This window comes from Lutra lutra, chromosome 6 (genome assembly GCF_902655055.1).
Source record: "Lutra lutra chromosome 6, mLutLut1.2, whole genome shotgun sequence".
NCBI classification, from domain to species: domain Eukaryota; kingdom Metazoa; phylum Chordata; class Mammalia; order Carnivora; family Mustelidae; genus Lutra; species Lutra lutra.
Genome location: NC_062283.1, coordinates 140,025,758 through 140,314,115, shown reverse-complemented (window position 1 = coordinate 140,314,115; position 288,358 = coordinate 140,025,758). Strand labels below are relative to the sequence as shown.

At 38.1% G+C, this 288,358-nt stretch overlaps 3 protein-coding genes, 1 long non-coding RNA gene and 1 pseudogene across 10 annotated transcripts; all 5 read left to right on the top strand.

Annotated features, from left to right (window-relative positions):
• Window positions 1–40,106: 40,106 nt before the first annotated feature.
• LOC125103465 (uncharacterized) lies at window positions 40,107–40,250 on the top strand (annotated as a pseudogene).
• A 32,227-nt stretch (window positions 40,251–72,477) lies between these two features.
• RGS17 (regulator of G protein signaling 17) lies at window positions 72,478–166,558 on the top strand. Its single transcript, XM_047732613.1, has 5 exons — window positions 72,478–72,624; window positions 135,615–135,758; window positions 152,959–153,048; window positions 155,141–155,375; window positions 164,756–166,558. The coding sequence occupies exons 2-5, from the start codon at window positions 135,640–135,642 to the stop codon at window positions 164,942–164,944; spliced, it is 633 nt and encodes a 210-aa protein (XP_047588569.1). The 5' UTR covers window positions 72,478–72,624; window positions 135,615–135,639; the 3' UTR covers window positions 164,945–166,558.
• A 6,514-nt stretch (window positions 166,559–173,072) lies between these two features.
• Window positions 173,073–185,693, top strand: MTRF1L (mitochondrial translation release factor 1 like). 7 transcript variants are annotated; one of them, XM_047732605.1, is made up of 7 exons: window positions 173,073–173,331; window positions 177,960–178,039; window positions 180,135–180,318; window positions 180,815–180,978; window positions 182,157–182,274; window positions 183,794–183,930; window positions 184,705–185,693. In XM_047732605.1, exons 1-7 carry the CDS (start codon window positions 173,073–173,075, stop codon window positions 184,903–184,905), a joined length of 1,143 nt encoding a protein of 380 aa, XP_047588561.1. In that variant the 3' UTR covers window positions 184,906–185,693. The 7 variants fall into 7 exon arrangements, with proteins under 7 accessions (XP_047588561.1, XP_047588564.1, XP_047588562.1 ...); XM_047732608.1 differs by lacking the exon at window positions 184,705–185,693 and adding an exon at window positions 182,413–182,504 and having other exon boundaries at window positions 183,794–183,927; XM_047732606.1 differs by lacking the exons at window positions 183,794–183,930; window positions 184,705–185,693 and adding exons at window positions 182,413–182,504; window positions 183,709–183,734.
• A 7,487-nt stretch (window positions 185,694–193,180) lies between these two features.
• Window positions 193,181–202,746, top strand: FBXO5 (F-box protein 5). The gene is made up of 5 exons (XM_047732604.1): window positions 193,181–193,312; window positions 197,328–198,045; window positions 199,473–199,563; window positions 200,488–200,670; window positions 201,841–202,746. Exons 1-5 carry the CDS (start codon window positions 193,216–193,218, stop codon window positions 202,090–202,092), a joined length of 1,341 nt encoding a protein of 446 aa, XP_047588560.1. The 5' UTR covers window positions 193,181–193,215; the 3' UTR covers window positions 202,093–202,746.
• A 51,411-nt stretch (window positions 202,747–254,157) lies between these two features.
• Window positions 254,158–283,417, top strand: LOC125103185 (uncharacterized). The gene is made up of 4 exons (XR_007128308.1): window positions 254,158–254,316; window positions 260,606–260,693; window positions 275,648–275,869; window positions 283,296–283,417. It is a non-coding gene; the product is annotated as an uncharacterized LOC125103185 (long non-coding RNA).
• The last annotated feature ends 4,941 nt before the right edge of the window (window positions 283,418–288,358 follow it).

The window sequence follows — 288,358 nt, the reverse complement described above, 5'->3', positions numbered from 1 at the left end:
CTCCAGTGCCACTGAAGCAGCACTGAGGGGATGGGGAAGACGTTGACTGGATCTACCTGATTGTCCTTTGATCATCAGGTTATTGAAATTATTATGGATCACTTCCTCCAGAATTCTCTATAAAATTCAGGATTCCTGCCACGGAACAAGCCTTGACTGAATGGAGAAACGTGATTTCGTTTTTTTTTTTTTTTTTTTAAGATTTTATTTATTTATTTGACAGAGAGAGATCACAAGTAGATGGAGAGGCAGGCAGAGAGAGAGAGAGAGGGAAGCAGGCTCCCTGCTGAGCAGAGAGCCCGATGCGGGCCTCGATCCCAGGACCCTGAGATCATGACCTGAGCAGAAGGCAGCGGCTTAACCCACTGAGCCACCCAGGCGCCCCTGTTTGTTTTTTTTTTTAAGATTTTATTTATTTATTTGACAGAGAGAGATCACAAGTAGGCAGAGAGGCAGGCAGAGAGAGAGAGAGGGAAGCAGGCTCCCCGCCGAGCAGAGAGCCCGATGCGGGCCTCGATCCCAGGACCCTGAGATCATGACCTGAGCAGAAGGCAGCGGCTCAACCCACTGAGCCACCCAGGCGCCCAGAAACGTGATTTCGGAAGTGGGAATGAGAAAGAAAGAGACAGAAAGGATGAGATCCGGAAGGCAACAGCCAATGCTGCTAAGAAGACATTTATGCCTTCACAGCAGGTTTATAGGATTCAAGCACAGTACCAGGATCAGTACATTTATAATTCAATAGAACAATCAACATAACAAACTACCAGTAAATAAGTTTTTTTTTTTTTTTTAATTTAGCGGCTGTTACACTACACTGTGTCAGATAAACTAGCTTAAGGGCAAATCTGCTCTATGGTTCACTTGCTTCTGCAAGCTGCAGTTGTGGGGGCTCTTTAGGGCTGAACCGTGGCGGGTAGGGCTGCTCTCTGACCTGGCTTTAAGACGGCAAGGACCTTGTCAGCTTGCTGTCTGGTCACCGCAGACTCCTACTTTACCTCAACTCTAGAATGCCACCTTCCGTTGTACCTCTGGACCATCTTTGTGCACTTCTATCATTTCAAGTGGTTCTATTTCCCAAGTGCAGATCTCTTTGCTATGTGTGAATAGAGGAGAACAGCTATGTATTAAGAATGTTATTGTTGATGTCCAACTTAAAATTCCATTTCTTCATGTGGGGAAAAAAACTATAAATGCCTGAAACTTTCTTTGTTACATAATTAGACATTTCCTGTGCCTGTACCTATTAAGTAGGTATGTATCTTTTAAATCATGTTAGATCTAAAGTTATGTGGATTCTATATACATATGTACACCCACTATTTTCATCTTTATCCCAATTCCACTTTGTCCCTAGCTTTCAAGATTTATAGTCAAACTGAATTTTCCAGTCACATGTTTTAAAATCATATTCTCCGAAATTTAAAACGTGTGCCAGCAATACACTCCTCTGTTAATCAAACACTTTCCCACCCTGAAGCTGGCCCGGAGTGAAAGTAACATTTCTAATACTTCCCAATGTTGAATTTGGGTAGAAATTACCCAAAGATTTTGTTAAAATGAAGAATCTGACTTGGTAGGTCTGGGATGGGACTGGAGATTGCATTTCTAACAAGTTCCAAGGTGATGTGGATAGAGTGCTAACCCATGAGATCATGTTTTTTAAACAAAGGAACAAATACACAAAAGCAATTGTTGTACTTGAGCCTGCTCTCAGCAGCTCAGAGGACCCTACTGTTACATTTTGAAGAATTTTGCACGCCAGTTGTTAACATAGCCATCATTAAATTATTGAACTTTCAACTAAATAAATTATACTTAAAAGAAATAGATATCTAAAACTCACCACTTCCCATCGGTTTCCTATATTTTATTTTTATCCATGCTCTTGAGGTTATTCATATCTATAATGACTGTAAAAGGAAAAATCTATAAATGGTGTCTTACTGCACATCTCTTTCCAATGCTGCTTTCAGTAATGTTGCATCAGTCCCTTGAAATGTCCATGGTGGTAGTATTTATAACATGGGAATTTGCAAACACTACAAGCAAATTCCTCCTTCCACCCATTTTTTTTTTAACCCCAAAAGACCCTGTTGTTAAATATTGCTAGCGTACCATTGGTTCATTATGAGGTTTTGGTCCCTTTTTCTAAGATATCACCCAAAACATAGACTGGGTAGAGTCAATGCTCTGTAACTGAACTCAAAATCTGGACTGGAAAGAGAGAGAAATAGATATATTACTTTACTTCTTTCATATCTGAAAATAGCTATATTCTTAGTACTAAAATGTATACTGACTCTGAAGAGAGCAAAAGGATGCAATTTAGGGGTCAAATGAAATTCGCAATGATGAACACTGTGTTCAACCTGATTGCAAAAAGCAATCTAAGAGCAGCTTAGAACTCAACATAGTTTGATGATTATATTGTTTTTTTTACCTATACCTTAGAGAGAATGTTTATATTTATTGTTTGGGAGAATGTCCTTGTGACGTTATAGTAAGTCAAAGGGTTCTTGAAATATTTCTTTGACATTTTTCACTCTTTCACTATACAAAGAAAATAATTTTTATTTGAAGTTTCTTTCTGATGTAAAATCTTGTGACTAGGTGGACTAGAATGGATGCAGGTTTTAGGAATCTATTCCAATACTCAAAAAAGCTTTGGAGCAAGCTAAAGTCCCTCCTAGAATGAGACTTACCACACTTGCCGGCTTTATTTACACTTTAATTGGACATTTGCTCATATCTGTACTGTCACAAGGAGTTATTCAGCTTCTATTTTTTTTTTAAGATTTTATTTATTTGTTTAGCACACAGAGATCACAAGTAGGCAGAGAGGCAGGCAGAGAGAGAGGGGGAAGCAGGCTCCCTGCTGAGCAGAGAGCCCGATGTGGGGCTCGATCCCAGGACCCTGAGATCATGACCTGAGCTGAAGGCAGTGGCTTTAACCCATTGAGCCACCCAGGCGCCCCTCAGCTTCTAATTTTGTCATGTAATATTTTTAGCCTTGATATATGTAAGAACACCTGGGTGAAAACTGTTATCTGGTAAGTTTTAAGTATGTAAAGTTTATTCTTCAATCCACAAACAATTCACTCATTTAAACTCAATTCAAATATTTCCCCATTCCATTAATCTCCACTGACCACAGAAAGTAGAAAAATGGTCTCTCCTACCTTACCTCTGAATTCCAAGAGTTTATTTCCTGCTTGAGGAAGAAAGTCAACCAGAGCACTATCTGGAAAAGATCACTTGAAAATGTCCAGCCTGAGAAGGTTCTGAAGGACTTAAGGGGCATTCTACACTGGGGAAGGGGTAGAATGTTTTAAGAGGCTTTAACAAGAGGAAGAAGGTTTCTCAAAGTTCAGCTGGTTCCGGAAATGGGAAGAGAAGGATTTTTCACGTGGATTAGCAGTCATTGTTTGGACAGCCTAGATTTTATCTAAACGATGGAGAGGAAGAGTTTGGGACTAGGTCATGGGCAAGAGTGGGTGGAACAGCTGCCAGGGACAAGTGCACATGAAGCAACACCCCCCACACACCCCTGCCCCGATTTTGACTTTCAGTTTCCCTCATGCATCTATCATCACTTGACATTTTCAATGTACCTTACAGTTAATACAATGATAAAAACTATCTTTAACACTAGAGAAGTAGAAGAAATGCTACAAATAATCACTCCAAGAAATCAGGCATGAACCATATGGTCTTTGTACATTCAGTCATTTTCACCATTATTTATTTATTCTGCTCAATGAGACATTTTTTCATTTTTATTCTAGTTGAAGTCTAGTTGACACAGAATGTAACATTAGTTTTAGGTGTACAATACAGTGATTCCACAAGTCTATACATTCTGTTACACTTACCCTAAGCAGAGCTGCCATTTCTCACTACACAATGCTATTACAATAGAATTGACTGTATTTCCTATGCTGTCATCCCCATAACTTATTCATTCCATAACTGGAAGCCTGTACACCCCACTCCCCTTGACTCTCTTCACCCATCTCCCCCCATTCCCTCCCCTCTGACAACCATCAGTTTATTCTCTTATTTAAAGATCTGTTGTGCTCAATTTGATTTTAAGTCTACATGTATCACAATACAGAACCAAAAAGGTTTTAAAAAAAATCACTCGACTGACTGTAGTCAAATAATAAATACAAGAATCCTCATGTAGATGATTCACTGTCTATAGCTGCAAAGTTCCTTCAGGTTTTGTTTTTTTTTTCCTAAAGATTTTATTTATTTATTTGACAGACAGAGATCACAAGTAGGCAGAGAGGCAGGCAGGGAGAGATGAGGAAGCAGGCTCCCTGCTGAGCAGAGAGCCCAATGTGGGGCTCGATCCCAGGACACTGGAATCATGACCTGAGCCAAAGGCAGAGGCTTTAACCCACTGAGCCACCCAGGCACCCCAGGTGGTTTTAATCTAGTTCATGCTTATTACATACGCTCTGCCCTATGCATAACTTCCCCATGTGCCCCTGTATCACAAGGGTACCACTGTGTTACTCAACCAGTTTCCATAAGACACATTACCCTATTATTGTACCACTTTTAGAATTCCAAAGGGAGAAAAAAATCATATCATTTCTTTATGTAAAGGAGAAATTTCATTTTACATATATGAAAGCTAATAAAATATACTGACGATGGACATTTTTATTTGTGGAAATTCATACGGTTTCTATCAGATCAGTCCTCAACTCAAACATGCTGGGATTTTAAATCTGTATCTGTAGTATTTTTTTTAAAGATTTTTATCTATTTATTTGAAAGAGAGAGATAACATGAGCAGGAGAGAGAGCAAGCCCTGGGGGTAGGGGGTGCAGCAGAAGGAAAAGCAGACTCCTTGCTGAACAGAGAGCCAGACTTGGGGCTCAGTCACAGGACCCTGGGATCATGACTTCAATGGAAGGCCAACACTTAACCAACTGAACCAGCCAGGCACCCATGTCCATGGTATTTGTTTTTCCTTTTTTTAAATTATGTTATGTTAGTCACCATACAGTACTTCATTACTTCTTGATGCAGTGTTCCATGATTCATTGTTTGTGTATAACACCCAGTGCTCCATGCAGTACCTGCCCTCCTTAATATCCATGGCTGGGCTAAACTATCCCCCCATCCCCCTCCCCTCTGAAACCCTCAGTTTGATTCCCAGAGTCCATAGTCTCTCATGGTGGTTCCCCGCTCTGAAGTCCCTCCTTTCATTTTTCTCTTTCTTCTCTCAATGTCCTCCATGTTATTCCTTATGCTCCACAAGTAAGTGAAACCATATGATAATTGTCTTTCTCTGCTTGACTTATTTCATTCAGCATAATCCCCTCCAGTTCCATCCATGTTGATGCAAATGGTAGGTATTCATCTTTTCTGATGGCTGAGTAATATTCCATTGTAGATATGGACCATATCTTCTTTATCCATCTGTCTGTTGAAGGGCTTCTCAGCTCCTTCCACAGTTTGGCTATTGAGGACATTGTTGTTATGAACATTGGGGTACATGTGGCCCTTCCTTTCACTATATCTGTATCTTTGGGGTAAATACCCAGTAGTGCAACTGCTAGGTCATACGGGAATGAAAGTTGGTACAGCCATAGTATTTTTACAGTGTTATAAATTTATTCCAAATCCTGTATTTATGAAAGAGATCTATATAAAAGGTCTTCTGTAGGTTATTTAGAAATATATCAATGACTATGAAACATAAAAGAAAATGAAACAAGATCACACTAAATTTCCTGAGTACGTGAATATTCAAGCTGTCAAGTTAAAAAGATACAAAATTAAAACACAAAAGATGCCTGGGTGGCTTAGTCTGTTAAGCCTCAGGCTCCTTGCTCAGCAGGAAGCCTGCTTCTCCCACTGTCTGCTGCTCCCCCTGCTTGTGCTTGTGCTCTCTCTCTCTCTCTCTCTGACAAATAAGTAAATAAAATCTTTTAAAAATCAATCAGTCAACCAAACACACATTCAAGGTGTTTTTTATTATTGGATAATTTTGTAAACCACCTACTACTTTTTCTGTAAGTTTCCATCTCTATAATCAAACTGGAATAAATCTAGAGAATTAAACAAATATTTAATAAGAATTATCAATAAGTTAAAAACACCTTACTAGCCAAGTATTTTGTGTTTTTAATAAGATACCTATAATTGAGGGGCTTATAGTATAAGAGATTTAAGAAAAAGAAAAAAAAGAAGAAAAATATGTTAAAATTTTTAACATACTTCTTTTTTGGATGTCACAATAGGATAGATAATTCTAGATGGGGAATCAGAAAACTTTGGATTAGAAAAATATTCACATAATTCAAACTAAAGGGGAAAAAATCCCAAATTATTTTCCTTTCAACAGCATCTATCTTAAAATCGTATCTTATTATAAAATTAATTTATGATTATACTTAACTTTGAAAATATATAGAACAATAAAATGAGGGGTCCTTGGGTGGCTTTGGCTGCCACCAACATTGATTAAGTGTCTGCCTATGTCTCAGGTCATGACCTCAGTTTCCTGAGATTGAGCCCTGCATTGAGCCCTCTGCTCAGTGGGGAGTCTGCTTCTCCCTCTCCTGCCCCTCCACCCTGCTCCTGCTCTCTCTCTCTCAAATAAATAAATAAAATCTTAAAAAAAAAAAAAAAAAGTGGGGCGCCTGGGTGGCTCAGTGGGTTAAAGCCTCTGCCTTCGGCTCAGGTCAGGATCCCATGATCCCTGAGCCTGCTTCCTCCTCTCTGTCTGCCGGCTTATGATCTCCATCTGCCAAATTAATAAATGAAATCTTTAGGAAAAAAAATAAAAATAAAAATAAAAAATAAGGGACGCCTGGGTGGCTCAGTTGGTTGGACGACTGCTTTCGGCTCAGGTCATGATCCCGGGGTCCCGGGATCAAGTCCCGCATGGGGCTCCCAGCTCCACGGGAAGTCTGCTTCTCCCTCTGACCTTCTCCTCGCTCATGCTCTCTCTCACTGTCTCTCTCTCAAATAAATAAATAAAATCTTTAAAAAAATAAATAAAATAAAATAAAATGAAAATCACTGATAAGTCTACTATCTCAAAATACCATTGCTATTTTTTCTTATTTTTATTTTCATAAGTATACTTTTAAAATACTTTAAAAATAGAATTTGAGTAAAGAAAATTTATTAACTTGCTTTTTTTATTTAATAGTATATCATGGTACTTTCCTCTCATTACATGTATTTCAGAAATATTAACTTTAATGGCTGCAAAGCATTCCACTCTAAGATTTGTCTTTAGCAAAATACAATAGGAAAAAACTTTCTTTTTTAGCATAAGTACATCTGTGCGGAACCTTCATAACACACTGTTGTGTGAATAATTACTTTTTGCCCTAGAATAAATTCCCAGAAGTGAAATTCCTGAATCAAAGGAAATGAATATTTTAAGGCTTTTGACACAAGTTAACAAATTGCCTTCAAGAAAGATTGCTAATTTATATGCCAGTCAACAAAGTATGAGAAATTTTAATTACCTGTGAACTCAAAGATGCTATTATTATTTTTAAAACAAAATGACTAAAAAAGAGACCACTTGTCAATTTAGTAAGTGAAAAAAAGTTTATTTTATTTTGCATTTTTTGATTTCTAATTGGGTTAAACTTTTTCATATTTATTTGCTGCTTGCATTTCTCTTACTCTTTGCCTCATTTTATGATAACTCATTTTCCCCTTGAGTTGTACAATTATTTTTATTGTTTTTAAGAGTTTGATATTAAAAACCTCCATTAATTTTCTGTCATAAACACTACAAATATTTCCCCAGATTTGTTATTACCTTTTAATTGTATTATTATTTTGTCTATTTCTTTTTTTTAAGATTTTATTTATTTATTAGAGAGATGGAGAGAAAGCACAAGTAGGCAGAGCAGCAGGCAGAGAGAGAGGAAGAAGCAGGCTCTCCACTGAGCAGGGAGCCCAATGCGGGGCTCAATCCCAAGACCCTGGGATCCTTACCTAAGCCGAAGGCAGATGCTTAACAGATTGAGCCACCCAGGCACCCCTGATTTATCTATTTCTATAGATATGTAGAGGGTTGAAATTTTGAAACTTAAAGATCAATCTTGTTTTCCCTTTAAGGTTTTTGTCTTTGTGACAAGCTGAGAGGCACTGCCCCCTGTAAGATTACTTACATCATTGACTAAAATTTTATTTTAGTTCCTTAAACTTCTATTTTTACAGTAAAGTCTTTCATTTTTCTTTGCTCCACCTAATGCTTTCCAGCCACTTAATGCTTTTTATCTGGAATTCTGCACATATGATTCCAATATTGTATGTCCTCTACCTGCCCTAATAAAACTGCTTTTTCTTTTTTTTTTTTTTTAAGATTTTATTTATTTATTTGACAGAGAGAGATCACAAGCAGGCAGAGAGGCAGGCAGAGAGAGAGAGGAGGAAGCAGGCTCCCTGATGAGCAGAGAGCCCAATGCGGGGCTTGATCCCAGGACGCTAAGATCATGACCCGAGCCGAAGGCAGCGGCTTAACCCACTGAGCCACCCAGGCGCCCCAACTGCTTTTTCTTTTATTTGAATTGCTTTTCCGTGTTTTTATATGACACTATTTTAATACATTTGGTTTTTGTTTTACCTCAATCAAGAGCTCCATTTTTAAATTAAAACTTCACTTCTGAATTTCATGGACTTTTCAAATTTTTTTCTTTATCTTTGTGACTTTAAAAATTGCCATTAAAAAAGGCCAGCTGGTACAGGCAATCTGAGAAAAACAATATAGAGGTTTCCTCAAGAAGTTAAAAATTGTTCACTATGTCTCTCTTTAACAAATAAATATAATCTTTTTACGGGGGTAGGGGGACACTTGGGTGGCTCAGTTGGTTAAGCATCTACCTTCAGCTCAAGTTAAGATCACAGGGTGCTGGGATGGTGCTGCTCAGTGGGGAGCCTGCTTCTCCCTCTGCCTCTGCCACTCCCCCTGCTTGTGCTTTCTCTCTAATAAATAAATAAAAACTTAAAAAAAATAAGTTAAAAATTGAGCTACCTGATGACCCAGCAATTGCACTACTATGTATTTACCCCAAAGATACAAATGTAGTGATCCAAAGGGGCACCTGCTCCCGAATGTTTATAGCAGCAATGTCCACAAGAGCCAAACTATGGAAAGAGCCAAGATGTCCATCAACAGATGAATGGATAAAGAAGATGTGGTATATTTTTATACAATGGAATACTATGCAGCCATCTGAAGAGATGAAATCTTACCATTTACATCGATGTGGACGATATTATAATATTATATTAGACTGTATTATGCGGAGCAAAATAACTCAAGCAGAGAAAGACAATTATCATATGATTTCACTCATATGTGAAATATAAGAAACAGCACGGAAGATCATAGGGGAAGGGAGGGAAAACGGAATGAGAAGAAATCAGAGAAGGAGACAAACCATGAGAGACTCTTAACTGTGGCGCCAAGAAACTTAGTGTTGCTGGGGGAGAGGTGGGAAGGGGCTGGGGTAACTGGGTGACAGCATTAAAGACGACACATGCTGTGATGAGCACTGGGTGTTATAGGCAACTGAGGTATTACTGGACTCTACATCTGAAACTAATGATATACTATATGTTGGCTAATCCAATTTAAATAACAAAAAAGGGGGCACCTGGGTGGCTCAGTGGGTTAAAGCCTCTGCCTTTGGATCAGGTCATGATCTCAGGGTCCTGGGGTCGAGTCCCATGTCCGGCTCTCTGCTCAGCGGGGAGCCTGCTTCTCTTCCTCTCTCCCTGCCTGCCTCTCTACCTACTTGTGATCTCTGTCTGTCAAATGAATAAACAAAATCTTAAAAAGAAAATAAATAAATAAATAAATAAATATTGCCGCAAAATATCTGGAAGGGTGTCATTTAATGATGCTGTTTATAAAGACTGATGTATCTCAAAGAGCACACACAAATCTTTGTTCTCAGCTCAGTTGCTCTCAGTTCCTGGGTTTAGTCTGGCTTCTGTAATATTATTTTATGTTCTTGCTGTTTCCTTCGTTTTCTGTACTATGTGGACTTTTTCAAAAGTTTTATTTTACTTTATAATCTGCAGTATTTTAGAAGACATATATATCATTCTACTAGTGCTAACCTTTAAAGTTCTCAAGTTTTTCTCGTTTATGAGATGTATCTGAGGTGTTATACAGCAGTTATAATTTGATTTTTTAATATTATGTATTTAAAATCCCTTCATTTTATTTCTGTAGGGAAAATATTTTTTACTTTATTCCGTTCACATATTCCTCCTCATTCCACTTTAATGTTACAATAAATTTATTTTTATTCTTTTTTATCTCTTCAGCCTGTCATTCAGCTTCTGATTTTATTTCATGTCTGTCAACTGGTGTGTTATCAACTGATTTTTTTTTTCCAGGAATATCACAGAGGTGTCATTTTAAGGAATCATTTCTGTATTTGAATATGCTTTTATCTCCCTTTACAAGCCAAGGACAAATTGGCTAATTATATGATTATTACACCTAATTAAAATTGTGCAAAATATGGTCCATATCTTTGGCACGTAGTGTTGCATCAGACATTTTGGTAATTGATCTCTTTTTTTTTGAACGGATGTTTCTAAAGGACTCATAGTACCGGAGGGAACTGACCATTTTATTCTGTTGCAGCTTCCTTTCTGCAGCCCCAGGATAGGTTACAGTGTGAATATGTCCTCCAGCTGTGGCCTGAAATATGGTTAGCCTTTCAATCTGCGCATGCAAGGTAGTTTTAACCAGTTAGGGTTTTTTTTATTGTCTTCTATTAATTTTTTTTTAAAGATTTTTTATTTATTTATTTGACAGAGAGAGAGCACAAGCAGGCAGAGAGGCAGGCAGAGAGAGAGGAGGAAGCAGGCTCCCTGCTGAGCAGAGAGCCCGATGCGGGGCTCGATCCCAGGACCCTGAGATCATGACCTGAGCCGAAGGCAGCAGCTTAACCCACTGAGCCACCCAGGCGCCCCGTCTTCTATTAATTTTTTTATCTTTTTTATTCAGCAATAAAGTCAACTCCTTCATTTTTTTTTTGTCCTTTATCCCTGCATTCTCAAAGGAATTCTGAATTTTATCCTCCAAATCCCTAATCCTGGTCCCCACTATTTTAGCTCTGACCCTTGCTCGATGCAGGTGAATTATTATACAACAATTTTACTTTGAATCGCCTGGCCATCCGTCTTTGTCTCAGCTATCTCATTCATCATATCCTATGGAACTGTAATGACTGCCCAGTCTCCCTTTAGGATTCTCTGAATCCTATTTGGTTGGAAAGACGTCTTCTTGCATTTTAATAAGAGTTTTTGTTTTGTTTTTTTTTTTCATTCTCCATGTAATTTAATGCCAACTTCCAGATTTATCTTCTCCCTCTCTGGTCCTTCCCCTTGCCCTGCACTCTTTGTCCATATGATTGCATTCCTGTTCTCATCCTTGCCAGAGACAGAACATGGAGAGATGGGGTGTTCTCCAACAGACCTCTTGTGTCATTAGTCCATGATGCTGCTTCTCATGTGGATGATGGTTCAATTATTTTATCAGTTTATACCTGGAGAGTAGATAGCTGTGCAGAATCCCGGTATTTGCTCACTTGTAGTAATTTATCTGGTGCAATTTTGCTTCACTGGGATTGATTCCTTTCTTCCACCCATTGTATAGTTTCTCTGAGTTGAGTCTCTCGTGAAGTTGCAAACCCATTGTTGCTAGGCTTCTTCCAGGGTGCCTCCTGTGTCTCTCCTTTTCTCCTCTTTGTCTTATTGATTGTTAGGTTAGTTTTTTATGTTGCTGTTTCAGTTTTCACATTTGTCTGTGTCTCCTCAGATATTGGTAAGAAATTGAGAGATGCTATATTTGGAGCCGCAGAGTAGAGGTCATTTAAGGCTTAAATATAAACCCTCAAGCGCTTGAGCCCTGACTCTTCTCTCAGCATATCACACTTTATTTCTCTAGTCCAGTGTTCCGGACTGAATTATGTCCCCCTAAAATTGGTACGTTGAAATCTTAACCCCCAGTATCCAGGATGTGACTATATTTGGAGATAAGGTCTTTAAAGAGGTAACCAAGATAAAAATGGGGTCATTAGGGTGGGCCCTAATCCAGTATGAGTGGAGTCTATATAAGAAGAGGAAATCTGGATACAGATGTTACAGACAGAAGACCAGGGAGAAGATGGCCGTCTACAAGCCAAGGAGAGACGCCTCAGAAGAAACCAACCCTGACGACACTTAGATCTCAGACTTCTAAACTCTAGAGCTGTGAGGTAATACATGTCTGTGTTGGGTTTGTGTGTGTGTGTGTGTGTGTGTGTGTGTGTTTAATAAGATTCCATTAGATACAGTCATTAGTGGGCTGCACAGTTGTTTGGAATGATTTAATTTTTTTTAAGATTTTATTTTTATTTATCTGACAGAGATCACAAGTAGGCAGAAAGGCAGGCAGAGAGAGTGGGGGGAAGCAGGCTCCCTGCTGAGCAGAGAGCCCATGCTGGGCTGGATCCCAGGACCCTGGGATCATGCCCTGAGCCGAAGGCAGAGGCTTAACTCACTGAGCCACCCAGGTACCCCTCCCTATGTAAATTTCTATTCTTAATTAACTTTTACTGGTTTAGGGGCTTTACCCACAAATATCCCCACTCTGCTAAGTTCCCCCAGGGGTGATTCTGTTCTAGATCCCTTAAAACTGCTCAGACTTCTCAGATGTGAGGCACTGGTACTCAGAGGTCAAGGGTATGAGATTTGGAGCCAAGTAGCCTGACTCTGAGTCTTCACTATTTTCTCATGCACCCGGCTTGTCTTACCCGCAGCTTTCTCATCTGTAAAACGTATCAAATGACAGTGCATATCGGACAGAATCTGTGAGGGCTGAAATAGCTAATGCATGCAAACTATATAATAGCATATTTTCAAAGAGTAAGCAATCAAAAAATGTTATCTATTGTTGTTGCTGTTGTTGCTAACTGGCCCTGGCATCCATCTGATACCAAGGATGAATTTTTTTAGACTCTTACAGAAACAATGTTTCACTCTGTTCTCTTTAATTCCCACACTACAATTTTATTTTCTCTGTTTTCTTAGATATCATCACTTGGACTGGGCAATGCAGACATATTTGTAGGTAGAACTAATTTTTATCTAGCCCTGCTCTTCACTCAACCTCCTTGCTCTCTGTTCTTTGGGATTTCTTTTTTTTTTTTTTTTAAGATTTTATTTATTTGACAGAGTGAGAAATCGCAAGCAGGCAGAGAGGCAGGCAGAGAGAGGGGGGATGCAGGCTCCCTGCTGAGCAGAGAGTGAGATGCGGGGCTTGATCCCAGGACCCTGAGACCATGACCTGAGCTAAAGGCAGAGGCTTAACCCACTGAGCCACCCAGGCGCCCCCCTCTTTGGTATTTCTAATATGCTATGCAGCTATGGATTCAGAGTTATCATGGTTCCCCCATAATAAAGTGTCTGGCTACTGGAACTCAGCCTCCCCAGAGGAAAGTTTTTCTGTCCTATGGGCTCTCATCTCTCTAGGACTGCAACAAACTGAATCTGCATTCGTCTTTGACTTCCTGAATTTTCATCATTTTATCTCTAATATAAATGCTTGTGAGCTTGTAACCTCATACAAGAATTCCCTGAATTGTATAAATTCTCTGCCACCTAGACACAAATCATGATTACATATAGGATTAATATTGTCATACAAACTAGTTTTCTCAATATATCCTAATGTTTGGAAGCTTCATTTGACAAAACTTTACTGACCGCCCCCTCCCCCGCCGATTATATGTCAGTCCTGAACAAAATGATCTTATTTCTCATGTCAGCATTCTACAGCAAAAGAAGAAAACAGATCTTAAATAATCAATTCCCAGTGTTGACAAAGCAATGTATGCCATGGCCTGAGATACAACACAGTAAGCTATTAGTTTCATTGTGTCCAAATTAAGTTTAAGTATAGATACCCTTACATCCTAAGAATACTTAGTTGTTTTAACAAGCATTTTCATGAAGTCTGTTAAGTGATATCTTTGTAATCAAAGAAAATTATGTGAAAGAACAAACCTGTAACTTTTCTTCAGAATTTCTGATGAGACATTCTTCAGAATTTCTGATGAGAAATTCTTATACATGGTTGACATTGGATCAGTCCATTTTACATGAATATATGTATCTATATCTATTCTTTAATTAGGAAAAAAAGAAACTTCAGGAACAATGGCTCAACTCTAGAGCTCAGCAGGAGACCCATTTTGATGTAGCCCCACAATTTACTAGAAAAATTCACTTTTTACCCTAGACTCATGAGTGTTTGATCCAGAAACAATTTAGTACTTTTAAGAGTATTCTTCCAGTACCTTTGGCTTTTTGCCCAGTTTCAATCAAAGCAACATTTTTATTATCAGGTGATTTCATTCTGTCCCTTTGCTGTCTCTTTGACATGTTAAATGGGTGCTCAGTTCATTCTTTTTCATTAAACTTTTTTTCAAGTTGATTTCTAAAGGTAGAGAGTATTTTTAGGATCTACACTAGCTCTTCTATTTGCCTTATTAAATGCCATAATTACAGGAAGACATTCAGGAAATGAGAGGGAAAAGGGGCCTGCAAGTGTTGATCAAAATCCAACAGACTGCTTCTGAGATCTGAAGAGTGAACAATGGCCACATTTCTATTTTCTCAGTTGGCACAGTGTACGTGCCCCACCAAAACTCCTTGGTACCATTAAGGCTTCAAAAATTAACCATAGCTTCTCTTTGCAAAATTTGAAGAACCTACATTATCTGTACCTGAATATTGCTGAGAAAGGTATTTTACTGAATTAATTTTTTTAAAGATTTGGATTTATTTTAAAGAGAGAAAGAGTATACATGTGCAATGGGGAGGGGCCTCTGGCCCTTCAGGCAGACTCCCTACTGAATGCAGAGCCAAATAAGATCATGACCTGGGTGAAATAAAGTCAGAGGTTTAACCTACTGAGCCACCCAGGTGCCTGTGACTTAATTTTTAATTGATGTTAACACTGACCGTACTCTAATATATTTATTTCATTAAGGCCAATATTTGTGTTTTAAAAATCTCCTAAGTTACTTAACTCTAATTGGCATGGATGAAAACATTAGTCATGACAAAATTGTTGACTTACCTTGATTTGTTTGGGCTTTAACTAAATTTGGAAAAACTATCGCCTTTTTAGTTGCCGGGACCTACCTTAGATCTTAATATTTCTATGAACAGAACCTAAGTCTGAATTTTCCCCCACTAGATCACCTGAATTATCAGTGTAAGCAGCCTAATAGTCACTCAATAAATACTTGTGGAATTAATAAATGGATTTTTAAGTAAATTAACAAGTCAACTCTCAAGGAATGATTTTCAGTTTTTGATCCAAACTTCCACATTATGTGGAAACATGAAATCTGCAGTTAGTTTATTCAATAATGTCTACATTCCTGAACTTCCATCTGTTTTGCATCTAAGAGTCCTTCTCTAATTTCTATTTTTTCAAAGAAATATTTGATCTCAAAGAAAGAAAGAAATATTTTATCTCATGCTTATTTTAAGCCTTGTGCTGCTGAAGCCTAGCAGCCTGCTCCCTCCTCTTTACCGCATAATCTGAGGTGGTGGCCTGGGATCTATTCTCAACTCATAGTCACATGACTCCTCTCTGAGATATAGCCACATCAAAATCAGCCAGTAGGGAAACAAGAGAAATGGAGTCTTTTTTTTTTTTTTAAAGATTTTATTTTTTTTTTTTTGACAGAGGGAGAGAGATCACAAGTAGGCAGAGAGGCAGGCAGAGAGAGAGGAGGAAGCAGGCTCCCTGCTGAGCAGAGAGCCCCATGCGGGGCTCAATCCCAGGACACTGAGATCATGACCCGAGCCGAAGGCAGTGGCCTAATCCACTGAGCCACCCAGGCGCCCCGAGAAACGGAGTCTTAAAGACTTCCAGTGAAATATTTTCTTCAAAGCTTATTTTAAGGTTTTGAAAAAAAAAATTTTGAGGTTCTCAGTTATTCTCTTTCCTCCACGAACAAACACTATCAAGCAAACAAACACAACCTCAGATTTGCCCATGGGAAATATCAGAACTTACTAAAGGAATTTAATGCCCCCCTTACTCTGATCTTCCAGATACATGCAGGGATTTATTTGATGGAAAAAACTGATGCCTCGCTTACATCAGGTTAAGATCTTGCTCCATGTCCTTGATGAATAATATTAAAAATGTAAGTAGCTTCATGCATATTTCAAAGCACTATAAATATAGCAACCTAATTTCTTTTCTCTTTAATTTGAGGAGAGTTTGTGAAATCTTTCCAAAGAGGTGCAAAAATGTCATTGTTGGTTTTCTGATTCAAGAATGCAGACCTAACTCCAGTGTTTATCTCCATCTCTGCCAATATCCCCAATGAAATGATAATACATAAATAAACCCATTACATCAGAGAAAATGGTCCATCCAAAGATAAGAGATTTTTAACAAATTTCCGAAAGACAGGAACAGAGTGGAAACCTGTTGACAGATTAAAAACAGCACTGCAGGGGCGCCTGGGTGGCTCAGTGGGTTAAGCTGCTGCCTTCGGCTCAGGTCATGATCTTAGGGTCCTGGGATCGAGTCCCACATCGGGCTCTCTGCTCAGCAAGAAGCCTGCTTCCCTCTCTCTCTCTCTGCCTTCCTCTCCGTCTACTTGTGATCTCTCTCTGTCAAATAAATAAATAAAATCTTTAAAAATAAATAAAATAAATAAATAAATAAATAAAAACAGCACTGCAAAATATGCAGAGGAGGATGGCAGCAAAGGAGGGAATTTATCTTTCAAGCCAGACTTCAGAGATCTTCCAGACTCAAGATTGGCCAGGACAAGACAGAGAAAGGAGTAGGATATGGAAATATCTTCAGAACTGATGTCTTTCTTCTCTTTCAGTTATACTGAAAATATGTCAGATAAAAATGACAAAATTGTAAGATACTGTAAGATATTTAAAGTATTCAACGTGATGATATGATACACATATATGCTTTGTGAAAGGATCCTTCCATGGAGTTAATGGACACAACCATCCTTTCAATACTTTTGAATTTTGTGTGTGAGAGAGAGAACATTTAAGTTCTACAGTCTTAGCAAATGTTAATTAGACAACACACTGCTATCAACTATATTAACAACTACTCTACATTTGCTTCTCAGACCTTGTTCATTTTGTAACTGAGAATTTGTACCCCTTTTCCAACCTCCTCCAACTTTCCCTACCATCCTCCCCCAGCAACCACTTTTCTACTTTGTTTCTATAAAAGAGGAAGGTCTTGAGCAATTTCCTTCCTTCTCTACTCCCAGGAAGCACAGGTTTTATGCTGACAGACACCTGAGATCTTTAAATAAATTTACCAAGCTACTTTGGAAATATAGGGTTGACAGGGTGGCTTCTGGAACTCCATTCCATCATGTTGGGGACACCACCCTAAAAATTAGCTTTTCCCCTTCTCATCCTCAAGTTGGTAAGGGCAGTTGATAAGCTCTTACCATGCAGAGAGCCCAGAGTAATATTTCCTGTCGAGTGAAAAGACTGAGAGGCAAAATGTCTTACACGTACAAGAGAGAAACGTAGACAGGTTTCCTTCGATTTTAACCATGTTCTCAATTCGTAAACATTAACAAACAATTCCAGATCACCAGACGTGTAGAAAAACAACAGATTAAAGAAAAACCTCTAAAGGAACAAACAGAACAGACTTGCTGGTACATTTTAAACTTTTCCGAGTCAAGCTAAGTACACATATGAGCTCTTTCTCGTGGTTGGAGCCCACAATATAAATGTTAGGACCTTAGGAATATAAAAGTGAAGATGGAGGGGACACGAGGTGGAAGGGGTGAAAATTAGAGACAAAGACAAAGGTTGAGCTACCAACAGCAACATCTTTCAAGGTGGAAGAGGGTGTCAGGGAAAAATGATTACTTGGATGGAGTAAGAAAGAACATATTCCTTAAAGGCATAAATGCAGCTAACAGAAGAACAAAATCAGAAATTACAATAAAAAGATCAGAAAAGAGATTATAGCATCAACTGATTCCTATTCTTTTAAATCTCTAAGTAAGTACATATATAAATAAATCAAGTGATATAAATAATCCCGGAACAAATAAATACAGAAACCATTTGTATTCATTTCCTCTGGCAAATGAAACTGGGCATGTTGACAGTGTACAGGGGACTCTTGTCTTTCATCATAAAGCTTTCTGTTCTGTCTCATTTTTTATTTTGTACATAAATTAATTTGAAAAATCAAAGCTGGAGATGAGTACAAAAGAGAATTATTTTCTCTGATTTCCAAGGTTCAGAGGTCATAACCTTAGTTTCTCAGTTAGTGCAGATGGCATTGGGTTGGCTAAGTGGTTTTTAAGCACACAAAAAGCTTGGATTCATCTACCCAGAAACCCCTGGTCAGAATCTCACAGGTCTTTTCCCAGAGTAATGTGAGACCTAAGGTGCAGAATCACCATCTTTGGCATCCAGGCATTGAGAAAGCCCAGATACACACCTCACTGTCTCTGCTCTTGTTTCTATCCACACCTCTCCCCAAATCCTCCTGTCTTTCATCTTTCACATTTCTCATGTTTTCTTAACATGAGCCTGTGGCCTCCTTCATTCCTGACTTTACACTCAACTCTGGCTTAATAATTCAATTTTAATTTCTACTTACTCCCTGAATTTATGGTTTGGTTTGGCATTTTGTGTCCCAAACTGCTTTGATAACCCCATCATCATCTTCCAAGCCTATAGACCAAATCATTTCTACAAGATATTATACAATCCTGAGGAAATTATGATGTCACTCTTGAGGCTCATGAATTGACACAATAATTTTGGTCAGAAATATCACAGAGGGGCGCCTGGGTGGCTCAGTGGGTTAAGGCTCTGCCTTCGGCTCAGATCATGATCCCAGGGTCCTGGGATCGAGCCCCACATCGGGCTCTCTGCTCAGCAGGGAGCCTGCTTCCCCCTGTCTCTCTGCCTGCTATGCCTGCTTGTGATCTCTCTGTGTCTAATAGATAAAAAAAAATCTTTAAAAAAAAAGAAATATCACAGAATCACGAACCTGGGGAAATAAATTCATAGCATTCCTCATTCTCTGAAGGTTGTTTCAATAGTTTGCCTCTGTTTATGCTGTATTCTATAACAATTTTCTCTAAAGCTTCCTCATAAATATTTAAATCATAGCTTATTTTTGTCACTTAACTAAATCAGTACCATAAAGTACTATCATTTATACTTCACCACTTAATCCTACTTGTGCACATTATTATGTAGTTCAAAATTATCTGTTTTACATTGAGGTTTACACAACAGTGAGTACTCCAGATGAACAATGACAGACATTGAGATCATATTAGGAAAAGCATTTACCAATGAAAATGCCCCAAAATAAAGTGTCATTAAATATTTCAATATTCAAATGGTAATTGCCTCTATTATGCAAAAAAAATCAAAACCTTCCTCTTAAATGTCAAAAACCCATATAACCATTTATTAAACAAATGTATTGATCATTTAATAGAATATTTAATGAAGCCATAGAGTGAGGTGACCATAGGATTCCTTCTCTACTATTCACTAGCTTCCAGAACTTGAGCAAGATTCATAATCCTTCTGAACCTTTTTCCTAAACATCCAAATGGGGACATGCTAGTCAGAGTTTTGGTCTGCAAACAACAAAGACAAACTCAGACAAACTGACACAAAAAGAATGTATTCAAAAGGTATTGGATTGGGGGAGGAGTCAAGATGGCGGAGAAGTAGCAGGCTGAGACTACTTCAGGTAGCGGGAGATCAGCTAGATAGCTTATCTAAAGATTGCAAACACCTACAAATCCAACGGGAGATCGAAGAGAAGAACAGCAATTCTAGAAACAGAAAATCAACCACTTTCTGCAAGGTAGGACTGGCGGAGAAGTGAATCCAAAGCGATGGGTAGACAGAGCGCGGGGGGGAGGGCCCGGCTCCCAGCGAGCAACGGAGCAACGGAGCACAAAATCGGGACTTTTAAAAGTCTGTTCCGCTGAGGGACATCGCTCCAGAGGCTTAACCGGGGTGAAGTCCAGGCAGGGTCAGCGCAGCCTCGGGTCCCGCAGGGTCACAGAAGGATTGGGGGTGTCTGAGTGTCACAGAGCTTACAGGTATCAGAACGGGGAAGCCGGCTACAGAGACAGAGCCGAGGAGTGACTCTCAGCTCAGGGTTACCTTGAACCGGTCGCAGGCTCGGTCAGCTCGGAGCGTGGCCGGAGGCCAGGGTGACGGGAGTGATTGGGCGCTGTTCTCTGAGGGCGCACTGAGGAGTGGGGCCGCGGGCTCTCGGCTCCTCCAGGCCAGAGACTGGGCGGCCGCCATCTTCATTCCCGCCCTCCGGAACTCTACGGAAAGCGCTCAGGGAACAAAAGCTCCCGAAAGCAAACTCAGCAAACCCAAGCGGATTACTCAGCCCGGCCCCGGGTAAGGGCGGTGCAACCCCGCCTGGGGCAAAGACGCTTGAGAATCACTACAACAGGCCCCTCCCCCAGAAGATCAATGAGAAACCACCAGGACCAAGTTCACCTACCAAGGAGTGCAGTTTCAATACCAAGGACAGCAGCAGAATTCCAGAGGAGAAGAAAGCAAAGCACGGAACTCATGGCTTTCTCCCCATGATTCTTTAGCCTTGCAGTTAATTTAATTTTTTTTTCTTTTTCAATTTTTTTTCTCTTTTTCTGCTAATTTTTTTTAACTTTTACCGTTTTCTTTTTTAACGTTTTTTTAAATAGTTTATCTAATATATATATTTTTTTTTCCTTTTTATATTTTTTCTTTATTGGTTTTCTTTTTTTAATTGTTTCTTTTTTTTTTTTTTCTTTCTGAACCTCTTTTTATCCCCTTTCTCCCCCCTCACGATTTGGGATCTCTTCTGATTTGGCTAAAGCATATTTTCCTGGGGTTGTTGCCACCCTTTTAGTATTTTACTTGCTCCTTCATATACTCTTATCTGGACAAAATGACAAGGCGAAAAATTCACCACAAAAAAAAGAACAAGAAGCAATACCAAAGCCTAGGGACCTAATCAATATAGACATTGGTAATATGTCAGATATAGAGTTCAGAATGACGATTCTCAAGTTTCTAGCTGGGCTCGAAAAAGGCATGAAAGATATTAAAGCAACCCTCTCGGGAGATATAAAAGCCCTTTCTGGAGAAATAAAAGAACTAAAATCAAACCAAGTTGAAATAAAAAAAGCTATTAATGAGGTGCAATCAACAATGGAGGCTCTCACTGCTAGGATAAATGAGGCAGAAGAAAGAATTAGCGATATAGAAGACCAAATGACAGAGAATAAAGAAGCTGAGCAAAAGAGGGACAAACAGCTACTGGACCACGAGGGGAGAATTCGAGAGATAAGTGACACCATAAGACGAAACAACATTAGAATAATTGGGATTCCAGAAGAAGAGGAAACAGAGAGGGGAGCAGAAGGTATATTGGAGAGAATTTCCCCAATATGGCAAAGGGAACAAGCATCAAAATCCAGGAGGTTCAGAGAACCCCCCTCAAAATCAATAAGAATAGGTCCACACCCCGTCACCTAATAGTAAAATTTACAAGTCTTAGTGACAAAGAGAAGATCCTGAAAGCAGCCCGGGAAAAGAAGTCTGTAACGTACAATGGTAAAAATATTAGATTGGCAGCAGACTTATCCACAGAGACCTGGCAGGCCAGAAAGAGCTGGCATGATATATTCAGAGTACTAAATGAGAAAAACATGCAGCCAAGAATACTATATCCAGCTAGGCTATCATTGAAAATAGAAGGAGAGATTAAAAGCTTCCAGGACAAACAAAAACTGAAAGAATTTGCAAATACCAAACCAGCTCTACAGGAAATATTGAAAGCGGTCCTCTAAGCAAAGAGAGACCCTAAAAGTAGTAGATCAGAAAGAAACAGAGATAATATACTATAACAGTCACCTTACAGGCAATACAATGGCACTAAATTCATATCTCTCAATACTTACCCTGAATGTTAATGGGTAAATGCCCCAATCAAAAGACACAGGGTATCAGAATGGATCAAAAAACAAAACCCATCTATATGTTGCCTACAAAAAACTCATCTTAAACCCGAAGACACCTCCAGGTTTAAAGTGAGGGGGTGGAAAAGAATTTACCATGCTAATGGACATCAGAAGAAAGCAGGAGTGGCAATCCTTATATCAGATCAATTAGATTTTAAGCCAAAGACTATAATAAGAGATGAGGAAGGACACTATTATACTCAAAGGAACTGTCCAACAAGAAGATCTAACAATTTTAAATATCTATGCCCCTAACGTGGGAGCAGCCAACTATATAAACCAATTAATAATAAAATCAAAGAAACACATCGACAAGAATACAATAATAGTAGGGGATTTTAACACTCCCCTCACTGAAATGGACAGATCATCCAAGCAAAAGATCAACAAGGAAATGAAGGCCTTAAATGACACACTGGACCAGATGGACATCACAGATATATTCAGAACATTTCATCCCAAAGCAACAGAATACACATTCTTCTCTAGTGCACATGGAACATTCTCCAGAATAGATAACATTCTTGGTCCTAAATCAGGTCTCAACCGTTATCAAAAGATTGGAATCATTCCCTGCATATTTTCAGACCACAATGCTCTGAAGCTAGAACTCAATCACAAGAGGAAATTTGGAAAGAACCCAAATACATGGAGACTAAACAGCATCCTTCTAAAGAATGAATGGGTCAACCAGGAAATTAAAGAAGAATTGAAAAAACTCATGGAAACAAATGATAATGAAAACACAACGGTTCAGAATCTGTGGGACACAACAAAGGCAGTCCTGAGAGGAAAATATATAGTGGTACAAGCCTTTCTCAAGAAACAAGAAAGGTCTCAGGTACACAACCTAACCCTACACCTAAAGGAGCTGGAGAAAGAACAAGAAAGAAACCCTAAACCCAGCAGGAGAAGAGAAATCATAAAGATCAGAGCAGAAATCAATGAAATAGAAACCAAAAAAACAATAGAACAAATCAACGAAACTAGGAGCTGGTTCTTTGAAAGAATTAATAAGATTGATAAACCCCTGGCCAGACTTATCAAAAAGAAAAGAGAAAGGACCCAAATAAATAAAATCATGAATGAAAGAGGAGAGATCACAACGAACACCAAAGAAATATAGACAATTATAAGAACATACTGTGAGCAACTCTATGCCAACAAATTTGACAATCTGGAAGAAATGGATGCATTCCTAGAGACATATAAACTACCACAACTGAACCAGGAAGAAGTAGAAAGCCTGAACAGACCCATAACCAGTAAGGAGATTGAAACAGTCATCAAAAATCTCCAAACAAACAAAAGCCCAGGGCCAGACGGCTTCCCGGGGGAATTCTACCAAACATTTAAAGAAGAACTAATTCCTATTCTCCTGAAACTGTTCCAAAAAATAGAAATAGAAGGAAAACTTCCAAACTCATTTTATGAGGCCAGCATCACCTTGATCCCAAAACCAGACAATGATCCCATCAAAAAAGAGAACTACAGACCAATATCCTTGATGAACACAGATGCAAAAATTCTCGCCAAAATACTAGCCAATAGGATTCAACAGTACATTAAAAGGATTATTCACCACGACCAAGTGGGATTTATTCCAGGGCTGCTAGGTTGGTTCAACATCCGCAAATCAATCAATGTGATACAACACATTAATAAAAGAAAGAACAAGAACCATATGATACTCTCCATAGATGCTGAAAAAGCATTTGACAAAGTACAGCATCCCTTCCTGATCAAAACTCTTCAAAGTGTAGGGATAGACGGCACATACCTCAATATTATCAAAGCCATCTATGAAAAACCCACCACAAATATCATTCTCAATGGAGAAAAACTGAAAGCTTTTCCGCTAAGGTCAGGAACATGGCAGGGATGTCCGTTATCACCACTGCTATTCAACATAGTACTAGAAGTCCTAGCCTCAGCAATCAGACAACAAAAGGAAATTAAAGGCATCCAAATCGGCAAAGAAGAAGTCAAACTATCACTCTTCGCAGATGATATGATACTATATGTGGAAAACCCAAAAGACTCCACTCCAAAACTGCTAGAACTTGTACAGGAATTCAGTAAAGTGTCAGGATATAAAATCAATGCACAGAAATCAGTTGCATTTCTCTACACCAACAACAAGACAGAAGAAAGAGAAATTAAGGAGTCCATCCCATTTACAATTGCACCCAAAACTATAAGATACCTAGGAATAAACCTAACCAAAGAGACTAAGAATCTATACACAGAAAACTATAAAGTACTCATGAAAGAAATTGAGGAAGACACAAAGAAATGGAAAAATGTTCCATGCTCCTGGATTGGAAGAACAAATATTGTGAAAATGTCTATGCTACCTAAAGCAATCTACACATTTAATGCAATTCCTATCAAAGTACCATCCATTTTTTTCAAAGAAATGGAACACATAATCCTACAATTTATATGGAACCAGAAAAGACCTCGAATAGCCAAAGGAATATTGAAAAAGAAAGCCAAAGTTGGTGGCATCACAATTCCAGACTTCAAGCTCTATTACAAAGCTGTCATCATCAAGACAGCATGGTACTGGCACAAAAACAGACACATAGATCAATGGAACAGAATAGAGAGCCCAGAAATAGACCCTCAACTCTATGGTCAACTCATCTTCGACAAAGCGGGAAAGAATGTCCAATGGAAAAAAGACAGCCTTTTCAATAAATGGTGTTGGGAAAATTGGACAGCCACATGCAGAAAAATGAAATTGGATCATTTCCTTACACCACACACGAAAATAGACTCAAAATGGATGAAGGATCTCAGTGTGAGTAAGGAATCCATCAAAATCCTTGAGGAGAACACAGGCAGCAACCTCTTCGACGTCAGCCGCAGCAACATCTTCCTAGGAACATCACCAAAGGCAAGGGAAGCAAGGGCAAAAATGAACTTTTGGGATTTTATCAAGATCAAAAGCTTTTGCACAGCAAAGGAAACAGTGAACAAAACCAAAAGACAACTGACAGAATGGGAGAAGATATTTGCAAATGACATATCAGATAAAGGGCTAGTGTCCAAAATCTATAAAGAACTTAGCAAACTCAACACCCAAAGAACAAATAATCCAATCAAGAAATGGGCAGAGGACATGAACAGACATTTCTGCGAAGAAGACATCCAGATGGCCAACAGACACATGAAAAAGTGCTCCACATCACTCGGCATCAGGGAAATACAAATCAAAACCACCATGAGATATCACCTCACACCAGTCAGAATGGCTAAAATGAACAAGTCAGGAAATGACAGATGCTGGCGAGGATGCGGAGAAAGGGGAACCCTCCTACACTGTTGGTGGGAATGCAAGCTGTTGCAACCACTCTGGAAAACAGCATGGAGGTTCCTCAAAAGGTTGAAAATAAAACTACCCTATGACCCAGCAATTGCACTACTGGGTATTTACCCTAAAGATACAAACGTAGTGATCCGAAGGGGCACATGCACCCGAATGTTTATAGCAGCAATGTCTACAATAGCCAAACTATGGAAAGAACCTAGATGTCCATCAACAGACGAATGGATAAAGAAGAGGTGGTATATATACACAATGGAATACTATGCAGCCATCAAAAGAAATGAAATCTTGCCATTTGCAACGACATGGATGGAACTAGAGGGTATCATGCTTAGCGAAATAAGTCAATCGGAGAAAGACAACTATCATATGTTCTCCCTGATATGAGGGAGAGGAGATGCAACATGGGGGGTTAAGGGGGTAGGAGAAGAGTAAATGAAACAAGATGGGATTGGGAGGGAGACAAACCATAAGTGACTCTTAATCTCACAAAACAAACTGAGGGTTGATGGGGGGAGGGGGGTTGGGAGAGGAGGGTCGGGTTATGGACATTGGGGAGGGTATGTGCTATGGTGAGTGCTGTGAAGTGTGTAAACCTGGCGATTCACAGACCTGTACCCCTGGGGATAAAAATATATGTTTATAAAAAATAAAATTAAAAAAAAATAGTCACAAAAAAGAAAGGTATTGGATTATCAAAACCCAAAGAGTAGTCCATTATAGGCTCATAAAATGATCAAAAATGAGGGGAGGTAAAATAATGTGTGGGAACATTCCACTCAAGACACCACTGGAAATGGCATCACAAACATTCCAGATGCAGGGAATCATTTCAGACAAATCCCCTGATTCACTGAATCCCTCCCAAGGCAGAAATTTCTGATCTGCCTGGCCTTTCCACCTACCTTGAGAGCCCCTGAAAATAAAAATAAGAGCTAATATCTTTATAGCACTTATTTTATAACGGGTTCTATTCTGAACCCCACAAACATAATAGCACATTTACTCCCCACTACAAACACATGGGGTTGTTTTGTGTTTTTTTTTAATCAATTAACTAAGACTGTTCATTTTTATCACCCAATTAATGAGGTACATATGATAATTCCCTACTTTACAAATTAGGAAACTGAGGCACAGAGCTGTTAAGTAATTTGCCAAGATCTCACAGCTAGTGACTAGTAGTGTTAGAATTTAAACCTCTTCACACTAATTTGTGTGTCCTCTGTGGTGATTAATATGTCAACCCCACAGATCATCGGGAACCTGAAACATTATCTGCATTCAGTAATTATGTGATAATTATATAATTGTGTGATTGTGTAGTAATTCCTCTCACGTCTTCATGAAACAGGAATCACTAAGAATGAGGTATTTTATAACGGTTTGCTAACGTACACATGCATTAGAAGTACAGGCTGGCTTTCTAGATTGAGTGGGTATAGTTCTCTTGAGTAGAAGACATTTTGGTATCTGAAGATCAAAATTGCACAGTTAATGGGGAAAAACACTAACGATAAAGTCAAGATGAGCACCATAGCATAGGGCTTCCCATCCATTTCCTATCATGACATTCAGAGAAAATGAGTGTTTGTATAGCACAATACTGTGTGTGCACTATATCCCAGGAAGTTTGCAGCTGGCGCTGCCCCACATCCCATCTGGTCTCTCCTGAGAACAGAAGTGGGTATCTCAGGACTCCAGTAATCCAATCACAGCACATCATCTTGAATGAAGAGTACTGCCTGTCTGCTGGAGAATGTTCTTGGGTATCAATAATTAACCTTTGAGATTATGTTTTAATAAAATATTTTCCTTTAAAAAAAATCACCAGAAGAGAGGCGCCTGGGTGGCTCAGTAGGTTAAGCCTCTGCCTTCAGCTCAGGTCATGATCCCAAGGTCCTGGGATCTAACCGCACATCGGGCTCTCTGCTCAGCGGGGAGCCTGCTTCCCCCTCTCTCTCTGCCTGCTGCTCTGCCTACTTGTGATCTCTGTCTGTCAAATAAATAAATAAATAAAATCTTTAAAAAAAAAAAAATCACCAGAAGATTACCAACCAGACTTAAGTCCTCTACCTACTTCATTTGCACAGACTTTCAAAAGTATGCAAGTAGTAATAAGCCAAAACTACTAACAGTTTTTCTCTTTTAAAAAAGGCAGGGCAGTGCACTGCTCAGTGACAGGATGTTGATCTCTGTGATCCGGTATCTACCTCTGCCTCCTGTGAAGCATGTTTACACATGTGAAGGGGCACAGCATTTCACAGAAGACAGTGTGGCCAAATGTTGATTTTACATAAAATAGTCCCCTCTCTTCTTCTCCTTACCTCTACATCCCATACATACTAATGTATTTCTATTTCCCCAGATGTGCGTGCTTTCTTCACCTCTGGCCTTTGTATGTGATATTCATACCTAAAAGGCTCTTCCTTCCTTTCTCCCATCCTTTTACCTAGTTAGCAATCACCTTTCAGCAAGACTCCCGGGACTGCTTGTCAACTCCTGTCACCACCGCCATCACAGCACTCTTCATTCCATGGCATAATTGTCTATTTTCTCGGCGGCCACCCTCTAAGGAAAAGTAGGGTTATGGTCTTATTCATGGCTCTCTGTGTTGCTAGCACCAAGCTGAATATTTAACACAAAATGCTGATGCTTTTTCTTCCTTCCTAAGTAGTTCACTGTTAATTTCATATCAATCTATGTCACCCTGTATTCGAGGGATTAGCTACTTTCACTTTTTGTAATGAATAATTTCCTTTTATATTAACGTCACCAATAGAGAATAAGGAATAAGGGAGTGCGGTAACACTGCATAACTTATTATTCCTTCACATTTTTCCTCAAAGGTCATCTTCCCAGTGAAACCTTTCATAAATAGCATATTTAAAATTTCACCTTCCACAAGAACATTCCTTACTTATTTTCCTCCATAATACTTACTACTGCCTGAAACACCATATGTCTTGTTTATTAATGTGCTTATTATCCATTTATGACCACTGGAATACAAATCCCATAAGGGCAGTAATTTTTACCTGTTTTGGACATTGCTGTGTCCTAAATCTTAGAGCAATGCCTGGCTCATATAGATGCCCTGTAAATATTTGTGGACTGTACGAAAACTGAGCAAGCAGAACTGTAAGATCAGCTCTATGTTATGATTTGAGCATATTCTTGGATTTCTGTGACATAAATGGAGTCTGCACAGCATAACAGCAAAGAAAGAATATAGACTTCCAAGTCGCATGGAATTGTTTTTCCTATCTGTTTTTGTTTCTTATTATTTTATTGCCATGAGCATAGCAGGAAAGTGGGCATTACAATTAGTTTCCCATATTCAGCAAATAAGACATTACAGACAATGTAGTTAATTGGTCTAGGGTCACTTGGTGAATGTATCTATCCTAATGTAAATCCAGACCTCTTGGAAATAATGTTGCTTACTTACTTTTTTTCTATGATCTCCCCTCCTCCCTAAACACCTCCTAATTTCTCCACCAAAATTATAACAAAATAAATTGAACAAAGCTTAGTTTCATGGGTATCCAACAGATTTCATGAGTTAGATGACAGTCATCTTAGGGTGAGACTGATTATCCCACCCAGCCCTCATCATGTCATCTGTTCATTTCTGTACAACCTTGTCTAAGAAACACTGCACCAGGGGCACCTGGTTGGATCAGTTCAGTGCTCAGGTCATGATCTCTGGGTCTTGGAATCAAGGTCCCAGTTGGGCTCTTTACTCAGCAAGGAGTCTGCTTCTCCTTCTCCCTCTGCCCCCATCCTGCTCATGCTTTCTCTCTCTCTCTCTCTCTCCCCCTCTCTCATGAATAAATAAAATCTTAAAAGAATGAAACAAACAAACAAACAAACAAACATCACCAGGGACACCTGGGTGGTTCAGTCGGTTAAGCATCCGACTCTTGATTTTGGCTCAGGTCATGATCTCAGGGTCATGAGATTGAGCTCCACCTGGGGCTCAGCTTGGACTCCACATTGAGCTCAGAGTCTGCTTATTCCTCTACCTCCCCCACCTCTCCCCCAACCACGTGTGTGTGTGCATTCTCTCTCTCTCCCCCTCTAGCTCTCTCACCAAGAAAGAAAGAAAGAAAGAGAGAGAGAGAGAGAGAGAGAAAAGAGAGGAAGACTCTACCAGAGTGTGCCGTCTTTCCATATATAAAAGGTGTGTGTTACATTCTATATGGGACTGGTTTTGAATCACAGTTCTACACACAGCCATTGTGTAAATTTTAGAAAAATCACCAACCCTCTTGAGTATCAGATCCCTCTTATGTGAAATGGAATAACAGTACCAGTAACAATAATAAATATAGCTATATCCCAAGGCTGTTGTACAGAGTAGAGATAATGGAGGTCAGGGATCTAGCACAGAGCCTGGTATACAATAAGTGCTCACTAAGTGAGAGCTATTACAATGAGTGTTATCACTATTATTTGGGAGGATGCAGTGAATGAGAAGAAACATTTGATGGTGGTTTCTATTTAGAAGTTAATTCTTAACCAGTTGGGAACAGAATAATTTGTCCCCACTTATTTTGTGGGAATTGGAAAAATGTACTCTCTAGAAAATTTTTTATGCTTTAATGTTTTGTGAAGGTAGAGAGCCAGAAAAACTTCACTTCTATGTTAGGTTCCATGATGTAAACAGCAAGGGCAGTAAAGGACGATTGTTGACAATTCATGGCCTTATTTGTCACCTGGGTAACCGAAAATACCTAGAAAATACACCTGGGAACCTAACCCCACTGAGACTCTGGCACATTCCTGCCCACATCTCCCTGATGGACATTTTAGGGCCCTCATAATGGCAGTGCACTCCCATGGCTGAATAAAGCTAAGTGGAAGCCAGGAGAATTAAGCCATAAATTTTAAGAGGATAAACTGCTCTTAATGAGACTATCACATGCCAAAATCAGATCATTTCATAACAATATACAATACTGCAATGACAAAAACAAGCCTGGTGGCTTCAAAAATAAACATCTGCCATTAGTTTGGATATTTTGAGCAAAACATTTAATCGACCTCTTTCAGGAGCTTCTTTTCATGAAGAACTGAAAACCATGGGAGTAAATAACTATATTCTAATTTTGAGTGATTTTCAACACTAAGGGAGAGAGAGGAGAGGTGTGAAATATGAAGTCAGCCATGTCTGAGGAGTCTTAAAATCACTTAAAAATGCAGATTAAAGTGCTGCGTGGTCCGAAGCCAAATGCCCTGCTTTCTTAGAGCCTCTAATGGTCCAAGCACAATACTGATGAAATTACAGTAAGATGTTTCTTTCCCAAAGTAAGAGAAGATTATTCGTAATGCATTAAGCAATCTCCTCTGGACAGTCCAGGTTTTTGAGATAAAGTTCCTGTACTCGGCTGTGTTTGGAGCACGTTGGATTTACATTTTAGCATCTGAGCAAGTTTGGGCCTCCTGACAGATCGCCGGTGTGGCTGCTCCACGGAGGGGATCCAGGGTCAGTGCCTGGGAGTCAACCACCTGGGAGGCACCTGGGAGGGAAGCGATTCTCCACCTGTAAGTGCTGAGAGGGAAATTTGCACTTGGTACGAGAGAAGATATGAATAAACGGTATCGGTTTTGTGCATTTCTGTCATTATCATTCATTGTTACACCTTTTCTTACACCTTTAATAGGTGCTTTTGGTGACTCAACTCTGATTAAAATAATAATTAATTTAGGGGAGAAAGGTGTACTAGCAATGGTAAAAAATTCTCAGCTGTCAGAACATTCTCCATTTTGGACCACCTCTATCAAAATCCCTGATTTGTCTGCTCCAGCTTCACCGTTAAGGTCCCCAGTTTTGTTCAACATCTCCCCGGCTGCAGCCTCAGCCTCGGCCTCTCCCTCCCACCCTCCCCGCCATGGGACTTCTCCTCCCGGAGGGACCATTGAGCCTTGATATTCCCATCCACACCTGAGCCAGGTATGATGCTGCTCCTACCACCCGTCCCAAGGTGGGTGTGAATACCTTCTCCATACTACTTGCAGCTTAGCATCTTGGAAAAGCTAGAGTTATGATCTAGCCTTATTTTACAAGGCAAATGGTTCTCTCCCCACCCCCCTTCTACTCTGTGAACACTATGTTCAAAAGTAAGTAATCAAGTTGAAGTTGCTTGTGGCCAAATGATCTTAAATGCACCTCTAGTGCTACAGGAACCTGTGGGCCCATTGACATGTTACTTGGATTTCTAGGACAGACTGTATCCCCTTTGATATATAGAGAGAGGTAGAAAAGGATAGCGTACGTGACTATGACAAGATGACAGCAATTTATAAGCTTCACTAGAAATCATTCTGATTTCTGTGTGTTTCTATAGGTGTTTACACTCACATACCTCCTGTGCGTGTGTGTGTACAAGCATGGATACAAATATGTGTATATGTGTGGACTCCACTCTCCTCACCACCAATTCCCTAGCAATTCCATCCATATTCACGGCTTCCATTACCACCTACAAAAGGTGACTCACAGGTGTGTGTCTCCAGCCCAGACATCTCCTCTGAGCTCTGGTCCTGTTTGCTATCTCCACAAACTGAACACACATCATTTTATCATTTTGCTTCTTCTTCCTAGCATGAGGAAAGGTGAGGTGAAGGAGAGCCTTAGTCCTTTTCATGTGTGGTTTTTTTTTCTCACCACCATGCACTGAGCAGTATAAAACAGAAATCTGAGTCACTGTTTTCCCTTCCTTCTCCTTCATCCTGAATGTCTAATCTATCACCATGTCCTGTGCATTTTATCTTGTATTTTTTTCTGGCCCAGCACATCATCCCCACCTCCTTTCATGCCATCGTCCAAGCCAAAGGGGAATCCAAGTATGATGTTTCCCTTTGCAATAGCTCAAAGCAGGAACTACATTAGGAATAGAAAGTAAAGCCTACATTACATTCTAAAGGCACCAGAAAACATGTGGGGTCCAAATACCTGCTCTGGGCTTATTATGAAGCATTCAAACATACGGGAGCTTCCACCATGATCCTACTGCCTCCCTTCAATCTACAAAAGCAGATAGATGGCCATGAAGGAAGAAGATTTAGGAGAGTTGTAGAATTTTTGATTAGAGGAGAATCCTGTAGTTTGGGGAAACATAGATCATCACCCCTCGACACCATCACTACTCCCAGAAAGTCAGATGAAGAGACCAAAGAGACCAAAGGATGGCTTCTCAATGGCGGCTTCTTCTTCTTCTTCTTCTTCTTCTTCTTCTTCTTCTTCTTCTTCTTCTTTTTCTGATATACTTGTTTATCTGTTTCTTGTGACTATTTGAGTGAAGAGGGGAAAAAAAACGGAAGAAGATGTCACTTCAGAGATGCAACCTCATTTGTTTTGAATTCCCACATTTGTTTGAGTAAGGATGAGTAAGTGTCCCTTGGGTCCAGTAAACACCATGGAAGTTACTAGGGCATGAGTCATTCAGCCAGCACCTGAAACAGGGGGTACTGGCAGCAGGGTGAGGAAGAACCAGCAGCAAGAAGGTATAACAGGACATGGGAGGTGGGGTAAGGGCAGCGAAGCAGCTAGGTATGAGGACGCCCCCCAAATGCCATATAAAGAACCCATCTGGGGCGCCTGGGTGGCTCAGTGGGTTAAGCCGCTGCCTTCGGCTCAGGTCATGATCTCCGAGTCCTGGGATCGAGCCCCGCATCGGGCTCCTTGCTCAGTGGGGAGCCTGCTTCTCTCTCTGCCTCTGCCTGCCTCTCTGCCTGCTTGTGCTCTCTCTCTCTCTCTGTCAAATAAATAAATAAATGAAATCTTAAAAAAAAAAAAAGAACCCATCTGTGTTCCTCCAATGACAGTGACAGTGACAGTGACATTCAGAAGTCTGCCATAAAAGCAGTGTCTTCAGCCCACTGGAATTCATCAGAAAAACAAAAATCGTCAAGAGAGAAGGTCACAGGCATCAGCTAAAAGAAAAGACATTCAATCCCTTTTCTCTTACCTCCTCCCCAGATCTCAATATATCAAAGGAAAAAGGGACAGCAAAAAGGAGAGGAGTAAAAACACAGGCCACACACGGTCACTACTAAATATTATTCAGGCCAAAGACTGGACGTTGCTGGCAGCAAGTGGGGAGAGTCTGAAAGTGACATAAGATGGAGGTTTTAAAGAGGACTGTCGTGAACTCGAACAAATGACTGAAAAATCCAAAAGATACGGGTCTATTCAAATGTCACCAAAGGATGGAAAAACAAGATCTGACAGGGGGTATTTGAAGGGAGTAAGAAGAGAAAACATAAAACTGCTATAGTTGATATCTGTGCTTAATGAAGCATAGACCTTACATCAGCTAGATATAAAAACTAACAATATTTTTCAACTAGACCGATACCTTAAATCGCTGACAATTCTGCCAGCATCCATTCTGGTCTCTCTCAAATGTGATCTTATTAAAAGAAAAAAAAAGTTATCTAACCATGTCATTCTCCCATATCTAATTAAAACCCTTCCATTTATTATGGATCATGCTCCTTCATGTCACAGTACCTTTGCACGTGATCATCTCTTTGAATGTGTCCCATATGTTGCCCAGTTAACTCATAATCTTCCTATAGATTTCAGTTCAAATATTATCTCCTCAAAGCATCCTTTCTTATCCCTGCTAACTAGGTTACATCCCATGATTAAAATTCTAATACTGTGGATAATCCTTTCTGGTATTTGTCAGAGGTGCATTTTTATATTAGTATGTGTGGTTATTTCAATTATGTCTCTTTCTGTGCTCGTCATCCTCCCCAACCCACAATATTATGTTGTGTAATGGCAAAGACCACATCTGTTAATGCTTTTTTTTTTTTTTTCTCCCCACTGTCTCACACAGTGTTTGGACACTATAGTATAAAATAAGTCAATGTTTGATGAATTACAGAATTTATGTATTGTACACATAAAAATAATAGCTACTAAGTTTAAAATCCTGAATTCAGCAGTAGTTTTTTTCTTAGTTAATCTGGATTGATGTTTTTAGTATGTCAGTCATCACCATTGTTTTGGTCAGTTGGTCAAAAGCCATAATAATTTAAAAGTTGACACTGAAACCCAAAATGCAAATAAGACCTCAGATGTTAAGCCGATGATCCAAGTGTCCCAGGTCACAGAGATGCTGCTTCCTGAGCATCCTCAGGTTAGACCCAGGAAGCATTTGAATAAATCTACTAGGAAACAAAAAATAAAGAACAAAAGATAAAACTACATAGGACCACTGACAGAATCTACCTCCCGGTACTAATTAAAAGGGAAATTAATATCAGCTAAAATATTACAACAGTGAGTATATAATAAGTGCCCATAATGCTAGAAAATTATTATAATAATTATATATATAATATTTTAATTTGTCAATAAAGTATGATCTCATGCAAAATTCAGCTGCAATTTTTATGTTTAATTTTTTAATATATTATAATTTTCAAAACTCTGACCAAGCTAATGGTTTTCTACTTTTAATAATAGAATTGTCAGAGGTCCAACTTTTCTCACATTTTTATTTCTCTTTTTCTTATATTTTTAGGGAATTAATAGTACACCATTTTATTAAAATTCAGAGAATATTAAATCAACATAATACATTAACATTTCAATCTGGACACAGTTTAGTTTTACAGTCATAGAGCAGCCAACCTTCCCAGCATCAGACAACACATGGAAAACTACTTAGATTTCTCCAAAATCATTGGCTAATAGAAACTGTCATGGCTCAGTAGTACTATGTGTTTCTGATACTGAGGTAATGTCAATCCTAGAATGGTTATTCTTAGTGTGAAATTGACTGCTTACTTCTGGGAATACCATTTGAAAAATAACCTTATGTTTTTAAGGTTATTCTTAGAGTGATTAAATAATTTCCAAATGGCTGCTCCAGGCTGGAGAAATTTTTTTTTTTTTTTTTAGAAAAGAACTTCGCCATTTTTCAACCCCAGAATGTCATTTTCAATCTACAAAATGGATTATAAACTAAAACATTAAAGTGAAAATGAAACCTTATATGTGCATCAAAGATTCAGTCTGTGCCAAATAGTGACAAGCCTTAAAAAGAAATAAAAAAAAAAATCCAGCACTCTTTGGAGTATAAGTGCTATAATCCTTTACTAGAAACTCTTTGATTTAACATGAGGTCTGAACACTGTAAGCCCAGGAGTGCCACCTAATTAAAAACATATTTAAGGCAAGAGTTTCTAAAAGATACATTTATACAGTCTTTTATTTTACCTAATCTAAAAAAAAAGTGTAATCTTATTTTAAATATTAATCATCATTATGAAAACTATGGCTTAGATATGGTAGCAATAGTTTTTCACTTATTTCTGTTGAAACAAACAAGGTTAATAATCAGGATTTAGTTTAAATGAAAATGCCTGATTACCTCTCAGTTTTTTTTCTTGAATTTCTGGGGTAAGCAATAATCCAAAAGGACTATTTCGTGTTATTATTCATAATTTTGTTATCTCATGACTTTATCAGTATCATTTGTAAAAGAAAAAGCATTTTCTGTGAATACTACTGTATAAAATTACACAGTAATGTAAAAAAATGATTAAAATAACATTTTTTTTACAAGTGAAACCTGTGAATTAATCCAAATAATAAGGAGAGAGCTGGGACTCAGAGGGTAGTTGAGGGAGTAGAGATGTTGGGGAGACCCCTGCCCTTTGTGTAAGAATATGAGGCTCATGACTCATTGTCAGGAAACCATGCTCTTTAAATTTCAATAACGGTGATGAGCTTGTCCTGAGTCATCCGTGCTCTTCCCCAGATGTATCTGTGACTAAGTGCTTAATTTTCAACAAGTGCATATCAGCAAAACAAACATATAGCACAAGATATTTATATTAATTTATGTTTGTAAAAATCAACAATGTATCAAATTGCTATAATTTCTAAACCACTTCCTATAAATATGAACAGATGTGCTGCACAAAATGACCGAGGCCATCGATATTTTTCAGCACTGGTCACTGAAGACTCTTTAGCCACTTAGCAAGGACACTAAGTCACCAGCAGCCTTAGAAGACAATTTCCTATTGCCAATCACTGGGGTCATTTTACTGCTATCCCCAATCTATTCAGGGCCATATAGGGTTCTTTCTTCCTTCATTCCACAAGGTAGGAAGCAAAAAGAATTTCTCAGCTCTGCTGTGCACTAAGAGAGTATGGATATGTACTTTCTTCACATTAGGTTGTGGGTTTCCTGTCAAAGGCAACCTGGTCAAGGAGTGAGTAATGATCATGAGTACCTTTTCACTAGTTAGCATACGTTCTAAACCAATGAGGCCAAGAGACCATGGATTAATTTTTAAATCATCCAAAAATTACAATATTTATCTACATAAGTCATAGTCACAAATTTTATAAATAAAATACTACTTGAGAACAGAGACCAACCCTGCTTCCTTTGGGTGGCATGCAAAAGTATATAAAGTTCCCTTTTGGGGGAACTGAGGCTTAAGAACAGAGAACACAGCCAGTGCAATATTATAATAGGATTCTGACCCTTGAATAATGTGGGAATTAGGGGTATGGACCCCTCACAGTCAAAAATGTTTGTATAACTTGACTCCCCAAAACTTAACCACTAATAGCCTACTATTTTTTTTAAGATTTTATTTATTTGACAGATCACAAGTAGGCAGAGAGGCAGGCAGAGGTGGGGGGGAGTGGGCTCCCTGCTGAGCAGAGAGCCTGATGCGGGGCTTGATCCCAGGACCCTGAGATCATGACCTGAGCCAAAGGCAGAGGCTTAATCCACTGAGCCACCCAGGTACCCCTACTAATAGCCTACTATTGACAGAAAGCCTTATCAAAAATATAAACACATGAGTAACACATTATGTATATTATATGTATTATATATCATATTTTTAAAATAAATTAAACTAGAGAAAAGAAAATGTTATTAGGAAATTCATAGGGGCATCTAGGTGGCTTAGTCAGTGAAGTGCCTGATTTTGACTCAGGTCATGATCTCAGGATCCTGCCATCAAACTCTTCCTGACTCAGCAGGGAGTCTGCTTCTCCTTCTCCCTCTGCTTCTGCTCCTCCCGCTGTTTGTGCTCTCTCTCTCTCAAATAAATAAATACGATCTCAAAAAAAAAAAAAAAAGAAAATCATAAAGAAGAGAAATACATTTACAGTGTTTATTTAAAAAAAATCTGCACATAAGTGGACCTGCTACTTTCAAACCCATGTTGTTCATAGATCAACTGTATTAGGCAAGGTTAGACCATATATTTTTTTGGTTACAACTAAAGGAGGCTGCCCCTTTCCTAAAAAGTACACTGGGAAAACCCTAGTAGCCTTCAATCTCTCTACGGATCTCACAATTAGTAGAAGAGACCTATGGAAACTCTAGAAGGAGAAAATTCAAAATGACAATAGATGCTGAAAACCAAATAATCATTTCAGAAATCTTTATGTTATAAAAAGATTTGTATACATTTTGGTAGCCTTATTTGAGACTTCTCTAGAAGGCATACAGGGATGTGCAAATTGAGTAATTTTTATTAAAATTGAGTCTTTTAAGTTATAATATGAAATCTTCCTAAAATTCAAGAACTTCATGTTGTCCTGCTCTATTTACATTGATTGTCCAATAACTAGAGATCATATAAGATAGAAATCAAAACAAGTTTATCACAGTTGACACTAGTTGTGGATTTATAGGACCATTCATGTCTATCTGATTTTTCAGTATTTATACCTTAGAACCAGGAAGTTTAATTGTGAAAGGAAAGTGGATCTGCTTGGAGTGGTAGGTACATCATAGCTAGGTAATTCCTATCCCTCCATTCTTTTCCTATTACACTGAGCAAAATTCATAGAAAAAATATGCCAACATAGAGATTTATAAACATATTTTTAAATAGAGGGCATTATCACATTTGCATTTCGAGCAATCCTTTGTGGGGACAATATTGAGGGTGGTTTCAAGTGAAAGAGAACAAAGTCAATTAGGGATCCATTTCATGAATGCATGTAATTAGGAACCTAAGATTAAAAGTCCAGCTGTTTCATTTGTGCCTCAACCCACCACCACTCCTCACTCTTCCACCGCTCAGTAAAAACTGAAATGAAATTTGAACAAATAATCAATGGAGCTGAGGTAATCACCCGAAGTGAGAAGTTAGAGTCAAACCACCTGAGATAGATAAGGTGGTGGGCAGAAGGAAGACCAACCCAATATAACACTGTAGGGAAAAAAGGTCGAAGAACTGAAGCCCTGGACCCTAGCAGGGCCATGAGACTATCCTAACTTCAGCTGTTGGTGGAGAAGTCCTCAAGAAAGGAAGACTAGAAAGACTAGAATGTGGAAAGCAATAGAACAAGCCAGCAGTGGTGAAAGACTCATTACAAGCCACTGCAAATTTGAGTAACTGATACATTGTTCACTGCAAAGCTAAACGAAGAATGGTTCTACACACGGATATGGGATGGGATGGGAAGGCTGGATGAGATTCCTCCACTTGGTTCCATTACTTTATTTGAAAGGCTGAACATTCCCAGACCACCAAACCCACTTGTGTTCAAAGGGAAATTTAAAACCATGACTAATATTAAAGATAATTGATTTCTCTATTATCATCCATTTAAATTTGTTTTATTACCTACTCTGATTATGCAGATAATTCAGAAGAAACTTTTCTTTCAACTCTTTCCTGCCTTTATATTTCATTTATTTTCAAGTACTCACAGAGCATTGAACTTTTAGGACTTCTTTACAACACAAATATTCTAATTTTTAAAGTTACTGAAACTAGCCTTTACTGGTGCTAGGAGCTTACTACGTTTTCTATGTTGTGAGAATAATTTGGTAGGGGGAAGAATTAAAGACACCATGAACACAGCTTTGGAAATACGTACTTTAGTTTCACACATAGACTATATTGAGCTAGAATCCGGTTAAACTTCTCAAAGGAATTTTGGTGCTATCGGTGAGAATAACACAGGAAAGCATTATCACATATAAAGGAGAAGAGCATCTTTACAGAAATGAAACCTCAGCTGAGGTCAACACTTAGTTTATAGTCCTAAATTCTCATGTTGTTTCCTCCTTTAAAAGTTAACATTTACAAAAACATTCTAAATATAAAAATAGCCAATTTATTTTTAAATATTTTATTGTAGTAAAAGGTAGCATTATATTTGCCGTTTTAACCATTTTTAAAATGTACAGTTCTTGGGGCGCCTGGGTGGCTCAGTGGGTTAAGCCGCTGCCTTCGGCTCAGGTCATGATCCCAGGTCCTGGGTTCAAGCCCCACATCGGGCTTTCTGCTCAGCAGGGAGCCTGCTCCCTCCTCTCTCTCTGCCTGCCTCTCTGCCTACTTGTGATTTCTCTCTGTCAAATAAATAAATAAAATCTTTAAAAAAAATAAAAAATAAAATGTACAGTTCTGTGGCATTACATTCACAACATTTTGTAACCATCAACAATATTGCCAAAATTTTTCTGTCACTCCAAATAGTACTCATTAAATAGTAATCCCTACTCCTCCTTCCTCCAGTCCCTGGTAACCTCTAATCTACTTTCTGTCTCTATTAAATTGCCTAATCTAGATATTTCACAGTAGGGGAATCATACAATACTTTGTCATTTTGTGTTCTGGTTTATGTCACTTTATATAATGTTTCCAAGATTTATCCATGTTGTATCGCTTCTCGGCCTTTTGGCTAAGATCAAGTGTAGTATCCATGTTGTTAGAATGTATCCAAATTTCATTCATTTTTATGACTGAGTAATATTCTACCTTATGTGTTTTGACTGTCCATTTATCTGTTAATAAACACTTGGCTTGTTTCCACCTTTTGGTTTTTGCAAATGTTTTCAATTCTTTGGGGTATATACATACAAGTGGAATTGCTGTGTCATTTGATAATTTTTTTGAAGATTTATTTATTTATTTGAGAAAGAGAGAGCACATGGAAGAGGGAGCAGAGGGAAAAGGACAAGCAAATTCTGTGCTGAGCATCAGCCCAATTCAGTGCTTGATCTCAGGACCCTGACATCATGACCTGAGCCGAAATCTACAGCCAGACACTTAACCAACTGAGCCACCCAGGCACCCCCATTTGATGATTCTGCATTTAACTTTTTGAAGAATCACCAAATCTTTCCACAGTGGCTGCATCATTGTATATTCTCACTAACAATGTATGTGGGTTCGAATTTCTTTATATCCTTACCGATGCTTCCTATTTTCTTTTTTATTATTATTATTTGGCCATTCTAGTTGGTATGAGCTTTCATTATGACTTTGATTTGCATTTCCTTAATGACTAATTCCAGTTTATTTGTAAAAACCACATTAAATAAAATAGTTAATATTGATGCTTCTAAACGCTCGTTTATGGTCTTTTATTTTCTAAGGTGATCTTTAAAACTTTGTATCCTTAGATCAATATTTTAAAATCTGTTTTACAGAAAAGAATAAACTTATTTGCATTTTTTCATTTGTGATATATTGCAGAGCCAAATTCAGCAATGTTTGGATGAAAATATATTGTTTTAAATCTTTAAGTGTACAAATATTCATAGAATATTTCAAACCAAACTGATAGCAGCAGAGAACACATTCAATGCATAGATATTGCTAACTCTTTAATAAAAGCTTCTTTTTCACCTGACTTAAATATATAACACTATTCTAATTCTATGAGAGCCTCTTCAAAAGATAAGATAAAAGACTTTTTTTTGTATTATGTTCTTGATCAAAGTACATGTCTGCTTATTAAAAATGTAGCTTTGGAATTCCGCCGCTCTCCTTGGTAAGAAACTGCACTCCTTGGTAGGTGAGTGCTGTGAAGTGTGTAAACCTGGCAATTTGCAGACCTGTACCCCTGGGGATAAAAATATATGTTTATAAAGCTGTAAAAAAAAAAAAAAGAAAGAAAGAAAGGATGAATACCCAAGTTTTGTAGCAACATGGACGGGACTGGAAGAGATTATGCTGAGTGAAATAAGTCAAGCAGAGAGAGTCAATTATCATATGGTTTCCCTTATTTGTGGAGCATAACAAATAGCATGGAGGACAAGGGGAGATGGAGAGGAGAAGGGAGTTGAGGGAAATTGGAAGGGGAGGTGAACCATGAGAGACTATGGACTCTGAAAAACGATCTGAGAATTTTGAAGGGGTGGGGGGTGGGAGGTTGGGGGCACCAGGTGGTGGGTATTGTAGAGGGCACGGATTGCATGGAGCACTGGGTGTGGTGCAAAAATAATGAATACTGTTATGCTGAAAAAAATAAAAAAAAAATTGAAAATAAAATTCACTCAATAAAGAAAAAAAAATGTAGCTTTGTTTTAAAGTACGTTAAGAGTGTCATCTGATCCACACGAGTTTGTAAGATACAAATAAAAATATGTGTCTATCTTAATACTTAGTCCTCTTTCAAACTTACATCTATTTTCATATTCTTATTTAATTTTTCTCAAAGTGTAAAAGTTGGGATTTATTTTTTAAGAGCTGTTGAACATGACAACACAAGAATCAATCATCATACTTTAAGCATAAGTGAAGTGTTCTAGAAATATGATATACATGTTACTTGGTATTTAATCTATAATTTAGACACCCAGTGGTTTTAAATCATTAAATTCTGTATACTGTTTAAAGATGTAGATTACCTGTCCCTAATATTAAGATAAAGCTTCTTCCAAAGAATTTTTTATTTTCATAATGTATTCTCCATAATGTATATATTAATTTGGTATCACCTAATTTCATAATTCATACCAATATAGAGAGAAAAACAACTCATGTGTAAATACACCCTGACTCAATTATATTCAATAGTTTTATGACTATTAAACAAATATTTCTCATTTCTTAATAACATTCCATTAAACATTCTAAAAATAATGCAGGGAGTTGTGGAGTCACTATGTAACTAAAGTAACATTTTGTGTCAGCCATGCTTCAGTTTAAAAACCATTCTAAAATAAGGAGTAATGGATGCATCTAGGACGTTCACATGAGAGCAATTATGGAAAGATAAGTTTTTATTGACATCATGTTGCCTGTGAATTCCTTGTTTCTATAGATTGTCTCTATAAATTTCTGTTCTATGTCACTCTTATATCAGGAATATGACAAGGATGTCTACTCTCGCCACCGGTCTGCAACACAGTACTAGAAGTCCTAGCAACAGCAGACAACAAAAAGAAATAAAAGGTATTCAAATTGGCAAAGAAGAAGTCAAACTCTCTCTCTTAGCAGAAGACATGATACTTTATATGGAAAACCCAAAAGACTCCACCCCCAAACTACTAGAACTCATACAGCAATTCAGTAATGTGGCAGGATACAAAATCAATATACAGAAATCAGTTGCTTTCTTATACACTAACAATGAAAATATAGAAAGGGAAATTAGAGAATTGATTCCATTTACTATAACACCAAGAACCATAAGATACCTGGGAATAAACCTAAACAAAGAGGTAAAGGATCTGTATTCAAGGAACTACAGAACACTCATGAAAGAAACTGAAGAAGACACAAAAAGATGGAAGAGCATTCCATGTTCATGGATCAGAAGAATAAACATTGTTAAAATGTCTATACTGCTAAAGCAATCTATACTTTCAATACCACCCCAATCAAAATTCCACCAGCATTTTTCAAAGAGCTGGAACAAACAATCTTAAAATTTGTATGGAACCAGAAGAGACCCCAAATTGCTAAGGAAATGTTGAAAAAGAAAACACAACTGGTACATCACGTTACCTGATTTCAAGCTTTACTACAAAGCTGTGATCACCAAGACAGCATGATACTGGCACAAAAACAGACACATAGACCAGTGGAAAGGAGTAGAGAGCCCAGATATGAACCCTTAACTCTATGGTCAAATAATCTTAGACAAAGCAGGAAAAAACATACAGTGGAGAAAAGACAGTCTCTTCAATAAATGGTGTTGGGAAAATTGGACAGCTATGTGTAGAAGAATGAAATTCGACCATTCTCTTACACCATACACAAAGATAAACTCAGAATGGATAAAAGACCTCAGTGTGAGGCAGGAATCCATCAGAATCCTAGAGGAGAACATAGGCAGTAACCTCTTCAACATCAGCTACAGCAAATTCTTTCAAGACATGTCTCCAAAGGCAAAGGAAGCAAAAGTGAAAATGAACTTTTTGAACTTCACCAAGATAAAAAGCTTCTGCATAGCAAAGGAAACAGTTAACAAAACAAAAACAGTTAACAAAACAAAATAAAAACAGTTAACAAAACAAAAGAGGCAACTCACAGAATGGGAGAAGATATTCGCAAATAACAGTACAAAGGGCTGATATCCAACATCTATAAAGAACTCCTCAAACTCAACACACAAAAAACAGGTAGTCACATCAAAAAATGGGCAGAAGACATGAACAGACACTTCTCCAATGAAGACATACAAATGGCTAACAGACATATGAAAAAATATCTATCACCATTAGCCATCATGGAGATTCAAATCAAAATCACATTGAGATACCACCTCACACCAGTTAGAATGGCCAAAATCAACAAGACAGTAAACGAAAAGTGTTGGAAAGGATGTGGAGAAAGAGGAATCTTCTTACACTGTTGATGGGAATGCAAGTTAGTGCTGCCCCTTTGGAAAACAATGTAGAGATTCCTTAAGAAATTAAAAATAGAGCTACCCTATGACCCTGCAATTGCACTACTGGATATTTACCTCAAAGATACAGATGTAGTGAAAAGAAGGGCCATCTGTACCCCAATGTTCATAGAAGCAATGGCCACGGTTGCCAAACTGTGGAAAGAACCAAGATGCCCTTCTACAAACAAATGGATAAAGAAGATATGGTCCATACATACAATGGAGTATTATGCCTCCATCAGAAAGGATGAATACCCAACTTTTGTATCAATGTGGATGGGACTGGAGGAGATTATGCTGAGTGAAGTAAGTCAAGCAGAGAGAGTCAATTATCATATGGTTTTGCTTACTTGTGGAGCATAAGGAATAGCATGGAGGACATTGGGAGATGAAGAGAAGTGAGTTGGGGGAAATTAGAGGGGGAGACACACCATGAAAGACTGTGGACTCTGAGAAACAAACTGAGGGTGTTGAAGGGGAGAGGGGTGTGAGGTAGGGTAAGCCTGGTGGTGGGTATTAAGGAGGGCATGTATTGCATGGAGCACTGGGTATGGTGCATAAACAATGAATTTCGGAACACACACCAAAAATTTTTTTAATTTAATTTAATTTAAAAAATAAATAAAAATAAAAATAAAATAAGGAGTATTGGAAGCTTTTCCTTTTTCTCTTTTTAAAATGAAAGTCACTTAGACAAAGGATTGGCACTTTATCTTTAAGTTTCTTCTCTTATCTGTTTCCAACAGCCATGCTCACCAACAAACCTCTCCCACTCAGAAGCATTGAAATAGACAGGCCAAAGATGTGAAAAGGGTGTATGTTTGTGATATGGAAACAGGAGTGGGATGTTTCATTTCTGTCTTCTTCTGGAGGACTAAACTGATACTAATCCTGCAAAATACACAGAGAAAAATCTCCTTTCCAAAACACACACTCACACACAAGTCATTTGAGTAATAGGGGGAGAGATGCTTGAAAAGCTCTAACTTTGAAAAGGGGGAGACTGAGTCTTAATTGCTAACCGAACAGTTTGAAACCTACTGATAGGTTTCAACGATTCTCATAGAACCAGTACTCTTAGAACCAGGAGATCCTAATAACATCCTTTACTAACAATTCTTCAAGTAGTAGTGGGAAGTAATTGACAGACTGTTCACAAAAAAAGAAAGATAATAAGCAGAAATTGCTGACCTAAAAATTAAAGTAAGGGCAAGCATCATACTCTGGTATAAACTAGACTTATTTCTACAAAAGAGGAGAACAAATATCTTAACACTTGTAAACTTTTGAGTCCCTGGATAACATGTATGGTCTTACTAACAATGGTGAAAAAAACAACCACAAAAAACCATCAACTTCGAGTACATTTGCCTGAAAGAAATGGTTAAGTCCTTTCTGAATCTGAGGGACTTCATCCACAAAGCAGGATAATGGAACACAATCTGCAGCAATCTCCTGGGTTCTTTTAAAGTCCGAGTGTGTGAAGTACAGAGTAGAGTGCACCTACCCATGCTCAGGAGGGCTATAACACCTAAGCGACCCCTAATTGACACTTGGGAAAGAGTGTTATCAGTCAGGAAGCTCCATCTCAATTCCTTCTGTTTCATGTGACCACAGGTCCTGTAGAGTAAAAGCAAGAACCTCTCAAGCAAGAGCTCTTCATAATTTACTGCCTCTCAGTGGCAAAGAAGAAAGCATTTAAGTGATAAAGGATTCTGCTCCTCAGCTAAGTGTGGTGATTATCTGAGAAATTCTAAGGAATACGTGGGTACACAGAAACACACACACGTCCTTCAAAAGCATATCTGAGAGCCAGTGGCTGCGATAAGAAGTCTATCAACTACTAAATTTCCAAACCGTTGTCTCCAAAGAGAAGTACTTGGATTTCTTGATCAATCATAGTACATCTTCTGGAGTTCTCTTCGGTCACAAATAAAGAAAATCAAAATAATCCCATTTCTAAGCACCCATCATACACAAATACTTCCATCTTCTCTTGATAAATGGGCATAGATATTTTGAACAGGAATGTATCTAAATGTATTGTTGGGTTTTTTCTTTCTTAGGTACATGGATGGTAATGAATGTGCTAAAAAGATATAGTATCTTTTACTATATCTTATTTAATTTTATTATATGATATTTCATACAAATATCCCTGGAACTGATATTCAAGGATTTATTTTCATCCATTTTCTCCAGCTTCCAGGAAAGAGCTCCCCTTAAATATGTAAATAAAAAGTGTGTAGACCCCTCTTTCACATTAGAGCAGGAAATTTGATACTTCCACTGGGAATCCAGACTTTTTTGAGACCCAAAAGCAAAATCTCACGTTTGTGTTTGTGGTCAGTTCCCACCTGAGATGGCGGCTTGGTCACAGTGGCAGATTTCTCAGCTCTTCCTGCTCAACATAATGTTTTCCAGACTCTTAACTCTCAATTGAGCATAAACTGCTCTCTTAATTCTTCAACACACAGTTAAAATAAGGCTGAGGGTTGTTTTTTTTTTTTTAAGATTTTATTAATTTATTTGGGAGACAGAGATCACAAGTAGGCAGAGAGGCAGGCAGAGAGTCGGAGAAGAAGCAGGCTCCCCGCTTAGCAGAGAGCCCAGATGCAGGGCTCAATTCCAGGACCTGGGCTCATGACCAGAGGCGAAGGCAGAGGCTTAACCCACTGAGCCACCCAGGCATCCCAAGGCTGAGGTTTTAATGAAACCTTATTAATCTGATTCTCTAGCAAAGTCAGTGATCTCAAAACTCAGAGAAAAATGGCCCAGGAAACACTAAACAAATGCCTAATAATCATTAAAAATTGAATTAATACTGTATACCTGAAAGTAACATGACATTATATATTAACTATACTGGAATTAAAAAATTTTTTTTTAAATTTTAAAAACAATAATTTTTAAAAACAGAAAGACTATGTGTTCAGGTGGCTGGGCTTAAAAAGTTTTAATTAAATGTTGTTCAGCCTCAGGCTTCCCTCTGGATTTAGGTCAGAAAAGGCAATTTTCCTAGACTTCTGTCCTTATTGAAGGCTGAATTGACATTAAACAGTAACAACATAATGGCTAAGAAAATCACCATAGTTCACTCAGGTTATGACACCATGATAACAGGACCCAGGGAGGAGGAAGTGGCATATACCCTCAGTGCAATGGAAAGATATATGGATGTCAGAAGGTGGACAAGAAAGTCCAAGAACATCTAGGGACCCACCACTGCAAGTTTTTAGGTATCCAATGTTTGCAATATTCCTTTGAGGTCCAAAGGAACACGCGCAACACATGCTGCTTTTTCTTATTCATCTCTTACCATGAAGAGAGTCACAATCATTGGCGGCCTTTTTGGACTTTAGAAGCAACAATTACTGCAATTTGGTGGCCTTCCCTGATAGGTTTACCAAGTAACCCATAAGGCTGACAGTTTTGAGTGGGGCCAGTGCAGATGAGAACCGTAGAACTGGATGCAGCCGGATTCAGGCTTCCCCTCCGGCTTTTAACTGGTTTTTATAAGCCATTGTCCCTTCCTCTATTATGGCATAACGAACCACCCAAGTCAAATTTGTTAAAATCACAACGATCATTTATTTAGCTCACACACGTAAAAATGAAGCAGGATTTGGTAGACATAACACATCTCTTTTCTGCAATGTCCAGGCCTACGCTGAGATAGCTAAAATTACTGGAGGCTGGAACAACTGAGGAGTAGCCATGTAATCCCTCCACGTGGCCTCTTTCTATGGCCATCCATGTAGCTCAAACTTCCGCACAGCACAGAGGCTCTAGGGTGACCAATCTTCTTACACACCTGCTTGGAGTTCCAACTGGGGAGAATAGAATCTGTTGGGTCTTTAAGATATGAAGCTCAGTATTGGCTGTGTATCACTTCTGGCATATGTAATTGATTAAGCACCTTAGTAAGCTGTTTCAGATTCAATTAGAATACTTTCCAATAAGCGTAGTAAAAAATATGTAGCCATCTTTAACCAATGACAATCCCTGGATCCAACAGTGCTCAAATTATCTGTGATTGAGCACACTGCTGTAGAATCTGGGAGTAGGCCTTAAATATAAGAATCAAAGTAGAAGCTGTGGGAGAAACAATGCTCATCCTAACAAGTAACTGTTCTCTTTCTGAGAAACAGTCTGAGGCTTGCTGTTAAGTGTTCACATTGACTGGACACATGACTACAGGACACCAAGTAATTAAGTGACCTAAGCAAAACATCATCAAGTGGGGGTCATTTGATCCACCAACTAAAGGAAGGCATGCCCCACAGACATGCCAAGTGGAAGAGGTACATATTTCTTTGGGCTTAGGCAGGTCCTAACTACACAGTTAGTAATATGGTGGGGTCTTCACATTCCCGGAAAGCCTATTCCTGCTGCACATCACCTAGCCCTCAAATACCTGAGCCTCCTTCAGAATTCCCTCTGACTGGATGACTGAGAAAGAAAAGCCTTAAAAGCCTGGTTTACACTTGCTTCTTCATGATATCCTGACATCACACAAAATTAGATTATCATGGCTCGACATTTTCCATTTAAGGTGGTCCTGAATGACAATGGAAACTTCTCCAAGTGGGAAGAATGTTGAGCAATATATTCATCATTGTGTTGTCACAGGTATGTGATTCTTACTGTCAAGGGGAGATAGGAGGCTGATGTGTGGTTGGAGACAAGAACGAGAATACATATTATTTAGGGAACCCTCCTGGATCCCTCCTCGTGTTTCCACATGCAGTTGTACAAAAGAAAGACAAAATTCAGCAACCCAGCACAGGCAGGATCATCAAGAGTTCAAACCTCCCAGGAATTAATTTCAAGTCACCTGTCAGCAAAAGAGACTGTCCTGTGAAGGGATTGGTTAAAAGCAAAGGATATGTGAAATGAGTAGTTAAGAAAGAAATGATTATATATCATATATGACTTTGTTAACAGCTTCATAAATGAGGACTATAATGATCACCTACATTTTTGTATCATGCTGTTATATTCTCATTTTGTATTATGCTGTTATATTCTCATACATGATTCTATTTATTCTTCCATTCTCCACTCATACCAAAGATAATATGCAGGATATATGGGTAATGATGGTAATAATATCTTAGTGCAGAGATTACAGGATATCAAGAGTCTGCGGAGTTGTGAATTAATAGAAGAGTGAACATAAGCCATAAATTAATACAGAATCTGATGAGACTTTGTACCATTGCTTTCAGAGAGAAGGTTGTTTTTGTTTGGGCAGGAATGAATCCATTATGTTAGGCAGTAGCATTGTGAAGTTACTATTAGGTGTTTGGAACTTTAAATATTGGAAGATGGGGAGAGGTGAATGTTGAAAAGCCAAAGGCGCAAACCAGGTAGAGAACGTACATTGTCTCATTCAATACCAATCCCAGTCCCTCCCCATCTTCTTGAGCTTATCTTCCTTTACTACAGTGCCTGGTTTGTATATTAACACCCCAAAGGAAAAGAAACATTATTTCAATGGATGCAAAAGTAGGAGCACCTGCATGGCTCAGTTGGTTAAGTGCCCAGCTCTTGATTTCGGCTCAGGTCATGATCTCAGGTCCTGAGATGGAGCCCCTCATCACGTTGCATGGGGTTCTGCACTCTGTGGGGAATCTGCTTTCCTCTCTCCCTGTCCCTTCTCTTGTCCCCTCCCAAGTCTAACATACTCTCTCTGTAAAAAAAGTAAAATAAAAACTTTTTTTTTTTTAATGGGTGCAAAAGTAATATTCCATCCAGTTCCTGGGCGGCTCAGCCAGTTAAACAGCTGACTTGTTTCAGCTGAGGTCATGATCTCAGGGTCCGGGCATTAAGCCCAGAGTCAGGCTTCATGCTGGAAGGAGTCTGTTTGAGGATTCTCAAGGGTAGCCTGCTTCTGCTTGAGAATTCTCTCTCCCTCTCCCTCTGCTCCTCCCCCTGTTCTCTCTCACACATGCTCTCTCTCTCTCTCTCTCTCTAAAATAAAAAAAAACTTTTAAAAAAACAAAGTAACATTCTGTAAAAATCCACTTGTATTCATGATTCAAAGTTCTTAACCAATAAGAAGTAGCCAGCCGTTGACTTCCTTAATCTGATAAAAGAATTTGCCAGCCCTGGCAGCAAAGTCACCTCATATTAAAATGTATATACATTTCTAACTATTGCTTATTATACTCCAAACTAACACAATAAAACAGGAAAAAGAATGAAATATAAATATGAAATAAAACAGGAAAATGTGTCATTGTTTGCAGGTAATGTGCTTGTGTACCAAAAAATAAAAAGTAGTAATGAAATCAATTGTAACACTATCATTTATTAAACCCTTTACTGTATCAGTTTTCTAAACTGTTTCTTTACAAAAAGTAACTTAATAAAGAAATCATTAACAAAAATTATATTCTCTTACCAAAAAATACTTTGGATAAAATATTATAATTTTTAACAGTCTAGCAAGTAGTTAGGTACATACATACACAACATACACAATAAAATAGTGGTCCTATAATATTGGAATCTAAAAAGAAAATATGAAATTAAGAAGTCTAGTCCCCGTAGAAATAAATGTACAGTAGCCTAGGAATAACCAAATTAATAATGAATAACACCTATAGGGAGAAATTTTGAAAATATTATTAAAATGCGTAAGAATGCAAATAGAAAGATATGCAAATGTCATAAAACAATTCAGTATGTTATATATTTTGTGTCTCTCCAAATTCATCTATAAATCAACGTAATTCAATTCAATGTAGCAATAGAATTTCTGCTAAAAATTGCCAACTTGATTTTAAAATGTATATTTAAAATAAAAATATGAAAATAATTAAGAAATTAAAAGATAATGAAATGAGGAATTAGGGGTTATTTTGAAACTATGGCAACTAATTATTTTATTGCACAGGGATAGACAAATATATCAGTGGAAATAACATTGGAAACAAGGAAAACAAACAAACAAACAAAAATTAAGCCCTCACTGAAAGGAAAACTTACTATATGACATAAGTGACATGGCAAATTAGGTCAGATAGAAAAATAAAATAAAATGTGATCCCAGGTGAATTTAAATAAGCAAGTAATAAAAGAAGGTAAATAGTTTCAAACTCTTTGAAAGAAATATAGAATATCTTTAGGATGTCAAGATAAGAAGAAATTTCTTAAAGAAGACATGGAATGCTCAAATCATAAAGGAAAATACACTGGAAAATTAACATATCCCAAATGTCAAAAGTAACTATAAACAAGTTAAAAAGCAGGCTTTGGATAATAGAGATATTTGAAACAATTATTTATCAGAGTGTGTCAAGAATTTCTACATATAAAACAGTGAGCAAATAGTAAAATGTTCTAACAGGAATTCACTGAACAGAAAATCACGTTGAGCAGCAAATAAATTTTCCAGCTCATTTGCATTTAGGTTGGGTCTGTGTAACTGAATTTTGGCAAATAACATGCAAACAGAAGTGATGAGTGACACTTTTGATTGTGGGGGGATAAAGAAATTGAAATGAAGAAAGGAAGAGGAAGAAGTGGAAGAAGAGGAAAAACAGAGAGAGAAAGAAAAGAAGAAGCAACAGCATCTGTCACCACCTACGTGGTCCTCCAGCTTTCCTCACCCTGCTCTGACAAAAGCAAAGGTAAAATGCTCCTGATGGCAGGGCTACAGGATGAAGGAAGTCTACTTCCTGCCATATTATTCATTATGCAAGAAATTGAGAGTTCGTGACTTAATGCTGTAGCATAGCCTAACCCTAACCTGATTAATGTGACACTCAGTCACTCAATCTGGTGTAGCCACAGTTTCTACATCCCGGTTAATGACAACTATGTCCCTTGAAAAATATTCCACCTCCATTTTTTTCTTTAACATCCAATATCCAATCCATCAAGGAATCTTACAGGTCTGCCTCTGGAAAATAGGCAGACTTGGACTTTGAGAATCATCATCCAAGTGATCCTCATCTATCACTTGGGTTACAGCAGTGGTCCAGAAATTACTCTCCCTGCTTCCTTATCATTCTCCTATAGATAGTCTAATCTCAACACAGTAACTATAATGATTCTCTTGAAATGCATCTGAGCATTTCTGTAACATTGTATCAACAATGCTGCTGCTTTAAACCTACTAAATATCTCCAGAAAACCCAACAGATAAACTAGTACAGGAGCTCAGGGGTAGATCAGTTGGTTGAGTGGCTGACTCTTGATTTTGGTTCAGGTCATGATCTTGGGGTACTGGAATCGAGCCCCAAAGTGAGCCCCCCACAGAGCTCTGAGCTCGAGGGGGAGTGTGCTTCTCCCCCTCCCTCTCCTTCTACCCCTCCTCTGGCTTGTGTTCCCATGGGTGAATACTCTCTCTCTCTCATTCTCAAATAAATAAAATCTTAAAAAAAGAGAGAGAGGTGGGCAGGGAAGGGGGGATTTTTGAGGGGCTCATAGAAAGGAACCCCCAAGAAATGTGAAAGTACTTTGGAAGACAAAGCTTGTGAATCCCAGGGACAAGAAGCAGAAGATCTTTCTAAGCCAGACAAAGCTTTGAAAAACAAACAAATGGCTAAGAAACAGAGGGTATATATTTAATCTTTATTGGTAAAAAGAAAAAAAAATAGATTCTTTCACTGTGATTCAGAGAAACCCACTCAAGTCTGACTTTCTCCTCATATCCCAGGAAATCTCATCTTCTTTTTTTCCTCATTCAGATATGAGGGACAACAAGAGAAAACTCTTTCTAATGTCATACAAAATCATTACAATGAAAAGATAAATGAGACCTTAATAAATTAAGACAAGCAGGAAGAGCTCATCAGAAAAATGAGCTCACAGAGCAGATGAAAACTGCAAGGTAATATTTCATTATTAGAGAAGCTGTGATAAAAACAGCACAAACAAGAAAAAGGAAAAGTCAGAAGAAATTAATAGATATCAGTAAAGAATTAAGAAAACAGAAAAGGGGCGCCTGGGTGGCTCAGTGGGTTAGGGCCTCTGCCTTCGGCTCAGGTCATGGTTTCATGGTCCTGGTTTCTAGCGCTGCATCGGGCTCTCTGCTCGGTGGGGAGCCTGCTTCCTCCTCTCTCCCTGCCTGCCTCTCTGACTACTTGTAATTTCTGTCTATCAAATAAATAAATAAAAATCTTAAAAAAAAAAAGAAAACAGAAAAGAACACTAAGTTAGAAAAACACAAAAGTAAAGAGACACTATAAAAGACACGGTAAGGGAAACAGGAATAAGAAAGAAGAAAATTGAGTACCCCTGGGGATAAAAATATATGTTTATAAAAAATAAAATTTAAAAAAAAGAAAGAAGAAAACTGAGAGGAAATCAAACAGAAGTAAACAAAATGATTTGAAAAAAACAGGATTTGAAAAATGTATGTGTAGTAGGTGGAATAATGCCCCTCACCAAAGATGTTTATATCCTAATCCAAGGAACCTGTGAAAATATTGCCTTGCATAGCGAAAGGATCCTGCAGTTTGATTAAGTTAAATGTGTTGAAATGGGGAGATTATCCTGGATTACTCAGTTGGGTATAGTACAATCATAAGGGTATTTATTGGACTGGGGTGGGAGTATCAAAGTCAGAGGATATGTGACAACAGAAGCAGAGGTCACAATGGTGGGGGGCCATGAGCCATAGAATGCAGGCAGCTTCTATCGGCTGGAAAAGATGGAAAGAGTTTCTCCTTACAGCTTCCGGATGGAACACAAACCTGGACTTCTCTAGAACTCTAAGATAATAAATTTGTGTAGTTTTTAACTCACAAAATTTGTGATAATTTGTTGTAGCTCTCATAGGAAATGCGATAGACATTGAAGACAGAAAATAAGAAAACCACATATTTATAATTGAAGTCTTCAAAGAAGAAAACCCAAGTAGTGGAAAAAACAAATATTTAAAACCATGATTGGAAAATAGTTCTTGAAATAGAACAGTAAGGAGCAAAGCACACTGTGTACCTGAGAAAATGATCAGCCTCAGTTCATACTGTAAGCCAAAAAAATTTTTTTCATGATACGGGGAAAAAATCGCTTTAGTTTCCAGACAATAAGTCAAAATCACTTTTAAGGGAACACCTCTCAAATTAATATGAGAATTCTCCAAAGCAACATTTATGTTAGAAAAAGAATGTAGCAACTTTTTAAAAAGATTTTAAAGGAGAGAAAATGTGAGACAAGAATTTTATGTATAGCCAAACTTATCTTCAACACAAAAGCCATAGGCTAGCAGCCATAAATATGGAAGACTTCAAGGAATATCATTCCCATTATCACTTTGTGACAAATCCACAAAAGAATGAGCTTCAAACATGAAATATTTGTAGAAGGTTTAGCAAATATTTAACTTAGTGGAACTAAGGTTGAAAGATAGGATTAAGGTTGAAAAAATAATACAGAGGTTTTACATATTTAGACATTTACATTAATAAAAATTACAAGGTAAAAATTTTGGATAATGAAATAAACCTATGGATTACCACAGATGACTTAATTAGAGGTACAATAATAGTACCTGAAGCTAACAAGTAGTAGAAGCTGAAGTATATTTAAGACTTGAAATATACCTAAAACTTAACAGTATCTTTTAGGATAATAAATAACGTAGTAGAAACTTAACTAATTTGACAAGTAGAGATTAACACTAAAATAATGCTTGAGATTGAACTTGGAAAGTGAAGGCGAAGCAGAGAGACTAACTTTAGTCATATGGTAGGAAACCAACAAGCAGTATCCAAAGAGAGAGATGATTAAGAGTAATGTAAAAACATAGTACAAATAAAGCTCCAAAATTTAAAAGTCACAGCTTTCTAAATACTGAAAGAATTATCAAGAGAAAAGATTTTAAAAGGACATTTAATTGAAATAAAAAATATCAAGTACTAAGTAAATGTAAATGAGCCTTAATCACTTACTAAAAAATTTAGATTACTTACACAGCAAAACCCAGTTCTTTGTCATACCTAAAACGAAGGGTTTTGATAAAGTTAAAAATTTAAGAATAAGCCATGTTATTATGCAAGGCAATACAAAGTAACATTGTGAACAATATCTCAAGGTAGAATGAAATAAAATATTAGAGAAGTCAAATAAATGCCATTTTACAATGCTAAAAGCTACATTCAAAAAAGGGCATAACATTAATATCTACCCAAAAAACATAATAGTCCAAATTTTCCAATTTGCAACAGAGGCAACCACTGTTCCTGAAATTCATAAAAATAGAATCACTTGAGTTTGGTTTCTTTCACTTGCTAAAATGTTTTTGAGTTATCCATGCTGTGTGTATTGATATCTTGTACTTATTACTTATTTTATTAGTGTTTTAGTCTATGAATATACTATTTAGCTACTCTTCTACTGAGGAAATTTTTTTTCCAATTTGTGATTATTATGCATAATCCTGCTATGGCATTCACGAAACTTCCCATGAACAGGTTTTCATCTCTCTGGGTAAATAGCCAAATGGAATTGTTGGGTCATAGGGGAGAAGTATGTTTAACTTTATAAAGAACTGACAGTTTTCCAAACTGGTTTTACCATCTTATATACCAGCAATGTATGTGAGTCCCTATTACTCAAATTCCTCTTCAAAACTAGATAATTTCAGAATTTTTAATTTTACCTTTTCTAGTGGCTGTATGGTGATTTACATGGTGGTTTGCAATTGTAAACCATCTCATTATGGTTTCAATTTGCATTTCCTAGATGACTACTGACATTGAGTGCATTTTCATGTGCTTATTGACTCTAACATTTCTTTATAAAGATACATTCAAGTAATTCATCCATTTTAATTGAGTTCTTCTTATTAAAGTTTTTTTATTATGTTATGTTACAGATTTTTTGCCATTTTTGATAGATTCTAAATAGAAATCTGTGTAAACTAGGGGCGCCTGGGTGGCTCAGTGGGTTAAGCCGCTGCCTTCGGCTCAGGTCATGATCCCGGGTCCTGGGTTCGAGCCCCGCATCGGGCTTTCTGCTCGGCAGGGAGCCTGCTTCCTCCTCTCTCTCTGCCTGCCTCTCTGCCTACTTGTGATTTCTCTCTGTCAAATAAATAAAAAAAAAAATCTGAAAAAAAAAAAAAAGAAAGAAATCTGTGTAAACTATATGCATGGTGACTATTTTCTTCCCAACTATAGCTTGAATTTTCATTTTTTAAACTGTGACTTTGGGTAAAAAGAAGTTTTGATGATGTTCAATTTATCATTTCCTTTTTCATACAAAAGATTACTAATTTTATAGATTCATAAAACTCTAGCAATTGTGTAATTTTAGCCTTTAGCCTATGTCAAATAATTTTTAAAAAATGAACCTACATAGTGGTCAAGAAACTCTTTTTTTCAATATGAATACCTGCCACTATACATTTAAAAATATTCCCTCTCCCACTGAATTGCATTGGCAATCTGATGAAATTTGTTCGACTGTAAAATGTGATTCTGTCTCTAGATTCTTCATTCTGTGTCATTGACTGACGACTCTTAAACAAATAGCACAATGTCTTGATTATTGTATCTTTATAGTAAGTTTTAAATCAGGCATTATAAATCTTGTAACTTATTTTAATTCTAGTTGGTTTTTTATTTTTTTTCCTCTTATTTTACTATGTATACAATCATGGCATGAGCAAATAAACAGTGTTTTTCCTTTCCCATCCTCATGCCTTTAATTTTTTTTATATCTCTTATTGCACAAAGTAGAACCTTCAGTGTAATATTGAATAAAACTGGCAGGAGTGAATTTCTTTGCTTTGTTCCTAATCTTAAGGGAAAGTAATTAATATTTCATCATTATGTATAATATTCACAATGTTTGTCATAGACTCTCCTTATAACATTGAGGAAGTACTTTACTTTTCCCTGTTTGTTAAGTGTTTTTATCATGAACAGGTGTTACATTTTGCAAAATACTTTTTCCCAACTTATTTACATATTATTTGTTTTATTCTTCTTTATTCTGATAATATGGTGAATTATGCTTATTTTTCTAACGCTAAACCAAACTTGCATTTCTGAAATAAACCTAGTATTTGTGATATGCACAATCCTTTTATGTATTAGCTATATCAGTTACATTGTTAAGATTTTTATTTATACTTATATTAGTGCTATTGGTATATACTTGTCTTTTTTTTTTTAAAAGATTTTATTCATTTATTTGACAGAGAGATCACAAGCAGGCAGAGAGGCAGGCAGAGAGAGAGGAGGAAGCAGGCTCCAGAGAGCCCGATGTGGGGCTCGATCCCAGGACTCCGGGATCATGACCTGAGCCGAAGGCAGCGGCTTAACCCACTGAGCCACCCAGGCGCCCCTATACTTGTCTTTTTAAACAAAATTTTCCTAGTGGGTCAGAAATAGTGTTATTCTAGCCTCATAAAATTAGTTAGGAAGTGTTGTCTTCCTCTATTTTCCGATAGCACTCATACAAGTTCAGAATAATTTCTTTATAAAATTCACCAATGAAACACCTGGGCAGGGTTTTTCTTGTAGGGAATATTTTAATTACCAATTAAATTTCTTCATATACCATAGGAAGATTCAGATGTTCTATTTCTTCTTATGTATGATTAGATATTTTGTGTCTTTCAATGATTTTGTCAATTTCATCTAAGCTATCAATTTTACTGGAAAAAAACATCCATAATATCGCCTCATTATCCTTTTAATTGCTGTAAGATCTTAAATGGTACCCCTGCTTTCCCTCTTAATTTTTGTTATGATGTTTTCTCTCATTTTTCATTGTTAAGACTTGGTAGTGGAGGTTTATTGATATTACTGATGATTTCAGAATACTTATTCTTGCCTTTGTAGGTCTTTCCTATTTGTTTTCTCTTTCTTAGGTTTCCTCACTAAACTTTATTATTTCTTTTCTTCTTACTTTTGGTTAATTTTACTCTTCTTTTTCTAGCTTTTAAGGTAGAAGCTTATTTCATTGATTTGACATTATTTTTTTTTCTTAATGATTTTCTTAATCTGACAATTCTTCCTGACCCTAATTACTAATTTTGTGGAGAAAAGAGAAGGAAAGCTAGGCTGAATTGCAGAAAGAACACGTGCAACTTGCCACTCTCAGAAGGCCTGGGATCTTAAGCCCTGGAGCACAAGAGCGTGGCCCAAATGATTCTAGACTACGACAAAATCAGTGAGGTTGGCCCCTTAGTGGAGCTAGAGTGTGGGCTAATTGGGAGATAATCCCAATGTCATCAAAGTCGGCTATGCCCTCACTTTAGCTGCCAGACATAGGTAGGAAACAACTCTCACTGTCTGGAAAAATAGTATCCAAAAAAGGGAGAGCTTCACCTCCACTATTATTTTTATACACTTCTGATATGAAATTAAATATTATGAAAGATACAAATATGCAGAGAAAAAGAACCTGTAATATAAAGATACTGTATCTAAGAGACAAGGACCTTGAAAATGCTAATACATATAAATTACAGTAAAAGACAAAGAATGGGTAAACAATGGTAAATTTCAGCTAACAAATGAAAACTACAAGATAAGATACAATGCAAATTCTGGAGCTGAAAAATACATCACCTGACATCAAAAGCACATTAGATAGGCTTACTAGCCTAATAAACACTGCAGAAAGAGATATCAGTGAATCTACAGACAGGCTGACTGATGTAAATTATCCAAAATAATGATAGAGGGAATAAAGGATCAAAGTAACTGAATAGAAAATGTAAGCAATGTTCATTAACTTTTCATACGTGAAATTGAGTTTCCAGGAGACGCGGGGGAAAAAAAAAATGAAGGGAGAAAAAAGTTAAAGAAATAACAGCAGAAATTAATTTGTGCGGCTCAGTTGGTTAAGCGTCTGACTTCTGATTTCTGCTCAGGTCATGATCTCAGGGTCATGAGATCTAGCCTGGATGAGGGCTCCATGTTGAGCTGAGCAGAGCATGGAGGCTGCTTGAGTTTCACTCACTCCTCTGCCCCTCACACCTCCCCTCCCCTATGCCACTCCTCTGTGTGTGTGTGTGTGTGTGTGTGTGTGTGCATGCGCACGCACGCACATGCACAGAGCGTGGGCACTCTCTCTCTCTCTTAAAAAATAAATAAGTAATCTTTTGTGATTTGTTTTGTTTTGATGTTTCTTTCCTCATTCCTTATTTTGAATATTTACAGCACTTTTTTCATTTTTATTTATTAATTTTACAGATGGTTTATTGATTTTTATCTGTTCTATTTGTCTGTTTTACTTTTTTGTTTATTCCGGTTCAATGTATTCTGCTTACACCTTTAGTAATTTCTTCATCTGCTTATCTTCAGACTATCTTGTCACTTTTTTCCCCTTTTTGGAATAAGTAATTAACATAATTGATTTAGTCTTTCTCAATTTCAAGAATCCAATAAATTTCAAGCTTGTAAATAAAAGAAATCACCAACAAAAAGAAGGGCTTAGAAGAATTCAAAGAGAAAAATAGGTAACATAAAAGAAAAATGATTAACAGAGTGATAATTGACTTCTTAGGAGAAAATATGGAAAATGAAATATATGAAATGCCTTCAATTTAACATCTAAATATAACCTTAAAGAAACATGTGCTCACAAAAATCAGGGGAAATATTTATAAGAATGTTCTTATCAGTAATGTTCTTAATAGCCCCAAACTTGAAACTACTGAAATGTCTATTAACAGGAAAACAGATATATAAATGGTACATTTTTCATTATATCATGGTATAGTGTATTCACACAATAGAATACTGTGTAGTAATAAAAATAAATACAGCTCATGCATCAACATGGATAAACCCAAAATCTAATATTAAGTGAAAAAATAAGCCAAAGAAAGAATCATACTATTTAATTCTGTTTATGTAAACTGTGTAAACAAGCAAAACTATACAAAATATTTTTTAGTAATACATATATGTGGTAGGTAAAATAAAGCCCCCTTCAAAGATGAATTCTGAGGTCTTGGGAAATGCTTCAATTTTCAAAATGATAAGTACGTGGTTGTTAGTTTTTAGTGTTTATTAAACTTTTATAATGAATAAAATATTGTATTTATAAAATATTTTTAAGACAAAAGCAATAGACTAGGTGTGCTTGCCACAAAAACAGCATTTCCTTCAGCACTCTGAATAGGCATCTGCTTGGGTTGTGAATTTGCTCATCTGCTCAATGACTAGACGGAGAGATGGACGGCCGGGCAGTGAGGTACCAGTGACAGGATAGTTTCTTGCATTTTCTACCCTCTAGAATAGCGTGGTTGTATGAATCTCTCATGGCTGTGTGGACATCATGAAATCTGACCTGTTTTTGAGCCAGCTTGCTGGAGTCCCAGCCAAGAGGGCTGCCCACTTGGTGAGAAGACTTTAGCAACAAAAGTCTATGGGGAGACCGCCAGTGACGGGAACAGTGTGGCCACGGTGCGGGGGCAGCAGCTGGCTCTCAGGTTTAGGGGTGTAGAGCAGGAGCCCCAGCGTGGCCCTCCTAAGAACCCACACACTGTGCTCACAGAGAGCCAGCATCTGAACATGTGCCATACAATTGAAAACACCAGTAGTCCATTAGTGTTTGTTTCCAAAGCACACACAGCCAACAAGGAGAGAGCTGTGGCCAAAACCAGTTAAATAAAGACACATTTGCCCTTTTCTCTACATCTCTTCTCCCTGACTCCCTCCGACCCAGTGGAGCTGGGCCTGGCTAGAGGAGGTGGGGGAGGGAGTAAGAGAGCAGAGTGTGCCCAATCTTCATTCCAACTCCCTTGTGCCAAGAGCCTGTCTTGCAATGGAAAGAAAAAGAGTTTTGAAAAAAAAAATTAAAATTTGAAACTGGGCTAAAGTGAGTTTAATAATGGAAAGTGACCAGATAATTATGGAATCTGCCCAAGATATCATCAAGGAATAGGAAAAAGACATTTGACACAGAAAGGTTTAAAACTGTAACTGTAAAATGGAAACTATGTAACTTAATGTGCTATCCAATTGATACTGCTAAAAAAGTTACAGAGATGTGGAAGGGTCACATGACCCTGTTTAAACAGTGAAGGGTAATGCTCAAGTTCAAAGATACTGGGGATTATAGCCCCTACCTCAAGTGGCATAGCTCAGCCAGTCTTTAACCCGAGATAATTTAAGCTTTGGTTTGTTCATCTACGAAATGTAAAATAAATAAAAAAATAACAAAGGAAATCAGTTTGCTCAATTTAAAAAAGGATAATATTACCAATTTTAAAGGGTTACTGTAGAACTAATTCAAATTATAGGTACAAAGTGAACAGGGTGCTTGACCCATAGTGAGCGCTCATTGGATGTGAACTTTAATGACTGGGTGAGAGTTCCAAAATTCAGGTGACTTTCTGGAGCTGGTGACTCTTGGACTACAGAATGAATAATCATTAGGAGACAGGGGCCCAGTGAGGAGGTGTTGGTAATAAGGAGGGATGGGGACATTCCAGGCAGTGAAACAGCATAAGCAAAGAAACAAAGCAAGAACACAGAAGTGCTGGGATGTTGGAGGGGTGGGGAAAGGGTGAGGCACAAATATTTTGGGGCTGTCGGAGCAGACACTGGTAGTCAAGGAGAGGAGTCTGGAAAAGGAAGGTAAAGACCAGATCATGAGAAGCTTCCAGTGACCTACCTCCTAGCATACTGTGCTCTGCCTCCCAGAGAAAGGCCCAAACTCTTTCATTATTTCATTATTATACATACAGCGTCCTTTTTGATCTAGCTCCTGCCCACCTTTCAAAATTCAAGTCTCATGCGGTGCATAGACAGTGAGGTAGGTGACTCCCACGTGACCTGAGGTTTCCTGAATACATTAAAGTTCTCAGGTCTCAGCACACTGCTCACGCTCTCCTAAATGCTGGGAACGCTCTTACTCCAGCTTCATGTGATGAATTCCTGCTTTCAAATTTAATTTAATAGGCACCACCACTGGGAAGCCTCATTATTTTTTTTTTTCATATTTATTGGGCATTTTTTCCTATGTGGCACCGTGGAAGATGCTGGGGCTGCGGTGTGAGCAACATCCTGTCCTGCCCACAAGAAGCAAGTCTTAGGAGGGAGATGATCCAACGCACAGGCAATTCCTAAAGAATGTTATGACTCAAATCCTTGCAGGGCGCTCTGAGAGCCCTGGACTCCTGACCTCCCAGGCCCTGGGACTCAGAGAAGGTTCCCCTTGTGCCAAGGATTCTCCTCCTGTGTTCCTGTCACACCCACTTAGACTGCCAGGGAAGAAAGAGGAGGAAGAGAGGAAAATGAAGATGTGCTAAAACATTATGCTTTGGTATGTGTCAGCAGCAATGATAAAGCACTTTAGATGAATATCTTATGTAATCCTCACAACAACCCTATAAGACATCTCGTTATTATTCCCATTTCAAAGACGAAGAAACGGAAGTAACAGAGGCAAATTAACTTGCCAGTGTCACTCAGCTAGGGAGTGGGAGAGCTGAAACTCCAGCCTTGATCAGATTAATTCTAATTCCAGTCTGTAAAACACTGTACCAGGCTTTCTGTATAGCCTTAAAAGGTCTACATTTTTCAAACATGATTAGAGATTGAGAGCAATTATCACAATTCACTGTAAATATTATTTACGTGTCTGTCGCCCTCATTAGCCCATGTCCTTCTAGATACCAGGTGCTTCTCTAAGACATCGAGAATAGAGCCTACTTTCACATTTTTTGTACAGTCTCAGGCAGACGACTCAAAATTAGCACTCAGTAAATGTTCCTTTGAATGCATTAATGCAGATATGAATGAATGAATCCTTAAGTGAATGAATTCTCTTAAGAACTGGGAAGAACTGAACACATGAGAAAAGCCACAGAACTATAGGAGATGATGACAGCAGGTAAAGGGCAAAGGTCCAGGCCAGGATGGCAAGTTGTAAGCATTCGAGAGGTCCAACCTACGGCAACAGTCGGATGTCCTGGCAGCCAGGCAGATCTCTGTGGCAGGGGATTTGGCAAGAGGAAAGAGATGGAAGACCAGACAGGCAGGTGGTTGGCATGGAGGATCTGGAAAGCAGGTATCACGTGGTGTGGGACTCAAGCAGGACCTCATTGCACTCAAACACTTGAGTGATAGAGTGACACTCCTATCCCAGACAAGAAAGCGGTTATTCAGGGGCAAAAGGGAGCAATACAAAAGCAAGATTGGAAGTTCAGTTGCAGGATTCAAAGTCAGAGCGGCACCAGTGTATGAGGCTGGTAGAGCTCTCCGCACTGCCCCTTTCTGGAATCATCTTGCTTGTTGGACCAAGAGGTCCTGCCAAAACTCTTGGTTACGTCTGTTTATAGTAATTTATTGGTCTCAGCTGTGGATAGGAGGGCTCTGGAAACAGGAAGTCAAGCACATCATTATTAAAGGAAAGTTTCTGTGATCAGGCCAAAACCAGTGGAGTCATCCTTGATTTCTCAAATTCTTTCATACCACACGTCCAAACAGTCAGCAAATCCTGTAAACTCTACTTTGAAAATGTATCAAGCATTTGCCTTCTCCTTAATAACCCCAGGGCTGGGACTTTGGTCCCTACCTCCACCATCCTGGCCCCTGGTCGGCTGCAGGAGCAGCCCAAGTGCCCTCCTGGCTTCTGGTCCAACCCCCTCAGTGTGTCCTCAGCCTGGTAGTCACAGTGATCCTATTCTCATTTTCTCCATTTCTTATTGGAGTGTTATCTTTTCCTTATTGCCCTTGAGCAGTTCTTTACAAGGCTGTGTTATACACACATTGCAAATAGTCTTCTCAAAGGCTGTGGCTTGTCTTCCATGGAAGTCCGTTAGCAACCTTCCAACGGCTCTACAATTCCCTAGAGCATTCGCCAACGTCCTGAGCTACAAGGCAGTGCATGATTACCTTCTCTTTTCTCTCTAACATCAAGTCTTAAAACCCCCTCCATTTGTTCACTGTTGTCCTGGGACTGTGATTGATGTACTCACCTAAAGGCCTTTGTACTAGCTGTTTCCTCTGCTGGAGTATTTTTTCCAGAGAGCCACTAACTTAATCTCTTGCTTCCTTCACATCTTTTATTATTATTATTATTATTATTATTATTATTTTAAGATGCTGTTTATTTGAGAGAGTGAGCAGAGAAGCAGGGAGAGGAGCAGAGAGAGTGACAAGCAGACTCCTCGTTGAGCGGGGAGCCCAACATGGGGCTCAATCCCCACATCTTGACCCATACCTTCCCCATGAGATCTTCTTTCCTATCCTATGCATAATTTCAGAAGGCCTTCTGGCTCACAAGCACATATACTATCCTCTTCTCCTGATTTAGTTTTTCCCCTTCGCTCTTATAATTATCTAGCTTACTATATACTTAATTTACACGATTTTTATCTCCGTCACTAGAATGTAGGCCTCAAATAGGTAGTATTTTTGTTCATTTTGTTTTTTGATGAATCTCCACTACCTGGAACAGTACCTGCCACATATCCATGTAATAGATGTCCAGGATACATTGCTCAGATGAATTTAAAAAAATAGAAGTTAGGTACACTTATGTGTGAAGAAATCCTGTTTATGACTTTATAACCAACTAGAACTAAAGCTAAAGTTAACTTTATTTAAATTTTAGATCACAGAATCAATAAAATGGAGATTCTTGATACCACATTTATATGTGCAAATATGTAAATAACGTGTGTGTGTTAGCTCTGCACGTGCATATGCACGTGTGTGTGTGGTGTGTGTATGTGTATGTGAAAAAGAAAGAGAATCTTGGGGTGCCTGAGTGGCTCAGTGGGTTAAGCCGCTGCCTTCAGCTCAGGTCATGATCCCAGGGTCCTGGGATTGAGTCCCACATCCGGCTCCTTGCTCAGCGGGGAACCTGCTTCTCTGCCTCTCCCTGCCACTCTGCCTGCTTGTGCGTGCTCTCTCTCCCTCTGACAAATAAATAAATAAAATCTTAAAAAAAAAAAAAGAAAGAGAATCTTCTCATGCGTTTAGTAGCCATCTTGACTTTTTATAGTCAAGGAGCTTTTCAGAGACTTTAATATGCTAGTATATTTATCAAACCCCAAGAAAGAAATTTACAGATCAATTTCCATTATCCCAGCTTATTTACCAAGTGAATTCATTGTTCTCAGAATATCAATTTTGGAGGAAAAAATGAGAGTTTGAGAGTTTCTCAAGAACTATCATCCTGAATATATACAGCTCCCCTTTTTCAAAATCATTTGACTCTCAGATTTGGCCTCAGAATCCTGTACAACACAGTGGTAGAACGTGATTAGACTTGGTATAGAGATGAAAAAAATTTGACATACCCAAGACTTTCCCCACATATACACACCACAATGTCAACTCAGTCTACATTTAGAACTTAATAACTTTATGTAACTAAACCATACTAATCAGGTTTTACCATACATATCCTGTTATTCTGAACCAACATACCACCAGGATACCATATTGTGATTTCCAACCCAAATGCCCTTTCAAACATCTCAGCATATGCAAATGGTTCCCATTCTTTGTAGATCATCCCAAGGGCCATAGTCAGCTATAACCAATGAGCTGAGTGTGATCTCTCTAGACTCTACACTACTCGCTACTATATCCCTTATGTTATGACTCACTTTGCAATCTTCCCAGAGTCCTGCACAATGCCTAGCATATTGAAGGTGCTTAATATTTCCTAAGTGGCTGCCAACTTAAAGTTTAACAAATAACTTCCTATTTGAATATTATATTTTAAATCCTTCCTTCCTTGAATTCCTATTACAAATCTGCAAAGCCATTCAAAACCAGTTCCTTGGAATACAAAGAGAGTTCCCAATGTGTACTTCAATGGGCCACTTTTATCATTTGCAATTTCTATGCTGTGCAGTTGAGAGTTCTGATTATAAAACATGCAATTTCCTTTTTCATCATTTTCTGCCCTACCTCCTGGAAGGAAAATATAATACCACATTATCTCAAGTGTTCTCATTGATTTCTTCTGGTTACTTCATGTATGTAGAGCCTATCTCAGTTCAATTATAAATTCATGTCAAGGATAGGAACATTATTTTCCATGGTATTTCTATTTCCCACAATACCAGGACAGATGCTTCTTAAGAGCTCTTTGAGTGAGTGGGTGAATGAATTAACAGACAGATAAGACTGGATGGGCAATCATGCACAGTATTAGGTAAATTCTACTAAAATTCAAATGTGAAGACAGGTGAGACTGTGAAAGACTTGAGCATACTATTTTAACATAGTCACACTGTGAAACCAGTTCTCAAGAAATCAAGAAACCACAGGACCTTTAGCAAAACTTTGACAATGTGGATATAGATTTTCTGATTTGCAAATTAAGTATATTGCAACATGGAACTCAAACATTAGTCGCCAGGGCCTTCTAGATCATATACACAGTACACATAGACATGAAGAGAGTTATTAACTTTATGCATCTCTGAACTTGCTCTGCCATAAACCAAAACATAGTAAAGATGTGAGAAACTACCGTGAAATCAAACCACTGCTTCTCTCCACCTTCCTTCCATCAAACCCAGGAGGTAGGTCATACAAAGCAAATGTCTGCTCCACAATCCAGCTACTATCATCTAGAAGCCTTCAAAAAGGGTGCTTGGGTGGCTCAGGGGGTTAAAGCCTCTGCCTTCGGCTCAGGTCATGATCTCAGGGTCCTAGGATTGAGTCCTGCATTGGGCTATCTGCTCAGCAGGGAGCCTGCTTTCCCCTCTCTCTCTGCCTGCCTCTTTGCCTACTTGTGATCTGTCAAATTAAAAAAAAAAAAAAAGAAGAAGAAGCCTTCAAAAATCTCAATATAACATAGACCACTAAATTCTGAAATTTTTCTCCATCCACAAAGAATCTGACTATAATAATTGAACATCATTATGTTCTCTAGTTGAGATAAACATTTTGCTATTTTTCCCTGGAGGAGCAGAGTATTATCGTCCAACCTTATTGACCAAACAGAATGTGAATATGCATCGTCCATCAGATGAGCACTTTTATAAAGTACTTGGGGTGACTGAGACTCAAGTTGTTCTTGTCAAGCCACTGTAGGAATTTATGTACAAAACTGAGCATAACTGACAAAAAATCACATAAAGGTCTATATATCTGCTTCCATGGACTCATTCAATTATGTTGAAGTATAAATGCACTAATGCCATTCTAACAGAATAATGTTGAGCCTTTTAAGTCTAATACTGGTAAGTTAAACAATTAAAAAAACATTAATAACTCATGATTTATAAAAACGTACATATAAAATGTGAAACTCTAATTATATCTCATTTTATCTGGGAATCAGACTGTTTCCATCTAAATCAGTTCCCTGAGAAGAATCTGTCTCTATGGTTTGATTAAAACCAATTGAAGAAATATGGAAAGTTCTGTTTACCAAGAGTAAAGAAAAATGTGTGTTTAAGCAGTCAATTTTAACTATCTTTCTGGCTCTAGTCTGGAGAAGTTTGCCTAGACAGAGGAGTCAGGATTTCATGGATTGAAGCAAATTTCCTCCTTTTCCCTCTGCTTTTTTTTTCCTTTTCTTTTTTTAAGATTTTATTTATTTATTTGAGAGTGATAAAGCACAAGCAAGCAGAGCAGCAGGCAGAGGGAGAGGGAGAATCAGGTTCTCCGCTGAGCAGGGGGCCCAATGTGGGGCTCAATCCCAGGACCCTGGGTTCATGACTTGAACCAAAGGCAGATGCTAAACTGACTGAACCACCCAGGTGCCCCCCTCTGCTTTTCAAAAGTAAAATAATTGCTTTTTAAAAAATGAGCATGTTGGAAAAGAGAAAATGAAACGTAAAGATGCTACATAATTTCTTCCTGAAATAACCTTCCAACGTTACCAGACTCACTGAGGTAGACTTCGGGTCTCCTAATGATGAAAAAGACCCCCAAATATGAGTAAGTGTACTGTAAACATTTTGATGTTCTGTCCTTTTCCAATATTTTCTGTCTGTAAATATCTTGCTTACAAATCTCCTGTCTGCCTTACTATGAAGTCATTATGCCAAAATCTGCTGTTGTATCCAGATTCTACTTGAAAAATGCATTCGTAATGGTATGGAAATGATCATGATCAAACACTGATTTTCATAGTTACCACACAGCTGCTTGATAATGATAAGCCCAAGGAGCTCCAAAATTCTGTGCAAAGAGAAGGCATCTCCATGGCTAAAATGAACTGAAATCCATTTCTGACTCATATATAATAATTTTGTATAACATTTACATTTTTTGCAAAAACTTGAAGATATAATTCCAGGCATATGGTAGACATTAATAAAGTTTATTGAATTGACTTATTTACCAAGCCACTATTTGATGCATTGCTATTGCAAATATTTCCTAAGACCCAGATGTACACATAGATTACAAGTATTCAAACTCTATGAGGTGAAGGTCATTATAACTGTGGTCAGTTCCACCCATCTCTTCAATACTCGGTGTAGGCAATACATCCAGTTCCGAAAACATTGTCAATGAAGATTCTAGTTAATGCATAAAGGATTTCACAACAAACAAATTATAACTGTGAAAGAAAGTCACCAGGGAGTTGCATTTGACTTCAGCAAGTAAATCATGGACAGGATATCCAAACTGTCATAGGTACAAAACACTGCCCATGTATCCATTATTGTAGTTTAGACAAGTTCATGGAAGTAAAAGATCTCTTTTTTGTTGATGATGCTTGCCATAAAGTTAGTTCTAGGAACACAACCCTGGAATCTAGTTTAAATGTGTGACATTGCTGGGCACCTGGGTGGCTCAGTCAGTTAAGCGTCTGCCCTCCATGAACCTCCGTTCAGGTCATGATCCCAGCATCCTGGGATGGAATCCTGTATTCAAATCCCTGCTCAGCAGGAAGTCTGCTTCTCCCTCTACCCTTCCTCCCTGGTCATGGGCTCTCTGTCACTGTTTATCCCTCTTTTTTTTTTTTTTAAGATTTTTATATTTATTTATTTGACAGAGAGATCACAAGCAGGCAGAGAGGCAGGCAGAGAGAGAGAGGAGGAAGCAGGCCCCCTGCTGAGCAGAGAGCCCAGGACCCTGAGATCATGACCTGAGCTGAAGGCAGAGGCTTTAACCCACTGAGCCACCCAAGCGCCCCTACTATCTCTCTCTCTTTCAAATAAATAAACAAAATCTTTTTTAAAATTTTAAAAATTAAAAAATAAATGTGTGACATTGCAAGGAGTCATCTTTGATAGAATGAGCAGAAGAAACACTGTAGTCTATTTGCATTCTTCTGGGAAACAACAGATTCTGCTATGCAGCAATGAGGACCCATGAAGAAGAAGAAGCATCAGAAAAAATAAAGAGTGCTTAAAAAAATAATGTTTTAATGTTTTTTCTAATTGTGTTATTTATTCATTCAATCACAAATTCATCCGCTTAATCCTGAGTATATATGGAGTGCCCAATCTTGTTCTGAGCACTAGAGATAAAACAGTGTAAAGTCCAGGCAAAGCTCTCAAGATACTTTATTCAAGATGGGGAGAAGGAGATAATAGACAAGTAAACAAATGCAAGCTGACTCAGATAGGGAAAAGTATATGGAAGAAAATAAAGCAAGATGATGCAAGACCAAAGAACTCTGAGGAAGATTACATTGAGTGGTTAGGTAAAGCCTGAGTAGGTGATGCCCTAACAGAGACCTGTAAGATATGAAGGAGCCTACTCTAAAGATCTGGGGGCAGAGGACTCCAGGCAGAGGACTCAAGTACTGTAAGCTAGACTTAAGAAACTTCAAGAAAGTAAAAGATATAGGCTGATATGGCAACACTACACATAGCTATGGTCTATGCGTGCATAGTATAAGTCAAGTAGGCTGGGACAAGATTATGTAGAACCTTCTGGGCAGTGGTAAGGATTAGAGGTTGCATTTAAAGATTTTTATTTATTTATTTATTTGACAGAGAGAGATCACAAGTAGGCAGAGAGGCAGGCAGAGAGAGAGGAAGGGAAGCAGGCTCCCTGCTGAGCAGAGAGCCCGATGCGGGACTCGATCCCAGGACCCTGAGATCATGACCTGAGCCAAAGGCAGCAGCTTAACCCACTGAGCCACCCAGGCGCCCTAGAGGTTGCATTTAAAGTAGAATGAAAACTTGGGGTACCTGGGTGACTCGGTTGTTAAGCATCTGTCTTCGGCTCAGGTCATGATCCCAGTATCCTGGGTTTGAGCCCTGCATCGAGCTCCACAGGAAGCCTGCTTCTCCCTCTCCCACTTCCCCTGTTTGTATTCCCTCTCTCACTGTCTGTCTCTCTCCGTCAAATAACTAAATAAGATCTTAAAAAAAAAAAGTACAATGAAAACTCATTGGAGAGTTTTAAGAGGGCACATGACATGATGTGATTATGTTTTTAATTTTTTTTTAAAGTATGTTCCACACTCAGCATGGAGCCCAACACAAGGCTTGATCTCACAACCCTGAGATGGACACCTAAGCTGAAATCAAGAGTCTGACACCCAATGACTGAGCCACCCAGGCCTGCTGATGTAATTATGTTTTTAAAAGATCACTCACCTGTCATTTAGAGAATGTGTTGTTTTGGGGTTGTGGAAGAGAGACTGATTGGTAGCTCTTGTGATAGTTCTTATGAGAGGAGATAGAAGCTTAGGTTATGGTTATTGCAGTGGAGAGGGAAAGATGTGGATGAACTAGGGATACATTGTGGAGGCTGAGACAGGTGACTTGCTAATTAATTAGACGTAGAGTAAAAAAAAAAGAGAGACAAAACAAAGATAACTTCTAAATTTTGACTAGAGTAACTGGGTGGAACAATTGAGAGAGGAACAGGTTTGGAGGGGGTGGATATCTGCAGTTCTCTTTTGAGATGTCTGTTAAACATAATAATAGCATACACCTTGTAGAGAAAATAAGAAACACATGTAAAACATTTAGATTAGGACCTAACACTCAGTAATAGCACAATAAATATTAACCAATATAATTATTCTTCAAATGGAGCCATAAAGGTTGTAGAGAACATGAAAGTGTTCCGTGAGATCAGAACTGAAGATATAAATCTGGGAGTGACACACAGTTTGAGGTTGGCCAAACCATAAGACCTAATTTCTTCAACATTTGTTTGCTTTAAAAAAAAAATTTTTTTTTGTATCATGGACCAATACTTCTATAAAATCCAACAAAAATGAATTACTTTACAAATAAAATAAGACCTACAAGTGCAACTGACTAATAATGTGCTTGGATAGCAAGGCATGCTAGGGAAGTTTCTAAATGTTACTCTCAATTTCTGCCCTTATCTCTCATTACAGACCGGGATGGAACAATTTACAGACCGACACCAGCCCAGGGGATAGGCGTTGAAGAACACTGGTACCCAAAGCCATGCTGTAGCTAGAGAAAGAAGGCCCTGGTGCAAATCCGGAAACACATTGAACTCAAATAGAGAGGGGGCGGGGCAAGGCCAGGAGGGTGTGCAGTAAGGGAGCCTGACTTAAGAGCAACACTGTTTGAAAGTAGGGGCGCACACGGGCCGTGGGAAACCATATATTTTTACAAGTAAACAGTTTTAAGGAGGTATAAGAAAAAAGCCTAATCATTCCAGCCAGGAACTCACTCCTCTTCCCACAGATGTCACGTCTGAAGAGAGACACCAGCTTCCCTAATTCGCCCTCACAAACACTTCAATTTAATCACGGGAGATGCAATCTAGCGCTCATGATGCATTAAGCATGCAAAGCTTCTTCACCATCAAGCTGGGCTCCGCCAGCGAATGGAACAATTATCCGTCCTGAGAGCTACTGAGCTGTCCCCAAAGGATGCTCCATGCCCCCAGCATCAACACCTCGGTTAGTAATTCACGGCTCTTGCCTTGTCATCGACTTTTCTCGCTCAGAACTCTGGTCCCAGTGGTCCAGACGCCAGGGACAGAATATATGCCCCCAGACCTGATCCGAAATAATTCTTTAGGGTAAAGGGTCAGATTTCTGCGTGAGGACGTCAATAAAGTTGAGAACTCCTCATATGGTCAAGTCCTTCGGGGAGCAAAACTTGCTCGACTCCACAGTTTTTCGAAGCCCCACGCAGGGACCGCTTCCCCGGGGACCCCGCTTCTGCAGCTCCTCCCCCTCTAAAGACGAGCTCCGGGTTTCCAGCCGTCTCCTACGGAGCACGAGAAACAGCGCGGACTGCGGGCAACGGGAAGTTGAAGGCGCCCAGGAGCCAGAGCCTCTCCGATCCAGGAAGGCTCCCGGGTCCCCGCGGCTCCCGCGGAGCTCCCCCGAGACCCCCGCTCCCTGGGCGCGGAGCCGAGGCGAGCGCGCGGGGGCCGCGCCGCCGGGAGGGGCGGGGCCGTGACTCACGCGGCCGCGCGCCGGGGGAAGAAGCGGCACCTCGGGCCGAGCCGGGCGAGGGGCTGCGCCCGCCGCGGGGCGCATGCGCGCTGCCGCGAGGCTCCCGCTCGCTCCCCGCCCACCCTCCCTCCTCCCCTTCCCCTCTCCCCTCCATCCTCGCCTCTCTCCCTCTCTCCTCGCCCGCTGGGTGCTGAAGTTGGGCGGATGGCAGCAAACCCGCTCCGCTAGAGGACCGAGCAGCCGAGCCTCGCGCCCCCGGACCCATCGGTGCGCTGCCCACACCTTTAGGCGACTGGGTAAGATGTTGCCTCTGAAACCGAGCGGTGCTAAGTAAATGACATCAAAATGTCTGCTTTGCACCGATGCATGAATTTTGAAAAGGTGGTGGCTGGGGGAGGTGAAGGAAAGGGGGCGGAGAGTGCAGCTGCCGGAGCCCAAGCTGGGGCGGCTGCGGGCGCTGGGGGGTCTTGGCGCCGGCCGCGGCGCCGCGGGAGGGAGCGGGGTCTGCGCCGCAGGTTTGGGAAGTTGAATCCCGCGTTGCTGCCACCGCGCGGTCCGCTCGCCGCCCTCCAGCTGCCGCGGAGGGGCTGGGCGAGTGTCCTGCCCGCCCGGGGAGCCCTCGGTCGGGTCCGCAGCGGCGAGCTGGGCGCCTTCGCGGAACCCGCAGAGAGGGCCGGGGGCGGCGGGGACCCCGCGGGGGCGCGAGGTCCTGCGGGATTTTCGTGGTGGTTTGTTAGAAAACCGAATGTGAAATTAACGGTGCCCCATCGACCGGTCCCCTCGGGGTGGTGTTTTTTTCTTTCTTTACCTTCAGGTGAATGCACTGAACAGGTGGGGAAGGTGTAAGCACACGGGTTGCAGAAATGCATACCTAGAGCATCGGTGAGCCGAGTGTGCGTGCGTGCGTGTGTGTGTGTGTGTGTGTATGTAGGGCGTGCGGGTCTCTTTTGTTCCTCCCCTCCCGTCAGTCGTAGGAAAGGGAGTTCTCGTGTGCTTGGTTTAGGGTAGATTTCACAGCCACGGGAGCACCGGGAGGAGGAACGCCCACCAAGCCCCCGAGCCGCTGCCCGGGTGGGTGTATCCGAGCCTCCCCTGCCGGGGGTGATGAGGATTCTTATCGTCGATGGCATGGGTTTAATCGCTGCCTCTTCGCTCGCCTCCTTCCTCCTCTTCTCTTCTCGTGCTGCGGCAGAGTCTGCATGCAGACGTTCGGCCGTTTCCCCTTCTCCCTACCTCCCTGTCTCCGTGAAAAATGTCGGAGGACTTGAGGATGGCGGAGGGACCGAGCTGGCCTGGGAAGCCGTGGCTGGGGAGATGCTCCTCGCGAGCGGGAGGCTGTTGGCAGCGCGTCCCGGGCAGCCCGCGCCAGCCTGGGGTGTCTCGGGGCTTCTGGAGACGGAGAGGGGGTCCCTGGCCAAAAAGATGCCCGCCGTTCGGGGACCCGCCCTGCGTCCTCAGCCTCCATCCGGAGCCCGGGACACTGCTCACCTGGGACAATCTCGGTCGCTCCGGGGAAGACTGACCCTGGCTCCTGCCATAGTTTTCCTAACCTCCCTGACCCTTCGATAAATGGCTCCTTCTTTAAAAGAGGCTCTGGAAGGTTTGTCCAGAGAACTTTGCAGGCTTCCCATAGTTTGTTTCTTTCTTTCTTCCTTGTTAGATTATTTTACAGGGAGATTATTTCCATCCTGGGAAGGCTATCATAAATAATAGAGAGAAATCTTATAGTTTGGTTCCCATTTCGAATAAACGTTTCTGAGACTGGATGTCATCTGAATTTCCGGCGTTCATACATACTGGTTTTCAGAGTAATGAATCCTTCTGAAATCATTTAATTGGAGATACAAGAAACAGTTTTTATTGTTGTAGTGGAAAATAAAGTTTTCCTGCTAGTCGCATATCTCCTAGACACTATGTATGTTAAATAATTTTGAAAACGGAAACACTTTAGATTGTATTTGTTTCTAAAGCCTTTTGTAGCAATAGTAGCAGGTACCCGTGAAATATACATTATAGCCCTAAGATTAAGGGCAAAGGTGATTTGTACTCATTAGTTTAAATGAATGAGCAGTTTGACCTCCTCCAGTTAAGTTACTGTTATTAAGCCATTTCTTCTGTTAGCATGAACTAAAACAGTAATTAGCACACTCATAGGAGAGTAGATTTACTGAGTATTTTTATAATCTTAAAAAACTATTTAGAGAAACCATGGGAGGGTAGTATATGATTTTTGAAGATAACAAAACAAGTGTTCATTACTATGAAAAGATTGGATGGTATCATTTATTAAATAAGATGAATCTCCATGGCAGTGACGTCTGATCCCAGAACTAAGGGCACTCATCCTTCCTCCTAGATTTGTAGTCTGAAAGATAAAGAAAACCACCTAGTTTACAAACAACTTAAGGTATCTGTTGCACATACTTAGATCTTTTTTGCTCTGGTTTCTCAGTGATTCCTTGGTGTTTAGTCCCCCTGGAAGCAAATTAACAAGGAGAGTTAATTTGCTGTCCATGTTCAATTCTAAGGCATCTCAGCTTTTCCTTCTCAAATAGATAACTCTTTGCTTTTAGGGATCTCCCTGCAAGATCCAAATTTATTTGAACTCAATATTGAAAGTCTAAGTCATTGTCATTCATATGGACTTCTTATAATTTTTCTTAATAATATTAACATTTTCTATCACTAGGGCCTGGGACTTTGTAGACAAGGAAAAATGTATACTTATTTATAATATATGTATTCTCACTTATTTGATCTTATTAAAACAGCCAAGTAAAAGTAAATGATCTAGTTCTAAATTGATAAAAATTTTGGTTGACTTGTAAGTTAAAAAGTAAGAAAGCATTTACCTGTTAATCTACAGCTGTGAAGACAATAGCCTTCACGTTAGAAGACATTTGCTTAAAGACATGAGGTTTTCTGGAAAAGTGGAAGGTGGGCACAGACAAAGAGAAGAGGTATGGAGCCAAGAGGAATGGAATTCCATCCAACCGCATTTCTGCTAAGAATCCTTCTGATAGTCCAGTTCTGCTTACTTAACAATAAAAATATTGTACCACCCAGGAAAGCAAACATACAGCCTGTGCTGAGAGTAATACTATATGATGTGTAAAAGCATTTGAGTTCATCTGACTAGTATAATTAGAGTAAAATATGAATGCATTGTAGAGGCTTCAAATTGTATGACACTTACAGGGGGGTGTCCTGGATCCTCAGAAATATTGTAAGTTTTTATGGAAATTAAAAACAAACAAACATTCCTTAGATGTATGTAGCCAGGACTTTCAGTGTTAGTCTGACAGTCTCATCTTCCCCATCTCTTTTCCTTCTCCACTTATCCCCCAAAGACTTTCCTAATATCCCAAGAAAGTATTTTAGACTGGTTCTCCTGCTGTTGTGCCAACACCTAGTACAATATCTGGCAAAAGGCAGGTGTTAAATAAGTATTTCCTAAATGAATAAATGTTGCAGAATTGACATGGCTCATGAAAGCCTTTGGGATTACATTTATTAAAAGGAGTGCTCATGCTCATTACTAAGTACACTAGTTTGAGATCATAAAGATCCTGTTCATGGTCCAACACCTTTGAAGGAAGCAACTTTTAGGATCATCATTTTGTGAATATGCTTACTTTAATATAACATTTATATTCTTGATTTGTTTACAAATTATAAAGGCACTAAATGTTTATTTTAGAACCTCTAGAGCCCATAAAAATATATGAAACGGAAAATTTTAAATTGCATGGGCAGACATGGATATGATGAATAGAAACTTTAGGTCAAGCTGACCTTAGCTTATGTCCTCGCTTTTCCATGTAAGAGCTTTCCCAGCGTGGTCAATTTACTTACCTGTTCTGTGTCTCGGTTTCTTCAACAAGGATAAAGACCCAGCTCCTAAGATGTTTATAAGCATAACTATAATGCAGTGTGTATAAGGTGCTGAACATGTGCTTGGCATATGCTAAGAATTTAGAATTATCTCAATGCCTAAGGAATTGCTATTGAAGTTACAGGGTAGTTTGTCATTACACATAACGCATACTATTTTTTAAAGAATTAGAATTATATTGTAGAATTTCATACTTGCTTTTTAAAAAATTAACGTTACTTTCTTGGTGTTTCCCAAAAAATTAAAACTGATATTTAATGCCAGTTTTGGTATTTTTAATACAATTAGTGACTGGGAAATAATTCAGTGTATGGATGTCTTAATTTACATAGCCATTGTTTTATTTTTAGATTTTTATGTTATTCCCCATATTTTACTATTATAACTGGTGTACATCCTTATGCCTGGCTTTTGTCTGCATATCTGTTTAGCGTGTGTGTGTGTGTGTGTGTGTGTGTGTGAGTGTGTAAGCTTGATGCTTGGCCAGAACGCCTGGTTCTCACCAACATAATATCATCTTTTGAAAAATCTTCGCTAACTTGATAGACGAACATGGTATTTTTGAAACTTTTATTTCTTTTGTTACTAAAAATGCTAGTAACTTTTTTGACATGTACATTTTTTTTTTCCTTTTCCTCTTTAAGGATGGACTGTTCAAGTCTTTTGCCTATTTTTTCTATTGGTAGTCTGGTGTATTTTTCTTTTTTATTTAAGGGCTAACGTGAATTTTTAAAAATGGCAGGAGCAAACAAAGAAAGGAAATGCTTAGTGACAGAGAGGACATGTGGCGGAGACTTCAGAGATCCTTGTGGCTCAACCAGACTCCAACTCAGCTGGAGAGGAGCAAACAGCAAAGTCTGGAGATGGATCAGCCACAGGATTAGGGCTGCTGTGCTGTCCAGAACATAGTGCCATCTCCTACTGTACCTGGGCTTTCCAAAGTGTCCAGTTCCTTTCAGAAGTCCAGGGTCACTTAATAGTTAGGGTCTGCTGTTTTTTTTTCTTTTTACACTGTGCACACACATGTTACACCCTGCTATATGATCAGTTCCTGGGTTTTCATGGATGATTTCTGTCATTGCCAGTGCTGTAGGAGAATCTTTGGGTTTTCCTGAGATTTAAAAGGAAATATAGGAGTAGCTGGAGGACCTGCAGGGCATTCATTGAAGTTTCTCGTCCGAATGCAATCAGTTAAGTTGAATTATAAAACCGTATCAGATTGGAATTGTGTCTTATCTGAAATTTTCAGCTGGGTGTAAAATTAAATGGTAAAAATCTAATCTAATCTCTTAATGAATTCTGTATCTATAGTGTTTCATGGGATTCAGCATTCTTATAAGCGCCTGGCTTTAACTTTTTAAATCCTATAACTTTTGACAAATTTGGTTTGAAAAGTTTGAATACTTAGCTGAAAAAAAATCTGCAAAGTCTCTTAGATAAGAAACTACCTAGAAAGGGTAAATTGTTATATGGCTGCTGGTTCTGGTTTATCAAATATAGTAAAATCTCAGTAATTCAGCATCAGTGAATTTGGAATTTATAATGAACGGGAGGCCCCAATAGGAAAAGCAGTAAGTTGTAGTGGAACAGGAAATCTTGTTTCAAAGAGAATTGGACTTGAATTCTTGCTCTACTCTTTACTAGGTATGCGGGCTTTTTCTTTAAATTATATAAACGTTTCATACTTGAAATTCTGGCTTAAGTAATAAATATCTAAAAGCTCTCTGAATTTCATAAACTTTGTGTTTGAGATTGTTTTAAATCTGTGTCAATAAATATAATTTTATTATAGACAATGAATGCGGTTCGCAAAGCAAATATTTACTTCCTTGTATTAGGTCACAGGCTTTTCATGTACTGCTGATTGTCTATTGAAATACAAAGGTTATAATTCAAGAGCTATGACATTATAATAAAACAGACACAACCCAAGGGAAATTATGACATAAATGAAATGAGCAGGTAAGTGTTTATTTCATTTCTTCAATTATCTCAGGTCTTCCCAATGGCATAGTGAGTTAAATCCAGTGGAAACTCTTTGTTAAAGTTGACAACACCATCTCTATTTACTTCTAGTCTCAGTGAAAGGCAGGGGCTCATTTTAGTGTATTATGAAAGGCTATCTAATCTAGAGATTTTCTGAGTCAGTTTTGGTTCTAGGAAGACAAACCCATGTCTCCACCCTGTTTCTCTCACCTCTTCTACTTATTCAGGCTTCAGCTAATCAAAATCAACAAATATCTGAAAGTCCACTATATAAAAAGTGGCAATCTGTGTGATTTGATTAGAAAATGTGAAAAAAGCATGTGGAAAATCACCCTTGAAAGAAAGATGCTTTTTTAGGAGGACAAAAAAAAAAAAAAAAAATCAATAAATCAATAAATCCTTTTAAAAATATGTTAAAATAAAAGGAAAGTCGGACCATGAATTTACATCTGATATATAAGGCTGGAGTATCTAGAGAACTTAATTAAATAAATATTGTGGAGAAATAAAATTCAGATTTATTTTCCACTTTTTCATGACAAAATATGTAAAGAAATCATTAACTATTGTTTTGAGCAAGTAAGTAAATGGAAATCTTGGGTAGCTGAGAAAAATGAGTGATGAGACATTTCTCTGTGGATTGTGGACATTTCTAAATAATTTTTCACAAAATAAATATTTTGGTTCTGTGGGAAAAAATAATTGTATGGTAGCATCGGAAATCCACCTTAAAAAAAAAAAAAAAAGAAAAAAGAAAGACACATTTGTAAAGCAAAGAATGTAATTCCATAGAATGAGCCCAGATTTGGGATTCAAATAAGCAGAGATTTAGCCTTAACCTTGTTGAGACTTGGTATCGTCATCTATAGAACTGAAGACTTGATAGTGTATACCTCAAAAATATACAAGGATTAAATGAAATTATGTCTGCAAAAATGCTTCAAATACTGACAGTCACTATGCAAGTGTTAGATACTGTATTAGGGTCAAGTAATATAAATTAATCCAAGAAACATCATGTAGATGATAGGTGCTTGAAGGGATTTTAATTTCTTGCCAGTATTTGTCTTCAGTAGTGGTCTTTATTAATGTTAAAGTTATTTTCTGTGTGTTTGCTATCTTATCCTTTCCTGACCAGTTTGTTGAATCCACCAGTGAACCAAATATCCATTCACTTATAAACACTCCTGAGCACCTACTACGTGCCAGACTGTATGATAAGATTTTTGAATGCAAGAATTAATTCAACATGGCCCCTTTGTGCAAGGACTTCACATATAAAATTCTTCAATTTATTGTTTTGTTTCCATCTAGTGAGCTCTGATCATTCTGTTTACAAATCTTAACTAAATACCAGGTGAATGTCATGAGTAAGGATCTCCTTAGGATTTAGCAGTTTTAAGCAGATTGACCTCAAAGTGTAGGTTTCACTCCCCCAAATGAGAGCAACTAAGCAGAGACTCAGATAAGGAGAAGGGAAAGCAGGAAGTGGCTCTCACTGGCAGATGACTTAACCACCCACCTCCACATACAGACAACAAAAGACTGGAGGCTTACTGTTCTTTGTGAATCCATCCCAGCTCCCATTTCTCTCATTGAAGTAAAGAAAATGCCTGTACACATCTGTACTGTGCCCTTTCCCCCACCCCTCACTTAAAAATTATCCTGGATGAATATTAAAATATAATTTAAGGTACATTAAAGTGTTGGGGGAGGAGTGAGCAAAGGGAATCCGAGACAGTGATACTCCCACCTTCCTTAGGATTCACATTTCCTGTGTAAGAAAAATACAAAATTTTATCCTGATTCTATTATAGTTCCTTCTTTGATAATACATTTTTGTAATGCAGTACATTGACTAGAAATCCAGAACACCCTTTTCAGATTAAAAAAAATAAAATTACATTTGATTTTGGAGAAAGAAAACCATCTTTAGTACATACTTGTTGAAATCATTAGGCTATTCTGTTAACCTCCCAACTAGATGTATCCTGATCTAGGAAGATTTGATATCATTTATAAAATCAGGGTGAAGACTTCAAATCCTCCCTAGAAAAATGCGAATGGATAGTTAATTTACCTATATGTAGTAATGAAAGACATTGACATTTTGAATGAAGTAACTTGAAGATGAGCTACCCCCTCATTTCAGCCACTAAATTTAACTTGCTTGTCATTAAGCCTTTAACTGGGCTGTTAATAAGTAACCATAGGTGATAATCTGAGATTTGAACTTATTTTTTTCTCAGTTTATTTCTACTCAGCACTACCAGACCATCCAGCATTTACCTATGCCCTGTGAGTTTAGTATGATCAAGACTTACATGAAAACAAAGGAGAAAGCAATATCTTTTATGGGGGCACTAAGGCGTAGTAGACATGCTATAAAGCAATATAGTGATCTAGATAACTTACTTATGACTAACTGAATGCTGTAAGATGGAGTATTGAAAACTCTAGAGTATTAAATATTCCATTGTGAATTGCAGTCTTCACCTACTGTGTGGGTGAAACTTGACATTTGACTGACCTTTTATCTCTTTGTATTATTATTAATATGATTGGTAATATAAGTATTATTTCTAAATAGATAAATTGAAAAGAAAGGAGTAGCAATTCTTTTTGTATATCTAACGTTTTACAGAAAATAGGTGTTTGTTATTTTATATAATTTTTAGAGTAGTTACATAATTTTTGCCTGAAAATTAAAACATATAGAGACCTCAAATATTAAATCTATCAGGGAAAGAAAATAAAACAAAACAACCCAGCTGTTTTATTCTCTTCTGGTAGTCAGGAATAAACGGACTTGATTTTTATATCTCTGTTAGTTCACGAGTAAATAATACTGGCCATTTTGATTCAAGCTATCAGAGTCCGTATTTCCCTAATTTGCTCATGTCCAGTCTTCAGTTTTTGCTGTTGAAGAAATATTTTAGACTAAATTATCTTTAGTAAGATAATGCCTGTGGTTCACGACCCACCCATATTTATATAAATGCTGGATTTAGTGGAAGGATATATTTATGTATCATGTTTAATGCTAAAAACGAAAAGATAGAGAATCCTTATTCACTGGTATTGTCTTCAAAGTTTAATATTTTGAACAGGTAATTTTATGTGTCAGTGTCTGAGAGTATGGGTGCATTTCCCCTTTTTGTTCATTGGTTGATAGTGAGAAACAGACCTGGTCCCTGTGTATTCATAGCCAAGTGTTTAGGAGGAAAAGATGCATGCATTAGAGTACAAGAAGAAGAACCAATAAGATAAGAAGGAAAGTAAGTAAAAGGAAGATGGGGGTCAGCAAACAAGACCATTAGCTAAAAACTCATTATATCTTCAAGTATAATATCATTCAATACATTATTATATAATTCTGCTATATTATGTAACTACTTCCAATTTCATGAATTCATGTGACCTAATCTTAAGAAGGTAATTTTTTTTCATTAATTCAGTAATTTCATTGACTGAACATCTGAGTAATGCAAGTGGTGTTTTATGATGTAGAATTTCATTAAAGAAATATTAATTCCAGGAAGCAAAAAATGTGAAGCACTTTTCTTGACCTGGCATAGGTTAAGTTGAATAGTTAAAAATACTTACAGGTAATGCCAAAATTTACTCATATCTATTAAAAATCTGCCCCCAATTTTTCTTTTTAAATATAACTACTCCAAAGTCCATCTTACATAAAATCACTGTTAGTTTCATGATATAAAGAGACCTTTACATTTTGACTTAAAATACCAGCAATGAATAAATGCACATGCTAAGATTTGTTTATTGAGCAGTGGGCAGTTCAGTGGTTTAATGGTGAAACTATTTATTAAGATTTCAATTGGGGGCGTGGGGAGTGACAAGTGTGCTTGGAGAAGATTATCTGCTCATTGTCATTGAGCTTGTTTTTAAGGAAATGTGCATTTATGGCTTAGTAGGATCTCTGAACATAGTTACTCAGTGATGCTGCTGGTTACAACCAAAATCAACGTTGGCATTTGGTGTGCTGACCTCTGACCCCTAGCCCTGGGAGTTCTAGCCTGGTGGATTTCAGGGAAGAAAGAGTTCATGTGCTTGAGGTAGAGCCCACAATCCAAAACATGAAATCAGAGGCAGGCAGAAATAACAGAGAGAGAGAGAAATAACAGAGAGAAATAACAGAGAGAGTGAGAGAGTGATAGGTGCACCTATAAATACTTTCCGATTTTCCAAGTATTTACATTAGATTGCCAAGTTTTCTTCAGGTTTAGCTTGTCATCAGTTTCACCTTTTTTGTTTCCTGGCTCCTTACTTGTAATTAATGCAACTAATAAGAGCCCTGGGAATAATAAAATTAAATAAGCCAAAGCTAAGATGAAAGGGCCTAGAGACCAGCTGAAGAAAGAACTATGTCTGCAAATTGCTATTGCTCTTCTGTTCTAGGAGGGAAACAAAGGGCTGTGAAAACTCAGGCACTTTTGATTAATTTTTGATGGCCAAACCCAGGATCTGGCAAGTGTCTCATAGAGGTTGTGACATTTGTCTCAAGTTATTGAAAGATAGAATTTTGACAGGCAAACAGGCAAACAAAGGCCTTCTTGGCTCAAAGACAATGTAAATAAAGGTGCAGAACCAGGAGCATTCGAAAAATGCTTTGTGGCACAGTTTTCCAGAAGTTTATAGTACATGCAGGGAGTCCCAAGATGGTAAGGCCAGAAAGGAGGCAGGCACTGGTGGGCGTTGAGATCAGTGTGAGGAGCCAGCCAGGCACAGCGTGCCGTAGTACCACGCAAGGAGCGAGCGCAGCGTAGGAACTGACTTCATCAGGTCTGTCCACCGTGGGGAGCTGGAGGGAAGCAGGAACAGGATTTTAGCTGTCCAGGTGAGAGAAGCCGAGCCCGGACTGGGAAACGGAGAAGGGGCTCAACCCACCGTCCCGGGCAATGACATTGCAATGACATTGTGAGACCACGTTCAACTCCGAGCCAGAGGACTTGGTCACAGTGAGATGTAGAAGATGTGAAAGGCACCTCAGAGCGGAGCTGGAGGGTTTGAGCCTGTGTCTGGGTAATTCAGACACCACCGAGATGTGAAAACAACATGTTGAAGAGGCTAGGGAGGACGTAAGCGGAGTTTACTTCGAGAAATATTCTCATGTACGCATCAGAGTTAAAAACCTCCTTGATTGCGTAGGAAGCAACAGGTCCGCCCCTGGGCTGTGTCCACAGAGGCACACAGTGTCTAGAGTGAAGCTGGGGTCAGATCTGTTTTGCATATTCAAACCACAGCTGGAATGTTGTTATTTTGAATTTCTTTCCTCCGGAACACCATGGCTGAAGGTTTGCAATACACATGGTAAAATTAACAAAATCCAGTAGTTCATGGAAGAAGTGATTGGAGGAATTTGTCCTTTCTGAACCTGGGATAGGGTGGTTCCTCTTAGAGAATACGTGTATTTCACCATTTGGAGAAGAGTCATGTGGATAATTAGATCAATTAAAAATTTGCCCCAGTGATGGGGAATAATATAACTACCTGGCAGACTTGTAAAGAGAGAATTTGTGCAGAGGTCCTAGCACACGTTGGCATTCAGTGCATCTTAGCTCTTACTGTTACTCTTAAGAACAGCATTGGGGGTGCCCGGGTGGTTCAGTTGATTAAGCATCTGACTTGATTTCAGCTCAGGTCGTGATCTCAGGAGCTGAGATTGAGACGTGCTTTGGGCTCCCTGCTCAGAGAGGTGTCTGCTTGAGATTCTGTCCCTCTGCCCCCCTCCTGTGCTCAAATAAATAAAGCTTTTTTTTTTTTTTTTTAAATAGCATTAGAACTGGGAGGCATGTGTCATGGAGATGGATTTTGCCATCCTATTGGAAATAACTTTTTTAACAGTCAAAACCGGCTACTTAGATGGGCTTCTTTGAAAGGCGGTCAGTTTGCTATCGAATGCATGGCGGACACGCACTTGGCAAAGACGTTACAGAGGAGATTTAAGGATTGGGCGGATAAGAGAACTGCAGGACTTCATTCTGACTCTGAGGTTCAAATGTTCCAGGAGATTTGGAACGTGAACTTGGGAGAGACGCCGGGGCTGGAAGTACAGTTCAAAAATCCTTTACTTAAAAGTGACAGTAGTAGGTGATTGCCAAGAATAGCAGTGTAGAGAGCAGTGAGAGCTGGGAGTAGAATCCTAAAGTCTGCATGCATTGAATCGGCATGAGGGAAAAGAAGGAAAATGAAACACACACGTGTGCACACCCGCACACTCACAGGTAAGATGGTCAGGATGAAAAAAATAACGTGTGAAAAGGAGAGCGAAGACCCTGTAGTTTGCCATGAAACCAAGGAAGTGGAGTTGCTTTTAACCAACTTGATTTGTATTTATAGTAGTCTTCCCAAAAGGTTTGGAAAACGGAGACAGGTTTAGGAAGGAGGAGCAGCTGAGTTCTGTCCTGTGGCAGAGAGGATAAGACTAGGCCCGAGGCAGCATGTGGGGCTTTGCATTGAGGAAGTTGCTTGTGATTGTGCGGAAGGCACTTGTGATTAATGATTTATCGATCATCTATTTCCAAAAGGTCTGAGGCGGCTTAAATAAAAGCACTTTCACACAGGGCAACGAAAGCGAAACAAAATAGAGATAAGAGGCCGCAAAGAGAAATAAATGTGGGAGAAGGTGGACATACCATAAAACGTGGACAGGTTATTGTAACAGGAGCATTAGGTTTTACCTCTGGGGTTCCAGCAGCCAAAATGAAAGGGTTGCAGGACAGGTTACCTATAACTCATTGTTTAATGAAAGAAAACAGTTTTCCAGAAGTTTTATCTCCTGGCACTAAATTCCATGAAGAGTATATCCCATTGATTCTTTTTTTTTTTTTTTTTTTTAAGATTTTATTTATTTACTTGACAAAGAGAGAGAGAGAGAGAGAAAAAGCAGGAAAGCACAGCAGGGTGGATCAGCAGGCAGAGGGAGAAGCAGGCTCCCCACTGAGCAGAGAGCCCAGATGCCAGGCTCCATCCCAGGACCCTGGGATCATGACCTGAGCCTGAAGGCAGTTGCTTAACCAACTGAGTCACCCAGGCGCCCCACATTGATTCTTCAGGAAGGAAAAGTGACATATTAGACAATGAGATAAACGATGTTTCCGCTTGAAGATGCAGATTTGATTTGAATTGCTGTTTCTTTTTTAAACCCTTGAAGGTCAAGTATGTGGTATTAAGTCTATGAAAGACTAGCTGGGCATCAGAATACTCCTGAGTCTGAAAAATCAGCATTTAGGACAGCATTAAAGAGGAGGTCATCCTAGAAGGGAGAAAGCAGAATAGTTCAGGGAACAGGAACATGAGGGAGGAAAGGCTCTAAGCGCCTTACAGCCTCCCTGCCCTCTGCATTTGCTACTTTCTCTGCCTAAGAAACTGCCCCCTGATCCTTCTCATCATTCAGATTTCAGTTCAAATGTCACTTCTTCCAAGAGACCCTTTCTGGACTCTCTGCCTTGTGTTGTTCCTAACAACAATCTGCTTTGTCAAATTCATAGCGTTTACTGCTCTCTTAAATTCTGATCAGTCTCCTTTGTCCCGTAGCGCAGAATGTACACTAGCACACTGAGCAATGCCAAGAGCAGAATAGGTATGCAGTGCGTGGAAGGGATGAGTGTTTTGTGGATGGGGAACAGCTCAGCTCGCATTGATGCGGTCACTAAACGGAGGTAGTGCTGGGAACGGTAAGTTCTCCCTAAAACGGTAGCTGAGAAGAGAATAAGGATTGTAATAATGACATAGTTGTACTGGGAATTTTAAGGACCCTGAGGTTTAAAAGAAGAGCACAGATGCTCGGTACATTTTCCTTTCTACTCACAAGGAGCCTTGGCACTAATAGGAATGGGAAGTTCATGAATATTCGTTGATCATGTTTCTAAGGGGCAGAGTCTAAGTGGGAAAAGCACAAAGGACCCTACATGGTGGCAAATTCCCTTTCTCTCTCTTTCATTAAGATTATTTAACATCACCCATTTACATTTTGAAGAGTATCTTTCAAAAGTATCTTATGCTGTTTTAGCATAAATAATTTAGCAGGACTCTTTGTAAGACTGATTAGCTATGAGGTACATTTTCTTTTAGGATCCCTCCTGACAGCGAACAATAAAACCCCTACCATGTTTAATGTGTGTGTGAGCACATGTGGGTAAGGAATGCATGGTATGTGTGGCAGAAAAGAATGCATCAAAACTGGGGCGCCTGGGTGGCTCAGTTGGTTAAGCCTCTGCCTTCTGCTCAGGTCATGATCTCAGGGTCCTGGGATGGAGCCCCACATGGGGCTCTCTGCTCAGCAGGGAGCATGCTTCCCCCTCTCTCTCTCTGCCTGCCTACTTGTGATGTGTCAAATAAATAAATAATCTTTAAAAAAAAAAAAAAGAAAGGAATTGCCTAAAATGTAAATCAAGTCACTGACATACAAAGAGAAAAGCAGAGGTGACAGGTGAGGGAAGACCCTTAGTAATGAAGGACTAGAAAGCCATTGAGAGACTAGAACCAGAATGGGAGGCCAGCAACAGAGATGAACCTTTTGAAAGAACTAAGGAGAGGATTTGAGTGGAGAAGGGGTAACAGCAGCCTCAGGTGGGGAGTAGAGCTGAGGAAGACCTTTTTTAAACATTTATTTTGGGTGTAGAGAGGACAAAGTGTTTTGGCAGTGAGAAACAAAATTTATCAATGGAGGAGTTTTGGGGAGAATGCCATAGATTTATCCGGAGCACTCATTTTATTCATTCTTAAAAAATTTAAAATGTTTCTGTATCAAAATAAAAACAAATATATAATATTACTCATTCATTCATTCAAGGTCAGTCCTAGTACTTGGAAGAAATTTTGATTATTTAGCCCTATTTTGAGCTTTGCCTCCAGACTCCGGGGTAAAGTGAGCAGTTCCAAGGTAGTGGAATTTCCCCAAGGTTGTGGGCAGGCAAGGGATTTAGAACCATGGAGCATAATAAACTCAAAAGGCACCTTGAAACCATCTGAGTCCACAGAAATAATGGGTTCTTTTTCCCCTCATCTCCTCATCACTAATATTTTAACTCATAGCCAGAAGAAAGATGTCCTGGGACAACTATTACAAATTGGGTTTTCTCTAATGGCTTTACAGGAGTATCCAAAATGACAAGAAGCATTTGCAGCTTAGAAGACAGAATAAATTCTCATTCTAGTTTTCCTTGCATGCTGAATGAGAAGCTTTAATCATAATATTAACTGTATTACTTAGTCAATTGATGAAGTGTTTGGTTGTTAAAACAAAGTAAACAGACTTTCCTAATTATAATTTGTTAAATCATTCCACATAGGGATGTCCGACCTAGTGTTGCCTGTGTTTAATGAGCAAAAGTAAATTACCATAGAGTCAACTGAGTAAGAATCCAAGTTTAAAAAATGGAAATTAGTGTTAAAAAGAAAAATAGTCACCTCACAGTCTTATTGGGAAGGCAGTCTTTTGAATGCAAAGTGAAGTAAGGAAGATTTTCATACATGTTCATTCTTCTATTTGAAGACAGAACAGTGACCTGTCATTCAAACATAGGGGAATAAACAGGAAACTGAAGCTCGGATAATAACAATGAAAGGAAGAAATCAGTGTTTAACTGCAAATCTTGCAAGATACAAAGCAGAAGTTATATTCATAATCTGTGATATTTTGTTGTTTCTAACACTGCACTGCATTTGGCTTTTATAGGAATAATCTGAGAATGAAGAATAAGTGATTTGGGGGAAAAGTTGTAAGTAAAATGGATTGTGAATGATTGAGAGACAGAATTTTTGTGCATCACTCATCCAGTAAAGTTTCTCTTTTAACAAATATGCAGCGTCCTGGGATGAGCCCCGTATCGGGATCCCAGCTCAGCGGGAAGCCTGCTTCTCCCTCTCCCACTCTCCCTGCTTGTGTTCCCTCTCTCCATGTGTCTCTCTCTGTCAAATAAATAAATAAAATCTTTTTTTTTAAGTACTTATTAAGCATTTACTATGTTCCAGGCACTGTTCTGAGAGATTCAGATTTATTAGAGAACAAAATGTACAAAAATGCCTGCCTCCTTGAGCCATACTGTTAGATCTTTGCTTTTTTTAGTAGATTCCTAGAGGGAATCATTTGTAAAGCACTTGGGATCCTTATAAAGCAGGACTATCAAAAAATATATATGTATATTCTTTATATATATATATTAAATATGTTCCTTATATATGTATATATTCTTTATATATACATTCTTTCACTCCTATAATAGGTGCAAATAAGTGATGCTGAGTAGGCATGTACCAAATACGTGGTAGCTGTATCAGATTGGAATGTAATGGGAATTTTCTAGACCTTAATTCTTTTTTTAGAATTATTTATTTATTTGACAGAGAGAGAGAGAGGTAGCGAGAGAGGGAATCCAAGAGAGTACACAAGGGAAGTGGGAGGGGGAGAAGCTGGCTCCCCGTTGAGCAGGACCCTGGGATCATGGCCTGAGCCAAAGGCAGAGGCTTATTGACTGAGCCCCCCAGGCTCCCCTAGACCTTAATTATTTTAAAAATTGACATGACTTGGTATTAGTTCATTTCAGACGAGATCGGGCGCGTTCAGGGTGGTATGGCCGTAGACAGGTATCAGTTCATTTCAAACCAATATGTTGAACTACTACTAATGTATTAAATGCGAGTCAGAAAATACTGGAACGAGAGGTCAGAGGAAGGAGACTGCATTCCCCTACCTTCTTTCATTCAAAGAAATATAAAGTTTTGGGCACAAGGGGGAGAAGTGAGCTCATTTTTCTTAGGCTACAAATCTGACTTCCCTCCAGGATTTTCCCAGGAAGGAGCTTCCTGTTTTATCTTCATCCCTTAGCTGTTTCTTGCATTTGGCTGCCAAACTTGCTTAATAGTGTTCTATGCTCTGAGGTACATTTCAGAGAATTTAGAGCATAATTAACTGAAGTAGAAGAATTCTGAGATATACCAGAAAATACAGACCACATTTAACAGAGGTAGAAAACCAAAAGGAATAAGTTCCTGAAATGTGTATTTGGACAGTAAGATAGGAATGTGGTTTTATTGTGTCTCAGCTCTTGGAAAAATTATGTATGGAAGTTGTGTAATGTGCAGAGCCAGCATGGGAGTGAAATGAATAAAAATGAATAAAGCTATAAAAGAGAAGAAGCAGAGGCAGCTTAAAGTTATAAGGAAGGATATGGTGCTCCCCCCCTCCCCCCCTTTGGACAGGCATTTAGCAAATTGCCTTGTAACTGACATGTACTCAGAGTTTCCAATTATATTACAGGAGAAGCAATATTTCCTGGAAGAACTGGTTTGGGGCAATCCGAGTGCCCCTTTTACCTGTGATTTGTCTCCGTTCATAATGGCACATACGGAATCACAGGATGGCTTTGTTTTCAGGGATGGCACTGAGGCAAGAAATGACGAGTTATCAAGAGCTGTTAGGAATTTGATTGTTGCCAAGGGGAAACGAAGGAAAGACATCTGAATGTGTTCCTGGAAGAATAAGTAAGGGTAGCTAAGCTTTGGTTGCTACTTTATTTGTGTTTCAATAATGGACTTAAGAACACATTACAAGTATTCTGCCACCACTTGCAATAATTTAAGGCTAAACAGAGCAAGTGATATTTTTACAGCTGGGACTTTAACATATTTTTTTTCAAGTGATGTGTTGCTCAGGTGAAATTAAAATTTGATTATCCTCGTGCGTGTTGATAGAAAAGATAGTATAGACTTTAAGAGGCTTTTATGTAATTGTTGTATACAAATAGCATGAAAAATTCATCATGGAATTTATTTAGTTTAACTTTCAAGAACAATTAAAGGCTTCATGGTGAGATCAGATCAGCTCAAGTGAAGTGTTAAACTTGTTTTTGACACTTCAGACATAACTCTTATATTAGCTATTGGGGAAAAACATGGCACCTGGGGCTAGGCATACTGAACTGCCAAAATGTCCGTTTAATCTTGACGGATTCAGGAGGGCCAAGTTCTTACTCTAGCTGCAAAGAGGTCCAGTGAGCTCGTGAATCTTAGCATGACAAAGAATTGTGATACTCAGCATCATCATCAGTATCACCAGGACGTTTCTGGTGGCTTCCATTCATCATCTAGGATTGCTGATCCACATGCTGATCCATGATGCCTCACTCAGCAGTGAATCCTCTCCCCGAGAAGGAAGATTCTGAAAGCAGACTCCATGTCAGTTGAGGACCAACCTCTTCCTCCCTTTTCTTCCACCACTCTTCTTACCTGCAAAGACCAATATTCTTGACCTGCAGAATATGGTTTCTCTGCTGCTGCTTCCGAGCCTTTGCTCAGACCTTTTTCTGTCTGGAATGCTATACATGTTTGCCTTCACTTTTGTAAATCCGGACCACCTTTTAAGGTCTAAGCTAAAGTCCTAAGACCTTCATGAATTCTTGTTTGGCCGCCTCAGAGAGACCTGTCCCTCCACCGAAACTGCCTGCATCACACAATGACATTTGTATTCTTGTCTTCTCCATGAACAAACCCTTTTCCTTCCCACGTTCTTATGAGAGGGTGGCATCTATGCAGTCACTCATGCTGGAACACCAGGAGTTGACCTTGAACTCCCTCTCACTCACATCCGGCTCTTAACTAATGGATCCCTAACCTAGGCTTAATTTACCTCACAAGTACTTCTTTTTTTTTTTTTTTTTAATATTTATTTATTTGACAGAGAGACACAGCGAGAGAGGGAACACAAGCAGGGGGAGTGAGAGAGGGAGAAGCAGGCTTCCCACCAAGCCGGGAGCCCGATGCGGGGCTCGATCCCAGAACCCCGGGATCATGACCTGAGCCGAAGGCAGACGCTTAACGACTGAGCCACCCAGGTGCCCCCCTCACAAGTACTTCTTACCTCTGTCCCATTTCTCCATTTCTGTTCTCCCCAGTCACCATCATCATCTTGCCTGGACCACTGCAGTAGCCTCCTGCCCATGTTATCACATTGTTCCACCTGTTCTGCCCACTGGTGCCAGAATGACCAACACGTGACTTCTGTTGCTACTTTACACTCAGAAAACGTGCCATACCTCCCCATCACCTACAGATGAAATCCAAATGCTCTGCAGGGCCCTCTCCATGATTTCTCCCTGCCTAATTTTCTCCAGTTGCTGTTACTTCTCAAGCACCTTATGCCCCAGTCACACTGAATGAGTGAATGGGTAGACGGATGGATGAATGAATGAATCCTTAAGAAAATAAGCCATGCTGTTATAAGCCTCCTTGTTTTTCCTCATGCCGTTGCTTCTGAATGAAAGGTTTTAACCTGCCTTTATCCACTTAGAAAACCTCACGTTCCATATTACTTTCAATAAAACTGTCTCTGGCTACTCCTAGCCTAATTCCATGCTTGCTCTTTCACAAGTGAACATTCAGTACAGACTTTTGTGAACTCACTGCTAAGTGATAAATTTATCAAAAGTGGGGACTGATTTTTGTTGGGGTTGGGGTGGCGGAGGTGAGGAGAACTTTTTTTTTTTTAAATGACCAGCATAGATAATAGCTGTCTAATAAATATCTATTTATTAGCTATCCATACAGCTGAAATCTTGCCTGTCAGCATTCTCTGGAATAGGCAGTGCTTTATAACATAAGGTAGATACAGAGTGCCCTCTGCTTGCCAAGTAACCCGAGATTAAGTTGACTGATGGAATAGAATACCTCAGACAGATTCACTGAAGTTGACCAGATTTCAAATTCCTTGAGGCTCCTCTGCCTAAGGTTAATAATTGGCTCTGAGTAGAACCCTGAGTCCTTAAGATGCCCTACAGGCCTTCTGTGATATGCCCACGACCTCCACTCCACCTCCTCTCCCCCATTCCCTTCTGCAGTCATCACCTCCACAACCCCCCCTTGCTACTTTGCCCCAGCCACACAGCCTCTTAGCTGTTTGTGCAATGGGCCAGAACCTTCCTAACTCAAACCCTTTGTTCCTCCTGCCTGGAATGGTCTTCCCACAGATATCCATGTGGCTCACTCCCTTATCTCCTTTATCTTTGTTCAGATGTCACCTTTTCTGGGACTCCTTCCTTGACCACTGTTTAAAATTGTAGGCTCCCCTTCCCTTACTACCCTCCACCTTGCTTCTCTGTGTAGCACTTAGAAGTCCTGTGTGATTTTTATGTCTTTTATTCATTTCTGTATTCCAGGTCCTAAAACAGCCTAGCTCAAAGTAGCCATTCAATAGATATAAATCAATAAATCAATACATCCATCTGACGTGTGTAACAACTCTTCTTGGATATTTCTCTTTGAATAATCTTTTTGTCCATGAACTAATTTCAGGTCCGGTTGTTGGTTAATGTCTGATCTTAGTCAAACATGTTCTGGCTTAAGAGTCATTTATCTTAGGTTTCACTCTTGGCTCTGCCACTTACTAATTATGTGACCTTGAGCGAGTCATTCCATCTTTCTGGGTCTGGTTTTTCTCATTTATAAAACAGAGCTAAGGATACCTAGTGAATTACCTAGTGAATTAGTATGACAAATACTTCAACAAGCAAACATGCTGGTTGGTAACTATTTTTATTTATTATCTGTGCCAGGAACCAGAGAGAAAACATGGCATAATGAATAGTCAAACAGATGTGAATTTGATGTCTGTCTCCACCGCTTATTAGCTATGTGATTCTGGGAAACTTTACCTCCTTTCCTTGAATAAAGATATTTTATCTCAGAATTGATTAAAATACCAAAACAAGTAATATACTATGTTTCAACAATTCTATATACAGGTGGGTTTGTTTTTTTTTTTTTTTTCATATTTTAACATTTTCAGAACTCAGTTTGTACTTTTACTTTACAATCAGTGATGTCTTAGGTTCAGTGAAATGTGGCATCTACTTCAAAACTTATATGTTAAACAGGATGGTAATTATAGTTTAGACTCTCTCAGGTCACTCTGACAATTGTAAAATATTTATCTCTCTTCCCTTATTGGGAAAAATTGGCTTTCAGTGAATAATGACAAAGAAGTGAATCTTACCTTATAATGTTTAATAGCCATTATTTTGCAGGTTTCTTGAAAATGTGTTTTTTTTTTTTTTTTATTTTACCCAAAAGAAAACAATATATGTATTTATCTAACATACGAACCAGAAGGTACTTTGCTCAGCTTAGTTCCTGGTAATAAGAGGAGGGCTCTTTGTTTTTCTGGGTCCCTCTCCCTATATCTTCACCTCGAGTTTGGTTTACATTTTCTCCTCCTTTTGGTTTGGTCATGGAGAACAAGAATAGAAGAATATCCTGGCAACCTCAGCAACCGTACTTTAACATAATACAGTTGCTAGGAGAAGAGGGTAGTAGCCGCACTTGAGAGGACACGTGATTCTGCTGGCCTGGAGGAGCCAGTGGGCTGTGGCAGAAACCACCAGGCAGAGCAGCCCTTCTCCACCCTGCCTTCTGCAGGAAGGCATGGAAATAGAACTCTCCTGCTGTGCCCTGGTCAACGGGTGGTAATATTTTATGGCCTATTTTAAATAAAATATAAACACAAAGGAAATAAAAATGTGATTACTACTAATGATGTCATCATAAAGAAATGGCGTATTTCAGCCCATTAGTCCTAAAACCCTCTTCTGTTACACTGAAACTACTAATGCATTGTTATAATCGACAGTAGGCCGTGACTCAAATTTTGTATCCTCTTGTATGTTTTGTGGTTTGTCGTAGTGCCCTGGTTTTTAGTTAACAGAATTGGAGAACAGTAACCGGCCAGGACAATGTGTGTGACTGCAAGAAATTCGACACTCATTAGCCATGCTCTTTGCTCACTGGACTATAACCATTCTGAGATGGATGTATACTTCCATAATGATTTGCAGAGAGAGAGAGCTCATTGCCCAGTTCATTTTATTCATTCGACAATTATGGCTGAGATCTACCAAGTGCCAGCCGCGGAGTATCAGGGCCATGGCCAAAAATAAATATTTTAAGATAGCATGCATAAAGAAAGACCCATGCATAATGGAAGTAGAATGCCTAATGTTTGCATTGTACTGTTCCTTTAGTTGAGGAGGACACCAAAATATTTCGGGCTTAGCCCTTATTAGCATTTGAAAGGAAGCAATATTCAGACACATAAACATTTTTGGATCCGTCCACATAGGGCAGCCCTCAGTTGGCAACTGTGATTAGAATCCTTCCCATGCTCACGGGGCCTAAGGGAACCCTGAGTGACCACCGCGTCTGTTGGATTATGTTACAGCCGTAGGAGTTAGGCCCGCAAAAGCCAACGAAGAATCCCCTGATAATTTTAAGAAAACTCAAATGTCATCTGATTCCTACCAGTTTTCATTATCTGCTTGATGGGCCCTGGACAAAGTCTGACTCCAGGATACACCTATTACATTCTGTAGCTGCGTTTCTTAGACTAAGGAACGTGTGATTCCGTTCATCCGATTGCAAGGCCTGTATCGTTCAGCTACCCTCCGTTTTCCCTTCTCTGAAGAACTGATTAACCAGAGAGACATGGAAGACATTCTTCAAACTCGTGAGCCTGTGGCAACTAATGCTTTGATTCTTTTTTCCCTTTGATCTGAACATTAAAAAAAATGAGAACGTTGGCTTCCATTTGGGTATGCTTCAATCCAAAATAAAAATGGAAATAGGTTACAGAGCAATGAGGATATGACTTTAGTATAGAACTTAGAAACAGTTTTTTGTTTTTTTTTTTCTTTCGGAAAGACTAAAGATTTATATCCCAGAAAAAGTTCTAATACAGCGAAATTTATCTACTCCTTCTCCGTCCCCAGTCATGGGGAATGTAAAAACTCTAGAACTAGTCTTCCGGTATGTTCGCAAATGTTTGTGTACATACACACATATTCATGATTTTACTTAACTTGAAAGATGTATGCGTTTTACCAGTTTGACCCCTCAGGAAAAAAAATCAGAGACAAAGTGTGGCTCTGGCAGGCTACATTTCCTCTCCTCCCTCCGGGTGTCCCATCTGACTGTCCCAGCATCCTCTGGTGTCTCCTGGTAGGACTTGTGGAAGGAGCCAGGTGATAAGGCTTATCACGTCCCTTAACAGAAGGCTGTGAAGAAGCAAAAATGCCTTTGAAGTACCAAGACAGGTCACTGAGTCTGATGGAATGCGAGGCAATGAGTCTGGTGTCTTGCTGGTAGATAGCACTTCATAATCATCTAACATAGTCACCTGGGGTCAACTCTGAGGCCGCTCCTTCCAGCCTTCATTTTCCTTTGATGAAGAGATTCTGCTGTAGGTAGAAAAGATGTCTGCCATCACTTTCAAATCAACAGCGTATAATATGGTCACTAATAGATTACGCAGCAGGAGAGTGGATGTGAACCTTGAAGTCTATCAGACTAGGTTCAAATCTTAATTCCAGTGCTTAGAGCATAGGCTGTTGCTTAAATTATTTAAAACTGGGCTTTTCACTTGTCAAGTGGAGAGTATTTACTCATCAGAATTATAAAGAATAAATTGGGTAAATTAAAACAGCTAGCAATCATGTCTAGAATCTCTTAGTACTTAAACTTCTATTCTCAGAGTTCAGCAGACTTTTGACCATGCAGAGACCTAAACTCCCCTTGATGTCCTCTTACTCCTGGATGCTAAAACTTTTGTAAAAGTTTGTCTCTGGATTGCTATTGTCTAAACGCTGCTGGGCGCATAATAGTTGTTCAATAAATCTTGGATTAAAAGAAGAAGAAATAAATGTAATGAATGTTTGTCATTTTTCCTTGCTTTTGCTCGTAAGAAATATTTGACCATTTTCTCATGCAGTCACAATACATATTTTATCAAGAGTTACAAATAATAGCTGACTAGTTCACTGCTTTTCCATTATTTGTCAAGGAACAAATAAGTCAGAGTGCTCATTAAGCTATTGCATTTCATTCTTAAGTTACAGTCCAACAAGACCCTGAATTGAAAGAACCACAAAACAAACAGGCTCTGGATGGTGCTGCTATCACCAATGTTATTGTTAGAGGAAGAGGCCCTGTGACAAAGAAGGGCCATCTCTACCTTTAGCCATGTTTTTCAGATGCTTCCTACCATCTTCCTAAAATCTTTCAAAAAAGTTCATTTATCTGAAATAAACATGAAAGTCAGAGATTTTCAGGTTTAAAGGAAACATTCAACCTAAAAACATGAAGACATGCTGTGACCCTTTTGTCCATCAAATTTGACAGCTCAAATTTTGAATTAGGACATTTTCCCTCTAGACACACAAAATACCCTATATTTCAGAGGTTAATGGGAGCTATTATTTACGTGGCCTATGGCCACCATGGCCATAAGAGCTATAAAAGAATCATCTGTGAGCTGAAAGAGACTTGAGATCATCATCTAGTTCAATCCTCCTCCTGTTAGGGGAAAGGCAGGGGAAACCCAGTGAGATGAGGTGGCTGACTTCCTGTGATCAGGAAGTGAACCCAGCTTGACACCCACGATCTCTGTTTTGCAGCCGATCTCTGTTTTGCAGCCGCTCCAGCTTACTGAGCGGCTTTGTTTAAGTTTGTTTAAGTGCAGAACAAACACTTTGCTGTTTTCACGTGCATCACAAAATCCTCACACTAAGGTAGTGCCATTTCTCTCTTTCTTTGTTTATTTTCAAATGAGGGAACAGCCTAGAGAGGCTAAGTAAAATCTCTATATTACATAGCAAGTAAGGGAGACTGTCTTCAGGCTCACTGAATGCATTTTTCCCTCAACAATTTATGTCCTTTCCTACCCTGTGCCTTTGTGTGTGATGTCTCTCCTACCTGGCAGGCCTGTTGCCCTCTTCCCTCATTTTTTTTTTTTTAAAGATTGTATTTATTTATGAGACACACACAGAGAGAGAGAGAGAGAGAGAGAGAGAGAGAAAGGGCAAGGAGAGGAGCAGAGGAAGAGGGACAAGCAGACTCCATGCTGAGCACTGAGCCGGCATGGGGTTCGATCCCAGGACCCTGAGATCATGGCCTGAGCCCAACCCAAGAGTTGGATGCTTAACCAACTGAGACACCCAGGTACCTCCCACCCCCAACTTCCCTCATTCTTAACACCCGACTGAAATGTCACTACTGTGGGAAGTCACTCCAGCCCTCTCCTCTGGATCCACTTCGGGTAACACTTTGTTCATACCTCTGTCAAAGCCCACATATTGTGGCCTTATGAGTCCTCTGCTTGAGTCTTTCTTTCCCGCAAGACGGTTACCTACCTGAAGACTCTTACTTTTCCCTTACATTTCTTGGACTTAGCCTTCACCTAGGACATAGAAGATGCCTAACGAGTGTTAGTTGGATGACTCTATTATAAGACAAACTCTGTGTTTTCAAGAACTGAAGCTGATACATTCAGATTTTCAGAGCTGAAAACAGTTTGGATCCTAAGTATTATTTGTAGTTATTTGCAAACCAAGCTACAAATATTTCTTATAGACTAAATAATCAAATGCCTTCCCATATGGAGAGTTATGCATCCCTTTTATGATTCAGCCAATATGAATAATATATAATTAGATCATTTTTTCATAATCTGCCAAAAATTGGAGAAATGGCATTCTGGTAACCAACTTGACATCCTTCCTCTTAAAATACTTATTTGGGAATCATTTGGAGTAGTTTTAGAAATTGAATTCTCTATGTCTATAGAATAGCATATATAATTCAAAACCCTGCTGTACTACAGATTCAATTATTAAATGGGTAGATTTTCCTAGAGTAAATACATCTGGTATTCAATTTCAAAATAATTTATCAAATTGCAACATTTTACCAGAACACAAAGTAGAAATATTTAAAATCGTGAACATAGCAATGCTGCTTCAGAAATGTTTCTCCTGTTTTATTCATGTTGTATTCTTTTTGCTGCTTTTGTTTAGTTTTTTTAAGATTTCTATCACATGGTGGCCAAGATATACACCCCTTAAATTACTTTTAATAGACTCTCTTTAATATCAAAGTACTCATTATGGAACATACTGATTCTCTCTCTGCTAATCAGAATCTGAATGATTTGCCAGCAACTGAACAAATCTGAACTTTGAAAATATTGTACATGTGCCCTCAGAGAATAAGTCACTTAAATTTGTATTTTCCACAAATTATTTGAAATTTTTTCTCAAAAAAAAAAAAAAAAAGAGGGTTACTAGTAGCCAGAATCACTGAGACAGAAAGTAGGATGGTGGTTGTCAGGCAGAAGGCAAGAATGCGGAGTTACTATTCAATGGGTTTATAAGGCAGATGTAGTTCCAGAGGTAGATGATGATGAGGGTAGCACATTCTGAACGTACTTAAATACTACTGAACTGTATACCAAAAAGTGGTTTCGATGGTAAATTTTATGTTCCTTTATTTTACCACAATAAAATTTTAGGGAAAAAAGTTAAAATAGTCAATTCAGAGTCTTTTTACTCTGGAAAAAAGTGCTAATGAGAAATGAGTTGGTTAGTGATATTTTACCAAAAATTTTTCAGAACTCCATTGAAAAGAATTTAAGAGCATGGTGCTCTGATTTCAACACTGGCATCATTAGCTCAATATATTTATTGAATAATTGATCCAGCTTTCTGCTTAGATCTTCAGTGACAGTTTAATAAAAAATCATACTATTTTTCTCATTATTTTCACACTCCATGACAGGCATATTAATGCAAATGAAGGACTCTATACACAAAAATTAAAAGCATCCATGATGGATTAATAAAAATGATATGCATATTCTAGAAATACATAATGACTCTTTCAGAAATTCCCACAAAAGCATACCAAACAAATCTTAAACTCTTAATGGACATGCCTGAGGTTTCACATTATTATTAAAATTGTTTTTTTGGAGATAAATGTTTATCTTATTTAATTGATAAAGATTATGTTAGCCACAACATTATATGTGAATGTGGCAACTATAAAAACTACCTGTTGAATGTGGTAATTTAAAAAAAAATTATTTATTAGAGACCATGCATGCACACGCCAGGGGGTATGGGGTGCGGAGGAATAGCGGGGAAGGGAGAGGGACAAGCAGACTCCATGTGGAACGTGGAGCTAGATCTCATATCCCTGAGATCATGACCTGAGCTGAAACCAAGAATCAGATGTTTAACTGAGCTATCCATGTGCTCCTGAATGTGGTAATTATAAAAAAGATTGAAAATTTTTTAAATTGAACATCCTGACTCAAAAATGTTTTATGGAGATTTAGCTGACAACAATACTAGATATTCTATTTGGAAGAAGGTATAAAACCCCTGCACTGAAAATATATACCTGGGGATGGATGAGAAGGGGGAAAAGAAAGAAAAGGGACCGGAAAATTATTTTGAGACTTTTGCCCTTTTCCCAGTGATTGCTTGTGCAATTTTCAATTTACCGATTCACTGAAAACATCTCAAAGAACTACAAAAGAAACAGTCTGGTGAAGAATTTAAATTACTGGGGCACTTGGGGGGCTCAGTCAGTTAAGCACCTGCCTTCAGCTCAAGTCATGATCTCAGAGTCCGGGAATCCAACCCTGTATCAGGGTCTCTGCTCAGTGGGGAGTCTTCTTTTCTCTCTAACTCTCAAGCTGTGCTCTCTCTCTCCCCCCTCTCTCAAATAAATAAATAAAATCTTTAAAAAAATTAAAATTACTAAGTGAAAGCTCATCTATTTCCTAGCGACACAGAACCAGACTTCCTAAAGTTGCTCAGTGTTCTGAATTTTCTGTATTTGATTTTCGAAGAGTAAGTGTCACGATGAAAACATAGAAATGAAAACATAGAAAAGCAGAGGGCTAGAACTTGTTTTCAAGTAAAGAGGATTTTTTTCCTCCAGTCACCAATTTTAAATGCATATCACTTGAATATTACAGTCAGCCTACCTTGAATCATGGATATGTGTAACATAGTGTAGAAGACTACATACAGAAAACCTCATCCCTTGATGATATCAAATAGAACATAAGCGTATGTATATAATGCACTTTCATACACACTCCAGTATTTGGGCTTGAGGACAACCCTGTAGGTATTAGAGGACTTTATTTCTATTTCACAGAGAAACAGAGGCTCAGTGAATTTAAGTCACTTGCTAACGTTTACCCGGTGATTCAATATAGGTAGGGCTGAAGCACAAGTCTTGTGGCTACAAGATCAGTGATCCTTTTCCTAGATCACTCTAAGTTTCTCTCCAGGAAGATAAATAGAAATGTATTGTATATTTTTCCCCTTATCCACTTATCTACTAAACCAAGATTGTGTTGAGTAGGTGCCCTTCTAGGCCTCTCTCTGTTTTCCCTACCTCTGTGTCCTCTGTAAAGTATATGTGCCATTTATCCTACCCTTTAATTATCTTACCCAGACATGTCGCCGTATCCCCACTTGTCCCCTTGTTTACTCCTCATCCTTGAAGAAAGGCGAGGAATGGTCATAATTAGGAGTTGGGTTCTTTGCAAGGTAGTTCAGGGATTTCTGGAAAATAAAGTGAGATTTCTCCTGGTGGAACAAAGAAAGATGAACCAAACCAATACTGAGGTCACATGTGTGTCATTGCCTTAAAAAATGGTCACCATATTGGGTGACTGACAACAGTGAGTTTCAGTGATACAGAAAGAATCAGGTCAGATTACCCTAATAGTCCAAAATGGAGTTCATCTGCCTGTAGATAGTAGGAACGTACCATGAAAAATATCCGTGTTGAACAGCACCAACCTAAAATCTGGAATCAAAGGAGCCACCACATGTGCGATATATATTTTTTTATTTCAAATCCATAGTACCTGGTTGTAAGACGAATTAATTACTGTTGATAATAGCATTTCCTAAGTAACATCTTAATATTTCTTGGTTTCCTCACGTTATCTGTAGACTTTGGTAGGACACTCTGCTATACGAGAGTGAAAATTTAGTATTCTGAAGCTCTGATAATGTCAGGAGTTAGTCAGTCCATGTCCCCTCTTTTACTGGTTTCTAAATGAAAGCAAATCATAGAAGGAAATTGAAACCATAACTGCTTCTGTAACACTTTGTTCCTCAGGGGGTACTTGGACTAAAAGGAATGCACAACAGCAAAACACATTTAAGGTACAAGTTATATGAGTCATCAGATGCTGTTTGTATAATTCCAAAACATTCATAAGCTAAATTGTACTGGGATAATTTGTGAGCAATGTTCTGACCTCTAGCATTTCCAACTTTCCCTTGACTTTGTAGCTTGGAGGTTGTTTTTTTTTTTTTTAAAGTGGACTGTATCAGTTTAATTTTGTGATTCCCAAGCTCATTCTGCTCCAAGCCATGTAAAATTGTACATTCCTTATTCAAAAGGCAGAATGAATAAGGATGGAGTTGGAGGTGCGTGAAGACAAGAAACACTCTATGACAAAACAACCAAATTAATGTATATTAATTTTTAGAATACTGATACCAAAATACTGTGGGTTCTTAGGGAGATCTTAATAAAACATATTGGTAAAACTTTAGCATTAAAAACCAAACAACAAGAACACTTTTGACTGTCCTAAGGAAACAAAGACCTAAGTCTTCAACTGTTGCCATGAAAATCATGAAGTTAAAGTTGCACTTTAGTATATATGTACGTGTTCATTTATTTGAGAGGGGAGAGAGAGAGCATGCAAGCAAGCGCGTGCGTGCGCACACACACACACACACATACACACACACACGCACACATACACACGTGGTGGGGGAGGGGCAGAGGAAGAGAGAGAATCTTAAGTAGGCTCCATGATGCCCAGCATGGAGCCCATAGCGGGCTGATCTCATGACTCTGAGATCATGACCTGAGCCAAAATCAAGAATGGACACAAACCAACTGAGCCACCAGGGTGCCCCATGCACCTCAGTACTTAGATAGATCAACAGATCAGCATTTTTTTCAGACAAAGAAGACTTTACCCAAAGTAGACAGTCATATACTTATAAAATTTTAACATAGCCCTTAATCTAAGTGGGTTAAAAGATGAATTTTATCTACATTTTTTAAAAGAAAAGAATACAAAACAGCTCAGTAATGTTTTGAAAAATTTTTAAAGATTTTTTTAAACAATTGGCTTAAATTAAGATTTCTTGTAGTCGTAAACATCAGTCTTAGGGTATTTCCATCAGTTTCCCTAATGCACTCTTTCTTTTTCATGTAAGAAGCTCATGGTTTGATCTAAATATGTTTGCCAAATACTGATTGAAAATTGATATTCCTTTTTTTAAATCCCACAAATTTACAGATTATTATTCAATGAAAAAAGTATTTTGAACTCAAGTATTGGTACTAGAATCTTTATGCTTAAATTATGGATTTTAAATGTTGTATTTTTGGATACTACATACCTCTGGGAACATTAGCTCAACAATCATTAATGACAATATTTCTTTAAAAATATTCAAGGGCTTACACTTGACAAAATTATGAGACATTCCCCAAAATAACTATATTTTTCAAGAGTGAAATTCAGTATCTCAGGACACCAATGGAAGACATTTTTACAATCAGTTGTGCTTTTGGACAATTGTGTTGCTAGGCAGCCTCAACATGTGAATGTCATTTTCTAGTGAAATTAATTAATAGGAATCCATTCCAGATTCATCCTTTTTATAAACCAAACTTTTTTTTTCCATGTAACTTCCTGAACTATAGAATTAAGTAATTGTAAATACTAAAATTTCTTTAAAATACTTAAAAATGTTTAAATTATTTAGTCTTTATAAATGTGTTTATCCTTGCCTAAATCTTATATTTATTATTGTATTGATGGTTGTTAAATGATGTTATTGTAGGCATTAGCAGCTAGGGGATGAAATGTATAGTTTTACCTTAGTTTGTTGTAGAATATCCTTAATAATGAAGTGATCTGCATCCCAGCAGTTCCCTTTTCATAAATTGATAATTTTTCTTTATCTAAATTGATTTCTCTAACACTGTAGAGCAAATAACATTTGTGAAAAGGAAAATTTAAACTGGAAATAATAAATGATTATTCTGGAAGCTTCATATACTGTTCAATCCTTAAGTCAATCAAAGAAAAGTAGGTCAACGGTAAGATGGTAGTGCCAAGAGATTCCTCCGTTAAAGATTATGTGGACTATATGTTGATGTCGGAAAAGATTTATTAACACTTTATATTTTATCTGGAAAAAAGGTTTCATTACACATTTAATAAACTAAGCCTAGAGAAAAATATAAAAATTATAAAATTATGTAATTATAAGTTCTCTATATTTATATTACATGTATAAAATACTAGGAGATTTTCTTTCTTTAGCAGACTGTAAAATGAGTGGATAGTGAAAGAAAAGCCAAATTTAAACAGATCATCAGTGTGGGTAATTGCCTTGAAAAAAAGATTGTGTAATCATCTGTATCAATTTTTAGAATCACACTTTTTTGTATATATCCACCCAAATTTTCTTAATATCACTTTTTTTTTTTTTTACACAAAAGTGCCATGCCTCTTTAATGTGTTGATGGCAGAAGCAGCATTCACCAAATGACTGGATCACTTCCAAACTGTTCTTTTCAACCACTTAATCACCAACATTACAGTTAGTTTAGAACCATGGTTTTCGGTTTTATTAAAAATGGACTTTCTGTTTCTAGTTGAAACATTTTTTAGAATTCTAACTTCAAGAATATAAATGTTTTTACTAATTGGATTCAGTTGGCAAGATGAGCCCATAAATCTATTTCTGCTTGCCCAAATCACTTACAAAAGAAATATATGTATATATAAATATAAATAAGTGTTTTATGATATATCCTTAACAATAATGAAGGAGGAAAAAAGAGTACCATTGGCCCAATCCCTGATTTTGAGGCATTCCTGAAAGAAACAAGACAAGGGGAAACCATAGTCCAAAAAATGCTTAACAAAACTCTTTTAGAGGTGGAAACAGTTCTAGAGCTTCCACAAACACATAGTCAGTGTACACAAGGTAGGATATGTTTCTGGAAAAATCATTAGATGAGCAATTGGAACTACATGTGGAACAGCTGAATCGCTACTCATTCGTTTTCCCCTTATAATAATCTGTGGGCAGCTGCAGTATTTATCGCAGGCTAAAGCAGCAAGTATGGCTTCAGAAGACATGGTATTATCCCAGATGGTTTATAATCTGAAATATAAGTGAGTAAAGCACATACTCCAAAGATAAGCTACCTGCATTCACCTTACCCCCAGCATGGCACATTCTGCATCCCACAGTCAACAGAAGCACTTGCAGATGGGCAAACAGATGGGAGTCTCCCAAAACACGATGAGGAGACAGCCAAGGAAGACCGAAAACACAAATATCATGAAGGAAATGAAGTAATGCCAACAAATTGAGAGACTAATGTCTGAGAAAACAAAAACTTTAAGAATAATGGTGTCTTCAGAGTTCATATAAAACATGAAATACCTCATTCATAAAATAAAAATAAAGTTCTAAAAAGGAAACAATTAGACACTGGAAATAAAAAATACATATATTTGTAAACTTAACAAGGATAATAGGTCAGGTTTAATGGATATGAAATGTTTAATGAAAATAATAAAGCATGGGTTCAGTTTGATATTATACTCAGCATCTGTATTAGTTATGCACTGTTACATAAAGCTTGTCATCCCAAAACGTGGTAAATCGTGAAACCAACAAATATTATCTCACAGTTTCTGTGGGCCAGAAACTATTTCTGTGGGTTTATCTGAGTGCTTCTGACATAAATTCTCTCACAGGGCTGCAAAGAGGGTGTCACCTGGGGCTCCAGTCATCTCAAGGCTCAGCAGGGGACAAATCTTCCAAACTCAGTCACATGGTGTCAGGAGAAGTCTTCCAGCCCTCTCTGGCTGTTGGCTGGACACCTCAGTTCCTTACCACATGGGCTCTGCTACAAAATGGCAGAGTGAGGGATGAGAGAGAGGGGCCAAGATAAGCCACAGTCTTTTTATAACCTAATCTCAGAAGTGATATCTCCTCACTTTTGCCTTATTCCTAATTCCAGAAGAGAGAATTAGACATCGGTGTGACTACAAGAAGGCAGGGATCACTGGGAGCCATTTCAGGGTTCTCAAAAGTACCCTCTCACTATATCATTAGCTCAAGCTCAGACTCTCCTTTAAATCAGATCCAGATGTGGTGCCATGTGGGCCTAGTTCCTTCATTTGAGCTTGCTGAGCTCTCTGTAAGATGAAGAGACAGGCTACCTGTCTCCTACACATCCAACATCCAATGGTGTGAAGGCAAGGGAGAACCACTATAGACATTTCCCTTCAAGAATTGAGGGGGAGGGGATGGGAAACTAAAAAAAATTACTGTTCCATGGAAATTCTAGAAAATGTTAGGGAAGCTGGGAAAATGTTGAAGTTCCAGGGCTAGGACTAATTCCCTGTACCTCTCAGCTCTGCATCTGAGGTATCTTTCATTTTCTTTGAAAGGTACAGTGTGTTTGCAGTGGAGTAGTGTGTGCAAATGTTTGCATTGTGGAAGACCAGAGGCTATGTGCACGTGTGGACACACACACAGACACGCATGCACACACACACACACACACACACATAGTGAAGAGTTGTTTTTAGGTTATAGAATATTTTTCATCATTGTGAGTATCTGTGTTTCTTAAATTGGCTGCAATAAACATCTTCAACTTTTGTCAAAGACACAAAACTTTTTTTCTTTAAAAATGGAGGGAAATACACTTAATTCAATATCCAGAGGTAGTCTGATGAACTAATTTTTATTATCAGATCACAAGACACAAAATGTATACATCATATTGCCAGGTTATTTATATTAAGAAATATTATTGCTAGCATTCTTTCCCTATAGCATTAATTATATGAGAACTAAGTAAAAATGAGAAGATTGCTTGGTGAACACCAAATTAGAGCAAAAGATACAATGAGTAACCTACGTCCTCACCATGTAAGTTGATCAGTGTTTCCACTGTGGGAAAAACGGTTCCACTGAGTCAGCCTGTTCAGTGATACATGGCCTTGAGCTGAGCTGACTTTGCCTTCCAAATCTGTGTCTGCTCTGTGAAGAGATCGTCTCTCCTTCGTTATTACAGTTTTCCTCACAGTAGCTTAGATTTTACAATTCAGTAGCTTAGAGTTCAGTCTTAAAATACACTTGCCTTTGTATCGTGTCTCCCAAACCACTTAATCCCAGCATTTACAAAAAAAATCTGGAGGGTCATTCTTGCAAGTGACAAACACCTTTATATTTTAATTCTCACTGATTTTACCCACAGAGTTCTGTTACATCTTTGTAAGATGTAACATACTAAGAACATACTAAGTTTCACATACTAAGAACACTTCAGATACACTTCCTAAATTACTTTTTATTTATATATAGATACATATATACATATGTATATATACATATATACATACATATGTATATATGTATCTATATATATATTAAAGATCTTATATATTTGACAGAGAGAGATCAGAAGTAGGCAGAGCAACAGGCAGAGAGAGGGGGGAAGCAGTCTCCCCGCTGAGCAGAGAGCCCAATGCAGGGCTCGATCCCAGGACCCTGAGACCATGACCTGAGCCCAAGTCAGAGGCTTAACCCACTGAGCCACCCAGGTGCCCCCTAAATTACTTTTTTAAGATTTAGCATCTTCAACATTGTTAGACTTTTCTTCCTCTAGAAACCTACCTACCACCTCAGTAATAGTGCCTCTCAATTAAGTGATGTAATACATTTAGTGTGTTTAGAATATTGCCTGCTGGCATTAACCATGGTAATAATAATGCTTAAGCATTCTAAACTATCCTGGAAGGGACATTGTAGGAAATTTGCATTTCCTTCAGGGCAGCTCTAAATATGTTATTCATCACAGTGAATGTGACTTTGCTTCTTCCCCCAGAGATCCTTAAAAACAGGATTTATAATTTCAGTATAATTGATGTGCTGGCTGATTTTTATAAAGTGAGAAAGGAAATCAATGACCACTGGTGTTCTATTTTACCCTGGTGATCCAAAGGTAATTTTTCTCATGCTTAGAATTAACTTTCAGGTAGCCTGTGAATTATAGAATTTTTTTTCATTTTATTCTATATCTTTTCAGTGTTCCAGAATTCACTGTTTATGCACCACACCCAGTGCTCCAAGCACTATATCCAAGTTTGTCATTAATTCTGAAAATCAATTCTCATTGAATATGATGATTCCAGGCATCATGCTGTCATATATATATTTAGTCATTTTCTCCTTTGGGGCAATTGCCATGATGTGTTTTTTTATTTGATCCATAGAAGAATTATTGAAACCATTATTTTAGTTTAGTGGTCAGGAATGACTAAAGGCTGTGAGTTAGCAGGGATGGTTGAAGGTGGTTTCTCTTAGACCAAGACAGGAGAACATGGATCTCAAGAACTCTGCTGGATTATCCAACAGTACAACTGACCAGGCCAAAAGGACATCCATCTCCTTTACAACTCCCTCTTCATATGTGAATCCCTCTAAATAAAACCATGTAAACCTGCACAGTAAATATATTATGCTCATACTTGCAGATTGAGTGTGTGTGCCTTTTTTCAAAAGGCCAGTGTCTTGGGGACTTATTTGATTTTGTTAAGGAAGAAAATGTAAGAACAATGAATAAATGTGGCTATGAAACTCCAACATATTATTTACTAATGCCATTGATAGCTACAGAGAGAACCAGACATTCTGTGAGTCATTTTCCTTTCAATTAGAGCTATGCTACTCAAAGCCATAATCTGGGGACTGATGCTGGTATGTGAGCTGATTGGTACTGACCAGTCCCAGAATTTAAAGCAGGGCACTGTTTTCCTTGCTCATTTGAAAATGCCTGATCTCAGTGTGGACCAGTAATACACATTTTAGACTAGAATTTTGAGAGACACTGAGCTAGAGGATTATAGTTCCAATCAATTCTGCTTGCCTGCAGTCCATGTTATGGCCTCAGGGTTTGGTCTTGACCTTGCTACTTATCTGCTCTGTGACCCTGATGAGATTTCCTCAGCTGTTTTGCATCTTGGTTTTCTCCCCTGTACAAAGGATGTGGCACTGATAATCCCTGAGCTCCTTTGCAGAGCTGTAATTCAAATGGATGCAATGACTGGCTTTAGGTATAGACAAAAGACTGGGTAAATTATGGCAATTAAAAATGATACTATTAACAGATGCCTATGAATACTATGTGAGATGGAAACATGATTTTAAGTGAAACAAACAGTATGCCCTATACCATCTGCAGAGACTGTATTTCAACTATGTAAAAATACATATGCAAAGAAGACTGAGCATATATTTTAAAAAACAATTTTAAAAGCACTGTAAAACTCTGAAGACTGTGCATTGATCCCTTTCTTTCTCTGTTACTTAAATTTTTATAACATGGTTATATTCTTCACAAATATAAGTGAGGAAGTGGCATACAGAGGTGTTCAGTTAAATGTAATACACCTACGATTTTGACTCTTTTTCTATATTCCTTAATGAATATAACTGCTCTGTTTTCACTATTTGGGATATACTGTGGCATTTCTCTGTTCCTTCTTCCTGTACCAAGTAAGGCTCTTCCAGAGCAAATACTGGTATTCTTCCAGTCTCTCTGGAGTCAAAGAAACTATTCAGTGCACACTAAATACCTGTGTAACCTTCTATTACGTTAAAGGAGACACAGCTTCCAGCCAAGCTGGGCAGGATGCACCTGTCCTTTGTATCAAAGTCCACTCTTCTCAGAAACCTTAAATCTTTTCCATCTTTAAAAATAAAAAAATTGGGGGTGCCTGGGTGGCTCAGTGGATTAAAGCCTTTGTCTTCGGCTCAGGTCATGATCCCAGGGTCCTGGGATCCCTGCATCGGGCTCTCTGCTCAGCAGGGAGCCTGCTTCCCCCACTCTCTGTCTCTGCCTGCCACTCGGCCCGCTTGTAATCTCTATCAAATAAATAAATAAAATCTTAAAAATAAAATTAAAAAAAATAAAAAATAAAATATTTCCTGGGGCACCTAGGTGGCTCAGTTGGTTGGACATCCGCCTTTGGCTCAGGTCATGGTCTTGGGGTCCTGGGATCCAGCCCCCCCCCCCACAGTGTGTCGGGCTCCCCGCTCAGCGGGGATCCTGCTTCTCCCTCTTCCTCTGCTCCTTCTCTTCCATGCCCCCTCACACTTGTGCTCTCTCCCTCGAAATAAATAAAAAGTCTTTTTTCAAAATTTTAAAAAATAAAATAAAATAGGAAATTTTCTCCCTTGACTCTGCATCCTTTTCCAACTATTCTCCATCATTCCTTTCCCCTTCACAACCAAACTTTGGAAAGAGATGTTGAGGCTACCTGCCTCCCTTGCCTTGCCTCACCTTTGAACCTCAGCCCTTCCAATCAGTCTGATGCCTTAGACCATATATATGACCATTTTCTGATTGGCATTGACCCCCCAGTACTAAAATTCAATAAATGTTCTTGATTTCATTGTCCATTAGATATAGACACTGCACTACAATAAAACAGAAAACAAATCTGCTCAGGGCTTTTAAGTAGTTCACAGATTTCTAAGAGGGCCAGTGAGAAGCTCTATAGTTAAGTGTCCAGGAGCAAGGCCCAGCTGGAGCATCTGTAGAGAAAGTAACTTCGCTACTTCTGTTCAGCATTGAGAATGCTCAGGCTGGATGACAGGACCTTGGTACACCCATCCTTGAATAGCCAGACCCTTCTACCACTTTACACCCCAGAAGACCAATTCTCTGCAACGTGGCCATCTCTACCCTCTTATAAATAAACAAATCAGTCATTCATCTAAATTCCAATGAGTTTTTCATCACTACATTTTCACAACCCAAGGTCATACATCATGCCTAAATATTCTACGTCAATACTGTCAACGTTCCTATTTTATTATAATGAGGTTTACAATGATATTTTCAGTATTTGCTTGTGTGTATGTATGTGTCTAAAAAATAACCACTTAATCTGAAAGCGATCTTATAGTTTCTGATATGGTAAAACTAACATTGTCTCCTTGAGAAAAGCATGCCATTTGGTAGTGTGCAGCATTAACGAATTCACGCAATTTTAACTTCTGACCTGACAGTTTTAGCTTAAAAATCTTTAGGTTTTTCTTTGTTAAAATGTGACTCTTTGGATTTAAATTTATGTTGTAGCAGTTGTTACAGTTCCAAGGTCTAGCCCTGGAGTAGTAGTTACTGGTTTTGTTTCTTGTTTGTTTCTTCTTCTGTCCTCCCCCGTCAGTATTGTCCAAGAATTAATGAGTTGTGTCCATCAAAGATTAGTACTAATGACCTTATTTCCGTAAAAGAGACTCACCACTCTGCCAGCTTTCTCTTCTGTGAGCTTGCCTGTAGGAACGATCCATTAGTTAAAAGTTTAAAAGAAATTAGATGTTTGTCTCCCATAAATCTGACTATGCCATTGACCTTAACCTGTTTCAACATTTTAAAAACGACACTTTTTAAAAATCTGTGATGAAAGCTATAATAACTACTCTTTAATCTGTGCCCTAAAAACTAAATAAGAAAATTAGCTTTCTAAGCTTCCTGAGATCTTCATTGATTTGTTGTAAATAAGACAAATTGTTTCCTCACTACTGGAATTCAGATAAAACATCTAATTAGTGATACAGTCTTATCTTGGAGGAGGTGGAGACTGGAATTTGTAGGGAAGAGTCTAGAGAGGAGGGAAGTTTTCAGATAAAAAACTGCAGAAACCTGCGTAGGGTCTTTGAGTTTTTGCTGGGTTGTAGGCCATGAATGCATAAGGTAAAATTCCACAAAATCAAGTTAAGAAGGAGGCAAGAGTAGCAAGAAACAGCTCCCAAGGCTTAACAGTTAGGCAGGAGGCCACTCTGACTCCAACTAGCCAGAGTAGATGGACAGTCCACAGTAATCAGCCGGTGCGTCTGGTGGGGATCCCGGTGGGGTCAGGCCTTAGTAGGAGAGCTGAACTGTGTTTGGAGTCAGGGCTATTCTAGACTCCGCTAGCAAAGCTTGCAAAGGGGCCTTCAATAGATCGTGCCTATCTGCAAGTAGCTTACTGGCCTGCCAGAAGAAAGTCAAACTGTGATTAAGCCTGGGTGGCTCAGTGGGTTAAGCCGCTACCTTCAGCTTAGGTCATGATCTCAGGGTCCTGGGATGGAGTCTCGCATCGGGCTCTCTGCTCAGCAGGGAGACTGCTTCCCTCTCTCTCTCTGCCTGCCTCTCTTTCTACTTGTGATCTCTCTCAAATAAATAAAAATCTTTAAAAAAAAAAAAAGAAAACAAAATTTCTTCTTAAATATGTGAGTGGATTAAGCAACTATTTGATCTTTATTTGGGGGAAAAGTTTTAAAGTTATGAATTCTCTGCTTTCATAATTACAGGAACATTTAGATTTTCTGTTTCTTGTTCTTATGTCTGTCAAGGAAACAGTGCATTTGACCTAAGCTGTCCATCATTGGCATAAAGTTGTTGATGAAATTCCCTTATTTTAATATTTATAGGATCTGTCATGATATCCCTTTTTTCAATCTTGATATTGGCAATTTGTCTTCTCTCTTTCTTCGTTGACTTGAATTATTTTACTTAGCTAGCCCCCACATTTAGGGACATTTTGGTCATTTCCCATCTTTTATTACTGTAAATTTTAATATCCATTTTAATGGATAGCCATGTGTATGTGCAATTTCATATTTACAGAGATGAATCTTCTTGGTAGATTCCTGGAAATGAGCTTGGCTAGATCAAAGGGCAAATACATATGTGCTTTTCTTCTATATTGCCAAATTTCCCTCCATAATGGTTGAACCATTTTGTTTTCCCTCCAGTGGGAGGGAGTGGAAGTGTAAATAGTGGAAAGTCACTCTTTATAGCTTTTCTGACAGGATATGTGTCAAGCTTTTGATTTATAAACCTGATATTTGAATAGTAGTATGCGCATGTAACATAATTTGTATTTATTTATGTTTTCTTACATTAAAGAGAAATTATATACTTCTTTTCTAGTGAACCATCTATATACATCTTTTGTCCACTTTTTAGTAGGTTTTTGGTCTTTTCTTCTGTTTAAAAGAGCTCTTTAGATCGGCTAATTGTAACCATGCCCAGACCAAATTATCTCTGATAGTCCTCACACATCTTGGTATTTGTTCCCTATGTATCCTGTTGTCCTAGTTGCTTCTTCCTGTGGAAATCAATCCTCTAAGCTATAAATTTAAAAAAAAAAAAACAAAAAACCTCTTCTAGTTTAGCATTTGTCTATTGATTATGCTTATGGTTATGTTATTTTTATTCCTTGCCTGCAAAGTCTTTTATTTCTTCCAAAATTTGATCATGGCTTGCAAGATTTTTCCTTCTCCCAGATTATAAAGGAATTCACCCATGCTGTCTTGTAATACTTGCATATTTTCAATGTTTGCATCTATGTCTGTAATATATTTAGAATATATTCTGTTTATAGTTGGAAGATTCAATGAACATTACCTCTTTCTAAATAACGATGCATTTCTTATAATGCCACTTAAAAGTACCCATTTCACTTTTATTCTGTACTTAATTTCCTTTTTTGGTCTATAAATAGTAGTATCAATATTGAACTAGGTTTACCTGTGAATGACAAAGAAGGATGGAATTTTGCAAAACAGTGAATCAAATTATTTCTGGTTTATTTAAAGCTGGGTTACCTAATTTGAGCTATGTAAATGGTTTTTGGTTTTGTTTCCTTGACCTATGCAAATAATTTTAAAATACAGCACAGAATAAAATGTATAAATTAATTTATTTATATTGTTACTTAGTCACTGTTTTGTAAATTCATGTTGTTGATGTAATCAGCCCAATTTTGCTCTCTATTCTGATCAGCAACCAGGGCAGGACAGCTCATGGTTTCATGCTGAATTGCACTAATACAAGAATGGATGATGGCCTCTGCCTCCTCAAGCTTCTTCCCTCTTAATAGTGTAGCTCAAAAGGAAAACTCAAAGAATGGATTTTAGCTCCTTTCCCAAACTGAGGTTTCCATATGAAAGTCAAACAATCAATCAACCAATAAACAGTCTATCTTGGATACCAACCATGGACTGTTGTACATACCAAATCCTTTTTAAAATATCACCAACCCAATTAATGGTGAGACCATAGATTGTAGACAACATCCAGTTTACCAAGGCTAAGGAGGAATTTCTGACAAACTGTATTCTGTTTGTAATATCTGTATACCTGGTAACTGGGAAGGCAGCCTTTTTCCTGCCAATTTTTATTTAAGGATATGCTTTTTTTTTTTTTTTTTTTCATTTTACTCCATAGTCATTTCAATATGTTAACTAGAGAATTCCAGATATTTCTGACATCCATTATGCTTTGACAAGGACTTTGGTAGTGAGGAAGCTGATGAGAATGAATAGTGTTCTATATAACCTATTTTAGGTGACTAGTTAAAACTAGAGATGCAGAGCCAAACAAAATGAAGGGCATGGATTATTAGGAGGAGTACTACTCAGGTGGAATTGAATTTGTCTGCCTGTTAAAACTCAGAAACCCTGACTTGGAATCAACAGACCACTGCTGACTTCGAGTTGTGCTGACTCGTGTGTAAATGAACTGCAGTCAGTTGTTTTTCAACGAGCACAGAAAACACTATTCAATTTGGAAATGGAAGATGGTGTAAATTTGTATTCTAAATTAGGGATAGCTCTTTTCTTAGGAATAGTAAGGTTCAATTTCTCCTCAAGAATGTTCTTAAATGTTGGGAAAAAATTCCTTCTTTTTGTATTTTAAGAGTGACAAGAAATACTATCTTAATAGTCTTAAGATACATCTGAATTCTAACTCACCTCTTGAAGTAGGTCTGAGTTTCATTTCTGCCTTATTTTAGGTCTGGATGACATACTTAACAACATTCAGTAAGGATCATTGAACCGAACGCCTTGTGATACATTTCATCATCAATCAGTGAAAACACAGAACACACATGAACATGGACCAACAGAGCAGCCATCAATGGTGGATTGCCACCATTGGTCCCTCTAAAATATTCTCCTCCCTTCTCTAGCATCCTCTGTCCCAGGAGACTTATCAGTATGGCCTCAGTTGAAGAGTTTGGCTGATATGGAGCATGGCAAGAGGTTAAAGGCAGATGTGATGGTTGGGATATTTACTATTTGCAAAGTCACCTGAACTGCCTGCTTCTCTTGATCTACCTCAGATCACAGCTTTGGTCAGAAGGCCTCTTCCCACATAACCCTTTTTGTCCCAGTCTCCTCATAACCATTTTCTTTCCTTTCACCTATCTGAAGGAACCATAACATCACCTATATTACTTATACCTGTCACTTGTTCTCCAGAGTACTACCTTGTCCCTTAGGATCTCCCTACTATTTTTTTCCCCTCACCCTTTTTGAACAACCCGTTATTAAACATTTTTTTAAACCTGACTGTGCCATCAGTTACCTCCTGGGACACTGACTGCTAAACCCTCTCTGAAAATTTCACAGAATACCCTCAGACTGCCACAGGCATGCCTGTGGCACTCAAGATAAGGCTGGAAAAGTAGCAGATGCTGATAACACTTTCTCAAGTGGAACAAGCCTTGTTTGGATAAAGAGCCAGGAACTGTCTCTTCTGGACAGGACTTAAAGAGGAAGAGAACTGGAAGAGAGGGTTGAGCAGAATCAGTGGTTGCACAGGAAATGAGTGACACCTTTCTTTATGATAATTGTTGTGAAATAACATTTATGTTGTTTTCTGAAATGTTTTATTTTATTTATTATTTTTAAAGATATTATTTATTTATTTGACAGAGACATAGTGAGAGAGAGAACACAACAAATGGGGAATGGGAGAGGGAAAAGCAGGCATCCCTCTGAACAGGGATCCCGATGGGGCTCAATCCCAGGACTCTGGGATCATGACCTGAGCCGAAGGCAGACATTTAATGACTGAGCCACTCAGGCACCCCTATTTTGACTTTTTTAAAGATTTTACTTATTTATTTGAGAGAGAGAGAGCTTAAGCGGGGGTGAGGAGAAGAGCTAGGGGGAGAAGCAGGCTCCCCTCCTGAGCAGGGAGCCAGATGCTGGGCTGAATGAACCCTGGGACTCCAGGATCATGACATTAGTCAAAGGCAGAAACTTTATGGACTGAGCCACCCAGTTGCCCTCAGAAATATTTTAGAGGCCCCTTGGGAGATGTATTTATGTTGAAGGGGATACTCTCTTATTGCAAACCAACCTACAAACTTCCACGGCAAACCAACTTAATGAAAACTGATGGGTCATTAAATGAAGAACATGACACCATCTTTAGACGAGATGACTTGTACACATGCATGTTCATTGATTTTCTGGATTTGTAAACCTTCAATTGCAAATCATGAACTTTACATTTTTAATTCTGTATCAGATATTTTACAGTTCATATGAAATCAAAACCAAGTATTATAAATTTATTTCTGTAAGGAACAAGTATCTCCAACAGGTATTTAAATAAATGCTGACTTTTATAGGCCTCTTCACTGAATAAAATAATTGAACTCTGATAATTTCAAGTTACTGTGGAAAAAAAAAAACAGAAGTGTAGACAATCACAGAAGATTGACAGAATCATGCATCGTGGATGGACTGAGCTATCTAGCCTTCTGGAGCATCTGGTATATGCCCATTGCCCAGCAGAGAGATTTACATGAGGGCTGTTACCTCAGGTTCCGATCACTTCTTGGATCCTATCAGAGCTTTGCTCTAGAAATCTGTGTTAGAGCACATTGCTTAGGAATTATTAACAAAGAAAGAAGAATCATAGATTTTGGAAGTAGGCAGGCTTAAGTTTAAACCTGTACTGGGCATTAGCTGGATACCAGAGACTAATCTCTCTGGTCTCAGTTGCCTTATATATGAAGTGGTAATACCTTCCTCACAGCTTTGTTTTGAAGGCTGCATGAGAACCTATGTAAAAACTCCTCAAAAAAAAAAAATGTGTGACAGAGTGTGTAATGGCACAGACACTTTGGAAGACAGTTTGACAAAACTAAACATATTCTTACCATATGATTCAGCAATCACACTTCTTGGTATCTACCCAAAAGAGCTGAAAATTTATATTGACATAAAAACCTACATGCGATGTTTATAGTAACTTTATTCATAGTTGTCAAAACTTGGAAGCAACTGAGATGTCCTTCAGTAGATGAATGTATAACTAAACTAACTGTGATACATCCAGACAATGGAATATTATTCAGCTCTAAAAAGAAATGAACTGTCGAGCCATGAAAAGACATGGAGGAACCTCAGATGCTTATCACTCAGTGAAAGAAGCCTGTATGGTTTGCACTATAAAACATTCTGCAAGAGGCAGAACTATGGGGACAATGAAAAGATGAGTGGTTGCCAGACGTGGGGAGCAAGGGGAGGGATGAATGGGCAAAGCACAGAGGATTTCTAGGGTAATGAAAAATTCTCTTATAATATTACGATGGATATATGTCATTACCCATTGTCCAAATCCATGAAATGGTCAACACTAAGAGTGAACCCTAAGGTAAGCAGTGGACTTTGGTGATTATGATGTGTCAGTGTAAGCTCACCGTTCTGGTGAATGATGATAGTGGGGAAGATATGCATGTGTGGAGGGTATATGGGAAATCTCTGTACCTCCCTCTCAGTTCTGTTGTAAACCTAAAACTGCTCTCAAAACAATAGTCTAAATTTTTTAACATAATTATCTGCATCCCACTTCTATTTAATTATATGATCCATTTCTCTGTAACTCAGTAACACAATGTCAGAAACCCTATTTCATGAGGCTGACTTTTGCTGAGACCATAATAACTGCAGTGTGGGTTTTTTTTTTTTTTTTTTGTATTTTAATGGTTTATGATTTATGTGGAATAGAGCAATGTAGTAGCGTTTTTTCCAACAACAGCATATGAATTGTTTATACTTTCTAACTCTCCAAGTATACTAATATTTCTGTTCCTGCAGGACAAATCATTACCATCAGCATTAACTGGGCAGCTAATGACAGTGGGGCACGGCCTTAGATACTGAAAATGCATATAGTAACTGTACAGTACCTTTCTCTTCAAAATATTTATATAGAATGGACAAAAGCATACGAATCAGTGTAATTACCATAAATTGAGAACTCAGCCTGTGCCCAGCGCTGTGCTTATTACAGGGACCTTTTCATTTAATTTCACATATTTTGGTGAATTATTAGGTAATGTTACTATCCTGACTTCATAGTTGCATGCGCTAGAGCTCAAAACGTTTAGGTAACTTGCTCACAGATTAAGAGATAGAGCTTTAATTTGAATTTTCAACTACTGCCATAGAGTATATTCTCCCTAACAGTGCTCGTTCTGACATCAGGTACAGACAATTAAAAGTTAGGACATTGTGGGGTGCCTGGGTGGCTCAGTGGGTTAAGCCGCTGCCTTCGGCTCGGGTCATGATTTCAGGGTCCTGGGATCGAGTCCCACGTCGGGCTCTCTGCTCAGCAAGAAGCCTGCTTCCCTCTCTCTCTCTCTCTGCCTGCCTCTCCGTCTACTTGTGATCTCTCTCTGTTAAATAAATAAATAAAATCTTTAAAAAAAAAAAGTTAGGACATTGCTACTCATATGTGATCGCATGTGATTCCTGTGCTGATGTGCAAAACATTTGTTACTGGTCCATGACAAAGCAAATAACACAATCGAGAGTAAGCTTTTAGAAATGTTTAGAGCAAATTTGACAGAGTAATTATATGTCTATTAAATCTAACAGTAAAAACGAATTGGTGCTTTATATTGCATTTCCCCCACTTTATTATTTGTTTTTATTGTATTTGACCAAAATATTGCTCCATGGCTGATTGGAAATTGAAAAACAAAAAACAAATCAGGGGTGCCTGGCTGGCTCAGTTGGTAGAGCATGCAACTGTTGGTATTGGGTTCTCAGCTCAAGCCCCACATGGAGCCTACAGCTTACTTAATAGAAAGGAAAGAAAGAAGGTAGAAAGAAGGGAAGGAGGGAGAGGGAGGAAGAGTAACCTCTGTTAACATTAAAAAGAACAAAACAAAACTAAGAACACCCTAGTCCTTCACTATGGATAAGTGAGAGTCACTTTGCTAATCCAGAGGGTTAGTGGGATGGCAGTGGGTCGGAGGTGAAGTAGGAATTATGACAGTGTTATGACAGTGTGAATAGCTAACGATGATTGAGTACTTACTGTATGCCCAAGACTGTGCTTCGTTTCTCTCTCTCTCTCTCTCCACATCTACATACACACACATACCATATAAACCACATGTATACCATACAATGTGTATATATACGTACATGTATAAGCATATACATGCGGTACCATATATATGTATATACACATATCTCTTTGTTATAGAGTTATCATTTGATATCTTTACGACAACCCTAGAAGTTTGAAATAGATATCTACCATGTCCATTTTACCTGATTATATTCTGGATATTACTGCTAATCTTCCCCCAGAGCTATTCTTTGCTAAAAACCAAACCAATGAAGTTCCTTTCATTAACAGTGCTCTTTTGTGGATATATGAGGATGGAGAATAATTGTGCTTCTCCACCACCCTCTCCACCAAAAAATAAAATAAAACCTGTCACTTTACTACTTGTCTTTTCTGCTTTTCAGAGGGTACTTGGTGGGAGGCTGGGAACAGCTGTGTCAGGGGCTTCTGGGAGAGCCTTTCTTCCCTCATCATGCTTAGTTTTTCTAGTAACTGCTGCCCACTCTTCCTGGAATGAGTAAACATGTTTTGCTCTGTGAGTGAAGAGTGCTGACTGAATTGATTCCATCACTTGTGTACTTCCTGGAGTTTGGTGAATTCATTAAAAAAACAAAACAAGGAAACTGAGGTGAGGTGGTGTGACTTTTCTAACAGGACAGGTTTGCTGAACATGACTGTGTTGAAGGCAGAGTGAAGGGAAGTAACCGTCTTGATGAAGAAGTCCTAAAAAGTGCTATGGGGAAAGGGGACCATAAATCCTCTTCAAGGGATTTTTATCTTGAGTAGAACACACGTGAGCTTTTGAAAAAGTTTCCTGGTTACTGGATTGTGTTGTTAAATGTTCTTCTGTTTTTTTAATAAATGTCTATTAGTGTGAGATAATATATATGGGACGCAGCTTTGGAAAGAATAGATAGTAGATTACCTCATTTGCTGAGTATATCTGAGGAGGTGGCAGAGTGAAGCTGCTCTTCAATATAGGAAGTTTCAGGAAGTACCAGAGAGATCAGAGATAACTTACATTGGCTTGGTTGTAGAGAAAGAATTGAATTGTATATAGGGATATAATGTGAAACACAAACATAAATGGGATATAGTTTGTGTTTTAGTTTTCTTCTGGCGATGCTTCCACATAGTATTAATCTCTTTATCCCCATTTAATGTGTTTAGATAGACATTGATTGAATTTCCATAACAATTATCCCTGTTTGTGTTACCATGTTAAATAATTATATGAATAATTACTATTAGGAGAAACAGCCTCTGGCATACCCTTTTCAAATGTGATTTTGTTTTCTCTACTGATTTTTTTTTCTGTTTACAGTTTGGTTTGTTTTTTGTTTTTTGTTTTTTTCCCTTATGTTATCTTGCTTATCTTTTTTTTTTTTTTTTTTTAAGATTCTATTTATTCATCTGAGCGAGAGAGCTAGCATGTGCGCCCTAGCGGGGGGAGGAGCAAAGGGAGAGGGACAAGCCAACTTCCGGATGAGCAGGAAGCTCAACACACGGGCTCCATCCCAGGACCCTGAGATCAGGACCTGAGCCCAAAGCAGAAGCTCAACCAGCTAAACTACCCAGACGCCCCTTTAACTTATCTTTTTTATGTGAATTGAAGTAATAAGCATGTCCGCTCTCTGAGGAGCAATTAAGTGATTCCCAAAATGAGTATGTCACATAGATGAAAGTGCTGTCAATACTTCCCTAAGTCAACACGTCATAATTCCGTATTAATCAGTGGTGTTGTCTAGAATGGCACAAAGAAAGTAACGGCCGTGCTAAGGATTCTCATTGTCACCGTGCAGTGTTTATGGCAAAGATTTTGTCCCATTTCTAAAACACTCACCTTAAGCTAATGCTGCTATTCTAAACTAAAGTCACGCCTGAATAAGTCAGGTTAAGAAGTTTTTGTTTGTTTTTTGTTTGTTTGTTTGTTTTAAAGCTCTACTTCATCTGTATCGGTATTTTAGACTTTCTACTATTGCCAAGTAATTGAATGACCACCTTCTTCATATAAACTGAGAAGATCTAACTTCTGTTGGGGAACCTGTTTACACCCCATGCTAGAAAGACACCTTCTCTTTATATTGTTTCACTCCTTTAACACACATTGTCAGAGCTCGCTGGTTCTCAAGCTTATTCATATGTGATGAAGTTCCTGGAACATACAGTGCTTTTCACCATGATCATGTTGATGATGTTAACACTGAAATCACTGATTTTTAAATTTATGTGTAAAATTAAATACTGGCTTATATTAGATTCCAGAATATACAGACAGTAGTAGACACCAACATTTTAGAAGAAAAAACATGGGATAAAGTTTATCAGAGACATTTTCCCTCATTAAATTAACTTTTTTTTTTTTTTTTCTGACCAAAACAGAGAGAGAGATGGTTCTAGGTGGAATGAAATACTTGCTCCATCTCACAAAATTTCAGTCCTTGGTGGGAGCTTAATTGAGACACATAATTACTCCTTTATGTGTATCAAAATTACCAAGATGAATGACCCAGCCTCTGCCCTCAAAGAGCCCATGCTCCTGTAGGAAAAGCTCACACATGGCAAAACTATAAAACAGTATGAAATTGGAGATCAAGGTCAAGTATTGCGAGGTGCTTTCCCATAGGCTGGTCTGGCCGACACTGCCAGGAGAAAGAACCTCTGTGAGGTACTAGTGATTCCACAAAAGAAAGTCTTTAGGATGTCAGAGTCCAGTAATGTAACAGGCTTGTGCACAAATTACAACTCATGTGCGAGGTGCACAATACGGGTCAACACTGAGAGGGCAGGACTTACTTCTGCCCAAATGGGTAGAAGGTAGAGGGCATGGTAAGTGAGATGAGCATGAAGGGGTAGTATTTCAACAAGCTTTTTGTGATTTTTCCTCCCACTTTGTGTTTAACGAGAACACACCATGTCTTTCCGACTCGTGGATCTATCACCTTTACACACCAATCACAATCCCCCAAGTTCCCAACTTAGCGTGGCCTGAACCAGAGCTTTTCGGGCCTTACTGGTTACAAGGATCATCAGGGAATTTTGTTAAAATGTAAAGTCAAATCTAGTAAATCTGAGATGGGGCTTGAGATCCTCATTTCTAACAACCTTCTGTGGGGAGGAGGGGTGTGTTGCTGCTGATCTGGGGACCACACTGAGAATGGCAAAGGCCTGGTTTTTAGCTCTGCATACGAGAACCTTGGCAATTACCAAGCCCACCCGTCACCCTTGCAGTTACATTTAAAAACCCATCGTAAAATTTTGAAGAAAAATCTTCATGTAAACACGAAGACAAGTTGTCTAGGAGTAATAAAAACAAGTATTGTGGTTCTGATTACAGATGAGTGAGTGCTGTTTCCTTGGCACACTGCTAAGGTTAGTGATCATAGTAGCAATAAATACGCTTTCCCTTCCTTACACCTACTGAGTGAAATGTATACCATTCCCCCATTTTACAAACAATGGCAGAAGTTAAATAAAACATACTCACTGCCACCTGGCCAGGACAAGGCAGACCCCTGGGATTCTAGTCTGGATCTTGCCTCCTACAAGCCACTGCACTCTAGAAAGCATAGTGAAAAGAAGAAAATGGAAAGTTGATAGAAGAGCAGAATCATCGGAGTAGAAATTGTGATGTTCTGTGGAATAAAAATGGCTGAATGTTCTGAGCCCAGAAACTAGCATCAACATTGTACGAGAGCCCTTACCAAATCGTCCTGTCAAATAACACTTTCAAATGTGTCCCATAGATGCATAGGAGCGAGAAGAAGAAGAGGGACGGACACTGATCTGGTTCTGTTCTTTAAAGGTTAAGGAGGACACAACAGTGATTCTATTTAATCTTATATATATTTATATACTTATAAATACATATGAAAATATTGTTATCATGGAGAGAGAATTGCAGACTCAACATAATGTGATATTTTAGCAAGTTTTATATATATCACCTAAGAAAAGAAACACAGGGACATATTTACTGATGGAGCCAGACCTCCCCCCCCGAAGTATTGACCAGAATCACATCCTGAGGTGTATTCACTCTGAGTATACAGAGATGACTTCTTGAATTCCTCATAGTTTTAATGTAATCATAAAATGGTATTTTTGAAAACAGCACACACACACACACAAGTCCCTTAAACACCCCCCAAAAGCAAAAACTAGTTTGGACACAAATCTTCTCAGATCAACATGTCATGAGATGGGAAATGACATTGAAAGCTCGCTCCGTCCATAGATAAATGCTGGCTTAGGTGAAGCAAAGTAGTTATCAGAAATTTTAAATCGAGGAGTAAGTTGTTTTTCTTCACAGGGAAAACACATCACAACCGGGAATCAAAATCTGTACATAGTGAATTGGTTCCTTGTCCACCCTAGTGCTAAAGAAGGCCTCAAAAATTTGGCTTATTTAGCAAATACCTTTTTGGGGCTAAACACTAAATCAACAACTATATGGCAAAACCGAATGCTTTCACTAAACATGAGAAGATGCTGCAATTATAATGAAGTTTGATTGTTGGATAAGGAGTTGATTGTGGGTACCATGAGTCACTTGAGACTCAGTTCATTTACATGTGATAAAAATTACAGTGTTAGGGATGAAATGAAAAACCAAACTATTAGTCTTTTTTCTTCACTGAGTAAGCCTTTGTGTGGAGTCCTGAGATGGGAAGATTCTACCCAATGGATACAAAAACTCGACAACCCTGGGAGAAATGATCTCTCAGCAAGAAGATAGGGATGGAAATCTTCAACATCTGTAGCCTCAAAACATTGTACCACACCAGCTTTCTGGGAACATGAAGCACAGTTCTCTCTGGTGTTTTCCTGAGAGGGCTGCCACTTACTGAGTACTTACTCCATGTATAAAAAATTGTTCCAAGCATTTTACATATTCAATCCATTTGACCCTTACCGTAATAATGATGGACTGAGGTGTTCTATTGTTATCAATCCCAAAGGGACATTTTGGGAAAGGATAAAGAGCACTGTTCAAACTTGACAGTATGTCCTAGAGCTACAAGAGTTGTATGTAAAAATTTGAAGTCTCTGTCTTGGGAAAGTAGATTTTTTTTTTTTAAATAATCTGAGGAATCTGCCATATTCACTGTCACAATACTACACATTTATTATGCATCTACTGTTGGCAGAAATTACTGCTAGATTCCAGGAAAGCCAATAGATACGAGATACATTTGTTTCTTTCTCTGCTTCTTCTTAAGAGTTTTACAGTTCTATTGGGAAACAATATGTAAACAAAAAGAGATGAAGAATCATACTAGTCAATGCTCGAGAACTGGCAATATGATCGATAAAAGTGCAGAAACTGATAAAAACCGGGGTTCTCCTCTCCCTCCCAATTGTATTTTGAAGAGAGTGGTTAGCTTGGGTAGCCCATTTCTAGAACAGTATCCTCAGAACTAAGATATTTTCTCATTCTCAGGTGCCCAAGTGGTTCATTTGGTTAAGTGTCTTGACCCGTGATCTCAGCTCAGGTTTTGTCCTCAAGACCATGAGTTCTGGCCCCTTGTTGGGCGCCATGCTGGACATGGAGCTACCTTTAAAAAAAAAAAAAGATATTTTCTCAGTCTAACCACCCATGTAAAATGGAGGCCTCTGTACATCAGCCTCTGTCAAAGCATTGCCAGGCCTCCATTTGAATGCTCAAAAATACTTGACTTAACACCAACCCCAGAGGTAAGTGAAGGTCTCATCTAAGTATCAGACAGACTTTCCATATATGGAAGGAAGAGTCTTCATTGCTTCTATTCGTCAATCCATCTTCTAACATTTGGGATCTTACAGAGCAGATCGATATTCTCTCCTATGCGACATCATTTCAAATGTTAGAAAAGTATGATTTGGATTGTCTGTTTTTTCTTCATTAGAGCAAACACCTTGTTCTAAAAGTAGTATTCTTACGAGATAATTTTGAGGTTTTTTTTTTTAAATTCCTCTCCTAATCTTCTGAACATATTTCAATTTCTTTCTTAACTTGTGGTGACCAGAATTAACCAACCATTTAACGAGCCAAGAGAAGACCCATCACCAGCTTTAGAAAATATGCTTCTATTAATGTGTTCTAAGTTTTCATTAACTATTTTGTTTACACTGTACTATTGATTGATACTGAATTTATTGTCCAGTAAGTCACCTAGAATTTTTCATATGCTCCTTGTATGCCACGTTTCTCCCATCCCCATTTACAAAGTTTTTCTTTTATCCAAGCTCATATCCCTATATTTATCTTTTTAAATTTCATCTCGTTTTTTTGTTCATTGCTCAAACTGTAAAGATATTTTTCCAGTTGAGATATAAGTGACATATAACATTGTGTAAGTGTAAAGTACAAGTGTTGGTTTGATACATTTATATATTGCAATATGATTGTAGCATTACCTAACACCTCCATCATGTCACATAATTATCATTTCTTCTGTGCAGTGAGAATATTGAAGGTCTAGTCTCTTAGCAACTTTGAAGTGTATAATATGGTATTGTTAACTATAAGCACAATGCTATGATCTCTAGAAGTTCCTCATGTTCTAACTGCAAGTTTGTACCCTTTGACCAGTATCTCCCCAGTTCCTCCACCACTAGCTCCTGAACCACTGTTTGTACAAGTTCTGCTTTTTTTAGATTCCACATAAAAGTGGCAGCAAACAATATTTGTTTTTCTCTGTCTGCCTTATCTCACTTAGCATGTTGCTCTCAAGGTCCATCCATGTTGTTACAAATGGCAAGATTTCCTTCTTTCTCATGACTGGATAATATTTCATTTTACATACATATATACATATATGTGTGGAATATATATGAATGGAATATCATATTCTTTTACACATACACACACACACACACGCACACCCTACATCTTTATCCATCAATCCACTGACAAACACTTGGTTTGGTTTCTGTATCTTGGGTAGCATGAATAATGCAATTGCAGTGAACATGGAAGTTCAGGTATCTTTTCTATATCCTGTTTTTATGGTATTTGGACATATACCCAGAAGTGTGATTGCTGGATCAGATGGCAATTCTATTTTTAATTTTTTGAAGAACATCCGTACTTCAAAAACTTCCATAGTGCCTAAATCAATTTATATTCCCACCAAGAGTGCATGACTGTTCCCTTTTCTCTACATGCTCAATAATACTTATTTCTTGACTTTTTTGTTAATAGAGCATCTGACAGGTGTGAGGTGTTATCTCCTTGTGGTTTAGATTTGCATTTCCCTGATAATTAGTGATGTTAAGTATCTTTCCATGTACCTGCTGGCCATTTGAGTGTCTTCTTTGGAAAAATGCCTATTTAGTGCCTCTGTCCGTTTTGTTTTGTTTTGTTTTGTTTTACTGGATTTTGTTGTTGTTGTTGTTGTTGTTGTTGAGTCACGTGAGATCTTTATATATTTTGCAAATTAAGCCCTTTACCAGACACATGGTTGCAAATATTTTCTCCCATTCTGCAGGTAACCTTTTCATTTTGGTGATGATTTCTGTACCTATGCAGAAGTTTTTATAGTTGGATGTAGTCCCACTTGTTGATTTTTACTCTTGTTGTGCAAAGATGGTTTTGATGATTGTATGTGACCCTTGAAAAGGGAAAAAAGCAACATGGAGTGACACTGTAATCAGGTGGAAATGAGATCAAACATCCTCCTTACTTCTTGGAAGATACAAATAATGCCCCAAAACAACAAATAAGCCCTCCCTCATCACTACCTCAAATTTATGGTTTTACCTTGCTAATAAATTTACCAAAGCTTTGAGGGGGGAAATGATGATCCTCAAGGATTAATCTTTATTCATAAGAGCTTTCCCAACTCCTCACTAGAGGAACTAAATGACATGTTTTCCAAGGTGGCCAGTGTGAGAAGAGCAGTCCAGTATGCCACTATGCATGCTCCCAGCTCTACTGTGTCCCTGGGTCGTGGGCCCTTCCAAGGCCACAGAGCTCAGAGTCTGAAGTCCTAATTTCGTGCCAGGTATGTACTTCTCTGCACAGGAGAAACCAATTTCCCCTGCCTCATTCCGCTCTACCCTGAGAAATTAAATAGTTTCTTGACAGTCTGTCTCCCTAGGGAGTTCGACTGGAGGAAAGAAAAAGTTGGCCTCCACCTATGCAAAACTATTTGAGTTTGAGTCCTTGGTTATGCACCCTTTTGCAAAACTTTTTTTTTTCCTTTTTTCCTTTATGACATTAACAAAATCTGTTTCTCTGAAAACTAGAATCAGTTACCTCTAGAAAAGAAAACTAGAAGAGTTATGCAGATTTTCCCTTCTGTATTTACAGATAAACCCCAGTGAATTATCATGAGCCCCTCTGCTTAGAGGGACACACAAGAAGTAGATGCAAGTAAGGATTCCAGGATGTGAATAGCCACTATTCCCCATGCCTGTTCGCTCAGAGAGAGGGCGGTCACTAAGTAGCTCTCTAGATAGCTTTTCCTCCGCTCTGTGTGTGTAATTCTTTGGACAGTGCAACTATGTAGCAAAATATAACAACAGACTGTTTTTCTTTTTTTTTTTTTTTTTTTTTTCTTTCTTTCTTTCTTTTTTTTTTTTTTTTTTACAGCTTTATAAACATATATTTTTATCCCCAGGGGTACAGGTCTGCGAATCGCCAGGTTTACACACTTCACAACACTCACCATAGCACATACCCTCCCCGATATCCATAACCCCACCCCCTCTCCCAACCCCCTCCCCCCATCAACCCTCAGTTTGTTTTGTGAGATTAAGAGTCACTTATGGTTTGTCTCCCTCCCAATCCCATCTTGTTTCATTTACTCTTCTCCTACCCCCTCGACCCCCCATGTGGCATCTCCTCTCCCTCATATCAGGGAGATCATATGATAGTTGTCTTTCTCCGATTGACTTATTTCGCTAAGCATGATACCCTCTAGTTCCATCCACGTCGTCGCAAATGGCAAGATTTCATTTCTTTTGATGGCTGCATAGTATTCCATTGTGTATATATACCACATCTTCTTTATCCATTCGTCTGTAGATGGACATCTAGGTTCCTTCCATAGTTTGGCTATTGTAGACATTGCTGCTATAAACATTCGGGTGCACGTGCCCCTTCGGATCACTACGTTTGTATCTTTAGGGTAAATACCCAGCAGTGCAATTGCTGGGTCATAGGGTAGTTCTATTTTCAACATTTTGAGGAACCTCCATGCTGTTTTCCAGAGTGGTTGCACCAGCTTGCATTCCCACCAACAGTGTAGGAGGGTTCCCCTTTCTCCGCATCCTCGCCAGCATCTGTCATTTCCTGACTTGTTAATTTTAGCCATTCTGACTGGTGTGAGGTGATATCTCATGGTGGTTTTGATTTGTATTTCCCTGATGCCGAGTGATATGGAGCACTTTTTCATGTGTCTGTTGGCCATCTGGATGTCTTCTTTGCAGAAATGTCTGTTCATGTCCTCTGCCCATTTCTTGATTGGATTATTTGTTCTTTGGGTGTTGAGTTTGCTAAGTTCTTTATAGATTTTGGACACTAGCCCTTTATCTGATATGTCATTTGCAAATATCTTCTCCCATTCTGTCAGTTGTCTTTTGGTTTTGTTCACTGTTTCCTTTGCTGTGCAAAAGCTTTTGATCTTGATAAAATCCCAAAAGTTCATTTTTGCCCTTGCTTCCCTTGCCTTTGGTGATGTTCCTAGGAAGATGTTGCTGCGGCTGACGTCGAAGAGGTTGCTGCCTGTGTTTTCCTCGAGAATTTTGATGGATTCCTTTCTCACATTGAGATCCTTCATCCATTTTGAGTCTATTTTCGTGTGTGGTGTAAGGAAATGATCCAATTTCATTTTTCTGCATGTGGCTGTCCAATTTTCCCAACACCATTTATTGAAGAGGCTGTCTTTGTTCCATTGGACATTCTTTCCTGCTTTGTCGAAGATGAGTTGACCATAGAGTTGAGGGTCCATTTCTGGGCTCTCTATTCTGTTCCATTGATCTATGTGTCTGTTTTTGTGCCAGTACCATGCTGTCTTGATGATGACAGCTTTGTAATAGAGCTTGAAGTCCGGAATTGTGATGCCACCAACTTTGGCTTTCTTTTTCAATATTCCTTTGGCTATTCGGGGTCTTTTCTGGTTCCATATAAATTTGAGGATTATTTGTTCCATTTCTTTGAAAAAAATGGATGGTATTTTGATAGGAATTGCATTAAATGTGTAGATTGCTTTAGGTAGCATAGACATTTTCACAATATTTATTCTTCCAATCCAGGAGCATGGAACATTTTTCCATTTCTTTGTGTCTTCCTCAATTTCTTTCATGAGTACTTTATAGTTTTCTGAGTATAGATTCTTAGTCTCTTTGGTTAGGTTTATTCCTAGGTATCTTATAGTTTTGGGTGCAATTGTAAATGGGATGGACTCCTTAATTTCTCTTTCTTCTGTCTTGTTGTTGGTGTAGAGAAATGCAACTGATTTCTGTGCATTGATTTTATATCCTGACACTTTACTGAATTCCTGTACAAGTTCTAGCAATTTTGGAGTGGAGTCTTTTGGGTTTTCCACATAGAGTATCATATCATCTGCGAAGAGTGATAGTTTGACTTCTTCTTTGCCGATTTGGATGCCTTTAATTTCCTTTTGTTGTCTGATTGCTGAGGCTAGGACTTCTAGTACTATGTTGAATAGCAGTGGTGATAACGGACATCCCTGCCGTGTTCCTGACCTTAGCGGAAAAGCTTTCAGTTTTTCTCCATTGAGAATGATATTTGCAGTGGGTTTTTCATAGATGGCTTTGATAATATTGAGGTATGTGCCGTCTATCCCTACACTTTGAAGAGTTTTGATCAGGAAGGGATGCTGTACTTTGTCAAATGCTTTTTCAGCATCTATGGAGAGTATCATATGGTTCTTGTTCTTTCTTTTATTAATGTGTTGTATCACATTGATTGATTTGCGGATGTTGAACCAGCCTTGCAGCCCTGGAATAAATCCCACTTGGTCGTGGTGAATAATCCTTTTAACGTACTGTTGAATCCTATTGGCTAGTATTTTGGCGAGAATTTTTGCATCTGTGTTCATCAAGGATATTGGTCTGTAGTTCTCTTTTTTGTTGGGATCCTTGTCTGGTTTTGGGATCAAGGTGATGCTGGCCTCATAAAATGAGTTTGGAAGTTTTCCTTCTATTTCTACTTTTTGGAACAGTTTCAGGAGAATAGGAATTAGTTCTTCTTTAAATGTTTGGTAGAATTCCCCCGGGAAGCCGTCTGGCCCTGGGCTTTTGTTTGTTTGGAGATTTTTGATGACTGTTTCAATCTCCTTACTGGTTATGGGTCTGTTCAGGCTTTCTATTTCTTCCTGGTTCAGTTGTGGTAGTTTATATGTCTCTAGGAATGCATCCATTTCTTCCAGATTGTCAAATTTGTTGGCGTAGAGTTGCTCATAGTATGTTCTTATAATTGTCTGTATTTCTTTGGTGTTCGTTGTGATCTCTCCTCTTTCATTCATGATTTTATTTATTTGGGTCCTCTCTCTTTTCTTTTTTATAAGTCTGGCCAGGAGTTTATCAATCTTATTAATTCTTTCAAAGAACCAGCTCCTAGTTTCGTTGATTTGTTCTATTGTTTTTTTGGTTTCTATTTCATTGATTTCTGCTCTGATCTTTATGATTTCTCTTCTCCTGCTGGGTTTAGGGTTTCTTTCTTGTTCTTTCTCCAGCTCCTTTAGGTGTAGGGTTAGGTTGTGTACCTGAGACCTTTCTTGTTTCTTGAGAAAGGCTTGTACCGCTATATATTTTCCTCTCAGGACTGCCTTTGTTGTGTCCCACAGATTCTGAACTGTTGTGTTTTCATTATCATTTGTTTCCATAAATTTTTTCAATTCTTCTTTGATTTCCTGGTTGACCCATTCATTCTTTAGAAGGATGCTGTTTAGTCTCCATGGATTTGGGTTCTTTCCAAATTTCCTCTTGTTATTGAGTTCTAGCTTTAGAGCATTGTGGTCTGAAAATATGCAGGGAATGATCCCAATCTTTTGATACCGGTTGAGACTTGATTTAGGACCAAGAATGTGATCTATTCTGGAGAACGTTCCATGTGCACTAGAGAAGAATGTGTATTCTGTTGCTTTGGGATGAAATGTTCTGAATATATCTGTGATGTCCATCTGGTCCAGTGTGTCATTTAAGGCCTTGATTTCCTTGTTGATCTTTTGCTTGGATGATCTGTCCATTTCAGTGAGGGGAGTGTTAAAATCCCCTACTATGATTGTATTCTTGTCGATGTGTTTCTTTGATTTTGTTATTAATTGGTTTATATAGTTGGCTGCTCCCACATTAGGGGCATAGATATTTAAAATTGTTACATCTTCTTGTTGGACAGTTCCTTTGAGTATGATATAGTGTCCTTCCTCATCTCTTATTATAGTCTTTGGCTTAAAATCTAATTGATCTGATATAAGGATTGCCACTCCTGCTTTCTTCTGATGTCCATTAGCATGGTAAATTCTTTTCCACCCCCTCACTTTAAACCTGGAGGTGTCTTCGGGTGTAAGATGAGTTTCTTGTAGGCAACATATAGATGGTTTTTGTTTTTTTATCCATTCTGATACCCTGTGTCTTTTGATTGGGGCATTTAGCCCATTAACATTCAGGGTAAGTATTGAGAGATATGAATTTAGTGCCATTGTATTGCCTGTAAGGTGACTGTTATTGTATATTGTCTCTGTTTCTTTCTGATCTACTACTTTGAGGGTCTCTCTTTGCTTAGAGGACCCCTTTCAATATTTCCTGTAGAGCTGGTTTGGTATTTGCAAATTCTTTCAGTTTTTGTTTGTCCTGGAAGCTTTTAATCTCTCCGTCTATTTTCAATGATAGCCTAGCTGGATATAGTATTCTTGGCTGCATGTTTTTCTCATTTAGTACTCTGAATATATCATGCCAGCTCTTTCTGGCCTGCCAGGTCTCTGTGGATAAGTCTGCTGCCAATCTAATATTTTTACCATTGTACGTTACAGACTTCTTTTCCCGGGCTGCTTTCAGGATCTTTTCTTTGTCACTAAGACTTGTCAATTTTACTATTAGGTGACGGGGTGTAGACCTATTCTTATTGATTTTGAGGGGGGTTCTCTGAACCTCCTGGATTTTGATGCTTGTTCCCTTTGCCATATTGGGGAAATTCTCTCCAATAATTCTCTCCAATATACCTTCTGCTCCCCTCTCTGTTTCCTCTTCTTCTGGAATCCCAATTATTCTAATGTTGTTTCGTCTTATGGTGTCACTTATCTCTCGAATTCTCCCCTCGTGGTCCAGTAGCTGTTTGTCCCTCTTTTGCTCAGCTTCTTTATTCTCTGTCATTTGGTCTTCTATATCGCTAATTCTTTCTTCTGCCTCATTTATCCTAGCAGTGAGAGCCTCCATTTTTGATTGCACCTCATTAATAGCTTTTTTGATTTCAACTTGGTTAGATTTTAGTTCTTTTATTTCTCCAGAAAGGGCTTTTATATCTCCCGAGAGGGTTGCTTTAATATCTTCCATGCCTTTTTCAAGCCCGGCTAGAACCTTGAGAATCATCATTCTGAACTCTATATCTGACATATTACCAATGTCTGTATTGATTAGGTCCCTAGCCTTTGGTACTGCCTCTTGTTCTTTTTTTGGTTGTGAATTTTTCCGCCTTGTCATTTTGTCCAGATAAGAGTTTATGAAGGAGCAAGTAAAATACTAAAAGGGTGGCAACAACCCCAGGAAAATATGCTTTAGCCAAATCAGAAGAGATCCTGAATTGTGAGGGGGGAGAAAGGGGATAAAAAGGGGCTCAGAAAGAAAGAAAAAAAAAACTATTAAAAAAAAGAAAGCCGATAAAGAAATAAATATAAAAAAAGGAAAAAATATATATATATTAGATAAACTATTTAAAAAACGTTAAAAAAAAGAAAATGGTAAAAGTTAAAAAAAATTTAGCAGAAGAAGAGAAAAAGAAAAAAAAATTGAAAAAGAAAAAAAAATTAAATTAACTGCAAGGCTAAAAAATCATGGGGAGAAAGCCATGAGTTCCGTGCTTTGCTTTCTTCTCCTCTGGAATTCCACCGTTCTCCTTGGTAGGTGAACTTGGTCCTGGCTGGGTTTCCCGTAGATCTTCTGGGGGAGGGGCCCGTTGTAGTGATTCTCAAGCGTCTTTGCCCCAGGCGGAGTTGCACCGCCCTTACCCCGGGCCGCGCTGAGTCATCCGCTCGGGTTCGCTTTCGGGAGCTTTTGTTCCCTGAGCGCTTTCCGTAGAGTCCGGAGGACGGGAATAAAGATGGCGGCCTCCCGGTCTCCGGCCCGGAGGAGCCGAGAGCCCGGGGGCCCCACTCCTCAGTGCGTCCTCAGAGAACAGCGCCAAATGACTCCCGTCACCCTGGCCTCCGGGCGCGCTCCGAGCTGACCGAGCCTGCGACGGGTTCAAGGCAACCCCGAGCTGAGAGTCACTCCTCGGCTCTGTCTCTGCAGCCGGCTTCCCCGTTCTAATACCGGTAAGCTCTGCGACACTCAGACACCCCCGATCCTTCTGCAACCCTGCGGGACCTGAGGCCGCGCTTACCCCGCCTGGGCTTCACCCCAGTTAAGCCTCTGGAGCGATGTCCCTCAGCAGAACAGACTTTTAAAAGTCCTGATTTTGCTCCGTTGCTCCGCCGCTCGCCGGGAGCCGGCCCCTCCCCCCGCGGTCTATCTTCCCGTCGCTTTGGATTCACTTCTCCGCCAGTCCTACCTTGCAGAAAGTGGTTGATTTTCTGTTTCTGGAATTGCTGTTCTTCTTCTCTTCAATCTCCCGTTGGATTTGTAGGTGTTTGCAATCTTTAGATAAGCTATTTAGCTGATCTCCCGCTACCCGAAGTAGTCTCAGCCTGCTACTTCTCCGCCATCTTGACTCCTCCCCTGTAAGGCTCTTTTTTCAACAGACTGTTTTTCTTAAATATAGTTGTATGTCAGGCAGCCCAGGAGAAGTGTAGACTCCAAACACATTTGATAAAATACCAAATATAAATACTGAACTACTGGTATTCAGGGACACACAGAGATCAGTTAGAAAAACAGAGGCAACCTGCTCCAAATGGTATGGGTACTTACACAAGAGAAATCAGTGAGTAGTAGTTTTTGTTTTTTGGTTGTTTTCTTTTTTTTTTTTAATTAACAGAAGGAAAATGTTTATGGCACAGCATACACAGTTACCTCAGAAAAAACACAAGGTATTTGCTTGTGATTTTTTTTTCTAATGAGCCAAAGGATTTAAAAAACAGTGAAAAGTCCTGCAAATCTCATATAGTATTTGAACTCCTTTTCAATGGTTTTAAACCACAACATTGCATGCAGCATGGCATTTCTCTATGAATTTTCCAAAATTGGATAGTTAGCAGTGAGAAAATGAAGGTCTTCAATTCTCAAGAAGGTGATTGAATCATTCTGCAAACTTCAGGATAAGATATAGATAAGGACCTCTGTCTGGTATAAATCTTTTTGTATTTACATATGTGTATTTACGTATATGTGGGGGGGGCTCTGAAGAAAAAATATAGATAAGTACAAAAGATAATCAAATAAATACTCCTTTGTGCAATACTCCAATTAAAAAATATTAATATTTTATTATTGTTGCAGGTTTTTGTAAAAGAAATGATCAGATAAAGTTAAAAATCCCTTCTTTTCCAATCACATTCCTATCATTATCCCCCAGAAGCATCCAAGGTCATGGATCAAGTTCATGTTTTCATCACTTTACTATACATATTATCTGGAAATTAATAAGAGATACTGTTTTGCATACTTATGAAGATTATGTTAATAATACAAGTTATATTTAATATTTTATAGCTATTTTTCCACTCAATGTTATTTTACGATCTCTTCTTTGAATCCTATAGATAAGTTATTCATTTTAAGTGTTGTTTGTATATCTCATCATATAATAAGATCCCCATTTTTATTCATTCCTGAAAAGAGAAAAATATGGATTGTTTTTCAGTTAAGTTATTAAAAATACTGTCATTAATGTCTCCTCATACATTAGTGTATGCATATGTGAAAGTTTCTCCAGTGTATAAATATGAGAGTGAAATTTGTTAGCTACATTGTTATGTAGCCAATAGTATTCTTCAAAATGATGGTTGAGAGCTTTTTGTTTACCCACATCCTCTCTCAAAATTGGTGCCCTGTGACTTTTTAACTGGGGGAAATTGGTTATGGAATAGTTGTTTTATTCAAATTTTTCTGAGTACAAGTTTTGAGCATTTATTAATCTAACTTGGGGCATTTATATTTTCTCTCTGTAAACTGCCCGCCCATCTCATTTGCCCACTTGTTTATTAGGTAATTTGCATTTTTCAGTTGTGATATGTTACTTCTGTCTTACAGATAATAATCCTTTGTATCTTCTAGTCTGGTTTTCATTTTTCACTTTATTTTATTATTATTTAATAATATTTTCCTTCTTGACTTACTCTCGTAAGAAATCCTTTTCCTGCCCTGAAACTACAAAAGCTTTTTTCTATATTTTCTTGCCAGAGTTTTAGAATAGTTTGTAACATCGACCCCTCATTTGTCTGATGTTTATTTGTTTGTGTGTTACCACTTAGAGGTGTAATTTTTTCATGTATAAATCTAATTGTATCAACACCATGTATTGAATTTTTTTTCTAAGTGATAATGAGGTGTCCTCTAACTTAAGCCATGATTGCATATATGCCTGAGTCTGTGTCTCAGCGCAATACAAACTCCTTCTACTGATCTATTTATGTATTCCCATGCCAATGACATACTGTCACAATTATTATTGTTTCATATTATTGATAAGATATCCCCACTTGTTCTTGTTTCCAGAAGTTTCTTGTTTTATTTCTGTCCTTTTAGTCCTCCACATAAACTTTAGAATCCCTTTATAGGTTTCCATGAATGATTCCATTAGAATTTTTATTGCAGGCATATTGAATTTATAGAATAATTTGGGACAATTAACATTTTGAAGATATCCCATGTTCCCGCTTGAGAAAATGACCTATCTCTATCCGGGTTTATTTTGTGCTTTTGACAAAGTTTTATAATATTTTCCAAAAGTTGGAAAGTTTTTAAGATAGTCTCCTAAAAATTTTTTCTTGAGAATTTTTCATTTGACTACTAGAGCTTATTCAGTTTCTTTTTTTTTACCTTCATTTATCTTCCATCCCAATTAAACTGTGCTCCCTTCAGCAGAGGCAATGTATCTTTCTTTTAATTTTTTCATACCTTCTGTTTTCTCTTTTCTTTCAGCCAGTTGGGTCCGAAAGTAGCTGAAATGCGAAAAAGACAGCAGACACAAAATGAAGGAACACCTGCTGTTTCTCAAGGGCCCGGAAACCAGAGACCCAACAACACGTGTTGCTTCTGCTGGTGCTGTTGCTGTAGCTGCTCCTGGTAGGTGGCTCTCTAGGTAGGACCCCACCCCTGCACTAGCGGGGAGACTAACTAGAATGAATTTGCAGCTTTGTTCTTGGGATCCTGGAAACTTCTCAGTCTGTCTCCCTTTCCTCCCTTACAAGTAGGAATTATTGGAGACTGTCCCTGGAAATAGAATATTTCCCCAGAATCTACGTTTAAATTGAGATTAAGGCAAACAGTGAAAACTTATTTTTTAATCCTGTTTTTCTCCATCCACATTTCTTAAAGAGATGGGTAAAAATAAGATTATGCTTAGAGACTTGTTTAACCCTAAACAAAATTCTCCAATGTTCCAGAAGGTACAAGAACATTCAGATAACATCTATTAGTCCTGTACATCATCATCGATGTTGTGTTTTAGGCATGTGCTGTTGCTCGGAATGCTGATCATTCTGTCACAGAGTCACAAACGGTGAATCAGAGTGGCATGCTCAGCCACGGACGCCTGATAGAGGACAGAGAAAGAAGTGCCACAAACCGTGTCCACAGGTCTGAAAGGCCAGGGGCTTTGACCGGTATGAAGGCCAAGTCAGTCAACTAAAATCTCCAGATGTTAAGAGCCAGAGAAGCTACTTTGCTTTGTGATTTTTATCCCTGACAGGTTCTGTGACATCATCCAAAGTTTTAAACTCTGCTTTTTGGCAAAATGATGAGGTTAGACAAGCTGACTCCTGTCTAGTACTAAATGTCCATGATTCAGGCGCCTCAGAAAACCTGCTCCAGTTCCAAATTCCCCAAGTGCCTTCCAATAAGAAAATCAGCAGGACCAAGAGTCCTAAGATGAGATCTCCCAGGGGGATGCTAGACTTAATGGAACTTTCCATAGAACCATAAGTTTTGGGGTCCTTGAAGATCCAGTTCACAAGTGGATCTCCTGAATTAGTCCCGGTCTTCTGGATCTCCCTGACTTAGGTCAAAGCTTTGAAGAAAAGCCCAAATGCCTGAAACATCTTCTTGTATATGATCTTTACACTCTTCCTGAGGTTATTGGTATGAGATGGTAGCATAATATTCTATCATTGTGGCCAATATAGAGGAGACTTGTCATGCTCTAGTGGTAACCTTGGTCTTGAACAAGCTCTATTCCTTCTAGGAAACTTCATTTCCAGAAAACCATTAGATATTTAGTAATTTGGAAGGTTTAGTTTTTATATATATCAAAATTGCCTCTCAGATGATGATTTTTTGTTAAGGAAAGTCATAAGGGACTCTTTTCCTTTCCTTTGTAAGCCTTAACTATTTCAAATGGGGGAAATATGTCAATAAAATTGTATATATTTTTTTCACTTATCTCTGCTTAAGAGATCATCTACCTCTGGTCTGAATCCATGGAGTGAAGTGTAGCAACTTAATATGGTGGGTTGGAAGTCAGACTGCCTGAGCTCAAGTCTCGTCTTCATCATCACTGTCTGACTTTCAACAAGTTACTTAATGTCCTCAAATTCCTCATATGTCAAAATACAGTAATAAAAATCCTACTTCATAAGGTTGTTGTAAATAATAAATGAAATAAAACACATACAAGCTGAAAACAGTGTCTGACACATAGTATGCATTTAAGAATTAGGTCACTGGGGGACACCTGGGTGGCACGGTCGGTTAAGTGTCCTACTCTTGATTTCAGCTCAGGTTGTGATCTCAGGGTCATGAGACTGAGCCCTGCATCAGGCTCTGCGCTCAGCATAGAGTCCACTTGGACTCTATCCCTGTCCCTCTGCACCCCACCCTGCACCCCTTCCTTCCCATGCTCGATCTCGCTCTCTCTCTCTTGCTCTCTCTCTCGCATTAGCTCACTGGGTTATAGAACACTTCATATTGGAAAAAATATAATCTCCTTAAAGAGGAGCTGGCTTGAAATTATATATATATACATGTGTGTATTTTTTTTTGAAAGATCTGCTTAGGGATATAATATAAAAACTAATCTTAGGAAAGCTATTTTATTTTAGATTTTTTTGTAAGACATCGCAAATATATTGTTACACAGTGTTGAAGATTATATTTCTATTTCTCATTTGCATTATGCCATGTTCCAGAAATCAGTATATGATTTTATTTACCTGCCAAAATTTATTTCTGAATTGCTTCAGGATTATAACACCAGAATAGATAAGAGTACTGAAGTTTTGTTGCACTACATTCATTTGCTGTCAAACAGCTATTTGGTGAATTTTGTTGTTGTTGTTGTTTTTTCCTCTCCTACATATATTTAGTGAGATCTGCTTTTATAAAGTGTACACTGAATAACAAAACATTCAACATGAGCTCATGAGCGTCAACCAGTCACAGAACACAGACTATGGATGGAACACAAATGCAGCTTTTGGAAGCTGCATTAACTCTCTATACCTCTAAAGTGACACCAGTTTGAGCTCAAACATTTGGTGCATTGGATGAGGGCTCTGCTAGATTCAAGTGTCATTGTCAAGAACTGTGTTTATTAGCAATGATTCATGGATGCCTGAGTCTAAGCCATAAAACACACAGTCTATAAACTTATAAGTCTTCCATAAATGATAAATCATAGGTAATTTCAAATATTAACAACTTGAAAAAAATGAAAGTTCAGTTGCCTTAAGTATGAATTCTAATTGTGATATCTCATTGCAAATGAGAATCTCAATACATGCACTTTGAAAATATCATTGTTTTTATATTTTGAGTTTAAGAAAAATATTTTAAAGCCTTATGAGAATGGAAAAACAAAAGAAATAAATGTTCTTCAAATTTTCCAGGCTGGGTCAGAGGAGCAGAACGGAAAGAAACACTAAAAAATGTTAATTTGGGGGCCAAAATAAAACTAGAAATCAAAATATGAAGTCACTGTCACTTGTGAAAATGAACAGTTGTCACGTAGCTGATTTCTCCTCCTTTTAAGGAAATAGAATGCTGAGAAAGTAAATTTCTGTATCTAGTAATAAATACAAGTGCCTCACCCTCGCCTCGCATGTTATAGGTTTTTCAGCAACATAGTATTTCCCTCAAATTTACATTTCACTTTCATATTTCAGCATCAGCTCTTCTCCCATACATATTTAAACTTATTCCTGTCTTAATAAAATTACCACTGTGCTTTTTTCGGGGAGCGGGGGGAGGATACAGAGATTATGAAACTTCTAAATATTTCCACGGTTTCCTTCCAACATCTTTATCCATAATGACTTGCTAAGCCCATCTGTTCTCTGTCCCTTTCAAGGAACCACTTCTGTCCCCAAATCAGTCTCTTTCCTTTCTCTCCCTACAGTCTTCCATTTCAACAGGAGAAAACAAGGGAATGTGGTTTAGAGCATGTGAGCTGTGTATCAGAAATGAATCACAGAGGTCTGAGTTTGGGCCATAAAACGAACCATGTATAAATCTGCAAGTCCTTCCGTACATGGGACTAAGCTGTTCCTGATCAGGAGGACAGAGAATTTTGTCAAGACAACTTGTCTGTAGTTGCCACTATGAAAATTTAATAGCCCGCTGAATTCAAGATTCAAACAGAGGTAGTTAACTCACTTCTCTTTTCTTGATGAGAATGAAATTCTTGAACTATGTGGGCTCTCCACCAAACTCCATCTCCAGGGTAGTAGGGGGCAGTGAGGCCATTCATACATGCGCACTTGAGATGACACAGGGGATGGGCCATTTGCAAAGTAGAAACTGCTGTGGGCTCCCGACAGCAAGGTGCCTCAAGAAGGAGATGGAAAGGTAGAGATTTCAAGATTTATGTCAAGCTTAGAGCTAGTTCCCAAATTGTCTCCCAAACCCTCTTCTAATATAGAGTTTATGTTAAAATAACCCAGATTGTTTTCTTTCTCAAAGAAGTCTCTAGATGCTAATCCATCCCTGTTTTAATTCCTTGTTGCTCCTGGTAGTGTCTTATCAAGCAAGACAGAGTTCCATGTTCAACCATAAAAAATTAGAACTCAAGAGACTTCAGTTCTCATCTCTCCAAAATGTTCCTATTGACAGGACAGATGTGACTAAGTAAAGGTTCAGCACTTCATAAACACGCTTTCAGCTGCCCCCTCCCTCCATTCTTAACAACTACCCCAGTTTTGGTAATGCAAAACAGTGCAAAAATCATGTCCTGTTTTATCCTCTGATGCTGTCACACTTTAGCTATCTGCCAGTGAAAATACTATGAGGCATGCTTTAAACGCTAGAGGTTATTTTTCAAAAGGGAAAACAAAATCCATGTCTGCTCCATGGTGAAGAAACCAGCCCCTGGAAATAAATCTGCTACCACACGCAAGGTGAATCATTATTTTTTTTTTAAGATTTTATTTATTTATTAAAGACACAGCGAGAGAGGGAACAGAAGCAGGGGGAGTGGGAGAGGGAGAAGCAGGCTTGCTGCAAGGAGCCCGATGCGGAGTTTGAACCCAGGACCCTGGGATCATGACCTGAGCCAAAGGCAAATGCTTAATGATTGGGCCACCCAGGCGCCCCAAGGAGGCACCGGTGATAAACACTTTACCTGTCACACTCAGAGACTTGATCATCTCACACGAGAGAGAGTAAGTTACATGCCTAGGACTTCCGAAGTCCTTGCAAACGGATCCTCATAGGTATCTCTTACAAACAAGTCTGTGGTTTCGAAGCTCATCTCACCACGGCATAGGTGAATTTCCTCAATAGTTTCTATGACTTACGTAAACCTAAAACTCAGACAATCAAAACCCATCTACTAAAACGAACCTTAGTTTCCCAGGTCATAGCCACAAGATCAGAAAGTGGACATGAGGACCACGGACCTTCTGTAAAGCCACACATTTGTTAATTCTCTCATTTACAGTTTACTGAATGCCCCCGGTTGCCTGGTACAGTTGTACTTCGTCGGCTTTCACCAGATTCTCCCTGCCTCTGCATCGACAGAATAAATTCTCTATAAGCAGTTGAATCCAGAGAGGACACCCTCTAGAAAGCTTGGTATTCACACTGTCTCTGCCAAGTCCGTGTTATGTCTGACCAGAGGGCTATCTACTGGAAACTGCCAGAATTAGAATGCCTTGATCCTTTTCCATTGAAGGCATGCCATTGGCACTCTTTTTGACTCTGTGTTTACTTTAAGGTTTTTTGAGTATCCCATGGTGGGTATTTAGATCGTCAATGGAAAGAAGTATACAGAACAAAATAATGGATGAAAATGTTATGCTCAGACTCATTTAGTAGAATAGAAAGAAAGCGCCAGAGAAGGGCTGGAGAAAGAAAGTTAAAATTAATTTGAGTCAGAAAGAGACAAGGGGCAGTATAGAAGGAAAGGCAGCTCACAGCCAGCTGATTCGGTAAGGAACCAAGGAAGTGTCCTGCTGGGTGCTGGGAGACCTGTGGCATGATTCCCCTGAGGTGGGGCTAAGAAGGAGGGTCTGGGTGTGAGGAGGCTGGTAAGGAATCCCACAGCTGTAAGAGAATACAGAGAGGCAGAGAAGGGGAAAGTCAGATGACATTAGCCTCACAGAATGTGGAAGAGGAATGCCAGCCCCGACCTTGCCCTGCCTGAGAGACGCCGTCAGAGAGCTGGGAGCCAGGTAGGGCCAGAGCGGGAATGTGGGCTGCAGAAGGCTGAGAACAGAGGAAGTGTGTTTGCCATGGAAAGGGAGTTCCAAAGAAACAAGGAGTATCCTCAGAGTGGGAGCCTCACTCTGGCAAAGAAGCCCAGAGGCTGATACTCGGAGGAAAGGTACTGTAGGTGTAAGGGTTGGGAGTGTGTTCTGGGACAGGGCTCTGGATGGGCCAGGGTGTGGCAGACAGCTAAGACGACCTTGGCATTGAGCTAGTCTGTTTATGTGCACTGCCATGCCTCCCGCTGCCCTGGATAAAGCTGAAACAGGGGGGCCAGTTTGACACCCCAGTTCACTCTACCGGTTTTCATATTAGTGATTCTCTTTCTGTTTAACGTATATTTTTTTAAAGGGTTAATACCTTTAAAATTTATTACATGGATTTTATCGTTGAATAAACGATAAGCTGAACATTTCTATAAACATATATTAAAGTTTTATACTTGAAAATAGCCAAAAATCAGTTGGCGTATAGCATATTATTTGGCACATAGTAGGTGCTTAATCAATACTATGGTGTTAAATGGATGACTGAATTTGGATTTTCTATTTGAGTCCACTTTATAAAATACGAAAATTCATGTCACAAAAATTATTTTTAAAAAATAACAGGCATATTCTCTCAGGCCTTTGTATAATGATGTCGCAGGTGATGCTAGTAGACACCAGATTTCTTCTTATGCGCCATCTTCCTTCATTGTCCCGTGTGTGTGTGTTGGCAGGAACAGTAGTATACTGGTAGCACTAGCAGTGATTAGTAGTAGAGAGGGGCAAGTGTTCTGGGAGAGAACTGGGATATAAATCCAGTGTTACTGGGATATAAGAAGGACCGCATAGAAGGCTGGGATATAAGAATCTAGTGTTACTGGGATAGAAGAAGGACCGCATAGAAGGCTGAAGAGATAGTGACAGGCAATAAAATGCCTTTAGTGCTCTATTAAGGAGTCAGGGCTTCACACTGCTTTGGATATAAGAAGGGTTTGAAGATTATTATATAAGGAGGAGACAGAGCCCATTGTATGTTTAAGTCTACCCTTGTGGAGGCATTGGAAAGTATGTGAGAGGACAAGGCAAACAACAAGGAGAATATTAGGAGATTCTGTAACAGCCTTGGTGAGAGATGTCGGGGGCCCCAAATAAAGCAATGGTGAGAGGAGACATTACTGATTCAAGAGCCGCTGGGTGTGCAGGCAAGAATTTGCAGTAGATGAGAAGCAGGAAGGGAGGATACCTCCTCGTCGCTTGCTCCCGTGGCCAGGTTGATGGTGGCCCCATCAAATGAGAGGACACAGCAATGGGAGGCTGTTTAGGGCTGGACAGGTGGTGAGCTGGACTTGCTCTGTTTAAGGTACCGGAGAGTTAGCTGTGGAATGACCTGTGAGCTAAGGACGACACCTCAGGAAATTCCAACTTGAGAGAGAAAGCAGTGCAAGTGCCTTATACGTGGAAAGCAGAGGAGACAGTCTGAGAGGTAACGCAAAACACAGTCCTGGCCTGGCATAAGCCATGAGAGGAGCTTCACAAAGAAGGGAATAACTGATGTTGCCCGTTCCCAGTACACCAGGGAGGTCCACCATGATAAGAACATCTTGTAAAAACATCTTGTCACGTGGCCAGCTGGAAGCTTCTCACTGAGCTCTGTGAGAATCAAGCTTCTCTTTCAAGTGCACAAGGAGGAGTGCCGGGGCTGGTGCAGTCAGCTGAGCATCACCCAACTCTTGGTTTCGGCTTAGGTCATGACCTCAGGGTCATGAGATCGAGCCCCGCATTGGGCTCCACGCTTAGTGCACAGTCTGGTCGGGATCCTGTCTCTCCCTCTCCTTCTACCCCACCCCCCAATTAAATAAACAAGTCTTAAAAATAAATAAAGCGCACAAGAAAGAAGAATTTAGAGAAAAAAGCAGCCCACAGAAAAAATAAGTGCACCTCTCCTCAAAGCTGTGAGGCACCCTGATCTTGGGTGAAGGTCCAATTTGAGGAAAGCTGGGGGTTCTCTTCTTGATTTAATCAAAGCAAAATTATTCAATTTCTAAAACATTAAGAAATTCAGCCCTTTAAATTCTAAGCCAAATTTATTAACTCTCTAGACAATATTTAAGAACTTCCCTTCCACCCTCCCCAAATCAATAATAATACCAAGCATACGGTTATGACATTTTTTGCTACCCCTCCCCTATATTCAAAATGTAGTAGTTGTTACATCGGATTGAAATAATATTAACTTTTAATTTTTTTTCTTCTCATTAAAACTTTGCATTATTTCTTTTAGGACTGGCTCACTTTTTCAAGATCTGGGAACATGGATTCCTAAGTAGAAAGCAAATTCCTGCTCTTGCTACTTTTTTCTATAAAGCAACATAGATTATTTAAAAGTACGGGATCATTTTAATCAACTCATTCCGAATAATAGCAGAACAATAATTCCATGTGTTTTATTTTAAACAGATCTTGTTTTGCCATATTTGAAGACTATATACAAATTCTAACACATTTTCCTCATCTAAATAACCTACTTAAAAGAGACAGCATGGAGTAGGGAAGAAACAAACAGCAACACTGGAATTAGACCTGAATGAGTCCTTGCTCCATGACCTCCAACTATGAAACATTTGACAAGTGACTCAATCTTTCTGCGCCTCAGTTTCTCCATCTGTAAGACGTAATTAATAATATGCATAAGTCAGTGAGTTTAGGTTTCAGGACATCCTAGGGGTCCTGAATAATCCTTTCTTGATAGTTACTACTTCTGCCCCACAACGCCCCACAAGGCTCAGGCTAAAAGGAAATTACCAGATTTTGTAGGATTTGACCACTGTAGGCTTCCATGTTGTCAGTGAATGTAACAGAACCCATTCCTACATTCTCTGTCCCTGGCCCTCTCTCCCCAACTGTCCCATTCATCATCACGGGGACAAATCAGCATTCCTGGAGCATGGACCACACCGCCACAGGATTCCCAGAGGACTGTACATTCATTCTCTTCTGGGGCTCAATTTCTCCACAAATCTGGCTTATTGCTTTCGTCCTAATTGTTCTCAGAGATGCTTCCTACCTGATCCCATACATATTCACACAGCCAGGAACTAGAACATATAGATATGGGGAGAAGGGTAAGTGATCCTACCAACTTTCAGATGTCTTTCTGAGTATCAACTGCTTGAGCTCCAACTTAACTGATGCATTTAAAGACTTAGATGACTACTTGCCATTTTAATAACAGTGTCTACTAACTAAATAGAAGTCCATTTGGACTTTTCACATCCTAGATATTTGCTTTCCCACAAAAGCATCAACTAACTTAATTATGGCTTACAGGAAAAATTACAGTGGATTGAAGGAAGAGCTTAAAATAGGATTTCAGTCAACCTGAGAACTGAAATAGGAGAGTCTGATGATTGGTGTATATTATATAAAGTACATCTAAATATTCAATCTTGTACTTAACTTTAAGGGCGGGGGTGTGGAAGAAACCTTGTTTATGCCAAATAAAAAAACTTTGGTTATTGAACTAAAAATAAGCTTTACATAATGGATCCGGATTTTAACTATGTAATAACTTGTCAGCAGTTGGCCTTCTAAATCAAATTAAATGTGTTGATGAACTAAAATACCTGGCTTGGAGTTTGAAATAAAAATGTTACACCAATGGAAAAAGGGAATCTTTGAAACTCATCTTTTCAAACAGAAGCATGTGTAGAGAAATTGGTAGCAAAGAGAGGATGAATAGATAAAGAGATTAGTCTTCAGTTTCTATGCATCAGAAGACGAAACGATTGCTTACATAAAACCCAAACTGAAATGAAAATCTTTTGGAAACTCTATTCTCAAAATGGCTCTTTTATTTTTTTATTTTTTTTTTTTCCCCATCTGTGGGATGCTTTTATTCAGAAATCATTCTTTTCTTTTGGGGTGTGCCATGACATAATGGAAAAAGCATAATTTTTGATAAAATCATGCCTCCTCCATTTATTATAAGATACTGGACAAGCTTTTCTCATCTGTAAAGTGTCTCATTGTGAGAATCATGAAGATACTGTTAATATATATTGCAACACAAAGCCTGGGACCTAGTAGCATTCAGTGTCTCTAAATCATTGCTGAAATGGAACCAAAGAGTTGAGAATTTGTTCTCTATTCTTTTATTATTATTATTATTATTATTTTATTCCCATTTTTTAAATTTCTTTTCAGCATAACAGTATTCATAGTTTTTGTACCACACCCAGTGCTCCATGCAATCCGTGCCCTCCTTAATACCCACCACCTGGCTCCCCCAACCTCCCACCCCCCCCCCCCCCGCCCCTTCAAAACCCTCAGGTTGTTTTTCAGAGTCCATAGTCTCTCATGGTTCACCTCCCCTTCCAATTTCCCTCAACTCCCTTCTCCTCTCCATCTCCCCTTGTCCTCCATGCTACTTGTTATGCTCCACAAAAAAGTGAAACCGTATGATAATTGACTCTCTCTGCTTGACTTATTCCACTCAGCATCATCTCTACCAGTCCCGTCCATGTTGCTACAAAAGTTGGGTATTCATCCTTTCTGATGGAGGCATAACACTCCATAGTGTATATGGACCACATCTTCCTTATCCATTCGTCTGTTGAAGGGCATCTTGGTTCTTTTCACAGTTTGGCGACCGTGGCCATTGCTGCTATAAACATTGGAGTACAGATGGCCCTTCTTTTCACTACTTTTAAAGAATTCTCAATTAAAAAAATTTTTTTTCTTGTCTGTTACTAGATAGAAACCTTGTCAAATTAATTTGTTTTAAGAACATATGACTTATGGGGTGCCTGGGTGGCTCAATCAGTTAAGTGTCTGCCTTCGGCTCAGGTCATGATCCCAGGGTCCTGGGATTGAGCCCATCCTCGGGCTCCCTGCTCGGCGGGGAGCCTGCTTCTCTCTCCCTGACTACTGCTTGCGCTTGCGCCCTGTCTGTCTTTGCCAAATAAATAAATAAAATCTTAAAAAAAAAAAAAAAAAGGAGAAGAGACACCGGGGTGGCTCAGTGGGTTAAGCCTCTGTCCTAGGCTCAGGTCATGGTCTCAGGTCTCAGGGTCCTGGGATGGAGCCGGGCTTCAGGCGCTCTGCTCGGCAGGGACCTGCTTCCCCCCTCCCTCTGCCTGCCTCTCTGCCTACTTGTGATCTCTCTCTCTCTCTCTCTGTCAAATAAATAAATAAAATCTTTAAAAAAAAAGAAAGAAAGAAAAAGAAGAAGAATGTATGACTTAAGTTCCATGTTTTCCCAGCAAGAGACATCAGAGTTTCAAACAACTTATTATTGGAAAGGATAACTGAAATGTTAATAGGATAATGCTTGTCTTTTTTTAAAGATTAAATTATTCCTAAGTGAAATGACTTAGGGCTGGGGACTCCCAGAACATTCTCTCAATACCAAAAAGGAAAAATGAGTGCAATTATGTGCACCTCCCAAGATTAAAAGTATCCCCTTCAAGTTTATTTCACTCACAGAAAAACTGAATGACTCTTCTCCAAATCCTTAGAAACACATAATTATCAAACCTCCATGCACATAAGAATAGATATTTTTCCAAAAAGGGTAATTACTCCAAGAAACTTTTTCAGTTTTCTTTTATTCAGTTGATTAAAAAGGATATTTATAAAGGCAACACAGCCATCTAGTGGGCAGAGTTTTAACAGCGGATTATTTTACTTTGGAGAGGTTTTAAGTTGATGAAATAAAAACTCGGGCCAAATAAAATACTTGTTTTATGACACATGGTTTTATTTCTCACATGTCATACGATTATTACACATGATTATCAAGAGCAGGGGGAATATTATTAGGGACTTTTTTTTTTTTAGACAAGCATTGTATAACATTTCCAGACACAAATTTTTAGCCACAATTCCCATCCCCATATACACTATTCAAAACCAAGCCATTTTACCAAAATGTATACATAAAACTGATGATGTTGAAGTCAAAAGCTTGACTATAACTGATTTGTTTATGTGAGAAATTTTGGATGGCATATGGTCACTGCCCCACCTTCTGGTGTCTCTTCTCTTCCATTTGTCACCTTTTCTAAGCAAAGCATCAGTGCTGTTCTCCTCTCTGCACTCCCTTCTCAAAGTTACTCTGCTGATGGAAGCAAGCTGTCCTGCCCAGGAGGCTTTTGGCAGTAGGAACACCTGATCCTTAGTCATGAGCGGTATCTCCTCTTTTCTTCCTCATTTAGGCTTTGCAGTCAAAACCATCTGTAACAACTATTTCTTAGTCATCTCAAATTCCATGGAATTGGGAAATTGTTTCTTGCCAGTATCTACCCTATATTCAGTTCTCTGGGCAATAACTCCCATAGCCTGATAGCCATGGGACAATGCCGAGAGAGAAGGTACTTGCGTTCTGGTTTGCATTACAACTGGTTTGTCCTAAGAGGTTTCCCTCTTCCAAACATTGAAGAGCAACCAATCTTTGTAAATAACTAAAAAGGTTAAAGAAAAAACAATTCTTTTATATAAAGAGAAGTGGCATTGAGTAGTGAAGATGAATATGAGACCGGAAGTCAGAAGATGTGAGTTCAAGGCCAGCCCTGATATGACTTAGTTGTGGAAATGGTGTACATCAACCTCGGGGACTGTTTCCTATGAAATAAAATGGGAATGATGAATAACAAATCCCCTGCTTACCTTGCAGGACTGTTGTGAGAAAGAAGTAGTAAGGTAATGTATGAGGAAGGGTTTTACAATAATGGCAGAGTGTAAGGCTTTATTTCCTCAAGATGAAATTAAAAGGTCTTGGTAAATTTGGAATTGTCATTTCAATATGCAACTAATTTGCCCTTACATTTAATTAAGCATGTGTAATAATTTACCTTTTTATCTCAAGTTTTTAGTCTTGCAACCTTGTGTAGTGGGTCTTAACATTATTCCCAGTAAGAGTGGAGGAAAATAAGGCAATGAAAGGAAAGTCATCTTAAAGGAGGTATATTCTTAATGTTTGGAGAACACCTCGTTGTCTTCTTGGCCCGTTACATAAGCACACCTCACTGCCTATTCTAATTTATCACTCCCACCCTGAAACATCTGATTTACCCATTTTGACCTACATTTATATCATGCCTTTTTACTACTCCAAGCCTCTTACGTGTGACTTTCCCCCCCTCTGCTTGGAATTCCCTTTGTCCCGGTCTCATCTGAAACACCTGCTCTCGTTGTTCAGCTCAGTTTCATCACCTCCTCTGCAAAGCCCCTCTCAATTCCCTCATGCAAAAGTGTAGACACTATAACTACCTGAGAAGCACTGTATGCATACCACTGTTTTAGCCCTCATTGCAGTGCCGTGCGATGCTTATTTACCTGTCAGAGCTTTTCAGTTTTGGAAGCTCTGTCATATTCATCTTGACTTTCCAACCCAGGCAACGTCACATGGGCCAGGTGTCTCATACATATTTATAAATTGCTGTTGACTCCTACATAAAGCTGTAATATTATTTTACCATGGTATTTTTACTGGGGGAAGAAATGAAACATTTAAAGAATAATGTACCAATTTTTTTTCAGAGCCTGAAGGATGTTGATTCCATTTTTGCACCTGAAAATTTGAGGTAGAAGCTGTTAAACAAAACAAAAACAAAACAAAACAAAAAAAAGAAATGAAACATTGATATACTGTGAGAATTTTAAAATATTGAATAGTATCTGTCTTTACCAATGACAGCGAATCTTTCTTAAGCCTTGATGTCACAGTGAATTGAATTCAAGGATCATATTGATTCTTTAGCTAAGATTTTGTGTAAATTTATGTGGTTTTGTGACCGGCCTCCATCCTAGAGTTACCATGGATACTGCAAAGTTTCCATCTTATTTGCAACCATTTCTAGGGCTCTCCCTAAAAACCAGTTGTTTTTCCTACAAAAGTAGACTGTCTTCCAAAAGAGGCCCCGCACACATGCACAGAGATGAATCAGTAGGTAAGCAGCAGGCAATATTTTCCCCACTCGTCCAGCTGCCCTGTAAGCAAACAAAAAATTCACCCACACACAAAGAAGGCATATTTCCTTATTTTCTGTATTTTCAAATGTATTTCTCCCTTCTCAAAGTCACCATTCTAGAAAATTTCTAATGGGATTTTAAATGCTTATGTTAGTAGACTTATCCTAGATTACTGGCACTGTCTTCTATAAAATACTCAAGCTTTGATCAGGACTGCCACAGTGAGCACTGTACATGCGTTCTGTTCTCTTTATGGCTTCAGTTGCTTAAAAAGCAGAAATGTTAGTTAAGAATGTTACAAACATGGTAAAAGTAAAAAAGCAAAACAACAACAAAAACATGTCTCTACATGACCCCTCGTGACTGTTAAGTTTGATTTACTTTTAGAGCTCTTCTCAAGCACATGAACTATGTATATGTTGATTTAGAGCAAATATTTCCTGTTTATTACCTTAAAAAAAAAAAAAAAAAAACTCCTGTGTATTACTTAGAGCACGACCAGGTGAAACTGGAGACAGACCTTAGTCATTCCTAAAACATAGATGGCAAGCAGTTTAGTACCAATTCCTTTATCATTTCTTCCATTTCTCTTCATCTTAAAGTGGAGTTATTAGCAGTTCTTCATAATTGGAACTTTGAAACCAATTTTTTTTTTCCAGAATGGTAGTAAAGGAAAATTAATCAAAAGGACGCTTGACAATTGCTGAAGTCATTTTCTTTCTACAGGGCAGTATTGAATCCAATATTAGATCAAGAAATGGAGTAAACACTGAACATTAAGCAGTTATTGAATATCTATTATAAGCAGTTTTAGTACAAATGTGTGTCCATATTTTGCCATCTGTAGAAATGGAAGATATAAACAGAGCCCAGTATTTCTTGATGATCACTTTAATATGGTGGCATTTGGGATGTTTGTAAATATCGCAGAAACAGATACAGGAGCCAGAATTCATGTTCAGAAACTTGTGAATCATGCATGTGGATTCCAGATTTGTTACTCTACATCAAGGACACAATGGAGAACAATTTTTTTTTCCTAAGATATTGCATAAAGTGAAATATAGCTGCGTTTGTGTGCACACTCTGTGGGACACTGTAGAAATGTAACAGATAAATTCTCAAGGGGTTTATTATTTAATCAGTGAAAACAAGCTCATTGTCTGGCCTTTTTATGGTATCTTACTATATGTGTGCACACATACACACAAAGTGTGGCAGAATGAGTATTAATTTCCTATTTACATACAATCTTTCCAGAATTTACAAAAATTTTGCGTATTTTATAGATTTGGCATCATGAATTTCTCCCAGGAAATTTCACAGGATGTTGTCAATATGTATTCTTACCTCCTCCCACACACTTTCCCGTAATTACTGGAAAGATATCAAATTCAGAGAAGCACTCCTACTCAAAGATACTTTGGGAAGGTAATGGGCCTCCTCTTAAACACATCCCTGACCTAAGTGTGTTGCTACGTGGAGGGCTGAGGGTTCTAGACTACCTCAAACTACAGCTGTATTCACAGTATCCTCACGCAGACACATAAACAACTGTGCTGCCCTCTTTGAATCCCACCTCACTGTTTTCCTCATGGCCGCCCCACCCTGAAGGCTTTGAGGGTTCTAATCCTGGAACTGCCGGCTCTCTGCAGAGCACTGGTCAGTTTGCTGGGTGTTTAACACTCAGCTCTGGTTTCTGCTTCCCGGAATCCTTTGAGCCACACCACTTTTGCAGTTCCCATCGAGTTCCCTTTTCTCCAGGCAGTTCACTTTCCCAAGGAGATTTTCCTGTCTAATCTAAGGTGCAGGTGAGATTAAGGTGAAGCATCCTTAGATGCTTCCAGCATTCTCTCTATCCTCACCCTTGCCCATGAGAATCAAAGAATGAATCGATGTTTGGATGCCTGGATGGCTCAGTTGCTTAACGCGTCCGACTCTCGATTTTGGCTCAGGTCATGATCTCATGGGTTGTGAAACTGAGTTCGGTGTTGGGCTTTCTGTGCAGAGCCTGCCTGAGGATTCTCTCCCTCTGCTACTCCCCCAACTCATTCCTTCTCTCTCTCTGTCATATCTTAAAAAAAAAAATGAATTAATGAGCCAATGTCTCTGCTTTTCAGAGTAAGAACAATAGCTTGTTGTAATCCTTGTCCTGCTATCCCCTTCCTTCTTCACAACCTTTTTTAGTGTCCCTTTTCTGAATTCACACAAGTACTCTATTGCCTTGACACCTTTCAGAGAGCATGGTTTTTAATGGATACTCAATAAAGATTACAGATTTGTGTGACAGAACCGGATTCACATTCCAACCATACAACATATTTAGTATGTGATGTTGGGCCAAACTGCTAGAAGCTCTGTGGCTCACTTTGCTCATCTATAAAATGGGGATAACAAAATTAAAGAGAAAAGGGCACATAATAGGCACTAGGAAATAATGGTTCCATTTCCCCTTGTTGAATAAATGAATGTCTGACAAATGAAAGACATGTTGTCTGGACTTTTGCTCTCTGACAGGCTCCCGTGAGAAGCTTCTTGACTTCTAGACAGAGGGGTCAGTTTGCTAATTCAGTAGCTTGACTTTGCAAGGCTGCTGAGTCATCCCAACCACCCTGCTTCTTTTTTTGTTTGTTTGTTTAAGATTTTATTTATTTATTTGACAGACAGAGATCACAAGTAGGCAGAGAGGCAGGCGGCGGGGGCTCCCCGCTGAGCAGAGAGCCTGATGTGGGGCTCGATCCCAGGACCTTGAGATCATGACCTGAGCTGAAAGCAGAGGCTTTAACCCACTGAGCCACCCAGGTGCCCCAACCACCCTGTTTCTTAGTATCACCCATGACCTCCCTCGTTACATCTTGTTTATACCTAGAGCCTTGAGGGTTTCACTCTGTAGTGCTGCTGAGGGGCAGTTTCTCTGAATCAGACAATTCTTGTTCTGGGTTACTAGAGCCCATGGGATTATCCTAGCTCTTGGTAGTCCTGCAGAACTTTACATCCTAGAGACAGATGCTCTTCTGACCCAGTGCTTCCATCCAGACCCTCACAGTGGCCAGCCTGTCTCTTCCAAGACAATGAAGACGGACTAAATGGGAGGAAAGGGCAAAGACAAAGTCAAATATAAATCTAGTAGTTCAAATTTGAGTGGATGGAGGAGCGATGGTATCAGGGACAGAACACCTAGGATGTAGAAAATGATGATGTGAATTTAGCAAATTTTGTTTCAGATTCTGAAACATCTTACCTTTTTAGCCATCAGTGGGAGAAAATAAATGGAAAGCCAACTATGAATAGAACTAACCAAAATTCAAGATGACATTACTCCAAGGAGCAATATAATGGTGCATATCAAATATTAAAGCACATAATCATGTGAAGTATCTTGGGAGATTTTAAGTAATTCAAATTATGTAAGGACGAAGTCAGAATGTATAACAGGATCCATTTTTGAGATTATTTACTTCATTATTTCATTAAGTAATTATTTTCATTTCTTTAGTGAACATAGGCTTCCCCATCCTTTTTAAATGGTGTCATTCTTCGTGTACCTTATATATTCTCACATAGTTGAGAATAAAATTCTCCTGTGAAATAGTTTCCTACAATTTTTTTTCTTTTCTTTAAATAATTAGTTTTCCCTAGATAAAATAAAATGTTGTACTGCCTTGCAGCCTCACTGTTAGGAACGAAGAAAGAGGGGAAAATGTGGGAAGACCCACGCATACCACAAAAATGGAGAGCATCCAGGTCTTAGAGGAATGGTAAGTGTGCTTCCCCTTGAAATTGTGTCCGGTACTTGTACACCACTTACCTCTATGCAGTGCTGGAACATTAGCCCTTGTGTCCCGATGCTCCTCAGAATGGTTTTTGAATGCCTTCTCGGTCCGGGAGATCTTATTTTGTGACGGCAACTGCTTTTCATCAATTTTTCTATTAGCTATGTTAAGCTATCAGCTAAAACACTGCCTGAGTTTATCTCTCTTTCAAAAAGTAATGACTGTTAAGATGAATTAGCCCCTGATTGCCCTAATTCTTATCTTTCTGTGAATATTTTTTCTAAGCGTTTCTCTTCCTCAGGAAAGAGTCTGAAACACACAGAAAAAGATATATAATTACCTCACTTAGTCAGAAAGGGCACCCAGCTGGTCCCTGATCCCATTTCCTTCAGAACAGATTCTACCCAGGTATTTTCTCTAGAATGAGAATCAAGTTCTCATTGCAGTATCTACAGAATAAAATTAAAATACAAGTCGATTAGTTGTATGATGATAGGTGCTTTTATTTTCTGCTTCCTATGAAAAGATTTTAATGTTGGTGCCTCATCGTAATTTTTCCACCTTTAAACTTTTTTAAGTGAAAGAGGAAGTTCAGACATTTTGGATCAGTGACAAATCTATTTAATATACTTGGTCAAAAAAATAAGAAAAAATAAAATATAAGTACTTCTTGGACCAAATGTATTTTGAGTTGGAAAATTCTTTTTTTTCTTTCCCTTTTTTAAAAATATTTTTTTTTAAAAAATTCCAGTTAACATACCATATAATGTTAGTTTTAGGTGTATAATGCAGTGATTCAATGCTTCCATACAACACCCTGTGCTCATCACGACAATCGCATTCCTTAATCCCCATCATTTATTTCTCCCATCCTCCCACCCACCTCCCTTCTGGTAACCATTAGTTTGTTTTCTATAGTTAAGAATCTGTTTCTTGCTTTGCTCCCCCTTTTTTTTCCCGCTTTGTTCATTTGTTTTGTTTTTTAATTCCCTATATAAGTAAAATCATATGGTGTTTCTTTCTCAGACTTATTTCACTTAGCGTAATACTCTCTAGTTCCATCCATGTCATTGCTGAGTAATATTCCATTGTATATATACACCATGTCTTCGTTACCCATTCATCAAGTGATGGACACTTGTGTTTTTTCCATAATGTGGCTATTGTAGATAATGCTGCTGTAAACATTGGGCTGCACATACCCCTTGAATTAGTGCTCTTGTATTCTTTGGGTAAATACCTATAGAGTCATTGCTGGATCGTAGGGTAGTCCTCTTTTAACTTTTGGAGGAGGTTGGAAAATTCTTAAATAAACCGATGGATAGGAAAGCAAGATTGGGATCAATTTAACCATAAGAATCTCTAAGCTTCTCTTTCCATTTCTTTGAAGTATAACCAAAGGGAGTAACAACTGGTGGTTTCTGCATGAACATAGTCACTGAAAACTTAAATATAAGTATCTAGAAAGTCCTCAGTATCATTATAAAGGCCTTGAGATTTTTAGCTCTAATAATTCCATTCATGGGTAATACTCTATTCATAATACTTTAATAGAGTAATACTAGAGCTTAGGAAAATATGCAACAAGTGCATAAAATTTAGAACCAGTGACAAATGAAAAAGTACCTGTTAGAGAGGAAAAGAGAAGCAGTACCTTATGGCTTTAAAGTTAAAATATACATCAAAAAATATAAATACTTAAAAGATGCAACAAAAAATTCAATTTGCCCTTCAAATTAATGCATAAGGTGTCTGTCAATTTGCAATATATTGTTAAGTTTGAACATTTCCAGGCTTCATTATGAATTATGAGGACCGTGAGAAATAGTGTGTATAACCCTTTGCTGTTTGAATGCTTTGCTCCCTAACACACATTTGTGCCTAAACGAATTTTTTTTAATACCCAGAAGTGAGTAGCCTAGTCCTCGCAGATACTTGACAGATAAGAGCAAAATAATTGTCAATGACCACTAGATGGCAGCAAATGAATAGCAATTTCTGTCCTTTCTCCCCTCTGCCGACCAAGTATTCTTACATCAGAGTTGCCTTTGATGATGGCCCAATTCTGTGTTTGCAGCCAAAACCCCACTTCAGATGAAGTCTTGTCCTGGTCTCAAAATTTTGACAAGATGATGAAGGCCCCAGCAGGAAGAAACCTTTTCAGAGAGTTTCTCCGAACAGAATACAGTGAAGAGAACCTACTTTTCTGGCTTGCCTGTGAAGACTTAAAGAAAGAGCAGAACAAAAAAGTAATTGAAGAAAAGGCCAGAATGATCTATGAAGATTACATCTCTATACTATCACCAAAAGAGGTAAAAATCTGGAAAATATTTATGGGCTTCCTAAGACCAAGGATGAACCCAAAGGGACCTCTGTCCACGTTGGGTAATGCATGGGGTGTGGGCAGTCTAGAAGGCTTCCCTGGGGAGATAATTTAGATTTTACTTTGAGAACCTACCTGAACATATGTTTGAAGGCTAGGTTTCCCCACTATGCTTTGATCATTTATCTCTCTCTGAACTGTGGGGCTGGCTACTTGCTTTTCAGAACTAACATTGCAAAGCCTCTTAAATACAGTTTGCTTAATACAGTGACTTACGCTAAGAGGAAAAGAATTTACTGTGGGGCAGTTTTTCTCTAAGTGTGGTCCCCAGATCTCCTGTCTAAGGATCACCAGGAGCATTTGTTTGAAAAGCAAATTCTAGAGGCCTACCCAGGACTTCTGAATCTGAATTTTTGGAAATACAGCCCAGGAATCTGGACTTTTAACAAGCTTTCCATGTGCACACTAGTTTGAAAACCTCTAATAGGAGCTTTAAAAAAAAAAAAAAAAGCTACTATGTTTATTGATGCTTATGGTAGAATTTTTGTAGGATTAAAGAATGGGCATTTATGACCCATTAATATTCTTAGGAGAGAGAAGGGTAATAGCAATTCTTTTATTTATTTCGGTTACCCTGTTACTGAAAGTGCAAGCTTTTTTTTTTCTTTTTTTTTTTTTTTTTTTTTGCCATTTTGCTAAAACATGCCTAATTAATAAGGAACATTTCAAGCAAACAAATTAACACTTTTCCATTAACTTTTTAAAAAATAATTTGATCCTAAGTAATGCTCCATCTGCCAAAGTGAAAAGGACTTGATGAGGGAGGAATTAGTAGGGTAGCCAGGCCTCTGCAGGGCTGAGTGACAGAGTTCCACTCCACACCACCCTCTTTTTGTCTTTCCTGTCTCTGTGCACTGAAATGTCCTGACCTGAAATGTACAGGTCCACACTCCTATCCTGTGTGCCCATCTACAATCTTCCCTAGAAATTTCCTAGTAATATTCTCTGCTCATTGGGGCTTCCTCCAGTCCGGGATGTGGCCCCAACCTACCCTACACCCCTCACCCTGAAATCTATAAAACGAATCCACGTCTGTGTTTGGAAGGCTACATATAAATGATTTCACTTCTAATAAGGTGTACCTTAGTAAGTTTTAAAAATTTGTTAAGTTATAATTGCCATTGGTATTCCAGAGGACCCCAAGAGTATTGTCTCCACAAGATGAGAGACCTGGAATTGGATATACCAAGATTGTTTTATTTTTTTATTTCCCTCATGAATGTAGAGAAAAGTATTCCTGGAAAAAGGGTGCGCAGAATTTTTTTCTGTAGCCTCAGTGCATTTCTTATAGATGCTACTTTGTGGTTCTAACCTCAGAACTACATGCTTCAGGTTGGTAGTCTATCTGGAAGCTCAGCACCTAGCCACTTCTTCTTGGATTTTATTAGCAGATACATTTCATTCTCATTTTTAAGTTTGCATTACATGGCAAAGATATCAAACGATCCAAATGTGCCCAATGATGTGCTTCTGTTGCACATAATTGTTGCTTGGGAAGATTATCTAGCCCGTTTCTCTCCCCAAAATATATATTATGTATCATGTGAAAATGGTAATTGCCTCGATTATCTAGTCCATTCTTTGTACTATGATAGGTGTTCTACTTTAAAATAATGTTGGTAGAAAAAATATTCTCCATACAAAGTACATAGAATTCCTTTATTTCACAGTCTTCATTTACTAGTTTTTAGTTTTTATGGGAAACACTTTCCCATTATCTTCAGACTCCCAATTTTCAGGTGTCACAGATTAATGGAGCTTTGTAAAATAAACAGTTTTCATAAAATTACTTCTTGGGGCCACAGTTTCAAGCTATCTTAGTTATTGATTACTGAACTAAAAACTATTGGATTTTCATTGTTTTTGCAAAAGTAATGGAGTTTTGTTTTAGCCTAATTTATTTTGAATATGAGTTTCACCAAAAAGTCATTAAAATATTATTTTCTGATCAAAAGCACTACCTTCCCTAAGTTAAATGGACTAATATTTAGTGTAACAGAAATATATCTTTTCTCTTTTGTGTATCTATATTTGGGCCATTACCCACTCTTTAATATCCTCAAAATACCACACACACACAGAGAGAGAAGCAACATGCACATTTTTATCATTTTGCTACTTGTGTACTGACTTGTAAAAAACTCTTGACAAAGAATCTAAATGGACTGTACGAAGTGCCTTTTTTTTCCTTTCTAATTTAATTTTATTTTGTGTATGTGTGTGTTCCAAAATTCATTGTTTATGCACCACACCCAGTGCTCCATGCAATATGTGCCCTCCTTAATACCCACCACCAGGCTCACCCAACCCTCCACCCCCCGCCCCTCCAAAACCCTCAGTTTGTTTCTCAGAGTCCACAGTCTCTCGGGTTTGTTTCCCCCTCCAATTTCCCCCAACTCACGACGAAATGCCTTTGTTTAGCAAAAGGATTGTTCTCCTGTCAACATAGTAATTACATTTGATCATTTGATCATCGTTTATTAGCAAAAACAAATAAACCAAAAGTAGGTATTTGCAATTATAAAAGAAAATTGTTTATAAGTTATATTTTAAGCCAAGATATAAATTTATTTGCTCTTAAACCACGACCTGACTCACTGAGACACTTACAAAATGGCATGCACTTTCTGGCCACCCCAGAGTCCTTCCCAAAATGTTAACATCTCACTGGCCTCTCTGTGCAAAGAATCTCTGATCAGCCACAATACATTAATAAGTGTCTGATGATACCAAGTTGTCACCCTTCCAATGTTGTTTTCCAACACTGGGGAGAATACATGTCACATCAAGACAGCCCTGACCGTATAGTAGTAAGAGCACTGAACTCATCATTCAGATGCTGGGATTCTGGTTCTGGATCTGCTTCAGGCTGAGCGTGTGGCCTGGGAAAAATTAGTTCACTTCTCTGATTTGTTGTTCAGTTGCTTTGTTTACCAAAGTAAAGATAAAATGGGACACAGAGACTAGTAAACCAAATCCAGAATGACAACTGTAAGGCTCTTGTGCTACTACTCCATTCTCTCCACCAAGTGATGTGGCTAATCTATTATGGTTCTTACTGCTATACCCTGATTCAACCAGAGAATTTCTCTCAACGCAGTATTCAAAGCAGCCAGGCTACAAACTGTTAGAGTTGGGATCGATTTCCCATTTGGGGACTAGATAATCTGGCCTTTCTATCTCTGAAATTCTGTAACTGTTTCGGTTTACTTTGAATATTTTTAAAGAACATGAAAATTTGAATCATTTATAAAATAAGGACTAAATAACAATTATCAGGATTCCATTCTTAACTAGAACCTCACTTTTCTTCATTATACTCATTTTATCTTAATTTGATAGAGTTATCATGTTCCTCTTGGTTAAATGTAGAGAAAGTCTACATTCTTAAAATTATTTATATTTAGATAACTTATTTTTTTCATGAAGCCAGTGTGTTTGAAATTATATTTCATTACTTGAAGAGCATGTTTTATGCATTTTAAATAATTTGAGAATTATGTTATAAAATAGATGTTTGTAGTCTGGAGACAGTATAGCCTTCATTTTTTGGTATAGTGTATATTTCGAGAGGGAAAGGACAAATTTTCAATTTAAAAAAAGCGAAACACATAAAGAACAGCATTTTTCAAAAGTAAAATTTTCTATGTAATGTTCTCAAAGACAGAATCAATGGGGGTAGTAAAGAGGAATTTAAGATTGACAGTACTCTTACTGCAAATCATAGATGCTGATGGCAGTTTATATTTATTAAATATTGAAAAGACAAACCCAGAAAAATTAATAACTTTAGTAAAAAGTCTGTTTGGGTTTCCTGGGCTGGCTCATGCAACTCTTGAACTCCTATAAGTCTGAGCACCACATTGAGTGTAAAGATTAATTAAAAAATAAAATCTCCAAAAAAAGTCTACTTAAAAGCTATTACCTACCATAAACAGCATTGAGCTGTTGAATGAATAATTATAAATCTTGCAACAAACGTAAAACTGCTCAGTTTTCTACAAATCTCTTTAGTGATGGCATTTTCCTTAACGGGAGCTGTAATTCAGCCCTCCTGCTGCTTACCATCCTTATGACACTGAGCAACTAACTCACTTTAGGGGTCTCTGGCCTCAGTTTCCTCATTTTGCAGAATAATGGCATGGAGAAAGCTCAAAAACTCACTAAATCTCTAACTTTATGGCTTTCTCCCATGGTGATTTGAATCCTGGTAGGGGTTGTTTGCTTCTTTGATTTCATCCTGAATTTCCAGTTATTATCTGGGAGAAAAAAAAAAGCAGTAAACCTATTTAAATTCCAAAATTCTCTAAAAATAATGCATATGTGATAGACATGTGGATTCTGTGTTTGCAAGTATGTACCCCTTTAAGCAAAATTATGTGAATTGTTTTTTCTAAGCAGGACTCATTTGACTATATTTTCCTAGATTCATTTATTTGTGCCTGCATATTTTCATTCAAAAAATATTTGGCTATTTCCTATGAGCCAGATACTGGGTTAGATGTTGGGAATATGTTGGTGAACAAGAAAACACTGGCCTATCATTTACAGATCTTACATTTCAGGAAAACAGATAAATCATCTCAAAAGCAAGTAACTAGCAGAATACCCTCTAGTTCCATTCATGTTGTTGCAAATGGCAAGATTTCGTTTCTTTTAATGGCTACATACTATCCCATTGTGTGTATGTGTGTGTGTATAATACACACACACACACACAAACACACACACAAACACACACACACCATGTCTTCTTTATCCATTCATCTGTTGATGGACATCTAGGTTCTTTCCATTGTTTGGCCATTGTGGACATTGCTGCTATAAATAGCCAATCAAAGAAAGACAATTATCATATGATCTCTCTGATATGAGGAATTTGAGAGGGAGGGTGGGAGGTTGTGAGGGGTAGGGAGGGAAAAAATGAAACAAGAGGGAGGAAGACAAACCATAAGAGACTCTTAATCTCACGAAACAAACTGAGGGTTGCTAGAGGGTAGGGGTGGGAAGAACAGGGTGGCTGGGTTATGGACATTGGGGAGGGTATGTGCTATGGTGAGGGCTGTGAATTGCGTAGGCCTGATGATTCACAGACCTGTACCCCTGGGGCAAATAATACATTATATGTTAATAAAAATAAAATAAAAAATAAAAAAAAGCAAGCAACTAAAAAATGTGATGAATATAACGGGGATGGAGGTCAATGGTGGTATTTAGATGAGGGGAAGTCAGGTAGGGTCATTCTGAAAAGGGAAAATTCAAGTTGATAGAAAGTCTGAAGATACTGTGTTTATCAAAAAGGTGTCATGATACTTAAGGCCTATTATTATTATTATTATTACCTTACATTGGGCTTAAACTTTGTTATTGACAAAATGGTCTCACATATATTATCACAATATAAGTCTCACAAGAATCCTTTAGCCATTGGGAGACAGGGCACCATTTTACAGCAAAGGAAATAAACAGATTCTCAAAGAGGCAGAACAACTATTATAGGACATCCTAACTGTATACCTGGTAAAGAGTGGACAGAAGCCCAAGGTCTTCTCATTCCAAATGTGGTGCCCTTTCAGTGTAATATGCTGACTAGGAATCCCATCGTCTAGTATTTTCTTCATGACACTTCCACAGATTTCTATAAACCCAACCTTAGAACTTGAGACAAAATGAGAAATAATGTTCATAACCACATGCCTGAACTCTCCCTAGACGAGCAAGATAAACTTCCCCATCATTTGGGCCCTACCAGGAATATGGCTACTGTACTTTATCCAGTGATCTTTGTTCCAAGAAATCAATTCCAATAGTCTTATTTGCAATTTATAATTATTTTCAGCAGAAATAATTAACACAGAATAATATGACTAAAAGTACACATGATATAAATTTATTATAACCAATGGGGGAATAAGATATTCTTCACAAAATTTAACATGAGAAAACCAAGTTTAGTTAAAATTAAAGAGAATATCACTGGTAAAATTGAATATGAACTTATAAAGGAAAAAGGAACAAAAATCAGAATTTTACTTCAAAAAGAATCCTAAATAAAGCAACTTGGGTAAAATTAGAGATAAAATGGGAAAAAAAATGGAGGAGAAAAACATAATCATGATACCTAAAAATTGTTTTAAGGAAATTACCTAATTAATTTGAGGATGATCTCCACAAGGGAAAAAGACTTTCAGTGAAAATTCATCATTTTCAGCATAATTCTGCCCCAAATGTCCACAATGTCAAAATTTCCATTGCATCTTGATGGCTAGAACAGAAAGGCAGGGTCAACACATAGCATACAGCCCTCTGGTGACATTCACTTATCTCAGTGTTCTCCTCCACTGGGTAGGGAATGTAGCAAGATTAAACAGGTAGATCACTCAGCTTGAGCCGGGTTTTCCCCAGCCACACTAGCAAGACCTGTCTTCATTGCCTCCGCTTTCGTTCCACACTCATGATGAACCTTCAGCTCTCATGCTGTTTTTCTCCCAACTAGTTTGTGGAGTTACAGGTGGAACATATCTGTATGTTTGCGAGCCACTTGCCTTTCTTCTTCTTCTGTCTCCTGCTCCTTGTGCGAGGGAATAGCTTCCAAGCTCCTCCCACAAAGTCCCTTAAGCCTTCTAAACGTCACTTGCCACCTCTCAACACTGCCAGTGTTCCCAGCACTGCTACAGCTGCTGGGTGAATGCTGCCAAATTCATAGGAGCCGTGTGGTGCCCCGTCCCGACAGAGTACTTCTTTTTCTGTTAATGCTGTGACTGTGAATGGTGCCTTCCCTTCCCCTACCTAGATGTGAGTCTGTGAGGACTGAGTACTACCGGAGCCCTGTTACGCAACGATAGCTCGGCTTGTGCTTCTCAACTTTCTCTTCCCTTGGGATGACTTCTTTATGGGAAACTCCTCAGTCCCATAGGCACTGGACCCCAGATTAGATAGGATCATGAGCCATCCAGTTGTGCCTGAATCCTATGGTGACTATGGCTCAGGCCCATGCTGGGATCCCCCCACCCCCACTAACTTGTATTATAGATGTTCCACAGTCTGAAGCATAAAGATACCACCAGATGAAACTATAGATTTTTACACCCATGGGGTTTATCCTTGTTATTTGACCTCTCTACACTGCTTTTGACTGACAGCCTTTCCAAACAAGCAGAACTTAAGGTAAATATTTTCTTTTTTAAATAGAAATAGCAAATGAGTTTTGTTACAGGTTACTAAATGTCAGATGACTTTCTCTGTGATATTTCACTATGGTTTTCGATTTGCACAAAAATAAAATTATACAGTGAGAACTCAAGACATTTAATAATTCAAGGTATTTTATTTCTGTTTTAAGATAACTAATATGGTTCTAACCACAAGCAATTATACTGTATTTAATTATGCTGTTATTTAAGAAATAAATGATCTTCTTTATCATTCACCTAACCTTTCCTCCTCCGTTGAAATAAAAAGTTTCTCAAGTTTGAAAGTAGGAGCAAAAACATTTACAAAAACAGCTAAGTGTATTTGGTAAGATTTCACCTTACCATAACACCACTTTGCAGTGTGAGATCAGCTTGAACTCCATTGTCAACACATTCCTATTGAATAGAAAGATAAATAATATTTTTAAATAAAAAGCTTAGAAAAAAATCTGTATTTTTTATTACTTTGTATTTGATGACTTCAGATGGCTCAGATAACAGAGAATAAAACCTTAAATGACCCATTTCCAGAACTTTTTTTTTAAGGAATGAATATATAGTTCAGCCAAGAGACATTTAATTTTTTCCATAATGTTGGTCTAGCTAAGCCATAGACATTTAGTCTGGATCACCATTTCCCTCTCACAGGACCCATCTCTGGGGTATAGCAATCAATCCAATTCTACATGGGCCACAGAGCTTGGGAATCTGGGGACACCGAGATGGAACATGAGCCACTTTAGTCATTAGGACTAAGACCCCAGGCTCAATCCGAACAATAGGTGGGAAAAGAAGTCATAACCAAAAGGCTTCTGCAAAATTCTTATGACAAGACATTTAGCTATAAAAATAAAACATTTGTATAGATGGAGTACATCATGAGACAGAAAATATGATCACAGTGCTGTAGTCCAGGCTCAACATTGAGGGCTGAGGAAACCAACGAGGACAAGTTTGTGATGGCTGGCCTCTTAGGTTTTGCCAACATGTCACTTCAGAGCAGAGCTCATTTCTGTTCCCGGAGTATGCCCTTATTGCTATTTATTTTTCCCCAGCTCCCTTTCCAGCAGTCCTGCCAGCTCCAACAGGACCAACATTTAGTGAAGGAAAACAAAAGACAACAAAAACTATCATTTGCAGAATTTATTTACGCTTTTCTTTATTTTTAAAGATTTTATTTATTTATTGGACAGAGAGAGAGAGATTATGAGTAGGCAGAGCAGCAGAGAGAGAGGGGAAGCAGGTTCCCTCCTGAGCAGAAAGCCCAATGCAGGGCTAGATCCCAGAACCCTAAGACCAGAACCCAAGCCAAAGGCAGAGGCTTAGCCCACTGAGCCACCCAGGCACCCCTTTATTTACGCTTTCTACTAACACTCTCCTGACTACTTGTACAGGTATTCTGAATTCCTACTTACATTTCTCCTTTCAAAGACTCCACTTTAAGCAATTGTTCTCCTTAATCTCTCATACGGAGATCTTCAGATACATCTCGGTATAAGGACTATATAGTTCTCTGTGCCTTGCCAAGTACCCCCAAGACATGGAGAATGCCTGCTCTGGTTTTGCTCTACTACACCCTTCCAGATTCCTGGTTTCTTATTTGACGCAACAGGATTTGTTGGGATATAAAACTATCAGGAATCAGCACCGGATATCATGCTGACTTTTGCCAGAGAACTAACTACTCCCTGCCATATTTTTACCTTGTCCCATCAAGAGAATCACACCAGCAGTGACCTAATAGGAGGAGATAAATTTGTCGTCTGGCTAGGGAATTCTCCAGTGCCTCAACGATGAATAGAAATGGTGAAAAACTCCTGAGTAAGTGCATAGAAAAGATAAATCCCAGTAAGCCAGGATATCTGTGAACTAAACTTCTGGTTTAAAAGACAAGTTGTTTTTTTGTTTGTTTTAGTTCAACTCTTAAGGTAGACAAGTATGAAAGGTTATATAGTCTTGGAAAAGGTAACCTCAAAAAAAAAAAAAAAGTAACCTCAAGATTTTAGATAGTTGGATTTAACTCTTCGAAGTTTCTCTGAAATGTCACAAAACTATATTTACTTGAGATCTTTTGAAAAAAATTTTATTTAATGTATCTGCTCTTATTTCTTTTTAGGTCAGTCTCGATTCTCGAGTTAGAGAGGTGATCAATAGAAATCTGTTGGATCCTAATCCTCACATGTATGAAGATGCCCAACTTCAGATATATACCTTAATGCACAGAGATTCTTTTCCAAGGTTTTTGAACTCTCAAATTTATAAGTCCTTTGTTGAAAGTACTGCCAGCTCTACTTCTGAATCTTAATTTTCGTTAAAAAAAAAATCATTTTGGAGGGCTGGGAGGGGAAATAAAAGTAGTTAAATTACACCAGAAACTGAGTTCCTGGAGAACTACAGTTTAGCATTCCTCAGGCTACTGTGAAAATACAACCATATGGTCTTTGTCTCCATTTTTATCAAGGTTATCCTGGTTAAGTTTGGAGAAAACACCACACGAAAACAACGGATTGCCAAATTAAGTTTGTTTTATTCAACACTCATTCTACTTGCAAGCAAACTGTATTTGTATCCTATGAACAGTCTCCTAGTGTATCCCCAGAGACTGCATGTGCAAAGTAAAACTGCTTCATTTGCCACATAGCTGTTGTAATATTTAATCCAATGGCATAACTTATATCTGTATTTAAGGACTTTTGTGCAATATGGTCTTATAGAAATAATTGCCAAAAAATTGGCTGTGGTTTGCATTTTTAAATATAACCTAAGAGAGAAAAAGCCAATTTTTAAGTTGTAACAATGGTATTCAACATGTTATATACTGTGCTCAGTACACTCATTTTGAAGCCAATATTTCTGTACATGGAAAAAGAGCTATTTATCTCTGCTTGTTGGGAAGTCCTAATGAGGGATTCCTCTGGTTGTTCACTGCCAAAACTGTGTGTGGCATTTTCTTTACAGAATAGTTATGTAAAAAAAAAAAACAAAACAAAACAGACAATAAGAAGAAGAAAAGAGAAAAAAAAGCACAAAACAATTTGAAGATATTCTATCTCAATGACAAATCAAAGAGTGATAATTGTTTTTAATTGTAATAGAGGAAAATCTATGTATATATCAGATGTCCAATACTGTAATTAATTTATTAAAGACTGGCTCTCCAGTTCTAAAACGGTTGTGTAAAGTATGTACTTTAGCAAGAAAAAAAATACTAAGCTCGATAACTTAGTTTTTGGAATATATATTTAAAAAAAGGATTTAATAAAGGAATGCCTAAATGTAGCATCATAAAACATTTTGATGAATAGCATCTGTCCTGTGGCATATTTTCCTTGAAAGCAAAATCCAATGAAAAGCTAAGTTTTTAACCAAGAGAAGTTTTGTAAGGGTTATGAAGAAGATAATTCTCTACTTCAGACCTTAACTGTTTTCATAGTATCTTCAGAATGACTTATTTTAAAAATGTTAAAACCAAACTATTAATACTCATCCATAATTGAAAGGCAGTACAGTGCTCAAATCTTCTAGCTGCCATATTATTTTTTATAAGTACCACTAAATCTTTAAGACAGAATACTTGCCTGATATTGGCATGTACTTTTGACACTCAAGAAAACAGTATCCTATCATGTGCACACACAGAAAAGTCAGTGTCATATTTATATCAAGGTGTTGCATTTGAATATTAATATCCCCTGGAGGCTATTTTTTTAACTTAAACTTAATAAATATAGTAGTGAGTCACCTAAAGTGAAAGTTTTAAAAATATTTATATCCACTGATAATACTGGCCTTATATTAAGGATGATATTAAAATTATAGGTTTTGTCATTTTTTAACTACCTCTCATTTTTTAATTTATTAAACATTTTTAAAATAAACAAGTTTGGGGTTTTCTTTTTAAAATTTATTTTACTTGAAAGGTTGGCATCATAAGTTTTTTTTTCCATAAAACTTAAGACATTTCAAGGATTGTTTTTTTAAGTGAATTTGATTTTCTAATTTATATAGAATTCAGGAGATATGATTAAAAGGGCTATTATCTATTCCCTATGCAAATATTTTAACTGTTGCAGTGTTTGACAAAATGGGATTAAAAAGTTTGCAGAGTAGAAAACAAAATGTTCTGTTTACACTGGCGTTGCTGACTATCCTACCATATTCAGCACTTTTAAATACATTATTTATGAAAATGTAGTTAGAATAGAAGATAGGAAATATTTATAATAATCATTTCTTTTAACAAATGCCTGTTTTTGTCTGAAAGTGTTAGTGTGTTAAAACCTACTTTATCCATGTCAATTAGATATTTACTATTTGAATAGTAGTTTTCCATAATATGTTGGAAAAAAGATAGCTACAAAGATGTTTACAAAAAGTCCTATTTTTTTTCCGAAAGAGTGAAGAAAAACCTATAAGAATCATCACTTCATTGTGAAGTTCTGTTGTTCCTAAATTATTTAATTTTTTCTTGAGTAGAACTGAGTTTATAATGCTTCTATGATGTATTCACATATATGTTGTAATATCATATTTGTTGCTATCTTTGAGGCACAATAAATTGGTGCACATGACCAGAAAATATGTAATATACTATGATACACCGCATGCATCCATCTTTTTACACATAGACTTTATATTCTTGTTGTTACTATATATGATGGTGACCTGCTAGCCATAAGTTATCTTTATAAGATACTTTGGACTATTAGATGAATTGTCTGTTTGACAATACCTTTAATATTTTACCAAATGTAAAGGATAAGGGCCCTTCTAAAGAGTCCTAATCTCTAACCTGGGCATTTGTAGAATACGGACTTTGAAATTAGTATATCCTTTTAAAACCTGATTAGGAAGTTGGGTTGAGAATGATTCGAGAGCAGATTTACACATCGGATGTTGGTAGCCATGTTATGTGAGCATTTCTGCGCTAAATTCCTGTTTGGGGGGGAGGGGAGGTTTCTCCTTTAATTTCAAAATGTTTGAAGTTTCTATCTATGAGTATATCTGTATATTTGCAACTCTACCAATTTTTAAAGTATGGTATAACTCCTTCTGTTTTAATTACAGAGCTATAATAAACAAAAAGCCCTCAACTGGTGTCTATGCTACCATTCCAAGAGCACAATATTTGTTATGGTAGAATTTGGTTTTTCCTAGTGAATATATTCCTCCTTGGGGACAAATTAGCACTTTAGAAGGTACATTTTGTGTTTTAGATTGTCAGGATTTCTTTGTGTATTGTTAGCATCTGCTAATGCACATGCTCTTTCTATAGTGCCTAAATTCAGATGTGTCTATCATGGAAAGAAAAGTGGAGGGTATAGATTATATATAAATACATATAACTAAATTGGAGAGCCAGATTTCTTCGGAGATGGATCTTGTACATAGATCACACTAATAATGGATGGCTGATGCTTCTTCTTCTTCACTCTGGATAATTGTTATTATGTTACCCAAAGGTAAAACAGATGTTCCGACAGTGTTACAGGGCAGCTCTAAGCACAATGGGTGCATTGGCGTATGAACAACAATAGCAAAACACAATGTTGATATCCATGTTATGGAGTGAGAAAATCAAGACCATAATGTGGTCTTTAAAAAAAAAAAAAAATCTTAAAATATGTACATAGGATGACCAGTTCTGATATTTGGTCATGGTGCATGGGGTGTTTATTAGTATCCTTTAATGCTGCCTAGGTTCTTACTTACAGAATGAAATGCATATCATATATTTACCTGACAGTTCAGTTTTACAAAGGACTATAGAAATAGGTAAATAATGTCTATATATTAGGGGCAAAAATACATTTTCACCCCATTAAGCTGACTTAAAATAATACCTGATTCTTAATATTGAATGATCCATTTTTTTCTATACACTTTTAACATATTGAAAAAATGTCATTATCGGAACTGTGACAAGTTACATTTGCAAAAAATACAAAATATCAGATGCTCTGAGGAATAAATATAGAAGGAAGAAATTTTAAATACAATCAGAAAATAGGAAAATAGGAACTCTTTCAAAAGCCACCTGAAACTTCTTAGTCTAAATGTCTATAGATAGAACCCTATCAAACATAAATTTTTAAAACTTTGCTCTGGATACAATGGCATATTATTTTGGAAGGTGATAAAGACAGTTCCAGAAAACTTTCTTGCCTGTGTATTTATATTTACAGCTTCTGACCCTAATTTTCAAAATATATTTTGCAAACATTTATATTTGCATGCTCTTTTCAGTTCTTTTTAAATTTCTGACCAATATAAAATGCTTGTTCTCCTGAGAAAACAGTATTAACTCTGTAAAAGTTTGAGTTATTCCTCACTTGTTACAACTGCAAGTATTTATCAATAAAACTGATACCAAAAACTTGGCTTCTGATCTTCCCTGCAATGTTCTTAATAGTATCCTTACAACACATGATAGTGCACAGATTGATATTATTGTTCCCAGATACCAGGCTTTACTTACTAATTTGAATTCAAGTTACATTACATTTACATGGAACTTTGGGCAAATATTATATTGAACCTCTCTAAGCAAGCTTCCTCATCCTCAAATGGGGAATACTCTATTTACAGGGTGGCCATGAGAATTAAAAGAAGTCAATATAGAAAGAATAAAGTGTTACATATATTATTATTACTTTATCAAAGTTCTCCAGCTCAGTAATTATTCCCATTTCAAGAATGTAAGAATTAAATGCCACTTTAATGTACTTTTCCCCTATTCTTTAGAAAACCATACTTTAAAAATCTGATTTAATTATTTATTAAACAAATACAACCATGCTTATTTTAAGATGGAGGACGGTATGAATCTGTTACTGCTTTGTTCAGGATGATTGAAATTCAGTTTTCAGTTCAAGAACATCACACTGACATACAACCAAGAAGTATGTTTCTTTCGATGACACACATACACAGATATACGTATATAGATGTGTGTATGCGCATGTGTGTACACAGATATATGTATATAGATGTGTGTATGCATATGTGTGTATAATATTGTATAAATATTGTATAAAATGTTTAAATAAGATAAATAAAATGAAATCATTTGAAAATTTTATTTCCAATGGAAATAAAACAACATTCCCAAGGACAGTAAGAATAGAAACATCAAATAAGAATAGAAACATCAAATAATTTGCCAAATAAGTATGTGGAAATAAAGCTAAAGCTAAGTTATGAGAGACTGGCCATTAGAAAATACTGAAATTGGCATGGAATAGAAAGTATTCTGGTATGATTTTTTAAAAAAATTTACCTTGAAAATATGAAAATAAAAGAATAAAAGATGGTTGTGTGTTCATAAAATTTTTCATTAAATGTTAGAAAAGTTTTAGATGCACAGAAAAATTGCAAAGATACTAGAGAGGTTCTATATACTGCACACCCATTGTGACATTTGTCACACTAATGACCCAATATGGATGCATTAAGTCCGTGCTTTATTCAGATTTCCACTTTCCATAGCTTTTACCTAGTGTCTTTACAGGATTTCATTCTGTTACAGGATTTCATTCAACATACACATAACATTTAGTCATCCTGTCATCTTAAGTTCCTCTTAGTTGCAAGTTTCTCAAACATTTTTTGGTTTTGATGACCTTGACAGTATTGAAGAGTACTGGTCTAGTATTTGGTAAATGTCCCTTGACTGGAATTTGTCTGATTGTTTTCCCTATGATTAGACAGGTGTTACCAGTTTTAGGAAGACCACAGAAGTAAAGTGCCATTTATATCACATCTTATCAGAGGTACATACCACCATTATGACTTATCACTGTTAATACTGACCTTGATCATGTGTTTGAGGTAGTGTTTATTAGGTTTTACCACTGCAAAGCAATACATTATTAAGAGATCATATTAGAGGTAAGTGTACTGGACATTAATGCTAAGGTAAAAAAATTCTGAGCAGATTCCTCAGCGCTGCTATTAGGTTCCATTAAATGACTGCTAACAAATACCATGAAAATACAATAAACTGGAAAGTGCAATGGGAAAATAAAACTCCAAAACCGTTAGCTTGAATATTCACTTAATGGAGGTGAAAGTGAATTTTCTCCCTTGAATTACCTTTACTTTATCCACTATATCGCTTGGATAGTAAATACTTCAGTTTGTCGTAAGAGGTAATTTTAATCAATAATCATTTGCTGAGTGCTTTTCCATATTGCCCTCAACAGAACAATGAACACTGATTATTGAAATAATGTGAAAGACTTGATTTTCCCCCTTTGCTTTAACCTATTTGTCATAAATACAGCTTCTTGTATATGATTTTAGGGTGTTTGCCAAATATAAAAAAAAAATTTCAGTGTTTGGTTCTGTAAAATTTATACCGAATGTGTGCAATTTTTTGCTACCATGTTCATTGTACTTAATGATCTCTATTTTGTAGCCCACTAATAATAGTGGACCATAAAGGAGTTTTGAATGCATGAATGCAGCTTGAGACACATGTTTGGTTATTTTGCAATGTCAGAATAACTGTAGGTACTTATAAATTGAATAGATAATCTAGATGATTTTTCCTCCAATTTAAGTTGTTTTGGGTTTTTATTTCCCCGTCCTTGAATCTATTTTATCATTTTACCTATGTACAAATAATAGACTTCCTGAAAATGCTAGAATCTTCAATATGTAATAATAGAATTTGAGCATGACAATAATGTAAGGAAATTCAGAAGTCTCAAACTATCTTTTTTTTTGGTTTTCAAAGTAAACTACAGTTGTTTTCATTTAACTATATTGTGGAAACCTATGGATATTATTGTAAAATGCACATGCATTACACTTTTAAAAAATGTTTTGAATTAATAAAGAATTCACCAATGTATCCTTAGACAAGTTACTGTTTCCTCATTGGTGTAACACCACAGGAGTAAAACGTACACTTGTTTATATTACTTAAATTGCTTATGCATCTTAGGGAATATAATTTCTGGCTGGATTCTTTATAGCATTCCATAAAGTTATTGCTTCTCACATTTTTTTCACCTTTTATAAATAATTAACTATATTTTTGAGTTGAGAATTCAGCTGAGAGATGGATCATACTGAATTTACGTGACTTCCCCCCATTTCTATGGTTAAGAAAAAATTCAGAGTTAAGACTTGGCAAACAGCTGATTCTAATAAAGATAAAAACGACTTATCGGTCCTGTTGTATACTCGGATCAAAATTAAAATGGTTTCAACCACTATCTTAAAGAAAAAACAATTTTATAAAGTAGTGTGGCTTGAATACACAAAGTGAAACGAATAGTTGAGGTGATCAGTTGGAGCTTTTTAAGTTGCAAAACCTATTTTTGCTCTGTATAATTTGGAGAGTCACCTCATTCCTCCACTTCACTTTTCGTTTGTAAGGAATGGAGACAGTGTAAGCTCATCTTACAAGAATTTCATACCTAACCTCAGTTTTGATCAGAGGACTCAAGGATGATTTAGCCTTGCCAAGGGCTCCCGTAATTACCCCTTGATTTTTAAAATTCCAAGTTTTCAGCTCTCTCAACAGTGAAAACATTTAGTAGACCCTGCGCAAGCTAGTTAAGTAGTGGGAGTTCCCGGACTGAGTCAACCCTTGCCTCCCAAGGACTGTCTTGGTTATACTTACACCCTCATATCCATCCCTCTGGTGGGCTGCGAAAAGCTCTTTTGAAAATGCAGAGCATTATACCAATAAACTTCAATAACCCTGGCACCAATCCGCTATTTCAAGATTTTTGGAGGGAAATGGAGGTTGGGCTACCGAAGGCAGGACTCTGTGAAGGTTTTGCTGCGCTCTGGTTTATCGGAACTTGGAATCACTCGATCTGTTTTAAAAGTACTAACGATAACTCGCAGTGAGGGGAGACGGGCAGGAGGCTCGGTGAGGAACGAAGTCGTCTGAAAGCAAGTAAATTTCGCAGCCCACAAAGGCTGGAAAGATTTGGGGAAATTACTCCCCTAGCCTTCCTCATGAACACGAGTCTTACCGTCGAAAAGAGGAGAAGGCAAAAAAGGCTGTCCTCAGCCCCACTAGCGGACTACACGGCCCTCCACCGCGGTACTCGAGATCCTCATTCAGTGCTTGGGACGTAAAATCTCGACGTCAGAAAACCGAGCGACAACCTTCAGCGTCCCCGCCCTCCCGTCCAACACACCGCCCCCGCACGTTCAAAGAGGCGTTTCCGACCCAGCTTTTAAATGCGGGTCACTTCCCGCTCAGCCCCCTTCCGGCCTCCGCGAATAATACGGCGTTTAAATGCTTGCCGGAAGTTCCCACCGAGGCTTTCGGGAGGCCCTTTAAAACTGGCGCGTGCGCCGGGCTGGGACCGGTCAGTTCTCGCGGGTTTCGAAACTCCGCGCGGTGTCGCGAGATTCTCTGTACGAAACTTCCGGCTCTGGTTGACGGCGGTGGTTGCAGTTTAGCTATGCGGTCCCAACTCCTGCGGGGTGCTGCTCGGTGTTTGTGGGCCCGCAAGATTGTCAGCCCTGCCCGCCGGCACCTCAGCTGCGGTGGCCTGCCGCTGGAGGAGCTGTTCGCCCGCGGCGGGCCCTTGCGGACCTTTCTGGAGCGCCAGGCAGGGTCTGAAGCCCAGTTGCAGGTCAGGGGGTCTGAGCTGCTGGCGACCGCCAAACTGCTGAGCGAGAAGGAGCGGGAGCTGCAGGAGACCGAGCACTTGCTACACGGTGAGGGTCGGGCCCGGGGGAACGGGATTCTAAGCAGAGTCTTGACTCTTTATTTGCTTTTCCTACTATGCCGCTGGTCAGGTGTTCACACCTCCCTTAGAAGTTGTTTACTCAGTTGCAACCCTGTTTGGTTTGGATCAGAGGTCAAGGTATTGTTGTGTGCATTCTCATCCCAATCTTTCGTGTTTGAGCCCTTATGCTCCCTTGACACAATGCTTTGCCCCCTTTTACAGAATGTAAGTGTACTGATTGCCTGCTCTCTGGTGGATGATCTTCAGCTCACCAAGGACAAGCTGTTATGGGCTTCAGAGCAGTGTTTTTCCAAGAGTGGTAGAAACCACCTGCGACAGTGCCAAGAGAGGTGCATGCTGAAGCCAGACTTTGGACTCAGAATCTGAGACCTAGAAATTGGCGTTTTTAACAAGTTTCCTTAGTGATTTAGTGTGCATTTAAACATGGATGGGTCCTAAGTTTCTGCATTTCTATAAGCTCCCATGGACCGCACTTTGGCTAGCATGGCTCTAGAGAGGGTCACGGTGTATTCAGGGAGAGAAAATTAATACTACAGCTGAAAGTGAGAACAGTACCTGAACAGACGCCTAGGGAAAGCAAGGAGAACTTGTTGGGAAGGCCTTGTGCAAAGATAAAGGTCCCTTCTTAGAGGATATTCAGAATAGTTTAACCTTTACTGATCTTTTACCGTACTCTAGGCTTTGCTTAAATTTTTTTTTTAATATTTTTTTTTCCTTAAAGATTTTTTTTTTTTATTTGACAGATCATGAGTAGGCAGAGAGGCAGGCAGAGAGAGAGAGAGAGGAGGAGGAGGAGGCAGGCTCCCTGCTGAGCAGAGAGCTTGATGCGGGACTCTATCCCAGGACCCTGAGATCATGACCTGAGCTGAAGGCAGAGGCTTTAACCACTGAGCCACCCAGGCGCCCCTTTGCTTAAATATTTTTAAGTATTAACTCATCCAGTTAACATATCAAACTATGAAGTAGATACTATTAGCCTCATGCATCAGAAGAGGAACATGAGGCATAAACCTAAAATAACTGCTCAGGCTAAACAGCTTCTAAGGAAAGGAGTTTGGATTGGACTCACTCCAAATCTTAGGCTTTTCATCACTGTACTCTGTTAAGCGGGGAAGGGGAGAGGTTATGGACAGTGGCATGTTGAGACATTTTATAAGGGTGGGAGTGTGAAATACTAATCTAAAAAGGCTGATTTTATCCTGTTGGCAGAAGGGAGCCAGTGGAAGCTTTTGGACTGCGGGAGTGAATGACAGAAATGGCTTTCTTGCTTGATTTGTGGTAATTTCCAGGTCAGCCTGAAACGAGATTGCAGATGCCATGGAAAACAAGATTAATGCAATAGTCTAGGTGAGAGTTAAGAAGCATCTAAATTAAGTGATTTAAGAGAAAAAGTAGATGCCCCGAATTGGGGGGCGATTGATTAACCGTATTGGGAAAAAATACTTTTGGGGGAAAATTAAATTGGTTTCATAGGTTAAGCCTAGCTTAAAAATCAAATGGATCTAAGGTTTAAATATATTAAAAATCAAGCTGTAGAGAAGAGAATGTTAGAAACTTGTTACTGGCAAAACACAACTCACCTTTATATAACAATAGAAAATATCATTCAGCAACTCCTGAGTTTATGTCAGACACCACTAATTACCAAAAAAATACGGAACTACTTTTTAGCTTACAGCCTAGTGAAAGAGAGAGATGTTTAAGAAGTAAAAATATAAGTGGGTTTTAATTTAATTTATAAATTGTTTTAATTTCTGCAATAAAAAGCAAAAGGTGGCATTTAAATAGATCTTGAAGAGAATACGGAGGTTGCCAGACAGTGCAAGAGAAGGAGACTGAAGGCAGAGGTGACCTGCAAGAAGGTATCAAATTGGAAGATTAGGATATAGCAGGAGCACAGAGTAGGTATGGATGTCAACAGTGTAATAGAGACTTGAAACCAGAAAGACAGATAATAATCCTTCCTGACAAAGAACATGGATTTGTTCTTACAGACTGGGGGGAATTAGCATTATGTTTTTAAGCAGAGAAGTGACATCTTTTTAAAGATTCATATTGGCCTCGGTGTTGAGAACGGATTGGGAATATTCTCCAGGGGCCCCGGTGGCTGACAGGCCAGTGAGGAGGCTGTTAAAACAGTCTGAGGAAGAGATGGTGGTAGTCAGGGACTTCAACAAGACAGATCTGGCAGCTTATGTCCTGAGAAGAGTGAAGAACAGCCAGAATTCTAAGAAAAATGTTAAGCTTCTGGGTTCAGAACATGAGTGGTACTATTAAGATGAGAATATAAAAGTTGGATAAATTTTAGGAAAAAGATGTTTTGTGCTGAACAGGCAGCCATATTTAACTAGAAGGACCTGTAAGCACATTCAGATAAAGCTCATAATTTAGGTGAAAAAAAAAAACAACTGGCATACGAGAAAAACGGAATCTGAATATTCATGAGAACCTCTGCATACACTTGATAAACTTCTGAAGCAGATGAGAATACTCAAGAAGAATTTGTAGAGATAAAAATAAGATGCTAACAAAGACAGAAATACATAGTATTTGAGGAGCAGGCAGAGGAGGAAGCTATAAAAGATCAAGAAAGAATAGGCAATTGGGTTATGGACATTGGGGAGGCTGTGTGCTATGGTGAATGCTGTAAAGTGTGTAAACCTGGCAATTCACATACCTGTACCCCTGGGGTTAATAATACATTATATGTTAATAAAAAGTAAAAAATTTAAAGAGTAAAAAAAAAAAAAAGAATAGGCAGACCTTTGAGACCTTGAATAAGATAAATGAGGCTAAAAAAAAAAAAAAAAAAATTAAAATTTCCAGTAAGGGATTGTTGATACCTGATTAAAAAGGGCTCAGCTTTTCAGCTCACACTGAAATAGGTCTTTAGATTTGGCAATTTTGTCATGGGTGATTTTAATAAAAATGGTGTTATTAATATGATTATGAAATCCAGTGTAAGAACTTGAGAAGTAAATGAGAATTAACAAGAGAAGTAATAAACATGGTATTTAATCTCCAGAAGTTTGGGTAGGAAAAGCGGGGGGGTGATAACAAGTGGATACTTGAAAGGTTGAAGAGAAAAAGACCCTTAAACTTGTTGGTTTTATAATACTGAGAAAGAACTAGAATATTTCCATTGCCTAGGAATAACTGTTCAGTTTAAACCCTCTAGAGCCAGTAGCCACATTTGGCTGGTGAGCACCTGTAATGTAGTCTGAATTGAGATGTACTATAAGGATAAAATAACAGATTTCAAAGACCTACAAAAAAATAATTTGTAATATTTTTAAAGTACATGTTGAAATGATAAAGTTTTGGGTATACGGGGTTAATAAAAAAAAAAGTCATATTAAAATTAAATTACCTGTGGACTTTAATTCCAATCTCCTTAGCATTACAGAAGAACTGCATTTCAGAACTGAAAGGGACCTTGGAGGTCAACCAGCCCAGCTCCTTCATTTTTTCTCAAGATAATGGAATATCAGAGAAATTGTATATGTTGGCCTAAGAGAACTTGGTGGTTGAACTAGGACTAGAATTTATTTTTCCTTTTTCTGCTTCAACACATTTGCCATTTCACCAGATTTCTTCCATGCTAAATTCTTGCCAGAATTTCTTGCCTTCCCACCACTTCTCATCATTCCTCATTTCACTGTTTGTGTTGTTACCTTTCCTTGAGTTAATGCTTTTTTCCTCTTTCTGCCCATCCCCAAAATAAACACAGAAACAATCTTTTAGGGTGCTACCATTTTAATATTTAATCACCTAGTGTTTTAGGTTGTTACTCTGTTTTTCTCCCCTAAAAAATACAAAGAAACTAAAATTCTCTAAAACCCTGCCTTGAGAGTACATATTACATATTATTATCTCTAATTCCCAGCGTAGTTAGATCTTCATTAATGAACAGACATAGAAACCGATACCCTGGAACAGTCCGATCTTTCACCAAAGTGAGCTCAACAAAGAGAGTTATGTGTAAGAGCTAAAAAAAAAATTTCTCTTCTCTCCTTTCTGTAGGTTGCATGTTGTCCTGGGATAGAGGGATGAGAAGGTATATTTTGTAAGGTAAAATGAAAACTCAAAGATGAAGTAAGAGTAAAGCGAGTGGGGCAGGGAGTACTTCATGTAAATATTATGTGAACATGAGGCAGAATCTGAATGATTGGGTGGATATTTATGTTAATGAAATATTTGTTAAAGGGACAATAAATAACTTTCTATTTTTTAATTCAGTTGTGGTTTAACTGATGGAACTTTCTGTTCCCCTTCTGTTAGTGTATAGTCTAAGTTGGAAAACTAAAAGCATATTTGTTAATAGGAATATTTCATAGAGGTAGAACTATAGACTAGTTTAATAGCTTCTTTATTTTTTTGTAGATTCTTTTTATTTTACTTCTGTCATCAGGAAAAATGTTTAAGTTACATACTAATAAAAATGCATAAAATGCTACTTTTAATTAATGCAGTTGTTAAAAGGACAAGATGGACATTTATTTTTCCTTCAGCTATAATAATGATAAAATAATGACCTTGAATTCTGTTGGCAATTTGACATTAAGGAAAACTTAACCTACTGCTTTCTTTCTGCAGATGAAAATGAAGACTTAAGGAAACTCGCAGAGAACGAAGTATCCTCCTGCCAAAAAGAAATAACGCTGCTGAAGCATAAGGTACAGGATCCTGCAAGGAATAAGCACTTGTGCTATTATTTCTAATGAACTTTATTAGAAGTTTATAAAAACAACTCAGGAACCGAGTAGCTTATTAGTATGTAGAATTATAAATTTTTTAAAAGCAGGAAAAAGCATATTCCGTGTGGTCCTATTTTTATTATACCAAAAGGATTGGAGAGATGTGGGGAAAAAGGTGACTGTTCCATCGATAGGATTTTTCAGAAAAGCAATGAAGTAGGTATCAGTATTATATCCCCCCCCCACCTTTAGGTTTTTGAAGAGGGGAGAGTGGGGGTGGATGGTGGCTGGAAGAGGTAATGAAGCAGCGGTTTACGGCGAGCTCCTCAGCAGCAGGAGTATTTCTTTGTTTTGTCTCTGGCATTATTAGAGCGCCAGACCTAGGGTGGGCCCTTGGGCTTTTAGAACTACACTGTAGTGCTTCAGTCTTACATCCAGGAGAATCTATAGGCATTAGATGAAGAGTAATCATTATATTAAATTAGAACTACTCTTTGCTCATTCTGGAAACTAGAGCTTAAAGATTTATAGTAGTGGGACGCCTGGGTGGCTAAGTCAGGTAAGCGCCTGCCTTCTGCTTGGGTCATGATCCCAGAGTCCTGGGATCAAGTTTCTCACTGGGCTCCCTGCTTAGTGGGAGGTCTGCTTCTCCCTCTCCCTCTGCTGCTCCCCCTGCTTGTGTTCGCTCTCTCTGACGAATAAAATCCTTAAAAAAAAAAAAAAGATTTACAGTAGTTATCTCTGAGGACATAAGTAAAAGGGCATGGCAAGGTGAGGAAGGAGCTCAGAAAAGGGGAGCTTAATTTAAAGATTATGTCTTTTATCTAAACAAATATGGACTCATCAAAAGTTAATGTTTTTACCACCCATTCCAGAGACCACTTCTACTATGAAGTGTAAAGCCTCATGTAACTTGCCTTCTACCCATTTTCTAATTTTTTTGTGAAATAAAAGGACATATGTATTAAAGGTTTCTGTTCATTGACTAGTAATTAACAAACATAAATTCAATCATTTACTCAAGATCTGAATAATCATGTTGTATTGGCATAGGCTAGGGAGATGGAGTAGTAGTAACAACTGTAAGTCCCAACCAACATGAAGTGTGATATTTCAAAATTCAGGCAGATCTGGGCTCAAGTTCTAGATCTTCCACTTCCTAGTTGTATGTTTTTGTTAAACTGTATTATTCAACTAAACTAAACTTAATTAAACTTAGTTTTCACATCTTAGGTAGATCTGTTAATGCTATCTTCTCAGGATTGATTTAAGAATTAAAGTATTTAAAGTGCTTAGCAGAGTACCTGTTTTTATATTAGGGGACCAATAAAATGTTGGTAGCTTTTCTTATTCAATTCACCTAACCTAAGAAGCTTTTATTCTGTATTAGTACTTACTGAAGGCTGAAAGACATCCTAGCAGGAGGAGGAATGATCAAGGCAGGAGCATTTGAGTTCTCATGTCTGCTCTGCCAACACTTTTCCCTTTAGCAAGTCATTTAGTCTCTGTTAACCTCACTTTCCTTTACATTGAAAATGAGGGAAGTGGACCAGATCATACATCATTTCTTACGGCCTTTTCAGTCCCAGTATTACAAATTTCTCTTCCAAATTAAAGAAGCTTAAAAAGATACAATTTCAAGTTTTGTTTTGTTTTTTTCTTTTCTGCTGTACTAGGCTATAGATTTCAAAAAGATAGAGTCAGAATCTTCTTTTGCATTATACACACAATGTAGTGCCCTACTCACAACAAACTCTTACTTATTAACTGAATAGAGGACTGACATAAGTTATACATGCACACCAAAAAGAAACAAAACAATGCAATGCTGCAAGTTTCAGCTGGATTTTACAGCATTTATAAAATAGTTGTTACACTAATATTTTATAGAAGTTATACACTACTATATGGTTTTCATGGGCAAGATAGTTGAAAATCAATCAGCAGTACTGTTTGCTTAGAGAAACTTTAAGTAAATTGAATATTTAGCATCCTGCATCTAATGATTTAGTTTTATTTTTTAAGTTTTAAATAATTACTAATTATAGGAGGGGTGATATTTTTGTATTTACAGATTATTTTCCTTTTGGTTCCCTCAGAAGAAACAGATGAAAATGATTTGATCCTGGAGGTAACTGCAGGAGTTGGGGGTCAGGAGGCAATGTTGTTTACTTCAGAGATGTTTGATATGTATCAGCAATATGCTGCATTTAAAAGATGGCATTTTGAAACCCTGGAATATTTTCCAAGTGAAATAGGTCAGTAAACTGTTTAATTCATTTTGGGAATAGTACAGATTTAGTTTATCTATGTGTGTCTTAGGATAAGTGTTGGAAAGACCATAACTAAGCTTTAGAATTTTTTGATAAGGAAGCTTACCTGATTTTATGCTCATCATTTACTTAATAATTTTGAATGCAAATATGCCAATTTTGAAGTGGCCTATAAAATGTTAATCATTCACTATTCACTATTGAATGATTAATGGTCTTTTAAAAGTGGTCTTTTAGGTGTGTCATTGAATCAGTTCATTAATACCATAAATGCTTTATGTTTAGTGGTTATTAGCAGTCAAGGTATTAAGTATTAAAACACTGAGTTTCATGGGCTTGCTAAAGTTTTTCAATATGCTTTACATTCTGTATGCTTATATGGTTTTATAGCTCTTTTAAATACATTTCAAGATGGTGGAAGTGATGGACAATTGCTTATAAATAGCAAGAATAATAATTCTGTTTTCCCAATATTTTCAAGGTGGCCTTAGACATGCATCTGCCAGCATTGGGGGTTTAGAAGCCTATAAGCACATGAAATTTGAAGGAGGTGTGCACAGAGTACAAAGAGTGCCGAAGACAGAGAAGCAAGGCCGCATCCATACTAGCACCATGACTGTAGCAGTCTTACCCCAACCGACTGAGGTAAGGCATCACAATCTCCCCTTGGAATCCTGGGCCCAGCACAGTGCTTTGCCCCCAGAGTTATAACTCACTTTACTGAAGTGATATTCAGTAGTAAATTCCTTTTCTTACCATTTGGCCTTCATCACATATTTTTTTGGGGGAAATCTCTTACCTCAATCCAAAAAGTATAATTTCACAATAGATGGTAACAATTAAAGATGTATAAAGGAAGGATGTAATCTTGTATTATTTATTAATTTTTCTCCACCACTAAGCTTAAAGTAGTTATTCTGAGATCATCTTTATTTATTTTTTTTAAAGATTTTATTTATTCATTTGACAGACAGAGATCACAAGTAGGCAGAGAGGCAGGAAGACAGAGACGAAGGGAAGCAGGCTCCCCGCTGAGCAGAGACCCCCCCCCATGCGGGGCTCGATCCCAGGACCCTGGGATCATGACCCGAGCCAGAGGCAGGGGCTTTAACCCACTGAGCCACCCAGGCGCCCCCTGAGATCATCTTTATAGGAGAAACATTATTAACCTACTTTAAATAGGGCTTAATACTGATTACTTTCGTAACGATTTTTGCTTTATCTGATTTTTCCAGAGTAGCAAGAATCCTGTTTTAACAAGGGTAACTACTGAACAGAATTGCTGCTTCATAACCCAGTCACACTAAAATGTAAATCTCCTGTTAGTGTTCATACAGGCTTTTGTCCGGTGCCGGTTTCCGTGTGCCTCTCCTCTGCCTCGAAATATGTTTAAGCCCTTCTTTACTTAAAATTAAACAAAGTAAGCCTTCTCATAGTTCTTAAGCTAGCATTTTTTATGTTGTTTTTTAAACACAGAAAGAATCCAAAAACGCTCACATTATTAGTTCCTATACTCCCATTTCGAATATTAACATATTAACTAAGTTCTTCTGTTCATGTGGTAAGAAGAGGGTAATTTACAGAGAAGTCTAGTTTTTGAGGATTTGGAGGGTTTTTGTTTTGTATTATATTTTGATCCACCACTCTTAGTGTTTTAAAAATGGTATCCTTCCAACTACTTTATATTCTTAAAATTAAACTTTCTTAATCTTATATCAATTCTGTATGTGACATATATTTATTTATTAATGGATAGTTCTTGCCTTTGAACAGTTCATAAACATGTGATATTTTTAAATCCTAATATTTCCTCTTGTGTATAGATTAATCTGGTAATTAACCCGAAAGATTTGCGAATTGATACTAAGCGAGCCAGTGGAGCTGGAGGACAGCATGTAAATACCACAGACAGTGCTGTCCGGATAGTTCATCTTCCAACAGGTACGCACTTATCCCTGCAACATAAAACTTGGAAGAAAGAAATCAGATTCTGAATAACTTGACTAATTTTCCACTGTAATAGATCCTTAATTACTAGAATATATACTACTAAGGATTATTATTAAATACTTTATTTAGAATCCTTAGATGTAACTCTGCAAGCCAGGAAGATGGAAGGATCTAAGCCCATACTGGTGACCATGAAGAAAAGGTGTGGATAGTCCTTCCAGGTAGCTTCTTGAAGCTTACAGTTTGTAAATATCACTGTTAAAAGCAAATCCAGGGCACCTGGCTGGCTCAGTCAGGTAGAACATGTGAGTTTTGATCTTAGGGTCATGAGTTCAATACCCAGGCTGGTGTGGAGCCTACTTAAAATAATAAAAATAAATAAAAGGAAATCCTCAGAATGAGGTCATTGTCATGGGTAGTTCTTTGTCAGAAAATGCTCTACATCACTAGTTCTTAGCCTTCTTTGAAAGGAGGGGGACATGGACTCTTTTGAGAAAATGAAAACTTGAACTCGCTACCCAGAAACATGCTCACCTGCAAATTACTACACTTAACTCCAGGCCTGTTTCTCCATGAAGTCCACTCACAAACTTCCAGCAGTTCTGACTGTAGATAGGCAATGGAGCTATATCTAAATGTTTCTTTTTTTTTTTTTTTTAAGATTTTATTTATTTATTTGACAGAGATCACAAGTAGGCAGAGTGGCAGGCAGAGAGAGAGGAATGGAAGCAGGCTCCCTGCTGGGCAGAGAGCCCCATGTGGGGCTCCGTCCCAGGACCCTGGGATCATGACCTGAGCCGAAGGCAGAGGCTTTAACCCACTGAGCCACCCAGGCGCCCCTATCTAAGTGTTTCTTAAGTCTTCAGTCTACTATCAGAAGAACCAAATGTGCTTTACAGTCATTACTGCAGTGTTTTACATGGATAAAGCACATGGATAGCAAACCTCAGTTACCTAGAAAGAATACAAGAATCTGTTGCAGTGACCAGTCTCAAATAAGCATAATTCTCATGGATCAGCAGTGGTTATAGGACTGGACTGATAGGTTTTTGATTTTTATGTTTATGGTTATGAGGAACTCCTCAAGTTATACTTTAAGATGTTGTCTATGTAATATAGTATGTAAACAGGCATAGGAAAAAAAGTGGATGAAAATCCTCATAAAAATATAAATAGTGACTATCTTCAGTAGGATTAACTTATTTTTGTTCTTATTACTTTAAAAAAATTATGGTGGCTAGCTAAGGATATGGGAAAATAATCCATATTAAATGATAAGTGCTTATTGTTCCTTATGTCTGCTTTCAATGAATATATTTTGCAGTGTAGCTTAAGCTTAAATTTTCAGTTTTCTGAGAACTCTATAAAAGTTATTTGTTAATAGTCTTCTTTTTTATTAGAGTTCTGTTTTCTCTCCTCATAAAGGAAGAAGAAAAAGATTATTCCTTGATAATAAATGAAGAAGATTTTCCTACTAAAACTATTTAATAATTCTCATAACACTATTCAGGTGTTGTTTCTGAATGCCAACAAGAGAGATCTCAACTGAAAAACAGAGAGATGGCTATGAAAAAGCTACGTGCAAAACTGTATAGCATGTATCTAGAAGAAGAAACAAGGAAAAGATATAGTGCTAGAAAGATTCAGGTAAAACTGGATTTAAAAGATGCTCCGAAAGATAAAAATGTTTTTAGATAACCCAGTTTTTATGTATGTTAAAACTGTTTCAGTATATTTCTTAAAATAAGGAAATAATTCAAGTAGCTCAACCTAGGGGGTTTTATTTGTTTTATAGTAATTTTAAATCTCTGCCCTATTTTCTATATTCAAGGGCTTGTTTTTTCAGACTTTCAATCAAAGTTACTAAAAAAAGGTATATGGAATCCCCATTTTTTAATACTTTGAAAATTATGGAAGAAAGTTGGAAAGCAAACTGAACTTTCTTCCTATTTGGTATTTAATTTTATAATTACAGAGCCTTTATTAATTTCTTCCTAAGGGAATTTACTACTGTATCATCACTGAAAATGATCAGATTAATACACAGAAGTTTCATATATATATATAAAACTACCATTTGAATACCATCTCTGCTCAGCTGAATGTATACATCATCATGGTGTAGTAGGTATTGTTTGTATTTTATGGATAGGGAAGCTAAAGTTGAAAGTTGAAATAAATGTCTGAAGTCATAGAGCACTGAAATGGCAGAGAGAAGATCAAATGCTGTAAGTTTGTTGGCCTTTAAAGCCAGTATTTATTTTTCCATTATGTTCCTGTGTTATTTGAGGATCCAAAATGTTTAAAACTTGGTTCTTACATTGTGTTTTAAATTATAAATCAAGAGCTTAATCTCCAGATAAGTTAAATTTATCGGTTTAGTTGCCTGAATCTAACTGTATCTCATATCTTTTTATATAGGTTGGAACTAAAGGAAGGTCAGAGAAAATAAGAACATATAATTTTCCACAGAACCGGGTCACAGATCACAGAATAAACAAGTCACTTCATGATCTTGAAACTTTTATGCAGGGGGGGCATCTACTGGATGAACTTGTACAGTCCTTGAAGGACTATGCTGATTATGAATCTCTAGTAGAAATTATTTCCAAAAAAGCCTGACTTATTATTAAAGACTTTTATAGCTTATGAAAATTCACAGCAAATTACATTGTGTGTTAAGTACTCACTAGTATTCTCTTAAAAAACATGAGTTAACTCAGATACACAGAAGTAATGTGTGTATTTTTAAGACAGATAATTTATATAAATCTTCTCTTAGTGTATTAGTGAAAAATATACAATACAAACATGACTCTGGTTATATATTTTGGACTCTTCCTATGAGAAGTAAACACAAAAACAGTACTTTATATAAAATGTTTAATAAATGATCACAAATTTAACTAATGAAAAACTTCAAACATAAAATAGTATGATAATAAATACTCTATTAGTCAAAGTCCGATTAAGAGGCAGAAACCATACCATGAATTTGAACAGGGATAATTTTGATAACAAAGACTTTTTAACTCGTAATAGGATAAGCTGTTAGGAGATAAGAGCAACTCATATACTAGGACTGAGAAAGAGAACCCAAGGGAAGAACACCTTTCGAAGGGGCTTCCCAAAGGTAGAGTCAGACCTACTCGAGAGACCGTGGCTCTGGCCCACTTAACAGCAAAGTTCCATGGGCCAGAGCTGGTCTGCAGGTGGTAATGGATCAGGCCTTGTAGACAGAACCCCAAACCCTCTGGAACAGTAAGCAAGCAGCCTCCCACCAGGGTGTCCGCAAAACTTGCTGGACGGTTAAGCATCCATTTGTATCTGCATTAGTCAGGATCCTTCAGAGAAACCAAACCAATAGGATACGTGAGACTTATTAGGAGGAATTGGCAGATAGGACTTGTGAAGGCTGACAAGTTCAAAATCTGCAATGTGAGCAAGCAGGCTGGAGAGAGCCAGGGGAACTGATGCTGCAGTTCCAGTCCCAAAGCAGCCTGCTTGGAGAACTCTCTGTCACTCAGGGGAGGCCAGTCTTTTTTCAGGCCTTCAGCTGTTTGGATGAAGCCATCCACATTATGAAGGGCATTCTGCTTTACTCAGAGGTCATAGATTTAAATGTTAATTTCATCCAAAAACACCTTACAGAAACATCCAGAGTAATGTGGACTAAGTATCTTGGCACCCTATTAACACATGGTCCTAGAGCACCCCGGGCAGCTGTGCCCCCACATCAGAAACAAGAAGAGAAACCCCTTCCTCCTGCATGTCCTCCTACCACCCCTTACTGACAAAGGACACAGGTCCAGCTGCAGCATCACAGAGTAGGGCAATGATAGGTAATTTGTTGCCAAGGGGCAACAATTGGGTAACTGGCACAAACACCCGTATGTGTAACCTAATTTCAATAATGCTTCTGTATTTTCTTGGTGTTAGAAGTTACAAATATCATTAAAATATTTCCACTTGCATTGTTAAAAATAAGGATATTCTCCTTAACCATTTACTATCACACTAACAAAATTCACAGCTATTCCATAATATCTTCAAGTACCCAACTGAAATGCCCTCAGTTCTCCCCAGATACCTTAATTGACTTCAGACCAGGATCCAACTAAGGATCACACATGAAATCTGGTGGTTACATTGCTTAAGGCTAGAACAGCCCTTCCAACTGCCACCCCTTTTTTTCATGACATTGCACTGATGGTCATTTCAGATAAGGCTACTATTGTGTCATTTAACTGGGTCCTCAAGCACAGTATTACCTACAAACTGGAAGTTAGAGCTTAAGACTCCACTAGTTTTGCACACTCCCTTTCCTCACTGAAATGTACACTAAAGTCAGCTTTGAAGGCACTGATGTGCTGAGACAAAAAAGATTCTCTAAAATACGTTGACAGAGGAGACAAATGACTTCACTTTTGTGAAAGGAGAATTATTGTTTAAAGTGAGCTTAAAGCTGAATCGGCATGATCTTTATCAGCATTTTTTCTTCGGAAGATTTATAAGAAGTTTAGTGGCTCTTATTTGCCAAGGGATTCCTGGTTATGATTAGCTCCTTTGTGACAAGTCAGACCCCAGAGAAGTAAGGCCTAAAGGGGAAGGAAGCCTGAGAATGTCTGATTGAGGCAGCACAGCTATAAAGGACCTCTTGGTATTGACGGGAACACTGAGTACTGTACTTGATATATCAACAGGAGACACCCCATTATTCTCCCAGGGTAAGAACTACTACAGACACAACAATGGGAGACACTCCATTGTTCTCCCAGGGTGAAAATTACTACTACAAGGAAGAGTAGTAAATTCAACTGGTTTACCTAGTGAAGAGAAGGGGATAGCAAAGGAAGAAAGAAAAGAACTGTAGGAAAAGTCCGTTATTCCATAAAGAAGTGAGAGAAGTTGGAAATACTGACTCAAGTTTTTGAAAATGTGAGATACACAAAGGACTACAATTATAAGAAGAACTCTACTTGGTAGATAAATGTTAAATTTATAGTAGTTACAACAAGTAGGATGCCCAGAGGGAAAAAAATGATTTAATTAAGGCTATATGACTGAAGTGTTAAAGAATTACAAGAAATTCAGTTAACTTCCCCAATTGCATGCTCTTCTCTATTTGTTGGAATCTACAGTAGAATGAATCTTTGTAAGCATATATATATATATATACTACATAAATTTAAAACTGTTTTACTGTGGGCTAATGGGTTTCTTTTCGTAAGTCAACCTGTATTAATTACCAAATTTCTTTTAGAGCCCTAACTGTGCTAACTTTCAGAGTAATTTTCTCTTGTTAGTTTATTCTTAGGATTTTAAAGCTGGCCAAAGATTATCAAATACATCAGAGAATTTTATTTTGAGAAAAATCCCTCTCCCTTGTAATACTCTGCTTATGAAAGGCACTCTATCTTCGCCAGAACATTTGATGAAAATGGTTTTCGGTGACCTACACAACTTAAAAATACAGCAAGTCCTGTTCATTAGACCATATTCTGTTCTGCAAAAGGCCCATGCAACCCTGTGTCTCCCAGTTTGTTAGTTTTGGTTTCCTTTTTAAATGAAAAGGACATATCTACATGTTACTAAATATTACAACATATTATTACCGAATTTCTCTTGACCTAATAGTTAATAATTAGAAAAGCTGGATTGAGATTATGAAGGGTCTCAAATGTTAGATTTCATTTGTAAATAAGCTATTAAAAGTTTAGTTATTTCCCCCCTTACCTGTCTCCACTCCCTCATTCCCAGCCCCATGGGAAGGTATGAGAGCTGAACTAATGAAGTCGGAAAAGACCTTTTCATCAATTTTTAAACTTCCCGTCCATTAGAACATTATAGCTGGTTAGAAATCATCACAGAACCTACATAATTCTAACAATGTAAGTTAAAGATACGTATCAGTAGGTGTTTTATGAACACATGCAGAGTAATTGGCAGATTCTGGTCTGAAAGGACTTTGGCTTCCACTTCACTCACTAATCTAAATTAGTTATTCCTAGATTAACAAACGTAATTTTTGGAACCTAGGGAAAGATAAAAGTAGAGCAACACAGTCTTGGCATGAAGCCTACTGGAACACGAAGTGTAACGTTTTAAGGGCCTTGGAATTTGCAGCTGTCTGCACAAACAATACATCTATATGGTTATCTTCATTATAAGCCATGCCTTGTTGCTCCTATCTGCCTCTGCTTATGCTGCCCTCTCTGCCTAGAACAGACACTTGGCTTACCTCAGCAGACTTCAAGTTCCAACCTAAAGGGCACTTTAACCCCTGGGCAGAATTAACTGCCCTTCTTTGGTATTCCACAGTACTTTACCATACCAGAAGACAACATTACAGCAAGGTAATAACCTCAGTGGTTTACCCCTGTCTCAGGACTGTGTCTAATAAGGAAATGGGAAAGAGTGGGTCAGGGAATAGAATAAGCATGTATTGCCAGACTTCTCACATTGTCTCATGAATGGACAAAAAGTCGTTTTCTTCATTCTTGTTTCCTCAGGACCCAACATTATGCTACAATAGGCACTAAATAGATGTCTAAAAGGCAATTATATCTAAAGTATTTGTCTACAAGGCTGATGTTCAGAAAAAACAGAACTTAATTTTCAAGTGGCCTACAATAGCAGTTAATCAAAACTCATTCAGTTGGAATAGCAATTCTGAAGAAGCATAAACAAAACAATCACTATACTTAAAATTTAACTTGTCATGTTCCTCTAAAACCCATTTCTCACTGTGTAATCTTCGTTTCTTTAATGGCACTACCATTCTCCCTCTCTCTCAAATTTAAAATGTCCTCTTAAAAAAAAAAGTTCTCTTTTCCGCACATGCAGTTTATTGCTAAATCCTACTCTCTTAAACATTCTAATAATCCTCACTGATTCTATTATTACTACTCATCCAGAATTATTTCTCTCCTGGACTACTTTTATGGCCCCCTGACCTCTCCAGTCATCTTCTCTATCTGCTAATACAGGTTACACACATGTAACTGCCAGATTCATTTTCCTAAAAGATTTTTTGTCAACCTTTCACTCGACAACTTAATAGGTTCCTACTATGTTCCAAATAAAACTCTCAACTTGTAAGTGTGCATACAAAACACATCTATATCCATATCCACCATGATTCTATATCAGCCCATTTTACTCACTACCCCCCTTACATCACATCAAATTCATTTTTTCTGATAATTGCACTTACCTTTAAACCTTCCCCTGTAAGTTCCTTACACCATGCTATCCTCCTCCCCAGTCCCTCAAAAGCCATCTTCAACAGCACGGATTTTCATTTATAGGTTTTCCCCTGGAGGCATCTGGCAAAGTTTAGGAGGGACATATCAATGTTTGGAGACAGTAGGAGTTGGAGGTCAACAATGCTGTTAAACTCCCTACAATGCACGGGACAGCCCCCGACAACAAAAAGTTATCTGACCCAAAATGTCAACAGTGCTGAAATTAAGAAACCCTGTCCAACAGATTACACCCTTATCCTGGCATATAAAAGTAACTCCTCTGTTCTCTAAAAATTCCCAATGTAATGCGATGTATTTGACTTTTCCAGTGTTGTGTTATTGCTATACCCCTTAGCTTCTCCCTTCTATGCTCATGATGCTTTTATTCAAAGATTATTTATTGAGCATCTGCTATGTCTATTAGACAGCAGTCCCAGATAGTAAGCACAAGGGCAGGTACCATCTCCCAATAATTTCCAAATACTCCACAATGTCTTGCATGCTGCAGGTCTGCAATAAGAATTTGCTGAAAGAGGGCTATCTCTCACTGTGCTTCATTTTGCACCTAAAAATGCAACAATTCTGTTATTGATGTGCAGGAAGAAAGAGATACATACATCTGTTGACTCTAGTAAAATTCAGAATAGGCCCAAGTTTCTCACTAAAAATGAAATTAACAGACGGTCATCACTCCACTGAACAAGTTACCAACTAAAAATATTTCATAATAGGGGCACCTGGGTGGCTCAGTGGGTTAAAGCCTCTGCCTTCGGCTCAGGTCAAGATCCCAGAGCTCTGGGATCGAGCCCCACATCGGGCTCTCTGTCCAGCAGAGAGCCTGCTTCCTTTCCTCTCTCTCTGTCTGCCTCTCTGCCTACTTGTGATCTCTGTCCGTCAAATAAATAAAATCTTAAAAAAAAAAAAAGATTCCTTTAAAAAAGTATTTCATAATAATTAAATTTGAGTAAACTGATTAAATTTTTAATTAAAGCTCTAACAGATAAAATCAACATTACCCTGAAATACCCTGAAAAAGACTTTCATAAACTATTCTAGTATGCAATAAACTATGCTTAACTATGTGTATTATCTTCTATTGCTACAATAATCTTAATTTTTCCAATAATGTATCTTAGCCTTTTCCTGAAAAAAAACAAACAAAAAAAAACAAAAACTGCCAGAGAATAGCTTTTTAGCACCAGTTAAGAGCCAATAGAGTGCAGGTGCTCAATTAATTAAATGAAAACCGTTCTTCCCCTCAAATTTCATACATTTGTGTACATCTGAAAAGAAAAGAGGAGTAATGATCTCCAAGGTCAAATGGGGAGGTAATGTGAAAATGTACTATAAACAGTCAGGCTTCCAGCAAATACTATCATTCCTCAGTATAACACAAAGGAAAGTACACAGACTTATCAAGCAGAATGGGATTGGAATTTCTGCTTAGTAACTGTGTAGTTCTGCAAGAATCAAACTACACTTCTACAATCGAAAATGAAAATAATGCCAAGGTTACTGTGAGACTTAAAGGCTAACATTTACAAAATGCCTAGAAGACAAAAAGCTACTGTAGTTTTAACATTCATTCAACAAATCACTCCCTGGCTGAAATCCCTCCAATTACCACAGCAATCAGAAGAAACTCAAAACTCCACATGTAAACATACAAAATCCTACAGGATCTGGCTTCTATCTCTCTGACCTACCCTCCCAATCTTACACTTGCTCAATGCACTCTAGACATCCTTATAGCTCTGGAACAAACCAAGCATTTTGTCTCTCTGTCTATAATAAATATACAGATCTCTGCACCACCCTCCCAATAGTCAGATCTTGATTCAAAGCTCTTGACCAATGGAAGTCATTACTTTACGCCCCTACTGCCCACTCTCTACCCCATTAATTTTCTATTGCTCTTTTCTGCACTGAACTGGTAACTGTCCGATATCTTTTCCCATAATATGTAAATTTGAAGGGTAAGACTTTTGTCTTTTCAACCCTCCACCTCCCAAGGCCCAGCTCCAAGGCCAGGCTAAGGCAAGCGAATGGGACACTATCACTCAAGTGCAAAACTTAACGGGATGCCCAAATTTCAGTAATCCAGAAAAACACTAATTTAAAGCAACATCCTAAAAGATGAAAAGTAATGCTAAACACTATGATGGATTCATTATCACTATTCTGCACTAAGCGGATCCACCCAGCACTTGGCAGAACTCACACCATCTCAGCCCTGCCCCACCACACTTGCCGCCAATTTAACTGAACGCTTAGAGGTAAATCCAGTATTAAATCTCCCTAAGGCTGCAGAAAAGCAAAAGGGAGAGCCGCAAAAGACCGGGATTCGGAGTTTGGGGAGCTTAAACCCCGTGGTTTCCATGGGGTGTAAGCTGAGCGCATGGAATGCACTGTCACCACTCAGTGCACACTCTGAAAAAGTTCAACATGACTAATAATATGGTGCCAGTCGTCCTCGAAGACCTAATCAATACTTCCACCCATTCCCCTGCCATCACTAAAAAATTATTCCCTTGCCTTGAGGCCTCCAGCCCTAGGATGTGGGAACTGGAACTCTTACGTCAGGACGTTTTATAAACTTATTTTGGAGCAAGACTACTGTCTCGTGCGCCTGGGCCCTGAAGTAAATAAAAACCGAGGAAAGCGTAGATACAAATTTAATAAACTTAACGTCCGTACAAAGCAGTGGTGCCTGGAGAACTGTCGTTGAAAATACGAATAAATACGCTTACAAGACAGCAGTGACTGAGTGTCTCACCATCGCCCCCACGGAAAGGCCCTTGGGAGACGTGGCCCCACATCCCCAGCCATGCCAGCCGCTACACCAGCCGTGTGCGCCGGAAGCCACGCGCATCCACCCACCGCCGCCCGCTCCTCTGCCGGAGAGAAACGCGGGGAGTCCCCAGCGCGCAAGCGCCACCCCGCCAACTGCGCAAGCGCCACCCCGCCAACTCCGCAGCCTCGGCCCGCCACAGACGCCTGCGCAAACGCACAGGGCAGAGGGTGGGGCGAAACTGAGGGGGAGAGAGGAGCGCGCCTAAATCCTAGAGAGGCGGGCTAAGTAGGGCTGGGGGGTGGGCTTGTCTTCCGGAAAGTCTGGATTCCCGGACGACCGGAGTCGCCGCTCACCAAACACCCGCTTGTGTGCTGATGGAAGAAAGTCGGCTACCCTTTGTGCCCACTGGAGATCTTCAGACAGAAGCCGGAGCTGCCTTCAGGATGAAATTAGGACTTGCAGGAAACCTCTTCCCGAGACGGAAGGAAGCTTGGCGGGTTCACGCATGCGTGGTAGGCTGTCTCCACGTGCGGCCTGGCCGCGGCCTCCGCGCGCTCGGAGGCCTCTCCCCTAGGCCCGCCCCCTGCCGCAGCATCTTTCCGGACGCGCGGAGCCGGGAAGAAGGAGGGAGGTTGGGCATCACAGCTGGGCCCCGCCTCGGCAGCCTCCAATTGGGCGTGGGTGAGGACACCCCCTCCCAGCGCCTTTCTATTGGAGCGCGCGTGCGAGCAACGCACCCCATTGGGCCGTGTGGATTTGGGCACCAAATTCAAAGATTTTAAAAGTACCAGCTGGCGCCTTTTAGGAGGTACAGCTCTGTGACGCGGACGGCCTGGTGTTCTGCGGTGGTAGCTGTTTCCTCACCTGAGGCCGACCCCACTTCCCACTGGCATGAGCCAGCGCCCCTGCCGCTGCTCCCCACGGCCCCTTTCCAGCTCCTGCCGCTGCAGCGCCCTGACAGCCGCCGGGCGCCCTCGCTCCTCAGACGGTGAGTGAGGAGAGGGTGCGGGGGGCACGCGGTCCAGAAAGGGAGTACGGGGTTGGGGGCGGCCGCAACCGAACCCGACCCCCTTCCGAGTCCGGGTGTGCGTCCCACGGCGGGCCGGGCCGAGCGGGCGTCGGTGGCGGTTCCTGAGGCGGGGGAGGGGGGAAAGGCTGGGGCTCAGGGAGGGGAGGCCCTAAGTGCCGAGGCGGGTGGCGGGCCCGGGTCTCTCCTTTCCAGGCCGGACCTGGACGTCAGCTCCGAAGAAGGTGAAGGTCTCGGCCTTTCGGGGCGCCCTTTTCCCCTTGCAGGATCTACCTATCCTTGTCCCCACCCCGCTTGAAGAGGCGCCAAATGCCCCCACCCCTCCCCCACCCTGGGGCCTGGGCTCTGACAGGGCTCGCGAGCCCCCGGCCCCTGGGGTCTGGCCAGGTGCTTAAGCCCTACTCCCTGCGCCCTTCTGCCACGTTAACCCCGCACCCTCGGGTCTGCGGGCAATTTCCCAGGGTTTTCGCCGCCTCAGTCCTGCTGGCGGGCGCGGGAGATCCTGCTCGCTTATCTCCCGCCTCCTCCACCCGGCCCGCGCCCTGAGGGGCCACCTTGTCGACCCCTCAGGATTTCCATGGTCTTACCCTACCCACTCCCGCCAAATGGAGGCACCCCCTCATCACCCCTAGGCCAGGCTGTACAGGGATGTCCAAACAAAAAACATTCTCCCCCCCGCCCTTTCCAATTTTCCCTTTGCCCAGTAACTCGTTTCCAAGGCCTGGGGTCAAAAGGGGGGGGGGCGGGAAGCATTTTTTAATACGAAACGGAGAATTTATCCTTATGTAGCTGATTTTCTCAGAATAGAAGGATTGTTTTGTTTGGTTTTTGCTGGCTTTTCCTGCTCTCCTGAAGAACTAGATAGCCCCCTATTCCCAAACCCGGTTAGAATGGAAGGCACTCAAACGGTTATTTTTATTCTCTTTGTTGCTATCCGAAAAGAGATCCAAATGCGTTTATTTTTCCTCAGAAAGCATCACATTTTTTTTTTTTAATTAACAATTCGACTTTGTGATACTTTGCAGTCACTGAAAGATGCTCCTTCCATTCCGCTAGAAAAGGAGTTTAAGAGACAGGAGGAAAAAATAGTTTTAACAGGTTAAATCTATTTCTAGAAGACCCTCAATCCTAAGTCTCCCTACGGAGTTCTAAAGCTTGATGGTTTTAAGAAATGGTATTTTGATTACTTAATCCAGTTTTCTGGTATTACCACCTTGCTGCTCTGAGTGTTTGCTATCTCTAAGAATTTTATTGCCTGTTTACAAATGTGAGAAAATGAGATTAAAAGTTTATTGCATCCAAGTATTTTTGAAGGCAGGCTTTCCTAGAATTTCTTGTAGAGATGGCTGATTGGCAGCAGATGGCTGCAAGCTTTAGCGGTCTCAGACTCTTAAGGAATAGCCATGCCTAATGTTGGGCACATGGTGGTTATCTTATGGGTACTGCAGATTGTAGAACTTAATCATTTAACCTTCAGATAGTTGTAAAAATTTTTAAGCATTGTAGCTCATTTAGCTATGGTACTTTAATATGGAGTATTTGCTCTGACTTGGAAAGTCAAATGGCAGTCAAACTTTTGTACAGTTAACTGTAATACCACCTTTTCACGATTGGACAGTGTGTTGGTAAATGGGGTTTAAAAAATGCGGGTTGTTGAATCTTCACCCAATAACATGAGGTGTAGATATTAGTATCTCCATTTTAGAAAAAATGAAAGGAACTAATTGAATATTTTATGTCACAAAGCTAGTCAGAAGGCTAAGCAAATATTTTTACTTGAAGTTGGATCTGATTCCCAGAAAAAGTATATAATCTGTAATAATAGCGTGAAATGTATTTTGCTACTTTTAAAACATTTGTGATTTGCAATAAGAGCATTATGAAAGATTTGGTTTTAAAATGTGATAAAAATGCCATATGTGATGGAACTGTGCCATACATTTAGTCCAGTTTTAGGTTCTTAAACCCCATTTTTTAGAAGGGAAAACAGGCCTTAAAAGTTAACTGCCTCAGTTTTCCCTGATACAGCAAATAATGCTTTATACCTTAGATAGTCAAGATTCAAACCCGAGGGTATTTTTTTACTTCACTTTCTCTCATTCAGCATCCAAAAAAGCATCAGCAAGTTCTGTTGACTCTCCTAAATAGACCTCATATCCACCCAATTATTTTCATTTCCACTGCAGTCATCCTAGTATCAGTTACTCAGCTCTCTGGACACCTATGATATATACTACTAACCAGCCTTCCTCTTTCCACTTGTACCTTCCTACAGTCCATTCTCTACAGTTGCCAATGATCTTTAAAAATGTAAACTGGATATCTCAATTCAACCCCTCAAGGTTCTTCATTACACAATGAATAAATCCAACATACCCTAAAATTCTACCTCTCCAACTTTAAAGTATATTACATAATTTCACATTTTAAAACTGAACCTACAACCAGGATCCAGACTTTGGAACCAATAAAAGGAACCAGAGTTCTTGGAGAAATAAGTGATTCTAGGCCTGGAACAGGAGAAATAGAAGATGAACCTAGAGCATCTTGTCATGCCAGAAAGTAAGAAAAGCTCCAAAAATGAAATAATGGAAGTATTTCGAGTGGACATGGACTTACAGTAGTGAAAGCTGAAACAATTGGAGCAGAGACATTAATAAGGCAATATTGGATTATAACCCAGTCTGTGAACCTATACTTGCATACTTTTTTTATATACTCTTATCTCACTTTCCAAGTGAGATAGTGGAATGAACACTGAATTTATAGTAAAAAAGGGTAATCTGTCCCTCAACTACAATGCCAAAATGTGGGCAAGCTACTTACTGAACTTCAGTGTCCTCATTTGTAAAACATAAGGTAATACCTCTTCATCCTACATCAGAAGATTGTGAGGAGCAAGTGTTTGAAAGCAAATGGGAATTGTAAACTTTTAAAAAATATATATAAGGTGTTTGAATCATCATTAAGTCTAAATTTTAAAGAGCTGTTCATGTTCAAAGAGTGGTGTTGAGTGAAAGGGTTCTACAACAAACATAGTTTCCCAGTAACTGGGTTCTAAAGATGAGAAGAGGAGGGATGCCTAGGTGGCTCAGTCAGTTAAGAGCCTGCCTTCAGCTCAGGTCATTATCTTCCTCAGTTATTTAAAACAACTGAACAGTAATACAATCTTTCTTCCCAACCACTCTCACATTCTTATATCTAGTCTTATACTGATTATAGTATTGTTCTGACTTATCAGATCTTCTGATTGATATCTGAACTATTAATTCATCTGGCTCTTTGGTTAATTAGTCATGAGAAATCTTAGTTTAGTAATTGAAAATTGCAGAGTTTCTATTTCTAGCACATACTAGATGAGATAAAGGGAGGTGTCCCTTTGCTTGAATTTACTATCCAGCAGAGTAGACAAACACTCTGATATTAATTATATCAGACTCACTCATACCACTGATCCCAATAAAACTTCAAGATGAGAGTTGTGGGAGTTCAGGTAGATTTTAACTGATGGGTGTTTAAATTTACTTACTCCGAGTTCTTTATAAGGCTTAAAATAATAGCTAATGTCTAAATCTTATACAAATTTGTATTTAAGAATTTCTTGACTTCAGATGGCACTTGTTGCATCACATTTCCTTATTTGTTCCATAAGTACAGATAATGTGTTAAATAATCCCTTTTTCCAATATTTTTTACTCAATCAGCTGGAGACTCTAGAAGTCAAATGTTATGATTATACACTAAAAGCCATCTTTGAAGTCCCCTTTTAAGAATAAGATGTATGTACTTACTAAAAGAGTTAATTCTGTTTCCTCATTGTCACATCTCAGTAAATAAACTTGGATAATTTCATAGCTACATAGGCAAGACATAGTGCTGAAAGAATGCAAAGTAATTATACCTCTGTATATCCCAATTTAAGAAGTAGAAATGTATCAAAATTTTGTCATTAAACAGGTTTTTGTTTTTTTTGTAGGTTGTAAAGAAGAAAGTTCTACTCTTTCTGTCAAAATGAAATGTGATTTTAACTATGACCATATTCATTCTGGACTTAATATGCTAAAGCCTGATGACACTGGAAGACTAGGTTCTTATACTCCTGCATTTTTGGAAGGTTCTTATAAAGACTGCATTGAAGACTATGTAAGATTATCAGATATTGGGTCACCAATTGTGAGCCCCAAGGTTGTAGAACTTGAAACTGAAAATGAAAACAAGCTCTTTCACAACAAGGAAAATCAACATGTGCAACAAATACTTAATAGTTCACGTGAAATAGAAGAACTAGAGACCAGTAGACCTTACGAAGACAGTGGCTATTCTTCATTTTCCCAGCAAAGTGGCTTCAGTGAACATGAAGAGAGTAGCCTTTCCTTGGAAAATTTCAGTGACAGTCCACAGTCCTGCCTACAGATGCAAAGCCCAGACCAATATCCCAGCAAAAACTTGCTGCCGGCTCTTCATTTTGCAAAAATGCTTTGTTCAACATTAAAAAAGAATGCCAAGCGAAATCCTAAAATAGATTGGGAGAAACTGAAGGAATTTATATCCAGTGAAAATTTTAAACTACAGAATATAATTGGCAGGAAAATGGGCCTGGAATGTGTAGATATTCTCAGTGAACTCTTTCGAAGGGGACTCAGACATCTTTTAGCAAATATTTTAACACAGCTCAATGATATGGACTTAATCAAGTAAGTACGATTACTTTGAGTGTTAGTATAATCCATCGAACATCTTTGTTGGAAGACTCGGGGGACTACCAGCTCATAAGACATAATAGGGTAGCCTTTTGCATTGTTTAATTGAGGCAATGACTGCCTGATGGCTGATATTTGACCATTTAACTGCCACTAAGATGAAAGAAAGATAATTTTTAAAGTAAACACTTAATCCATTTATTTCACATTTCATATTTATACGCTTAGGAAACTGTTTTTGTTAAACTGGGATTTTTGTTCCTTTTAGTTCTGAATACTTGCAATATGTAAGCTATATCATACATGCTTAATTATAAAACAACATCGTAGTTATGGTATGTAAGACCTGTAGGCTTTATGATTTCTGTCATACTTGAAAGTAAAAAATAGTTGATATTTGCAGGCCATTCTTTTTTTTTTTTTTTTTTTTTTTTTTTTTTTTTTAAGATTTTATTTTTTTGACAGAGATATCATTAGTAGGCAGAGAGGCAGGCAGAGAGAGAGGGAAGCAGGCTCCCTGCTGAGCAGAGAGCACGATGTGGGGCTCAATCCCAGGACCCTGAGACCATGACCTGAGCCAAAGGCAGAGGCTTAGCCCACTGAGCCACCCAGGCGCCCCTTGCAGGCCATTCTTAATGTAGGCTCTCCTTGGTTTGACAGTGAAAATATGGAAGCTCTCGAGTAGATCTGATTATGACTGTTTCTTAGAAACTTTTATATTATCGTTCCTCATTCCGCTAAAGATCAGTTAGAATGAGGTAACAGAATTAATTATACGGACTATTGGAGTAGACCCTGCCCAATCAGATTGTTTTTAGCTTTTTGAAAAGAATTAATAGGTACTCTTTGCAGGTGCTACTTTGTGCTGGTCTTTGAAATATAGCTAAAGCAAAATAAAAGGGAGTATGGATTTTTATTGTTGGCTAGCTTCTTTAGGGATAATTGACATCTAGGTTTTACTTTTTTTAACAAAGTGGAATTTTAAAATTGATGTCTACTGATAGCAGTGTGTCCTATAGTACTTTGAAATTTGTCTACAACTTTTATTAATATCGAAGCTAACATGGTGTCCTATATAGAATGGGGGCTACTTATTTGGTGTTTGCAGATGTTGTGACAAAATGGAAGTACAAAGCAAATGGTTCTTAAGCCTGAATGTACTTGGCTTGATGTGGCTTGATAAGGAGCTTTTAAAAACTACCCTAGTCCCCTTTTTAAGCCAATTAAACCCAAATGTGTAGGCCTGGGGCATCCTTACATCTTGAGTACCTCAGGCAATTCTAATGTACAAACAGGTTTGAGTAGCTCTGCTAATAGAAATTTCTTTTTCTTCGCACTGTTAATGTTTCTGTAGTATATTTATTCCTCTTAGCTCTTTGTGATGTTTTAATTGTTTCCTTTATAATCTTTTACTTTTCCAGTGTGTCTAAAGTGAGTACAACTTGGAAGAAGATTCTAGAAGATGATAAAGGGGCATTTCAGTTGTATAATAAAGCAATACAAAGAGTTACTGTAAGTCTTTGGCAGTTGATGTTTTCATTTTGAAGTATAATAGCTAGTGCTCTTTACCTTTACAAATAGGGAAAAATAGGACAGATAACAGGTAATCTGGAAATCCTTTACATCCACAAAGCATTTCTGCTTTTCACTAGAACTCTTTAAACAAAATTCAAAGATAAAGGGAAAGGAATCCCACCTAAGTCATTTATTTCTTGAGTTCTTCCTAGAAATGGCATGTCTAAAAGGGAAAATTGGTCAGTTCTCCAATAATAAGAGTTGACCATGTTGCTAAGCTTCATTGCCATTTGTATTTTTTCAGTTAAATTTTCAACATATTGAAGATTTTCAGTGCAGAAGGGAATTCAGTTGCCTTCCAAAATGAACTTGGTAAATTTGGAGATGTTTCTGAGAGTATCAATACATGTTTGAAATTTCAGGCCTAGCAGTTGGCAGACTTGGGTCTAAATTTTGGTGCTACTAATTTGCTATATAACTTTAGTCAAGTATTCCTTAAGTTCTCCAAGTTCAGTTTCTTTATTGATAAGGTGGTATTAATGGAAAGTTTTCTAATCTAAAAGGTTATTTTGAATCCATTCATGACACTGATGTGAGACTTAAACATGATTTGCCATTTACTGGTGGTGAAAAGAACGACTTTGTTTTGGCATTAGTGCTTTATAAATGATGTATTAAACGCTATATAGGCTGAGTATTTAAAGTGCTTTCTCAAAATTTCTGGTTTGCAGTTTCTGTCAGTATTGTGTATACATATAGTGTGTGGCTATATTTAAAGCATGTGCAGGTAAATTGGATGTATGGAAAAATCTTTTACATTCTCATTTGCTCTTTTTTACATGTACAAACAATAAACATGCCTGATTGTTGAAAATAAAGGAGAATATTCTTAAGTCCTATTAAAACATTTCTTCTAATTAGGAAAAGAACATTAAGTTTTCACCACATGCTTCAACAAGAGAATATACTATGTTCAGAACCGCATTAGCTCCTATTCAAAAATCCGAAGCTCGGACCTACCCCCAAAAAGGTGCTCAAACCAAGTTATCCGATCCAGGTGATCAGAAAGGTTCTACTTACAGTCGACACAGTGAATTCTCTGAGGTAATTTTTTGTTTGTCAATAAATTAGAAACTTATGGGGCACTTAATTGTTAAAAGGATTTGGAGTAAGAAACAGAGAACTTTAAATTTAATTATAGCATAATTAGAACTAGTAGCGAATTATTAATGGAGATTTTATCTTCTATCCCCTTCATTTTACTCTCAGAAATGTTGACCACCAAGAAAACATTTAAAGTAATTGAATTCCTAATTCAAGTAATCAAATTAGGAAAGTGCACAAAGATGTCTTCCTATGTAGAAAATAGATACCATTTGACATTGTTTATGTTAGTTCAGTGATGTTGAGATCTAATTTGGAAATACAAGGAAACCCTTGATTTTAAAATTTCTTAGCAAACTGTTCAGTATACATTTTAAAATTGTTGCCTTTGATATCTGAGGAATAGAACTCAGTGAAAAAAGGCCAGCTTTCAGAAATTGAAACCCTCCTATTGCACCTTCAAATCACTGGGTAATGTGTATTATAAGTTCTACTCAGCCCATGGATAATTTGGCAAGCTTAATTTAAGAAACCATAATCTTACCTAAGTGCATATTTAACATAAAATGTTGACTGCTAACTGCCTTCATGTTGGTCAGTAAGTATGAATTATACATAGTGAAGTTTAATTTTCTGTCTTCAGTGTTGATGATGGAATTTCTAATATAACATTTAACTTTATTCAGAAAACATATATTGAATATCTGCTGTCAGGTAATTCATGGATAAGAAAACATGGCCCCCTTCATAGTTTTGTAATCTAGAATGGACAATGGCTACATAAAAATAAATGGCATATAATGTGATAAGTGCTTTTTTCAAAAAAAAGAGCTAGAGGTGAAAGAGCAACCAACTCCCAAGTGACACGAGGAAGATTTCGCAGTAAAGGTGACATTTAAGTTAGGGCATTTAGGGGCATTTATGTGTAAGCATTCATGAAATAAAAGAACGTATTCAAAAGTAGCATTAGGAAATAGCCACTAGATCAGTTGACAAGTGATAATTATCTCACTCATTGAACAGTGAGTTCCTTAAGGGCAGGAGTTTTATGTGTGGCTTGGTCCTTTATTCATATATTGGGGAAGGTTCAGCGGTACCTTTCTTATTTATTTCTACCTAAATTACATTCAGTCCTCACTAAAATTTGTTTATGGGTTTTCTTCTTTCTAGGTTGCCAAGACTTTGAAAGAGAATGAAAGCCTTAAAGCCTGTATTCGCTGTAATTCACCAGCAAAATATGATTGCTATTTACAGCGGGCGATCTGTAATCGAGAAGGTTGTGGGTTCGATTATTGCACAAGGTGTTTATGTAATTATCATACCACCAAAGAATGTTCGAATGGCAAACCCCTAAAAGCCAATTATAAAATAGGTCCTCTGCCTGGTACTAAAAAAAGCAAGAAGAATTTACGCCGATTGTGATACCTTGTTATATCAATTGTACCTGATTATGAAGGTTAGTTAGAAAATGTTAGGTTTTAATTTAAAAAACGTAAATGTATTTTGATTTCCAATTTTGTGTTGAAATCAATGTAGTACAGGGGATTTTTCACCCTGGTGAGTAAAGAGAAATATAGCCTCTTAAAATATTTTACAATTCAATGTGAAAAAAGTTTAAAATTTAGTATAAATCAGAAAATTTAAATATTTAAAAACAAAAGGAAAACTAGATAGTTATCTGATATTTGTGATTCAGGGATAAAATAAAACTGATTCAATTTTTATGCTAAAGGAAAGCCATGTAATTTTACCTAGATAATCTTAAATATATATCTTGTTTACCATCTCTTAGCATTTGAGACATTTTATTTTCCTTACCAAATTAATACCTATCAAAATAACTTAAGTCTATTAATTCAAGTGTTTTGTCATCTTTCTTTAACCTCTTTTTCCGTGTGTATATTTCCCAAAAAGTACTCTTTGTGAAATCTTGCTTTTTCCTGTTTATAAAGTCTGTATGTTTTAATATTGTTGTACATATGTAAATATTTCTGTATTGTTTTTTATGTCAAAGAAGAAAATAAAGATCTTTTGTGTATATATATATACACACACACACACACTTGTAAATGTAAATTTTGTACCTGTTATGAATAAAATTGTTACAAGCTTACTAAGTCATGTGAACTTTTTACTTTGATAAACATCTTAATCTTAGAAACTAATTAGGAAACTGAGAAACTGTATTCGTATGTATGAAGGCATTGAGTTGGTTCCATTTGTGTCTGCTCCTCTGGGAAGCTTGTGACATTCCCAGGTTCCATTCTGATCCCAGTATTCTCCCCACTCCCAGTATTTTAATTGTGAAGTTGGGTCTTGAAATAAGCATCCCAAGATGATTCAAGGCAAGACCAAGGGACATGTTGAGAAATCCTAATGTATTAATTCATCTGTTATTAAACTAATTAAAACTATGGCTTAAATAGCCATATAAAAATACTAGAAAGATTAAAAATATGTAATATAAAATAGAATGTTATCTTTGACTGCATTCAGAACATTTGTGCTAATAAGAGCCCAAGACAGGGGTATGTACTTTTTTTATTCCTTAATTCTAGAGTTGAATATGTTTTAGTTTCAATTATGAATATGGACAAATGCCAAGAGTTTGAACTCAAACAAAAGTCCTAAAAGTTTAAGGGTGAGCCTCAGATCCTCTCCCTAGAGCTGCAAAGACTCAAGGCCTTTGCCTTTCATCTCAGTGGAAGCCTGAGGTAGAGTATAGATCTTAAATGGATTTATGGGTGTATCTTATCCAATAAAACTGCCCATGAAATTAGCAGTGACATAAGCAGCTTACTGAGGTAAAATTGACAAAATAGACTATTCAAAGTATAATTTGGCATTTTGATGTATGTACATACATGAACCCATTGCTACAGCTAAGGTAATGAACTTAAGTATCCCCAAATTTCTTCCTGTCCATTTATAATCCCTCCTGTCAGTTCCCAGGTAATCAGTGGTCTGCCACTTGATTATTTTGCCTTTTCTAGGATTTTTATATAAATGGATTAATGAGATTAGTCAGAGTACATACTTTATTATTTTAAGATTCATCCATTTTGTGTGTCAGTACTTAATTCCTTTTTCTTACTAAGCAGTATCCTGTTGGATATACCAGTTTGTTCATACATTCACCTCTTAATGAACATTTGCCTCCCACTCCCCTCACCCCAAGTTTTGCTATTAGAAATGAAAATGCTGTAAACCGTATACAAGTCTTTGTAAGATAAGCGGTATGCTTTCATTTCTCTTAAAATAGTAGTGGAATGTTTGGATTATATAGGTAGGTGTATGTTTAACTTTTTGAGAAAATATCAAAATGCTTTCGAAAGTAGTGATATGTTTTACATTTACCAGCAATGATGGGAGTTGCATTTACTTCATGTTCTCAACAACACTTGGAATAGTCAGTCTTTGGAATTTTAGTCATTCTAAGAGGTGTATAGTAGCATACCATAGTTTTAATATACATCTCCCTGATAACATGTTTAACATCTTTTCATGATATTTGCTATCCATAAATTTTCTTTGGTAAAGTATATAGTCAAATGAGGTGAGTTCTTTTATTATTGGTATTTGAGGATATATACTTTAGATAAGAGCAGTATATCAGGGTGTGGCTTATTTTTCATTTTCTTAGCTGTGCCTTAGTTTTTATTTTTGATGAAGTCCAAATTACCCAATTATTTGTTTTTTATGATTATGTTTTTGGTGTTATATCTAAAATTTGCCTAATCTAAGAACGTACAGATCTATACTTTCTCTAGTTTTATAGTTCTCAATTTCATATTTAGGTCTATGATGCACTTGTTAAATTTCGAATATAGTATAAGAGGTATGGGCCAAAATAAGTATCCCCCTGTTCCAGCACCATTTGTTGGCAAGACTACCCTTTCTCTACTGAAATGACTTTGCATCTTGGTAAAAATCAGTTTTATATAGATATGAAGTATTTCAGAACTCTATTCTGTTTAACTGATCTATTTGTCTCTCGAGCTCCAAATCTACACGACCTTGATAACTAGCTTTAAAATAAGTTTTGAAGTCAGGCAGTGACATTATCCTTTTTCTTTCAAAGAAATTATTTTTTAAGTTGTGTATCCTAGGTCCTGTGCATTTCTACATATATATTATAATTACCTTGTTCTTACAAAAATACATGATGAAATTTGGCGATTGTAATTAATCTATTAATCTATTAGATTAGATTAGGAGAGAATTGACATCTTGACTTTTTCAACCCTTGAACATAGTTCTATTTATTTACATCTAAAAATTTCTCTTAATATTTTATCTTTTAATTTTACATGCCTTCTACATCTTGTGTCAGATTTATCCTTAAGTAATTTATATTTTAAGTGGCATTTTTAATTTCAATTGTTTATTGTTAGTATATTGAAATGCAAATGGTTGATTTTGTATCCTACAACCCTGCTAAACTCACTTTTATAATTGAGAATCCCATCAGATTTTCAATGTAGATGATTTTTGTCTTCTGGATATAGTGAGTTTTATTTCTTCATTGTAGTCTATGTGTCTTTTATTCCTTTTTCTTGCCACATTATACTGGCTAAGACCTCCAGTAAAATGTTCAATAGAAATAAAAAAGACATTTTTATCTTGTTGCAGATGTTAGGGGAAAAGCATTCAGAATGATAATGGCTGTCGGTTTTTTATATATCCTCCTTATCAAGTTGAGGAAGTTTCTATTCCTAGTTTGTTGAAAAATTTTATGAAGATTGAATGTTGGGTTTTGTCAAATGTTTTTCCTCCATTGATTGGCATGCTCATATAGTTTCTTTTTTTGTTTTTTTAAATATGTATTTTGTTGATTGATTTTAAGATGTTAAAGCAACCCTGCATTCCTACAATTAATTCCACTAATTCATAATGTATTATTCTTTTTAGGTATTGTTGGAATCAATTTGTTACCTACTAAGAATTTTTACATTATATTCATGAGGGATATTAAGCTGTAGTTTTCTTACAGTGTCTTTGGGACATATTATCTGCTTTTCAATTTTCTGGATATTTGTTTCAAATTATATTTCTTCTTTTACTGTTTGTTAGAATTCTCCAAGGAAGCCATCTGAGTCTGGAGGTATTTTTGTTTTTTTGTAGGAAGGTGTTTAAAATATACTTTTTTCAGTAAATATAGGGTTCAATTTATGTTTCTTCCTGGATGAGCTTTAGTAAGTTTATGACTTTAAAGGTATGTTTCTATTAATGTAATTTACTTAATTTATTGGAATAAATTGGTCACAATATTACCATATTATCCTTTCACTATTTGTAAAATCTTTAGTGATGTTCATTTCTCTCATGCTGATATTGATTGATTGAGTCTTACTCCTTTAACTGATCAGTCTGATGAGAGGTTTATCTCTTAGATTGACCTTTTCAAATAATCAGTTTTTTATTTCATAAGTTTTCTCTCTTCCATATCATTGTTTTTTGGTTTTGTTTACTTCTGTTTACTGTGAGTGTAATTTGCTCTTCTTTTGCTAGATTCTTAAGGTGGCAGCTGAGGTCTTAGATATGATCTTTTCTTCCATAGGTGCTTAGTGCTATACATTTCCCTCCAAGTTTTGTCTGAGCAGCATATCCCAAGTTCTGATATTTTAATTTTGTTAATTTTCAAATGCTTTATAATTTTCTTTCTGATTTATTTTTGATCCACGGTTTGTTTAAAAGTGTGCTAGTTTCTCAATACTTTAGAATTTTCCAGGTATCTTCCTTTTATTGACTTCTAATTTAATTGTTGTCAAAGAAGATACTTTTTTTTTTTTTTTTTTTTTTTTTTAGGTTATGTCTTCCAGCACCTCTGGTTAATTCTTTTTTTTATTTTATTTTATTTTTTATAAACATATATTTTTATCCCCAGGGGTACAGGTCTGTGAATCGCCAGGTTTACACACTTCACAGCACTCACCATAGCACATACCATCCCCAGTGTCCATAATCCCAACCCCTCTCCCAACCCCCTCCCCCCATCAACCCTCAGTTTGTTTTGTGAGATTAAGAGTCACTTATGGTTTGCCTCCCTCCCAATCCCATCTTGTTTCATTTATTCTTCTCCTACCCCCTCAACCCCCCATGTTGCATCTCCTCTCCCTCATATCAGGGAGATCATATGATAGTTGTCTTTCTCCGATTGACTTATTTCGCTAAGCATGATACCCTCTAGTTCCATCCACGTCGTCGCAAATGGAAAGATTTCATTTCTTTTGATGGCTGCATAGTATTCCATTGTGTATATATACCACCTCTTCTTTATCCATTCGTCTGTAGATGGACATCTAGGTTCTTTCCATAGTTTGGCTATTGTAGACATTGCTGCTATAAACATTCAGGTGCACGTGCCCCTTTGGATCACTACGTTTGTATCTTTAGGGTAAATACCCAGCAGTGCAATTGCTGGGTCATAGGGTAGTTCTATTTTCAACATTTTGAGGAACCTCCATGCTGTTTTCCAGAGTGGTTGCACCAGCTTGCATTCCCACCCACAATGTAGGAAGGTTCCCCTTTCTCCGCATCCTCGCCAGCATCTGTCATTTCCTGACTTGTTAATTTTAGCCATTCTGACTGGTGTGAGGTGATATCTCATGGTGGTTTTGATTTGTATTTCCCTGATGCCGAGTGATATGGAGCACTTTTTCATGTGTCTGTTGGCCATCTGGATGTCTTCTTTGCAGAAATGTCTTTTAATGTCCTCTGCCCATTTCTTGATTGGATTATTTGTTCTTTGGGTGTTGAGTTTGCTAAGTTCTTTATAGATTTTGGACACTAGCCCTTTATCTGATATGTCATTTGCAAATATCTTCTCCCATTCTGTCAGTTGTCTTTTGGTTTTGTTCACTGTTTCCTTTGCTGTGCAAAAGCTTTTGATCTTGATAAAATCCCAATAGTTCATTTTTGCCCTTGCTTCCCTTGCCTTTGGTGATGTTCCTAGGAAGTTGTTGCTGCGGCTGACGTCGAAGAGGTTGCTGCCTGTGTTCTCCTCAAGGATTTTGATGGATTCCTTTCTCACATTGAGATCCTTCATCCATTTTGAGTCTATTTTTGTGTGTGGTGTAAGGAAATGATCCAATTTCATTTTTCTGCATGTGGCTGTCCAATTTTCCCAACACCATTTATTGAAGAGGAGTTCTTTTTTCCATTGGACGTTCTTTCCTGCTTTGTCGAAGATGAGTTGACCATAGAGTTGAGGGACTATTTCTGGGCTCTCTATTCTGTTCCATTGATCTATGTGTCTGTTTTTGTGCTAGTACCATGCTGTCTTGATGATGACAGCTTTGTAATACAGCTTGAAGTCCAGAATTGTGATGCCACCGACTTTGGCTTTCTTTTTCAATATTCCTTTGGCTATTCGAGGTCTTTTCTGGTTCCATATAAATTTTAGGATTATTTGTTCCATTTCTTTGAAAAAAATGGATGGTACTTTGATAGGAATTGCATTAAATGTGTAGATTGCTTTAGGTAGCATAGACATTTTCACAATATTTATTCTTCCAATCCAGGAGCATGGAACATTTTTCCATTTCTTTGTGTCTTCCTCAATTTCTTTCATGAGTACTTTATAGTTTTCTGTGTATAGATTCTTAGTCTCTTTGGTTAGGTTTATTCCTAGGTATCTTATAGTTTTGGGTGCAATTGTAAATGGGATGGACTCCTTAATTTCTCTTTCTTCTGTCTTGTTGTTGGTGTAGAGAAATGCAACTGATTTCTGTGCACTGATTTTATATCCTGACACTTTACTGAATTCCTATACAAGTTCTAGCAGTTTTGGAGTGGAGTCTTTTGGGTTTTCCACATATAGTATCATATCATCTGCAAAGAGTGATAGTTTGACTTGTTCTTTGCCGATTTGGATGCCTTTAATTTCCTTTTGTTGTCTGATTGCTGAGGCTAGGACTTCTAGTACTATGTTGAATAGCAGTGGTGATAACGGACATCCTTGCCGTGTTCCTGACCTTAGCGGAAAAGCTTTCAGTTTTTCTCCATTGAGAATGATATTTGCCGTGGGTTTTTCATAGATGGCTTTGATAATATCGAGGTATGTGCCATCTATTGCTACACTTTGAAGAGTTTTGATCAGGAAGGGATGCTGTACTTTGTCAAATGCTTTTTCAGCATCTATGGAGAGTATCATATGATTCTTGTTCTTTCTTTTATTAATGTGTTGTATCACATTGATTGATTTGCGGATGTTGAACCAACCTTGCAGCCCTGGAATAAATCCCACTTGGTCGTGATGAATAATCCTTTTAATGTACTGTTGAATCCTATTGGCTAGTATTTTGGCGAGAATTTTTGCATCTGTGTTCATCAAGGATATTGGTCTGTAGTTCTCTTTTTTGATGGGATCCTTGTCTGGTTTTGGGATCAAGGTGATGCTGGCCTCATAAAATGAGTTTGGAAGTTTTCCTTCTATTTCTATTTTTTGGAACAGTTTCAGGAGAATAGGAATTAGTTCTTCTTTAAATGTTTGGTAGAATTCCCCCAGGAAGCCATCTGGCCCTGGGCTTTTGTTTGTTTGGAGATTTTTGATGACTGTTTCAATCTCCTTACTGGTTATGGGTCTGTTCAGGCTTTCTATTTCTTCCTGGTTCAGTTGTGGTAGTTTATATGTCTCTAGGAATGCATCCATTTCTTCCAGATTGTCAAATTTGTTGGCGTAGAGTTGCTCATAGTATGTTCTTATAATTGTCTGTATTTCTTTGGTGTTCGTTGTGATCTCTCCTCTTTCATTCATGATTTTATTTCTTTGGGTCCTTTCTCTTTTCTTTTTGATAAGACTGGCCAGGGGTTTATCAATCTTATTAATTCTTTCAAAGAAACAGCTCCTAGTTTCGTTGATTTGTTCTATTGTTTTTCTGGTTTCTATTTCATTGATTTCTGCTCTGATCTTTATGATTTCTCTTCTCCTGCTGGGTTTAGGGTTTCTTTCTTGTTCTTTCTCCAGCTCCTTTAGGTGTAGGGTTAGGTTGTGTACCTGAGACCTTTCTTGTTTCTTGAGAAAGGCTTGTACCGCTATATATTTTCCTCTCAGGACTGCCTTTGTTGTGTCCCACAGATTCTGAACCGTTGTGTTTTCATTATCATTTGTTTCCATGAATTTTTTTAATTCTTCTTTAATTTTCTGGTTGACCCATTCATTCTTTAGAAGGATGCTGTTTAGTCTCCATGTATTTGGGTTCTTTCCAAATTTCCTCTTGTGATTGAGTTCTAGCTTCAGAGCATTGTGGTCTGAAAATATGCAGGGAATGATCCCAATCTTTTGATACCGGTTGAGACTTGATTTAGGACCAAGAATGTGATCTATTCTGGAGAATGTTCCATGTGCACTAGAGAAAAATGTGTATTCTGTTGCTTTAGGATGAAATGTTCTGAATATATCTGTGATGTCCATCTGGTCCAGTGTGTCATTTAAGGCCTTGATTTCCTTGTTGATCTTTTGCTTGGATGATCTGTCCATTTCAGTGAGGGGAGTGTTAAAATCCCCTACTATTATTGTATTCTTGTCGATGTGTTCTTTGATTTTGTTATTAATTGGTTTATATAGTTGGCTGCTCCCACGTTAGGGGCATAGATATTTAAAATTGTTAGATCTTCTTGTTGGACAGTTCCTTTGAGTATGATATAGTGTCCTTCCTCATCTCTTATTATAGTCTTTGGCTTAAAATCTAATTGATCTGATATAAGGATTGCCACTCCTGCTTTCTTCTGATGTCCATTAGCATGGTAAATTCTTTTCCACCCCCTCACTTTAAACCTGGAGGTGTCTTCGGGTTTAAGATGAGTTTCTTGTAGGCAACATATAGATGGGTTTTGTTTTTTTATCCATTCTGATACCTTGTGTCTTTTCATAGGGGCATTTAGCCCATTAACATTCAGGGTAAGTATTGAGAGATATGAATTTAGTGCCATTGTATTGCCTGTACGGTGACTGTTATTGTATATTGTCTCTGTTTCTTTCTGATCTACTACTTTTAGGGTCTCTCTTTGCTTAGAGGACCCCTTTCAATATTTCCTGTAGAGCTGGTTTGGTATTTGCAAATTCTTTCAGTTTTTGTTTGTCCTGGAAGCTTTTAATCTCTCCTTCTATTTTCAATGATAGCCTAGCTGGATATAGTATTCTTGGCTGCATGTTTTTCTCATTTAGTACTCTGAATATATCATGCCAGCTCTTTCTGGCCTGCCAGGTCTCTGTGGATAAGTCTGCTGCCAATCTAATATTTTTACCATTGTACGTTACAGACTTCTTTTCCCAGGTTGCTTTCAGGATCTTTTCTTTGTCACTAAGACTTGTAAATTTTACTATTAGGTGACGGGGTGTGGACCTATTCTTATTGATTTTGAGGGGTGGTTCTCTGGACCTCCTGGATATTGATGCTTGTTCCCTTTGCCATATTGGGGAAATTCTCTCCAATAATTCTCTCCAACATACCTTCTGCTCCCCTCTCTGTTTCCTCTTCTTCTGGAATCCCAATTATTCTAATGTTGTTTCGTCCTATGGTGTCACTTATCTCTCGAATTCTCCCCTCGTGGTCCAGTAGCTGTTTGTCCCTCTTTTGCTCAGCTTCTTTATTCTGTGTCATTTGTTCTTCTATATCGCTAATTCTTTCTTCTGCCTCATTTATCCTAGCAGTGAGAGCCTCCATTTTTGATTGCACCTCATTAATAGCTTTTTTGATTTCAACTTGGTTAGATTTTAGTTCTTTTATTTCTCCAGAAAGGGCTTTTATATCTCCCGAGAGGGTTGCTTTAATATCTTCCATGCCTTTTTCAAGCCCGGCTAGAACCTTGAGAATCGTCATTCTGAACTCTATATCTGACATATTACCAATGTCTGTATTGATTAGGTCCCTAGCCTTTGGTACTGCTTCTTGTTCTTTTTTTTGTTGTGAATTTTTCCGCCTTGTCATTTTGTCCAAATAAGAATATATGAAGGAGCAAGTAAAATACTAAAAGGGTGGCAACAACCCCAGGAAAATATGCTTTAGCCCAATCAGAAGAGATCCCAAATCATGAGGGGGGAGAAAGGGGATAAAAAGGGGTTCAGAAAGAAAAAAGAAAAAAAAAAAAAGAAACTATTAAAAAAAGAAAGCCGATAAAGAAAAAATATAAAAAGAGGAAAAATATATATATATATATTAGATAAACTATTTAAAAAACGTTAAAAAAGAAAATGGTAAAAGTTAAAAAAATTTAGCAGAAGAAGAGAAAAAGAAAAAAAAATTGAAAAAGAAAAAAAAATTAAATTAACTGCAAGGCTAAAAAATCATGGGGAGAAAGCCATGAGTTCCGTGCTTTGCTTTCTCCTCCTCTGGAATTCCGTTGCTCTCCTTGGTATTGAAACTGCACTCCTTGGTAGGTGAACTTGGTCCTGGCTGGGTTTCTCGTTGATCTTCTGGGGGAGGGGCCTGTTGTAGTGATTCTCAAGCGTCTTCGCCCCAGGCGGAGTTGCACCACCCTTACCCGGGGCCGGGCTGAGTAATCCGCTCGGGTTTGCTGGGTTTGCTTTCGGAGCTTTTGTTCCCTGAGCGCTTTCCGTAGAATCCGGAGGATGGGAATGAAGATGGTGGCCTCCCGGTCTCCGGCCCGGAGGAGCTGAGAGCCCAGGGCCCCACTCCTCAGTGAGTCCTCAGAGAACATCGCCCAATGACTCCCGTCACCCTGGCCTCCGGCAGCGCTCCAAGCTGACCGAGCCTGCGACCTGTTCAAGGTAACCCCGAGCTGAGAGTCACTCCTCGGCTCTGTCTCTATAGCCGGCTTCCCCGTTCTAATACCGGTAAGCTCTGCGACACTCAGACACCCCCGATCCTTCTGCGACCCTGCGGGACCTGGGGCCGCGCTGACCCCGCCCAGGCTTCACCCCAGTTAAGCCTCTGGAGTGATGTCCCTCAGCGGAACAGACTTTTAAAAGTACCGATTTTGTGCTCCGTTGCTCCGCCGCTCGCCGGGAGCCGGCCCCTCCCCCCTTCCAGTCGCTTTGGATTCACTTCTCCGCCAGTCCTACCTTTCAGAAAGTGGTTGATTTTCTGTTTCTAGAATTGCTGTTCTTCTTCTTTTCAATCTCCCGTTGGATTTGTAGGTGTTTGCAATCTTTAGATAAGCTATCTAGTTGATCTCCCGCTACCTGAAGTAGTCTCAGCCTGCTACTTCTCCGCCATCTTGACTCCTCCCTCCTGAAAGAAGATACTTTATGTGACTTGAATCCTTAGTTTATTGACAAATATTTTATGGCCTAGGATATGACCTATCAGGTGAATGTCTCATGTCTACTTGAAAAGATGATAAATTTTGCTGTTCTTTGGTGAAATGCCTTATAAATGTCAACCAATTAAGTCATCTTGGCTAATAGTGTTTTCATATTTTATATATTCTTTCTGATTGTTATCTACTTGTTCTATTATTAAGAGATAGGTATTGAAATATTCAACTGTAATTATGGATTTATCTGTTTCTTTTTGCAAATTTTCAGTTTTTGTGTTATATATTTTGTAGCTTTGTTATTAGCTACATAAACATTTAAGATTGTTATACCTTCCTGGTAAAATACTCTGTCATTTTAAAATGACTTTTAAAATTTTTGGTAATATCTTTGCTATGGAATCTACATCGTCTAATACTAAAATAAGCACTCTAGCTTTTTGTTGTTGTTGTTGTAATTAATGCTGGCATGGTATATATATCCCTTCCATCCACTTTAAGCTTATTTTTCATCTTGTATTTGGAGTGTGTTTGTGGACCTCATATCTTGAATATTATTTTTTAATAATTCAATAATATCCACCTTTTAATTGGAATAATTAGGCCATTTTCATTTAATATGAATATTAATATGATCAGATTTTACCATCTTGATTTGTTTTCCATTTGTCTCATCTGTTCCATTTACATTTTTCTCTTTCTGCTTTCCTTTGGATTATTTTTGTGATTTCATTTTATCCCCAATTTGATATTTAATTAGCTATAGTTCTGTTTTGTTTGAAATTCTACTATAAGTATATACCATATTTTGTTTGTTCAGCACTTGATAGATATGTGGGTTGTTCCTATTTTTTGGCTATTATGAATACTGCTTCTATGAACAGTTTATATACAAGTTTTTGTGTGAACATACGTTTTTGATTACCTTGGGTTTACCTAAGAGTGGAATTGCTGAATCACATGCTAATTCTGTGTCTAATTTTTTTAAAGAATTGCCAAACTGTTTTTCATAGCAGCTGTTTTGTTGTAAATTCCCACAAGCAATGTATGAGTGCAATATGTAATTCCTCTATAATCTGGATGCTTTCCATTTCTTTTTCTTGTCTAATTGCCATGGCTAGAACCTCCAGTGCAGTGTTGAATAGAAATAACAAGAGTGGACCTCTTTGACTTTTTCTTGAACTTAAGACATTCTTTTGCTGGATCCATCATTCTGTATTGGGTGTTTGGGAGACAAATAAATTGTCCCTTTAGTTCACAGATCCTTAGATTGAAAAAAACTGTATTTGATAAATTGTATTTCAAGAATATGCCTAAGGAGCCTCATCTACACCAAGGTCAGATTTACGTAATGATGGATTTTCAGCTGAAGCTATAATAGACTTTTGAAAGTTTGAGGAGAGGATCAGTGTAATTTTCATGTAAGAGGGATGTGAATTATTGGGAACCAGAAAGCAGACTATTAGTCAGCTTCTAAAATGCCCCCACAGTGACTCTAGCTTCATGATATTTGCACCTTTGCTTTACTGTACTGTATCAGTTTTGGTCTATGTAACTAATAGAAAACAGTGGAAGAGATGGCATGACCTTCCTGAGACTAGGTTATAAAAGACATTGTGAATTTTTACCTCTTCTTCTCTCTCTCTCTCATCTCACTCACTAAGGGAAGGTCAATTGTGAGCAGCTTCTGGAAAGCCCCACATTGTAAGACATTTTAGGTCTTTCAGATGTCCCAAGTGAAGAATTGAGGCTTCCTGCCAATTGCTAAGGCTGAGTCTTCTTGCAAGCAAGTCCTCCAGTTCCAATGAAGCCTTCAGACTACTGTAGTCCCTGACAACATGCTGAGTGCAACTTGAATCATGCGACTTAACTTGCTCTCAAATTCTTGAAACTGTGAGGTCCTAAATGTTTGGTGTTTTAAGCCTGTACATTTGGGAATGGTTTGTTATATATAGATAACCAATACAAAGTGGCCAAATCCTAGGAGCACTGGACAAGAGAAAGATAAAAAGAAGTCTTTCCTCATACCCTTTGGTTAACTGTATTAATTAATATTAAGAAGATTGTGTTTTCCCCCAGAACTCTTGAGACATGTAATTCCTTGGTCTGGAATCAATACTGGCATATATGTAGGATCGTAAGCCATCTTACAGCTGTGTAGAACGTTCTCTAAGGAAAGAAGTCATGCTCTCAGGCCAGAATAAGTTTGGGACTGGAATGATCACAAAAATGGACTATTTTAAGTTTGCTACACAAGGGAATGTGAATAAATTTTAAGATGTTAGTGTTTTTGTGGTTACTGTGATATATATGGTATCTTTAAAAACTACTCATTTTTTATAGAAATTCGCAGTACTGTCTTAATATCTTTTTATTCTGGTATCCAAAGAGATGCTATGTGTTTTATGGATTGAATACAGATAAAGTAGATTCCTTACACAGTTCATGTTGTAACAAGAATATATGACTCCATTCAGAAAAGCCCTTAATCAGCTGACCTTGGTCAAAAGTGGTCTGACCTAGCATATCTGATCAATGGGAGGTACCATTTAGTGGCCAATGCTACTTCCCTGAGGCCTTTATTCTAATGAAGAAAGTTCAGGTTTGGTAGCCTATAGTAGCTGTTCTGTTGTCCCTTAAGGATGCTTACATTTCTCTAAATATAAATGTTAATATAAATGTTAAAATCTCAATATGTTTGTATGCATTTGTCTTTTGTGGATATTTTCAGTGTCAGCCATACATTTCACTGAAGCAAATACTATTTGCGTATTAGCACTGAATCCTAGCTTGCCTTTATCCAAGGTTCATGCTGGAGTGATCTGGTACCAAAGTTTAGCATTTCCAAGTCCTCTAACTGGGAAGTTTGTCATGCATAGTTCATACATCTTGAGGACCTGCCAAAAAGACTGCATACAAAAGAAAATGATGATAGTTCCTTTATTATCATTAAGTAGCTTCTTATACTCACATTCTTATCCAGATGGTTTGGCTTGTTCCCTTTTCCCCAAATTTGACTTCAGCAATGTAAACAACACAGAACCACAAGATGGTGCTCTTATAACACCATTCTTTTGAGTTTGTTCATTCATGTGAAGTTTAATATAAAAATGGATGAAACAATATTACTGTTCTATGAAATTTGTGTTAACAAGATTATAAAATAAAGCCCACAACATAGTGTTAAGCTAGGATAGGTAGGTATAAACTATTAACTTTTTGGTCTCAAGTGTCAGGAGCAGGTCTTGCTTATCTTCCACATTCTTTTACATTGTTGATATTAAAGTCTAGATTTGTACTGTTCAGTGTAATAGCAACATGTGGCTACTAAACATTTGAAATGTGGCTCATCCAAATCCAAATGGAGATTTACTATAAATGTAAATATAAGCCAGATATTGAAGACTTGGTATGAGGAAAAGCAAAATCTAATAATTTTTATTTTGACTACTTGTTGAAATAGTGATATATTGGATTAAATAAAAGTTCTATGAAAATTAATTTCTAGTGTGACATCTAGAAAATTTTAAATTATATATGTGGCTCTCATTTCATTTCAGTTAGTGTTGGTCTAAGATCATATAACAAATAAGTATCAGAGGAGTCTTTTCTGGCCCCATAACCTAAACAGGTCAGAGTATAATACCTGAATACCATTTTTGTTTTTGTTACTAGGGTTTATTTTTTGGTCCAATATCCTTTTACATATTGGACATAGATGAGAATGACGAGTACAAGAGCCCAGCTGTACCTTGTCATTTGGCTTCAAAAGGACTATAGTATGGACAGTGAAAACAAGTTATTGTCATTCAGGTAGAAGTGAAGAGGAAGGAACCATCCCCTTCTTTCTTTTAAGCACTGATGGTTAAACATCCATTGCATTTTGTTAATATAGTTCTTGTATGTTGCCAATATGCAAAAGAGAACTCCATCCATAAACAGAAGAGGCCATGTTGCCATATATTAGATAAATTTGAACTTTTATTTGTCCAAAGCACCTGTAGGATACCTGTGTCCCAAAATGGAAAGAAAGTAATAGACAATTTTGGAATTTCTGGAATTCTGACTTTCCACTTACTATCAACATTGGGCAAGTTTTTAATGTCTATGAGCTTTAGTTTTCATATTTATAGAGAAGGTAATAACACCTACCTTATATTAGCAATGATTACCTTAGAGAACATAGGGAAAGACTTAATGCAATATCCGGCACATAATAAGTAAATGTAGCTGTTGTAATTTTTTTATTTTGGCCAAAATATTAATGCTCACAAATATCTGGATGTTTATGATAGTCTAAATAATGAAGGTGCTTACTAAATAATTCTATAATTTTGATAAGGTGAGAATAATCTCATGTTAAATTTTCCTTCAGCTATATTTTTTACTCTTAAGAATTTACAAGCTGTTTTTTGTCTTCAGTCTGTAAGCAAAGAAAGTCACCTTAATACTAGAAAATGATTTTGTTAAAGCATCGATTGAATACAAGTTTGTATGACTTCAAAGCTCACAGAAGTTTACCATTATTCATCTATTTGTTTATTAAAAAGCATTTATTGAGTACCTTCTATGTGCAAGGCAGTATGCTGGGTGATGTCAAATGCAGTCTTTATCAACCAGTGTTCCAGGAGAGAATTGAGCTTTAATGATGTAATGCATGTATTATATATAATAAATTAATTTCTCTTAGGCATTTAGAATGGCACTAGTTATGAATCTTCCCTGTAGAAATTAATGATCACCCCAAAATAGTTCATATTCCATGCATCTGATAAAAAGTCCAGTTAAAAAAGTCTAGGGGGTAAGGAGGAAAAGGGAAAAAATCCACTAAATTAGCTGTAATTGAAACAAAATAAAATGAATATAGAGTAAGCAAAATATAGTAAGAGAATAGAAGGAAAATTCTAACAAGAGGAACAAAGGAACAAAGGAAATATTGAAAAAATCTTGGGCAATGATATGAATCACCTTTTTCCTTGTTCCCTCCTCTCCTCCTGTTTTTTTTCCAAATGTGCAACTATTTTATGATGCCCTGTGATTAATTCAGAAAAGAACCGGTCAAGGAGCTTGTGTGGCTTCTGGAGCAATGGTAAGCTCTATAGAAGAGTAACATGAGCAAATCACTGTGGGAATTCCAAATGAGAATTCAGATGGCCTCAGAAGTTCCTTTACTACTGTGAAGAAAAGAAATTCTCATCAACCAATTTCTTCGCACAATAGGAAAGATGGTATTTATTTCATGCCAAGACGTAGGAAAAATCCACTGGAAGTTATCTTTAAAGACTTCAGAACAAGGTGGCAGAAGGAGAGAGTAGGAAGTGATGTTAGAGACTGTGACAACCCAAAGAAGCACGTACATTGTTGACCTAACTTCTGGACACATATATTTTTAAGGACTACACTAAGTTTTTAAAACTACACTTATTTTTTTAAAATTTTTGAGTAAAAATGCTTCAGTATTTTTAAGGATGAGTTTTTTCTTCCCAGAGGAGGAGTTGAAAACACTCTAAATGGAGGTTAATGGATTATACACAGATAAAAGGGTAGAAAACAGTAATGCCAGTAGGTCAGCCTACTGAAGGATCGATTTTCTAGTTTTAGAGCATATCCGATCATGTTATTTCTCTCTGAATAAATTATTTCCACGTGAAGTCCCAGATTCTCAGAGTATGGCCACACTCAGTTGGTTGGGTGCCCAACTCTTGATTTTGTCTCAGGTCAGGATCTCAGGGTCAAGAGACCGAGCCTGGCACATCTCTCTCTCCCTCTCAAAAGAAAAGAATATGGATGCCCAATTACTCATTTAATGTCACCACCATCTTCCTGAGAGACCCCAAAAGGAACAGAGAGCATGGTTGAGGCCAGTAGCTTCTCGCCATTCCAGGGAACACTAGGAATTAATAGTGTCTTTCTGAGTACCTCCTGGCCTCCAGGGAACAAGGTGCTTATCACTGCTGGGACTGAGGGGAAGAGAGAATAGAAGAATAATAGGGCAACACTTCCCACCTTCCTGTGCTGCCTGAGCACAGGAAACGCATCAGTATCTGACTTCATCGAAAATGCCGTGTGGTGGTCAGAGTGCACCGGTTGACTTACATTTAAGGTCTATTGGCTTTAACTGATTGCATGTATAGTCTGATAAACAAATAATGTCTTATTCTGAACCTGCATTTGCTGGAGGTATGCACGGTACAGCATGCAGAGGATGCCTACAGGCCCCTTAGGAGAGCATGACCCAAGAATTCATGAATCCTGAAATTCTAGCACTATGATCAAGGAAATGCCACAATGCTCCTTAGCAAGTCATTCCTGACAACTGGTGTGTAATAGCTTCTTGCTCATGCTCGTGACATGTCAACAAATACTTGTTGAACTGAAATTATTTCTAGTAAACCGTCTGATTCTGCTCTTTATCTTTTGAAATTTTGTCTTACAATTTTTAGACACAGTTGTCACTCCGGAGACTTTGCTGGGTGTAGCCAGTATGTGAGGCATCTGCGTCGTGTTCACTGTTTTGAGTCTTACTCAGCATTCTTATGTCTTGTTCCTGGACGATTTCCCTGCCACCTTCATAAGCCTATAAACTTACCAAGAACCAAGAATGTTAGTCAACTCGTAGCTTTCTCTTCCCGCTGCATCTAATGCTCCTTTTTTTTGGGTTTTCCACCAGAGGGCATCACAAACCTATCTAATACACTATTTGGCACAGATGCTTTTAATACTCAAACTTTTTCAATTTGTTTAAAATGGTTCTAATTTCATTACCCTAAGGTCTTGTGGTGAAAAGTAGGGTCTTTTGTAGCCAAACTCTCTGAGTTCAGATCCCAGCTCTATTGGAACTGTCCCAAGGCCTGGGAAATGCCTTCATTTCCTCTCTAAACATCAAGGTTCTCATCCTTGTATACTGAGCCTGCTTCTTGGGCTTTGGTGAGGATTACAGAGTATAGACACCTACCTAGAGCCCTTAGACACCTACCTGCCTGGCTTATGGTTTAGTACTGTGTAAGTGAGAGCTCTCTGAAAGTATATGAAAATGGCAGTTCTACTTATCTAGGAGTTACCCTGAGAGCATCAAAGAGTTGACAACTACAAAATAAAACTAATTACTGCCATTTTTGGCTGCGTGTCAGGCCCTACTTTTATGCATTATTTGTACCCAATAGACATATGAGGGAGACGTCTACGCTCATCGGTTTGCAGACCCATCCCAAGGGCCAGAACAGTGCCTGCACACTGGAAGTGTTCAATAGGTATGTTTTAAATGAATGTAAGCTATTTTTATTTACCCACATTCACAGATGAGAAACAAGGTTCAGGAGTTGATGTATCTCTCCTAGGATCACACGAGTAAGTAGAATACGTTGTATATAGACCCAAATTCTCTCCCAAGCCTAGCCTCTTTCCGTGGGGTTTTCTTACTTTAAGAAAAGTTGAGAGGGTTCAAGGGTTGAGGAAAATGAACTTTGGTTGACTCTCCTAACCAAACTGCCAGGCTGCATTTTAATACTGTTTGCAGGGAGAATGGAAGACATTCCTTTTAGTAATACTTTACAAGGATTGTTTCCTCCAGAATTTAAATGGTACTTAGTCAACTTAATGGTGAATTACTAATTCTCAACCAAGTCTACCAAATAGTCCTAACTCATTTTCCCTAAGGCCTTTTGCAACCAAGTTTCTATAACTGAAATGCAATAAGCAAAACAGAGGAAAAAGAACTTCAAAAGCCCACTTACACCTAAATTTATTTTAAAATTTTAAATTTATTTTGATTGAGAAAATAAATTTGACATATGACATCATATTAGTTCCAGGTGTACAATATGATTCGATATTTATATATATTGCAAAATGATAACCTCAGTAAGTCTAATTAACATCCATCACTACACAGTTACGATTTTTTTTTTCCTGTGGTGAGAACTTTTAAGATTTACCCTCTTAGCACCTTTAAAATATACGACACAGTATTATTAACTATAGTTACCATGCTGTGCATTAGATCCCCATGACTTATTTTTTTTTTTTTTTTGTAACTGGAAGCTTGTACCTTGTGACCCACTTCAACTATTTTGCCCACCCTCCCCGCTCCATCTCGTGCAACACCAATCAATTCTCTGTATCTATGAGTTTGTTTCTTGTTTTTTTTGTGTGTGCTTTTGTTTGCTTTGTTTTGTTTTGTTTAGATTCCACGTAGTAAGATCTTATAATATTTGTCTGTCTCTCCTTGGTTTATTTCACTTAGCATAATGCCCTTGAGTTTCACCCATGTTGTGGCAAGTGGCAAGATTTCTTTTTATGGTTGAATAACATTCTGTTCTATGTCTATATTCCTTATATATGTAATTTCTTTATATTTCTCTATAAAGAAATATATTCATTGATGAACACTTTGGTTGCTTCCATATCTTGGCGATTGTTAACAACACTGCAATATGTTCGCAAATGCTGAGTTTACTTGTTGGCGGGCACAGTGACTGGTTCACAGTTCATGCTCAGTCTGTGTTCGTTGAGTGCCTGTGTGAGAGAGGGAACAGAAACAAGTAACTATGGCTACGTATTCTAGTCCTTTGGTACAGTGTGTGTGGTCTGCTGGCCAGCAGCTCCCAGAAACTGGTTAGAAATGTGAAGTCTTCGCTCAGAGCTACTGAATCAGAATCAATAGTTTAATAAGACCCCCAGGTGATTTATATTCGCAATAAGTTTTGAGAAGCACTGCTCTACCCAATATGGTTAATTGTGGAAAACAAAGGATTGATTCCCATTAACTAAGCAATTAATCACACTTTATTGAGTATGTTTCAAAAAACTAGGGACTATAAGAAAATTTATGCCAGGCACTATAAAACTCCAAAATATTTTTTGAGGTGTGGAGGGAGCACTCTGTGTGAATGTGGCAAAAAATGGAGATGACAGACATTTATTTTTCCTTTTTTGGAACTTGTACCCTTCATACCAATTTAGGATAGGTTTCTCCAATTTTAAAAAATGATTTCTTATGTGGATTACTTGCATGAAAAGTTTGATTTCCCTTTATTTATGGGTTTATATATCCCGAAGTCACTTTATTGTTGATACTACTCTTCACTATATGGATGAATCATCAAAATGTGTTTCTTTTCTTTTTTTTATTTTATTTTTATTTTATTTATTTATTTTTAAAGATTTTATTTATTTATTTGACAGAGAGAGATCACAAGTAGACGGAGAGGAAGGCAGAGAGAGAGAGAGAGGGAAGCAGGCTTCCTGCTGAGCAGAGAGCCCTATGTGGGACTCGATCCCAGGACCCTGAGATCATGACCTGAGCTGAAGGCAGCGGCTTAACCCACTGAGCCACCCAGGCGCCCCAAAATGTGTTTCTTAAATCCAAGGTAGAGATGGATAGCCAAGCTTAAATTCATAGAACTGTCATTCTTTATAACAGATATCTCCTGGTAGATATAAAACTTCTCTGCCTATGAAAAGGCAAAGACATCTGCAGTGATATATATAGATTTCAGCTATATGGAAACATATTATAAAATCATCTTTGCCAAGTATACTATATAATACACATATTCACATATTATATATATATATTATGCATATATACATATATATAGGTAGCATCACTAAATGTGGACAGTTTTTATAAAATTTATATCATCTTAGATCTTTTCAAAAGTTTGTAGGCACAATAATTGTTGTAGTAAAAACAGAGATTTGTCTTTGTAAATCCTAAAAAATTTTAACACAGTAACAGCCCTGAAATATTTCAGTTTTTTTTTTTCCTTTTTAGTACTTAACCACCTGTATAGTCTGTAAGTACTATGAAGAATTATTAATAAACTAGGAACAGGAATAGTGATAAAACATGATTAACAAATTCTTTCATTAGGGGCACCTGGGTGGCTCAGTCAGTTAAGCACCTGACTCTTCATTTCAGCTCAGGTCATGATCTCAGGGCCCTGGGATTGAGCCCTGTGTCCGGCTCCACGCTCAGTGGAGAATCTGCTTGAGATTCTCTCTCTCCCTCTCTTCCTGCCCCTCCCTCACCTGCTCTTTCTCTGTGTAAAACAGAAAAAAATAAATTAAAAAAAAATTCTTTTATTAAATTATCTGCACATGTATTTTGCATATGCCAAATCGAAGTGTTTCTTTTTAAGAAATGGACTTGATTACTATCCTTGGGTAAGTCACTTGTGCTTCTCTGACCTTGAACTCATCTGTAATACAAAAGTTTTGATTAGATTATCTCTGATATTATCACGAGTTCAAAACCCAAATGGTAGTATTTCTTTCCCTTTAAATCTCTGTGAAATTACACAGAATCATAGATTTTACATCTCTCATGTTCTGCCCTTCCTTCAAACTCTAATTGCATAAAACACCAGCATGAGTTAACTCCTTGTTTGCTTGAGGACCCTTTCCCTTCTACCAAAAGAAAAAGGAAGGAAACAGCAATAGCTCCTACAGGGTATTCACCTAAAAAATACTGGCTTAACCTTCTGTTTTATATTGACTGCCATAAAGCAGGGGTTTTATTCTGCAGAAAATAGTTCCGCACTTGTTTGTGAAGACAGCTGTGCCCTCTTGCTCTTTCTCTGTCCCTCTTGTATCCCATTACAGATGCCGAGTCCACAGGAGCTAGAAGGATCTTCAGCAGTGTTTTTGTGATTATCGGGGCTATTTGGAGATGTCGTCAAATTGAACAATTGCCTCAGTAACAGTGGAAAATATTTCTTATGAGGCAAAATTTCTGTCACATAAATGTTTAACATATTCCTGTTTTATTTTCGTTGAAAATGGTTCCACTGTATTATGGAATCTTACTATTCAATATCTGTAAGAAAAAGGAACATGGAATGAAATGAAAGGCATACTATTATGTTATTTTTGCCAGTGAAATATATTCTGTGAGAATTTAATCTCTGGGGATTGAGAAGCAAAGCATTTTCAAGTGATTTCTAGTGACAAACTGTTTGTGATATTTAAATCGATAACAGAGTAGAAAATGAAAATTTTCACTAATGGTAAGACTACTTCAAGAGTTTCTTGGAGCGCCTGGGTGGCTCAGTGTGTTAAGCCTCTGCCTTCTGCTCGGGGTCCTGGGATTGAGCCCCGCATCAAGCCCTGCATCGGGCTCTCTGCTCAGCGGGGAGCCTGCTTCCCCCCCTCTCTCTGCTTCTCTGCCTACTTGTGATCTCTCTCTGTCAAATAAGTAAATAAAATCTTAAAAAAAAATTTTTTTTAAAGTTTCTTAATCAGTCTCCCTGCTTCCACTTCCATCAAATTTCTACCAAGTGGTATTTTTAAAAAGCAAATCAGATTATGTGCTATATTTTTCCAAGGAACAAAAATCTTAGAAAAAATGGTCCCAACCTCAAGGAGGTTTCCATTCACGGATAGCCTTGGGAGGGACTCTGTAGTCTGGTCCATCTTCATAGGTGTTGACCTGTGAGGTCATGTAGGGCTCAACACTGAGGAGGTCCAGAATGTCTTAGTGCTCTATTCTCACTCTCTTGAAATCCTTAATAATTTTACCTTTGAACTTACTTTTTTTTTTTTCTTTCAAACAGAGAGAGAGATCACAGGTAGGCAGAGCAACAGGCAGAGAGAGAGGGGGAAGCAGACCCCCTGCTGAGCAGAGAGCCCAACGCCGGGCTCGATCCCAGGACCCTGAGATCATGACCTGAGCTGAAGGCAGAGGCTTAACCCACTGAGCCACCCAGGTACTCTTTTGAACTTACTTTTTGTAAAGAAAGTCTAATGGGATAACCTTGTCTTGTTATTCCTTTAAACGAATTAAAAAATATCTTCTGCACCCTTTTATTTGTTTTCAGTGAACAAGAATATTTGAATTACTAGTTTGCCCTTCCCTGCCATCAAAGTCCTACAGGATAGATATTTGACCTCAGATTTGATTTCAGTAGTACTTATATATTTGTTCTAATTTACTTTTTGTGATCTGATTTTATTAATATGTATTTCATTTAGTTTAAAATTCATTGTCATGAAGGGAGTCATGATGTGCTCTTCTAATTCTTTTAAGCTTTATCTACAGTTCTTTTTTTTTTTCAGTCCTGATATAATTTATTTGAGAATTTCCTTTGTCTTTAGGAATCCTGTTGAAAAAGAATTTTATCACCAATTTCTAAAATTAGCTTTTAACTTTTGGGGTGATTTTCCTTTTATTTCCATCTTAATTTATGCTCTTATCTTTGCAGTTTCTTTCCTTTTATGTTTTTGCATCTCTGCTACTGTTCTGATTCTATATATTCTTGAGTGAAATAAATACATAAATTTTAATCTGGCTTTTATTAACATATACAATGAGGACAATATATTTCCTTCTCAATACTATAGGCCAAAAGTTTTAATACGTATTATTTTCACTGTTGTGTTATTCTCAATGTTTTATTATTCCCATTCCTATTTAATTTTAAACCCCACAAATAATTTACAAATAAATATATTAGCATTTCTAAACAAATAGAATTTCAAGTCTACCTTTTTGCTCTTGACTTTTAACTTTATTTTACACAGAAAATACAAGGAGAAAGTCCATATATGAGATTGATTTTTTGAGATTTGCTTCGGGGACTAGTATGTGATCCAATTTTAAAACTCATCTATATTTCTTATGAGTCTCTTCTATTGTCAAATGTTTCTATTTTTATCACCTAGTGTTTGACAGGATTAGAAGCAGGGTGTTAGTTTCTCCTAATTCCAGTCAATTTCTGATTTATCTTTATGCCAAAGATATAGGTCTCCTGACTCCACAAGGCCCAGACTTCCTTGGCAGACCCTGAACACCAACTACAGATCCTTACCCCTTTATGTTTGCACAAGTCTCTGGTGAGCTCTTCAACCTCTCAGTAGCCTCTTCTGGAACCAATAAATAATAGTGGAATCAAATCATGAATGTCCAGGTGTTCGCGATGCCCTGAAGCCCTTTGAAAATCTCAAAGGATAAAATGTGTTTGTTCCCAATACGAAAGTTGCCTTATTGATATTTCATTATATTCAAACATTGGAAAATTCTGTATGTGCAGGGAAAGAACCCAGCTACTGCGATTTATTTAAAAGTGCATTTCTTCAATCCTCACAAATGGACCAGTTCTTTGTTTACTACATTCCTTGGAGTAAAAAAGAAAACATGAATAGCTGAGAATCTCTTGATGTTTAAATAAAGCTTATAGAATAGTTTTAAAAATGTATGTCACCTCAAGAAAAGGTGGGAAGTGCTACTAATAAGTATGAAATGCTGTAAACAGAAATCTTGTGTGCATGTATATTACAAATATTAGTTCTAATATATAGTTCCAAGATGGTTAAAATACATAGTTCTTGGGGTGCCTGGGTGGCTCAGTGGGCTGAGCCTCTGCCTTTGGCTCAGGTCATGATCTCAGGGTCCTAGGATGGAGCCCTGCATCGGGCTCTCTGTTCAGCGGGGAGCCTGGTTCCCGCCCCCCACCCCTGCCTCTCTGCCTACTTGTGATTTCTCTGTCAAATAAACAAATAAAATCTTTTTAAAAAGTACATAGTTTTTTTTTTCCCTAAATACATAGTTCTAATGAAAATTCTTTAGAAAGATTCCTCCTCTAAGGAACTCCCTAGGATATTATTCCTAAAGATGTCTCCCTTAATTTTGAGTAAATACAGGAAGACACAAGAAGAGAGAGCCTGCCTGGTAGCAACTCAGGAAGGGCTAAAGTTGAAGAAAACTGTGAAATGTCTGCCTGAGGAGTCTGATATCCAAGAAGCAAAAACCTAATGAAAATAATATTTCAGATATTACCATTATCCACTGTATCATGCGATTCAATTAAATTGTACCCAAAGGAATAGAACAAAAAATTGATTATCCAAGTGAATACCGTAATCTAGTTTACCTTACAGTTAACCAAAAATTCTGTATGAATTATAGTTCTTTCTCAGCAGTTACTTTCTCGTATTCCTTTCCTCCTGTTTGTTTATTTAGTGTAGGGAAGTGGTAATTTCAAGACTTGGGTGTGGAATTTAGGCTGGAGAAGGAAGTGAGAGACAGAACAGACTTCTCTGTCTGTTTTAGTTTCAAGTATGTGGGCTTCCTGATATAGCAATCATGTACTTTCCATGTGGTCTTGTTAACTCCATAGACATCTGGTTTTGGGGAATCAAGACTCGACTAAAGACAAATTGTGGTTTGTTTTCCTTCCGTATATTATCTGTTTCCTTGAGGTGAGTTGGGTGTGAATATTTTCACTTCACTTAAAAAATAAACTGTCAAGTGAATTAAATACTCTTTTTCCTTAACCAGTATGTTTCTCCTAGGTAGGAAAACCTTGTAGAGAAACCCAGTTATTATCAAAAAGGTGCTGGTGGGAATGCCTGGCTGGCTCAATTGGTAGAGTGTGTGACTCTTGAACTTAGAGTTGTGAGTTCAAGCCCCCGTTGGGCATAGAACTTGGTTAAAAAAGGGGGGGTTGCTTATGATTTTTGTAAGTTTGGTATTCAGCTGTGAGGGCATAATTCATGATTTTCCACTGTTGAAAAGTAGGTTGCCTTTGCCATGGACATGCCTAATAATCTAATTCTTATTGTATGGATATTTCTCATAATTCATGAAGCCTACTTCCTGAGATAATTGACATATATCTCAGTTTGCCTCATGGTAATTCCCTTCCTATGGCTCTCTGAGGGGGCTTCTGTCACATTAGTTACACATGCACTGGCATCTCTGAGCGGATTATTTTTTGTGTTGTTCAGTGTCCTGTTTACTTACACTGTGTGAGGATTTATCCCCCAATCCTAACCATAATTTATGATTTATGTAATTAAAAGCTTTATTCCTATGGACTCATTAATGAAAGCACCACTCATTTAAATCTAGCATATTCTGCCTGACAGTCTCTAGCAGGAACATAACTTTCAGTGAATTGAATTGCTCTGAGAATAAAACGTTCTGCAGGTTTATATAAAAAGAGCAAAATGCTTTTCACATTCTCCACAGAATAGATGTGGAGCGGCTCTATGAACACTGGCATCAGTAAGTGAACAACTCTTTGAACAATCATCATAGGGCCAGTGTTTCTGACAGGATGCAAGCATTAATAGTCTCCAATCTGATTAATCTTCCTTCATGATTTTGCCAGGTGTACAGCCATGTATGCCTGATGTATCTGCCATGAGAATTTTTCTATTTTACTTTCAGAAATAAGAATAATTATGGCAGCTAACATAATTGAGTGCCTTTTATGTGTTAGGCCCTAAGCTAAGCTTTTACATGGCGTGGACTCCTTTGAACCATGTAACCCCTTTACCCTCCAAGAACCCCCCCCAAAACTGTCACTTTTTTGACTCTCATTTTTAAAATGTTTCTCACGAGACTCAGAGAGCTAGGTAACCCAAGCCCAGGTATATCTGTCTCCTATCACCATACGCCCAGGTTTGATGCCTACTAGTTCTACCCATTTTGGGTACTCGGGATCTTTGTATCTTGCTCCATCTCCTCTCTGCATTTTCAATATACAAAACTATCTGTATCTATGTAGACAGGTTTACTTTGACAGTAAACATCACTATAAATTTAAGTCAAAGTGTCATGTCTTTGAAGAACCCCTATTTTTGGCCTTATCCCTAACCGAAGTAAAGCAATATATCTTGTGGAATAAATTTTGAAGTTGATGGGAAGATATTTTAGGAAAAGGAATCTTGCTTGATGCCTCTGAAATCATACCCCACAGATGTCCATCTCATTTATCTATGACTAAGACTGACCTTTTGGAGACTATTGGTTTCTCTGCTCACCACTCCTGAGGCTATGAATGCCATCTCAGAAGCAAAAAAAAAAAAAAAAAAAAAGACTGTATAAGAAGTAGAAGTGAGTCATAGGAAGAAAACGATAATGTATCTATTCCCAGACAACAATTATATTTAGGATAATCAACCTTTCATCAAAGACAGGGTGCAGACAGAGTTATTTTTTTATTACTTTTGTAAAATATTTTATAACATACTTCAGAAGTTTTTTATGATAGCTTTTAACCAGATTTTAAGAGAAGTAGACATGTCAGACAGATAAAATGTTTTAAAAGGTGATTTAGCATCATGTAATTGGTTTTCATACTGATAATTCTCTTTCGCATATTTACACATAAGCACTGCCTGTCAATTTAGGAGATGTAATGTCTGTTTTTCATTTTTTCTGTAGTTCTCATTTCATGCCAGGTCTATCTTAGATTTTTAAGTGCTTTACATTTATTCTTTAAATTCATTTGAAATGTGTTTAGTATAATCTTTTGCCGTGAGACACTATTGATTTAATAACTTTTACAGGGCAAAAGACTACCAGGTGGAAATAATTGATGCTGAAATATTGAGCATATTATTAAAAGTGACAGGTTTATTCAGGCAGATTGAATAATGCAAGCATGAATGACATCTGTGCATATTACTATGAGATAATATAACTTTGAATAATTCAGATCTTAGTTATCATTAAAGACAAAAGAAAAATAAAATTATTCTAAAGTCCCAAAATACTCTTAATGAGACTTTCTCTTACCATAATGTAGTATGAAAATGCATTAATTAAATACTTTCATTTATTATTTTTAAGTGTTCACTAAGATCATATAATTAATTACAGAAGTCAATTAGAAAATAATAAATAAGTAGACAGACCAAATATTACCCACAGGTTTTATGTAAAACAGATAGAAATATCTAATAATCTGCTAAAATGTGTTCTTTTTTTCCTTCCTGAATTTTAGGTATACATTTATTTTTAAAGCATACATTTCTTTTTTTTTTTTTAAGATTTTATTCATTTATTTATTTGTCAGAGAAAGAGAGAGCGCAAGCACACAAGCAGGCAGAGTGGCAGGTAGAGGTAGAGAGAGAAGCAGGCTCACCACTGAACAAGGAGTCTGATGAGGGACTTGATCCCAGACCCTGGGATCATGAGCCGAAGGCAGTGGGTTAACCTACTCAGCCACCCAGGCATCCCTAAAGCATACGTTTCTAATTATTAGAAGTGACTATATATTTCTGTTTTAAAATGTTCTTATAATACTAAAATGAGTTTGAAAGATAAAGACCATAAAAAGTTTTCATTTATAGGCACCAGAGTGTGCTAGTTAGATGGTTACCAGAAACATTATTAACGTGATGGAAATTCAAATTTACAAAATATTTCGCTTCAAAATACAGAGGGCTCTGGGAAAGTGGGCAGAACAGAAGTTAGAGAAAGGCGGCCCCAGTGATGTCATACATCAATCATTCACTCACACTGGAGTTTATTTTTATACAGGGTGCCAGATTCTGTTAGGCACAGAGGAAGAAGATGGCAGAAAGGGGCTTTGGTCTTGTGGCACCTACAGCACCAAATCTGGTGGGGGAAAACAGAGAATTAAACAATAATAATCAAGAGTAGTGAATTTTACAGATCCTAATCCCCACCATACCTGACCAGGGAGACTGGCATAGACTGAGTATTTGTGTCTCCCAAAATTCATATATTGGAATCTAATCCCCAATGTGATGATATTTTGAGATGGGGCCTTTGTGACGTGATTAGGTCAGGAGGGCAGAGCGCTCATGAACAATTTTAGTGCCCTTACAGAAGAAGCCCCAGGGAGCTCCCTCTGCCCTTCCACCATGTGAGAGCACAGTCGAGGAGGGGGGATCTGTGAACCAGGAAGCAGGCTCTCACCAGGCTCCAAATCTACCAGCTCCTTGATCTTGGACCTTCCAAACTCCAGAACTGTGAGAAATAAATTTCTCTTCTTTATAAGCCACCCAGTCTATGGAATTTTTGTTATAGCATTCATAACAGACTAAGATAGAAAACTAACGTAGTGTAGGGGAGAATCAAGGAAGGCCTTCCCTTCAGTTAAGATTGAAGAGTGTATTGGAGCAAAGTAGATGGAAAAGAAAGGAAATATTTTTTAGATAGGCAGACTATGTTCAAAGGTCAGAGGAAAGAAAGAGCATGATGGTAAGAAGAATTAAAAGAGTGGTGGGATTTATGTAAGGCTGGGTTCTCATTCTCCAGTTCCTGGCAGTTCTGGTAAGCTGCATAGGGAGTACATTCAAATGCCAATGGTGACCTTTAACAAGAACGGTTTAAACAGGAAAAAGGTGAGATCAGGTTTGCCTTTTTGGTACATTGCACTGACTGTTTTATGTAGAGTAGATTCAATTTTTTATTTTGTAAAAATGAGAACAAAAAAAAGCCAAAAGAACACACCAAAACATTTTTTCTCTTTCAAAAAGAAAAGATGCCAAGAACGCATATCTCTAGAATAATTAGGAGTTGGATTTAGCAGGGGCACCTGGTGGCTTAAATTGGTTAAGCATCCAACTCTTAATTTTGGCTCAGGTCCTGATCTCAGGCTCCTGGGAACGAGCCGCATGTGGGGCTCCCCGCACAGTGAGGAGTCTGCTTGAGGATTCTCTCCCTCTTCATCTGCCCTTCCCACTGCTCCTGCTCTTTCTTTCTCTAAAATAAATAAATCTTTTAAAAAAAAAAGTTGGGTTTAGTTTTTTTTTTTTTCACCTGAAATGATAGAATAGGCCTCAGAGAAACAGCTAGAAGTGTATGTAACCAGTAACCATACTACACTTAAAGTTTTTTGACACCCAATGCACAACGAGAACAAAGAAAACTATAGTTGGATTAATCAGTGATTACTGAGAGTTGATGATTTATTTACTCCTTCAACAAATTGGCCTACGCAGCCCACCATTCTTCACAGTCCTAAAATCATTAGCGGCTGAGCCCACTTAACCTCCAACTCCATGCCTGAATTCTCTTTTTCCCATAGGGTTAATCTTGTCATGTGTTATGGGAGTGACCCTCACGCTGGGCTTTGAAGACCCCAGGGTCTCTGGCTCAAGTATGCCTTGTTGTGGCTCTTGCTCTGTCCTTGGTACCATGAGTCCCATTGAAGGGATTTCCTGGTTTGTATTTGAAGGATTCCACCATGAACTTTACAAATCCTGCCAAGCCTTCCCAATGCCTTGGCTCTCTGTCAGTGGTGTCTCCCACCTCTTAGATAGACACTGTGGATGATAACAGTAATGATAATGGTAACAATGATGGTGGTGGCTGCAATAACAATGATTTCTTTTAAATATTTATTTATTTATTTTAGAGGGGAGTGGCAGAGGGAGAGGGAGAGAGGATCTCAAGCAGACTCTATGCTGAATGTGGAGCCAATGCAAGGCTCGTCACAGGGCTCGATCTCAGCAACCAGAGATCATGATCTGAGCTGAAACCAAGAGTTGGGGACTTACCCAACTGTGCCACCCAGGTGCCTCTGTGATAGCAATTATAATACAAGCTTATATTTATCAATGGCTATTACCTTCATTCATACCATTTGGCTCATATAACTTTCAGTTTAACATTTGTCATTGAACACATCTCTTAATATTTGTTCTGACTTCCAAGTGTATGGATTGACATGTCCATCCTGAGGTAATAGTATCAAAGGTTCTAGTTACTGACTGGTGTTAAATGATAAATTCAATTGTTTTTCTCTCCTGATAGAAAGTTTTTTTTGGCTTAGTTTCAAGCACTTCTAAAATGTAAACATTTAAAAATTTTTATTAGTGGAACTTGAAATAGTTATTTTTGTAATTTCACAGTTGCTAAGGTTTTAAAATATTAGCACATTTTAGCAAGAAAATTAAGACTAAGTAGCTAGCTCCAGTCATCAATGCTCCTAGTTTAGATATTTAGAAATTCATTAATTGATTATTTCTGTCAGTAAGTACTGACTGGACAATTACTGTGTGACAGAGACTGAATGGGCTGTGGTTCAGGAGATGTTAGTCCCTCTGGTGAGGACTAACACCCAACATTTCACTTGTGACGACCAGATAAACCATGCACCATTGACTTGAAGGTTTGTAAAAGACTTGTGGAGGTGATTTATACCATTTACCAAATCTTTCTAAACAGGTAACAATACAGTGCATTCTACTTGAAAATACTTTAAAAAATTATTAAGCTCCCAAAATTGGGACTTTGGACTTCTGTATTTTTGCCTTGTCCTTGTCCAAGGTACTGTTTCCTTTCTGTCCACACCATTGTTTATCACTTCCTTTCATCCCTTAAAAGATAATAATTTAAAATTTACTTCAAACCAATCAATCAACAGATGCATTGATTTACCATCAACTCTATGAATGGTGCTAATGGACTTGAGAGATGCTTGGAATCCCCCTTCTACACATTCCAGGCCAAGAGCCATCCTGTGTTGTGCGTTTTGGGGGAGAAAAGTTGAAGACATGATGATTTGATTTTTCAGGAACCTGTAGACAAATTTGAGGGACATGAATAATATGTATGACATAATAAATAGTACAAATGTATTTAAATGCTTAATTTTGAACTATTCTGAGATTCTAGGAAGAGGAAACCTAACAGGGACTTGATCTGGTTGGAAGATGTTGGGTTACTGGGAATGAGAAGGCTACAGATCGGGGAAGAGATGTAACATGGTCTGGAATTTGAAGGATGGGAAGACACTGTGATGGTAAGAGGACTTTCTCTGGGCAGAAGAGGGAAGAGTATGGATGAGAGCAGGGGAGAAAGAAGGAGTAAGAAGTATCTTCATAGGGATTACAACCGTAGGGTGTAGAACAGTACTGGAGAATATGTATTGTGGGTTTATTGCAAAATTACATTGGATACTTTAAAGCCAAATTATGAAAAACTCTGAAAACCAAACAAATAGTTGAGGTAGACAGAGTGAGTGAGGCAGATTGATGTTGATGGCTGTGTTCAAATCAGGTAGATCATGCAGCAGCATTCCAAATAAAGAGCCAGGAAGACCAGTTTGGGAACCATTCTCTTTTTTCATTTGAATCTGCTCAAAAATCCTATGTACTCACATGCTTCATGTAAACAAAGAAAAAGAGCCCTCCAAAACCAGTAAGACATCATCAAATAGTAATCAGGTGTTAAGATGCATCAATGACTGTCATTTATTTGCATAATGGAAAGATTTCTCTCTCTGCCTTGTACATCTTATATCCATAAATCTTCAGATACTGGTCACTTAAAAAGTGTTACACAGTAAAGACTCCAATACAAAGATAAAAGGCAAGATAGATGTTTATATTCAGCAAAAAAAAAAAGTGGGACAAATGAAATATTCTCAGAAAACCCTTTTCTAGGCAATCTATTTAGTATCTGAAGGAATATGCCTAATGTCAGAGGTCTTATTACTACAAGATATTCTTTCTAGTTACAGAGTAAACAACTTTCTAACCATATTCATGAAATGAGACCGTAATCTCTTCTGGATTCTTTAAGAGACTGTGCTTCAAAGGTGATGTGGAGTCTGGCATGGCATGAGCAATTCTAGAATGTTAAGTGCCCTTGATCGGATTTGTGCAGCCCAGATGTCAGACACCACTCAACAAATTGAACGTAATATTGTTGAAACTGATGACAAAGAAGGAAGGACAAAAGGGGATTAATTGTCAATTAGGATCTGAAGAAAACATTTGTTTATGGTTACTCACATATTTAAAGGTTATTTAGCTACATTTTAAAAGTCTGGAAACATTAAGTCATCCTTATTTCTTTCCAAAAATAATGGAAATAGGAAATTACAACTATACGGAATATAACTTTAATTTAATATTTTGACATGCATGTGTACTGTCGTAATAAAATTCTAATTTTTACTAGAAAAAGATGAAGGAAATAAATTGCAATTGGCCATCAGTCTACCCCTTTTGTATATTAAATGATGATTCATATGCATTCAACACTGGTCAGAGCATTATTCATACAATGGCTACTTTTCTAAGTCATTACATTTTAAAGCAATGTAGAAAACATGAATAGGATTCGGGGGAGAACCAGACATCCACATTGTTAGAATATTAATACATAAATCCCAAGAGAGGAGACTAAAGAACCTAAAGTTACTTAATCTGGGAATTTTTTTCAAGAAGGTGATATCTTCTCTAAAAACGGAACAAGAAAAAACACGCCAAAACTCTAGCTAAAAGAGGAGGATTTTGAAATAGGCATCAGAAACAAAACAAAAAACCTTCCCTACAATCAATGCAACTAGACAGTTAGTTAAAACATTATCTTTTTAGGAGAGAATCATGTTCATTAATTCATTAATTCATTCACTCATTCAACAAGTATTTCCTGAACAACAGCTAATGTACAAAATATACAATCCCTGGTTTCTTAAATCTTACATTATAGGAGGAGGAATAGACAGTGAAGGAACCAATATGTTAAGAGTTTCAGACATTAAGAAGTGTTGTGAAGAGAACAAAATAAAGCAATGGGAAAGAAAGTGACCAAGAGGGAATTTATACTCCAGACTGGTGAGTTAGGGATGTCTCTTTGGAGGTGGCAGCATTGGCACTGGAACTTGATGAGAGGAAACAGTCATGGGAAATCTAAGAGAAAAGCACTGTAGGCAGGGCGAATGGCCAATGCAAAGGCCCTAAAGAGGGTCTGAACCTGGGAGACTCTTGGGAGCCAGAAGGCCTGTGTGTGCAGAGAACAGGTAAGGAGGAGGAGAGAAAGGAAATGTTAGATGGTTGAGGCAGATTCTGCAAGCTCTGTGGGCTATTTCAAGCCCAGCAGGAAGCTACAGGGTGGCTGCCAATAGGGCAGAGAAGTAGGATAGATAGATTTTTCACTTTGCTTCACCACTGGGATTTAACAATAGCACACACGATGCTTATATCTTTTTAACTGCTTCCTTCCATAGAAAAGATCTTATTCTAAATTTAGACATAGAAACATTTAGTTTTCTAACTAACTTCTATATACTAAAAACAATGTCTTAGTCTATTAAAGAAATGTGTCTAAAAAGACTACATTAATTTGGCCATCTTGTGAACCTATTGAGATCTCATCCTTTCTAAATAACATGCCAAGACAGCATTCTCCCTCTATTTCCCATTGCTTTAAAGTAAGAAAGAACATGAATAATATTACTACTGCATTTATTTTCTTTTGTTTCCTAGCTTCATGGTATTGAATCCATACTTCCTATGTAGGAAAGTATGGATACGAAATAATTATTTAATAGTGTTTAGTAAGGTAGAGAAAGAAGAAGGGGGTTAGCAAATATTAGTACTTCTATCACTTGCACACTACCTAGAACTTCACCCAGAAAGAGTGACTCTCCTGAGGTCAGAGATGGACTATGGACTGGAACATGGAACCCTGAATTTCCTGTTAACCTTGGACAACTTTCTAGAGAAAGTCAAACCTAGTGTTTGCATATAAAGACTTTCTACATAAGCTAGGCTTTAAAATCCCATGATAACTTTGGCTTTTATTTCCATAACACTCTCATTATCAAAATGAGGGTTTTAAAAAAAAACTATAGAAAATAGGGGCACCTGGGTGGCTCATTCGGTTGAGTGACCAACTCTTGATTTCAGCTCAGGTTATGATCTCAGGCTCAGCAGGGTGTCTGCTTGAGACTCTCTCCCTCTGCCCCTCTCCTCACACACACACATGTGTGTGCTCTATCTGAAATAAATAAATCAATCTTAAAAAGATTATGGGAAATAGATTTGTGCCTGTGCCCCCACCTTCACCTCCATTTATCTAAATGATACTTATTTCAAAGCCTCCTTTGGGTGTTTAAAAAGATTCAGTTAAAGGGCAGAGAATGTGACCACATTCACTGTTTTTCTAAGTTCTCACACTCTAAGGAAGTAAGTACAGGAGACTCAGGACCAATTAACGGACTCCTGGTATGATAAATTATTTCTTTCTCGCTATTCTTTAAGGTTTTGGCATAGTCACCATTTCCACACAGTCTTTACAGTAGTCATTTATACATAGTGGATTTTCAGCACATTTTGTTGAGGAAATGAATACGTGCTGACATTTAGGATTCTCCATGAAATTCTTAGTTATAAAAATAGTATAAGCTCTTATCTTATACCAGAGAAATGACAAGAAAATATTTATTCTATTTGAATGTCAAGAGGTACTGACATTCTTTGTGATATCTGACTTAAAATGACTGTTTATGTTTTATGTAACTTTCTAACCAAAAAGGACTTGAGGAAGCTTGACAATAATTCAATGAAGCAAATCAGTCAAGATGTATTGGTATCTTCTGTGTGCCTGGCTCAGCAGGATGTGATGGGGATACAAGAATGGATGTGGTGTGTTCTCTGCACCCAAGAAGCTCGCTGCCTTCTAGAGGCTAGCAATTAACTTATAACTCAAACAGTCAGGACTGCAGAGGTAATCTGAGCAAAGTGCTCTAATGCAATGAGAAAAAACAAACGCAGTAAGACCACAAAATCATTACCATTCTGACGAAGGAACAAGAGTCCTGCACTGGGTAGTATAGATATAAAAACAAATGCAGATGCAGATATAAAAACAAACAAAACAAACAAGCAAACAAACCAAAAAACCTTGGGCTAATAATACCCTGTTATAAAAGATAACTCATTTATATTATTCTCTAATAAGAGGAATCATAAGACTTTCTTAGAATTATTTTTATGACACTAAATTTATCATGCTTGAATTTTTCTGAGTGCAATGCAAAACAAAGCTGACACTACTTCTGTGGTTATACAAATAAATACAGAGAATTTTTAAAAGAGCATATTTCCATAAACAATGAATTTCAGAACACTGAAAAGAAATAAAATAAAATAAAATAAACAAAAAGAGTGTATTTTTCTAAAATCAATATTTGGCAATAAATGATAATGCAATCATGAACTGTATTTTACCTCCATGAGGACATTCTTGAAGGAAATAAAGAAGTATAGTCAGGCTGAGAGATTTTTGGTGATCTGATTCAGTATGAGAGTTTAATCTAGATGTTACAGATAAGTAAAGAGCATATTCCATATCCCAGATGGACTGTACCCACTTTTGTCACACCCCAGGGACTTCCTCCTCCAGGCGTGGCAGAGAACATTTATACTGCCTTCCTGTAAATGCCCAACAGTCACTTTGCCAGCAACGTCTTCAATTTCTTCTTCGGAGGCTTGTTCCTCAAACTCCCCACCTATCTAAAAGACAGATCTGTAAAGCAGAAATTAGGTTTCTTGCAAGTAAGATTTGCACAGCACCAGACTGATAATGAGTGTTAGGGTTTAAGATAGCTGGGGACTAATCCAAAGAAAAAGATTTGCCTACACAACAAAATTGATCTGCACTTGGACAAGGTTGTATGAGAGGGGAAAGTACCTCTCATAGCAGGAGGCTGTCCAGAGGCTCACGGGGGCAGCGGGGAGCATCTCCCCTCCCCTCCTGGGGGATGAGGGGATCAGAGAAAGGACTTAGTGCTTTTGAAGATATCACTCAGCAGCACCATGGGGAACCTCAGGGTCAGAAGGGCTATAGTGATATGAGGTCTTATAACCACAAGGCTAGATCTCGATGGCCAGCAGACACCTGGTGAAGTTTTGCAGTGTGATAAAGTAGAAAGGTTCTAAATGACTCAAAATCTGCTTCTTTTCTTGCCATTTTAAAAATAATTGAATGGGTAAACGTTTGCATTTGGTGCTTCATGAACTTTTGAACTAACATGTTGCAACCTGCGGTGAAGACACAATCTAGGGGCCAATACACAGAAGACATCTTTGACTCATTTATGAAATAATGAATTTTTTTAATGGGGGAGGGGCAGAGGGAGAGGGTGAGAGAGAATCTTAATCATGCTCCACGTCCAGCGAGGAGCCCAACCTGGGGATCAATTTCACAACCTTGAGATCATGACCTGAGCCGATATTCAGAGCCGGACCCTTAACCAACTGAGCTACCCAGGCACCCTTCCTTTTTTTTTTTTTTTTTTTTTTCCTTACAAAGAACCAACCTCGAGATCTCTCCATTGCTTACGAAGTACCAATAAACAGAAGTTTATGAAAGTCATGGAAAATACTTTAGTTATTATCTAAGTTTAAGAATTTGAAATGGAGTACAAGAAGAAATATTCTGCAGTGTGTTTTAATAACTAATGCAGATCTCATGATGCAGAAGTCAGATGAAATACAGTTTGATGCATCTTATGAGTCACTTAAGCTCAATTAATTAAATTAAGTATGTGAAGAGTAAGAGACCCAACAGATCACAACAAAGTGGTTTCTTGTCTTCTGAATTAACCTCCTCTCAGGATTCTTTACTTTCCCCCCCATACCGATAGAACTACTGGATAAACAATTTTTTTTAATGTTTTTTAAAGATTTATTTATTTGAGAGACTGAGAGACATAGAGAGTACAAGCAGGGGGAGAGGCAGGGGGAGAAGGAGAATGAGACTCCCCATTGAACTGGGAGCCTGACGTGGGGCTCAATCTCACGATCCTGAAGATCCTGACCTGAGCTGAAGGCAGACACTTAACCATCTGAGCCACCCACGCACCCTGGACAAATGATTCTGACTTGTAACTTAATCGTCTCTAGTCTGGTTAAGCAGCAGTAATAACTAAACTTTCCTTTGCTGTTTTAAAAGAATTTACATGTATGTTTCCATGTTTATTGTCAAACAATATTAGGTTGTATATATTATTTTGTAAGTAGTTGAACAAAACAGTTTATACAAATTTTATAAAACTTCAAGGAATAATTTTCCATAAAATTTTTGGAGTTAACATTTAGTAAGTGTTGAATGGTTCTATTATGATAATAAACACTTATAAAGTACACTTTCATATGTAAGCAAGTCTAGATAATTTCTTTTCAATGGTCTTAATTTGTGTATTTTTAGTAGCTTTTTTTAGTTCTTGACTTAATATTAAACACACTGCTAAACTAAAAATTCCATCTCTAAGTTCTAGCCTGATTTCTTTCGTGCTATGATGAATTATTTATCTTTTCAAATATTGAGAATTATGATGGATCTGGTAATATTATAATATCATTTTTTCATTTAGAAAATACAAATTATTCCTTTTGATATTTGAAAGCATTTAAATTCAAAATATAATAATTTAATGAGGAATGTATATAATTTTTTTTTGAAAAGCCATTGAAAGCAGGTTTAATCTTGTTGGGAAAAAAAGACATCTATTAGAAATAACCTAAAACAAATTTACTGAAATACGTGTCCAGGATTGTGTATACAGAAGCTTCAGGTTTTCAAAATAAATGAAAAAATCTAAGGCATATTCTATTCTAAAATAAAACCTTGATGTAGTTTATTAAAAATCAGCCAAAATAAATTTTAAGGCAAAAAATCATTCGAGATGAGAGTTATAATCTATCATAATACTAGAAGGTTTGATTTCCAAGGAAGACATAGTTTTTTAAAATTAAATGCCTCTAGGGACATCTGCGTGGCTCAGTTAATTGAGCATTTGCCTTTAGCTCAGGTCATGATCCCAGGGTCCTCAGATCAAGTCCACATCAAGTTCCACATCAAGTCCTGCATGGGGCTCCCTCTTCGGTGGGAGTCTGCTCCTTCCTTTCCCTCTGCCCCTCCCCCAGCTTGTGTGCTCTCTCTTTCTCTCTCACTCACTGTCTCAAATAAATAAATAAAATCTTTTAAAAAATAGGAAATGAAATCAAATGCATCTAGTAACATAGTCGCAAACTTTATATAGCAAACATTGACAAACTTATAAGGAAAATTGGCAAAATCCATATATATAATAGAAAATGTGATGTATTTTTCAGTCAGTGATTGAACAAACCTAGAAAAAAAAGATAAAGGAGATTTGAACACAGCAAACAAAATTGACACAAGGGACACTGCACCTAAAAAGTGCAGAGTATATACATTATTTTTAAGTACACATGGCATATTTATAAAACTCTTGGTTCATAAGGCAAATTTCAACAAATTTTAAAAGTCTGAAATTGCATAGATTATTCTAACTCACCAGAAGGCAACTAATTTAGACATCAGTAATAAAATGATAGTTACAAAAACCCATTTGTGTCAAAATTTGAAAACATATTTGTAAATAGTCCACATGGAAAAATAGATGCGATTTTGATCTAACAGTAACAAAGACACCATAGATCAGCTTATGCAAGAGGAAGTATTTATCCTTCACTGTTTCTACTAGAAAAGAAGGAAAGCGAAAACATAAAAAGTTAAATAACCACCTCAAAAAAAGTTTTGTCAAAAAATTAGCAAAATGTTTCCATCTCCTCAGCTTATCAAGATCAGTGAGTGTGTGAGTGCTCTGTGGTCAATAATCACCTCCTAGACGAAAGTCATCAGTGGTACAGGTCTGTTCTCAATGCTCTGCATTCCTTAGAGATCAGTGTCCTGTGTTGCCTCTTGAACAATATCCAAAAGCACTTGTATCATATATTTCTTCCAGTCTTCTATTTGCTTAGCATTTAAGAGTAAATCCAGCCTTTATTACTGCATTCTCATTGGAAATGGAATATTCACCAGTCTGAATATTTAAACTTTCAAATAGCAGTTAGTTCTTGAGTTCTTAGTCTAACAGTTAAAAATCCCTTATTCTGAAATTCTGAATATTTATTGCTTTTGAATAGTTTTCCACACTGCTAAGATAGCTGGTCCCATGATAGTTGACACTCTCATATTAAAAATATATAGAACTAGGATTTCTCAGAATAAGCTATTCTGGAAATACTATACACATAATTAGAATTTGTTATTCACATAACACCTGCCCACTACAAAAACTACAAGTCTATTGTAAACTGATTCTTGTTGAAAGGAAAAATTCTGGAAGATGGGGAGAAATATTGAATCTCCTTTTGTTATAAATTGATGATTCCATATTGTGTGAGAAGCCATTGTATGCTTTTAAATCTTACGATATATTAATACTTTAGCATGGAATATAATCATTGTGTGTGAATGTGAAAACTTCCTTTCCCCAGAAGTTTCCAGATATCCAATGGCTTTCATTGCTTGAAAAATTTGCTGCCATAGCCTTTTTTTGGATCTTCAGGAAAGCAGCTTTGAATATTAATGAATACTTTTATCTTTCAAATAAATTCCAAGTTGAGCACATTCATTACCTATTGCAGACTGCATATAGTCATAGAATACTCTGTACATTCTGTGATGTTCTTAACAAAAAATAAGTGTTTTTTTTTTTTGTTTATTTGTTTTTTGTTTTTTAAGAGAGAGAGAGAGAGAGAGTTGGGGAGGGGTTGGAGAGGGGCAGAGGGAAAGGGAGCAAGAGAATCCCAAGAGGCTCCATGCCCAGTGTGGGGCTTGAACTCAAGATCCTGAGATAATGACCTGAGCCAAAATCAAGAATCAGAAGCTTAACTGACTGAGCCACCCAGGCACTCCAGGAAAAAAAAAACTTTCATTTGATATGAACATAATTCTGGAGAAATGTTGCACAATTCATCAACACTATTGTCAGGAGAAAAGCAAGCCAAGAATGAAAATTTTTGCATACACTTCTTCAATAACCATAGGTCAATCACTGTCATCTATGGTATGGGTTCTGAGGCAATGTAACCTCTCCCCCTTGAATGAAGAAATTAGAGTGAAGGAAGAAGAATTTCCCATAAGATATGTGAAGAAGCAATGTGTTTTCAGAAGAAGGGAGAGGCATAAGGCAGGACATTATAAATGGTGACTAAAAAGGAAAAGGAAGGGGCGCCTGGGTGGCTCAGTGGGTTAAGCGGCTGCCTTCGGCTCAGGTCATGATCTCAGGGTCCTGGGATCGAGTCCCACATCGGGCTCTCTGCTCAGCAAGAAGCCTGCTTCTCTCTCTCTCTCTGCCTTCCTCTTCGTCTACTTGTGATCTCTCTCTGTCAAATAAATAAATAAAATCTTAAAAAAAAAAAAAAAAGGAAAAGGAAGACACAAAATAAAATATATAAAATAAAACTAACACAGACAAAAGAAAAACAAGATCATGAATTCAGAAATAGCAAAATAGAATATTAATTAGATTTGTCTCCCTTGCTTAAATTTTTGAAAATTTAACTCATATCTAATTAATATACTTAAATTGTAAGCACATCCAAATAAGTATCTCTTCACATATATCCTGATATAATATATATGTAGATATATCTGTATACCTATAATCTATAGTAATTTATCTATATCTATATATCTATAACCACATATAATTTATAGAATGAGGAGATATTTTTAAATTTTATTTGAGAATTTTCTGTTTAATTATAAAACCTATTTGAAAAAAACTATAAAACTCTTCTGAGGGTCATTAAAGAACCCTTAAATATCTGGAGAAACCCACACCATATTTTAAAATATCAATTTAATCCAGTTAATATATAAAGAGATTGTAATCATAGTTCAAATCCCAGTGGAATTTTCTTCTTTGGTTTGTAACCAAGTCGGGAGGAGGGTAGAAGAGGGCAAGAGAGAGAATCCCAAGCAGGTTCCACACTCAGCATGGAGCCCATTGCAGGACTCGATATCATGACCCTGAGACCACCACCCAAGCCAAAATCAAGAGTCAGACGCATAACCAACTGAGCCACCCTGATGCCCCATAGTTTGTAACATCTAATGTGAATGCAAAGTATTTGATAAAAGAAGCAACAAAATCACAGAGGGTATGTTACAAATTACTTTATTATCTAGGATTATCCCTTCAGCACCACTGATATATCCATTCATTTGTTTAGAATTTAATTATTTTAACTTGAAAGTATTCTTTTAGAGCTCTTATTTTTCAATCCCAACATTTTAAAGCTATTCTTCTACTTATTCCAGATGAATTTTTATAATCATTTTGTCAAGCTCCACATTAATCATTGAAATATTAAAATTTCAATAGAAATTAAATAGATGAAAGAAAATCACATCTTCTTGGTCTTCCAGTTGATGATCATAGATCTCCTTCTATTCAGTAAGGTGACTAAAAAAAAAAAAACCTCTTGGAGCCATTTTTTTTCATGTAGTAGCCCTTTATAACTTGTGAGATTATATCCCATGATTTTATGTATTCTTATTATTATAATAAATGGAACATTGTACATGACATATTGTGCTATCTAGAAGAGCTATACATTTTGTAATAGTAATAATAGCTGTTATGTTTTGAGTAATTATCATGAGATAAGTATAAGGCACGAGGTATAGTATCAGAGCTTTATAAGCACAAACCCTATGAAATGAATACTTTCAGTTCTTCCCTTACTGAAGAAAAAACTAAAGAGAAAAAAGACGGTACATTTTCTTACCGTTTCTATCTCCATATATCACTGTTCATCTTTTCTTAAATGTTATTTTTTCCTTTAGAGTCCTTAGCATATTAATCATAGTTACTTTATTTATTTTATTTTATTATTATTTTTTAAGTAAGCTGCACACCCAGCTTGGAATCTGGCACAGGCCCTGAACTCATGACTGTGAGATCAAGACCTGAGATCAAAATTCAGATACTTAACTGACTGAGCCACCCAGATCCCCCTAATCATAGTTACTTTTTAAATTTGCTGTCTGATCATTCTAAAACCTCTGCCACATTTGAATCTGGTTCTGACTCTTGTTCTGTTTCTCCAGATTGTATTCTTTGCCTTTTGTCAGGCCTTGTAATTTTTTGTTGAAAACTGGATGTGACATAGTAGGCCAAAGGAACTGAGATAAGCAGGCCTTTAGTGTGAGTTTTGATGTTTATCTGGTTAGAACTTAGGTTGTGTTTATTGGGGTTTTTGTGTGTGTGTGTGTGTGTGTGTGTGTGTGACTTTTGGAAGCCAAAATTTCCTCTGTCCTTCCTGTTTTTGCTTCTTCTGTTGTCTTTGGATTTCCCTAGAGACTTTTTCTTACATAGACTCTGAGCTTTGAAGTTCTTTCAGTTGTCATCCCATTATTATGCAGGTGCCCTATTGATTTGGTGATAACATGGGGTGGGTTTGGGGTGGAGTTGGGGAAGCAATCCATAGGCCAATGATTAGGTCTCAGTTCTTTAGTGAACTTGTGACTTTAGTGACTTATGACCTTCACAAATGCTTCTCTGCTTTCCCCTCTTCCCATCCCTCAAGTGAGACAGGAGGGCTGGAAGGGGCCAGACTGGGGCATTTTCCTTCTCCCACATTGGTTAGCACCTGCTGGAAACACAGGGGATTTTCTCCAGTTTTCACAATGAGAATCTGGTGGGGCTCCTAGAGGCAAAACTCATGAAAAGGTGGAGACCCTCTTAAGATGGGCCACTTTAGCTCTCAAACTAGTCTATACTATCCTTCCAGCAATCCATCCACCACAATTTAGTGTTCCTGCTACTGACTCTAGCAGCAAGTGCTACTCTAGGTATCCTGCAATTTTCTGTGTTCATCCCTCTCCAGTTTTCAGGGCAATGGCTTCCCTGTGACCCCGGTTATCTCGTGGATTGAAGAAAGGGTTTTTTAAGGTTTTCTAAAACACTTATTTTTTAATTCCAAAGTTTTTTTGTTAGAAAAGAGTGATGACCTCCAAACTCTTTACATGTCAGACTGGAATCCATAAGTATCCAGCAATAAACTTTTTAAATGCTGCAATGCTAAAAGTTGAGTCAACAGTTTCCAAATCAGGAAGAATTTCAGAATCTACACACTAAACTATCGTGTGTTTATAAATAAATCTTGCTGTTCATTGAGAGGTCTGATGCTCAATATTTCCCAATATGTCTTCTAGCTAACATAATTTCCTGTTACTTGTAGCCAGAATAACGTAAACAAATATAAGCTTCTCTGAGAGAAGCTTCTCTATATTCTATAGGTTTCAGCTGCACACTCTTTTTTTTTATTTAGATAAATTTGCTTTTATTATTTAGGTGATTATTGCTATTTCTAATATTCTTGTGTTTCCTTCATCCAAAATTTCCACTCTCAGGTATCTATCACTGTGTCTTTTATCCATTTTGCCCCCTTTTCTGTATGTTCTTAAAGAGCGTACTTTTTGTTTTCCTGATCACTGATTTCACTTTTGCAGAGCCGGTTGCAAACATTACAGTTTTACCTCTTCTCTTACAGTTTGGATTTTCTGAAATTTTCTTCTTACTTCAGTCAGCTCACTCTTCATTTTTTACTTGACCTCACACTGCCTTCTTTTTATGATTTTTTTCTGCTTCTGTTTCATTGCATTGTTCTTGAGCTTACCAAGGAAATCTTTTCTAAAATGTTCCCCCAGTTCTTATTGAGAATTCTATTTAGAGGTAACTTTCTCTGTGTTTTTAGGAAAACACAATAATGAGGCAAGACGTTTTCTCTATAACACGAAGATCTGCCCTGTGCTTTGCTCAGCTTTTAAATAATGTGTGAGAAACGTCCTTGGCTTTCTCACTACCTCCTGAGGGCTGGCCGAGCTTCTTACTTAGGTCTATACCAGAATTGCAGGTTGAGTATGCAAAGTAAAGAAGACTTTCAACTTCTAGTAGATATTCATCTAGCTAACCTGATATCTTATATGCCTTTATTTTGGGGTTACTGTACAACTGTAGAGAATGTCAGCTACATGACTGGTTGTTTTATTTTTTTTTATGGGTTATGCATTTGGTTATTTTATTTTTCTATGTGGGTATCTATGCCTTTACCCATCTAACTTGTCTGTCTAAACATTCCAAGAAGCGAGGTATTACTTCTTGCCACATTGTTTTCTGTCCAGGTCATGAACTAGGAGTTATAGTGTCTAAAACAATTTTTTAAAAAGACTTTAAAAAATTTAAAGGAGGAGCAGGGGGAGGACCAGAGGGAGAGGGAGAGCGAAAGGGAAAGAATCCCAAGCATTGCACACTGAGCACGGAGCCTGATGCAGGGCCCAATTCCACGACCCTGAGATCGTGACCTGAGCTGAAATCAAGAGTTGGACTCTTAACCTACTGTGCATCCAGATGCCCCTAAAACGATTTTTGAAAACTAAGAAATAAAGATAGAAATGGGGATGGGGATTGAGACGATATACTTCTGCCCTCCTGAAGAAAGAATCCTCATGAGTTTGGATGTCCGTTTTCTGATTAGGTTTGATAACGGAGAGAATTAAATGGTATAAGCACCGCTAACAGGATTATTTAAAAGCTAGGAGGACACTGGGTAAGCGGGGCTTATGTCTGTCCTCCGTCTCAAATTCTCAGAATTTGTGCTGATTTCAGCTAAAACTCAAGGGTTCTGCTATGTGTTAAAATGGACATAAATGGATTTTGTGTCCAACACTAGCCCTAGCAATTAATCACATGTAGATCAGTGTAACTGTAGCTCTATCAGCACCAATCCCATTTTGTTCAAAACATTTATGTAAATCCCCTCCTTTCTTTTTAAAAACTCTAACCTCCTTTGTCTCTCCAGAGCCCACTTTCAATTTTGGTCAACCTGTCTCTCCCATAATGCAATGCCTAAGACTCCCAACAAATGCACACATTTTATTTTGCAGTTTTCTCTTTGGTTGGCGGGCAGGTTTTGTTTGCAAGTTACTGGTGAATCCTCAGAAGTGTAGCTTCACAGGAAAACATCTCAGTCTTGCTGCAGTTTAACTGAGACTAAGGGTAATCTTTTTTCAAGGTGTTTTAGAGTTAAAATTATTTTAAAAATGATTAAAATTAGTTTTACATATAATTATTAAGAATATTTTTTTAAAAATAGAATATTTAATTCCCTAGTGCCTCAAATAGCTGTTTTTCTGGATTGCTTTTATCCCAGTGGATGCTATGGTAGACACTGTGATCACCACTCGAATCCCCCTTCATGATCAGGTCCTCATTTCTCAGAGGCCAGCCATGATGGCTGACAGGGAGCTCATAGCCAAATCTCTGCCCGAGAATCACCCCCAGCTGAAAGGAGCTGCCTCTCCTGAGATGTCCTCCCCCACAGGGACAGATGGCATCTGCTGACTGCTTAAACTGAAAACAACAGCCCAAGCCAATTGTCCCAGTTCAGGACATCTCTGAAGAGCTGCCTCAGCCTCAGACGCTTGCAGAAATCAGCTGAGGCATTTCTTATAACTGAACCGCAGTTCCCTTTTTGCTCCATCCAGTCATGGTTCTCTCATCCAGGTGTTCTCAACAGGACCTTCCTATTTTTCCTGCACTCATATCTTTCTGTGGAAATCTGTTCCACAGGAACCCAACTGGAGACTATACTTCCATTCATTCTCTGAGATCAACCTTTTGCTCTTCTCTGACTACCTATGCCCTGGGAGGCTCACCTCTCAATCTTACTTCATTAGGTGACCTTGCCCTCTGGTATCCTGTTGTCTTTAGCCATCAGTATATAAAGGCAGGAGATCAGAAGTTAGGAGGACAGTGGGAGCTGGGTACTTAACCCCCAACCCCTTCACTGCTTCATGGTTCTAATAGTAACTGAGTTTGTCCATGGTCAAGATTTTGTCAGCCTCTTTTCTGTGGCTCTGGGCCTTGGATTAGTAATGGCTTCCTCTTATTGCTAGTTTAATACCTTCCTCTGCCCACATCTAGGTAAATAGTGATTTCATTAATTTTTTTTCCATTTAGTCTGTGTACTGGCTGTTTCTTCCTGGGCCCCCAACTAAAGTCATTTTGAAAACATCATTCTTAATTTATTGGTTCAAATTTATATCATCAACCATTCAACAACACAAGGTTTAAAAACCACCATACAGCACATACCAGCCTCTCTTGTACAATAGAACAGAAAGATGATTTGAAACCAGTTCATCATTAGCATAAGCCTTTATTACAAAATGCTGGACATGAGAAGGTTCCAAAGGAGCACCATAACCTGGGGAAGGATGGCAGAATTCTTCAAAGAATTTTTTTTTAATTATTATATATGTCAGAGAGAGAGAGAGAGAGATAGAGAGCACACAGGCAGGCAGAGTGACAGGCAGAGGCAGAGGGAGAAGCAGGCTCCCCGCCGAGCAAGGAAACCGATGTGGTGTTCCAACCCAGGACGCTGGGATCATGATCCAAGCTGAAGACAGCCACTTAACCGACTGAGCCACCTAGCCATCCCATGGATGGCAGAATTCTTAATAGGATTTTACCTGAAGGAGTCAGTCAAGGTTCAGCTGGCTTGGGGAATATAGCAGTCCCACTTATCTGTGAGGGGATGCATTTCAATAACCGCTAACATCAGGGATGCCTCAGTGGCTCAGTCCATTAAGCATCTACCTTCGGCTCAAGTCATGATCCCAGGGTCCTGATATTGAGGCCCCATTGGACTCCTTGCTCAGTGAGAAGCCTGCTTCTCCCTCTGTCTGCAACTCACCCTCCTTGTGCTCTCTCTGTCTCTGAAAAATAACTAAATAAAATCTTAAAATAAAAGGACCCCTAATACCAGATAGCACTGAACCCTATATAGATTATGTTTTTTCCTATACATACGTACTTATGATAAAGCTTAGTCTATAAATTAGGCACAGTAAGAGATTAACAGCAATAACTAATAATGAAAGAGAACAATTATAATAATATGCTATAATAAAAGATGTGTGAATGTGGTCCCTCTCAAAATATCTTTTCATACTGTACTCAGCCTTCTTGTGATGATATGAGATGATAAAATGCCTGTGTGGTGAGATAAAGTGAAGGGACTGGTGTAGGCTTTGGAACATAACGGGAGGCTACTACTAAACTTCTGACCCTATGTCAGGGAAGATCATCTGCTCCCAGACTCAGGCTGACTATAAGTAACTGAAACCAGGGAAACCAAAACTCCGATAAAGGAGTGGGGTGGAGAGGACTACTGTCGTTAGCCAAAGATGGTTCTCTTGTAGTGTAAGGGATTTTTCTTACTAATTCAAAGCCATTATTTGCACAATTTGTATTTGGCCAAAAGGAGTAGAGAGGGACAGTTAGGGATGGGGACTTGGGCCAGAGGGCTGGAGGGAAGCAGTTATGGGGGCAAGGTCGTGGGAGAGGCACATTCTCATGTGTGTCAAAGTGAGGACATGACTTTCCTCAAGATGGGCAAAATTATAACCAGAATAATTTAAGATATTAAGAATATGTAGGAGGGGCACCTGGGTGGCTCAGTGGGTTAAAGCCTCTGCCTTCGGCTCAGGTCATGATCCCAGGGTCCTGGGATTGAGCTCCGCATCAGGCTCTCTGCTCAGTGGGGAGCCTGCTTCCCCTCCTCTCTCTGCTTGCCTCGCTGCGTACTTGTGATCTCTCTTCCTCTGTCAAATAAATAAAATCTTTAAAAAAAATAAATAAAAAATAAAAAAAATTAAAAAAATAATATGTAGGAGAAGGAAGATAAATTTTTTCTTTTAAGTTTATTTAGACTTTTTAGAGAATGAAACACAAAGAACAGAAATGGATTAAAATAACTCGGCACACTTTCGAGACATTTACATAAACTTCTCAAAGTGAAAAATTATGCCTGCTTAAAACAATGAACTAGATACAATGAACAAGGTACTAGAAAAAAAATGGAGACCCTTTTTTTTTAAAAGATTTTATTTATTTATTTGACAGACAGAGATCACAAGTAGGCAGAGAGGCAGGCAGAGAGAGAGGAGGAAGCAGGCTCCCTGCTGAGCAGAGAGCCCGATGTGGGGCTCGATCCCAGAACCCTGGGATCATGACCTGAGCCGAAGGCAGAGGCTTTAACCCACTGAGCCACCCAGGTGTGGTGACCCATTTTTTAAAGTTTAGGTAATTGAGTCCCTAAGCAAGGAAAGTTGGTTGAGGAAGATAATTTGCCTCAATCATTGTGATTGTAATTTAAATTATATTAGAGAACCTGAAAAAATACCTAATACAATTACTGAGATATGAAAACTCTTTTACTTCTCCCTTTTTCCTTCCTAGTTACCGTGTCATATGCCATCTGACCTTTCACTGAGTAAGAAGAAAAGGAATCCACTGTTCCAGGAAAAAGGCAGCACAAGTTCCAGGAAAATACTAATTCTTCCCCTTCCTTCCCTCAGCTCCATTAGGCTATTCATACTGCAGGTTGGAAAGCTCAGGCTGGAATAACTAAAATCAACTCTAAGAGACATGAACATTTATGCGGGAAGAGTGTTTGTGGACGATATAAATTTGCTTCCTTTCGAGTCAACACTAGTGCCAGGGGGAAATACCCTAGTCCCCACTCCATGTGAGATTTGGTCGAGAACTGTCTCTCATTTTTACGTATTCTGTAAAACTCTGATTTACAACACTGGATAAATTCTGTTCTAAAACAACTACACTCAGTGGTTCTCACTGTGATTTCTTCTTCGCTGCCTTTGAAGTTAATACAAATGTATTTTTCAAGAAGCCAAACACGTGTTGATTATTTCATTTTTCTTATAGATGGTCAGAGTATTGCATTTCATGGGGACTGATTTAAAACTCATAAAAACAAATTGGAAAAGACTTTTTTTAAGCAAATGAAATAGAACAAAGAGGTTTTCTTTTTGTTTTAATTCTAGGAACTCATGAATCCCTATTAGCAATCCTTTTTACTGTCTGCTGAGGTACCTGGGAACAACTAGACACAGTTTGCTGTTTCTTATCTTACTAACTTATTTATACAGCTACTTTCCTATAGGAGTACCTTTTGAGATTATTCTCACCTGTGCTTTATGCTTACTTCCTTTCTTTCGGTCTGTTTCTTGTTCCATGCCTTCATCCCTTCTCATCTCATTCATCTGCAATAGCTGATTTTCCACCTCTAAATTAGCCCCATAATGTCACTTGCTGTTTAAAATTCTTCAGTGTCTGCCTTAGTTTTCAGGACAAAAGTCAAGCAATAAGATTGTCCTCAAATTGCAAAGGGCCAACCTTATTCTGAAATCTTGTTTCTTTATCACTTTGTTAAAGAAAAATTATTCAAGCCATTCATGACACTCCTTAAAGATGGTAAGGAAGATTTTATTTAAGAGGGACCACAACAATGAGTGTTCGGGAGTGGGGAAAAGAGAGACAGCTCACCTTCTTTTTTTCTTTTTAAGATTTTATTCATTTATTTTTGTAAGAGAGAGAGAGAGTAAGCATGAGTGGGGGGAGGCGCAGAGGAGCCCCATGTGGGCAGGACTAGATCCCTGGGACCATGACCTGCCTGAGCCAAAGGCAGACGCTTACCAACTGAGCCACCCAGGGACCCTGCAACTCACCTTCTAAACACAAGGGCAAGCAGCAATTTATAGCCAAGGTCCATGGATGGAAAATTACTGAAAAGAAACATCAAGTCTTCAGGGATTCTTGCTAGATTGGCTTAACTGGCTTCTTACGGAAGGCAGGCCAGGATGAGAGGCACTGAGCTGAGGGATGAGGAATTTGAGCAGATATGGAGGGTGATCAGATTCCAAGGGTGAAGATTTTCCCTAAATTAACTCAGCAGAATCCTTGCTAACACTGGACTAAGTGGGCTTAGGACAGAGCTCAAGGTCAAGGACTAGTCAAGAGGAGACCCATTGTCACACATTTCTTTTTCGCTCCCATATTAGTATGTTTTGCAGCATAAAATTCTTTCATTGTATTCCTCTGATTCATACCATATGGTGGTAAATATGCTATTTCCTCAGCCTGAAATTTTCTTTGTACCTGCAAATAGTTTACTCCTACTTATCTTTTAAAATTCAGCTTAAATATCTCCTTCTCTTGGAAGTCCTCTCTGACCCACAAGTCCAATTTGGTTACTCCTCTTCTGGGCATCCCCCTTCATTCACTCAACAAATATTTATTTAGTGCCAACTGTGGATGATTCCAAGAGCGAGACACTGAAGATGTGGTAGAAAACAGCATGAGGGGCACCTGGGTGGCTCAGTGGGTTAAAGCCTCTGCCTTCAGCTCAGGTCATGATCTCAGGGTCCTGGGATCGAGCCCCGCATCGGGCTCTCTGCTCAGCGGGGAGCCTGCTTCCTCCTCTCTCTCTCTCTCTCTCTGCCTGCCTCTCTGACTACTTGTGATCTCTATCAAATAAATAAAATCTTTGAAAAAAAAAAAAGAAAACAGCATGAATGAAGCTTGCAAATTCATCTGTCACACTTAATAGTTGTTCATTTAGCTGCTTGTCTCTTCCTACCACCTTTAGTTCTGTGAGAGAAAGGCCACGGACTCTTAAACATTGTGTCTCTAGAACTTGGCCCACAATATGATGTAAATATTTGTGGAAGGCAAGAATTAATGAGGGCAGGAAGCCAGAATGGAAGATGTTGGGAAAATAGAGTTAAAAACAAACTCTCGTGCTATATTAGTTTGCTAGGGCTACTGTAACATAGTACCACAGCCTGGGTGATTCAAGCCATAGAAATTTATTGCCTCTCATTAGAATTCATTTAGAATGTGCATTATGAATCTCTTCTTTCCTGTAAAAACAAGAGGAAGGAAAATGAAGAATTATGTAGATAAATTATCACACTGATGAGGTACCTAACTACAGTGGCCTCAGATAAGCTCCTAATTTCTCCAGCGTTCCATTCTCTGAAGACCACGCTGCTTCAGTCACCGTAACAAGAATGTCAAGAAGCATGTAAAGATACACATTTTTTTTCCTGGAACTAGATATTGTGCAAACACAGTAAACATTTTTTTAAAATGATTTGAATTAGGCATAAAAGGAGAACAGCAGGAAAGTATAGAAAGCATGGTGATCAGTAGATTGTGGGATTATAGACAATTTTGTTAATATTCTTGTTTTCTAAATTTTCTACAATAATATGTAAAATAATTATAACAATACTTTTGTTAACACTTGAACAATGAGAATTTCTAATTCCATTATTTTTCTGGGTCATTTTCCCTAATTCTATGTGCTGGGAAAAATAAGTATACATGGAATTGTTTGTCTCCACTCCAATGTCTGTTGTCTTTTGGCAACATGAAATATCCAGTTTTAAAGAGCAGCTGCTGAGGAGAGTAAATAGTTATTAGTGGGGTTGTACTTATTCTTCATGATTTCCGCCAAGATCTTGAAGACAGTCTTATTTACTCCCAAGATAGCATTTGGAAGCACACATCTGGATTTCATCATTTCCCATGTAGCTTCACGGAGTATCAGATCATTGAGTTCTAATTATATATTTTAGCTGTGATGCAAATAAAGAAGTCTTTGGGGTTCTTTTTTCAGCTATTTACAAATTTTCTAACATGATGCAGCTAGATGGAACTCCAGTAGGATGTAAGATTCAGCAAAGCATTTTGAAAAATATCCTGAAAAAGTGGAGTGATGAATGGCTTACATGTCATCTGAATCTGTGTCTGGACTGTGTGTTAATTATGCATTTCTGAAAACAGATGGAATGGCCAGACCAAACTGCAAGACCATTAACAAAAGCCCAGGTGTCTGTGAAAATATGGCTTTACAAAAGGCCACCTTCTTAAGGGTTAGTTGAACAGCCACAAGTTCCACCATTTGGACTGAGCTGGCAGTACCCTTCTCTACCAGAGAGGTGCCTGAGGCTGCTGGACAGTGAGTTCATTGTTTCTGATGCCATCAGTGAAGAGCATTGACTCGCATCTCAGACAGTTGGTCCTGAGGGGTTCACCAAGTAGCCAGAAGAGGAAGAAGTGGGAGTGCCATTCCCAATTCCACAAGGCTCTCAGGCAAGGGGCTGAGCCTGGTGGAATTCACATTCTCCTCTAATTGGGAAAGACCTTTGTTGTCATTTTGAGCTCTGTCCTGAAGGTAAAATTTCCATTTTGCCATTTTCCATCAGAGGCTTTGCTGACCTTCTGTTGGGAGGCATGTCTAGCCCAGGGCATTGTAGGAACTTGAATACAGAGTAGTAATGAGTGGGGGCTGGTTAGGACCTGGGTTTTCAAAAGAGCCCAACGGGATGCCAAAAGTTGGCACTCATTAGGGATATACTGGGCTGCCACTGAGATGGGCACTTAGTCTAAGACCCCATAGAAAGTCAGTTAGATTTATGTTTGGTCCAGAGCTTCCAGGAAGTATGGTCAAGTGTGACCAAGGATGTAGAGCCAGGTGGGAGTAAAGTTGAGGCTTGCTGGAATGCCAGTTAGGCAGCTTCTAAAATGCACTGTTGAGCCTCACCCCTATGGAAGCTGGCAGAATTGTGGATGATTGCATATAGAGGGCAAAGCATTAGGAGAGAACATGAAAAGACCTAGTATGTGCTGTGCCTATCTGAGTATAACAAGTGGTTCAATAGTAAGTAATTGATGTTTGATGACCAGGAGAATCTCTCAGCACTTAGATGACTAAATGGTGCTCAGAAACTTGACAGGTGAGGCTATGCCTTGGATCTTGTGGGGTGTGGTTTCCCAGCCACAGCACCTGTACTTCCAAATCAAACTGGAATTTGATGAGAACAGAATTGAACACATTAGCTTGAACAGTGACCACACAGGACACTCCTTGGGCCAGTTGTAGGTCTTCTATCAATTCTACAGCAACAGGATCCTTAATAAGGGGAACATAGCTGAAGTTTCCATAATTAGTGGTACTGGATTAAATATAAGCCAAATGGGGCTATTGAAAGGGGAGACTGTGGGCTTAATAATTCTGTCTTCAGCATATTTTGAATAACAGGGTATAGGTCCTCAGTGCTCTATTTAAGTTGGTATTGGAGGATGTTCACCATCCTGACTGGAAGAGAAAGAGGCATCAGTGTCCACTGGTGGGTTCTACCAGGAAGGCCAAAAACCTGGGCTTGTTCCATACAGAGTGGTGTCAATGCATCCATACCTGTGATAGGAAACAAAGAGCCAAGGGGACCACAACCAGAGGAAGGTGTTTGAGGCAAGTGGTACCAACATTTGCATCAAGATGGATTTGTACACTTTCTGGTATTTTACTGGCAATGCCCAGTATGGAGAAGAGCTCCCTCTTTGGGAATGAATTTAGGAATGAATTAGGAATGAATTTAGGAATTTCGGAATGGCAGGGACTTGGAAACCCAAATCTAATTGGGCCAAAGAGACTGTGTGTTTTTATTGTCCCAGTGGACCATCAGAGTGGTACAGATAAGCCCTGGGGGGCCACCAATTTCTTAGGGTAGGTGCTAAGGTGTCTGCCAGTGTTGGGGGTCAAGAAAGGGGCAGAGGGAATATCAGGGACTGAGTTGGAGGCAGAGCAGTTAGAGGACAGTTACATGGAAGGTGGATGGTCTGTAGAAGGGGGCTGTAGCTGGGAGATTACTAGTTTTAGGGTCTGCAGTTTAGAGATGGGCTGTTCAAAGATAAAGTGTCCAGGAATTCTGAGATTTCATAATTCTCAGTAGAGGTTTGCCTATGTATTCTCACAAGGGGCAAAATTAGATCATGGATTTATTAGAAAGGGAGTGGGAGGGGCACCTGGGTGGCTCAGTGGTTAAGCCTCTGCCTTCGGCTCGGGTCGTGGTCTCGGGGTCCTGGGATCGAGTCCCAAATCGGGCTCTCTGCTCTGCGGGGAGCCTGCTTCCTCCTCTCTCTCTCTCTGCTTGCCTGTCTGCCCACTTGTGATCTCTCTCTGTCAGATAAATAAAATCTTAAAAAAAAAAAAAAGAAAGGGAGTGGGAACCTCCTTTTATTAGGGAAATTTGTGTAAGGATAACCCCAGTGGGACAACAGAGGCAGAGAGATATAAGTGGAGTATCTGGGTATTTAGGTGGGAATTTCTTCCATGTCTAGCAACCATGTCAATGTCCTCCAGTACTTTTTAATGGTTTTGGCAGTTCCAATGAAATGTAATAGAACTTCCCTATAATTAGGGAGAGTACTTTGTAAAATTCTCTGGTTTTGTAATCCAATGGGGCCCATTCAGGATTAGAAATGAAGAGGGGGTTATTTGGGTTAGCATGGTTATCAAAAAGATAAGAAATAACAAGTGTTAGCAAGAATATGGAGAAAAGGGTAACTTTGTGCACTGATGGTGGGATTGTGAGTTGGTTCAGCCACTATGGAAAACATTTTGGAGATTATTCAAAAAATTAAAGTAGAACTACCATACTATCCAGCAATCTCACTTCTGGGTATATATCTGAAGGAAATGAAATCACTATCTCAAAGAGATTTATGCACTCCCATGTTGATTGTCCATTGCAGCATTACACACAGTAGCTGAGACATGGAAATAACCTAAGAGTCCATTGATGGATGAATGGATAAAGAAAATGTGGTATATAGATGCAAAGGAATATTATTTGGCAGTCAAAAAAGAAGAAGAAGGAGGAGGAGGAGGAGGAGGAGGGGGAGGGGGAGGGGGAGGGGGAGGGGGAGGAGAAAATCCTGCAAGTTGCAGCAACATGGATTCACCTGGAAGGCATTATCCTAAGTGAAACAAGTCAGAGAAAGACAAATACTGCTTGTATTTGTTCACTTATAAGTGGATTCTTAAAATGTTGAGTTCATAGAAGTAGATGGTAGAATGGTGGTTACCAGGGGCTGGAGGAGGGGGTGGGAGACATGGAGAGATTTTAAAGAGGACAAACTTCCGGGTATAAGATGAATAAACTTAGGGGACCTCCTGTATAGCACGGTGAGTACAGTGAGCAATACTGTAAAAGTATAGTGCTAAGAGTGTAGACCTTACATATTCTCAACACACACGCAAAAGGTAACTATATGAGGTGATTGAGGTGTTAAAACTAAGCTTATTGAGATAGTCCTTTCATAATATATGTGTGTCTCAAATCATAACTGCACACCTTAAACTCATACAATGTTATGATGCAATTATATCTCAATAAAGTTGGTTGCAAAAGAGACTAAAGAAAAAAGATCCTACTCCATGTACTGATTTATTTTTAATTTTTCTAAAGCAATCTGTATGCCCAACATGAGGCTCAAACTCATGACTCTCAGATTAAGAGCTGCATACTCTACCTACTGAACCAGGAAGGAACCCTTCCATATGTGGATTTAAACTTGAGTTTCTCACTTAATACACAATTTTGAACATCTTCCTAGTTTAATAAATGTAGGATTAATTATTACTTTTAAGATACATAGTACTTCATTGTATGAAGGTACCACAATTTATTCAACCTTCTTGTACATTTACATAATTATCATCTTTTTAATCAAAACAATACAAAACAAGGGTGCCTGGGTGGCTCAGTGGGTTAGGCCGCTGCCTTCGGCTCAGGTCATGATCTCAGGTTCCTGGGATCGAGTCCCGCATCGGGCTCTCTGCTCAGCAGGGAGCCTGCTTCCCTCTCTCTCTCTCTGCCTGCCTCTCTGCCTACTTGTGAACTCTGTCTGTCAAATAAATAAATAAAATCTTTAAAAAAAAAAAAAAACAATACAAAACAAAACGAATATCCTTCTAAGTAAATCTTTGTATTTATCCTGCACAATTTCCTTTAGATAAATTTCTAGAGAAAGATTCCTGAATCAAATGCTGTAATGTATGTGATGTATTATGTTAAGGCATGTGTGTGTGTGTGTGCACATGTGTGTATACACACATATATGTAAGAATGAAAGAGGAATGACACCACAGTGCCTGGAGTTAGAAAGGCAAGAGTTAGCACCTAAATTTACCAGCTGTGTGACCTTGGAGAAGTTTCTTAACTCACTGTGCTTCAGGTTCCTCATCTATGTTCATGAGAATAAATAACTGCCTGCCACCTAGGCTGTCATGAGAAAATGCATGTGAAGGGACCCCTGGGTGGCTCAATCGGTTGGGCATCTGACTCATGACTTTAGCTCAGGTCATGACCTCAGGGTTGTAGGATTAAGTTCTGTGTCAGACTCGTTTTTGAACATGTACCCTGCTTAAGATTCTCTTTCTCTCTCCCCCTGCCTCTTCCCATCCCACCCCCACTCTCTCCCACTCTCTCTCAAGGAAGAAAGAAAGAAAAGGGAAGAAGGAAAGGAAGAAAGAAAGAGCACATGAAGTGCTCAGCACAGTGCCAGACAATGAGTCCTTGTTGAAACATGTGTTAATACGTTTAAAATGTATGTATTCTTGGGGTACAAACCACCACAGATACTATAATGCAAGTGCTCTTAGAAGTCACAGAGAAACCCCTTCACAACTGAGTTACACTAATAAAAGTAACACACAATGGATGAGCTCAGATATAGACAGATATCACAAGAGAAAAGTGTCTTCCAGGGTAAAAGTTTAAAGACAGTGCTAGATTGCAACCTAATCAATAATATTAATAAGGCTAAAGATTTTGATAACGGAAGAGGGATGGTTGATTTTGAAATAGGAATATTGGGAGGAGGTATGACAGAGGCACAGTCCAGGAGAAAAATTGTTCGTGGACCAACATGGACGTTGGCTCAGTAACTCCACCCCTTCAGCAGAAGTGGGTGCACCACCATCACTGCTGGTTGTCAATAGGAATGAAAATCATTCAGTTCATATCCCTTGTTCTATCCCGAGGTTGCTTTAATAACCTTCTAATTATAATTTCCACTCCCATGGAAACTGCTGTAGAGAAGAGAATGCACTGACTGAATCTAAGTATTTTAGCCCATGTAATAGTTGTATTTTAGGAATAAATTAATAAATCAGTGTTCTATTTTGTTAAAAAAAGTTATGATAAAATTTATACTTAAAATGTGCATGGAAATATACTGATAAACTTGAAAGCACTTTATGAATGTTCACTATTATGTTGGCAAAAACTCACCATATTCTGGGAAAAATCTGCATAAAAGGGAAATACCTTCTTGCCTGCCTTCCTTTCATATGTGTTCTGGGAGTAGTGAAGTTGGAGCAGGCCCTTAGTGTTGAACAACAGACTAGTGGAGGAAAGTCCTTGCTCCAAGAATAATGACCACAACGGTAGCTATGAAAAATTATAAACCCAGATATGTATCTCTAGAGCTGAACCCATAGTTTAATGGTCACTTACAACTTAAAAACAAATTGAATTTTAATTTTCTCACAGATGCATTAAAAAGGATTTATCAAAAAAGAAAAAAAGCGATCTATCATGACTTTTAAAGGAGCTTTCAAGTGGAAACCTGAGGAGCACAGTAATAGATACTGAATGAATTTTATTACTGTTCTGATGTCTGATAATTCTGTATTTTATTTCCCCCCAAAAGAAATCAACATTAATTAGAATTAATTAACTAATAACCAAAATCATAAATTTTAAGCTATTTAAGAATTATAAATACAGATCATATCTCCCAACTCACCCAACATTTGTTTGGCCAGAATAGAAAATTTCAACATTTAGGAAATTTCAACATTTGGGTTTTTTGTTTTTTTGTTTTTAAGATTTATTTATTTATTTTAGAGGGAGAGAAACAGAGAGACAGGGAAGAGGGACAGAGGGAAAGTGAAAGATTCTCAAGCAGACTCCCTCCTGAGCATGGAGATCAACCTTATCACCCCAAGATCATGACCTGAGTCAAAATCAAGAATCAGATGCTTAACCAACTGAGCCACCAAGGTGCCCCCCAAAATTTCAGCAATTGAGTCAAACTCATTAAAAGATCTCAAGGCCTTTATTACAGATGCATTGATCTAAATAATTAACTGTCTTCAAAATCTTTTTGGCAAACATTGTGGGAAGGGGGTAGTGAAGGCCAGTTTGTCCATCCAGGGATTATGACAGGTAAAATATATGAAATAATGAAACAAAGCAAAAAGGATCGGAGTTTAAATCAAGCAAGAAGAAGATTTTCAGAAGAATAAGATTCTGGATCATTAGTAAGAAGAAATTTAAATTTTGTTTGGGAACAGAATATACAGAAATTCATCAAAATTTGACAAAATTTGTTCAGAATTTAAATGCACTTCTTATATTAACTGAAGTCATTGCCTTTATCAGTTATACAAAAACTATAAGATCCAGGTGTAAATTTATATAAATATGAATGTCCTTAAAAGTTTTTAAAACAAATGTAACATGTATTTTAACCATGAAGCAACAGTCCTGTGATCTTTGCTGTTATGTCCTTATATTACCTATTTATTCACCTTCACTATCCTGTAAACCATACCACTTAGAAGGGAACCTGAGTTCACCTTCCCCTAAACCTGTTTATATGTCTCTTTCAAGGTCATGGCGTTTGGTGGTAAAAGGTTTACTTCAATCATCACCTTGCAATCATCACCTTGAATCATCTATAATCAAAAGCTGATAGAAAGTAAGTGTTGGTTGATCATGTAGTTGTCACCTAAAGCTTTTTAGTGAACATAAGAAATAGAGTGTTTTGTTGATTATTTCTAAAAGAAACCAACTTAGAGAGAGAAAATTTGAGTTCAGGGTCATCTAAGTAAAAGGCCACAGTTTTTTGATTGCCCTAAAAGAAATATCTGTTTCCTAGACATATAGGATCAAGACTTCTGAAAACCAAGTTCAAAATCTAATCCTGGAGTTGGTTAAATAATAATGCAAGATGAATCCCAACTCTCCCTAGTCTCTTAGGTTAATGTTAGGGCATCTATTATGCCTGAAAAATTGGGATGATAAAATGAGAGCAGATTCTGATGCAGTTGAGATAATCAAACCCTAAATTCTGTCAAGCCACTCTTGTCACTAGGAGCACCTGTTTTAGAAAGTTAGTGTGCCCTTACCTGTAGAGGCTGTACAGGTCTCCTGTGAGGTAGATGTCTTGCACAGACTTCTAATTCTCCTCAAGACTTCCTTCCACTACAGCATGGATCTTTGAATGAAATTCATGAGTGAAATCTCCATTCTTGTGCAAAAGTACCAAGCAACTCTTTTTGTTCTACATTTCTGTATGACTTGACAACCCAGTCTCACCAGACAGCTTAAGAAACCCCATGTGATAAAGACAAACTAAATAAACAATAGGAAACCACTGTCTCAAAGCTGTCATTAGCAATAAAAATAAAGCATAAACTGAAATAATTTGAAGAAAAAAAACAAACGATGGAAGAGAGTAGGAAAACAAAAAGAAAACAGTCAGAGAATAAAATGAGTTTATGGGAGTTAAATATATAATAGTAGAGATGACAAATAGTAAAATATTTTGAAAGATAAAGTAATATTCCACAAAATATATAAAAAGGCAGATATATTAATGGGAACAAAAGGATACAACTAGAGGATTAGCTCTGGAAGACAAACTTTCATAAAATAGGAAATTAGAAAGAGAGAATTAAAAAAAAAAAAGGGAGAAATTGTCAAAAATAGTTCAAGAAAAATTTCCAGACCTGAATGACTTAAGTTTCCATATTGAAAATGTCCACAGAGATGCCTTATAAAAATAAATGAAAGGGCGCCTGGGTGGCTCAGTGGGTTAAGCCGCTGCCTTCGGCTCAGGTCATGATCTCAGGGTCCTGGGATCGAGTCCCGCATCGGGCTCTCTGCTCAGCAAGAAGCCTGCTTCCCTCTCTCTCTCTCTCTGCCTGCCTCTCCGTCTACTTGTGATCTCTCTCTCTGTCAAATAAATAAATAAAAAATCTTTAAAAAAAAATAAATGAAAAAAACCACAGAAGTATATCATTATGGTATTTTAGAACATTTAGAAGAAATTCTAATTACTAATAGGAAAAAAGAAAACAGTTTAAAATGATGAGATGAAATGGAATTGATTTCTCATAGAAATACTTGAAGCAAGGCAACAGTGAATCAAGGTCCATTCATCCTTTATATGGAAGCTACTGGAAGATGGGTTCCACTAGAACAAGAGGACATCCAGAGGGTAAGAAAAAGAAACGTGAAATACACAAGAGACATTCAGGGAGTCCCCAGGATTATGGTCCAAAAGCTCTTAGGATGAGGACCTGGGCAGCAGACCCAGAAGGAAAGCAGTTCTTATGGAACTAGGTCAGGAGGCTTCAGGAAAGTTTCCTCCAAAAGATAATATTAATAGAATATGTCTAAGTGTTTCAACTTAATGACACAAGAGTTACACAAATAGGGGACATATGAGAGTTGAATTAATTACAAGTACACAGAAAACCAAGCAACCAAAAATAGTAGAAGATTCCAGGGAGAAAAAATTTCAAGTCACTATAGTATACTTCATGGCTTGGTACTAAAGAGCTAACCACTCAGGGTGATGTAGAAAATTGGGAAAATGGAAAAATAAGAAGCATGCCTGCAGGTACGTATAGAGAAAAAGAAGTCAGTACTCTGCTTTCATAGTGCCAAATTCATAAATCATTCCTAAAACGGCAAATTTAGGATTGGCTGGTCTCAATAGATTACAGAGACAAAACCCAGAAGATTGAAATTGTTGCCTGGAAGGTGAGATGGAGGTGAAGGGGTAAGGGAGCTGTTTTCTTGGTAAGCCATGCAGAACTATTTGACTCTTTAAAATATGTGCTTGAATAATTTTGAGGGCTCTTTGACTCAGTATGTGCACGTATGGATTTGAGAAAAGTTTAAAAAACCAAAAACACAATTTATTCACAAATGGTTAAACATTTCTGATCCTGCATAAGTGAAGTCTTAGGAGATTAAGCACAAACCAAGGTAAATGAGTGGATAATTGTAATCAAATATATTATGGTTCATGTAATTTAATCTAAATGTTACTCATCTTAAACTCAGTACTTTGAGGGAATCAATAATAATGCACAGATGACACTAAAAAAGGAAGAACTTGTTTTTTAAGTCATTTATCTATTTTTTTGTTGTTGTTAAATATTGCAGGGAATAGTTTTTCTAGGTATCATCATTTCTTATAGTCTGATGGTGGGGGTGCTTTCCCATAAATCTTGACACTCAGGACAATTTATCTTTGATTCTCCAGGTCAGAGTTGGATATCCCTAATAGCCTAATATAGATGTGTGAATTTCACCATATTTTTATAGATTATTCTTTCTTCTCAGTCAGTGGGGTTTGTGACCAGTCACTGTAGCTTTTCTTTTCTCATTCCTATAAATGTTGGCCAGGTTGAAAGTCTAACATCAAAACGTAATGAGTGTAATTGATTGTTGGAAAGAAAAACCATCTGAAAATGGTTATTCCCTCCCACCCCGAACTAATATATAGGTTCTGGCAAAAATGTTCCTTCTGTTATTTTTAAGACTGCCCAGGACTGAATAGTTCCCTCATTGAACAAGCAATGGAGAATGAATACATCCAGGTCACAGTCAACCTGGTCCTCAAAGACCTCCTAGTTTATTTGATTAACTTCAGCCAAAAGACAAATTATATAGTTATGTGACATCTGAAAGTGACTTTGATAAAACTGGGTACATGGTGACCTAGAAACCTTTAGACATTGTTGGATAGGAGTAAGTATAACAATGTAAAGCCCTTTTCTCTCTGTGGCCAATATTCACTGGATCAAAATAACTATTATGTATCCTGTGTGCTTCTATCTGTCCTGGCTCTTTTCATTTAATCAGATGCCCCTTTGGAAATTCCATTTTCTCCTCTTCAGCTTTGTTTCCTAGAGAGAACTTTTTTGGCCATGCTGTCTTGCATATATTCTGTCCTTCTGTTTGGACAAACTTTGGAGCTGTGACTACTCAAGTTTCCCACAGGAGCGACTTGTAAATTTGATGTTTATTAACTCAGCTGAATTAGGATTTATCATTTTCTTTTCTGAGATGTCTTAACATAATACACAGGAAAGTCTTAAACAAGTTTATCCACTCTAAAAGTTGGTTTCTTAACAAGCAATATATTGAAGGAATCCTTTTACTTCCTTTGTTCACCATTATTTCTTACTGCATATATTTTTTAGATGGTAGAAAGATAGAGAGTGGAGTTTCTTCTTCCCACAACTGCAGTATCCTTTCCTCCTTTACGAAGCTGGAAATCCTTACACAGTTATATTTACTGTTTCCAGAAATCCTGGTAATAATAATTTCCATTGCATTATCTAATGTCTAATTAGTCCATTCATGGAGGTAAAATCCCAAGCTCCTTTCTAAATGGACTTAGAGTCTAGAGCGATACTTCCCAAACAGAACAATTCACTTAATAAAGAAGTATCTAAGAAAAAAGAAAAGTTTCTTATATCATAGGTTTGCCGATTGTTTCTTTGACTAATTTTGTCTGTTTCTGTTGGATATAGTTTTAACAGTGATTTGGGAGTTTTTGTTGGAGAAATGAATACTGTGGGCTATTTGAAGTGTGATGGCAAATTGCTTTTCTGGTTTTCTAAACTTGGTCAGAATAAACGAATCAAGAATAAGAGAATAAGTTGAACATATTCAGGTTTTTTTGCTAGCCAGAATTAAATGTTTGTAAAATATTCAGAATAATGAAAGAATTTGTTCCACGCGCACATGAACAGTTTGGTCCGATGATGACAATGCAGTGATTTTCTTGATTTATTGCCTGATTGCTTGGGCATCAGCTTTTTTTTTTTTTTTTTTTTTTATGTGTTTTAGATGAGGTCACAGGGGCAGAAGGAAAGAGAATCCTGAAGCAGACTCCCTGCTCAGGCATGGAGCCCCACATAACTATATCTCAGGACCCTCAGATCATGACCTGAGCTGAAGTCAAGTGTCCACAGCCCAACCGCCTGAGCCACCCAAGTGCACACTGTGCTTTAGCTTTTTAACAAAAAAGACACTGAAATTTCACTTGTCATTGTACTTGATGCAAACAACTCATGCAGAAGTTACTAGCTGCCTGTCTCATGAACACTGACATCACATATATACAACATGTCTTAAGCAAGGATGAGCTCAGGGAAAATATAATTTATATTCCACTGAGTGAAGTAATCTTTTGAATTTATTCTATAGTCTCCAAGGTTCTATGAAGCCTTTCATTTCTTTTTTCCACTAACATAACAAAAACTTAGGCCAATTTAGAATGTACGTGTCAAATCAATCCCAGCACAATGTTCTATTAACTCTAACGATGCTAGTGGAGAGTACATCTTGTTATCATGAGGGTTCTAAGAAGTCTAAGGGAGAGGCAACACAGGAAGCCTTTAAGAAACTTCTCAATGGCATTTTCCTCAGGCATAGGACCATTCCCCTATTTGAACACTGACAAAAAACACTCATAAAATTCTTCATACTTTATTCAGCAAATGATCCATTAGAATAATTTTCTAAATTTAGCATTTTTTTAAACTTCAACTTCATCATTAATGGAGGTTTTGCAAAAAAAAAAAGCCTTTGTATTTTTATATTTTATTTCATATAGATATACCTTATCTAATGGTAAGTCACAAATTTAATACACTACTGTAGGATGACCAGATCAGGTGGAGGCCAGCAGCATGGGCAGGGAAAGGATTCACCAAGACAGAACAAAGGAGATGGAAATTTATTGACTACACTGCAAGGGAGCAGTGGACAGGGCAGCAAAGGAGAGACTGTCTGCCAGAAGGCACTGATGGGGTGGGGAGGGTGGCAGGGGGCTGTTGTTAAGTGAGGGAGGTGAGGAGGCATGAGAACATATGGAATTTTCCTTTTTTGGTACCTGTGCATGCTGGTAAGTGGTCCATTGGTCAGCTAGGGTTTATGGATTTTTGGAGGTGGTTGCCTAATGAGCTTGTTTGCATTCAGCCCCGGTGGTCACTGTGGGCCTTTTTACTTTCCAGGCTTACATTGCTCATGTCTGTTGCCTAAAAGTGGCCTGTACACCTACCCTACCCAGCTCTTATACTAGTACTAGTAAACCGATAAGTCCAGCACAACTATCATCCTCCAGGATTTAGGAGTCCGCATTTGCTACTGACATGGATCCTAAATTTGTCATTCTACAAACTAAATGTAACAAGATTGGCCTAGAGATATTAAAAAACAAGATGCAGCTGAGTAAATTTAAAGATCTAATTGGCTTTATTCAATGATTCATAAACTAGGCAACGACATCCCATTCTAGCAAATAGGACGGAGCTCCAAGGGAGTTGTACAAATGAAGGGTCTTTATAGGTGGATGGAAAATGGGACGAAGAGGTTATTGGGGAAAAAAAGAGACAGAAAGGATAGTTTCAGGCAGGGTCACCTTCCCTTAGGGAGAAGGACAGGAGGACTCATCAGGCCCATTACTTCACTAAGGGCTGATGAGGAAATTCAAGACTGATTGGTTTAAAATTCCACTCCTAGCAGAGGCTGAAATTGCAATTAGATTAGGCATAAATCTTTGTAGTGCTTAGCATGAGTGACTCCATTTGGGGCCTGTTTCTTTTTAACAGATGCCTCCAATAAGGCTCAGGGGAGAGAGCTCCCTCCACACGGGGGAGGTCGTTCTGACATTTACTAAGGCCTCACAAAAATGATACAAGAGTAGGAACTAGAGAGTTGCTATTTATATACAGGGAAAATGATAGAAAATTTCTGAACTGGCCCTTTAAAGTATTTGATTTGGGGAACAAAGGCAAAAGAAAAAAAATTAAATTTCCTTACTATTTACAGCTCATTGACAAGTCCTTGAAATAGGCAGAGTGACCTTCCTCTGGGAGCTCAGCTATCTCATCATTGACACTTTGCTAAGGGCAAAAGACAATCTTGGCTTAACATTGTCCTAACCCTCCACCCCAGGATCCTGGGAGTCTACTTTAAACATACAGAAATTCCTTTGGAAACTGGTTTTATCTCTACCCTTCCTCAAGATATATGTGGGTAATCATCCACCAAACATCTCGCCCATTGATATACATCTGAAGGGTCTTATGACTGAGGTTTTACTTAACAGTAATAAAAGACCTTTTCCTAAAAATAGCTAACCCCCTCAGGGTCCTGGAAACCTTGTTTCTAAAATACCTTGGAGGGTTGTGTTGTCTCTAACCCCCTCCCAACTTGAAGGTATATAATCACTCACCCATCACAACCCCACTGCAGCTCTTTCTGCCCATAGGTCCTGTCTCTGTGCTTTAATAAAACCACCTCTTTGCACCAAAGACGACTAGAGAAGTCTTTCTTGACCATTTGCTCCAAACCCCAACATTTCCACATCTGTACTCGTCTTATTTCTTATATCAGTTACTGTATCAATAATTTGGAAAAACTTCTAGGCTGCTCCTCTTATTTATGAAAATAATATTGTTACTTGATATGGGATAAAATATACTTCAGTAACAGATGCATTTTCCTCAATTTTTTTTTCAGAAACATCATCTTCATTAACCTAAAGCCCAACTATTTTCCCAACTTCAATATGATTCAAATTAATTCAGTCATTTTTCATGGAGAGTCAGGAAATCCCTGTCTTTGCAGGCTAGTGTAATGGACAAATGAGATCTAGGAAAGGACATCTATAATTAATGATGGAGGCCAAAGAAGTAATTATGAAACGGCCATCTTGAAGTATTTGTCTGTATAGGAGTGCAATATATCATATGAATCTTCATTTTGAGTGGCAAAGTTAACAATAGATTTTGGAAACTGAATTTTTTTTATACAAGCAATTTCACATAAGTCAACCTCTTGACCTTGGTGAGCTGCATAGAGTTTTAAATCATATGCTTACTCTAGTTGCTAAAGGCAGGAATGTTTTACCTGAGTTGGTAAAGTATCTGGATCTATAGGTAGTTTCACTGCTTAAGTGTGAGCCGAGAAAGAGTGAAGGCTTCTGAAAACCAGCTGCCTCAGTCCAGTTTCCTTACCGGGATGATTCATGCACTTTCACAATTCCAAAGGTCACTGAAGGTTGTGTTTGTGCATATCTGGGGAGGCCAGGAGCTCCGAAGCGAGCTGGAGGCAACGTTCTCTCATCATCATGTGTTATCAAAGGATCCGCCAAAGCCTTAAACTTGAAACTGCCTATTCTCCCCAGACGATTTCTTCAAGGGACAAAAACAAACAAACAAACAAACAAACAAAAACAGTAGTTGGGGAACTAAAACTTGAAGCAATGTTGGCAGTTTGAAAAAAAACGCATGCAGGTGATTTCAGCAGAGACCAAAGATGAGTATGCTGTTCATTAAAAATGTGGTGTGGGGACGCCTGGGTGGCTCAGTTGGTTGGGCGGCTGCCTTCGGCTCAGGTCATGATCCCAGCATTCTGGGATCGAGTCCCACATCGGGCTCCTTGCTCAGCGGGGAGCCTGCTTCTCCCTCTGCCTCTGCCTACCACTCTGTCTGTCTGTGCTCATGCTCTCTCTCTCTCTAACAAATAAATAAATAAAATCTTTAAAAAAAAAATGTGGTGTGTTTTTCTTTTTCCTGATATGAAGTATTAACACTCAACTGGTTTTTACTTGAAGAAAGAGGATCTAATGAAAGACGAACATTTGGAATATTTTAGATGGTAAAGAAATAAGTCCATAGTACAGACATTGATAAACGAGAACAAATAAGCCCAAATTGGCCTCCTCTGTCCCCACTGACAACAAACTCAGGCTTAATTACTGTTTCATCCTATTCCAGGAATTGTAGCCTTTTAAGAGTCAATCTGAATTTTCTGATCAGCACTACTGAGGTCATCTTTATGGTAAAAACTCTGCCTTTCCTTCCTGGACAAAAGATGTCCTGGCCTGAAACCATCCTTTCTTTTGTTTTGCTAATAAATTCTTGCTCCAACCTTCTTCCAATAAAAATCTTCCATTTCCTAGGACTCCTTGGAGAATCTCTCTATTTGCTAGATGGAATGGTGCTGATCCACAAGTTGCTTAAGAGAGCCAATTAGATCTTCAAATTTACTTGGTTGAATCTCCTTTTCCTAACAACATGATAAAACAAAAATTTTCCTCTGGTTTATGGTTTCCAACAGTAAATAAAAATTAACCCCTGATATGGAAAACAAACACAGAGGAAAAATTATTAAATTTCCTTACTACCTACAGCCCACTGACAAGTCCTGAAGGCAGACAGAGTGACATTCCTCTAGAAACTCAACTGCTTTGATGTTGACACTTCGCTAGGGCAAAAGGTAATCCTAGCCTGACCACCACCCCGCCTCCGCCCCGCCCCCGCAATCCTGGCATGTCCATTTGCCTTAATTTTTCTGTTACTTGCACTCTTTTAATGATCTTTTAATGTCTATATACAGACACACACTTCTCCTTAATTACAAAAGTGGCTTGTCAGGGCCCTGATTCTCAATCCCAGGAGATGTCATTCTCGTGAACACATCAGATTCTTGATGCCTGAGTGGTGTGTGTGTGTGTGTGTGTGTGTGTGTGGTGTGGTGTTGTAACACCATCCAGATGATTTGGAGACATTTTCCCTCTTTCCTCTATCCTCCACATTACTGATACAATGTCTCCTTTTTGGTGTTAAGTGAAAATTTCCTCTGCTATTTCTTAATTCTTTTAACATCTGAGGACATTATTCTCCTCTTGGCTGTTACTTTGGAATGCTGTCTTTCCAGGGTCTCTTTGACATTTTTGGAAGGTCTTTTTCTTCTACACAATATTTCTACACAAGAAAGGAATTAGAAGCATGTTCGTCAATTACTGTTCTCAATTTTAATATTGACAAATAAAAACAAAGCAAAACTAAAAAGTCGTCTTTTACTGACCACACTAGCATGGAGCAAGGTTCTAAATTGCTTCTAGAATACCATGGAAAGGTTTTCCTCAGTGAGCCACAGTTCACCTTGTGTTGCAGTGGTAAGGTACAGGTTTGGCCCCAGGAACAACTTGATCACTCTTATCTTGTGTTTTAAAATAAACTTTAAATTCTTTATTTTCTCCATATTTCCTAGTTTCTCCTTTTTGTCTATTTCTGTATGTGTGTGTTTAGTCTTCAAAATGTACTTCAAGGATTCTCATTTGTCAAAGTTCCAATTTTACATATTCATTTACCCATTGTTAGGAGTCTTTTCTAATTCTTCTCCCAACATAAGGCATGTTGAATACTTACATCTTCTTCACCGAGCCAAAAACATATTTAAGGTTGAAAAGATACTGAACCTCATTTTGTCTCTAACGCTTATCACTGTCTGGGAGATGAATGCATAACTGAATGAATTGTGTTTCTTAGACTCTTTGTTCACTTAATTTATATCCCAACTTCTGAGTCAGATTTTGTAAGCATATTTTAATAATCTCCTCTCTTACTTCTCCTGTTCTGTTATGTGTTATATATAAATATATAATTATATACTAGTATTATAAATATATATTGTTATAATGTATGATATTTTATTATTTTATACACACACACACACATACATTATATATAGGCAAAAGAAAATTCAGAAAACTTTACTAGATATGCATATTTTACTGAGTGAGAAAAAAAAATCACACAGGGAGTCTTCACACCCAGTCTGGTGTGAAGTTCAGAGACATGATGTCAGGGGATAGCTTTTGAAGTGAAAATGGACACATTGTTTCACCTTTACAGTGAGTGGTGATTACAATGCCAGTTTCCAGATGGCAGGGGAGGGGTTAAAAGTGATTATCTTTTGCCAATTTAGGATGATGACTTGTTTCATTTATGAGTAGTAGAGGCATTCACAAGAAATAATCCAAGTTGAGTTTAGCTGACATTCTTGAAGTAAGCTAGATTTAATTTTATGTGGCTTAAATGGTTTTGTCTGCTTAGATTTTCAACTCTGGTTTCCATTTTATATATATATATATATATATTATATATATATTTATAAAATATATATATATATATATAACTTCATTAATTCCATCTTCATAAATTCTACCTACACTAATCAAGTCTCATAGTTGATGCTGTTCTTTTAAAAAAATTTATTTATTTATTTGAGATAGAGAGATCGTGTGAGCAGGGGGAAAGGCAGAGGGAGAGCCAGAGACTCTCAAGCAGACTCTGCATTGAGCAGGGAGCCTGACAAGGGGCTCAATCCCACAGCCATGAGGTCCTGACTTGAGCTGAAATCAAGAGTTAGCAGCTCAATGGACTGAGCCACCCAGGCACCTCTGATACTGTTCTTAAGATTGGAGCCATGGTGGACCAGTAGCATAAGGGACATGTGGTCAGGGGCAACCTTGGCTTACTTATACTTCTTTCCTCAGCAGCATGTTACATCTGGTGATGTTCCTTCCACTTTTCACCTCAATGTCTTTAGATACACTTTCAATGTTTCTGGAAGCCACTAACTAGAGTCTTGAAAAGAAAATAATGGCATTAGCAAAAGTCTTAAGGAAATACTTAAATGTAATAAATATTCTTTCCTTTAGTGTATCTCACAGTTTCTTCTAAGTTTATGAAATATATTTTTTGGCCTGGTTTGACTTTATCTGGTGTCTCATATCCTCTGTTATTATTTCCACATGTTTTAAGCCTCTTTATTTCCTAAAAATAAATTTAGAAAGTTATCTCATTGCTACTTCAGTCTCATTGTGTTAGTCATTTCACCTTTCTCTCAAGAGTCATGGAGAATGTGTGTCAAAACTTGGCCTAGGAGAAACAAATCACAATGACAACTGCACTTCTAGAGTATTACCAAAATAAAGACAAAAAACAAAACAGGGAAGAAAGAAAAAGATAAAGAAAAAGCATAAAATGCTGAAAACTGCCAAATAGAGAAGTGAAGTCAGCAGCTATATGTACATCCTGGATTTGCCACTATTTGTATCAACTTGTATCAACTTGAGTAAGTTTCTAAGCAGATGAACCTAAGATTTCTCATCTTTCATTAGGACAATAAAAACTACTTTTTTTTCTCCTTATGAAACAACCTCGTAAAATTTCTTGCACTATACTTGGCACTTCCAAGGTGCTTCAATACAATTCAACACACGCTGTTTGGTCAGGCATGGTGCTGACCCTGGGAGGATAGAGGTGCAAAGACAGGCTTCTGTACTCAGCAAGTTCACCATCTTGTTGGGTTCCCATCACACCCTGGTCACCTCTTTCTTGAAAAATGCCCTCCCAGTGGATCACAAGAAATGCCCATCAGTGATGTTCTCCAAATCTCATATTTGAAAGAGTCTTGATGTGAGGTTACTGGAGGAAGGTCTATGGTTTGGAGAACAATCTATTAATAGAACCGCAAGCACAGATGGCCCAGAGTTCTTTTCAGGGACAGTGTTCTGAACAACATCCATGGCAGCTGGTTTCTGTGACACAGTCTTTACCAGTAGAAGAAGGAATCAGGTGGCCTGGCTCCATTTCAACTGGGTGGCACCTCATGGAATTGGACACTATTTAGCATAAATTTACTGATTTTTGAAACAGATTGTCTTGTGATTTTACTGCTCTTTTCCTTACGAAGAGAGGTTTATCTGCTATGAAGCTTAGCGAGGCTACCTCCTTTCTAGCTCATCCTTCACTTCTGGGTGATTTATCAATGCCATTTGTGTCTCAGGTAAAGATAAAAATTAAAACTAAAATTAAAGGTAAAATTCACTTAAAAAATAGCATGTGGTGTGAAGCCATGGAACAAACAAATACTCTAATGCCAGTGCCATTTAATTTAACACCATTTTCAACACTGTTCTTTGTCAATTGTCACTCTATGAAAAAAATCTCAAACAGGGAGAAGGCTCAGGGATACCTGAAAATGATCTTTGTTGAGATGGAGCAAGAGAATCGACAAAAGGGATTTTTTTTTAACTGTTTTAAGTATTAATGTCCCAAAGAACTATCATAAATGTTGTTCCACAGCAAACTTGGATGACTTTCTGTGCTGGAAATCTCTTATTGGCTGCAAAACCCACAGAACTTTCAAGCACACATTTTCTCCACCATGAACTCACTGTGTCGATCAACCAATTCACGAATTCTTTCCTTCTCAGCATTGACCCCTAGGGTCCAACGATAGCTCAGCCATGACCTTTGTTTGGTGGGGGTAGCTGTGATGGTTGCGGTGGAAGAAGAGAAGCTTGAGGAGTCTTTGTTTAGTCCTCCTCCAACCTGAATAATAGCAGAATGACCTAGAAGAGCTGCTATTAAAAGGCATATTTCTGGGCTCCATGCCAAGACATTCTGATTTTCACAGGTTCAGTGTGGGACTCAGGAGCCCATATTATAAAACACTTTAAGTGTTTTTGGTCATGAACCCAGAATTTAAAGCTTACTAACGGAAATGTGCTTCTGGTTGTGCTTCTAGTAATTCGGCCTTGGTCTTTCTTACCTTGTCCCCCATTTCCAGGAACTAAATCCTGCCTATGTGTTCCCATGCCCAAGTCTGTGGGCTCTACTTGGTGTTTTCCAGTTGACTTTCTCCCCAAATGCTCACCTACCATAGGGTCCTAAATTCTAAATCCCAAATAACTTGGGCCATATAAAAGGGGACAGAATGCCTTGTTGCAGGCCTGTCTGGACCTGCATCTTGTCTGCTCCCAGGTTTCCTGACACTATGCTGTGCTCCGTTTGTCCGCCTGCCATAGAGGATGATCCTAACTTCAGCAACTCCTTGACACTACCACCTGTTGCCTGACATCAAGTTCCTGCATCGGGATTCTCAGATTTAGACATTCATATTCATCAGCTGCCGTGTATGTTAAATACATTTTTGCACTCTTTTGCTTGCTAATAAATCAGAAATCCTGGGAATTGATCTTAGGAATCTAGATTTTTAGAAGCATCCAGATAATTCTGATGGACTTACTGCTGAATCACACTTTAAGAAAAAGAACCTACAGAGATGCCTGTGTGGCTCAATCGGTTAAGCATATCAGATGCCTTTGGCTAAGGTCATGGTTCCAGGGTCTTGGGATGGAGATCTGTGTCCAGCTCCTAGTTCAGCAGGGAGTCTGCTTCTCCCGCTGCCTGCTGCTCCCCCCACTTGTGCTCTCTCTCTCTCTCTCTTTCTGACAAATAAATAAAATCTTTAAAGAAAAAAAAAAAGAACCTACAGCTAGGTTCATTTCCCTAAGTTTTGGTTCCTATTTAGTGGGTAGATCTTATTCAAGTCTTAACTCATTTAGGTCTACTCCATCCTGCTGCTGTGAACATGCCAGCCAGTTGGCTGTATGATGAAACACACAGCATCAAATTAAATCCAAATGTCACCTCTCCCTGTCCTTCTCTGAACTTTCATTGCTCTCTATTTGTTTCCCTTTTTTGTTAGTCACCATATCCCATCTTGTTTTATACATATATATCCATCTTAAGAAGCTGTGATGTCGGGACGCCTGGGTGGCTCAGTTGGTTGGATGACTGCCTTTGGCTCATGTCATGATCCTGGAGTCCTGGGATCGACTCCCGCATCGGACTCCCAGCTCCATGGGGAGTCTGCTTCTCTCTCTGACCTTCTCCTCACTCATGCTCTCTCTCACTGTCTCTCTCTCAAATAAATAAATAAAATCTTTAAAAAAAAAAAAAAGAAGAAGTTGTGATGCCCTCCACTGCAGCCTCTCGATCTGGGTTGTCTCTCTCCAGTGCTCAGCACAGGGACACAGGGCTTGGCACCCAGCAGGTGATCGAAAAGCTTATGGATGAAAGTAAGAGAGTGCTAGACTTGGAACTGGAGGTATGAAAGACTTATGTGATTTCCAGAGGTTTATTCTCTTTTTAGAAGGTTGTGATTTGAAGGTATTTTAAGACTTTATTTGAAAATGCCAGTAAAAAGGAATATCTTGCCAAAAAGAATGATTGCTTGTAATGGTCAAAGAAGGAATATTGAGGGGCACCTGGGTGGCTCAGTGGGTTAAAGCCTCTGCCTTCAGCTCGGGTCATGATCCCAGGGTCCTGGGATGGAGCCCCACATTGGGCTCTCTGCTCAGCAGGGAGCCTGCTTCCTCCTCTCTCTCGCTCTGCCTGCCTCTCTGCCTACTTGTGATCTCTATCTGTCAATAAATAAATAAAATCTTTAAAAAAAAAAAAAAAGAAGGAATATTGAAGGAAGGACTATAACAATGACCACACTGTCTTTCCATCTGGTCACAGGTTTGGCAAGGAGATTGCCAATGGGTGGGATTTGGGAATTATTCAATAAATATGAGTTAGATGGCAATCAAACTGGGTTCTTAAAGACAGGGTGTGCAATACCTTAGTCTCTATAGTAGTTGCCTGTTTTTAGGTCAAAACAAATGAAGTCAGCTAGCTTTAGAAATTGACTCATCAGAAAGATTTTTTTCAGAATTTCTGAAATACTTTCTTTAAAAAGAGTCCCCAATGTTGGACATTATTGTTCCATGTCAACACAAAGAGACCTAAGTTTCTTCAGTATATCCAATAAAACTAAGAAGCTAAAGACCAATTCACCTGATCATTTATCCTACAATGCAGTTGATAACCAGACTTGGACTCAGTTTTATATACTTCTTTTCCTTTCCATCAAGGGAATGGACTGAAGGAAATAAGTTTGTCTTAATTCTTCATGTATTTCTCTTTCTCCTAGCAACCACAGGAACAAAAACACTGCAAAATAAGGTGGGAAAAACTATTTCCAAGGAAATTAGCCAGCATCAGAAAATTCCTGGTGAGTATTATAAGAAGCCATCATGCATTCACCAGCAGGAGCAGTGGAAGTGGAAGCTAATACCAGCAAGACCCCAGTGGAAGAGTTTATTAAAAGAAAAAAAAGCATTTGTGTACAAAGTTTTGGATATTAAGTATATAAGTAAGCTTTCTTTCTTTCTTTTTTTTTTTTTTTAAGATTTTACTTATTTATTTGAGAGAGGGAGAGAACAGGAGCCATGGGGCTAGAACCCAGAACCCTGAGGTCATGATCTCAGCCAAAGGCAGATGCTTAACCTACTGAGCCACCCACGCATCCCCTCCAGGTAAGCTTTCAACATGATGAACTCAGGGCACTTATTCAGTCTTTCAGGCATTGTTTCAATCTCCTTTCCTCTACTAGTCAGGATCCAGGCAAGAAAGAAAAACCACACCAGTTAATATAACAGGGTTTAATTTCAAGAATTGTCCATTAGGGAACTGAACATTTAAATAGGTAGGACTAGTGATTCAGAGAGAAGGTAACTGCAGGACCTAGGTTCACCCCTATGGATGGGATAAAAGAGAAAACTCTGAGATTATTAAATTTAGAAGTTAACAGTAGAGATTGTGGAGTCAAGACCCAGACCTGTGAGAAAGAGGGCTCTCTTGCTGTAATTGGTGGCCTCGAAACTTATGAGAGAGCACCCACAGAATGTGTGAGGCCTGAAGGTTACAACATGAATGAATGAAAATCTCTGCTCTTGAGATGCTTACTGGGTAATGCGGAAGGTACTATTGTATGTGAAGGCAAATTACAAACTTCAAAGTATGGCAAAAAACTAAATTTCTATTGTGGTTATTACATTTCATATGTATATCTATCATGATCATTCAAATAAGATATTCTGGGGCAGCCTGGATTACATATCTTCTGTCCCATTTCTAAAACCACATGTTAAATGTAGGACTTGATTTTTGGTTTGAAATATACAATAATCAACTACAATCCTACATATGCCAATTAGCTTCTAAAGCTACCTGATGAGGACCTAGACTTATGAAAACTAACACCAACGTTTCACAGTCCCCACATTGCTGGTATTCAAGATCTGTTTATTCCAGTCTAACTTTCCTGAGTTGAGTTCAGATGATTCTAGTGACTACCTTAGTTTCTTGGGGGCTGGACCGGGAGCAGTTGGGAGGAGAGGGAGAGTGTTGCTTTATCATACCTTTTGAGATATTTTAGGCACACTGAGCAAGGACTGAGTCATCAAATACAGGGTAGAAAGTACACAGTTCTACCATTGGTGATTCTATATTTTGTTTCATGGGCAAGACATGGTTTATTACAAAAATTTCAGAGTCAGTAAAGAGTTCATCAAGAGTCCACAAATTACATATACTTACAGGGAGAACATAATTGCATATTAATCTTCCTCAGCTCTGCTTGTACACAGGTGGCAAAATCATCATTTGTGTTTCAGTTGATTATGAAAGAACATGAAATCTGAGTATGAATTTATGGGCACGGAGAATCCTTCCTTTTGATTTAAGATAACAGTCTTTTGCTTCACCATTTCATTCTATAAATGAAACAATTCCCATAAATGTTACATAAATACTCTGCATTTTGTCAACCAAGAAATATTCTGCAAATATCTGCAGCCAGGATCTCTCCCTGTAATTAGCTTCTCATTATGCAGCTCACCCTTCAATCCACTCAAACCGTCCTTTACACTAATTGCATAATATTTCATTATTAGCAGAATGTGCCATGGCACTCTCGCCATTTAACAAAAGCTGGATTCTTGATCCAGACCTTTTGTAAAATAAAGCACATTGCCAGGCACATAGCACTTATGAAGTTTGGGTTGATGTATCTACTAATGTTCTCATTAAAACACACATGTGACATCTTATCTCACAGTGATGTATTACTCAACAGTACATCTCAGACATAGTACCTCTCTGGATTTCTCATTCTTACATTTAAAACTATAAATAAATGACAAGGAAATTACTTGTGAAACTTAATCATATGACTCATCAGAAGTCATAAATTATAAAGACAGTCATATTTAAAGTATTTATGGTCTTTTTGCAATTATTTTCATCTTCCCAAGAGCAATTTTATGATTGATAAGAGTAATACTTAGTAATAAACCTTTTGGAGTCTTTACTGTGTGACCAGTCATGTGTTAAAATCTTTACATGATTAACTTCACTTCACAAAACGTATTTACGAGTAAGATCCTGTTATTATTCCCATTACAGATTAGAAAATCTAGGGTTTAGAGGTGCTAAGTAAATCACTAGAAGATACCCTGTTAGTACATGGGAGAGTTGAGATTCAAGGCTGGGTCTTTCTGGCCCTAAATGTTTTCAGAAGTAGACGTGAGTTGGAAAGGAAAGACATATGTTAAAACAATTGGAAAGTGGAGTCTAAAATTTGGAAAAGGAGTAACTTGAACAGTCTTGAATCAGAATTAGAAACAAAGACAAAAACTTCCAGTCCTGTGTAATGTGAGTAGCGCCTGAATATTCAGTATCAGGAAGGGAAATTCTGCAAGATTTTGACTGCCTACCACCCGTCTGTAGGGGAACCAGGCCCTTCCAATCCTGTCTGGTGCTGGTGGGGCTGTCAACCACATTTCCCCCTTCATCTTACAGATGGATATAAAATGGCTTCTATTTGACCAAAGAACTCACTCCTTCTGGGGTGCCTGGGTGGCTCAGTCAGTTAAGTGTATGCCTTCAACTCAGGTCATGAGCCCAGAGTCCTGGGACTGAGCCAGGTTTTGGCTCCCTGCTCAGTGGGGAGTCTACTTCTTCTCCCTCTGCCCCTCCCCCTGGTCATGCTTTCTCTCTCTCTCTTTCTCTCAAATAAATAAAACCTTTTTAAAAAATTAATTAATTAGGGTGCCTGGGTGGCTCAGATGGTTAAGCCTTCAGCTCAGATCATGGTCCTGGTCCAGGGATCATGCCCTGCTTTGAATTCCCTGCTCAGCAGAGAGCCTGCTCTCCTCTCCCTCTGCTGTTGCCCCTGCTTGTGCTCTCTCCCTCTCTGACAAATAAATAAATGAAATTTTAAAAAGCAAAAAACAGAAAAAAAAAACCTCTCTCCTTCTGCCATCCATGCACACAGGCGTGCGTACACACACACACATACACACACCAGAACCACAGAGATCTATTCAATGATCAGGCACCTGATTGATACCAGGTTATCAGTCTTGTGGTTTTGGTATTTGCATCTGCAGTCCTGGATAGGAAGCCGTTGCTCTGGTTGTTGCTACTGAGCCGCTGTGAATCTTAAGCGGCCGATGGCTGTCTTGCTTTGCCCCATAGAATGAGATCATCACTTCAGAGGGAAGCAGAGATAAGGCCGAGCTGATAATACTTTTTCAGTTCCAGAACTCATGCCAGAGCTACCCCTGACTTTCCAGTCCTGTGAACCAACAAGTTGCTTTGAGCCATTTTGAGCTTTTTTGCCCATTCCTTGGAATAAAGTTTTCTAACAGCAATTTGTTCTCTAGAGTGGATATTACAAAGGATAAACTTTAAATGATAAATTTCGCAGCGCCTGGGTGGCTCAGTGGGTTAAAGCCTCTGCCTTCAGCTCAGGTCATGTTCCCAGGGTCCTGGGAACATCGGGCTCTCTGCTCAGCAGGGAGCCTGCTTCCCCCTCTCTCTTCTGCCTGTCTCTCTGCCTACTTGTTGTGATCTCTGTCTGTCAAATAAATAAATAAATCTTTAAAAAAATAAATGATAAATTTAGCTAAGTGCAGGTGTGGTCACAGTAGAGACAGTATCTATACTTTGAAGGTAGACATTCTTGTGATGCATAAGAAAAATGAGTTAATCAAATGTTTCTCCCAAACCCTGCTAGGTACTCTGCATAGAGGTGTTAATTCTATGACTGACTGTATATCTTTTTAGATTTCTTTTTCTTTTTTTAAGATTTTATGTATTTATTTGACAGAGAGAGAGACAGTGATAGAGGGAACACAGGCAGGGGGAGTGGGAGAGGGAGAGCATGTCCCTGCTGAGCAGGGAGCCTAAACCCAGGACCCTGGGATCATGACCTGAGCCAAAAGCAGATACTTAAAAACTGAGTCATCCAGGTGCCCCTCTTTTTAGATTTCTTTAAGCTAGAATAATTAGTCTACATATTTCCTTTGTGACATTGATATTTTTGAATTATCCAGCCAAGTTGTTCTGCATGATGTCCCACAATTAATATGTGCCCATAATTAGGATTTATCTGATTGTTTCCTCATGATTAGATTCTGTTTGAAATATTTTTTTTATTTTTTTTAAAGATTTTATTTATTTATTTGACAGAGAGAAATCACAAGTAGGCAGAGAGGCAGGCAGAGAGAGAGGAGGAAGCAGGCTCCCTGCTGAGTAGAAAGCCCGATGTGGGGCTTGAACTCAGGACCTGGGATCATGACCTGAGCCGAAGGCAGCGGCTTAACCCACTGAGCCACCCAGGCACCCCTCTGTTTGAAATATTTTTCGGGCAAAAAATTTCACTCCATAGGTATCCTTTCCAATGCATCACATTAGGAAGCAAATAGTACGTTTGTCCGATTACTGTGGAGTTTGATCTCTAGGTTTTCTCTTATGAAAAGATGTCTTCCTACACTTTGCAGTTGGTAATGTTTGGGGCAATAATTGAAGACTTCAAGATTATCTTGTTAAACAAACACATCTTACCCAATGGTTTTAGCATCAGTTGGTAATTCTTGTCTGAATGAATTATTACACTGAGAATTCTAAAACAATGATTTCCTAATTCTGTAATTCCTTCTTGATCTATTAGCTGGTATTCTTTTGTAAAGAAGACAATTCTTCTTTCCTTCCCTGCTTAAAAAATTAGGAACTCACATTATTTTTTTCCTCATTTTTTAAATTTTTATTATTTTTTATTTTTTATAAATATATAATAAAAATATAATGTATTTTTATCCCCAGGGGTACAGGTCTGTGAATCGCCAGGTTTACACACTTCACAGCACTCACCATAGCACATACCCTCCCCAATATCCATAACCCCACCCCCTCTTCCGACCCCCCTCCCCCCAGCAACCCTCAGTTTGTTTTGTGAGATTAAGAGTCACTTATACTTTGTCTCCCTCCGATCCCATCTTGTTTCATTTATTCTTTTCCTACCCCCCAAACCCCCCATATTGCATCTCTACTTCCTCATATCAGGGAGAGGAACTCACATTATTTTTAAAACTTAATATCTTATAATAAATTCTTTTGATTAATTTTTAAATTCAAATCCACCCATATTTTACCTGTAATAACCCCTGGATCTTGTGTTTATACGTTTTAATTAATTTTCTAATTTTGTGGCAAAACAAAATGTTCTATCCTCTTCTCATAATTTCCTGGCTTTAATTTGCAAGGATATGTTCATTGCTGCTGGAGTTCTCACTGCCTCTAGACTATGTGTGGGGTGTGTGTGTGTATACACAGACAAATATATATGTGTTATATGTATATATATATATATAGAGAGAGAGAGAGAGAAAAGAGAATAAGAGATAGTTCACACTGATATCTCAAGGTCTAATTCAACATATAAGATTCTTCATCTCTATCCTCAATTTCATATTTGTGTCTTGTTCAACAATGTCAACACACTTACTCACTGACTCTATTTTACAATAAAATTTTTTTTCCTCCCGTGATATCACTTTCAACAACAAACAAATCAAGTAAACTTCACAATTTCTAGGCAGTTATTTCTATCCTTAGCATATATTCCACTCGGGGTACCATCAGAGTACTATATTCAAAAGTTACTTTGGGGACAACTGGTTGACTCAGTTAATTAAGCTACTAACTCTTGATTTTTGGCTCAGGTCATGATCTCAGGGTCATAAGATTGAGCCCTGAGATGGACTCAGTGCTCAGCGCAGGGCAGGGAGGAGGGCAGCAGGGGGATGGGCAGGTAGGGGGGAGTCTGCTTGAGAGTGTCTCTCTCCCTCTCCCTTTGCCCCTCCCCTCACTCATGCTCTCTCTCTCTCTCAAATATATAAACAAAATCTTTTTAAAAAGTTATTTAATTTTTTCCTTTATTATTATATTATTAATTTGATATAGATGTAGTTTTCTTTTTTCCTATATGTGTTCTATTTTTCTTTTTCCTCTGGTTCTTATGGATCTGCTTTTATTTTTTGACTGCTAAAGTACTAACAATATTGAAAAGTAAAGATTATATGAAAAGATATGACAGAGAAATTTCTTTCTCTGATCTCTTTTCTCACAACCCTTTTGTTCTCAGTGATGCCATTCATTTTGGATATATCCTTCCTTCCTAGGCTGCTTTTCATACAAAAACCAAATTCATACATTTTCTCTTCCTCTCCACTTTATATAATTTTATATAAAATATACAAAATATATGTATTGTATATGCATACATAGTATATATACAAGAATATAATTATTTCCAACTTGATTTTTTTTCACTTAACAGTGTATTTTAAAAGTCACTCTATATCATATGTTCATAGAACTCTTTCTACTTTTTTTTCAGTTGCAGAGTTTTCCATTGTGTGGACATAACATACTTTATTTAACTATTCTATTTATGAGCAATGAGACATTTCCTCTATTTTGCAGTTAGACATAATGCCACAGTGAACAAAGCTGTTCATATATTTTGGTATTGTTGAAATATATCTTTAGCATAAATTCCTAGAAATAAGATCATTGAAGCAATGGGTAAATTAATATGCTATTTAATGAGTTATTACCAAATCTGCTCTAAATAGATTTTACTGGGGTGCCTGAGTGGCTCAGTGGGTTAAGCCTCTGCCTTCAGCTCAGGTCATGATCTCAGTGTCCTGGGATCTGTCCCGCATCGAGCTCTCTGCTCAGCAGGGAGCCTGCTTCCCTCTCTCTCTGCCTGCCTCTCTGCCTACTTGTGATCTCTCTGTCTGTCAAATAAATAAATAAATAAATAGGTAGATTTTACCATTTTGGATACCTACCAGTAATGTATGATAGAACCTATTTCCCATAGCCTTAGTAACAGTATGTAATAAAGTTTTTTTGAATTTTGAGGCTATAACATCATCACAAATGGTACCTGTTTATTTTTTAATTTGCATTTCTGTTACTAAGAGTGAGGTTGAACATCTTTTCACATGTTTACGAACCATTTATATCTTTCTTTGTGTGTGTGTGTTTTTGTGTGAGAAAGAGAAAACTATTTGTGTACTTTGTCCATTTTCTCTAATTTTTCTACATTTTCCTCATATTTTAAGCCATGTATGGATTAGGTATTTATAACACACCTTGTAGGTTAATTCTTGCAATCTGTCATCTCTCTTGACTTCGCTTGTCCTGTTTTTGTTTTTGTTTTGCTATGGACTGTTTATTTATTTACTGTTACCATGTATCTTGAACTTCAGTTTGGCTCTCAAATTCTGTCCAGAGTTATTTCCCAAGGAAAACCTATAGCTGTGACAAAAAGACATGGGATCAAGGTGTTCTGTTTATTTTATTTTTCCTTGCTTGTTATTTTTATGAAATCTTCATCTATAAAGTTCAGTCACTATAATAGAGTTTTTATCCAATGTGTCTAGAATGCTGTCCACACCACAGAGAAGCATTTTTGAATACTGGGCTGAGAACACATCACGTGAGTACATGGCCATGGAGAACTAAAGCAATTTCCATTGATTACTCAAATAATTCACTCAAGTAAATAAATGTTTTATGAAGATTATTAAATTGTTTCATTGAGTTTTCGTAGCAAACACCAACATGTTTCATCACTACATCATTTATTTTTTATTAAAAAAGTACTTTAGGAATATGATGGAGTCCTTAAAAACTATGCCATGCAATGGATATTTGTACCTGCAAGTATGCAGGTATAAAGAAATAGTCATTTCCATCAGAACAGTGGTTTTTCACAAAAGATGGATTTATGAAACGAGTTTCCTTTCCTCTGTCATTCTCTTGACAATTTTTAATGTATGTTATGGGTTCATCTAAATAATTTCGTGAATTCCTTTCTGTGCTTTTCTGATTTGCCAATTAATTATCAAACACGAAAAACGGCATAAAAAGTTAGTTAATATAGTAAACTTTGTGCCTGAATTTTTTAAAGATTTTATTTATTCATTTGAGGGAGAGGGAAAGAGAGACAGAGAAAGTGCAAACGGGGGGGAGGAAAGGGAGAGGGAGAAGCGGACTCCCTGCTGAGCTGGGAGACAGAGCCCAGGACCTGGAGATCATGACCTGAGCAGAAGGTAGAAGCTTAATTATCTGAGCCACCCAGGTGCCCTTGTGCTTAGATTTTTTTTTAATTCCATGTTAAATACTTGGATCTATGACAGTATCAGCATGAGCAGAAAAGTTGAATAAAACTAATCCCAGAAGACCCGGTGAACCTAGAAAAATCATTTAGAACATTCTTTTTAACTGTACATCTTTAAATTTGATTCCAAAATATAACCACTGTTATCACAGACATTTTGAAATAAAAGAAAAAGATGAAAAATATCCCCCTGTTCCAACATAATTAAACATAGAGAGTGTTGTCATTTTGATATAGCTAATCTATTAGTACATATGTAATTGGAGATTTTTTACACACATATTATTTTTTTACACATATGTATCCTGCTTTATGTTTCTTTATTTATAATACAATATATTTTATTTCATTGGATGTAAAATAACACATAACATCTCTGTATTTTTTTCAGTATTTTAAATTGAATTTACTCTTTAATTCAATGGCAATATTTTCATTTGAATCTTTAAATATTTGGAAGAATAGTTATAGAAGACAAGAAAGTACAATTAAAATTTTAAATAGCAGATACATTGATTAGGAAAACTAAGTGCCATATTTTGTGTGCTTAGTCTCATGTGATATAATTAAAAATAAAAAATGTAGACCTGAATGATTGGCCAATTTGCATATTCTTCAGTAGTTAATGGTAATGTTTATTTTTCTAGACTGCATATATTTAAATATTAGCTCTCATATCTCAATCATTTTTGTTTAGCTCGTATGCTTACTAGCTCCCCTGTAATTATATGGTCTAGTCTAAGATATGTTAAGCAGAAAATCAATATTTTCTATTCTTGAGATATTTTTGCCTCAATAGAATAGTAAACAGATAGAATTTTTTTCATAACATATGTAAATTTTTTTTATTTTACCTAAGGACTTATCACTGGGATCAGAGAGATTACTTTTTATTCATTAAGAGAGAACATGATGCATATTAATAAATTGATGAGGACTCAAGATTACATTTGGAGAGTTTGTCCAGGGCAGAAAGTATCAGCAAATATCACTGAAAGAACACACCAAAACCGGAATCAAAGGAAATAAAGTTTGAACTCCGATTTGGTATCACCAAAGCCCTTTGCAAACTGTCGACAATCCTTCCTTTTAAAGCCATTTTCCTGGTGGGGCTGCCATGGCACAGCATTCTTCTGGTTCTCTTGCTTTTCCTACTTTCCTTCCTCTTTTGGCTCCTTGTAGTTGCACTACTGTCCCAATATCTCCTCCAAATATGCTTATAGACATCATTGTTCTTCAGATTAGAATTCTCAACTTGGTAGGAAGGAAAAGAAAAATAATTATGATACCTCTTTAAAAGGAATTACAAAGACTTTTGTAAACTAATCTCTTTTTTAAAAAAGATTTATTATTATTATTATTAATTTATTTTTTAATTTTTTAGAGAGAGAGAGAGAGAGAGAGTGCACTCTCCCAGGAGCAGAGGAGGGTCAGAGAGAGAGAGTCTTTCAAGTAGACTCCCCAGAGAGCTGCTCGGAGCTCCACAAGGGCCTGGATCCCACAACCCAGGAGATTGTGTCCTGAGCTAAAACCAGAAATCAGACACTTGATCCACTGAGCCATCCAGCTGCCCCACACACTAATCTCTTAATACCATGTCGAAAATTCAGAATACAGTTTCCTTATCCCTGTGTTTCTGTTCAGCCAAAAGCCCCAAGGAGGTTCCTTTGTCATGCTTTGCTCCCATTTCTCCTGCATTTCCTTTCCAACTGCCACAATCCAGATCCTTATCCCCTGACTCTAATTAGTGATACTCTTCTGGTTTCTTCTCCCAAGCATTGTCTATTCTGCTGCCTGATGAGTTTTCCTAAAATACGTCCTTCATAGTAACTTTCTTGTTTGCAGTCCTCAAAGATTCCACATTACTTATTGCATCATGTGTACTCCTGGTCCTGAAGGCCCTCTGCTCCTGCCTTCAACTTAACTTTCTGGAGTTTTCTTTCTTCTTCCTTTCTTTCTTCCTTTCTTTCTTTCTTTCTTTCTTTCTTTCTTTCTTTCTTTCTTCTTTCTTTTTTTCCTTCCCCCCCCCCCGACACTGTCTCCCATCTGTGCTTTCTTTTGGCTTGTCACTTACTGCCTGGGTTGCGCTTTCTCTGCCCCTTTTTACCTTCAAATATTTAATACCAGGTAAAGTCTCAATTCAGGCAGTGGCGGGGCGAGTTTTATAGCATTTATAAACATATGTTTAGGGATGCCTGGGTGGCTCAGTTGGTTAAGCATCTGCCTTCGGCTCAGGTCATCATCCCGGGGTGCTGGGATCAAGTCCCACGTCGGGGTCCTTGCTCCACGAGGAGATGGCTTCTCTCTCTGCCTGCCTCTGCCACTCCCCCTACTTGTGCTCGTGCTCTCCCTCTCCCTCCAACAAGTAAATAAATAAACTCTTTAAAAATAAATAAATAAATAAATAATAAATAAAAATAAATAAATAAAATAAACATGTGTTTACATATATCATTAATTGGGTATGGCTATGAATTAGGATATCAAATTCCATCCACAATTGTTTATTGTTTACAGATTGGGTGCTGTGGGCCATAAGAATATTAATTTTATCCGTATTCTTGGGGAATGTCCAGTCTAGATCTGTGCTGTTCAGTAGGATAGTCAGTTGCCACCCAAGGCTATTCAGAACTTCAAAATATGGCTAATGTGACTGAGGAATCGAGTTTTGAATTTTATTTAATTTTGATTAATTTACATTTGAATTTAAAATCTGAAGCAGTGTAAAGGGTTTTTCTGTTAAACACAAGTGTATTATTTTGGCAGACATATATTGTACTTTAATTGTTGCATCACATAAATATTATCACTGCATTGCAGGGTGTGTGTGGGGTGGGCGAGAGTGCTAGGTGTCCTTCGCAGTATTAAAAATAAATCCATCATCCCTCCAGTCAGTATTAACAGAATGACTCAGTACAAATGTTTTCTATGCCCTGATGTAACATTGGATTGTGTTTATTTCAATTTTTAATACTCTAAGTCACTCTGATATCTACTTGACTGTAATTAGTAATATAATGAGAATACTTATACTATTTAATTATAATTAAATAATTTTTCTAGTTTAAAAATAAACACGGTCATAATTTTAAAATTTAAATGAAGGTATATTATTGATCTAGAATCAAGATCACCACAAGCTAGCACTGTGCTGGGAACAGTTAGAGAGCAAGAGAAACTAGAGGGAAATAGGTCTCAAATCTCCCAAGGAGTGGCAATTAGAATTTGCCCCAGCAGAACGAAAGGAGAAACTGTTTGTTGTGTAAAAGATTTTTAAAGATAATAAAGTGGATAATATGAACAGGTATTTTTAGCAGATACATAGTGAATTTGATAATAACTCTCTTTCCAAGGGTAAAAAGTTGAAAAGGAACCAACAAAATTAGTCACCTAAAATCAGAATTAATAGTCCAATCAGGGGTGCCTGGGTGGCTCAGTTGGTGGTTAAACATCTGCCTTTGGCTCAGGTCATGAAGCCGGGGTCCTGGGATCGAGCTCCAGATCAGATCCCTACCCAGCTGGGAGTCTGCTTTTTCCTCTGCCTCTCGCCCTCATTCTCTCTTTCTCAAATAAATAATAAATATCTTTAAAAAAATAGTCCAATCCCAACAAAATATTAAAACTTTAACAGAATCTGAGCTTGTAACTGTAGCCTATTAAAGAAGCATTAAATGACTTGGATTTTTGTATGCACAGAGAAAATCATTTTGAAAGGAAATATATAAAAGGAGTTATTTCAGAGAGGTAGCTTTTGTTAGAAAATATTAGATTTTTTATGAAAAAGGAAATATCTGCAACTAAGCCAGCAAACAGCCATAATAGAAGAGCTTTCTAACAGCATCATTGATTAGCTGGACCTAAACTGGATGTCCTTTTCTTTCCCTTTAGTTGAGTGTTACAATAAAGGAGATATGGTACAATTAGCACGGTGGACATATTTTATCTAAGGACTTCCAAAGATACAACGAAAGGTCAATTTATAGCTGCATGGAATAGATACCTCTGAATCTCCTATATCTCCAGAGAAGAATTTTAGCTAAATTCTAAAAACTAAAAACTAAAAACTAATTTCCATCATGATGACAGTGCTGTCATTATGATGACAGAAGCTCTAGCACCTTGGAATTTTACAAGAGATTTTTTGTTTCCATCATGATGACAGTGCTCTGGCATCTTGGAATTTTACAAGAGATTTTTTGTTTCCTTCTTCCTTTATTCCATTCTATGATTCTACAAAATGTCTCATGAATCCACCTGTTCAGTGTATGTGGCGGTAGACTATGAATCGCTTCCAGTTTGGGGAACTATTGGAGAAATGCAAGA

Coding starts and splice junctions, on each gene's coding strand:
- RGS17 (XM_047732613.1), top strand. CDS start 135,640: ATGCGAAAAAGACAGCAGACACAAAATGAAGGAACACCTGCTGTTTCT. Junction 135,759..152,958: donor TGTTGCTGTAGCTGCTCCTG/GTAGGTGGCTCT, acceptor ACTGCCTTGCAG/CCTCACTGTTAGGAACGAAG. Junction 153,049..155,140: donor ATCCAGGTCTTAGAGGAATG/GTAAGTGTGCTT, acceptor CTGTGTTTGCAG/CCAAAACCCCACTTCAGATG.
- MTRF1L (XM_047732605.1), top strand. CDS start 173,073: ATGCGGTCCCAACTCCTGCGGGGTGCTGCTCGGTGTTTGTGGGCCCGC. Junction 173,332..177,959: donor GACCGAGCACTTGCTACACG/GTGAGGGTCGGG, acceptor TTCTTTCTGCAG/ATGAAAATGAAGACTTAAGG. Junction 183,931..184,704: donor ATAGTGCTAGAAAGATTCAG/GTAAAACTGGAT, acceptor CTTTTTATATAG/GTTGGAACTAAAGGAAGGTC.
- FBXO5 (XM_047732604.1), top strand. CDS start 193,216: ATGAGCCAGCGCCCCTGCCGCTGCTCCCCACGGCCCCTTTCCAGCTCC. Junction 193,313..197,327: donor GCGCCCTCGCTCCTCAGACG/GTGAGTGAGGAG, acceptor TTTTTTTTGTAG/GTTGTAAAGAAGAAAGTTCT. Junction 198,046..199,472: donor AATGATATGGACTTAATCAA/GTAAGTACGATT, acceptor TTACTTTTCCAG/TGTGTCTAAAGTGAGTACAA.